At 40.8% G+C, this 288358-nt stretch overlaps 4 protein-coding genes across 10 annotated transcripts; 2 read left to right on the top strand and 2 right to left on the bottom strand.

Moving 5' to 3' along the window:
* Positions 1 to 85656: 85656 nt before the first annotated feature.
* UBR2 (ubiquitin protein ligase E3 component n-recognin 2) lies at positions 85657 to 141184 on the top strand. Of its 4 annotated transcripts, none has more exons than XM_084203148.1 (48): positions 85657 to 85797; positions 90968 to 91227; positions 93582 to 93660; positions 95021 to 95134; positions 97923 to 98050; positions 98295 to 98433; positions 100163 to 100225; positions 101467 to 101587; positions 104091 to 104198; positions 105692 to 105780; positions 106446 to 106544; positions 106619 to 106717; positions 108988 to 109151; positions 109243 to 109342; positions 109868 to 109996; positions 110743 to 110926; positions 111950 to 112011; positions 112756 to 112866; positions 115113 to 115178; positions 116459 to 116581; positions 116921 to 116984; positions 117275 to 117399; positions 118657 to 118709; positions 118965 to 119067; positions 119627 to 119675; positions 120113 to 120267; positions 122121 to 122223; positions 122903 to 123012; positions 123228 to 123308; positions 124084 to 124265; positions 124936 to 125135; positions 126001 to 126094; positions 127592 to 127753; positions 128082 to 128179; positions 128416 to 128488; positions 129296 to 129444; positions 129535 to 129590; positions 130023 to 130119; positions 132050 to 132117; positions 132632 to 132767; positions 133407 to 133494; positions 134268 to 134398; positions 135068 to 135176; positions 135422 to 135478; positions 136963 to 137040; positions 137314 to 137484; positions 138155 to 138256; positions 139044 to 141184. In XM_084203148.1, the coding sequence occupies exons 1-48, from the start codon at positions 85720 to 85722 to the stop codon at positions 139183 to 139185; spliced, it is 5352 nt and encodes a 1783-aa protein (XP_084059274.1). In that variant the 5' UTR covers positions 85657 to 85719; the 3' UTR covers positions 139186 to 141184. The 4 variants fall into 4 exon arrangements, with proteins under 4 accessions (XP_084059274.1, XP_084059273.1, XP_084059275.1 ...); XM_084203147.1 differs by having other exon boundaries at positions 133404 to 133494; XM_084203149.1 differs by lacking the exon at positions 106446 to 106544 and having other exon boundaries at positions 133404 to 133494.
* Positions 141185 to 152108: 10924 nt separating this feature from the next.
* Positions 152109 to 161286, bottom strand: PRPH2 (peripherin 2; the record flags this gene model as incomplete). Its single annotated transcript, XM_084202990.1, has 3 exons — positions 152109 to 152345; positions 157719 to 157965; positions 160706 to 161286. The coding sequence occupies 3 exons, from the start codon at positions 161284 to 161286 to the stop codon at positions 152109 to 152111; spliced, it is 1065 nt and encodes a 354-aa protein (XP_084059116.1).
* A 6507-nt stretch (positions 161287 to 167793) lies between these two features.
* Positions 167794 to 170296, bottom strand: TBCC (tubulin folding cofactor C; the record flags this gene model as incomplete). Its single annotated transcript, XM_084202974.1, has 1 exon — positions 167794 to 170296. The coding sequence occupies one exon, from the start codon at positions 170294 to 170296 to the stop codon at positions 169262 to 169264; it is 1035 nt and encodes a 344-aa protein (XP_084059100.1). The 3' UTR covers positions 167794 to 169261.
* Positions 170297 to 180047: 9751 nt separating this feature from the next.
* BICRAL (BICRA like chromatin remodeling complex associated protein) lies at positions 180048 to 215630 on the top strand. Of its 4 annotated transcripts, XM_084203527.1 has the most exons (14): positions 180494 to 181377; positions 187617 to 187712; positions 192979 to 193051; positions 195295 to 195343; positions 198147 to 198195; positions 198277 to 198345; positions 202456 to 204159; positions 205954 to 206053; positions 207277 to 207374; positions 209184 to 209245; positions 209357 to 209502; positions 209655 to 209749; positions 210968 to 211070; positions 211878 to 215630. In XM_084203527.1, the coding sequence occupies exons 4-14, from the start codon at positions 195300 to 195302 to the stop codon at positions 212678 to 212680; spliced, it is 3273 nt and encodes a 1090-aa protein (XP_084059653.1). In that variant the 5' UTR covers positions 180494 to 181377; positions 187617 to 187712; positions 192979 to 193051; positions 195295 to 195299; the 3' UTR covers positions 212681 to 215630. The 4 variants fall into 4 exon arrangements, with proteins under 4 accessions (XP_084059652.1, XP_084059654.1, XP_084059653.1 ...); XM_084203526.1 differs by lacking the exons at positions 180494 to 181377; positions 192979 to 193051 and adding an exon at positions 180048 to 180178; XM_084203528.1 differs by lacking the exons at positions 180494 to 181377; positions 187617 to 187712; positions 192979 to 193051 and adding an exon at positions 180145 to 180178.
* The last annotated feature ends 72728 nt before the right edge of the window (positions 215631 to 288358 follow it).

Genomic DNA, 288358 nt, shown 5'->3' with positions numbered 1-288358 from the left:
CCATCAAAGCAAGCACCATGAGAGACAGCTGAGCCCCTCACAAAGCCTCACCTGCCTAAAATGTCTCTCTTTAACAGAACACCTCAGCTGATGGCCAGTGCTGGTGGCAATACATGGATTTTCTTGGCTCTAAGTGAGTTTTTGATTACAGCATTATCATGTTGAGCCCCAGTAATTAAAACCTGTGTACACCCATGTCTTGCAGGAAACCTGAGCTGAAATTCATAAATTCATCACCCACTTGCATCCTGTCTGCTCACAGTTCTTCTAGGCAAGTCCATGAATCTTTGTTGGAATAAGGTTTTAATAAACTCACAGCTACTTCATGCTTTATCTGACTTGGTTTTCACACTGCTATTGAAACACCTCTAGGTTTATAAAAGGCATATTGAATCTTATAGTTGACCAGAAGTTGAGCACCATTTGTTTGTGAGAAAAAATATTCAGACACATGGAGAAAACCTGAGATTAACATCAGTGGAGCCAAGAGGGAAAATGTTGGGTTTTTTTGCCTCAGCTTAACACAGCTATTTAGAACCTGACAATATGTTTGAATTTAATGTAAAAAATAACTGCTATATCATGAGCCATGACCGAAGTCACAATATATAGTTTTGCTTTCTTTGTCATGTATCCATCTGCTCTGAACAAATGTTGCTACTATTAAGCCTAAAAATGCCAAAATATTGTGCAGACAAACCATTCCTGGTAGTTTCCTACAGAGGCTGGGCTGATGGACACTGGGAAAAACAACTGAAATACCTAGAAAAGCCCTTTTCCTGTTTTTCCTATTTGTCCTGGCTGCTTTTCCCATTATATCACTTTCATCATTAGAGCTACAATACCATCCCAATGCAGGGTTACAGAAATTATCAGACATGTGCAAAGGTCTCATACATAATAACACAGATAAAAAGTAAAACTTTGGACATTTCAGAGCCAGAGGTAGAGAACTGATGGCAGATAAATACTGAAAACAGTCCCAACATAAATAATGCAGGAACAAACAGTGCAGATGTACATCAAATTTACAAATGAGATTTTAATTCTTTCTGTAGAATTTTAACCACCATCTTATTTTTGAGGTTTAGATTAGAAAGCAATCTAACTTTATACTCCTCTGACATATTCTTCAGTTTTGCTTCCATCCCAGCCCTTAGATTTTGCATCCAAACAAAGCACAATAAGGAGAAGCTGAGAAGTGAAGCCTACAGCAACATTTACAAATTAAGAGCTAAGTCAGAGATCAGCTATCCCATATACACAATATAAATTTTCAGTCCTCTCTCTTCATTAGGATTGATGACGCTGCTGGAAAATAAGGAGCACGTAATACCTTTTATGGGAATGTAAAGCACAGATGAATTAGCAGAAAGAGAATGCAGCTGAATCAATTTCTCATCTCAAGATAGTAATGGAGGCAATTTCTTGAACTTTACTATGCTTGTAACATATTGATCAGCAAAGCTTCACACTGCAAGTTCAAGTAGGTATTTTCCCAGGAATAAAATGGAGGATGGCAGTAGAACTCAAGGCATCACACCAAAGACAGGGATTTTTTTCCAGTCATGTTACACTAAAGAAAAATCCAAGTTCCCACGTGCTTGCACGTTATTGCAACACACGAGAGGAAGATTTATAGATGAGAGCTGAATTAGGTCTGCAGGAGCCTTCACAAAGCAAATTTAGTGACAGGACAGGGGGAATGGTTTCTGACTGAAAGTGAGTAGGTTTAGATTAGATATAGGGAAGAAATCCTTTTCTGTGAGGGTGGTGAGGCACCAGAACAGGTTGCCCAGATAATCAGTGGCTTCCCCACCCCTGGAAGTGTTCAAGGCCAGGCTGGATGGAGCTCTGAGCAACCTGGTTTAGTGGAGGTGTCCTGTAAAAGGCAGAGATGGACTCCCTCTATCCGTGCTAGACAACTCAGCACAGAGAGCTCCAGGGAATCTGTGAGCACCGCACACAAACTGTGTGCTGAGGAATTGCCCCAGCTCTCCCCACCTGGAGCCTAAAGGACTCATGTCTGGCCACAGAGCAGACAATGGGAGATGCAATATCACAAAGTCACCATGGCAGGCAGCTTGGAACTGGATGATCTTCTTTCCAACCCAAACCATTCTAGGATTCTGTGACTGTATGATTCACTTAAATGGCATAAACTTCTGTATTATTTGACATAAAGAACTTAACCAAAGTGTTACAATTAGGAACCCAGATCCTGCAGATCACCAGAGCATCCAAAATCTGATTCTGAGAATATACCAGAGGGGAAAAAACCCCCATAGTATTGAAGAGTGTAAATTGCTTGGTTATGATCAAACAGTGTTTAATTAGTTTTGGAGCAGGAAAGGGAAAAGTTAGCCATTGTAAGATAAGAAACATAAGAACAACAACAGAGTATGTGTATTAAACAACCAATACCAACAAAGACTGTAATATCAACTGGCTAAATCAGCAACAAAACAGTTACCAGTACCAGAATTGTCATCATCAATCATACACCTTTACTTCAGTTAACAGAACTATATCAGAGCAGAGTCTCTCCTCACATGCTGGAAGTCCTCCCTTAATCATCAACCTCATGAATTTGTTCCCTTTCCCTGGTCCACGTGCAGCTTCTTGCTTGCACCTTCCTAAAAAACTCTAGGAATTCAAATTCTCTTCTAAGGACAAGATTCTCCATGCATGCATAATTATTTTTATGTGCTCATTTCTGCATCTTTGAAACGCTTCAGGAATATTGCATGACATTTATTTTCAGAGAAAATGGCTTAGACAAAGAAAGCATCTTACAGATGGGACGCTATTCCACAGACAGACTACAAATCCCAAGATTTATAGGTTTGTCACATGCAGGGTCCAAGGCTTCAGGTACACACACAGTACAATGTGAGATCACATTTAAAGTATCTTTGACTTGGGGTACTGGCCACCTTCATCCCCACCACACAAAGCAAATGGGTGACAGTGACACCCCAGGATAAGGCAGGAGGTGCCTGCCCTGGCAGCTGCACCAGCGCCTGCTCTCTGGCACTGGCCAGAATGTCACCCAGCTCCCTCCAGCAGGGCCCAGCCTGGCCCATCCAGGAGGAAATTCCCCTGTACCTCCTACCACACCTCTTGTCCTCTCCTTATTGAATTCAGAGAGCAACGTGGCTGCAGGGCAGGAGCCCCAGAGCTGCTGCAGAGCCCATCATCTTCTCCTTCACAGCTTTCCCGGGCTCAGCTCCTGCTCACCTCCTTGGAAGGACAGCAGATGCTCACACCTCATCTCTTTTTTTTTGTGACATTCATCATTTTAGCAGGTCTCCTTCCAGATCAAGGACTTCTTTGGGGTGGTTTTTTGCCACCCCAAACTTTGGATTTCTCTTCTCTTTTACAGCACTTTGTGGACTGGGGGAGGTGAAATAGGAGGCAGGGAGGACGGAGCCACATATGGTATCGAAGACAGAGGAGCACCGCACAATTACACAGCAGCACTTTCATACTTTCTGTTTTGTTTTCTGTTATTTCAGTATTTCAGTACTGGCACCTGTTTTGCCTCTCATTCCACTGCCATTTCTACAGGGCAACCACGAAGTCTCTTCCAGAGCAGTTAACACCTGGTGAAGCATTCATCAGGCATGAACTGCATTGTGACTGCCCTCCTCCTCCTCCATGCATGGCTCTCATTTATCTACAAGCAATTTCCTCCAGCATTTTATCATCCAATCATTCAGTACAAGGAGTTCTGTAACACATTTCAGCCAGTCCTTCTTTTCGTTATTCTTAATACCTCAATCCCACACTCTTGCAAAATTTTGGTTTCTTACTTAAAACTATGAAGTGACTAAAACTGTTCTAACAAAATCATTGCCAAAAATGACATCAATAAACAACTCTGTTTCCTTGAAAAAACCTCAAACTATCATTTTCCTCTGCAAAATTACTGCAAACCAGCCACTCTCCCAAAAGAAATTCCCCATCACTCAAAAAATAAAAATCTAAGTGGGCACTCCCCATAATGAGCTTTAGCCCTAATTGCTCCAATTTGGCAGATCTTGTCAACAGCCTGATAACCTGAGGTTTGGACCTCTCACTAATATGCCAACCCTGCCCTAAGAAGATGGAGCAGGAGCTCCACAGCTCAGGAAACAGCACTATGAGAACAAAAAAAACCCCAACCTCACACAAATAAGCTGACAAACCTGAAAGTCTAACAGCTACTTCTTGGCTCCAGATCTTCCCTGCAGAAGGTGGGTGGGAAAAAAAAAAAACCCCAACCCATCCCACTCCTCTGCAGACTGACTCCTATGCACTGCCAAGAATATTTTGAAAGACATAAAATGTATAATAACTTTTCAACTGAATATTAATTTCTGAATTGAAGGGAAACATCTTAAGGGCGAGTGGGTGTAAGGAATGATTCCTCCTCGGCACTGCCGCGCTATTTATTAAAGGCTGCAAATACCCACAAGAATTCAGCTTTGGCCTTTGCACTGTACACTAACAAGCTTAGTTTACTGACATTCACAAAGCATATGAAGCTCTGCTTCAAATGATCCCTTTGAAAGAGACAATTACCAGACAACTGGAGATTGGATGACCATCAGAGCTAATTAAATTCCTAAATCCTGTTTGTATTTTTATCCATATCTTTCTCACCATTGCTGAGCAGGGGAATGGGTTGGCTTGGGAAGCCGAGGGAACAAAAATATGCCTTTCCCACACCCCCATTCCCTTCCAGTTACAGATCTGTTTGGAACAAAACTTGAGACATTAAATCAATGCAGCCAGTGGTGGAATTCATCTTACTGTGACAGAAATATTCCATTTTCCCTAGCTTATATTTTAAATTGCTTTCTGATATACCAGGTTATTATTTTTTTTAGCCTCTTTCGTTCCTTACATAATTAAATGCCACGCCATTCAGCTTTTACAATTACTTTTACCATTTTCAGAAGAACATTTCTCAACTTTCTATGAAGAATTTATTCCCCACAAGTATTAGCTCCACTGACTATTTTCTTCTTCATTACATTAGAAGCTCTTAGCCAACCCTGTAGTAATCTTAGTAATCTTCTCCTTAAGACAGACTTTCCTGTAGGGTGGGTACTACGTGAAAATCCTCAGTTTTCTTTCTGAGTATTCCACATGTCCAGAAGCAGCACAGAAGAGGGGAAAGGGCACTGCTTGTTAATACCTCAGTGCCTTCAGCTTGCAAGCAGGAAAGAAGGGCCAGGCACAATTGATGGATACTTTTTTGTAACAAATTGAGATTTCGCGTTTAACACTTGCAAAAATAACAACAATGCTCCCAGAAAGGTCTCCTAGCTAAGGCAGGACCGTTCCACCCATTTACCCTCCAGGTACAGCCAGGCAGCCTCTGAAGCTTTGAGCAGTGGCTTCTGTGATTCCTCTTCAAAAAACCCCTCAGTTTTGGAGCAGCCCCGTAACTTCACCTTCCAGGTACTGCCCACACTAAATGCAGGTCCAGCTGCACAACACTCTCTCCAGCTGGCCAACTCTTAACAAAGCCCGCAGAAAACCTTAAGGAGGTGCTTCATTGATACAGAAGTGACAAAGTAAACAGGGATCATTCTGCAAGAAGCACGTTCATCCTGCTTAATGCTCCTTTGAGAGAAATATAAACAAACCCCACGGATTAGAGTAATGCCTCCTTTCCTGGGAAGGCTAAAGATAATTATTTGGCCAGAAGGGCTTTATTTGTTTCGGTTGGTTTTGGGGTTTTGTTTGGGTTTTTTTTTTATTTTCTGAATAACTTGGGTGGGGGGGAGGGGGGAGAGGTGAGATGAGGAACAGAAGAGCAAGGAAGAAAAGGGTCTTTTAAATAATTTAACAGCTAAAGCTTTATTTCTGACCAAAATGCCATCTTGATTCTCAGTAGAACAGGAGGAAGGAGTTTCCAGCGAGTGCCTAACAAGTACCAGGGAAGAAACCTTCTCTGTGTCAGGCATCACAGCATCACTACCACAGCACCTTGTCTTCTGAATTACACGTAGGAAACACTTTGCAGATGATGACAAACTTGCTTGTCATCTCTGTCTCACCAACTGACCAAGAAATCTTTCAGGATTACTGAAATGTTACCAAGCATCACACCTCCGACTGAAAGCGATGTATGCCTGACCTACTCATGCTGTTTTCAGCTCTACCACAGGCGGAGCTTGAATTTTGTCCCAGACAATGCAAGAGCCAACAGGCTCTGCCCACATCTCCCCATGATCCCAATGGCACTCTGGCACAGTGTTCTGCATGAAGGTGGAGGAACTGGGGGCTCCACAAGAGGAGCCAGAGGATTATGTCTCATTTCATGTCCCAGTTTTGTCTGAGGTCACAATGACCTGAATCCAGCATGAATTACACATAATCGTCCTCCAAGCAAGCGGATCTGTGCCAAGTGAACCTCCTAAATTGTGGTTGCTAGGAGGAACAGTGGACATATTCTCAAGCCCTGTTTACTTAAGCCATTGAGGTTTCCTCTCTGGAATAACCTTCCACAGTCTGCCCACTGGTTTCTCTCTCCTTGAGACATCAGACTAGAGCTAAATTCTGTGATTTCCCATCTGCTGTCATTTAGAGAAGCCTCTATGAATTATCTCTCCAAACAGTCTGCAAAAGACCTCCAACACCTCCAGAGCAAGCTCACATCTCTCAACAAACCAGATAACACAGTTAGCATAAATCCTGTTCAGAGAAGTCTTGCATTCAGACATGCTGTTGCTCAAATGGCCACGTACCAAGTTCTGCACCTCAAACCCCACAAGCCAGCACAGCAGACAGAACCTCAGTACCACTTCACAGAGCTTGCCTTCAATTTTCAGTCTGTTCTCTGTCCCTGAAAGACTTATCTCAATGGACATACAATATTTGTACATCAACATTTATTATCAACTGTTTTACATGGATATTAAATTTCAGAGTGTGCTATCTGGAAATCTTGGCTGCTCCGGATCATGCTTTTAAAGACTTACTCTATAATTCTCCTATCAGTTTGTAGGAGATGCATTTCTCTCTTCTGATTTAGGAACATATAAACAGATTTTTCATGGTTATCTTAGCTAAGACTGGGCTTGGACTATTTATTTATTGCATTGTTTACGTGTACTGCGAGCCACCCGATGAGGAAATGGAGAAATAAAACCAACCTCCTCCTTCAGACCACATCATTTCTGACACCATTCTACTCAGAGATCAGCTCAAGTTTTGTTTGTTTTATGGAGAAAGAAAGTAAGCAAACACAGACTTCAGCTTTTCATCATTTACTGAACCTATGGTATACCAGACTCATTTTTCATCAGGTCTCAGACTCAAGCTGAAATGCTAATTACAGACACAAAGAAAAGGTAATGCTTTTCCAATAATTAGTAGGCAAGCAATTCTCAGAACAGTGTTATCAGATTTATCACAAGATTCTGGAAAGAAGATGGTGATGCTGACACACACGGTCATGGTTTCCCTTCTGTTCACTTTTCATTTACAGCAGATTCAAACCTCTGGATTATCTCCTCAAGACATCTGACTGCTAAAGTAATTTGTGACTCTGAGCAGCAGGGATGTTCCCCACTGAAGCACCCTTGGGAACTGCCCAAGCAAAGGGGCTACAAGCAGTACAACCAGAGGATGGAGAGGTAATGCCATGGACCTCAGGCTTTTTTAGTTCTGACTGTGGACTTCACGACTGAAAAATGCAACCAAAAATGCCATTTCTAACAACCCTCACCACTGCAAGACCCAGATAACATAACCAGGAGCTGTAGAATGGGAGTTGGGATGGATTGTGAGTTGATGTTAAAAATGCTTAAAGAGGAGGCAAAAACAACTTCAGTAGAGACGAAAGGTGAGAGACACTGAAGTGTGCTGATCAAATCAGAAGTAAAAGCAGCTCAGGCAACACCAGCCAGACCTCAGCAGGCAGTGCTTCAGCTCCCCAAAGCATCAGGACAGCCAGGTACAAGGGAAGGCATGGCAGGGGCACAGGTCTCCTGAGAATCCCTGCCAGGTGACACCCACTCCCGCTCTGAAAGCACGGCGGCACACGGCGAGAGGGAAGGCTGGTGCTACACCGTGTGACCTGCAGGTCCTGCAGAGATGCTGAGCCTTGTCCTGCTCTGCCTGCACTCAGCTCCAGTGGCACACCCTGCACTCCTGCCAGGGAAACACCATTATTCCCCCTGGCCAAACCTCACGGCCTTAACTTAGGGCGTGGGCTGCAAAACTTGCACAGCGCCAGGGCGCCCGAACAGCCTTCCCCAAAACTGCACCCCAAGGAGGAAAGCACCAGCCTGCATGAGTGCTAGGCAGGTGCTCAACAGCAGCTTCATCTGATAAAGATTCCAATCAGAGACCTCCCAGGTAGGGTTACAAGGCTATTAAAATATTTTCTCCTATATATGAACAACCTTACATTTGTTCCTTTATCTTGCAATGCAGAATTCTTATTACTGTTCTTCAGTTAAAAGACAATAAGAATGGATAACATATAATGAAGGCACTGCACATATGATTTAAAGTTGCCTCTGAATACCTAATGCACAAAGATTTGTTTTCCTTCAGATGCCAAGAATCAGGCTAGAACAACAGTAATATGATTTTGGCTTGTACAAAACAATGTTTTATTTTTTTAATAGGCAATGGTCCTACATATAAAAAAATAAATTAAATCCAATTGTCCTTATGGGAGATTTGAAGACAAGCCTTCTGGAAAAGCAGTAACTGCACAAGACAAAAGATAATCAAGAGTACTGTTTCTGTCATATTCTTAGCATTTCTGGACTGAAAATTCAGGCTACGAGGAAAGTCTGTATCAGATAACAACAACATGAAAATCTAAATCTTTGAAAAGAGTTGAGAGCTTCAATAAGCCTAATTTTAATTTTTTTTTGTTGTTTTATTTTTTAAATAGTGAGAACCCCAGTATAGATATGATTTTCATTTTAGTTTTTTACAGGGCATTGCCTTGGAGGAAGACCATTTCCCAGAAAACTCTTAAGACATTCTTTACCTCATCTTTCCCTGTACTAATGTCTCTGGTAATGCAGGATCCAGATCAGTTTATGCAGTCCCATGTGATCCTACTGGTAGATTTTCCAGCAATGCCTGGCTATGTCAAATGCTCCCTCTCTCTCTATTTTCTACATTAGTTTAGCCAGTGGCCTGATTTCCACTGGGATAGAAGTAATTTTTTTTTTCTGGTAGCTGGTACAATGCTGTGTTTTGGATTTAGGATGAGAGAGAATATCATCCCTCACATTTTAGTTGTTGCTAAGTAGTGCTCACTCTTAGTCAAGGACGTTTCAGTTTTTACATGCTTTGCCAGTACAGAGGTGCACAAGAAGCTGCCTGCAGGGAGCACAGCCAGGGCAGCTGACCTGAACTGGCCAAAGGGATATTCCATAGCACAGAATATGGTATGCACCCTGTGGGGAGGATCACTGCTCAGGGACTGGCTGGGCATGGGTAAGTGGGTGGGGAGCAGCTGTGCTGTGCTACTCTTGTCCTTCTCTCTCTTTTTGTAATCTCCCTTTTCCTTACAGCAATTATTATTTTATTTTACTTTCTTTCAATTATTTCAACTGTTCTTATCTCAAACCACAGGTTTTACCTTTTCTGATTCTCCTCCCCATCCCACTGGAGTGTAGTACTTAGCTGCTGCCTGAGGTTCAGCCATGCCACCACATCTAGACTCAAGAATGGACTGACATTCCTCTGCCCACTGAAAGCTTCAGCTACAATCTCATTAGGTCCAGAGTTCTTTCTTGCAGAATCCTTCCTGAGTTCTGCAAGGCTAAAATGGTCTTAATAGACCAATTGCAATGCCCTGTTCCTTTGAGATCTCCCGCCCTTTTCCAGAAGAGAGATGGCATAGTCATCTTCCTTCACAGAGAGACATTGAATTATCAGATTTTGCTGACTTTTTCTGAAACCCTGCAAGTGTGAGCCATCATTCCCCAGTGCCCTTCTGACACACAGATAATGTTTTCTTCTCAAGAACTATTACAATACTATTACTATTCTATTTGCACAATACAAACACCTGTTGAAAACAGAGTGCTGTTCTGGTGTGCCTTCCACAGCCAGCTCCAGCCTCTTCTTTCTGCCCCTGCTGTACCAGCAGAAACCACAACCCAGGAGTGCTCTCCTTCCCCACAAAGACATCAAGAACTGATGATGAATGGAGAAAATCTTTCTGTGTTTGTGCAAGAAGAAAAACACCTCTTTGGCACTCTGTGCACAGGCAGTGCTGAGGCAGCTGGTCATGCTCTCTACATTGATCAGCAAACCAGAGTACAAGCACACAGCACAGTCTTGAGATCCATTTGATAAATGATTATGTCCTTATTTCCAATAGATACACCTGTTCTTGTCAGAAAAACCTGACCATGAGGTTCAGATGATTTATTCACTCGTGTGAGCTATGAAGTCCTGAACTGAAAAATATTTCTTACAGTAAAACATACAGGACTAGTAATTTTCTCTGGACAACACAGGACTACTTAAGACATGAAATCCTGAGATGGATAGACCTTAGACCTCTCTAATTCAAGGTTTCTGGTGAATCTGGTGAGAAAGAGGTGATTTGGCAATCCCCATAGAAGTCCATCCTTTTCAAAGCATAAATATCCAGTGCAGTCTGTACAGCTTCTCCAGTGGTAACACTCATGCAGGTTCACTCCACTCCACATGCAGTCTGTGGCTGATGCCCATTTTTACATCTTTATGGGGTTACACAGCCCATTCAACCTGAGACAAAAATGGTGCCATAACTCTGGGGACATGACTTCACTGGTCTGCTGGCCCAGGTGCAGACCTTTCACACAGGCACAAGAATGGTGCATTTTATATGCCCACAGTAATAGAACACTGAGCCACTGAGAAGTTTCTGGCTTGTGTTACCTGAACAATTCTGTATATTTTAAATCACCATCACCTACTTCTTCCAGATCGCACTTCTATTTCTCAGCTTCAAGAGGCTCTTAACAACAAGATGATGCTCAATTAAAAACAGAATCTTTGGCAAGACTTTGGCAAGTAAGTTGATTTCCATTTCAATTTTAGCCATATCCTCAAATGGATAAATTGCCTCAATTATTATCAGAAGGAAGTTGCCCTGAACTTGAGAATGCCAGGGAGTTCCTGACTTTTGGAAGGTCCTAAACAATTTCCAGGGAGTTCCTGACTTTTGGAAGGTCCTAAACAATTTTCAGGGAGTTCCTGACTTTTGGAAGGTCCTAAACTGAAAGACTTCAGCTGAGATGGGAAATCCTAACATAATTGAGGATTTTGACTCCATCCCAATGCCTAAAGGACCACCACAGACAACCAGTTCTAGGCTCACAGGGGCTGTTATCCTCTGCTTTGTTTCTAATAAGCAAGGTAAGCAAAGACCCTCACTTTCCACTCCTAAATCTGGCGAAGCAGCAAGAAAAGAGTTCTTGCCATCTCCACCAGGTGCTTTAAAAAAAAAAAAAATCAAAATCCATGTGAATCAAGTAACTTGCCAAATGATTCATGGCTGTCATATCTGAACAAAAAATTACCCTGTCAATATGCAGAATAAAAAAATATAAAAATCACACTGCAGATGATTAGAGCAAAATGCATGAGTATTATGGATTCTGAACCTTAATGAATGACAGACTTGCTGCATCTCCTTAACATTGGGAGAAAAAAAATATCTCTTTGGTGGCATAGCACCAGCCTTTGCAAAGAGGGTAAAAATAACATGCAGCACAAGAGACAGGAATCCAACACATTAGGTAATCTGTGATGAGAACTCTACGAATAAAGCAGATAATATGAAACTAGTCAACTAAAAAATCCCCAATGAAACAGCCATTTACAGATCAAAAGAATACCTACCTATGTGTTTCAAATTAAAAACCAACTGGAATGACAAGTATTTGCCATTTTAAAAAAAGCAAAGAACCAGATACACAAGATGATCTGGATTTGCCCACCCTCTTAGACACACTGGGTTTTAACATTTACAGAGTGCTGAAGCAAACACCCCACCACTTTTATCTGGATTTGATGTTGCATTTGGCACAAAACTTTCATGTTCAGAAAGAGACTTGGCTTGACAGCAGATGGAGTATTCCATTAAAACATGAGTGGCAACATGTGCCCACCCTCCCAGTCAAAAGCAGAAAATCACCTCTCAGGAATATCTGCCCATAGATCACAACATGCTCACACCAAGCTTACTCACAAAATATTTCTTCCTTGCTCTTGTCCAAAACTGTTCTTCTTGACAAGTAAATTCTGTAACTAAAAAAATTTTAAAATAAAGAAAAAAAAAAAAATAAATAACAGAACAAAAAACTCCCCAGCCTCAAGAATTCATTTGTGCAGAAAAGTGTACGGAAACACTAACAGCAAGAAGTGACTATTTCAAGTTAAGGGTACTAGGAAGAAGAGAAGCTTCGTTCACTTTATAAAAAAAGATATGTGGTAATATTAAAAAAAAAAAGAGAGAAAAAACAGAGGGTACATTAATTATGGTGGTTCTGTGGTTCTCCTGGATTTCAATTAGAAACCACTTTATTTACAGCTCTTGGCTCAGCAGCAGGCAATCCAATGAGAACATTTTTTATGGTGCAGTTTCTAATGCAAATAAAAGTAAAGGCAACCCTAGAGTGGTTTGCTAACTTATATAATGAGACAGGAAACAAATGGTGCAAGTGAATAACGATCATGTCAAATGCATTTAGAAAGACCACAGGACTAAAATAATAAATTCTCTGACAAGTACACTTACCTCAAAGAACTATCTAACCAAGTTCTTCTTCCCCCTATAAATATATAAACACTTTCTCCTAAGATCTCATTTTAATAATAATTTAAATCTACGTTCCACAAAAATACATAGTTGAACCCATTCTCTCCACTCCCAAAACAAGAAGCAACCACCAGACATTAAAATGTGTCTTTTCTGCTCAGAAAGATCACATTTACTGACTCCAACCAGACTGAAGCACAGTTCGAAGAGGCAGAGCTGGGACCTGCCCAGGCACCTCTTTTGCACTATTTGCAGCAGCAGCACACAGGGAGGTGAATGGAATTGTAGGGAACCCCTGTGGTTTCTCCCACAAAATCCCTATGTGGGAGAAACTAGTGCACACAAGCAGGCAACATGCCAACTGAATTCTCCCCAAAAATGGCTGAAATTCTCCCTGAAGCCAGGGCAGGATCACCAAGGACTGACCTCACGTGTTCCAGACCCCAGCTCAACTTTGTCAGCACAACCCTTTCAGCAACAGGGCTGAGGTGCAGCCCCTCACAGATGGCACTACTGCCTCCTCAGATGCCAACAGCCCAGGCTGGAGTGACAGCACCCTCACCCTTCCAGCCCTCAGCTCACAGTTTCCAGCCAGAAACAACCAACCCCAGTAATGAAAAGGGCTCACACAGGCTCCACACCACATTATTTCTCCCCCAGTTTCCCCTTCCCAGAGGACTTCATCCAGCAGCCTTGTCCAACTCGTTATGCTTTTATTCAACATGAACATCATAGAGGAAAATTCCTACAGTCATTTCTAATTTAATTTTTAAAATGGAAACAGAATAAATTTTGCCTGGTTTAACAGCACTTTTCAAAATTGTTCCAGATAAAGAATTTTCCATCTTTTCAAACTCCCAAGGTTGTGTCAAACACTTGCATGCTCTCTCAAAAGATACTCCCCTCCCTGGCTTGTTGGTTCACTTAGGAAAGAACCACCTACATCTTGGGGTACCATTGGACAGAACACTTGGAAGGAGTTTCTAATACACAGAAAATGCCTATCAGCAGCACAGGAGGGATCTACCTGTATACAGATGCTCCTATGCTACTGAGCACTTCACTGAAAGCAGTAAGAGATATGTGTTAATTTCTGCAACCCATCTGACTACAGGACCAGTTTCAATCTGTACTTTGCTCTTAACAGAGAGAAGATTCTGGAAACCATCTTGACCATTTACAAGGGCCTCCATTTAGAGGAGCAAGAAATGCAGATCTTTATTTCTTTAAGATGTAGCATTCCTTTAAGTCTGTAAAAAACCACTTTACACTGGCAAACTATTTATACAAGTCTTCCAACTAATGCCTTCATTGTCGCCCTCCAAAGATGCCCTACCTGATAACTGTGGGTACAACTGTGCAACTGATACCACCAACAACTTGGCTGGCTCATGGCTCCAGGTTTCCTCTACAGCCAGTATAAAAAAGGAGAAAACAAAAAAAAAAGAAAATGCAAGGAAACATTTCTAGAAGAGAATGTCACCAGAGCACTGAAATTCAGTTTCTGCTGAGCTGCCCTAAAGAAAAGACCCTTTGTCTCTACTGATTGCAAGGACAAGTCAATTGTCTAAGGAAATTAGCTGCTCCAACCAGAAGCGTAAACTTAGGACAACTCAGAACATTCCATTACTGATACTTCTGTCTTTTGAAATAAACTGCAACAGCATTAAGTTCAGTTAAGCCTTTTTTACAGCTATCCATTACCAGCATATTAGAGACATCATCTCGTTTGTAGAGGGACTACAGCCTGTTGATAATGAAGACAAGGTTACAGGAAAGCAGGCTGGGATGAGGCAGATGCAGGTGGCACAAAACACAGGTGGTACAAAACTCTCTGCCAGGCAAACATCAAAGATCCAATACTTCCCTGCTGTTATGCCAGAGATGGACCACAAGAGAGCCACCTCTGGAATTGTATTTACCACTAAAACACACCAAGCCCCCCCACCTGAAAGCCCCCAGACGCACAGAGCTGCCCACCCACAGCAGACCACCTCAAGAAGCGCCTCCATCGGTGACGGGAACGTGCCGAAGCCGCCAGCCCCGCGAACTCTGTGCACCACAGAGCCCTGCCCACTGGGCAGCATCCTCAGGAAAACAATTCACCGGCACCTCAGCAGCCCTTAAAGCTGCTGTGTGTCTGAAAAAAAGAATCCTAACGCACAGTACCACTCCCACAAAAAAGGGATTGAGCTTGTTCTTATATAAGTATGTATATTATTTAACACTCAAAACCAACAGTTCCATCACATCTACGCAGAACCAGACGCGGTGAAGAGCCGAGAGTGGAAAAAAAAACAAAGCAATTTCTACTCTATTGTATCCATCCATTTTGCTTGTTTGTCTCAGGGCAAGTCAAGGGCCCTCCACACAGTGCAGAACAAGGACCACTACCTGTTTTCTTTTCCCTCCTTTGTTGTCGCACAGGGTGACTGATGCAAGTAGGTGTAAGTATAATTCACGCAGCATTTGCATCTATTAGCTGTTATCTCCTAGGACATTATCTTTTGGATCTGGGAAAAAGTGATTACAAAACACCTTAAAGGTGAGATAAACAAATGCACACTACGATCTTAAGGCAAACAATTGTTTCTGCTTTTGCGGTCATCTGAACAAGTTTTGCTCTTCCTCAGATTAAACAAACACACGCAGCCAAGATGCAAGCCTTGCTTCTGAGGTAGATGTGAAAGAGAAGGCCTAGGTGACAAAAATAACTTTCAAATAGATGTTAGTATATTCACATTGCAAAGAACATAAAAGGAGGCAGGAAGCAGGGGAGGGAAGTGTCTCTCTCATATCATATTTAAGTGACAGTACAAGTAGCAGTGACTTTTTTTCCCTGAACTGCTCACAGATATGGGACCATTGCATAATCTTCAATAATCTTGTAAATTCTATTCACATCTTTTCTGAACATTACAGGAATTCACAGAATTAAGAGCAAAAATCATGATTTTTTCCCCGGACTTATCACTCAAAAGAAACAGATGCAAAATAGAGCAAGTTTTCCTGTTAAAACAGCTTCGTCCTACTTTATGGACTAGTTATTCCAAACCCTAACCACCTCCCCTCACACAGAATATTATGGAGTGCTAAGAAGCTCCTCCAGTCACCAGTCATGTTTTGCACAGCAGGTATAAACAAGCTGGTTTATTGCAAACAGAAATCCATACACATGCAGAGGAGTGTTAGAGCTGCCTCCTGGAAGCAGGTACGTCTGTGTATCCCAAGCTGAAACTCACCTGGGTAAGCAGCACTGGGAAAGGACACCCAAAAGAAGGGAGAAGAGGCACAACTTGGTGTAGAACTGGAAAAAAGAGGGTGAAGGAAATGAATGCATACATTTTTGAAATTTTGCCCTGGTAAAATCTTGGAGGAAGAATTTCAAATGACATTTCTGCAGATACAGGGATAAAAATCTCTAGCGATGTAATGTGAAAAGTTATTTAAAACAAGAACAAATTTAATTTGATAGTCAGCCTTTCAGTCAACCTATTTTCTGCACTCCAGTGAGGGCAACAGGGGAAAAATATTTAAATCTTATAAAGTAATATGGAGAAAAGCATTTTTTGTTTCAGAATGTATTATAATTAAAACCACATAGAAAATTCAAGGTTACCAACCCTCAGTGGCATCTTAGATGGCCTCTCTGACAAGCATGTATCCAATAAGCAAGTAATTCAGTGTCAACAATATAAAGACAAAAGCAAGTCAGATTCAATTTTACTTGAAGATGTGGCTTTCTAAAATACCACAGAGAAAAGAAAGGCATTCCTGCAGTGAAGAGACAGTTGGGGCTTTGCATGGCATACTTCAAGAGCAGCAACATATAGCCTTTGTTGTATCAAAAACCTTGAACCTTTTCCAAACCGTCCTTGTTCTCTGACTTTTTTTTTTTTTTACCTGATGCCTCTCCTAGCTTTTCATTATATTTCTGATGGTTCTTCAGTTTCACAACATCATCCTGGAGGACTTTCAAAAAATAAACCCAGAATTTGAATCAACATACTCCTCAGTCCATGTCCAGGCCCCCTTGCTATTTTTCAGACCAGCACTGCCTTACCCCAATCAGTCCCTGCAGCAGATGCAACCTGTGCTCTCCACCCAGCTTCACTACTAGGTTTGTATTCCTGTAAATGTCCAGCTCAAGAGAAATAATTATTTCCATTTGAATTTAACTTCCTCTGAAGTGCCTGACATGTCCTTCACAATCAGTTTTCTTCACCTGGTCAACAGTTACCTGCTATAATCTATTGTGCAAGATTCTGAACCCAAGAAACTTGAGAGGCAATTAAGTGCACCAATCACATTGATGTGTTTTCCTGATTCAAGTTATAGACAGGAACAAAATGCCTAGAAATGCTTTAGTTCACTATCCTGCAGAGTTGGAAAGAAACTTCCTTGCAATTTTGTAGAAAAGTACACTACAACTTTCCCACACAAGTAATTAGTAATTTAGAAATAACACGCACTGGAAAAATATTTTTGAACCCATAAAGTCAGTATGTGGTAAAAGCATGATACTTCCATGGTTTCTGAAATGAAGCTCAGTATTAGACAGTTTCCAGTCAGATCAGCTTACTGTGCCTCCTCCACAATCTTACCCCCTCACACCAGGGCGGAGCTCGCCGTGCTGTTTGGGTGTACAGATGTGCGTGTGTGCATCCCTGCACATCTGTGCAGCATCATTTTCAAAGCGTCTCTGAGCAGGATATTTACTTTTTCCTCAGGGGAAAGCCATGGACTGGAAAGAATAAGCTCTTGCAGTATTAAGTTATTTAATACTTCAATGGTGTAACAGATTAAAAAAACCCAAACATAAACTGAAACTTACAGAGACCTTTTCTTGCAGCGGTTTTAAGGCAGAACCAAAATTCATTTACGTCAATGAAGCCCTGAAAGTGAAATCTACATAACTGGGTCAGAAACTGTGTCCTAGGGAGAAGAGCTGTTATTCCTTAACTCCTAAACTGCAGAGAAACTTTAGGAAAGTTTCTTTGAAATGTTTCCTTCAACAGATGTCAAATCATCCTCATATACTGTCATCTTACCCTAACCCAAACAGAACAGGCAAAAGGGAACCCAACCTCTGCTCACAACCACAGATGCTGGGAGATCAGTGATGTGAGTTACAAAGGCTCCCCACCACTTGCCTTTGTAGTGTCAACTTGAAAAAGAGAAACTGGCATCACTGGGTAAACTTAGTTCTAGTCAAAAGCCTGGCAAACCCCACATGGCAGGCAGGACAGAAACAAACATTTGCAAGCCAGGGCAAAACAGCATCTGTGTTAAACACCACAGGGATGGAGGTCTCTGCCTTGACAGCAGAGTAACAGCACTCGCTGGGCTGGTGGCAAGGTGGAAGAAGAGTGACATTTCTTGAGGGTTCCAATATTTTTATAAAACATTTAAAAAACACAGAGATGTCATAGCTTTGAGTGATATGTATGGAACAAGGCAGGGGAGGAAAAGCTGGGGGACTTGGTGCAAAAACCAAACAGCATTCTCCTCGCCCCAAGACCCAAAATACACCAACCACAGTTTTCTTTCATGTAGAAAATAATAAAGCAGGGCAGTTTCAAACTATTGCAACTGACAGTAAGACAGAAACAGTTCTCTGCATTCAAAACAAAATGAGCCTATGCAAAGATTTAGGATGTAACAAAAACCAAGACAAAGGCTGGAACAAGAGTGTTCTGAAGGTTGAAGAGCTACAGACTTGGTGCACACAGCTCTAATATTTCTGACAAAATAAAATTTGCCAAGCCTAGTTTCTCCAACAGATAAACACTTCCATACTTTGCTGTTAATGGGTAGTTTTGGAGGCTGGGAATTGCACTTGAAACTGTATTTGAAAAAATCCTTTTATGTCACTAAGAAAATTGAGGTTAATTAGAGAGAGCCTGCATGTAGATTTGAAAGCAGCAGAGAGACACAGAAAATGCATGAGAACAAAACAAACAGCTTTCCAAAAAAGGGGTCAAGGGAGGGATGCCCTCAGCTCTAAAGCAGGATAGCAGTGTATCATATACTCTTGAATGAACTGAAAAACAGGAAGGCAACACCTTCTCTCCCCTCCCCACCAAAAATCGGAACAGCTAAAATCCCACAGATGACAAAATGTACAGTTGTTCAAAACCAGACAAGACTGGAAAGAATTCTAGATGAACCATGCAAGGCCAGACCAAGGGGCAAATTATATCCACTGCAGATCAATAAAAAGCAAAGTGCATTTAAATGAAAAATGTGAAGCACTCAAAACTGATTGTTGGGTTTAACAGTTCTGGAGTAACTCAATATTTGAATCAAGTGTTTAGCAAATAAAGGAAACACACTGCTAGATATACAAGGCTACAACTTAGAAATATAATTTTTTTCCATTTTCAAGACGAAAGCATTCACATGATTATCTAAAGGATAAGACGTACGAGACTGTTGTGCCACAGCATAAATCAGAAGCGTGTTCTCCATCAGAGTGCTGTGTTCAGCTCTTATCATCTGATCTCTTCTCGAGATAGCAGACGTAGTAAAATCCTCAGAAAATGGGGACAAGAATCATTTGGAACAAAGGCATATTTCTTTGAGAAGGAGAGGAGGAAACGGAGAAGCTTGAAGCAACCACACTAATGGGAGATGGATAAACTATAGAGGATAGAAAAAAAGGAATTGTGGCAAAGGCAATAATGCTCCTATACACTCTTGTCATGCAGAAGCATTTTTTTAAACAGCAATACATTCAGAGCTGCTAAAAGGAAACGTATGTATTTTTAGTTGGTTTGGTTCTGTGGCAGTGCTCTGTTGATCTAGTTTTGTTTTGTTTATATTCAACATTCAATTCAATTATATTCAACAATATTTTGCCACAAGCTACGATGAAGATCTCCAAAGGATTCAGAGAAACACCAGAATTTTATGAAAACTAGTAATCTACTTTAGGTAGGGAAAACATCAGAAATACCAATCTGTCCACTATACTTGGAGGAATTAAGATTTTTATGGTACAGGACCAAACTGACAGAAAAGACACAGCATTTCCCCTGTGGGCCTTGAACATAACCAGCTGCCTTAGAACAAGGGACACGTTCAGAGTGTTGGATATGGCCCTGGCAAGCAGCAGGCAAAGGACACGCACACAGGTTGCAGAACTGGTCTATTGAGACACCCAATCCTCTGCAGGGTGGTATGTCCACACAGTAAGGCAGAGGAATCTGGGAGCAGGAGAATATGTAAAGCTTTGCCACAAGGGATTCATCTCAGGAATGCTACATGCAGGGTGCTCATGTGCTCCGTTCAGAAGTGGCCCTTCCAACGTTTGGAACAAGAAACCGCTCTGACTTCTCACCACAGAGGACTGACACACTGACGAAGCTGCTGGGTTGCACCAGGGCACTGCCATCACAGTGGTCTGGCACAAATCCCGTCCTTCAGCCCCCGTCCCTCGGCAGTGTTCAGGGAAGTGCTCATGCATAAGGTATTTACAACAGGAGCAAGGTATGTTTGTCCTTAGTACTACAGCCTACACTCCTCACCAACTTATTCCTGACTGTACGAGCCCTGTGCTATGCATGACAGCATGAGATTTTTTTTTTAATATCTAGAAACCACCCCAGAACTAGGTTAGCCTGGCAGGCTTGCAGCACTTCATTTACATATGAGTCAATCCTTCTGCAATACAAACATCAGTGATGCATTCCCCACTGTCCTTCTATTTATACTCACTATTTCACCTGCAGGCATCCCGAGTTAATTAAACAAATCAATCCCATTGAGATAATTGTGTCTCAAGCAAATTAACACAATTAGCCTTATAAAAAGAAAATCCAAGCACTACTACATTTCTTCCTATAAATCATGTGGCTTGTTCCTCCAACTCCAGGTTTGTGGCTATCTAGGAATCTGCATTAAGATGAGAAGTATGACACACCACACTGGCTGATGTGTGACTGTTAACAGCCAACAGCCGCTCTGTTTGCATCATTCACATCTCTGAGATCTAAGATGCCCATCAGAAATAAATGTTCCTAGAGAAGAAATAAGCAAGGAAGGACCTCACTACAGTGGACACTTCACTGCTTTTGAGACAGCCTCTGCTCCAAAACAGTACATTACCCTGACATTTACAACCAGGGCGACATATGCAGTGAGCTGGTTAATTGGATATATCAGGGGTTTGAGGCACTGTTCCTTCTTCTCTGGTCAGGTCTACAGAAACCCCTCTGGAGCAAAGCTGAAGTTCTACAAATGACATCTCAGTACCCATACTTCTTCAAAGACCTGTGCCTCCAGCCCTAAAGCATAACAAAACTGCCCCAGCAGTTGAACTGACACCATAATTTTTGGCCACCTGCTGTGTTTTCAGGGAATTTTTTTCCTCTGAGGTAATCTCAGAGTAATCCAGCACACCTCAGCCTCCCCAGTCATAGCCCATCCTCTATCCAAGACCTCGACCACCTCGCTGCAGGGTGGCCAAGGCAAGGGCTGGTGTCCCTCACTACCACTCCAGGTGACAGAAGAGGCCACAACTTTTGGCTGAAAGCTGGAGATTTCTCCAAGGTAAGGCAGGAACACTGAGCAGAACTCTGAGAGAGCTCACAAGGAAAAGCGATGAGAAGTGACGAGCAACCTCCAACCAAAAATGGAAAACTTAAGAGGTTAGTGTGCAAAACCACCACCTTGTGAGCTGAAGCACCTAACCAAGGCCACCCTTTCAAGAGGTCGTAAAACATCCTGCAAGCACATTCACCATGCTCTGGACCAAGGCCTGGGATGGTTTTGCTGCCTCCTTCTGCGTGAGCCTGCAAGCAGCCAGGTTTGCTGGAACACAGGAGACCCCATCTCCCAGCTGGTGAGCAGAGGCAGGTGAGGGTGTGTGTGAGCAGGAGAGGCAGAAAGAAGATGCTAGCAGAGCTCCCCAGTAATAAGTGTGCTCTCCCGTGTCCCTGCAGATGATGCAGGGACGCCCAGCAGCTCCTCCCCTGTGCCTCCCATGGCTGCTAAGCAACTGCAGCAGCACACGGGGCCAGGCAGGCACCCAGCAGTAACTTCTCGTTTTGAGGGGATTCAGAAGGCTTACAAGAGTACAGGAGCTGCAAAACTGGTCACTGGTACTGAGTTCCTGAGAGTAATTATGGAGCAGGGAGAAGAAAGGGAAGGGAAGTGATAGGGGGATCAGGAGAGGACAGCAGGGGACCAGGCTCACACGGAAGGAGGGTATGCAGAAGATAATTTAATGGAACACTCACCATCCTCTTTGGAAGTTGAAAATACAGTATTCCTTTATGTTTTTTAGCATCCCAAAACTAAAGCATTTTTCCCTCTTGGCACATTTCTCATCCATGTGGCACTGTAACCAACAAACCACCCTGGCTCAGCAGATGTGGGTAAGATGGCAATGGAGCTGCTCCATTTGCAGTCACTCCAAACACACTTCACTCCATGTTGACCATGCACAGCCATCCTCCCACTGGCCCAGGGCCCTGCTGCACATCTGCCCTGCAGAGCTCCCAGCCTTGACCCCAGGCAGCCACCCCTGCACTGAGATAGCCCAATCCAACTGTGCACCACACAGAAAACCAGGTTACTGAAATGGGCTGCTGACAAACTGGCCTTTCCCTTCTGGAAAATTTTTTTTCCAACTGGGATCTTTTCACTGGCTTGGTTCACCAGTGAGCAGCACAAGTCAGTTGGTCAGCACAGGCAGTGCCAACCCTTTCAGCCACACACTGGGGATGAATCTCAAGTCACCCAATGTGGCAGCACAGAGAAGCAAGGGAAAATGTTATCCCCAAAGTCAGGACAAACAGGTATTCATCCCACATTTCTTGTTTCACCATTCTGAACTGTACACTGCACTTCGCATTTTCATTACCCCACAAACTACTGGCATAACCAGAAAGAAGTTCTTATTAATTAAAAAAGTAGTAATTTTTTTTTAAATTAGTACTGTCTTACAAAATATGCTCTCTTTAGGAAAGTTAGAAGAAGCAAACTTAATTTATGAGGTGCAAAAGTCTTTCACTAACTCCATTTTACAGAACACAAAAATCAGACTGTTTACTTATAAAGGTACCTTCTAAATATAAAGTGAATTTAACACCACATCAACTGACAAGAAGCAGTACAAACTTCTACATATATATATCTATCCATATATCATTTAGGAGTCAGAAGAGATAACATATAGCAGGAATACAAAGATAATTTATTACAGGACAGCCTGGGAAAAGGGATAGGTATCTTATCATTAAGTGTATTTAGAAAAGTAGTTCCATGACACAGGATCCACGGGCACAGATGCCCCGTCATAAAGAATTCATTATTTACAAATATACTACAGAACATTCCATTTGCAATTAAGTACCATAAATAATTCACACATAATACGTGTCAGAAGTGAAGGCAGTGGCATTTTCTCCACCATCCTCGGGGAGCTTCCCATATTCAGTGAAACAGAGCTCTGCTGTAACATCACAAATGCAATGAGAATATCGGATTGTCATTAAAATACAAAACTTCTTTCTCCATCAAAGGCTTCTCCACCAACACAACATAGGATATTTTTTTTATATATATATATATATATATATATATATATATATCCTGTATCTCCAGATAGAGTCTTCCACACAAGCATTGCTACTGTTGGGCCAAGCAAGATGCACAACTCCTTTGCTTTTAAATTGCATGTATGAATTTTATTTTCACCCCTGTGAATAACATGGAATTGCCACCTTGGGTCCACTGCCCGGGTGCTGCAGTGATGCACATCTCTACCTCCAACCTGTGTCCCCTACTCCAACCCAGAGAGACACATCCAGAGGCAACACAACTAGTGTTGATCTCCCTCTCCCTGTGAAACACATGGTAACACACTGTGTTTCAGAAGTTTGACACAGAGATGGAAACCCCTCTCTATTTGAAATTAGATTAACACAATTTATTTTATATGGATGAACAAAAATCACCAGGAAAAGAAAAATAATCTGCTGATACGGAGTGAATCTGGAAAACCAGCCTGATGATGGAAGCTCTCTCCTGTGCAAATTGCCCTATTTCCCATAAGATCAAACAAAAATTGAATAAAACCCTTGATAGTAAGTTCATTTTCCTCTCTATTCTGCTTGTCCCATTCTTTTCTCCCACAGGACACCCGCACCCATGCAAAACTTGACTAATCTGACTCCTTTAATCTTCCTCAAAGAAACAACCCAAAAAACCCCACATCCTCAACTATTAACTAAAAACCCCCAAAGCCCCTCAAGACTCTCTGTAATCTAGCTACAGAAGCCACTACCCACATGGATGGGTGGGGCAGGACTTAAACTCTATTTTCTCCCATCCAAGTCACAAATCAAAACCCAGTAGATTTGCCAAAGAGAGAAAAGAAAGAGCAAACCAAGAAAACCTTACCAGAGATGATAGTGGATGATGTGGAAAACAGAAGAGACCATTGCAATCAGCAGTCTACCTTCCACCCAAGGTGTGCCACAGACCTACATGCAGATACATGGCTTGCCATAAACATACTCACAGCAATACTCTCCCTTGCTAAAAACACGTAGTCCAATTCCCAGGCAAGTGATTAGGAACCTGTCACGTCCAAAGGGAGCTGTTTTAGCGAATAATTTATTCTGTTTAATAATTTGTGTGTTACAAGTAGCCCAGATTCTTCCGGTTTCAACTTTCAGCTATTCAATCTCATTACACCTCCTCCTACTAAACTGAGGAGTTTTGTACTTTTTTTCCTCTATAGATATTTTGCAAAATATAACTTATGCGCTTCACTTGACGCAAGCATGCAAAGCTTTTTATTTAGAAAAGTTTAACAGTAAAACAGGTTTTCCAACTGTAATCAATCTCTCAGCTTTCTGCAGGCACGTAAGAATTGGACTCTGTATTCCAGTAATGATCCTGTGCCGTCACACACTGGTAAAACATTACATGCTCCTAGAAGACATGCTTGGCTTTTGCATCCAAGAAACATATCCAGCATTTCAGCAGGGCTGCAAGGCCTCTGTGTTTGGTTAGCTTCTTCCCACCCCCCCAGCTCCCTTCCAATGTAAACTCTCTCCTGAATGTAGTGAGCCCTACCCTCTGCAAAACGTACAGAGCTGGACTGGCCTGTGCTAACATTCAGACTACTCAAATAAGCCCACACCACAAGCAAATTAACTCCCTGTGTGACAGAGGACATATCTGCCATACCCCTGATTTTTGGTGGCATTCTCAAATTTAGAAAGAAATAGCTTTGTTCAGTAAAATTACCAGTACCAGGCTGTTACTTCTGTTACTTCTCCCTTTCCTTTCCAAGTAATCACATTGCCTCATCACCTGTTCATACTCACTACTTTAATTCCCTATTTGCTGCATATATGTGGACATACATAAATGTGATGGAAGTCCCAGCATAAAGTCTGTTCTTCTCTGCAGAAAAGCACGGAAAAGTACTGGGTGCATATTTGATGTCCTCTCAAGCACACAGTTCAGGATACAGGACACAACAGTTCAGGATAGTGTTGTGTGCTGGTCCATTTTGAGCACTGGATGCAGCATTTTCAGATGTGACCTCCACTTTCCCCCGACAAAAAAACGTAACCAGCTAAAACATATCCTGGTTAAGTCAGTGCAGGATTGCAGTTTGTTGTTTTGTTGTTGTTTTGGTGTTTGGTTGTTTTTTTTTCCTTTGTGTAGTATCTAATAAAGCATCAGCAACATTAACATTAGGGTTATTGGTTTACTTAATATTATGATGTTCCATTAGACAAGGCATAATACAATTGTAGGCTGGAAATTAACTATGGAAACATGTTGATATGGTTACATGAAGTCATGAAACTTTTTCAAATGCAGAAGCACTGCTTCTACAATACAGTTTAAACAAGTTAACTAATTTCAACTGTATATGCATAATAAACTTTTGCTCTATGCTGTCATATCAGATACTCATTCTTCCAAAACAAAAATATTTGTTTTGGTTTTTTAAATACAATAAGGCATTTAATGACTATAAAAAAACCCCTGTGGTTGAACTTGACTCAGAACATAGTGCTGCTTCTGCTTTCAGTCCAAAAGAGAATTCCTATCATCATTATTAAATAGCAGTAATATTTATAGACAAAAGTAGCAATTCAGTTGTACTACTTTTGCTTTTTTAGAATAAGAGCACTTTATCTTTTAGACAAATGGCACCAGCACTGCAGTGGTGTGCTGGAAAAGCAGCATGAAGGGGAGCATGGGCAAAAGAATCTGAACCCATCATAACAGCAGAGTCAAAGTGTGAGGTCAGCTGGCATTCCAGCATTCATGAGAGGATTCCCTTTAAAAGAAGGATCTAGATGCCAGATGAAAGTGCTCAGTGCTGTTTTTCCTGTATGGATTTATTCCTAGAAGAGGAATATAATGTAGACCTAAAGGTGTTCTCCCAGGCTAAACTTTAATAGGGCTTTAACTTTTTAACAAAGGTCAAAGAAATTTCAACACAACTCCTCAGGTTACTGTTGCCTAAGTAAAACCTATGCAACCCTTTGATGAACCCTAGCCCAACAGCAGAATTAATTACCAGAATTAATCACCAGCCACAAAGCCTTCCCTAGGATATTAGGACATATCTACCACAGCTCATTTAAAATGAAATGTTTCATTTGCCATACCTAACAAAGGATGGCCAACTTGTCCCTCAGGAGAACACACCCTGACCATCACGTGGTTGCTCCCAAATAATCAAGCTGAGGACTCACTTCTCTGAATAAGTGGGGCTTTTTTAGTGTTTTGGCCTCCATCACAAAGTTAAAGCTATTTCCTCATTTCTGAGCGTGCTAGTATCCAAGCAAGGGAGAGGCAGAACTTTCACTTCTCACCTGCTCACAGAAAGGTCACACCTCACTGTTAACAACCCAACTGAAATACAGCAAGAGGCTCCAGCTATCTAAGACAATGGGAATCTTTCCCATTCTCTGTGAGCTGGTTTCAAGCAAACCAAACCATTTTTGTAAGCCCACATCAAGCCTGTGGCAGAGGAGACCTGGAGCATGGGCAGGACAGAGACACTGTGAAGCAGGGGACAGGGCTGCAGTGAACCCCCACTAGGAACAGTCCCTTCATCAGTGACACCAAGCAGCATGGATAAAGGCATTGCTGCAATTCTGGAAGAAATTCTTTCCTGTGAGGGTGGTGAGGCACTGGAACAGGTTGCCCAGAGAAGCCATGGATGCCCCATCCCTGGAAGAGTTCAAGGCCAGGTTGGATGGAGCTCTGCACAGCCTAGTCTAGTGGGAGGTGTCCATACCCACAGCAGGGGTGTTGGAATGAGATGATCCCTAAGGTCCAACCCAAAACACTCTGTGATTCCATGAAAGCACAATCAGTCTGTGGACATGCAGGTTAAAAAGCTGCCAGTTGTTATTCTGCAGGCAGGTTGCACATCGGCCTTTTTTCCAGCTTTTGAACTATTATCCAAACACCAAAGCAGGCTGAAAGACTACTTCTTGCAACTTCATATTTCTACCAGAGTGACTCCAGCCAGTCACTCTTCTTTTGTGGCTGCATGTATTTCCTATTTAAGAAAAGAACTACAGCAGTTCCTGGTTTGCCACATCTTCAAAGAGAGAGTTTGCGCAGCAGCTTCCTCTGCCCTGCGTTACTCCGCACTGGTGAACACCCTCTTCCCTCCCAACCTGCTCAGAAATATGCTCAGCCACCTACAAAGCCAATTGGCAGACACAAGGTAACAAAATGAAGGATTTCCAAGCCACATCCATGATGACAGCCCAAAGGACTTTTTGCTCCAAACCTAGGTTTCAATCCTCCCTTCTCCATCTGCACTTTCTATCTCTTTCAAAATAATGAGCAAACATTTCTCCAGCTTCACAAATCTGGCACATTTCACCTTCCTTGTCATTTAAGAGATACTATTAATACCAAATAGTTTGTGTGTAAGAACACTGTGCACTTTTGTAAAGCTTTATTCAAAGCATCCTGTGATCTTCCACTGAAAGCAGTAATTTAGTACTTTCACAGTACTTCTGAGGCTTGTATTATAAATTGTCTCACACAGGTGGAAACTCTGAAGCTAAAGTGACTTGCTGTTGGGCTAACCATCAGAAATCCTCATGTCCTGCCTCCCCAAAATCTGTATTTCAGCATTTCTGGCCAATCCCTTGATCCAGTGCTTCCTGCCCTGCATCCAACTTCAGATGTCATCATCCCTTTCTCTACTGCCACATCTATCTAGGTGTCTGGCAGAGCTTCCCAGACATTTTCTTCCCCCAAAGATTTCCCACAATTAAGTAATTAAATGATTAAGGAAAAAGTTCATCGCATGCTAAGAAAACTATTTCTACAAACCACATGCCCACCTACATGTATGGTTGTGTTTCTCTGTCCCAGCCACACCGCCTCAACATGAAAAGCTCACGTTAACCTCTTTCTTCCAAATGAAAAGAATACTCTCAGGACCTGATCTTTAAAGATTATTTCTCTGGATCAGCAAGAGACTGCTAGTAAATACCAGGTAAGTCTCAATTTGTTTTAAACAGGAGAAAAGTAACATAGAAGGCCTATCTCTCACCTTCAACTATTCTTGAGGTGCTATTCCACAATTAAATAAAAGTGTATTTCTTTAATAAAGAAGAAAATATACCCATATATGAAAGAGGACAAGCAATCAGAAAAAGAGTAACACTTTAACATTACATCAACAGCTAAAAACATAAGGAAATAATTTAAAATTTAATCAGTAGAGACACAAAGCCATTCATGGAAAAAAGGCAGTCTATGCAAATGTGAACTTGTCTTGCATGACAGACAGCACAGATCTCCAAACTGTATGTGACTCACTAGTGTCTAAAGAGTATTGCTTGCTTTGATTCTTGCACCAGGACCCATCAACATCTGGCCATACAGTCATCTTTCTTGTTTTAATAAAAGCACTTCAATAATGTAAGAGAATACCTTGTATTAAGCACTGTCACCTATGGTTTTGCTGAACGGTGGCCATTGCTACTTGTAATAGCAGGTCTCAACCTCATGGAATACCAGAAACCAATGTCAGAACTCCAGATCATCCTCCAGGTGGTCCTCAACTACTGATCTTGCTGAAGGCTACCTTAAACAAGAGTTTTCACCTCCTTTTGTGTGCTAAGTAATCAGAGCTACAAATAATTTCAAGACTCACTCTTCATCAGGTTTATTCAGAGCATGCCATCTTATTCCTTGCATTCCCTCACACCACATATGAAAACTGGAGAAGCAAGAACACACCCTCATCTGGCTCTGGCCCTCAAAGCAGAACTGAGGAACAACAGCTGCTGGCTGAGTCAGTGACACATGGAGCACACATTTAACAATTCCTAGAGATCACGCAGACATCCCTGGAGAGTTCTCCAACAATCTCTCTTGGTAGAAATGCCAAGTTTTCTAGGCAGCATGGGCCATCCAAAAGATCATAAAAGGAAAAAGTTACACAGCAAGCTGCACAGGTATATCCCAGGCATGTTTTTCAATCAGTAAAAGCTTGTTGAATATCCTACAAAAAAAGCTCTACTTCCACTGAGCTTTCTTAGTGGGATTGATGGTGTAACTAACTCAACTTCAGAGAATACTTCCAATAAAGACTTCATCATCTTCCTCTCTTAAGGCTTCTAAAGGGGATGATATTTTAAGCTGCAAGTCAGGTGAAGAAAGCACAGAGAAAAATGACAGAGATAATTTGTTCTTCCAAGTTGTCTACTCAAGAAATCCAGAGGAAGTCTAAGTGGTTCACAGTCAGGTCTACTCATTTGCCTGTCTTTTAACAGCACAGACAGGTAAGGGCCAGAGAGTGCACACTTCTCCTTTGCAGAAGAAATAGCATGCCATCACTAGAATAACACCCAGCAGTGCACAGGATCAAAGTGACAACACTAGAATATATTAGAAGTAAAATTCATCTGAGCCTGTAACAGACAGGCATCCCCTGACCAGGAGAAGATGGCTTTGGTACCATCACTCCCATCCCCACAGCCTTCCCACACTGCCCCAAGGCCACTGAGTCACTCCACAGCGAGATGCCCGAAATGAGGCTGTGTACAACATCTCTATGGAAGTAAATGTCTTGACCTTTTTAATCTCCACGAGGTGTGTTCAAATACTACAGTCACAGGCAACTGTTGACATAAATCATGAAAGCAGGATACTGTTAAGGCTCACCATTTGAAAGCAACAGGCCAATAAAGTACAAAAGCAATGAGCCCACTTTCCTCCTGATAAAATGGAGGAGGAAAAACAGACCCAACCCTGCTGGCACACTTTGCAGTCAAATTCCTTTTGACAATTTATGAAGTTTTTTTCTTCCTCCTGTTGAACAAAATTACTTCAGCAGTATAAAAGTTGGCAGCATAGCTATCTCAGAAGAAAGTTGCTCCATTCCTTATTGGTAAGCAGTGCACACACACACACAAAACCCCACACCCACAGGAAATTGAGAGCTATTCATTTAGTTTTAGCCAAGTCTTTGTGAGACTGTACCTTTTGACTATTAGCTGATGGTAAACGTGCAACTGTCTGGTACTTAATCTCATATAAAAACTAGACCAAAAAACCCTATCAATATTAAATTTAACCTTCAAAAAAACACAAGTGGTATGAATGCAATTGTCTGGAAAAATGCTACTTAGCAAAAACAAAACAACTACTCCCCCACATACATGCAATATTTAAAGGAAAGAATTCAAAGCTGTAATTATGTTCACATAAACCTAAACTGCAGAGTACAAGAAGTTCAATGATACAAAATCCTGTGTTATTTGTAATGACACCATCTACCTCTTCTTTTTATGTTTTTCTTGGTATTTTGGGGGCCTCATGGGATGCTGTCCATTGCCATTACCAGGGATCAGAAGGAAAATATAACACCAATTCTTGTCATCTGTACAGAACATGAAACCTGGAGAAACGGGAAGCAAAACACTAGTAAGGTTACTTTGTGGTAATGTACACTTTTAGCTAGGTATAGCTTGTCAGAGCAGCAGCTGGTTTTAATACAGCCATGACACAAAATGACAAACTTCTAGGAATTAAAAAAAAAATAATTAAGAACTCTGAGAGATATCCTTGGAGAACTGCATTTGGGAAGGCAACAATCCTGTAAAAGATGACTGGGGGTTACAGCAGACACCATCTAGACACTAAATTTCCTGCACAAATCTGCAGCTAAGCGAGGAAGCATAACCTCTGGATGGATAAGAGCATTATTTTGTATAAGGCAAGGCAGGGAGGGAGAGTGTTATCTAAAAAAACAGTAACAACAAGGGCAACGTGCATTTCTGGTCTATTCACTTTGGAAAAGAAAATACCACAAGAACAGTGAAAGATTCAGAGAATACATCTTATATAAAGAGTTTAAACAGTCTGCATATTTGGCTTATCCAAGAGGATAATGGTTATCAGTGACTTACCAACAAAATGGTTAATTGTCTCTACCAAAATTTACTCAGAAGATAAAGAACACATTAGCCAAAGCTAGGCCCCCAAAAGATGCTTCTGGTCAGATGAAATGGTTTTGAAGAATTCAGAATTAATCTTCTCTGCCTGACTGTACGTACTTACAGTTGATTGATATGATGCAGAGCATGCTCAGAAACTCATTGACAGCAAGCTTGCTAAATGCAGTTTCTCCAAGGAGCACTCTCTATCTTATCCAGCTGACTAAAATCTTGTGCAATGCCTTTGGCATTTACATCCTTCCCACTGCAGCAGTGCCATCCATTCACAAGCACAGACCTCTACATTCAGTTAATTCCAACAAGTATGGCTCCTGGAGCACAACTCTTTAGAAGCACCTGCTGCTCCCTACACACCATCAGAATATTCAAATCAAGGTTCATGTGTCTTCAAAGTGCTCCAAGGCCTCAGTTCAGGGTATTCAAGGCTTTTGCCAGAGTTCCAGGACAGACAGCAATCTGCTGTTCTGCTGCTATACCTGATGTTGATTGGGGCTGGAGATTCAAATTTTTGTGTGGATGAGGCACGTGAAGTGATTTCCAAGTATGGAAATGGCAGGTTTGAGAAACAAAGTTTATAATTTCCATCTATGTCTCTCTCCACTTTTTAACTGATAGCAACTTGTATTTAACAAAAGCACTATGCATTATACTACATCCAGGTACTATATTACATGTCTCCATGGATAAACACAACAATGGGACAGGCCTCCTAGTGTCATTTACTGTCAGGAAAGGACATCTCTGTAAGGTAACAGCAGAAGTTATGGACTCCTACAGAAATCACTGAGCAAGAGTTCATGATCTGCTCTAGGAGGACAGGATGAATAGACACCAGATGCTCATTTTGGGGACAGAAGCCTTTGAATGTACTTCAAATATTCTATTTTCTTGTGCCATTCCTTGGGCTTTATGAAGTCCACAAGTCACCAGAGCCCTGACTACTGTCTGAGCACCAGCAGGGCCACCAGAGAGCAAACAGAGTCCCACCCTGCGTGCCTGGCTGCCTGAGCTGCAGAGAGGCACCCAGCAGGAGCACGGGGAGCTGCCTGCTCCTTACCCCCCAATGGGTGGAACAGAGAGAACTCTCAGCCCCTCCAACACATCCCCTCTTCCACCTGGAGCAGAAGTTATCACCTGCAGCTGCAGGCCACTCATGAACCCAGACAACACATTTTTTGTGGGAGATTAACAGCAAACTAGCTTTTGGTGTTCTCTGAGCTCTGTCTGGGTACCTTAACTAATACCTTCCTTTCATTTAAATATCTAGGGGGTGGTTAAGTTAAATTTAATTTCATATGTGAATTTTGCAATTTTTCACTCAGCCACTCCCCCAAACATTATTTTTAGGCTTGTTTATTTTATATATTTTTTAAAAGCCAGCAAGTTACTAGCATGTCTGAAGTTGGCAGCCAACTCTGAGCTTGGAAACTGCACAACCTTCACACGGAATGGGTTTCAGAGAAAAAAGCAGAACATTTCTGTATCTCACTACACCAGTAGCAAACCCTTAACCTCACTGCTAGGAGCCTCAACTGAAATTTTCCTTTTAACTCTATCTGGCAGCGTGTCTTTAATTCAGGAAAGGTTTGATATGAATAATGGACAGTCAAGAGGGAGATGCAGAGATAAAGGAAAAGAGGAAGAGAGGGGCCAAGATTCAAAAGACTGGTAGTGGTGGTTGGCACTTTGGTCATCTTCCTGGAGCCAGGCTTAACAAAAGCAGAGAAGGTTCTCCCTACCAAGGGTAAGAATACATGGCAGGACTCTGACATCTGAAGAACCATAATTAATCACTTCAACAGTAAGTATCATCCTCTTTTTACTGAAAGGGGAGCTGACTCAAAGACAACCAGGGGAGTTGCCCAAAACCACACCACCAGTCATTAGGAGAGCTGCAGTTGGAAGTTTCTGGCTGGCAGAGCTATTTTCAATCACTGAAATTGGCAGCCAGTCCCAGCTGCAGAGCTGGCACCCTGTGTGTCACCAGGGGAGGGTCACCTGCTCCCACTCCCCGTCTCCCAGCTCCAGTCACACCACCAACACCCGGGAAGGATGACAGGAGGGTGTGTCCAGCCAGCTCCCACCGCCCCACAGTCCTGCTCCAGTGAGTGCCCACCCTGAAGGGACAACTGCAACCCCCAGGAGCTGCCCTGGCACCCCCAGTAGCCCAGAGCACCTGGGTCAGGAAGGTAACCCCATGGAGAAGTCCAAGCCAGTGGTTCTGGCCAGGGTTAGTACCTGCCCTGGCTCACTGCGGGGAGTGAAAGACAGGCAACAAGCAGCCCAGAGAGCAGACACCTCAACTACCCCTCCCCTCTGTGCTTCATACACTCCAAGTGGAACTTCAGATCAGTTCACCTCTCCAGCAGAAGCTGAAATGGCTCTTTCCATCTCATCCCCATAGCTTTTTACAGTACTGATTTCAGTTTCTTTTAATTGCTTAGTCAAGAGTGCAAAGTTACTTATTTCTGAGAGAGCCAGCCAGCTCACAAGGATATTCCAAAGCTAAAGGTAGTCCTTTTTGTAAGGGTGGCTGGAAAAACTGTTAAATAGGTGAATTTTCATTCTTAATTTTTACAGAAGCAACACAATTCTTGTAACAAGCAGTTTGGGAAACCCAGTGTGACAGAGATGTGGAGAGGGAAGTGAGTACCCTACACTTACACTAAAAGCAGAACCACAGAAATCTGCTTTTTGTAATATAATTAGTCTTAATTCATATAAAAAATTCCATCTAGGTCTCCGTTATATTAGCTGTACTCCCCTCATTTCTATATTCCGCCTGATACCTGCCTATACTGAGCTCTCCAGACATTCCTTCCAACTCACTTGATCCTTTGAAGCTGACAGTTATCTACAAATTCAGGCACTGAAGTAATTTATTCTTTTAGAAGTGTTAAGCATTTAAAACTTGCAACATCAGATTGTGCAAATATTCAAATTTTCTGGAAGAAAAAGAAAAGAAAAAAGCATTTACCTTGATGTCTACATTTATGTATATATTCTCCCCCTACACACTCTTATCTAGAGGCTTTTCCTCATGCATGAGATTTCCCATTTTTCTCCTTGTGCTTTCCAGGTACTTTCCACATATTGTGACATAACAGCTAAGTAACACAAGAAAAGAAACTCAAATTACCTGTTACCGTTTTATTCAAATTACCTTTCTTACTGTGAAATTTTTCTTCTGTAGAGACAAAACTATTCACTGGCAATGTCAAAGGAAATTATTAAAATTCACCTAGCAGTGATGCAAGAGTTTTGTGCTGACCTGCACTAACACAAGAAGAAACCACAATTTACCAGTTTGGACAGAAGTAATTCCTGGACTTTGCCTCTATTTGGTCTCATCAAAATCAAGCGTTGCTCCCAGTAAACAAGACAAACACACCCAAAATGAAAAAAAAAAAACAAAAAACAAAACCCACACAAACACTTCAACGAGTTACTGTGGTTCTGCATGTGTAAAATCGGGGGTTTCACTGCCAAGACTTGTTAGAAAAGAACAACCAGAAAATGTTTGCAAAACAGATTACTATTATGAAGGGCATTAACAGCTATTAATAATAGAATATACATCAACCTACTGCTTTTTAGACAGTCAATATTAACTGGCAACCTAATTTGGAACTGTTAAGAGACCTTGCAGACACCATTTGTCAGGTCTAAGCTAACAGTGGGTGAAAACAGGCCTGATAACAGTTACTTCCTTGTCATTTCCTTTCAAAAATGACACAATGCTGTTTCAGCGATCAAAGTAATTTTTATCTCATAAGTGTAACTCTGAAAATAGATGAGGCCTTATAGAATGATTTTATATTCATGATCTGAGCTATCGGGCAGACCTCATGCGAAACTGGACTCACAATTCACAAGGGCTCCGGACTGCTCGGAAGGAAGAGAGATAAAGGCACAGGGAAATATGGGGGAAGGAAAAGAAAATATTGGGTGAGAGGTCTGCTACCTATCAACATCACTGCAAGCTTGCCAAGTCTCATAATTTCATCACTAGGCTTCAGGAATATCAAAAGAGATATTATTCATTTTTTTCATTCTACCCTGTCAAGTAATCAGGAGAACAGATGCCAAAAGCCAGCCATTACAAGGAAGTCACCATGGCTAGCGTTAAAACAAAATTATTTCTGCACAGAGTGGACCATCTCTTGTTGCTTTAAATGGTATCTAAACCCCTTTAATTGCAATGGCAGCACGAAATGTGGGAGAGCATCAGACTGACTCGTCCTGAAGAAGAAACAGAAGGGAATGGGTCAGGAAATATCCATGAAAACTAAGCAACCAAGGAAAAACATTGATAGGAGGCACAGTCAAGACCTGAGGGCATGTTTGGGGCAGAATCCAGATGACTGTATGGAAGGAAGAAAACCTAAATGTAAATGAGAAGAGGGAATGCAGAAAGGGAGCAGAAGGTTAAAAAAATGAAATAAATGAAGTAACACTGATGGCATCTTTAGTAGCTAGGGATGGTTCAAAGAATGAGTGACACCTGCAGCCTTGAGAAGGAACATGACCAGGACAGACACTTCCTGCAACACAGGAGGACCAGGAGTGGGACAGTAGGATTTCTCCAGCCCAGGCTGCTGGGGAAAGGATAAACAAAGACCTCTTAGAGAAAGGAGAGCAAACTACACCCATTCCTAGCTCAGAAGTGAACTTGACACTGAGAAGGGATCACACAAAATGAGGACAGAATATTTCCTTTTAGAGGTGAAAGACGACAGCCAGTGGAAAGTGCTACTTCTTCACCACAGAATCCCATTTTAATGCCAGACCAGTTGGTTGCTGGGATCTATCTCACAGTCTGCACGTGCCCAGGGCTGGCAATAAAGCAGTGGTGAGAGGAGGTGCCATGGCCTCAAGCTGCAGAGCTTGCTAGAAACAGAGCCTCCTCAGTGGTTGTTTTAAAAGACAAGGGGAGAGTGAGCTTGCACTGGGAGAGACGGTACAACAGCAATCAGCTGCCCATGCTACAGCACACAGATTTGTCAATATTTACTCCACAGAAGAGAGCAGTACACAAAATTACACAGTGCAATATATGTACACTACATAATACATATATAATACATGAGAATAATGTCTTCAGGAAAACACCAGCAGCTAAATGACTGAATTGTTGTCTCACCAAATTGTCCCGTCCCAACTGCTGACGCACACAGAAGTCCCCAGCATTGTTCTGACACTGGACAAACAGACTTCTCAGTGAACTGAATCTGAACAAACCAGCCTGAACATGAGCACTGCTACCTGTCCCATCCTAGCTATGCCTCTTTTCTTTTCTTTTCTTCAACAAGAGCACACACACGCCGCTGGCAGTGCCACAGTGGGCACGGCTCAGCCTCCAGCCACAGCAGTGCTGCCGGCACCGTGCGACAGGGGTGGTGCACAGGGGTGCCAGTGCAGTTGGGCTGGAAACTCTAAGAGGTCCTGAAAACAATTTTAATTACCCCTTCTTGGAGGATAGAAGGACTGGTTGGAACACGTGCAAGTGAAGCAGCTTGTTTACATAACAAATGAGGTATGTGAGGCGCTTTGTGTAACAGTGCTGCACGCTGCAAGCTCTCTCTACCTGGAGAGCTGTGTTTTACCAACTACACACACACAAGACCACCTTCGTGTAGAGAGTAAGCCTTTAGATAAAATATTCATAACAAGATCCAACAGTGGCATGAAAGAGGGTGGTTTGAATGGACAAAATGTCTAATGCTTGCAAAAAAAAAAAAAAGGAAAAACAGGCAGTCTTTGATTCTTGCATACATCACACAGTGCCAAGAGTCATTCAAAGTTTTCAGTTCTTGCTTGAGCAGTCACCCTCCAAAAATAAATCCACCCTCCTTGGAAAACAAAACTTACATGAAAAAAGAACCAAAAAAAAAAACCCTTACAAACCAAAAAACCTCAAGACTGTCTACAAGAGCTAAATGTCTGAATCCAAGGAAGAAGTCGTTTAATCCAGATCCTCATACAATGGCATCACGCATTGAGCTGTTTCCATGACATTTTCCAACCAAAAGCCAAAAAGAACAATAGAGATTTTTGAGTCCTGTAAATTGTGCAGAACTCAGGAAGAAGGGGGAGGCAAAAATGAAACAAACAAGTGATAGAGCTGGATAGCTGCAGTGTGGCTTGTACATTGAAAGACAGTGACAATCTCTAGGTAATACTACTTTTGTGCTTGGCTCTTTGTTGTTTGAATATGGTTCTCCCAACACCTAAGAGTATTACAGACATCTACTCTTCCCTAATAGTGGAAACCTCTGAAGTAGAAACTGTAAGGAAAAAAGTATCCACCTAAACACTACCTTTTAAAAATGCTATTAGAAAATAAATTTTAAAAGATCAGCAAACTTGCAGTTTCCTTCAGCACATTAGGGACATCAAATACTAATTTCAAACTCAAATCTAGAGCTTTTCTACACATATATACTCTCGTTCTAATAAAAAAACAGTCCAAATTTGAGAATACTGCAACAAGAAGAACAAGTTTTAAAGTGCAGAACTTGAAACAGCCCAAAGATCTTTTGAACTTTTAAATATCTGGGGTGGGGATGTGGGGAAGGCAATATCTCAAAACGAAAGAAAAACTTCTCTACATCCTCTGTTACTTGGAAAAAAAAAAGCTCTAAAATAATAGCATGACTATCTTGCTAACCCCTGTGCCTGCAAGGGCATCGTTTTTTGTCTTCTGGCCTTTGTACATCAGTTCACCAGGAGAAAGAACTGGTCACAAGCTGTATAGAACAGAGGTGGTTTCTGCTCAGAAGCTTAGAGGCAGATTTAACTTTAAAATAATTATCACAATTATTTGCATGGTTCTGCCAGGGGAAAAAAAAATTATCCTCAATCCAAAAAACCATCCAGTGTGACAGCTTTGTGTAGGAACATGTTTATCTTACCCTCTCTCTTACCTTATCAGACACATCTCCTCGTCCTATTCAAAATACAGCAAGTCATGAAATTCCATCTGCAACAAAAGGAAAAGCCCATTAATACCTCCTGATAACCTTACAACAGAAGTCCAATAATCAGTTCAAGAAAAAAAAAAAAAAGAAGTTGAAGTTCTCCTGCCATTCCAGTCTAATCTACACCCCAGGCAAGTCGCCCTCCCATTTGCGGCAATCTGGGAAGCACGGATTATAAAGGCATTAAAGATGTTGTAACATGCCCTGTAAGAAACACGCTCTTCCTCCTTTGGCAGGGCTAACAGAGGTGGCCAAAGCATCCAGGTTGTCCTGCAGAGCCATAAGTAAGTCTGCAGCATCCTCTCATTAAATTAAATGAGCATCAAATTACATAACGTGAACAGTTGTAAAATGAGACCAACGGTAATGGCTAGAAATAATCCCAGCGGTGTTATACATCGTGGAGACAATTTTCCATCAGACTATCAAACCTGGGTAAGCAGCACTTTTTATCTCCAGGCCAAGAAACTGTCAGCATCTCTTAAAAACCAGTAAAACATGCAAGAAATGGATGGAACAAAACTCTCATGCTCAAGTTTAAATGATGCCTACCCCGAACAAGTACATTTAATTTCCTAACTCCTTTACAGACCAACCTTTCAAAGCAACCAGGATGTTTTTATAATATAAGTACACATGACACAGTCTGGCATACTTGGGGTCAGATGAAAGAATACCACGCACCTAACCAAAAAATTTGCAACCTTAAAATTGTCAATAAAATTTACAGTCTGGATAGACTCAGGTTTCAACAAACATTTTGCCACAGCACTATGAAGAAGAGATGACATGACCTGCAATCCAGCCAGTCCATGACTCACTAGGGCAGAAGAGAGACCTCCCATCTGGCAATCTGTAAAACTCTAAGAGTTTGCCTAGAGTGAGAAGTGTGAATCAAGGACCTAAAAAACCAAACAAACCAATCCCTTCGCACTCTTTTAGCCCTTCCAGCGTCCTGCCCACCAAGTCCAGAAGCTTGTTAGTCTAGTGCCAGAGTGGAAAAGGTCTGAAAAGCGCAATGGTGAAATGGCACACAAGAGAATACTATTAAAAAACCAAACAAACAATGCTTAATTTTTCAATCCAGTTATCTGGGGGAAGATACAGTGGGAATTAGAGCATTTGAAGCAAAGAGCTTTCATGTTTGCCTACCTCTTCTGTTATGATGCTACTAAAGGTATCCCTGTGCCTAAAGCAAAAAAGTAAAAAAATAGCTGCACCCTCACTTGTTTTATTTTCAACACTGAGCACTGCAGCTGTGATGTCAAAGACCCCAGCAGGAACCCACAGGGGCTCAATGCCACAGAGAGGTGACATCCTTCACCACACTGCACTGCCATTTCCCTGCCAGCAAAATGGGGATGGTGGCATGTGGGTCCCCAGCCAGCATCCAAATTGCCAGCTCTGGGGTGCTTCCTTTTTACCCTAAGTGCTACAAACCAAACCTTTCATCCTGTAAATACCATTTTCTCAGATTATACTAATAATCATTAATTTTTTTTGGCATTACCAGACTAGTATGACGACTCATGACACCACTATGGGGTTTGTTTTTAAAAAAAAAAGATTGTTTCTTTTTTTGTTGTTTTGTTTTGTTTTTTCCTTAGGAAGAAGAGATCTTCTGTCCACATTACAGAAAGATTGAACAAAGAGAGCTACTGACCAAGAGCCCACTTCAGTATCCCTACCCTCCTATTCCCCTGCCAACCCAGTAAAATTCCTCAGAGCACAACCTCTTCCTGGCTATTTTCAGAGCAACTGTAGCAATCATACAAGAACAATGGGGAAGTTTGTTTTACTCAAAGAGTAAATGTTTTGCAGCTTCCAATGTAAATATTTTAATTAATGGATTTTTTTTTAACTCTCTACTGCCTTACTTGTGTTCACATTCACACAGAGCCACCAGGACAGAAGCAGCACTCAACTGCTGCAATACAGGGGAGAAGAGAATACAACATAGAAAAATGACATGCTAACTCCAGAACAAGCACCTTCATAACCAAATCAAAATTCAGTGAGCATTTGCTGGGGGAGACTTGTTATTATTTAAATTCTTAAATAAGAATTTTAAGAGAAGCCAGTCTGCTCTTGCTCTGTGTCCAGCCAAGGGCACATATCAGTTCCCACTGAGCCTGTGGGCCTATTTTCATAGGCAGCTTGTAGAAAACCACAACCCAATGTATTTCTGAAACAACATTATGCCAAATGACCAGACTACAAGGAAAAAGTGACTTATCCTTTTGTGTCAAACATCAATACGGTGGCTTTTAACCACTCATCACTGAGCATTTGCTTCACAGAAATGCTCAAATCTCCTCTGAATAACCTATAAACCAAGTGCTGCAGACTGTCAGCAGGGTGGGACTCAGATTCACTCTCTCTAGGCCAGACTGTTGTGGTACTACAGAGAGTGGCTGCACTGAGATGCCAAGCCATCCTCCACATGCTCCCCTGATTGTTTCTGGATCCAGGAGCACGCCAGGTACAAGCAGCTCTTTCTCTTTCAACAGTGCCTCTCCCCTAAGAAATTCTCTTCCTCCTCTGTCCCCAGATACCAGGATAAAGTTTGGATGCACTATCAGCAGATGGCTGGCATTCAAGATTTTTTTAAAGTTTCTTTTTCAAATGAAGTAGGACACAGATGGTGACGTTCCTGCTTTCCCAAAGCCTGGAACATGAACATAGACCTGTCTGAGCAGGGAATCTCAAACCCATAGTACCTTCTGGAGAGCTGCACAAATTACTGCACGGACCAGTTTAGCCTACAGCAGTCCCACACGTGGCAGTATTTCCCTTCCCCTGCTTTTATCTGAATGGGAGGTTTTGTTCTTCTTGCACTGACCTCACCACACTTGATGCCTGTTAGCAACATCCTTTCAGAAGCTCAAACAAGCTCTGTAGAAATTCCCTGCCACTGTAAGCAACAGACATGCATACCCCAGGTAAAATCCTTACTGTACCTTTCAAAAAATTACCACATCTGTGCTCTTCCACCACCTCCTGCAAGGCTGCTCACTCGTAAGGCTCCCTAGATTCTGCCATTCTCACAACTGCTGTCCACCTCCAAGGCAGTGGCAGTGGCACTTGGCACATCACATCCCACTGGGCAGTGGCTAGCACCAAAGTGATGGAAAGAGGCTTACTGCCCTCTCTCCTGCAGGAACTACTAACTGAGGAAGGAGCAAGACCTCCCAACTCCATTTCATCGAGGACAAACCTTCCACAGTGCTAAACTAGAAATGCTGACTATCAACCACTCCCCATTTAGGATGGGGAGCAGCAGGAGAAGGAATACCTGGCTCTTACTAGAGAGAGACCCCTTAATTTGGCAGCGGCAGGAGATGCTGGGGACAAGGGGGCCACTGCAGTTTCTGCACAGGCAGGCTGGTGCTGTGCAGAAGGAAGCAGGAGCAAGCAGACACACCACTCCTCATGGTGTGCACCCACCACGGTACCTGACTGCTAGGTAGGGAAATGGGCACCAAGGACAATGGCAGAGAGAGCTCCCCTTGCAGCAGGGTCATTCAGAAAGATGTGTTTGCAAACCCTTCCTTGTCCCTCACAATGCCACAAAGTGAAAGTAAAACTCCTCATCTTACTTTTGAGTGCAATGCCATTGCTATGTACTGATACTGTAGACGTTTATACAGTATCAACTTCAGCTTCTATATCAGAAAAAACTTTCCTTAAAAAAACCCCAAAAATAACCAAACCCCTCCCATAATTTCTTTCCCCAAATTCCCCATCAGATTTTCTGGCTATACATGCAACATTAAAACAGAGAGTAAAGATCAAAGAAGAAAGTATCTCTGCTTGGAATAGACTTCTCAAAGTGTGTCTAAACACACTTTTCATGGAAGACCCAAGCAAGGAGGCAGACTTTTCATGAAGCCCTCAAAGTGTACAGACTCTGGAAAAGGAGATCTCTGAGCAATCAAGCAACCTAAGGCTTATGCCAGTCCTTCCATCTTCCTCTCTGACCTTTTCTAGGGAAACACTGCATTTGACTTCCTCATATGCCTATTTAATCAGCAATGTGAAACTTGCACAACCTTACCGGTGTCTCTGTGGTCTTCCCATCAGGGCAGTGAGTAGAAACACACCCCAAAGGAGCAGAACATTCATAAGTCTCCCATGCCCACGGGATGGAAAAGCGAGTGGGGAGAGAACAGATGAATGTTAATCTCTCCTCCTTGCCGCCAGCAGCAGTCTGTACTCTCCCACGCAGACAAGAGGGAGGCTGTACAATTTGTTGAGGCCAAACTGTCTGGAAAAATGCAGGGAGAGAAAACTGATGGCAAATTCTCTTCTCTGTCTCTTCATGTACTGTAGGGAAAGTGAAAGTCAGTCATAGAGTTGCTGATAGAACACGAGACCACAGGGTCTTTAAGGGGCTGCTTTTATGCAAACCGCAGCGCTGGGCTATGCAGGACTCTATCAGTCCAACATATTCACTGCCTAAAATATTCTGCTCACACACTGCTTGCACTCTGACTTCTTATGGGAAATACTTTCATGGGCAGATTAAGCTTTTTTCCTGATCATAAGAACACAAAAAGGACCTGATACCACTCCATTACAGATGTTAATTCACAAATGCAGGACTCCTCTCTAGCCTACATGACTCCAAACACCTACTTCCTACCATGAGCCAGTGAGCCAGTAAGCACATGAAATACTGAGCAGTTGCCACCACAGACACTTCTTTAACTGATCTGTGCCTCAAAGGTGCCTGTCAGCACACAGGGCTGTACATGTGCCAAATGAGAGCATGGGGGAGAAGCTCCAAGCAGGAAACAGAAGCTTGTCTTAGATTAGCACAGCTCACTCAAGTGTAGTGCTATGCTCAGATTTGGTTTTGATTTGCAAACCTTGCTGTCATTGCTAGAGAGGATGTTTCAAGTTTGGTTAAAATAGGCAAAAAACAAAAGCCAAAAGCTGAAACAAACACACAAATTAAATTAGCCTGGCAGCAGTAGGTATCTTTAAAAACTATGCAAGATGCACGTTTCTCAAACCCCGTTTTACAGCTTGCTTTTCCATCTTCCCTTCCAGCTGAAGGCAGCACCTTGGATGGGCACCTCCCAGGTCTCCAGCAAAACATATTCAAAAAGCAGAGAGAGCTGCAGCAGTTTGAGACATCACCAGCCACCTCTGATCTTTACTGAGAATCCCTCCTCACCAACCCCAAATCCATACTACAAATGCATTGCCTGTTGAGATAACTTAGGAATAAGTCAAGCCCAAGACAAACTTAGCTCCAAGGAAAGTTCAAATGGTACTCTGGTGAGCTAGTGGCATGTTTCCAGTTCTCACTGGTAATTCCAGAATTAAGAGTCCTGGAGTCACCATACTGCCTGAAGACAGTAGATCCTACCCTCAAACACACGTGCCAGCATTGCAGACGTGGTTTTGATGAATACCCGGCCAGCAGGAACCACTCCAGAAACACCACTTGCTTACACTAGCTCACAATAATCACAGTAGCAGAGACATACTACAACCAGTATCTTGATCAAGGGCAAGGAGAAAGTTCTTTGGGTAATCTAGAGAAGGAATCTGAACCTTAAAGGGAAAGCTTCAGTGAAGAACGAGGCGGGGAAAAAACCCACTATTTAATGTTAGTGTTTACTAATGTTTAGCTTTCAACTGTGGATAAACAGAGAAGAATCTCTCTGCTTGTGCACATATTTAAAAGACTGTTTACACATGAAGTCCAAAAGGATGTCCTCATTTTATAAATAATTTGATCTGATGACTACATCAGAAAAAAGTGCAACTTAAGGCTACATACAGAGGCAAAATACTTGGCTATTAATGTCTAAACACGGGCGGGAGGGGTACAAAGACTAAACATCAGAGTCACTAAAACTCAGCAAATGGTTTATAGTTGAAGCTAAGTGCATAACATAGTGCACATTCAACATACACCAAACTGCGACTCTCCTTAAACGTATGAAGCTGTGCCTGCCAGCAGGTCATTTAAGTATTCGATATGAGAGTCTCCTAAATGCAAACATTTCATCTGTTACTCACAGCTGACCACATAAGCCATCCAGCAATGCCTTACTCCTCCTGTGGGGCAGGCACAACACCTCATACAGCACACTTGTGGAGCCACAGGGTCAGGTAACACACAGCATCGGGAGAAGCAGAGACTTCCCTCACACAGAAATGAGGAGAAAAGGTCCTCAAAAGATTTACTGTCTGAACTCAAAGCCTGTGCCTTTGTTTTCCTTTGTCACATGCTCCTGTATGTACATACAGATGTAGCTCCATGTATGTGCACTTTGCTTAAGATCCATCACTCTGCATGTCAGTTCAGTGGGGGAAACAATGCACACAAGGAACTCTGTGTTACCCTATGAAGAAATACTATTTCCAGATAAAATTTCCTCTTCAGTTTAGCTGAATGCACAAACTTAGTTTCAAGGTTTTTTTCTCAACTGAGAACCTGTAAACAGCACTGTAAGTATATTGTCAGCAGTCTCCAAAGAGGATCGAAGTATTTGCTACCCCAAAATTTTTACAGACTTCCTAAACTGAAAAAAGAATGGGTTTTGTTTTTAATGTTCTCTATTTACTGCTGCAAGCCATAATGCCAGGTCATACTCAACATAAATTGCCTCTTTCTTTAAGCTCAAAGCATGACCTTGTGCAATCAAGAGGCCTGCATGCAGAGGAAGAAACAGAGGATTAAAGAAAAGGCAGCACACATGTAATTTTGGTAGAGCTAAATTTTCTGTAACTACTGATACTGTATATAGAGTATCTGATATTCACTATTGATATTCGCTATCAGTAAGGAGTATCTCACAATGAAGTACAAATCTGTGATTTTAAGGAAAACTCCTGACCAAGGAGCAATGAGGACTGCAAGCATTTAACTTGAAATCAGCAACCACACGTGGTAAGAAAGGCCTGCCAGGATGTGATCCTTAATTATGACTTCATCCTGCACAGCTCCCTTGAAAAAGGATCAGCTGAGACATCTTGCCCAAAGCAGCTTCTACAGAGCACAGCTCAACCAAAGAGAAGACCATGGTGCCAAAAATAACAATAAAAGAAGTTTTCCCCACAAGTAATGAGGTATCCCTTATAATTCAACCCTATAAAACCAGATTTGTCAAGTTCTAAATTAGGTTGCAGCAATATTTCATTGCACCATAAATCTTCCTACCGCCCTAGTAAAGATGCCTAATAATTTAATATGCCATAATTTTATTTTTTTTAATCTGGAACTCATCAAAAATTGCCTGAAATAGGCATCTCTTTTACAGTCCATTTTCCACATACGTGCACACTCCAAAATGTAACTGGTTTGTATTTTTTGCAAGGAAAGTCATTTGCAAAATGCATTTACATGTAGACTACCAAAGGTTGTAATTATCTCTCTTGGGCTTTTTAGGTAGGTCAGTGAACATCCTACAAAGGCTTCTGTATTATCTATGATATTCATTCAGCATCCATTTTTTCAGTACAACCTTCTTAAAGAATTACACCAACAAGTAAAATTTTCAGAGGAAGAAGTGGGTTTCCAGAGTCAAAAACTTTCAGAATGTTTTTTCTTTACTTTTTATTAAATGTTTCACAGCCTTTTTCTTGCTGAAACAGATTACTTCACAAGAATGCTGAATTCCAACTGCCTCATGTACTTCTATTTCAGTGGATAACATGCACCTCACATAATGACTTCAAATAAAAAGAAATAAAAGTGGAAGATATTTTAAGGGGGGGGGGGGTGTGAGATACTGCCAGTACTTGTTATAAAAATTTCTAATTCCCATTCCCTCCCAACTAATCAGGTCTGTAATAAAAGAAACACTATTTCAAAGCAGTTGCCACGTCTGTAAATGCCAGCACTGTAAAAAGTTAAAAATATGATCACATCAAGTGCTACGAAAAATACACATTTTTCCTCATTAAATAGATATGATGAAAACACCTCTAGAACTTTAAGATTGCTCAAAGTTTGAAAAAAACGGTGATGTCATTATTTTCCTTCTGCTTCTGAGAAGTTTACATCCTTGCTTCCTGCTGCCTCGCTTTACTCTTCTTAACCCAAGAAACACAGGACAGGCACCACAGCACTGCAGTGCTGGGATCACTGCAGGCACTCAGGACAAGCCCATTTTACATCTCACCAAGCCTCCCCTAACAGCAGCTCAATAAAAGTTGCACTTCCAGGAGCTAAACTAAGAGGTGAACTGTCCTCTTATTTGCTATGTCTCTATGAGTACACAGGCCAGCTTTTCTTTCCTTTACCCTGTTCAGTCAAGGGTCACAAGCAGTGTATGGAGAAGCTAAGTCGTGGCCTGATCCTGCCAAAGCCCAGGAGGAAAAGGGCAGAAAGCAGCTAAATGGAGTATGCAGCAATGGAGACGTGTTTCACTACTCTGCTTATCACATGATTGCACTCCCTGCCGTGGAGTCTTGATACAGGGCTTAAGTCAAGATAGTGACTGTCACAACCATTTCACAGCTTGCTGGCAGATCATAGAGACAATTTTAAAGACAGAAGAAATACAGAAAAAAAAAAAAGTGGGTTTGTTTTTTTTTTAACTTCAAATGCTTTACACTGGGGCGAGGCATTAACAGAAATGTTATTTTAGGTAACTGACTGACTCATTTTTTGCTAAAATTAAAATTTATCAACCAATTCCTAAAGAGCCAGGCAATCTAAAAGCAGTTCCCTGCAAAAAAAGCTGAGTTCATAGTATTCAAGGAACTTCCTAACCTTGATTTTTAGGCTAACATACAGCCAACCTTGATATTTCTCTCTTGATTTCCACACTGAAACATGAAACAGCAAGAACTTTTTTTTCCCCTTTACTTGCATTTACCAAACTGCTGAGTTTTCTGTGCTGCACATTTCCCTGAGGGGTGCTCAGGCTGGGTGCCCCTGGAGAGGGAAGGCTGTCTGTCTGTCTGGTGGGCTTCTCAGAGGTTGGGGCAGGGGGGAGGTTGTATTTTGCCTTTTCAAAAGCTGGGACTAAGACTGGTATAGGGAAACTGCTTAGTTACCCAATTCTCCAAGCATTCCCAGGAAACTGTCTGTCTGAAAAAGATATCTTTTAATTAAAAACAAAACAAAAAAGCCCCTCATTAACCAATTTGTGTAAGATTAATGCTCAGCTAGTTTTGCCACAGTTTTTAAGAACTGGCTCTTCCAGCCAAGGAGAAAGTGAGGCCAGATTCTGAGAGCTATTGGGCTGATACAGATCTGCAAAAACTCCATGAAGCCCAGCAAAATCATTTTGCATTTATTTATAGCTCCACCAATAAATGCAAAATCTGGTAAAAGCAGTTTTCAGATATTGAAACTGTACAGGTCATAAAAATTTCCTTCTAGACAATTTCTGACATTTGAATTGCTCAAATAAAAAAGGAGCCATCTCAATACCTGTATCTCTAATTCTGCTTCCCCAGGCATCTCAGTTAATTCTGTGCATCTGCATTTAAAGCTTACCTCTGTTATTCTACTCTGGGCTTTGTATTTACAACACCTGTAGTTGTTTATATACATGAAATGCATATTAGAATTTGTTTATTTTTAAACTAGTGGCTGTATAAGTAATACAAATATCTGACCTTGCATTACCAACTCACCAATACTCCAAGCATGAATTTTTATTCACTTAGCACTCTTTTTTAAAACACACACACGTATCCCAAAGGAAAAAAACACAAGAAAATAAAAAATCTTATCCTTAAGAGTAATATTTACTTACTAAGAAAAGTTATTTCCCTTAACTAGAACATTTTTATAGCTGGGAGAACAATTCAGAAAGAATTTACTACATTCACATGCTTGTACATCTATTAGTTAAAATATTTCCCAAGGAAGTTTAACTAACAGTTATGTCTAACCTGCACGGTCATTAAATACTGCTGTCCACGAAATACTAGAAACAAAACTATTTGTATGAACAACAGAAGAAAGTTAACCTGTTTATCACACAGGTTGATTATCTCACCAGTCATATTCAGCTTTTCTGGCATTACAAGTGACAGTATAAATCTTTAACAATCACAGCTTTGATTAGTCTTTGTACCTTACAGACATTGCATCTACTACTTCCAATGCACTAAGTCTTGATTTTGAAATCAAGGTACACCAATTAAATTAGTAAAATCCTCAACATTTACTAATCCCCTTCCAGAAACACTCAAAACCAACCAATCTCCAACACCTCTTCCCAGAAGCACGCTTTCTAGGTTTTCATATATAACAAAAGCTGGAACTTGGCACAACTTCGATAACTGCATTTTCAAATTAGAAGCCAGGAAATTAGTCAGGGTAGGGCAGCATCTCTAGGGGACAGTTTGGGTGGCCACCAGCAGCAAGATGCGTGTGGAAGACTGTGTGAGAGGGCAAGATTGGTATCTACCACTTCCTCCCTTCTGCCATAAGCATTAGAAAAGCTGAGAGAGTCCTCCCTCACTTGCTGTGGGCTCAGCCCCAAGCACAGGGGAGGGCCGGTGCAGGCATTCCCACAGCATCCCCAGAAAGGGTAAGATAACAGAGCTGGTGGGGAAAACTCCTTGAAGTCAAAGACATGTGGTTTTGCCAGTTTGGTTAAATAGTGACTTAAGTGTCTCAAGAGAGCCACACTTAGGAAAAGCAGACCTCAAACTTATAAAAGATCACACTTGCAGGAGGACAATCCTTTCCAGGCACCAGCAGCTACCCAGCAGCTGTTTGACTCAGCAAGGTCATCACAACATCCTAACACGCACCACCTCCTCACTCCGGCAAACCCACACAAATGGCTTCACACCACCCCCTCCCCCACGCCCAGGGGGGAAAAGTAGGGCACCCCATGCCCCAAATAGGAAATGTAATAGGAAATATACCAGGAAAATCTCGCTAGGTGGACTGGGGGCTTTCTTTAGGAGCTGGCTGACAACCCAAGCCCAGCACAGACTATGACCCAGATGCAGTGTATGACCAGACTCACCCCAAGAGCAGCTGGCCAAAAGCAGTGCTTGTCCCAAGGACATTCTAGAAGCAGAAGCACTCCCATCCAACAGATTTAACCTGTTACACCAAGTGTGTGCAGCTGCTCACAGCCAGCCCAGCCCCCCCTTGCAGGCACCTTCTCCTCAAGGACAGCACCAACAACCACCAACACTCTTCAAGGTTTTTTACTACAATCTGCAGAAGGTCCATGGTGCAAGCAAGGAGACAAACATCCTGCTAGACTGAGGACATGTCCACCACCGGGAGGAAGGGGAAGGAATGGAAACTACAGGATGTTCAAGGCTCAGTGACTGGCTGCTCTGCCTACAGGGACACAGTCAGGGAGTCAGAGCCACAACAGCTCTGTGAGCATGGCACAGTGAGTGGAGAACCTCATTTCTCTTCAAGGACATCATACTTCCTAAATTATCTCAGGCAGCCTCCAGGCTGCTGCAGCACCCTGACCTCACAAATGCCTTCCAAAGGCTGCAGATGAACGCTTTGGGCTGTGCTGTCTTCTCTCCCTTGCCTCTTCCCACACCTCTCACTAGACTCTCCTCCTTACATCAGTGTTTGGCACAGGTCTGGGCACACCAGCACTGCCCAGCACCAAGAGGTGAGGGAGCCAACATGCCTGAGCAAGCCCAGGGGGAGGGAGAGGAAGGAAGAGAAGCCCCCCACGCAGAAGAGCAGAGTTGGGATGCCAACCATAGCTGGCAGCAAACACAATTTGGCCAAACCTAACTACCCCACCTGCAATCCCAGTTTCAGTGGGCTGCTGACTTCAAACTTCATAGGAAACTAATTTTTGTGAATGATGCTGTTCTGCTTTATCCTCATTAACATCACTTGCTTATTTTTTCAAAAGCAGAGATGCTAACTATCTTCTGCTCAGGGCTGTGTAACACAACTAGAGGCTTTCCTTTTCCACACTGAGAAGCACCTTACAGGAAAGATTTCAGCTGTCTGTGCTTAGAAAAGTAAGCTTTAGTGGTTTCCCTTTAGCATCTCCACCACACAAAAATTACACAGGTTAGAGCCCTTTTTCTGAAACTTCAGGTGTTAATTAACAGTGAAAGGGCAGTGTTAATAGCTTTGCTGTTTTTAAGCTTGCTGGGATCATCACTTTACTCCACATAGCAAGGAAAGAGGCAAATGTTCACCATCAACAGCAAGAAGTAAGCTAGAACTTGCTGTGGATCAGTAAGAAAAGCAAAAATTGATGAACAATGCAGGAACAATGGACTAGGTTATTGAGTTGTATGCACAGACATGACTGTGTGACAGGGTGCAGATTTTTACCACACACAAATGTGTGGTGGGTTGGAGTTTCTCATTTGTCTTCTGCCATGTTCATTTATGTAGTCTGCTCCCATGGCCCCTACCAAGAGCCACGCTCTCCAACAGCCTGCACTGTCTCCTGGGGAAGGAGAAGCCTACCTTTGGCCCAAATAAGAGTTCACCAATTTTTCTGGGGGGGGATTTTTGGAAGTAAATAAAGGACATTTCCACTAGAAACAATTTTATCCCAGGAAAGAAGATGGTACAACACAAAACTGTACAGAGCCATTTGCATTTTAAACTCAAGTTTCAAAATCAATCTTCTTCAGCTATTAAAAAAGATTCAAAAACATGCTGAGTGGAGGCAAAGCTTACACTTCAGACACACTGCTTCTGATATTTGAGAGGTTCAGCACAGACACTATCCCATAAACTTTCCAGCATCATATTTATGAGCACATGGACACATTTATTTCTTTAGATAGAAAACATGGAATAGATGACCATCACATCACTGGTGAAAACTGCTATGTCATAAAATAGCCCACAGCTTCTGGAATTTATAAGTTCCTGTAACCAAGTAGCATGTGCCAAGCCAGGCAATCCTGATGAATTACATTAGAAGCCTATAGACTTCTCAGAAATAATTAATTTGCTCAGAGTTGCATCTGCACAAAGACATACATACACTCACATTTCTGAAGGAAAATAAATTCTGACTCCTTACATTCACATATTTCCCCTTGAGGATAAACCTGTAAGATTATTAACTGTAATAAAGCTCTAAAATGGATGCTAAAATGGTGTTTGAGGGCAGAATCCATCAGACACTCCAAAAACATATATAAGCTAAATTCTAGTGCACTATATAAAGGCAAGTTTCAGCTAGAAAGCTTTACTGTGATTTGTGGCACTTTAAAAGCACTCTTGTAACAATTTTAATAGTTTAAAATATTGGAGTTTAGTCCCAAAGAGATGTAGCTAGCGCTAAACTGCCATTTTAATGGAATTTTTGCACCCTCTCTCTATGCTCTACTTTATAAATAAACCTCTAGACTTTTTATTGATTTCTTTTAACATGATAGATTGAGCCTCTCTGGGAGAGAGGGCAAAGAACAGCACACGAAAAATTACAGGTTCACAGTTTGTGAAAGGGACAACAATAACAAAACCCCCAAGAGAAAACAATTACTACACAATGCATATATGCTTGTGTTCACTGCTTTCAGATCTGCCTTGTGCATATGTGTATATATGTATCTGCCACGGCTCCCTCATTAAATTCACCAGGAGAAACAAGTAAAACAATCATGTACAGTTGATGATGTGCTGTACATCCTTTCAGTTACACAGCCTAAACTTAACTTCAGCGTGTCTGACTTGAGTAGCTCGTGCTCTGAAGTGGTGTAGGATACGCCATCAAAATTATTTTAAAGGTGTTGTAGTAGTCCGAGGTCAATGTTCTGCAGATGCAGAAGTAAAAACACCCAAGAAAATTTTTTCTATTGTATATATAGCATGAATTAGGGTAAATGAATACAGCTAGTTGGTCCTAGAGGGTCCTGTGCCAGACAGCTCACCAGGATATTGTCCCGCTGACCCAAATTCTGCAACCAGCTCTGCCCATGTGAGCACTGCCAAGTGCACTTGTGGTCAAGCTGTGAGATCACTCCTCCTCCTACGATCCAGCTCAGAAACATACTACAGAAACACACCATGGCAGAATAAAAGCTTACTACCCCTGTGCATGGATGTCCACCCACAGCAAGGAGAAACTGTTAGTTTTCTGACACAGAGACAGACCTACTTTAAGTCGTGTGATTCAGTTCTCAGTTGCCAACATTATGCAAGGGATAAGCAGAACAGCTCATATCACAGGTTTCTTTCTAACATAGGAAGAACATGAAGGACAACCAAACAAAAAGGAAACAGAATACTGGCAGCAAACTAAACTAGGTAAGTACAGTCAAAAATATTTAGCAGCCTTTTGTCTTTATCCTTTTTGGTTTACCTCTCCTTACGCAATGGATTTTTAAAAATCTGAATCTGTTCACTCTATATGTGACTAGATTAAAAGATTCCTTGAACACATGACTGTGCAATATGATTTAAATTCTTTGCAAGATCTCACAAACTCCTGTGTGCTTAATTTTAGAAACAAGGACAACAAAAAAAAAATCAAAAACCCAACAACGTCTGCCATTTCCATATGTGCTCTATATTTCACTAGTTCTTTACCAGAAATGAAGAAAAAAACCCCAAACCAACCCCCCCCCCCACAAAAGAATGTTAGGGGCGTTATGTCTTTCCTGACACTTTGAAATACAAGATACTTCTGACTTGTTGGTCACCTAGACATCTGTTACACCCAGTTCCCCCCAGCTAAAACACAGAAGGAGTGGTAATTCAGAGAGCTATTTGTGGAGATAGGAAGATGATGTGATAGCAATATCATGGATAATGGGGGTTTCTGGTCATGCAATGCCCCAAAATGATTTTCAGTGGACACAGCTGAATCATTCCAAGTCCAGAGTAAGTACAAACCTCCCCAGATCCTCCTCTTGGTGGTTGTTTCTCAGATGATGGAAGGAGATGCAACATCAGCAATTACTATCACAGCAATGATCCATGGGAAGCAATGCACAAATGTGCAATGTAACAGCAACCAGTTATGCAACCTGAACAGCTCGGCATGCTTGACAAACACAGGGGGAAAGGTAGGTTCAAAGAGTGGGAGTCTGCCAGACTTGAGATTTCATGTCACATCTCCAACCAGCCCTGTACCACCCAAGTCACCAAGAACGGATGCAATATATCCAATTCTGTTCCTGGGGGCTGGTACACACATCAGAAGGGACTTTGTGTTTTCCCTGATTTAGCCAAACCACATATAAAGACCCAAAACTAGACCTCTTGACTACTTCTTGAAGGTCACATGAAGGTCTACAAGTGGATGGTGGAACTGAAAGACCAACTGCTACCAACCATGTTGCTGCTCTGTGAGGAACACGACCTCCAGAGGCCAATGCTTTCAACCTGGTCTTTTTGCTGGTGCTTAACTCGCACAATTCTTTAATCCCATTAAGCATCTGATTTTTAAATACCGCTCCGCCTTGGCTCACAGGCACCTGCTACTGACAATTATCAAAGAACATATGTAAGAAAAAAAATAGCATATGGCCATGCAAGTAACTGCAGCAATGTAGCGCTCCTTGCAAGCTCTAAAAAGACAAATAATTGCAGCACTCCGTGGTGTGTGTAAGCACTGACCGCTCAAATGCGCGGGTTACGCCAACCCAGCACATCCCTCAGCCCTTCCCCCTGCATCCCCTTGCTCCTGGCTATGGCAGAAAAAGAGACATAAAAAAAATTGCAAAGTGTGTGAATGGATATTGGTGACTTTTGCATGCCATGAGCCCAATACAAAGCTGCTCCTACAACTCTTCCTGCTGGAGGTCCCTGGAGGCCGCCTTGCCTTTCTCCCAGGGCAGAGAGGGCTGACTGAGACACACAACAAGAAGGGAAATCTCTCCACATCCACTGAAGTGTCAGATGAGATTGTTTCACTGTGTTTTTTTGGGTTTTTTTAACTTATTGGGATGAATCCCATCCCCATAGCCTCAGCCCTCCCACAATAGTAAAGATAAATTAAAATGCTCTACATATAGGGCATTATGGCTGGAAATTTAGCAGGAGAGTTAGAACAATGGTTATCCTTTTGTCTCTGTGCACATTGGTACCACCACCAGCTCGCTACCAAGTCTGCTGCACTCAAATGCACAAATTCAACATTTCTCCTTCTTCTTAACGTATTTCTTTTTCCTCTGGGAAGTGACTTACTTTAAAAATTGCTTTATGATTAAAAAACACAGCAATCAACTTTTCAAAATGTCAACTTTAATTTGATTTTTGTTTCCCTCCTCCCAGGTCCTCAGGCTCTCACAGGAAACCCCTATGCCTCCATTTTACACTTTGCTACAGCTGTAGCCCTACATCAACCCCAGAAGGGCAGCTCCCAAACCTGGAGATTTCGGGTAGAGATGAGGAGCTCTCAGCTCCCTGACAGGGAGCTCAACTTTTCACGTGGGACATTCAGCCACAACATAAGAGCTTTAGTTCAAAACTTACTCAGTCCCATAAGGGCAGGTTTTGCCCTGCAGGGCTATGGGGACATGACCTACCCAACAAGGTGCCACAGCAAACTCCTGACCTGGTCACCAGAAGTGCCAAAAGGCACAGTGCCGTCCTTTGGATGTTTCCGCTGCAGCAGGGATCCTGGGAACGGCGCGGCATTAGGGGGCCCTCGGTCTGGAGGCACACACAGCAAGGAAACGAGCTACATTCCCACCAGTTTCAAAAGGCTTTACACCAGATCTTCCTTTCTCCTCACTGCACAAAATTCAGAGCATTTACGATGAAGTTATCGACGTGCCACAGTCAGCAAAGCAAGACTTGCAGCACAGAGCTAATGCTCAGTTAATAACCCAACAGGGAGGAGAAAAAACCTCCGAATTTAGCATGGCTGATGTAAGCTGTGATGTCATTTCCACACATAGGCTAGTGAAAAAAAAAAATCTTTTTTTTTTTCAGATCCAAGATACAGAGATATGTAAATTGCCTGGCTTCCATTTCAAATAAACAGCGTGAGATAACCCCAAAACTTAATAATGCTTTCAGCCTTCGCTCCTGCTCTTCAGAAGACTCAAAGCCTTCGACAGGATCAGCTCACCAGGAGAGCAGTGAGCCAAACCACTTGTACAGGCACGCACCCTCAGCACTGTCCCACCCAGCAGTGCCAGCACAGTCTGGTTCTCACTCTTCAACAAGATGTTTGGTTTGGGATTTTTTTTATTTTGGAGGAAGTAATTTTAAGCAAAGAATAGGGAAAAAAAAATCTTGTTCTAACAGCTGTAAAGGATTTTTTGGTAGGATTATAGCCAAAATTAACTGTTCTCTAAGGACAGATTAAACAAGCCAAGCAAAACAGGTCAGAAGATCAGAGAGAAAGGGCATCTTAAAATTATGAAAGATGCTCAGCTAAATTAACAAAAAAAAAAAAAAAAAGAAAAAACAAATAAACAAAAAACTTCAGTCAAACAGAAGAAACTGCTGAAAGAACAATCTGAAAATACAAAAAAAACCCCTAAATTTGGGTAACTCAGGAAATACTGCAGAAAAATTTTACCATTTTTTAAAATAATAACTTTCTTTAAATTAAACCCCCCACTTTCTTCCCCCCAAGAAGTAACTTCTTACTAGGAACTCTGCTGTAACTGCTGTGCTTACCTATTATGCCAGTAAATAATTTCAGAACTCAAGAACATTTATGAGAAAATTCAACCTGGAGGGTAATTTTCCTGAAATTTCTGTTTGGCAAATGAAAATAGTGTTTTCGACCGATGTATATCCTTCCCTGTAATTGTTATTCTGTTGCCATAATGTAAACTGGTGTTTTACACAAATGCAGCTTGAAACGTACCTACTGAAAGAAAAACAACTCGAGATAAAACCAACCCGCAGAGAACAGGGTAGAACAGTACTAATAACATGTAAGCACAGGTTTCTAAATAGTAAAAAAGAGGTCGTTGCATAATTTATTCATTTTCCTACCAGTTTCACAGATGAAGATAGGAGCACCATGAGATAGCCAAAAGATTTTTTTTTTTTTTTTGCCTTTAGCTTAGTAATTTACAAGCCTTTGAGCTTCACTGCGTTTTGTTGTTGTTGTTCACTGAGAAAATACTGTGGAAATAACATTTACCTGCATTCTCAGTCTAGCAGGCTTGCTAAGTGCAGCTCCATAGAGACACATCCCCAGCAAGCACCACAGAGATTTACCGTAAATTGGTGACTAATCCTTACAGCGTACCCTGTACGTGCATCACTGAGTCAGCCTGAAAGTTTGTTCATTCACTCAAACACCGCTTCTTCCATTCTCCTCTCTCTCTGATCGGCAGGCAGGTGTGAAATCTGCCTTTCCTTCATTCAAGCAGAGCTTCTTACTGCCTGAACAGGCAAAAGGTGCAGGTACAAAAACTTGCTGCTCTTGTAGGGGATTGCCCTAAGAAAACACACGCTTGCCTACACAACAGCATAAAAACAAACACACCAAAAAAAGAAAGCCCTACATTTGCTTTCAGCAAGAAACTTCTGTGTATGCAAGGAAGGAGCCCTGCAGGGAGGGACTCTCCAGGGGGCACAAGCTGACCCTGCTACTGGAAAAACTTCCCGGTTCCCACATTTGGCAATCTAAGGTACAAAGCCTGCGAGAAATGCCCAGTTTGAGTTTTACTGGTAACAAAAGCAGTAGCAGAACAATGCAGGTACATATTCTAGATAGCTGTAATGGCCACGTATGACTTTGCATTTGCTGAAGCCTAAAATAAGATGCCCCACTCTTTTGTTCTCTTTTTTTGTTTCTTGCCATTTACATAATTAGCAGTACGGATTTTCCAGAAATAACCTGAAAGTAAAAGTTCTACCTGAAGAAAAAAAAAAGAGCTGTTTATGCAAAGGATAGCATGGGGCTTAAATGTAAGGATTTTCCTTAAATAACTGAAGCCCATCATCCACTTTGCAATTATGATACTTCAACTAGAAGAATACAATTATTACAGAGTAAAATAATTACAACAAGGAGCTGCAGTCAGTCATACGCAGACACAACCTTGCACCTTCTTTCAAACAGTCACACAGGTAGTTCAACCAACTACAACAAGAGCAGGCATTGCTACAGATGACTAAAAATTGAAAAATCTGGTCCAATACTGAGCACACAACCTGACAGAAGCCTTCCCATCAGCCAGCTTTATGTAGCAATCTATGTGCCATTGCCCTGTAATGTCTGCACTGCACCCTTACTCGTTTTGGACCATCGCCTACTGGCTGAGAGGTGGCCTTTAAACCAGATGAGCCCATGTTATTTTAATGAACCCCTGCTTTAACTAACGATCATGCAGTTAGCCTAGGGACTGTATGCTGACAGACTTCCAGCATCAAAGTACAGCTCCTTTCAAAAATTAGAGTAATTCTGTGGTATTAGTCTATCGTTTATGTATGTGCATGCAACGTCCAGATTAAAACTTCTGAAAGTTGGAAATCGTTGAAATAAAAGTCTGCTAAGACTTTATTTTATCATTCCCAGTCATATTAAGCAGTACCTTACTATGCAGGCAACCACATTTGGCTTAACTTACATTCTTTTCATTAACAAAACAGTACTTAATCCAATGTCTTTCTTCTGTGAACCTCCCTTTTCAGGTGTATTATTTCTTTAAATCTAAAGCTGTTTTCAACTTCAAAGACCAACTTTTTACTACAAGCAATATAGAAGCAGTAAAATTCATCCTCTGCAATGCATCTTTGGTTTTCAAGTATATAAACGGTGAAATCTTTTTTCATTTTACCTGCAAGGCATATTCTCTTATTCATGCTCTTTCATTATAATAGCAGCAACTTTAGAAAAGTATTAAAGTAATTATAAACCATCTCTTACAAAATTTCATAGTCCTAAAAAAACCTTTTCCTCACTTTAAAAAAAATTTGCCTCTCATTTTCTAATGTTATGAAACTCATACAGATAGCAGCAAGACTTTTTCATTGTGATCCATGCTACTCACATACCAATTTACTGAACTCTAACAGCATAAAACAAGCTTAACTGACAAAAAAAAATACAGAGAATCACTGTTCACCATCACAACTGAGAAACCTCTTCAAGTCTTGGAAACACAGCATCAATGGAAGAATGAGAGAGAATTTGCCTGCCGATCCTTCTGCAAATATTTTGGCTTAGAGGAATTACTGCCACCTTAAATGGAGATATGCCCTGCCATGTTCAGAAATATGTGCTTAACGTAGTTATGACGAAAATTGTCCTGCTAATTTAGAAACCTCTCTCCACTGCCCCACTCGGTACCTGATGCTTTGCCATGCAGACCTATTGGAACACGTGGCGGTGTGCGCAGGGCATTCCTGCGGATGGGGACGGAAAGGTCATCAGCGCTTCACTGCTTGTGCTCAGAGACACCTTCTAACAAAGCAGACACTTGTTTCCTACAACCTGTCTTACCCTGGTGTGATCAGGGGGGTGAAAGCCCTTCCAGACAGAGGCAAGAATGCCATTTCTGACATTCAAATGCCTCCATGAAAAGACTGCATCTTGCCCCGTCTGGCATGCTCCTGCTCGCGGCAAGTGTGTTGCCAGGGAGAGTTAGAACTTCAAACAGTTTTATTCAACCCTTTCAAATAAAGTATCCTGGTTTAGCATCTCACCACTAAAACACGTCAGTCTCTGAGATGGCTTTCTGCCTTATTTTTGCCAGAAACTCATTAGAATATCACTGCAAGTACTTGTTTATTATCATTGCTCTGATGCTGAATTCACGTTTTTACAGTGATCAATAAAAGCTAAATCAGCTCACTACACACTCAGCCCACACATGAAGAAAATTAATTTAACAAGATCAAAGTTGTCTACCTTCTACTGCTGTAAAATCACAACCAGCCTGATGTTTTTTGCCAGTTATCTTTGAAGAATGATTGGAAATGAATAAAAAAATCATTCTGGAAGCATATACTGAAATTGCAGATACAAAACAGAGATAGGAGGACACATGCAAGCAACCACATGGGAGACCTTTGCTTGAATTTGAACTGCGTGGCAGGCCAAAGCATTAGATCTTTTGCAAAGCTGCACCACTCAGTGTGGCTGAACAAGAAGCATTTCTTCTGTTTCACCGAGATATATAAGGGTTCCTCTGCAACACAAAGCCTTTGAAAGGTAACCAAAAAACCCCCAAAATCATGCCAGTGAGTTAACATCTGAACTGCTTCCACACATTTCCCTCCAATATACCAGGGGCACAAGCAGCAACAAAACTCCCGCATTCAGCATTGAGCTATACGTGGCGTGTACTTGTGGTTCAGGTGACTACAGGCTCCAGCTCAGCTTTGGTAATGGCCACAGAGCTCAGGGCTATTTCAAGGCCCACTGTGGCCTAGGAGTCATTGAAGATGCTTTCAGCCTCCCAAAAGAGTGCAACCTGCAGCCCTCTCCTTGCTGAAAGCAGCAAGTGGCCAACTCAAACACCGCCATCCCTCTGCAAGGTAAGCCCAGCTTCCATGCTCAGGATAAAACAAAATATAAAAGCAGCAGACAAAAAAAAAAGCAATTGAGATGATGTTTACAAAACTTTAAGTCAATATCTTCAATATTTCAGCGCTTTGGCAGCCTACATTTTAGGGAAAAGAAAGCTTAGTTTAGCTATGTAGGGTCTTCCAAGTATTCCTACTTGTGAACCATGTAAAGTCTGGTCAGGGCTATTTCAAGCATCTATTATTTTATTTAATACACTGCTACTGTTGCTAAGAATGCTAATTTTAATGTCACAAAAAGAGCAAATAGGTAGCAAATCTGCTTACAAAATAACAACAGCCCTATTTACTAGTCAGAGTTGTTTTTTTCAGGTACAAACAAGATTTTCCGCTAGGACATCTTCTCCACCAGCGGAGAGAGACAGCAAGGTAGCAGCAGAATGAAGCACTGGGGCTACAAGTCCAGGAGCAGCACTACCAGCTGCACTCCTGCTCCAACACCCAGCACCTACAGACACTTGCCAAAGAAACCCCATCTACCTCCTCCTTCTTCATGAACTGCTGCACTGCCCAAAAGAGTACATAACTTTTAGTCTCTGATCAAAGTGTGTATTAAAATCACCTCATCTTATGTCTCCAAACTTTCACAGATTTGCAATGCAGTATTTCCTAACCTGCAGTATTTAAAAAATGCATTCAGAATGAAAGTACATGGGATCTCTTTTGAGGAAAAAAATACTATTACATATGAACAACATACTTCATAACGTATTTCCTGCTCCCCAATAAACTGTACTCAATTCTGCCTGGAAAACAGAGGGCTATAACAAGTTATGCAAAGCTCTAGCAGCATTCATTTCACGAGGACCCACTTAAGATCATACCCTTGCAAGAGGACCCATATGCATTAGAGCCACAGGGCAGCAGATATACCTTACTGACATTGCAGGATTGTAGTGGGTGCTCTGTTAAGAAAATGAAAGAAGTTACTATGTAGGTCATTTGTGGAATTAAAAATTTAAAAAAAAAAAGCCGAATGTAGCTGTAATTGGCATAACCCTCCAAGTGTAAATAGAGATCCTTCCAGGAAAATGCACTTCTAGTTCTGATTTGACATGTGAGACATGACAGTACTGGGAAAAACACTTTCCTGCTAGTACAACTGGAACTCAGACAGGACCCTCACCCACACAGAAGTGTTGCGAAACCCCTCAATGCCCTAATAATATTCACTGTTCACCAGCAGAATTTTTGGTTTACTGAGGAAATGTATTTAAAGTCATTTCTAAACACACCAGCATTAGCTATCTTTTAGTTTTAAATATAAAAACTAGAACACAGACTTCCTTCCTATCCACCCTCATGCCCCCCCAAACACACATACACTAAAAATATATAAATAAAGGAAATGAAACTTCCCCATCAATGAAAATTGGGGGGCGGGGGGAAGGGGGAGAAGAAGAGAGGAGGGAGTGGAGAACAAAGACAAAAATTACTCTTTTTTATTTTTAAGACAGAGGATTTCAACCATTCTCAAGTTTTAAACTTACTTTGCAGTGTTGGGTACTTTTTTTGCACAGTCTGATGCTGAAATTATTTAGGATTTGACATTCACTTAAAAAGAAAGTACCTGATATAAATTCTGCACCTCAAATGGCCCCTGTCCTTTAAGAGTCCTGGTAAGCCTTGTTCTAGCCAGATGGCGTGAACAAAAACCTCACCATCAGGGATCCTTTAAAAAGGAGGTGCTGATAATTTAACATTTAACTTACACCTACCTGTTTTGCTGGGCAATCCTTCCCAATATGTATTTTTGCAGTCTTTACACTCCAGGGTTAGCTGGATTAAGTTTTAGTACCTAAATCTGAGTTTTTGCTTTTTACTGAACCTAAGATTTTTGACACAGGGGTGGGGGAAGGGGAAGAAATCAAAAAAGACCATCTACAACAATCTTGCTTTGCTATAGCTGCAATGAACTTTAAACATGAAGAGAAAAAATGGCAAATGAAAACAAAACCTTGCAGCTCTGCACTTCAAGGACATATCACAATGCGGGCTCTATAAAAAATCTTACCATGAGCAGTTGATGAGGGGAGGGAGGGGAAAGACAGAAACCATTTTCTTGCTGAACTAAACAGACAGGAGAAAATTTGTGACAAGACCCAGGATGGCTGCTTCAGACATTGGTGGGGTGTGGAAACTAGGCACTTGTCACTGTGTGCCTGGGAAGTGACAAGAGCCCACCTGAGCAGTGGATGGGAAGCCGAAGAGAAGCAATTTGTCTGAAATTCTAACAAAATTTAAACTGTAAACTGGAGAATGACAAACTAAAATGGAATTTTTTTTAAAAAATCAACTACCTTTTGACTCTGCCTCATATCAGGATTTTGGGTCTTTCCAGAGCAAATTATCAGTCAATTATGAAAACTTAGGTGGGCTGTTTGTGCGCGACACATTACTCTTTGTTACAGAGTAAGGTGAAACCACAAGACTCATTTCACTCAGAACCTCAAAATATAGCTAACGCTCCAGGACTACTCCAAAACCCTGCAACACTCCCACTCTAATGCAAAGAGTTTAAACTTAAAAAAGAAATAAAAAATCACACACTATTAGGGCATATGTTTAAGAGCATGTCCTGGGTTCCCCAAACCATTATCCTCTCAAGAAGTAACATAAATTACGTATTTTCCTTCAAGCTGCTGTGGCAGCAGGTTGTTGCCTGAGCACATTTTCCAGTTTTTCCCCACACAAATCAATGGTTTGGGGGTTTTTTCTGCTGCTGTTTTGAGCCGGTCCAGGTGAGCCCACATCCCCACCATCACGGAGTGACACAGGCAAGCGAGAAAGAGAAAAAAGAAACTGCTATCAAAACACTATTCCTTCTGCCCACAGAAACCAACATCCAACAAGAACCAGTGTCAATATGAGCTGCAGGCAGACTGTGTCACCCACTCTGTTCTTCTGGCCAGCCTGGACATACAGTGGCAGCAGCAAGGAGATGATGGTGCAAGAGCCCATTGTCAGCATTTCAGATCTAACAGGAGATACTCCCACAAGCTCCAGAAGTTAACTTGGTGCCGAAACGCATGCTGCTTGAAAGTCATTTCAGTGAATCTCTTAAATCTGCTTGGTTTCAAGCAAAGAGTTGTTAAAGACAAAAACCCAATAAAATTGTTGCTACTGTTCTTTGAGCCAGGTTCGGACCTACTCTTTGAAGGAAGAGTCGCCTTTCTTAAAATATATTTGAATGTGCTATTTTAGTCTTTATCTTAGAAGGCCCGATTTCCCCTCACAGCCCTGCAACTGATTACGGTAATAGGTTTCTCAGAGATGGACAAGTTAAGAAGAGGTTTTGTAACTTCACATACAGCAAAGTGTAAGGAATTTGCTGCCTTCCTTTCTCTTCAGTTTTGAATGCAGCCCCCCCAGTCCCTCCCCACTTATACACAAGGTAACTCTACCCTTGTAAGCAGTGCCATGCAAGTCAGTGTGGCCACTTGTGCTCCTCACCTTACTTAAATAACCAAGGGTGGGGCAGCTACTCCAGGCAGAATTCACACGTGCACTTGAAGATGCTTTTGCCTGCTTCTCTCAGGTGGAGGGCAGGCAACAGGATCCGTTAATTTCAGGGACAGGAAAAATTGTAAATCTGATGATAATTTTTTATTGGAACTGTTCAGCTCTCAAAAGAATGCAAGGGGAGGAAACAAATTGTTTCCACACCAACCATTATTTTGTGTTTGTCAAATGCTGCTTGCTTTTTTTTTAAAAACCAAAAAAACAAATACATATTTCTAAGGAAGCTGAAATGAAACTGCCTTATCTCACAGTTATTATGACACATACCAAGGAGGTGCAATGCAGGGCCCTTCTTTTTTACAATGTCCCATTACAGTATTGGCAAAGGGAGAGAAGGGCTTTCTCAAAAACTTGGCTGCTTAAGTTTTTAGGTAACATATCCTACACTTGATTAGAAAAAACAAACAAATAAAAAGATTAAAATATTCACAGCAAAATATAAATTTACTTTAGGAAATCTACAGTACTTTACAGAACTGCTCTTCTTATACTTTTCTCACACTCCCTGCCAGATGCCAAGTTATGAAGCCAGTTTATAATTGCAAGCCTCATTGTATCACTCAAAGGATTAAAATGGCCAGAAGAAAAGAAGCAACAGAGTTTTGAGTTTCAAATCTAGGAATTCCTTTTTTCTATCTAGGCTAGTTGTGCACTACCCAGAAGCAAAAAAAAACCTAAAACAAGGACTTGCTTTATGGTCTTAATGAATACTGGAGGATTCTCAATAGGCAGGTCACCATCAGTAACATACAGGTTGAGAAAATGAAATGGCTTAGGCATGGAGACTTTTTCAGTCTATCGAAATACAACATGAGTCAATGTTAGGTAGAGAGGTTAGTCATGCTGTGGTTTATTTATGCTCATGCTGGCCCGTGATACTAAACACTGAAGGCAGGATGCCTGCCTAGCTACCTGTGGCCTCATCCCCCTTCCCCACGGAGGTATGCCAACAGCAGGACATACACTGACAGAGCAGTGTGATTAAGCTCCAGTGTTATCCTATCACCAGAAGGCCAGTCCTCCAGTTTGCACTCAGGCCAAGTTTCACAGTGAAGTGCATTACTTGTATTTGAGTCTTTTTGGCTTTTCAAGGTACACGGGTTTGACCACCACACCACAGTGCTGCTCAGGTCCTCACTGAGGTCTCCAACTTCAGAAACACAAGCTGCTAATCAATGGTAGAACAGATTGTTCTAGAATGTACCAACTTTTTGGGTAGACTATACTTAAGCCTTTAATTTTTCCAAAGATTATCAGAGTATGCTCTATAGAGGAAAGAAAAACGCATACAACACATTTTCTTCATATGAAAAATCACTTATCCAAATTCTAGGAAAAAGTCTATATGTTTTATGGAAAGCTGCACAGAGCACGCATGCAGCAGCCTTTCTATTGTTACATGTGACAACATTTAGAAAAAAGGTACCAACCAGGGCATATTAAATTCCGTCACTTCAGTGGGCAATGAAGCGATATGGGTTCTTTGTAGATAGATGCACCTTATTAATGCAATGGCTCCATTCTGATCCAACTGAACGTCCAAGACCACGAAGCAGATAAGCGATGACAGCAACCAGCTGCATGTACCGCATGCAGAACAACTCATGCACACGCTGGCACTGTTATGATGGGTCACTTCATCATGACACTATACCCTGCGTGAGGGCAGCAGACAAATCCCTAGTCCCCAGGGCAGCTCTGCGGGCCAGAGGTCCAAGCAGGATGGGTACAAGCAGCAGAGTGGCCCTGCCGAGCAGCCAGGCCAACCCTGCTAGATGAACTCTCTTCTTTTCCCATACCCACAGTAAAACTGTAGCTACCAACGGCATAGAACTCCCCCCTCAGTGATTACATGCTTAAAACATTATTCATGCAGTTAAACACTTCACAATATTTTCCGTAAATATTTAAGCTATGGATCATCCTATGTATTTTGCTGCCATCGTGTCAGTCTGTAAGAATGTATGAACCTCACCTGTAACTATCTGAATGACGACCAGCACTGATGCGCAAGGACAGCAAGTGCAGGTCAGATTTTACTGGATGAAGGCAATAACCCGGCTAGGTTTACATCTCGATCAGTCAAGCCTGGTTAGTTGACAGGCAGACGTGAAAACCACTCTGTAAAGTCAGCAGAAGGATGAATAGGCATTATCCATTTATTAACTGGTTAACTGCCGATTGATTTTACTTGCAAATCGCCTCTCCGGTATTTAAACACCTGGCTAAGAGTTTTTGTTCCTTACCACCCCGTAATTTTGACGGGCCAGAAAACCGGAGCGCCCCGCCAGCGCCCAGCCCGCCGCACGCTCCTCTCCCGCAGGAATGGAGGGAGAAATCCCCATTCCTCCGAAACGAGCTCGCCCCACGCGGTGCCGCCCGGGAAGGGCTCCACAGCCGAGCCCCGAGACCGCTCCGCTCCCAACACTGGTACCGAGACGGCACCGAGAGCGCTGCGGGACGAGGGACGGGAGGGGTAGCGCGTGGCTCGCCCACTCGTGTCAGGGGCCGTGACGGGCAGCGCGGCTCGGAGAACTTCCGCGGCGAGCCCCGCCGAGCCGCCCTTCCCCGCCTCTGCTCCCGGCACGGCGCGGCGGCGCCCGGGACTCGCAGCAGCGCCGCGGTGGGGGCGCCCCGCGCCGGCCCCGCCGCCCGCCCGGCCCGGGCAGGTACCGGGCAGCGCCCCCCGCCCGCCCGCGCCCGGACGGGCAGGAGGCGGCGGCAGCCGACAGGGCCTCGGCGCTGCAGACCGAAAGTCAACTGCGAGCTGCAAACTTTTTTCTCTCTCCTCCCCCACCCCCCCTTTTTTTTTTTTTCCTCCTCTCCTTCCAGCGCAGCCCCGGCTCCTGCAAAAACGAAACTTGCGAAGCGTTGCCCCTACCTGGCGCGAAGTCTGCAACAAGTGCAGGCGGGCGGGGGAGGGGGGCGGGCGCGGGGCTCGTGGCGGTGTCGGCGAGGCGGGAGCAGATCGCGATATTAATTTATTACGGAGCTGCCCCGGGCTCGGTCCTACTTCACTTACAGTACGGCGCCCATCCTGTAAACAAATATCGCTCCGCCAGGAAACGCACTCCCCCGGCCCGGCCCGGCGCGGCCCCGCTGCCCGGCACCCACCCCGGCGGCGGCGGCACATGGAGCGGAGCGGGGCGGGGGCCCCGCGCCGGGGGAGGCTCCGGGCACCGGCACTTACCTCCGGCACGGCCTCCCCCGCCCGCCGAGCTGCCGAGTCCGTGATGCAAAAAGAAAGAAAGAAAAAAAAAAAAAAAAAAAAGAGAAAAAGAAAAAAATCCCCGGTGTCAGCAAATCGCTGTCAAATAATTTCCTTGCAGCAGGGAGCCGGGAAAAGCAGAAGCAGGAGGGGGAGGAGGCTGCGGGAGGCGGCGGGATCCCTCCGCCGCGATGGGTCTGGCCCCGGGTAGCGAAGCAGGAAGTAAGGTGTCGGTGGCGCCGCGGCCGCCCGGCCCCGCGGCGGGGCGAGGGGCGCCCGCCGCCCCCTGGGGCCCGCCCGCCGCCGGCCGTGCGCCGCCGCCGCCGCCTCCCTCCCTCTCTCCCTCCCTCCCTCCCGCTCCGCCGCGCCGCGGTCTGGCCGGCAGCCCCTCCTCTCAGGGCGGTGAGCGCAGCGCAGGTGCCGGGGCCACTGGCGGCGACCTGTCAGCGGCTCCCGCCGGGTCGGCGGGGTGCGGGCGAGGGGCTGCCGCGGGATCCCGCCGCATGCCGCAGGGCGCCGGGGCCGGGCACCGCTCCCGCTCCCGCTCCCGCCCGGGCGGCGGCGCCGGGGGACGACACCGCGCCAGCCCTGGGGCCGAGGGGGTCCCGCCGCCGAGGGGCTGGGATGCAGGGGTGCTCCCCCGGCGCCGCGGTGTCATCCCGAGCGGGGCAGCCGTGTCGGGGCCGGGGGCTGCGGGCGCTGTGGCCCGGCCTCCCCCAGCCCCGGGGCGCCGGAGGGGGAAAGTGGCCGCGGTAAAGGCGGGCTCTCTCTCACCCGGGAGCTCTCCTGCCCTGAGCGGGGAAGGGCTGCTGCGCCTGCCGGGGCCGCCTCCGGCTCCAGGGCGGCTCCTCCGCTTTGGTTAATTTAGAAGTTAATTCTCTAATACAGCGAGCGATGTAGGAACTTGCTCCTGTGGTCACTGATCTTTGCCATTGGTCGTCCTAAATTTTTTTTTTTTTTTTTTAAGTCTACAGAAACATTTTGGTGAAATACCTCATCGGTCCTTCTTCCCTTGGGCTCGGCATTTGCATTAGATTGCACCAAAATGTTCCCTCGCAGGGAAGGATTTTACATCTTGGGGACAGATATGTGATGCATACAGCTTATGCAGTGCTCTGTTTAAGCTCACGGACAATGACAGACTGTAAGAAACCATAGCTGGGAAGAGAGAAACTGAAACGGGGATGGTTATAGGCCTACTTCTGCCTTCAAAGAGGGAAAAAACCCCCAACAGACAAAACTCTCAAGGGTTATAACTGGAACAGAAAAAGGTCTTTGGTGTTAGCATTTGTGATTCAGCCTTACATTATAATGGTTACCAGCAGCCTCATTTTCTTTTTATGGTCATCCTGGTTTCCTGGTTGCATGAGACTTCCATCAGCCCACTGTTCTTAATAATTTAACCTTTTATGAAATTGTTTTGATTTGCAGTGTAGATTAGAGCAGGAGTGAAAAAGTATGATATCACCTCTTGGCTATTAAATTTCTTTGAACTATGCACAAATGTGAGAAAGTCTTGTTTTCTTCCTCGCCAGCACCTAATTTTCTAATTTTATTTTTACTTAACTGAAGAATACCATTCCAATATTGTAAGTTCTCTGTGCTGAGCTATGCTAAATCTATACTGAGTTTTGGATTCAATGGTTAGCTTGTTTGCTTGCTGGAGTCCTAAGTCATATAAACTATGATGAAAATAGAATTAAAACCACAACTCAACATGTTCTTTGCCTCTGTTTGTTTTTTGTGTCTAGTCTGAAACCCAGAATAACCCATATTATTTGTGATTTCCAAAATGACCTCTGAAAATAAGCAATGGAATTTAACGGTCTTTCTAGGCTTGTCTCAGCATCTCTACTTGTCCAATTAATCAATACAAGCAAATGTCTGTTGAATCAGCTAGGTGGTATTTGATTTACCTGAAACACAAAGGTTTGTGGTATAACTCAAAAATGGAAGCAAATGTCTAATTTAAATTTCAACAAAGAATCATTAGCTCAGTTTGTTAGAGCATGGTGCTAGTAAGGCCAAGATTGTGTCTTTGCCTCCAGTATGGGCCATTCACTTAAGAGCTGGACTTGATGATCCTTGTGGGTCCCTTCCAACACAGAATATTTTGTGATTATCAAGCAGCCTTCTGACATGCTATAAATTGGACCCATCTTATTCTGCCATAACAAGTTTAGCTACACAAAACTCTTAGGTCTGGACTACATTTCCATAAAATTGTGTGGGCTGGCTATAGCCAGACTGCATTCTTTGTGTTTATCCTGCCAGTTATGAGTTGGTCTCCATCAAAAGCACAAAACCTTAATTTGTATTCTCAGTTTTCCTGATCCTTCTTCTAATCTTTTAAGGATTTGAGTATCAAGCTTCCCACTTTTGAATTAAAAAATCAGACTGTGGTTTACAGTATTCAACCTCAGAATAATTCTATGGGCTTGTCGTGATGTTGTTCAACAAGGATTTGGCAGGGACACCTGGCATCTTGGTGAGCTGGGAGCTCTCAAGCCGGGGTGATGTCCTGGCCGGCCCAGCCGCCCGCTTGCAGCTGTCAGAAGAGGGAGACCTTGCCCTCTCTTCCCTGCCCGCCGAGCTGGTTCAGCTCGGCAAGCCAGAACACTATTCCCTCTCTGGGCTAAGCTCCTGCCATTTTGGTGAGCTCCCTGGGAGATCAGCACGGGGAGCTGGGGGCCGCGGGGCGGGGAGGGCCAGGGGAGCCCTGCAGCACCTTGGCACGGTGGCTAAGCTGCCTCCAAACCCCCCAGCGCTTCCGAACAACACAAAAGCAGCGAATGTCTTAGAGTAACTGCCATCACTCTGTCAGAGTCTTGTTAGCAATGATTGCATTTTAATTTTTTTCTAAGCGGGGCTGTTTCAGAAATGAAAGCATTACAGAAGTTTAGAAGTGACAGAGGTCTCTGATCATCCTCCTGGTTCATTCCTTTCTGGCACAGAATTGCTGTGTCATTATTTTCCCAAATGCCTTAGTTTTTATTAGAAGGCTTTGCCTTGAATTTGTAGGCTTTCCAAGAAAGACAATGCTGAAAGAAAACATACTATGGCTGTGGTAGGAGGCAACATACCTTTGTTCAACAATTGGAGTCATTAAAATAAAACTACTTCAGACACCTTAAAAAAAAATCACATTTATGCAAGTATCTTACTGGTCAAAGTCACAGCAGCCAAAATATAGATGTTCATCCAGTTTCTTGGTTTTAGATGCCTGTTCCCAGGTGGAATTTTGAGTTGTAGATGTTATCCTAAAAAAAAAAAAAATCAGACTATAATTATCTGAGTTCATTGAACAAGACTAATGACAGACTTATATTTGTTTCAAGGGGGAGCTTTTGAGCCATAAATTGTACTGATGGATTTAGGTTTAAAAGCAAGTTCAGTTTCAGAACGTGACATTCGACATAATGTGGACTGTATATTTGTAATTGAGATTATGGCCTTATTTTCCAGAAAAAATAAAAGCCATTATGGAAATTTCAATAGACAATAAATCTGCCCTTTGGTACCTGTTCTTTTGGGGTAATTACTGATCCACCCTGTCGTTAAATGCTTGACCTTGATTTTTCTTTTCAAATTGTGGGTTTCCCAACATGAAGTTGCTGGTTCTTTCCAGCAACTAAATCAGTTTAGTATCACGTGAATCTCTTGGATTTAGTTAGTCATTTGTCTCTTTCCTTTTAGATGTATAAAACACACTGGGGTTCTACAGGAGTGGGACTGGTAGAATAGTTTTAAAAAGCCAGACGTGTGTTTTCTATGATAACATTCGCTGTGCATCAAAAGGGAAGTAGACACAGCTTCCCACAACCTGAACACACACAAAAAAATGCATTACTATTGGCAATGGGCTTGCTCAGAGAACAACAAATGCATAATTCCAGGCTGTCCCTGGAAACATTACCTCAACTTTGTTTCAAGGTAATGTTAACAACCCTGCTCTTGCCTTGGTGCTCTTTTCTTTCATGTACGTTGGGGTGCGGTGTTTCTCCCTCTTAGGTCCTGTCACCAGGAATATGGATATGGAGAGCTTCCAGGATAAAATAGCTTACCCTCTTCAGTGTCACTTCTGACTGCATCCATTGCAAGTTAGAAAAAATGGCAAGGATTGAAATGAAGTGAAATATTTTTAGCATAAATGAATAATTTCTATGAAATGAAATTATTCATTCTAGAGAATGAATAATTTTTAGTAGAAATGCATCAGGACCCCAGCTACTGCAAACTACCATGTACTTCCCTTTGTCCACTTCCACCACACAGCTGAGGAGCAGGCCTGTGTCAGAAGAGCAACACCCCAGCCTTGCTGGTCCAAGTTGCCTCTTGTCCAGTGAAGTGGCTGCTCTGATTCCAGATATGAAGCAAAGTCATGGATTTCACTGGCAACCTAATATGATCTCAGACCATGCTGCTGCCATTTGAAAACTAATCCTGGAAGTAAGAATTTTTAATTTTATTTTTTTTCTTTCAGCCAGATTGGTTTGCTGATTGCAGAGCATAAGGAATGGTGCAGGAAATGTGCCAAGGAGGGGAGAGGATGAAAGCATGCTGCTTTCATTCAGACTGCTGGTGAAAGCCCTGCTCACAGGGCCCCTCACTACAAGAAAAAAATTGAGGTGCTGGAGCATGCCCAGAGAAGGGCAACAGAGCTGGTGAAGGGTCTGGAGCACAAGTGTTATGAGCAGTAACTGAAGGAATTTGGGTTGTGTAACCTGGAGAAAAGGAGTCTCAAGGGAGACCTCATTGCTGTCCACAGCTACTGGAAAGGAGGCTGTAGCATGGTGGGGGTTGGTCTCTTCACTCAATTAACAAGCAATGGAACTAGAAGAAACTGCCCCTAGTTGCACCAAGGGCGGTTTAGAATGGGTATTAGGAAAAATTTCTTTATGGAAAATGTAGTCAAGCATTGGAACAGTTTGCTCAGGGAAGTGGTGGAGTTACCATCCCTGGCAGGATTTAAAAGATGTGCAAGATGTGATGCTAAACGAGAGGGGTGGATTTGGTAGTATTAGGTAAATGGTTGGACTCAATGATCCTAAGGGTCTTTTACAACCTGAATGATGCTATGAATCTTTTCATGAATGCTAAAACAAAAGTGAATTGTGATGGCTAAGGTCCTGCTAGCCGTCATGCAAGTTACTGCCTCCAGCTCCATGGGTTTGCCTCCTGTTTGCACCCAACACTGACACTACTTCCCCAGTGAGCCAGATCACCTGCCAGTGCTGGCAGAAATGCTCTGTCATTTTTCCCATAGATAGCTTCACTGAGTCAGCCAGACAGGCAATAGAAAAGGAGGCAGGACTGTGCTCAAAAATGGGATTTACAGCCACACCACTTTAAATTGCCTCTAATTGTCTCAAAGCCACAGCTGCTATCTCATCTGACAGATAAGATGCTCTCTAAGAGGGTTAGTCCAGGTAGTGGACAAAAGCAAAAGGAAAACTGAACCTGCACAGCTGTTTGCACTGCAATCAGCTCTGGAAATCCACAAGCACTGGTTTTCTCTCAACGTCAACCTCAGGAACATTTTAGCAAAGCTTAGAGTTGCCCATCTCTAAGTCAGACACTAAGCTGTTGAGCTGCTCCTTCAGCACAACCTGCAGTAGCTGCTCAGCCCCTGGGACTCTGGCCCAGTGCTGGTGGAGCTGGGTGCTGCTGGATGAGGGAGCCTCCTGGCAGCTCTTGGTGGGACATGGCTTTGACCTTTCTGCCTCTCCCTGCAGTTGGGCACACGGGAGATACAATGCCACTGCACAGGGATGCCCTGAAGCAAATTAAACCATGTAAAGTGTTTAGGAATATTTTGGTAAAGAAATTACAGATAGGCAAATGAGAAATAGTGATGACTTAAAGACTTTTTTTTAGTAACACTATTAGTGTTTTGCAACTGTATGTGAGCCCTAGAGAGGAGAAAAGCTAGAGACATTCTTGCTTCATTTGGTTTGTGCCAGTTCCCATTCCTCTTGGAAGAGCTGCTTATACTATCATGCTGTCAGGAATAATCCATGGGCATATGCATGTGTGTACAAGAGACACAGTGACACGGGCCATCTTGCAGGATCTTGTCCTAGTGAGCACTGCTCCAGTTTGTGTGGCTTTTTCACATGCCAGAAAAGAGGAAATGTTTTATTTTATACAATACACTGACATATGTATTTGTAAATTTACAAATTTGTTTAATATATATACATTACATAAATTACATTACATGTGTTTGCAAATTATGAATGCATAAACATATAAAACCGATGTATCTTTATAAAACTAACATAAGGGAAAATATTTTTTTAATAATTTCCAGATTTTAAGTTGCTGGCATGGTTTGAGCTATTCTGCACTCTAAAACCATTGACTGTGGATCTGAGTTGGGAATACAATCAGGGGCCAGTAATACTGTCTCCATTTAACAGATGGTTAAAGCAGGGAACAGAGGTGGTCCAGTGTCATCCAGGAATGTAGCTGCAGAGGTAAAGTGTGAAAAAAATTCTCCTAGGTCTTTGCACCTTGTTATGTCTTGATGACTGACCAGTATTGTTCAAGTAAATCTTATGCCCAATTTGAAATGTTTGGAGCTTTGGCTGAAATGTAAGAAGCTTTATCCCCCTGGCTTCCTATGAACTCCCAGTGGTAACAGCTGAAAACTGCTCTGTGAAGAAGCACACCTTACTCTAAATCTGCTGCTGTTGTACTGTTGGAAAGAAATACATAGTCCTCTTTGCAGACAAAGATTCAATTAAATTACTCTATGTAATGAAAACTGCCTTTACAGAGGCACCACAAACTTGAAATCCAGTGAATGACAGATTTAAGGTACTGTCTCCTGCTACTTTTGTTGAATGCCCCCACCAATCTTTCTGAATTGTTTTATCTTGGCTTTAAAAATCTGTTATGTGGTAAAATTGATATACAAAAAGGAGGCTTTAGGCTGGCTTGCTACCCAGAGCTGTATTAACTTCTAATGTGTTTGTTGAAGAAGAGAAACCCTACTTTTGAGTACAGAAGGAAAAATGAAGCTGATTACAATCAAAAGGTTTCTAAAGATAAAAGGTTATAGAAAAGACATATGATGAGAATAGAAGGAAGCCTGGCATATTAACTTTAGGTTACAGTTAATCTAAATAACTTTCTGTAACATGAGGATAATATCTAAATACAAATATGATTAAGTCACTGTGGTTCTCTATTGCAACATGCAATGTGTCTGAGTCCACACTGGCAAATGAAATCAAGATTTAAGTTTTATTCCTTTTTCAGAATTTTATCTGTTGGAAGTGGATGCAATACTAGCAATAGCACACTGCATATTGTGTGGAAGAGCACAGTCACCTGTGATCAGAACTATCCCTGTCATCCCATCACCCTACTTTCAGCCATTTCTGTTTTCTATTTCATATTCCTCAGCACAGAAGCAAATGATTTTGCTGATTTAATTCAAAATTGAATGTACCCTGTGTGGGTTTTGTTGAAGTAGTTTAAAACAGCCATCCACATCTTCAGCTCTGAACTTTCCCATTCAGAACTGTAACCTGAATTTCTATACAAGCCTTTTATAGTCATATATACCAGTTACTTCAAGGTCTCACTGTGTCTCACTTATTTGTTTCTTACATATGTGACAGTGGGCAGATAGGCATTTAAACTGTATGGATACAGCTGTCAAGAATTAAAAATGCTATTAACTCACATGGCTAGACTCATACTGTATATCCAATATTTATACAGTATATTCTGTTTATAGTGATGTAGGGCACTCTTCATCATCAGATAGAAATAAGCTGTACTATTTCACAATTTTACAGTGATGGGAATGCACTTACAAGGTTCTTTACATTTTTCTGTCACTGTTTTCGTTTTGTGGCCCCAAAACACTTGAAGAGGTGAGAGAGCATGCACAGAAAAACAGAAAGCAGGAAATGCAGTGAAGTTACTGTACATCTGCAGTGAGACAAAGAACTGCAGGGAGCCCCTATAAAGCAGGTTAACAAAATTAATAGTAGAGGAAAACAAATTTGCTCTATAGCTGAGAGAGTTTTCCCAGCAGCAGCTGAAGGGCACCAGATGACAAATCCAAGCATATGTAAACATGTGAAGTCTTTTGGATGGACCAGTTTTGCTTCTAGAGAAGAAACTATCTCCATCACATTCAAATGGCCTGTGGATCTCCAAATTAGTATGTAAGTTGGGAAATTAAATAGAGGATCCCCAAAACAATCTCCTGTGGTGCTCCTGGTGCAAGCTTAGGTCTGTGAGACTAAAGGTCTCAGAGTTTTGGGTCTGTTCTGCTGAGAAAAGAGGCAGTGGTGCAAATAAGGCATGTGATTTTTTTTTTCCACAGGTGAAAAAGAAGATACCTTCTTTTGGGTCACAAAAGTGTGGAATTTTCCTATAAAAGTCTCAAAAGTTTTCTTCTAGATGTGGGTAGTATGAGCTGGTCCTCCCATATCTGATAGCTCCCTGGGAACCCACCAATAATGACTGGATAACCTAGGGACCAGAAGGCTCATCTTTTAAGTCTGCAGTACCTACGGCATTGCCAGCTTGCTAGAAAAGCTTGAAGAAGTACGGGGAGGAAAAACAGGTTTCTCAAATCAACTTTTGCCTTAGTTGATGTGTTGGTCTGCAGAATCCATTTCACTTTATTCAGAAGTTCTAACAACAATAAGGCATACATTTGTGTTTCTCTGGGTATATATTTTACAGCTTATGTGTACTCTTATAATGTCAACACATCCTCTAAACCCCCTTGGGAGGACAAGTACAGCTCTGTGGATGAGTCCCATGCCAGTTGACTGACTAATCTAGCAGCTGCCAATTGCTGCTGATTGAGGCACCGATAATTTCTCTGCACCTCAGACAGGGGCAAAGGAGCTAATTATACTCTGATTGTCTATCAGTTGAGGAAATCCCCAGATGAAGAGTTGTGGGCGTATTTCACTTTTCATACACTACTTGAGTGATGCGCTGGGAACAGAGGAGGGCAAAAAATAAATTCAGCCCTAATTACTCATACTGAACTTGTGGCCTTCTTAAACTATGCTCAACTCAAGAAGCAAACCCAGGGTTGAAAGAGACTTCTTCCAGACTTGTTTTAAGACTGCGCCATTAGAGGCTGTTCTCACTGAAGTGTCTGCCAAAAACCTCTTGAGTCTGTGTTTAAGGAGCAGTCCTGCGTGGAGGTCCATCCCTGGTGGTGTGCCAGTGTTTTTCCCTTCCTATTAGAAGACTATCTGAAGATCTTGGATTTGTTCCACTCTTAAACTCCAAGCATCTTTATTGTCCATCTGTCCCTGCAATATGATAGGCCAGAAACTTTTACTGTCTGGCCTTTTGTAAGTCTTATTTCACAATCCGGGTAATATAGATCTCTCAGTTTCCCATTTCCACTTCTGTAATGTTTGCTACATTCAATTGTATGTCTTGGGGTTTGTTTCTGCAGCTCCTGTCTATGCTTTGTGCAGTTTTTCATCTAATCTGCAATTGCTATCTATAATCTCAATCAGCTCATCTCTCTTTATTAGTAATAGATCCAGTCAGTTCTTATGTTTGCATACACTCTAGGATGGTAATGTTTTGTCTTGCCAGCAGACAGAGATTTTAAAGTTGTGATAACCTATATGCTTGTCTGAGGGATGTGAAAATAGTGTTATGAATGCTGTTTATAAAAACTGGGGTTTGCAACCTTCAGTTGTTTTCACATACTGTAGCTGACTGTCCTCAAAGAAGTGACAAGCAGAACAGACAGCGCTGGCAAGCCCATCATTCACATCTGATCCTAAATAACTAACCATGAAAATCCTCAGCATTTTCCCCCAGTAACCTCTATGTAGATACCACTTTGAGGACAGTTTTATTTAAATCATTCTACACTTTCTTTGCTCCAATTTAAACTCTGATTATACCTTATTTTCTCTTCCTAATTTTTTCTTCTACTGACCTTGCACTAAGCATAAACATTCTTCATAGGCAAATTAGTGAGCTATTTGTTGTTAATTTTTTATGTCTTAGTTTTTGTGCCCAGTACATAATGATCCACTTACATCTCAACTTGCATGCTGTAACCTCTACTTTCAACTTCTTCTTTTTCCTGCCAACAAAGCAAGTTTATTTTCTAATAACTTAAAATGCCTCCTTTTATCCTTAACCCTCTAAAGATGCTTTCCTCCTTTGTTAATTAATCCTCTCTGTTTCCAAGGATCCTCTGCCTAGGATTGTGCCTGTCTCCTTCTGTGCCATGTTATGCTCTGGGAAGCGACAGGTAGGCACTTCTGTCCCTCTCCCATTCCTGAGCATCGCAGTAGAAGGATGCCAGCTTGCCCAAAAGGGGCTCTCGGCCAGTTTTTGAGCAAGTGTTTTGAAAACTAGTTAGGCAGTTTTCCCACTGTAGACAGGCTCGTGGAAGGACCATTAATTACTCACTGCTGGCTTAACTATGGGCAGAAAAAGGGGGCTTTTGTGCAATTGTCAAACCCTCACCATTATTTCTACATGTTGGTTTTGTATTTAATAGGATTACATGACTTCTTTGCTCTATATGCCAAAATGGATGGTTCCTTTCAGTAATAAAACAAAGCCAATAACCTGAAAGGAACCATGGCTCAAAAGCACAAACTTGACCTCTGAGTGACCTTGACATTTACAGACGAAAAAGAACTTTTCTTTGAACAGACAGAAGTCAGGGAACCAGCAAGAACCAGGAGAAAATGGTTTTGTTGCTTTCTGATTACATTGTTTAAACCAACATACTACATGGTTTACAGTACTTCATTACAATGTATTAGGGCCTGGAGGTGATTTAATGTCTGTTTATAACTGAGACTAATCTTGAAATAAACAAATGAATGTTTGGAAAATGGATGAAGCTGTTCTGCCGGAGACAGCGTTAAATGCATCTCTGAAGAGTAAATCATGACTGTAGAGCGCTTAAATGCTTTTTATTTCTACCTTCAGTTGTATTTCAGTAGTTTTATCTAACCAAATTAATCATGGTGCAGTAAAAAATTTCTAATTGGTTAGGACTGCCTAGCAGCCATACATTCTATAACAAATCCACAATTTAAAAACTGTTAGCCTTTTAAAATCAGGGAAAAAGATAAACTAGAATATGCTGTAGCATTATATTAGGCACCATGGTGATCTAAATTAAATCTGTTACAACCTGTTCTAATTTAAAATTGCTCCGTTGTGTGAGTGAAGGGGAAAAGAAGAAGAGTTAGTTCACTTGTTCAGAGCATTTTCATATTCCCAGATAAATCTTTCATCCACCCTGCTTTTGCTTGTGGGCTGTATGTTCCCATTTCCTTTGTGCATCCCCTGCATAACTGCACATAAATGTGGCTTCGGACAGAGTCGAGAACTCTTTCTCCAGTGGTTCCGTATCAGTTCTGGTCTCCATCAGCCAAGAACAAGCGCTGTCACCGAGTGTCACCATCCGATGCCCAGCTGCTCCCGACACTCAGAAGCTCCTCTGCGGCGCTGAGGCAGAGACCTTGCTACAGGAGGTTGCTCCAGTTTCTTCTCCCAAAGGATAACTGCAGCACTCATCCTGCCATCCATCTCTGCAGGCAACTTCTTGGCCACTTCTGCTTTCTCCCTGTCCTGCCTCTCTACCACCCAAAGCCCTATTCATGGCCCCCAGGCACTGCACAGCACATTTCTCTTCTTCTAACGAATGACTCATTCCAAAAATGCCTTGAATTTCCCGAAGTAATAACCACTAAGCAGTTAACGCTTGATTTGAGAGGGGGGAGAAAATAAAAAAGTGAAGTCTCACGGCTGCTCCAGCCCCAGCACCCACCCACACCCTTCCGGTTGCAGGCTGGAGCGAGCGGGAGCTGGGAGCGCAGGCTGGAGCGGCGGGAGAGGGGCGCTCCTGCAGCGCCGTGCCCGCGCCGCCTGCCGACACCTGGCGCCGGCAGCGGGGAGAGCAAGGAGAACCAGGCTCTTCCCTCGCCTTCCTGCAGGGAGCCGCCACAGCGGGCATGGCTCAGCAGGACTGCTTAACCCGCCTATCCCACCACATCCTACACCCGCTGGAGCAGCTCTGGAGCCCCGAGCTTTGACAGTGCTCTTGCCTGCGCTGCAGTGGATGCTAAATACCATGCCTGCTCTTTCTTAGTGCAAGGGTTCTAAAGGTCTGGTCCTACGGGAACACAGCTTCAACAGTTGCACTTCATACACTTCATATGGCTGACTGTCTCTCTGTATAGCCCCCTTCCTGCCACTTTGTTTGCCACGAAAACACAAGTGGCAGAAGTTTCAAGAATATTTGAGTTTGTTCAAACTTGAAAAGTAGTCAACCACGTGAAAGAGAGTCCCGTGAAGGGGAAGCTTGCAACATACACCTGTACATTCATTGGCATCAATAAGTGCAATGAAAGGACGTTAGCCATACAGAACAAATTTCAAGTGGTTCTTGCACATTCCTAGGTGTTAAAGCTGACCACCTCTGAGCCACAAACACAGACTTTCTTATTACCAGCTGACAGACCTCTTTGTATCCTAAAATCATGGTATGGTTCGGGTTGGAAGACACCTTAAAGATAATCTACTTTGCAACCCCCTGCTGTTAGCAGGGACACCTTCCTCTAGACCAGGTTGCTTAGAGCTCCATCCAACGTGTCCTTAAACACTTCCAGGGATGGGACATCCACAACTTCTGTGAGCAATCTGTTCCAGCGTCTCACTACCCTCACAATAAAGCATTTCGTCCTAATATATAATCTAAACCTACTCTCTTTAGTTTGAATCTATTCCCCCTTGTCCTATCACTACAGGCTCTTGTAAAAAGTCCCTCTTCATCTTTCTTGTAGGATCTTTTCAGGTACTGGAAGGCCACAATTAGAGCACCCTGAAGCCTTCTCTTCTCCAGGCTGAACAATCCCAGTTCTCTCAGCATTTCCTCACAGAAGAGGTGCTCCATCCCTCTAATCATCTCAGCTGCCTCCTCTGGACTCCCTCCAACATGTCCATGTCCCTCCTGTGCTGGGGACCCCAGAGCTGGACACAGCACTGCAGGAGGGGTCTCACCAGAGGGGAGCAGAGAGGCAGAATCCCCTTCCTTGGCCTGCTGCCCAGGCTCCCTTTGATGTAGCCCAAAACACATTTGGCTTTCTGGGCTGCCAGTGAACATTGCTGGGTCATGGCCAGCTTTTCACCCACCAGCACCCCCAAGTCCTCGGCAGGGCTGCTCTTGATCTATTTATCCCCCAGCCTGTATTAACTGCTATGTCTAAATACACACTAGCAGTGTTCTGAATTTACAGTCAAAACAGATGAGATCAGGCACATTTTTGCATGTGCAGTTTTTTTCCCCTTTGCTCCCATGTTAGTTTTTCCCCCTGTGCAATTCATTAGAGACTATTATCTTAGCTCCTGTTAAATCTCTTTTAGAGGTTGATGTTTTAACTCACCAGCTTGAGCTCTAGACTGCTGACACGTTACGCTGCAGAAAGCAGTGAAATTATCATGGACTGAGTTGGCACTGTATTTTTTCTAAGGCACTGCGTGATGAAAATAAATCATGTTGTCTCCTTGACATGATCCACTAATGAAGATGCACATCCTCTTGCCCTGCCTTCTTACTGGATGTAAGTGAGAGCCCTTCCTCCGTCTTTTTTCTTCATTTCCACTGTGGAAGAAGCTTTCTAATTCTGCACATTGGTTTGCTTAGCAATATTGCTGTTGCCTAATGCAATAAAAATCAGTTATGTAACTGCCTTTGCTAGACTTGTAGAGAGCGTTCACCAGACAGGAACATGGCCACAGTATCTTTATGCTTTCATTATGCCTCCTATATTTGCTGTTATTATGCAATATGCTCCGCTTTCAGTATATTTTTAAAAATAATTTTCCTTGACATCATGTTTAGAATATTATACACTTATAATCTAAGCTCATGCAAAGACAGAGTGGGGAAAAGAAATAAGCTTATTCAGATTTATTGCTAAAAGGGCTGATATTATAGCACTAGTGCCTCCAAGGAACAAAGAATCGCCTACAGGTTGTCAGATAGTATTTTTAATACTCTAATTCTGAACCATATTCCTAAAATAACCTGTGTTTGCTGATTACTGTGTGCTCTTTTGTTCTGAGTAATGTCTTGCTTAGTGAACTATGTCTTATCAATCCACCAAGTACTGGGTGTCATTGTTCACCTCATTCACAATTCATCTTTTAATTAACATTATCACAGGAAAAATTCTATTTTGGTCAGCATAATTTGTCTTTGGAATTGGCAGTACAGAAATAAAAGAATTACCATCTGAATTTATCTGAAGATAAGAAGGAGATGGTGACTACAAACCTACCTCATCTGGTACTGAAGAGGAAGGGAGGGAAACCATGTAAATGATAATGGTGTTAAAAATTGTATTTGCTATGGAAAAATCACTACTTGGGTCATGCAGTATCTACTAAGCAAACAGTTTCATCAAAATTACTGTTACTGAAAATACAAACCGGAATTCTACATTTAGACACACGCTTTGTTTTTTTGGTGGAAAGGGTTGCTGACTTAGGGAAGATTTAGAAGATACAAATGTCTTTTCAAAGTGATGTCTTTAGATATAGGTATGTAATATCAACTTCATGCAGCAAAATGCTGATCATTTGCTTTATTAGTTTAACGTCACATTAAGTTGCAAGTGCATCATTGTTTTAGTGAACAGCCACGGAAGTGCTTTTAGAATGTTTTTTAACTGTACCCGCAAACATTTCACAGAGAATTGAAACATTTCTGAATCTTTCTCACAAGACTCACCTTTCATAATGATTTCCAGAAAACTCCATTAAATAGCATGTTGTTTTTCTGAGTCTTCTTTATAGACATTTATCCCTGCAGTCTAGATACACAGTATTTTTCTATTTACATTCAAATTAATACAGTGATGTCAAATTGACTGCATCTGAGGTAGAGTGAACACACCAGCAAACCAGCTGCTTAAAAATTCCCTCCAACATCCCTTTACCTCTTGATTTCATCCATTTCTAGTTGCAAATGCAACAGGCCCTGAAGATGATCATGTTCAAGCAGCATTCAGCCAGAACAACAAGAATTACTGTATACTAAGTCCTCTGGAGCATCCTCTACTGGAGGTCCTTTCTCTTTCAAACCATCTGGGCTTCAACTTGGCTGCCAAGGGTGAGTTCTGGTGCATCAAGAAGCAGTCTTCTAGTGGGTGTTTCATTAGTGCCTTCTAAAACAGATTTAAGAAAGGAACCATCAGTCTCTCCTGTGACAATTAATATTTCCTCAACTATGCCTATTGTGCTGGTTTAGGATGGAGTTATTTTTCTTCCCAGTGGTTCTCTAGTATGGGGCTCTATTTTGGATTGGTGCTGAACACAGGGTTGATAATATGGAGGTGTTTTTTGTTATTGCTGAGAGGGGCTTACACATCTTTCTGCTTTTTGTGCTGCCACGCTGGTAAGTTGGGATGTTGGGAGGAGACACAGCTGGGACAGGTGACCCCAGCTGACCAAAGGGATATTCCAGACCATAGGACGTCATGCTGAGTGTATAAAATGGGGAACAGAAGGAAAAGGAAGGAACCTTTTGAGTGATGGCATTTGTCTTTCCAAATAAATGCTACATGTGATCCAGCCCTGCTTTCCTGGAGATGGCTGAACAGCTGCCTGCCCTTGGGAAGCAGTGAATTGATTCCTTGTTTTATTTGTTTGTGAGTGCAGCTTTTGCTTTACCCATTAAATTGTCTTTATCTCAAGCCACAATTTTTCTACCTTTTACCCTTCCAATTCTTTCCCCTGTCCTACTGGTTGGGCAGTAAGCAAGCGGCTTTGTGGCACTTGGTTGCTGTCTGGGGTTAAACCAGGACACATTTTTACATTGTGTTCTTAACGGACACAGCATTGATTAAAAATACTCATTGAAGTTAATTGATCCCCAGTCAAACTATCATTTAGGTTTTGGTTTCTTTTTTTTTTTAATTTTTTTTTTTTTTTTAATTTTTAATGGCAGAGGCAAGCAGCACTTGAACAGACAGGGAGATGAAAAAGGTATGGATGACATCTGCATCTTTCATAACCATGGTCTGTAGCATTCTATGGGCTATCTTGTATGTTGAAAGCACAGTGAGGCCCAGAAACATGTCAGCTAGAGCGGAGAAATGCCATGAAGGTTTTTAACCCTGCTGAAACATTAAAATTGCCTCTATTTCTCTTTTTCAGTTTCTATCTGATAAGTGACTTGGTAAGACTTGGGCAGATAAAGGCAGTCTCCTCAACCTTAATTATTACTCCTGAATTTGAATCGTGTCTTTGCTTATAAAGTCAATGGCACAGGCTAAATATTATGGAAAATTCTTCCCAAAGCTGTAAAAAATAATACTCAGAAAGTTATGTTCATATTGAAATAATGGCTTTGTAGGGTAATTTCTGTTTGGGTTGCCCACTTTGCTAGGTAAAATAAGATGCTTTTCACATTACTAAACTCCAGGATTTTTCTAACATTTTCTTCATGCAGCACAGAAAGGGAAACAATTAAGTCATAAAGCTTTCCTTCACCCTGTGCTATTTTCCAAGGAAGATTCATATTCTGTATTCCTTAGGCATGCACAGTGCATGAATGAGAAATAGTGTGGGCTTTACTGATCTTCTAAGGAATATATAATTATTTTCTGCATTTTAAGAACAATTACCTAAGAAGTGGCAAAGGAGATAAAAATAAGTACAGTAAAATATGTACCCTGCATATAGGAAGGGTACACACAAAAGGAATTTATGCTTATTCTTGGGAAACTCGATATTTAAATTATTAATTGAGGGAAGAATGAGGAGAAGGGAGAGAAAAGGAGATTAAAAAAACGGAAGAAGCAACCATGCCTACTTACTATGAGAATGCTTACAAAGTTTTAAGGAATATAAGATGTGAAGCCACACTCACTCTCAATGGACAGCTTTGCTGTAACTTAGCACTGTTTGGCAAAGGCAACATTTTAAGGTGCCTTCAGCTAGTTCTGCAGGCAGTTATGACTTGGTCTGCCTTTCCTACCTGTTTATTCCCCTCCCATGCATTGTCTAGATTTGAGAGTGTAAATTCTCCAGAGCAGAGATTTCCTCAGCAGGATTTGCTAGGTTAGCATCCTGCTGGTGAGTCCTTATCTCAGCCATGAAGGCTGATAGGAGGTGTGAGGTAGAAATAGTACTCAGTCTGTGCTTTTGTCCATGCAGAAGTTGCCAGCAAGTGAAGGAAGGTGTATTTTTAAACCTCAGCACGCTCAGGTGCCCCGTGGCTGCCCGCACGGTCAGACACGTCTGCTTGGTTTGGGCCCAGCTGTAATTACAGAGGTGCAAGGCAAGCCCATGGGTACAGGAGTGGTACAGCAGGTTCTCAGAAAGGCCTCACAAAATGCTGAGCCTGTATGTGCTGAAAAGGAGTTATGGAGGATGACTGTTTGCTGGGTTTCATGGTGGTGGCTTGTTTTTTGAGAAGCAGACTGGCCTCTCCACTTGAATGAGCAAGCCGTGCCTCAGTTTTGGTGGCCCCCTGGAAGCTGAGTGAATAAGTAGGGCACAAAATGTTTCTCTTTTTTAATGTTTTTATTAAGGTGATCAGCTCAAGGCTTGACAGGTCCACCATCCCCCTGCAGCCACTCCTGAGAGTGATTTGGAGGAGGAAAAAAAGTGCAGCTTTGTTCCCTATAAGGCAGAGTTGCTCTTCACCACGCGCACTGGGCATATACCCCGTGTTCACCTTTAGGTTTAGTGTCCAGGGGTCCTGGCTCCGACTGACACCTTTTTTAGGTTATGGTGAGGGGCAACAACGGTTTTCAGCGTCTCTGCCGGCTCTGGACCTTGTCCCGTATATCCAGACATCACCTCGATCTCCTAATTCTGGGTTGGCTCGTTGAAAAGACAAATCCAGGTCTTTTCCTGGATTTGGGGGGGGGGGGGGGGGGTCCTGTCTCATTGCATTCTGGGTCCGAGGTTACTTTGCATTTACTCCAATGTCTCCCCCCCTCACCGTCTGAGGAGAGCCATCCACCCGCAGGCAAGGTAGTCCTGACAAAAAAAGGGGAATTCTCAACAATAGAGGGTTAACGACGGACTCTTAACAGGTGATTACAACACGCAGCTAACAAAGAACCCTCCCTGGCCAGCAATCAGCTCCCAACTCAACTTATAACTCTGCAACCCTTTTAAAAAAAAAAATGGGTAACTCTTTTTGTACTCATAACACTGAGCAACAGAATTTATAGCTTCTGCTATTTGGTAACACTTGTCTTAAAGCCATAGATGCCGCATTCATATAATTTACCAGTTTGTTTTCTTTCCACCTGCATGGAATGTCGGAGGCTTCCAGGGAGCCCTCACTGCCCGCTGGCAGCGCTGACAAGGGCGTTTCAGCCGAGGGGGGCACCCAGCTTTGCCAGCTGCACTGGAGATGTCCCCAGTTCCAGACAGCCCTTGGCACTGAGGGAGACTGGTGAACAACAAACTGGTGGTGCTGCTGTTCAACAAGCTGTCCGTGAGCCAGCAGCGACCTTGTGGCCAAGGCAGCCGTCAAAATCCTGGGGTGCATTAGGAAGAGCATTGCCAGCAGGTCGGGGGAGGCGACCCTGCCCCTCTACTCAGCTCTGGTGAAGCTCATATGGAGTGCTGTGTCGAGTTCTGGCCTCCTCGGTACAAGAGAGATGTGGAGCTTCTGCAGCAGGTCCAGCGGAGGGTAGTGAGGATGACTGAGGGGATCTCTCTTAGGAGGAAAGGCTGAGGGAGCTGGGCCTGTTCAGCCTGGAGAAGACTGAGAGGTGACTTCATCAATGTCTACCAGGATGGAGCAGGGCTCCTCTCAGTGCTGCTGAGCAATAGGACAAGAGGCATGGGGTAGAAAGTGATGTACAGAACTTCCACCTGAACTTGAGAAAGAACTTCTTTACGGTGCAGTGACTGAGCACTGGAACGGATTGCTCAGAGAGGCTGTGGAGTCTCCCTCACTGGAGATACTCAAGAACCGTCTGAAAGAAAACCTGTGCCGTGTGTTCTGGGATGACCTGCTTGAGCAGGGACGTTGGAGCAGATGTGATCCTGGGATTCCGTGAGGCGAGAAGGGCAGGCGGCCCGCGGAGGCGGCCGGGGGTGGGTACCGCCTGCCGGCTCGGCCCCGCAGCTCCTGCGGCCCCCGGCACGGAACGCCGTGTGTCGGCCGAGCAGCGCCACGCAAGGACTGCAGCCCCCAGAACGCGGCGCGGCGGCCGCTGACGTGCGGGAGGCGGGGCGGAAGTGTGTGTTCCCCGGGCTGGGCGGCCGCCCGGGCCCCGTTCCGGCTGTCCCGGCCTCGGCCTCGGCGGCGCGGGGCAGGGGGCAGGAGGAGGCAGAAGATGGCGGCGGACCTGGAGGCGGAGGTGCAGGCCATTGACAAGAGCCTGCTGGAGTGCTCCGCCGAGGAGATCGCCGTGGTGAGGCGGCGGGCCCGGCGCGGGGAGGGAGTGGGGGCTCGGAGGCCGCGGCAGGCACCGGCCTGGGGAGCCGTTCCCGAGGCCGGGGCGAGGCCGCTCGGCGGGGCGAGGGAGCTCTCCGGGAGGGGGTGTCCCTGCCGGGGCTGGCTCTGAGGGCACCCCCGGCCGGCAGCGGCGTCCCGCTGTGGCCTCAGCGCGCTGTTGTCGCCAGCGTCGCTGTTGCAGCAGCCGAAGTCCATGGCAGCGATCAGCCAGCTTTTCCTGTTGTGCCGGCTGGCGCAGGTGGCTCCCTGGAAGCCGCCTGGCCGTGGCCATCCCCTGCCGGGGGCGGCCGAGCTTATCGCCCCTTCCTTAACTGCTTCCTGAAGTTACCTTCCTTCGCCTCTGCTGCCCCTTCGCCTCTCTCTGCCGGCAATCACGCCTAGACCTGAGGAGATCCCCCCTCCCTATTAATTTAGGTGCATGTCTCACCCCAAATACGCTTTTCAGTGTTGAAGTGCTATTACAGGATTTTTCCTTCCTCCCTACTCTTTAAGATGCGGTTCTAGAAAAACTTGCAGTAGTTAATTTTAGGATTATTAGAATGAGGTGTTTGTAAGAGGAAATATTAGTAAAATCAGTGTAACATTTGAAAAAATCTACTTCTGTTTATATACTTTTCCTGTTCTTACAAAGAGTGGTTAAAAGAGGTATGTAGTTTCGAGGGTGAAGTCTTAGGAGGAAGTTTTGTTTCTGACCTAAATGTTTGTCCATTTAGACACTTGGGCATTTGAGGAACTGGATGTGTGTGTTAAATTTTTGAGACTGCTCATGTGCATATTGGTAGGCTAAAACCTTGAAGAGCTGTCTGTGTGTGTCTCAATGGGAATTACATTGGCTGTTTCCAAATGAAAATAAAAGACTTTACAATTCAGATTATCCTCAGATTATGCTTGTATCTTCAGTGCAGACAAAGGTATGATTAGATGGGCGAATGTGCACAGTTAGCTATATGCTAGCTAGTTTAGCTCCAGGATTAGTCTTGCTTCTTTTCTACAGCAAACCAAATAATTCCATCAAACACTTATAAAGTAGTCCAAAATTGAGCCCAAATTACCTTGTCTGTGTGAATAGCAGATGGTTTTTTTGGGTCACACTGTAGGTAAACTCAAGGCAATCATGAACCCAGGGGAATACATTTAGGAATTTGCTGTAGGTAGCAGTGCCAGCTTAAATGTAGTCAATTCTTTCTCATTTTTATTTGTCATCACCTGCACAAGCTCCAGTTCTGAAATCTATCATTCAAATCTGGTGTGGTTTTTCTGCCTCCTTTGCTGATAGCATTACTTTGCTGATAGCCCATTATTAACAAAACAAATACTAACCCAAGGCAAAAGTTGCTGCACTTAAGGCTTCAGTTTGTCATGGCAGCAACTTAATGATAAACTTCCAAAGAACAAAAATAATAAAAATAAGTTTAACATAACATGAGCCTACGTGCAAGTTGTTTTTTTTTTTTTTTTGTGAAGCTAAAAACCCCATAAATTGTACCTTTTAGCTTTTGAAACAGACAAGTGAGTTATTTTATGGCTTATTAGTATTCTACATTTTGTTCTCCTGGTATCTCTTACTTAGATGGGAATTTAGTAGAAACCCTGATGAACCATTAGGTATTTACTTATGTAAGGTGTTGTTTGATCAATACTTTGCACTTTTTTTTTTTCCCCAGTAAAGTTGTTCCAGGAGAGTAAGTGTGAAGAGGGAGGAAGTGAAGAGGAATACACTTCCCTTTTTATTGAAAGCTAATATTCTACTCTCTTGGGAGAGTAGAATATTAACTTGTCTTGCGTGGTATTTCAGGGTAGAAGAAAGACAAATACTAATTGAAACCTTGCCTAAATGCAGAATGCTTTTATGAAAGAACAAATTCCAAAGTTTTGAGTAGTTTTTTCTGGAGTTCAGTGCTCCCCAGGTAGCGATTTATAAAGGCAGTGCAACCTGTGTTATACCTATGTATCTATTTCTATTAACAGTCTTACTTGCACAGCAGACCTGTGAGTTGCCTTCCTGGCAGCTCTTAGAGTCACATCTGTTTCCTTGTCCTAGTAGCCTGGATTTCCTTCTGATACTATTTCATCCAGGATCTGATTTTCAAAACTGTATGCGCGGTTATGTGTATAGAACTGGCTCCACAAACAGATTTAAGTGTGATGACGTTCATCATTGCCACACCTAACTCTCAGACAGCTACTCCCAGAATTTTTGGGATGGGAAAGCCATTTACTCGAGGAACAAGAACTTTCTCTGCTTAGGTATTTGTCTGAGCTTGTAGTGGTGCTAATATGCACTGTGTGTTTTCTAGATAGAAATTAGTAATATACTGCTGAATTGAAAGACTGATGTTAAAGATATTTTGCCGAAAAATTCCTGCACTTTAATAACTCATACATGCTATAGAAAATAATGCAAAACCAAGCTTATTAAATGGAAATCATGGAAAAGATTAAGTCACTGCCACTGTGATTGAGTTGGTTCCTGGCAGTAGTAGCAATTTGGCAAAATTGATGAAAGGAGAGGAAAAGAATGAACTGATGGAAAAAATTAAATTCTTGTTTAAAACTTTACTTTTTAATCTTTTTTTTCCTATGGTATTCTCTGAATCGTGGTGGGAATGGTGAGATAATCTGTAGATTTCTAGATTCTTGGCTATGGCTTTTTGGCAACCTCTTCCCATGGACTTCCTTGGGAAAAAATGGGGCTTTTACCATCAAAGCTAGATGAATATAGAAAGATTTAGTCAAACTTAGGAAAAGAGAAGTGAAGAAAACACCCTGACGAATTAGGGTTTTTTGAAATACCAAATTCTACTTCAGAAAAACATATCTAATAAATGAAACTACTTCAGTATATTTTAAAAAAGGCAAAAATGCAGCCAGTCTGCACAGATGCTCAGCTGACTCTGTCTGTATCCTGAGGAACTTACTACAACTGTGTTATTTCAAACATAAGTTCTTTAAAGTAAGTTATAAATAATTCAGAGTAAATCAAGCTCTAATATTTGATCAAACCCATTTATTTTGGCATAATTAATTCTGCATTTTCATGTACAGTTTTAGGCTGATTTTAAACTCTTTCTCCAGGGGGTATCTGGTTGTCACATTTACAATGAGAAATGGCATGCTGAGGCTGTTTATGTAACACAAGATTTAATCAGTGGACACTTGCAGTATCTGCTTGCTCCCATTTGTTCCTTATAAAAACCTTGCAGTCTTAACTTACAGTTTAAACCTTTCTAAATTTGTTATCCACAAGGCAGAAATAAAACAAATGTTGACCTCGAGTATTTTTTAAATTCTGTGTGTATATAGCAGGGTGGGGGGGGGACCAAACTAGGGGAAGCTGTGAGTTTTTAAGTGGCTTAGGGCAGTTCTGTGGTTTGATGCCTTTTAAAAACGGCCAACATTGTTTTTTACAATTGATTGACTAGGAGAATTGTAGTGAGTTGACCTTGGCTGGGTGCCAAATACCCACCAAAGCTGCTCTCTCACTCCCTTCCCCAGCTGGAGAGGGGAGAAAATACAAAAAAAGGCTTGTGGTGGAGATAAGGAGTGGGAAAGGTCACTCACCAGTTACTGCCATTGGCAAAGCAGACTCAAAAGAGACTAGGGGAAAAATTTATTTTGTTTATCACCAATCAAATCAGAGTAGGGTAATGAGAGACAAAACCAAATCTTAAAAACCCTTTCCCCCCCAAACTTCTCTTCTTCCCTGGGTCAGGTTCACTCCTGTTTTCCCTGCTTCCTCCCCTTGAGAAGGACAGGTTGATGCAGAATGAAGGATGTGGTCAGTTCCTCATGTTGTCCCTGCACTCCTTCCACCTCAAGGGGAGGACTCCTCACATCCTTCCTTTTTTCCAGTGTGGGGTCACTCCTGTGGGGGACAGTCCTCCATGAGCTTTTCCAGTGTCAGTCCTTCCCATGGGCTACAGTTCCTCATGAGCTGCTCCTGCCTGGGTGTCTCACAGGGAGTGCAGTCCTTCAGGAACAGGCTGCCCAGTGTGGGTTCCCCGTGGTGTCACCAATCCTGTCAGCAAACCTGCTCCAGCTTGGGATTGTCTCTCATGGGTTCACAGGTCCTGTCAGGAGCCAGCTCCCGCCTTGGCTTCCTACTGTGGAGTCACAGCCTCTTAGCAACATCCAGCTGTTCTATCTAACATGGGATCCCCCATGAGTTGCAGGTGGATCTCTGTTCCCCGCTGGACCTCCATGGACTGCAGGGAGATCTCTGCTCTGGTGTCTGAAGCACCTCCTGCCCTTCCTTCTGCACTGATTTTGGGGTCTGCAGAGCTGTTATTCTCCCATATTCTTTCTCACATCTCCCAGCTGTTCTTTTTGTCCCCCTAAATATGCTATTCCCTGTTAAAACTGTTATCCCAGAAGTTCTGCTGCTGTCTTTGATGGGCTCAGCTTTGGCCAGCTGTGGGTCCATCTTTGAGCCATCTGGTGCTGCCTCTCTGGGACATGGAGAAGCTTCTGGCAGCTTTAATAGAAGCCAGCCTGTAGCCCCCTTGCTACCAAAACCTTGCCTCACAAACCCAGTGCAAGAATTAATGGATCTGACATCACACTTGAAATAGTAATTCAGATGAGTTATTTTGGTTGAAGGAGAAACCAAAACTCCTTCATTTTCACAGGTGATTTGTTGAAATTAAATGAGAAAGGGACTGTTACCTAATGCTGTGTTTGCTTTTCTCCATGTACTTTTTGTCTCTGTTCCTTGCCAACTCCAGGCTCCCACTGATCCTCTGTGTCTCAAGCTGGCAGGATCTGTCTGCACTCCAGAGAAATGTGACCAACATAGTCTAGGCCTAAAAATCACTGTATCCTAAAAATCACTGCCAACATTTTACTGGCCATTCATCATCCTGGAAGGAAATTTTAGTGAATTTTTCTCTTAAATCTTCTGTATGTCAAAAGGATAAAATGTGTGAGCAAGGAAACAAATTCTTCCTTTCCTAACGTCTGTCTTTGTGATCATTTAGATTTAACACTTAAAAGGAAGCATGCCTTTCTAGTTTTGCAGTGACATTTTAGATATTTCATGTAGAAATAAAATAACCTATATGGCTAGAACTATGTTTGGTGTGTTTATTAATGAAGAATTTGTGTTCTCATTTTTTCTAATATAAAAGAAATGGCTGCAAGCAAATGACCTTCAAAAAGAAGTATACCAGCATCTGGCCTATTATGTACCAAAAATTTACTGCAGGGGTCCCAACCCTGCCCCTCAGAGAGAAGACATGCTGGCACAACACGTTTTGCTGGGACCAATGGAATGGTATCTTTGTGGTGAAGATCCTGCATTTGGTTTTCCAAAGCTTGAGCAAGCAAACAAACCTTCCCATCTGTGTGGCCGCGTCTTTAAAGTGGGAGAGCCTACGTATTCTTGCAGGTAGTTCAACTTAATGTGGGAAGTATTTATGATTTGTGAAGTCATGGAACATTTTGCAATAAGAATGTACTGTCCTAATGAAAAGTTAAAAACCGAAATATATTTTTAAAGTAACCTTGCAGTCTTTCATGGCAAGTGGGATCACGGAAAATTAACATTACAGATATATAAATGGAAAAATATTAATTAGTATAATGTAGAGTGTTTTCTGTACAAAAGAAATGCAAGATTAAGAAAGAATTTGGGGTGACCTTTCAGGATGATTTAAGGGCATTAATCAGAAGTGGGCAAGCGTATGTGTGTGCCTTTTGGGTGTTTAATATCAGCTGTTCGTGTTGATCTTGTCTTTTAGACCTCTTTCCATGACCTCCTAAACCAATCTATCAGATGCTTAAAACAAGCATATCAGCTTCTAGCTCCTTCCCTACCTCTATCTCTAGATCTCTCTAAAAATACTTTTACTTTAAAGAGAACAGAAAGTTCCTGACCAATTACAAGTATTTAAAAGAATCTTCAGTTTTAAGCCATTGTATTACTAGCTGTAGGTTCATTTTCATCTTCTATTTTCTGAACTGTTTGTAGTTTAAAGTTTTGTTTGTGTCACAAATTCCTGTCATTTTGTGTGGTTTCCACCACTCACTGGGACACTTGAACACTTGGTGAGGTGACATGGGGACAGAATGTCTCTCTAATTTCAAGGGTTTATTTGTCTGGGTTTCCACCGCCTTCATTTATGAGGAGAGAATGATAGTGGAAGAATTTTTCTTTCTAGTGCTCTCCTCTTCTAGAAACATAATACCTTACTGGCCTTTGGGTTTGGAAATGCTTTGAGACCTCTTTGTAATGAGAGAGATAAGATTAAACTGGTGGGTGCTTCAGATGCATACTGAGTTGTTGGTCTTGAAAAAGCAAGTGTGTTTAGAAGAAAATTAGACTTCCCAACATTTTCATTGCTCCATATGAACAGTATTTGATCACTGAGGATAGAGTCCCTCTCTTTTTTTTTTGGTGATCAGGAAACATTTGATTCCTGCTGTGTGCTAATTTTCTTCAGCTTATGGCTGGTAGTGAAGAATAATGAGAATTTAAGTTAAGCTTTTGTGGAATACAGCAAAGAATTATTTTCCAAGTCCACATTAAAAAGCAGTGGATTTTCTGTGCAGTTGTGCAACTTTCAGGTCTGCTTCTGCTTTAGGTGTAGGCACAGTTACTTGTCTGAGACAAGTACTTGACAAATGGTACTGAATTTGTAAGTATGCTGCCACAAGTTTAGAGCTCTGAGGAATCAACATTCTATATTGTAGAACTGATTTACCAAATCCTGCATGCACGTTGTTGCATTAAGTGGTAGTTTGTTGGTTTTTTTAAATCTAAAAAAAATAATACCACGGATATAAACTTCTAAAAGAGAAGAGTATTGTGTAATTTTGCTTTGACATTTTCACCTTTAGTGGCTCCTCTGGAGAAAACACATGTGCATAGTAAGTCATGGTTGCCATCATTTGTTTTGGTTACATGAAATTAAGAGAAATTTTGATAATGAAATTTCATGTGATCTCTAGTGTTTTCTTTTGAACAAAATAAGTTGTTTCTCTGAATTCTGGTTTTAATAACCATCATTGTAAGACAGACATTCCCTTGCTATTAATTTTTATGTTGCAAAGCCCACCTGCCTTAATCTTGAGGTGCCTTGAAGTCAGTTGCATTACATGAGTTTGTGCATTTTCTGTGTTTTTCAGGGAGACAGTTAAATGAAATGCTTGATTGTCTCATTTGGTTTAGCCCATTTTACTAGAAATACTCCTTCTGTCTAATACAGGAGGGTTTGTAGATGACCTTATTATGTATGGTCTGTGATCTCCTGGTTGAGAAAATTGTGTTCTTGCAACTCATCAGTGAGCATGTAGGGCTGAACTTGGAAGCAGAGGTTTGATTTAGTCTGTTGCGTGCGATCCTTCTTCCCAGTGTTCAATGAAAAATGTCTTCTCTGATTGCTGGAGATCATTAATGCTGGTGCTCTGTACTTGAGAGAACTTACTTGGGTTTATTCTGGGTTATGTAATTCATCTGTTTACTTGCCTGTATACTTGTCTCACCTCTTGAAGGCAATGTCTGTATTACCCAGACTAGACATACTACCCACACAGTATTTTAAAGGCTCTTCTGTTGTGAGAGATTTTTTTTCTATTTGTTTATCCTCTTTAAAGCCATCCCTTTCCTCTTTCAGATTAATATATACATTAGTTGGAAGGTTGATATTGGTGGTATTTGAAAATTATCTATTGTAAAATGTGTTAAGGCAAAAGCAAGTGTTTAATGCTTTTTTTTTTTCTTTCTGTTGTTGCTGTTCTCAGAGACTGCGCAGTTGACCCAACTTGTGTGTTGTGCATGGAATGCTTTCTTGGAAGCATTCACAGAGAGCACCGATACAGGGTTAGTGATCTTGCAGGAAAATGACATAGTTATTAGTCATTTTGTGTGTGTGTGAAACAGTTTCAAGTTTGAGAATGTATACAGAATTTCCAATTGTTGAATGAACACAAAGTTCTGAATGTCTGCAGCAATCCTCTGTGAACTTTAGTGTTTTCATCTGTGTAACTTCTGGAAGTTAACACTTTAAAATATTGAGCAATTAAATTTTATATGCAACAGTTAAGTTTACAAATGTATGTTATTTTTAACACATGCCCTTTAGTGAATTTTACAGGTTTAGACTTGGGTTTTGAATTGTTCTGACTTTTGTGTTTGACTGTTTTTAAAAGCTATTGAAAAACCTTTATTAAGAAGCTACTTCTATGTAAAGCTTAAACATGAAGTTAAATAAAAAAAAAAACTGTAAATGCTGTTTATTTTAGTAATATACTGTTATTAATTGTACAGATTAGTTTAAAAAACCCTGCAAACAAAGCCAAGAAGACGTTGGTGTGTTTTTAAATAAGAAGTGAAAACTACCAATGCAGCCTTTCTGTAAATCTGTTTTTTATAATACTGCACTGCTGCTAATGTAAATCTGTTTACTGCATGGTCACATTGAGCGTTAGGATTCAGGAAAAAACTCCAAGAACTTTTATCAAGAAACCCTGCCAAATTTGCTAATACCAACTTACTTCTTGTACATAGGTTTTTAGTTTTTAAGCCTATTGAATTAACAAGTCTAAGTAACATCCAAAAGTGTAAGCAAATGTTCTTTCGAATGTCCATCTAGTTTTGTTGATACTGTGAGATATGCCTGTATGTATAGAGTATATCAAGTATGCCAAAAATAGGTGAAAGAATTCTTCTATGCATCAGTTAATAGGTGTGATTTAAAAAAGTATTATTACACTTATTAACTCAAGATAGTCTTTAAAATAAATTTTATTAAAACACTGTGAATATACCATTAAAATTTTCCAGTGCTTTTTTTCTGTGCTTACATATGTGAAAAGTTTAAGTCTCTCAATTCCTTTTGTCATAAGCACATCTTTCACTCACTGTATGACAGTGCCCTGTAAATGATTTAGCTTTATAGATTAAAACTGTGAGAATTTGGCAAAGTACAGATGCCATGGCAAGTAATAGATTCAGGAAATTTGAAAACTTCAAGTGGGGCAGAATGGAGGTATTTGAAGGTGTTTTGTTGTTCAGGTTTTTTTTCTTTTGACATAGGCACACTGATGAGGTAGACAAGCTTTCAGCTGTGGGGTGTTGTGATACTGCTTTTGTAGTACAGCTGTGACTGCTCATTTCTTAATGTGCATGTATGATATATATGCATATTCACATGAACTGCTTTGTTTTTAAATAATTCTAGATGACAACATCAGGTGGAGGAGGTTTCTGTGACTGTGGTGATACAGAAGCTTGGAAGGAAGGTCCTTACTGTAAAAAGCATGAACTTAACACTTCAGAAACTGCAGAAGAAGAGGTAATTACAATTGAGGCATCATGTTTTAAAACATTGTTAACTGTGTATATATGTGTGTATATATAAATCGTTCACTTGAGGTTATTTTTAGTCTGCATGAGAGGCTGTAGGAACTTCAGCAGTAATATTTGAACAACAGTGTTATACAAAAATTATGTATCTTAGAAGAAGATATATAAGAAGTTCCTTAAAATGTTTTCTACTTAAAGGCTTAATTTTGTATGTTCTGTGTCACCTCTGCAGTTTTAGCTGTTTTGTTGTTTTTCTGTATATTCCGAGAGGTCAAGACATTTTGCCACATGCAAAAAAAACCCAAACTCTATGTAATCATGTGCACCAAGAAGCCAAATTCAGCTGTCTGTGCAACAAATATTTTGATTCTTACCAAAGGGAAGTGCACAGATTTTTAAAAATCAAAGTATGTTGCTGTCACAGGAAATTCATATTGGAGATGTAAGGCAGAAGTCTCTAAAAGAGCTTGTTTGGTATGGAGAAGGTAAATAGAGAACACGCCTTTACCACAGAATCAGAGCATAATAACTTGGACATATTAAATGCAAAAGGATGTGCCACATCTTACAGGAAGAACTCAAGCTGGAGTTGGACTAACCACTGCAAAACAGTATTGTTTAGAGTTTATACATGCTTGAAAGGAAATTTAACGTGGTTGTAGAAGGAAAGATTACCAATGGCCATTTAAAATTGTAGGTACCATCTTTGGTGTGGGAAGTGTTAGTGTCTTAAGTTACTGGAGACTAAAGAAGCATTCTGTCTTCTGCTTATAATCTTCTTATCTGTTATTACATCTCAGGAATGTGTGTGGCTAATTTGGCTTCTGACCTAGCCACTCACATCCATTCTTACATAGTATAACTTCTGTGAGATTTTTTTAAAAGGGAACATCTAAGGCAAGCATTGGTAGTAATTTTGTTGATCTCATGGTTTAAGTGAAGCAACTGTAATTGTATTTTCAATGACAGTGGTCTTTCGAAAATCTGTTCTCAGTCTCTCAGCCCTAAGACTCTAGCACTGTTGCTGGACTCACCACTTGGTCTACATGCTAGTTTACATTAGTCAGCAGCCTTAGGAAATTGTTGTTATGAAACCTTGGGTGGACTGCTACTTCTGTGCCCAAAGATACTCACACAGTGAGTGTGCCTGACAGAAAAATCAAGGTTCTGGGCAGGCTTTGTGTTTCTTCCCCAGAACCAGGGAGATTGAGAGCTCTTATGCAGTGTTGTGTTTGAGGTAGATTAAGGATGGTTTGTTGAGCATAACTGGAGCCTGTTTTCTGCCTTGCCCAGTTATGTACCTTTGTTGAAAGCGCTGGGAGTGGAGGGAGAGTTGCTGCTTATGGTTTGCCTTTGCTTTTGGTGTCTGATAGTTCTTCATGTTTTAATGAAGGAGGGAAGAAAAGAAACGGAAATGGCAGTTCTTACCACTCTTGTAAAGCTTCCAAATATTCCCAAAGAGTCTTGGGGTGGAGCGGATAAACTTTATTAGTACAGGTGAATTGCTGACTGTCAAGAGCCTCATTTAGATGATGCAGACTTAAGTTGAGAAATGTGACCATTTTTATACATCCTAAGCTGTAGTGGAGCACAGAATTTCGTATTAGGTAATCCTAAACCAGAAACTGGGCCACTGTTAAATATTTTAATTGTCTAGCAATAACACATGTGTCAAAATATCAAATGGTGAATCAAGTCAGTGACCCAGTGTATATCCAGGTGACCTGCAGGCCATGCAGCATTCCCTTTCCAGGTTTATAGAAGAGGAGCTAGTTGTTATCAAAATTTTGATAGAGTAAAAGACAACTTCCTTAAGAGAAGAGGTTTATAATGTTTTCAATTCACCATCCTTGAGATGGATTGGAGTGAAATGGCAGTGGTACTTGCACTTGCACTTGCCAGTGATTCTCATTTGCTGTTCCAAAAAGTGGTCCATTTGACTTGGCAAACTGAGGCAGCTCTCCTCTTCCTCTCCCTCCACACTGCCATTCCCCCACCGGCAACAGCCTCCATTCTGCTCTGGCACAGAGAGCAGGACAGGTTTGTAGGGCTGCTGCAGTTGTCAAATGGAGAGCACAGAGTGGGCACAAATGGGTGCACAGTCCACAGACAAAAGGGAAGCAGCTCTCTGTGAGCAAGACTGAGACGTGGACAAATCATTATGAAACACCTATTTACATTTCAGCAGTTAATTATTTATATACCACAGCATATAGGAGACGTGCATCATAAATCATGATGCCAGTGTGCTGCATGTTGTATAAGCCTGAATAGATAAGACTTATGCCTTTCAATGCATGCTGCATATAAAACAGGACAAGAGATGCATGGTCCTTTTTATTCTGCAGTTTACTAATAATGATAAGTGGAACAAAAGATAAAGGGATTTGAAATTATGGTTTTGAAGGCATAGCAGAAGAAGCACATTTTAATGCAGCTGAGGTTAAAGTTCTTCCAAAGAACTATCTCAAAAGGTGTGCAGGAGTGAGAACAAGGAGACTGAGAATGGAAGAATGTGTGAAAATGTAAATGGGTGATCAGAGGCAAGTTAACATTCAGGTACTGGATGCTAGATTAGAGCTTTGGTAGCTGTCAGTGTAGAACTGGAAGAAGAAAACAGGATGATTATTGAATCTGTTCCTTTCAACTGAAAAGTCATTTAAAGAAAGACATCATTAAAGATACTTACATCATCTCTGATAAAGAGAGATGCAAGTTTGACAGTTTGTTTTGAATGTCATTTAATTTCTCATTTGCTATTTATATTTCCTTTCCAGGATCCTCTTGTGCACTTACCAGAAGATATGGTAGCAAGAGCTTATAATATTTTTGCCATTGCATTTAAATATGCAGTAGATATATTAACATGGGAGAAGGAAAATGAATTGCCTGGACTAGAAATGATGTAAGTATAATATTTGTCTTCTGCCTTTTAAAGGTTTACAGATCTTTACATTTGAAAACGCAGGTTCTGATTTTAAGAATCTTTTCTGCCTTTCCTAAAGTTGTCAGAAATATTTTGTATACAATAATTGTAGTAGATTTGTATTTCTCATATTTTTTCCTTTGCTCTCACTTTTAACATTGCTTTAAATGACATAAATTCAATCCTTGCTTTGAGTGACATAAATTCAATCTTTGCTTTGAAGTGAGAAGAGTGACACTTACTACTGCATGCTGTTTAATGATGAAGTCCATACCTATGAACAGGTTATTTATACTCTTCAGAAGGCTGTCAACTGCACACAGAAGGAAGCCATTGGCTTTGCAACAACAGTAGATAGAGATGTAAGTGAATTAATTGATAGAACTTTTAATTACCTTGACCTAATGTTTGTTTTATGGCTGTACTTACTTTAGTCTGTTTTCCCAAAGCATGTGGTTAATGTGAGTCTGTGAGTCCTGTGTGTCATACTACCCTAAAATGCCTTAATACTAAACTCTAAATGTCTCAGTGCCTAAATACTATTTGGCCAGTCCAAACCAGACCTGATACTGAATGTGTTTCAATGTAAATGTATTCTAGTAGGTCTTATAAGTGTAAATACCAAGGTGTTTCTCACTCTGTCAAAAATGGGCAGCAGCTTTGGCTGAACCATGGAGCTGACATTGAAAGAGCCCCTAAATATGCACCAAACATAGGAAATACTTCTCAGAATAACTACCAGTTAAGTGTGAGGGATAAAATCCATAACTGACTGCTTTCTTTCTGGTGCTTGTGGAACTGTTCATGATTTCTTTTTTAAATTTAATTTTATTTTCTTTTTCATAATTGTGAGATTACGGTGTCAGGAAGAGGTAGAAGCATTTAGCATAGTTTTTAGGAGGAACAGTGAGTTCAGAATCACTATATGCTGAATATAATTGTAACTAGTATATTTCAGTTTCAGAAGCACTCTGTGAGCTGTGTTTGTAGTGTGGCTGATGGTCATTTTTTTAAAGAAAGTGATACTTCATTGGTTAACTGCACCTTGTTATTTTTGCAATGAACCTGTAAGCAGTTGACATAAAAAAAAATAATCTTTTTTACTTGACTTACTGGCTTGTGCCTATTTTTGGGGTTTTGGTGTGGGGAGGAAATCTTTTCCCAGATAGCAATGGGAATGTCATTTTGGGTGGTTAAAGTACTTCAGGGAGGTCAATGGAGCAGGAAATATAACCACTTCATATTACTTGACTCTGAACTAGATTTTGGTTTTGTGTTATCACTGGTCTATATTTTGTGATACTGGTAACCAAAGGATTCACATCTTAGCCCTGAATATGAGCTGACCTAAGCATGTGCTGTGTGTTGTGGGATACACTCAAATTTTTCTCTGCTGTTGATGGCCTTCTACTTCTAAATGCATACATGAATGCCTATGTACATGAGCATGTGTGTGAAAGAAATGAGAATGTAATGCCTGAAGCAGTGATTTGGCATCAGATCTGAAATGCCAGTAAGTTTTCGTGTCTGCAATACGCTATAAATTCAATCAATTATCTGTTTTGATGTGTGGATTGACAGTAGAGAAAGACTGAAAAGCTTCTTTTGGAATAAAACAAGTGCTTCTGTTGTATATTTAAAAGACCAGTTTACTTTAATATCTGTTTTTTAAAAGGCACTGAAATATCTGAAATATCTTCAAGTTATATCAAAACTAATGAATAATGCCTTTGTACTAATTGTTGTATTGCACTAATCAATCTTACACTGATGTTTTCAGTATTTTAATAAAAGAAGTGTAGTTCTTTTCATTGTTCATCATAAGAACAATGTTATACACATAAAACTTAATGTAACAGGTAAATGAATATGTGGTACAATTTTATCTTCTTTTTAAAAGCACAGGGTGCATTTGGGAAATCCAAGTATCTAACTATATACAGTACTTTAAAAAGTGAAATTAGCATGAAGGGCAGAGTAGTTAACATGCATCTGAGGCTTTTATTGTGTTTTTTATGCTAATGTAGAACACAGAATTGGGACTCCCTGTTTAGGAGCTGGTGGTAACATTACATCTTTCTGAATTTGCAGGGTCGTAGGTCTGTTCGATACGGAGACTTCCAATACTGTGATCAGGCAAAATCAGTGATAGTGGTAAGTAATGGGGGTAAGGGATGCTATCTACTTACTTGCCTCATCTTAAGGAAAAGGAGGTTTTGCTACCCAATTTGTCATACTGTTATCATAATGACCCATTACATTTTAATGGTTCAAAGTGTTGGAGATTCTGTTTACAATACAGTAGAGGTATCAAAATATTGGGTTATGGGTTTTTTGTTGTTGTTGTTGATCTTTTGTTGGGGTTTTTTTCCTACTATGGCCTACCTGACACCCATAATAATTTTCTACAAAGAAGTTTGTAGACAATTTTTTTCCTTCATAAAACAGATGTGGCCAGGAACTTTGAAAGTATCTTTTAGAATTACATGCTAGTTCAAATCAGTGAAATTATTACAATTTTTCTCCTATAGTATGTCTTTCATATTGCTTATTGCTTATGTCTTCCACAGCAACAGTTATGGAAATTATTACTGATTGAATCCAAGTGTAAAAATGCAAATACTTTCATTTTGCATCTATGCATTTATATATGGATATATATTAATATCTATATATTGCAAGATTCTTCCATGTAAATATGTGAGAATGTTAACTGCTGCAGTGCGGTATTTAATCACATGAAATAAATAGTTTATGTATGATAACTGCAACCTTTGAAAAGCAAATGCTGCAACTAGAGTTACTGTTTTTTAACTATTGAAGATATTTTGAAAGCATTAGTATATTTTTAAAGATAATGTTGTGCAATATTTTTAACTTGCTGCCCATGTAGGCTAAAAACAAATGGCTTTTATATGTAACATCTATTATGCTTTCTAACACATAGATGAGGGTGAATTCTTTTTTATTTTAACTCTTTGTATTTAATTTGTATTTTTGAAAGTAGTCTGTGTTCAGTCAGTTTCCATGGTGGACTGCGGTGTGACTTGCCTGTCATGTTGAGAGGGACAAATATGCATGGCTGTCTTGGGTTGAACGTGGGATTGCTTATCAGTAAAATGCAGCAGATCAGTGTGAGCATTGATAACAGGCCAAGAGTGGAAAATGGTTTGACCTAAATATGCTGATATTGCATAATAAGGTCCTTCAAATATTAATAGGATAAACAAAATTCAGACTTTTTTTGGGTTTGCTATGTCTGTGTCAGTAATTAGATTATGTAGTAATATTATAAATTATCAAAATTAATCACAGGAATGCTGCATTTCTGTATAGAAGTATATGCCAGTCCTCACTTAAATATGCATTGCCTCCTTTTTCCTTTTCTTTTTAAGAGAAATACCAGTCGTCAGACAAAGCCATTGAAAGTGCAAGTTATGCATTCATCTATTGTTGCCCATCAGAGCTTTGGTCTGAAGCTCCTAACTTGGCTTGGCAGTGTTATTGGATATTCAGGTGGGCAAAATTGATCTTTTTGAGATAAGATAGAGAATATTTGTGAGAGGAGCTGATTTTCTGAAGCAATTTTGTCTACTTATTTGAGATATGTAATGTATAAGGCAAAGCTATTAATAACTTGTCAGACTTCATTCTATTTTCTCTTACTGGAATGCTGTTCTGAATTCTAACTTCCATGTGAAAGTGCTACCAGTCTTACATAGTCTTTTCTGTTTAGTTGCTGTTGAACAGAAGCTGAGACTCGCTGTCAAATGCAGAGTGCCAAAAAGCTATTTTTTCAGTCCCTACTTCTTTTTAAATGAATGCAGTAAGCTGAAAATAACCTGTCTGATTAGATAAAACAAAATTATTCAGAAGTAATTTGATGAATGTAGATGAAAGCAATTGCTTCAGATTTTTTGCTAAGTAGAACAGAGAAAATGCAAGGACTTGTGGCACGGTTTGGTAAGTATAAAAGCTGACAAAGTCTTAATCAGATTTTTTAAAAGAGGTTTCTTCAAAGGAATCAAGATGCACAGTATCAGATTTTATGGGAATGCTCAGGTTTTTTTTTACTTCATTCCCCCTTTGTCCTGGTAAATCATAAGATTGTAAAAATATAGGGTATGGGAGGAAATAAAAGGCAAAGTGACAAACTGCTGAGATGGAGAAATGTAGATACAGACCCCCTTTCAATTTGTATTTTTTTAATCAGGAAATGTTAGCAAGAGTTATTAGCAAAGCGCACTCAGCTTTCATATTGCACATGTGTTCTGCATAATTTCTTCAGAGACTGTATGTTTTATTAGACTAATAGTTGGAAAACAAGATTTCATGCACAGGGTCTTTATAACATGTTCTTGTTTTTGAAACATAAGTAGTTTATGCTTAAATTTTAAAGATAAGTAAATCAAACTTTTGAACAGCAGGTATTAGTAGATAGGAGTTATGAAGAAAGTTTCCTTTGGTGGGAAATTTTCCTTTCAGTGAAACATGTAGGCAGGCACTGTCTTTGTCATTTTAAGCCCAGTATTGTGCCACATCATTTGCCAGGTGCCACAGTCATTAATTTTCAGCACTAAATGAGAGTTGCAAAAAGATAGTTTGACTTGTCATTTATGTCTCATATTGCAGAAGAAAGTACTGAATTTTGAGTTGTGTATGTAGTGTTTCTGAAGTTCTGAAGAGTTCAGCTCATTAAATGCTGTGTTCTTTAGGGTTCAGAAGGGCAAAAGGCATGTTTGTTTGTAAACAGCACAGATAGATACATTTTGTCTGTGGCCAGTGTGCTCATTTACTTGAACTGCCTTCCATGTCTTGGGATGCAGTCTTGTACTCTGAGTCTGGTTTTGTGAAATACACTTCTGAGAGAGTTGGTTTCCCTTAGCTTTTTAACAAACACACTCAAACAACTAAATTCTGCTTAATCTTTTAAACGGTCTGTTACCCTTCATCTGTGACATGGGGGGATTGAGTTGCTGCTTGGGTGGTTACGCTGAAATGTGCCTGAACAATGGCTGAGGGACAGGTAGAGGGATCTTCTGCTGTGCCAAAGTTAGGTTGGGTGATTGCTGTCAAAGGAATGACTAATTCTTGTCATTAATAAAAAAACAAAACCAGAAGAAACCTTGCTATGGAACTTAGAAGTTTGACCACTACATCCTTCCTTGCAAATCTCTCTTCTTCTTGAATAAGTGTCTGTTTGACAATTGCTGAACAATTGCAGTAGTTTCCATTTATTTGTTGTCCTTCATAACAGTAGTTGGATTTGAACTCTGCAAGGCCAAAAGGAATAACCCCAAACTGCTGTAGGGGCTCTCAGAGTGTATGTTACTGCACCATGCAGCACATGGTGCAGTGTACACAGCACTAAGCCACTGCCCACTCTGCCTGAGGAGCTGAGATGCCAAGCAGGGTATGGAAGTAAGGGCTCTGTAAGCCCCATAGTTTTACAGGAATATGCATTACCTACAGTGCAAAGCCAGGTTGAACATTCTTAACATGGAGCATGTCTGGGCTGTGCTGTGTTTCAGATGCGGGCTTGTCTGCAGGCATATGACTTACATATTAATTACAGTTATTGCTTCTTTCCATTAGAAAAAAAATATGCAGAGAAGCCTTAAAATGATAGCATGAATATATGAGTCATTTCATATATGAATTATATTTTCCTTTACCTAGGAGTCTAATCAGGAAAACTAAACCCTGGGAAATTAGGTTGCTGTATAACTGTTTCTTATTTTAGTAAGCCATTTTTAAGGAAGCACATTTTAATTTGTTAACTTTAAACCAAATCATTGTGTTTGGTGATTTTCACTGTGTTCCATAAGGCTACTGTGAAACTTGCAAAGGTGTGAAATATTTGTGTTTGTATCAGCAAAATATGAGTGCTGTTATTCAGTTGTCATGGAAAAGAGGGGCAGTGTGAGGGCTTCTGTGTTGTATGAAAATTTCATTATGTCAAAATAACACATGTTTGTGTTTGAGCTGTAACTAACTTGTGCCATTTCTCTTCATTAAGATGGCCTTCGCCGGATATTGTGTCAGGTTGGTTTGCAAGAAGGGCCAGATGGTGAAAATTCTTCTCTTGTAGATAAGCTGATGCTCTATGATTCTAAACTGTGGAAAGGTGAGTTTTCTCAGAGCTCTGGAAAATGCTAGAGAATGCTATGCCTAAGTTTTCCTTTTACTGTATCTGCTAATGTTTGATCATTTTTACTCTGGTGTATTATGGATAATTTTGCCTAATTTGTTACAATCTCTCCCTTCGTGATACACTCCCAAGTTTATTTAAGACAAGAACATACAGAGACTGTTTGGAGATGGGGCTGGTTTTAGGTCTAATTTTTCAAAGTGGTCTGAAATTAAAACTGACTTGATACATGCAAATGATAGTGATAGTTAATGGAAATTGAGTAAACGATGGAGAAATTGGGGGTTTGTCTGCTTTATAGGATCTCAGCATCCATTTCAAATGCCTATTTTTAAGGGAAAAGGCAGAGTCTTCGACTTGTGTTTGTGTTCATGAGATATTCTTAAGTGTTCTGAGAATATTCAGTGAAAATTGCTGTTCTGTTGTTTTAGAGCTCTTGAAACCTTGGAAGGCTGTTTGGTATAGTGGAATTAGCTTTAAAAGTTGTAATTTTGAGGAAAGGGAGGTAGTTAATTTCTATTCCATCATTTATTGTCTGTCTGATTTGATATCCTGAAAGAGTGTGTAAGGCCAGGTGTAAGAAAGAGAAGCACAGAGAACAAGTAGGGAATGATGCAATATGTCTGCCTGGTGAATTTCTTGGAGTACCAATAAAATAAGTAAAAAGTAAAGTGGAAAGTGGAGGTAGTATGGAGAAAATTATTATTTTAGGTTTTGTTTTTCTAATACCTTTATCTTGAGAAAGAGGTCCTGCCACTGCAATTTTTGTAATGTGAAAGGTACTGCTTTTGTTGAGAATTATAACATTTTTAATGCAGGTTTTGTTAGGATAATGTCTTTCACGTAAGCAAGGAGTAACTATTGCATCTTTATTTCATTATCAATATTTCTCTATTTTCTCTCATTTTCATAGTTCTCTGCATTCAGGGAATAGTGTCATGACTTTTGACTTAAAAGTGACCTGCAGAAGAAATTATGCATAGGTGCATTTGTTTCCAAGCTACATAGAGAAGAATATAATTTGTATTGATAATACATTTCTGGGAGGCTGTCCAGACAGACTGGAAATTCAGAGATAGCTTAGCTGATTATTTTATGGAGATGTTCACAACTAGGAAAATTTGTTGCAGTTCCCAAGACTTCTCATAATAGTGTTCTCTTCTTTTCCCATCCAAATCCCCTGTTTATCCTGTGAAGGAACAGAGTTCTGTTCTTGTTTTGATGACTTCCCTTATATTTGATGACATTCAAAGGTGTTATTCTATACGATAATAAATAATGCCTCTTGAAGAATTCTGATTTGTTATTCTTCTTTATCCTTTGCTACCACCTTACAGACTTAATCAAAGCAGCTTCTACTCTGAAATGCACATTTACCTCATTCTGTAGAAGTTTACTTTTCTAAATGTTCCCATAATATGTGGATAGAAAATAGTGACATGCAATATTTCATTCATTTTTGTTGACAGGAGCTAGAAATGTGTATCACCAGTTATTCATGAGCAGTCTTCTTATGGATTTGAAATACAAGAAACTTTTTGCTATCCGCTTTGCGAGAGTAAGTATCTTTCTTACAAAGAGACATTAAATGCTAAAAATGTCTAGTGAAGAGAGTCTAGTTAGCATACAGTGATTTAAATGAACTGTTACTCAATTTTTTTTTCCTTTTTATGGAAGTGAAAACTTGAAATTAAATGCTGGAAATCTTATTTTACTCTTCAGTATATTAGTTGTAATGGCATCTCATCTCTTGGGAAGGAAATGGCCTTTCAGACACCCCAGAACTAAATCAGTTCAGATGTTTTTGTCTTTACCATCAGCTATGCGGGCTATCACTTCTTAAGAGCTAATCACTGCTCATTGTTGAGGTGTAAGCTGTTACAGCACTGCTTAGCAATAGTGCTGAAATTCAGTCACGCTGGTTAGTATTTCTGCAGTAACTGGTGTTCGAAATGCTTTTAATCAGCACTGCAAAATTCTGCTCACTCTGCTGCAGACTCTTGAGTAGAAAATAAAATAGTAGCCTTTATTGTGAAAATGAGAGTGAGTAGATCTCACATGTGAGCAGATTAAGTTGTCATATTCTTTGTACAAAATACCGTAATAATCATCCATTAGAGCTACTCTTCCCTTTTTCATGGCATTAAAGTTTCCCAGAGCAGAGATTTAAGTTAAAAAATCAGGTCAGTGTGGATTAGAGGTGAATTTCCCCTTGTTGTTTAGAATTACCGGCAGTTGCAGAGAGATTATATGGAGGATGATCACGAACGGGCAGTATCGGTGGCTGCTCTGTCTGTCCAACTCTTCACTGTACCTACTCTGGTGAGTAGTGCCTGTCTTTCTTTTAAAAACTGATAGTTGGCACTCCTTGCCTTTTTTTGCCTCCTTCTTAATAGAACTATGAGCGATTGCAGAGTGATTTTATGAAAGATGACCACGACAGAGAGATCTCAATTGCTGACCTCTCGATACAGATATTCACAGTGCCTTCTCTTGTAAGTACTAAAAGACCAAAAAAGGAAATCTTTATTTGTTAAAAGCCTCTCAAGGTTCATAAATCAAGGCTGCAGATTTCTTTAACATTACTGTGGAAATGCAGAACAGTCAGACTGTTTGCATACATTGCTATGGGTTTAGAAGTTAAAGCATTCAACGTTGGGAATTTCCAGACTGGCTTCCCAGAGTGGGCTGGGTGTTTCTGATTTTTCTTTTTACATTTTTCTTTTACTTTTTTTTAGAAAGGTGCTTTCATATTTATTTAGAGATACATACACATAATATTTAAATTCCTCATCATACTGAACCACATTTACTGTTTGTAGAAGTCTATATTATGCTTTGCATATCATGGTTTCAGAGCACCATTCTGGTGCAGTTTTATAAATGATCCATTTATGTTCATTTTCCAATCAACACAAGTGCAAGCAAGAATTGTCTCATGATACTCCCTACTTCATTTGGTACTTTGAGTCTCAGGTCAGTGCCTTCTCTTAGATTTCCAGTAAGCTTTTGTTTCGGTGCTACAAGCACTGTGACTTCTCCCAGCTCACTAAATCTGCTGGTGCTTCACCAGCTTGTTTGGGAAACTTTCTTTTTTTGTTCCAGTCTCCATTTACATCTGTCTTTGCTTGTATTATGAACTAGACAAATTAAAATTTGAAGCTGTACTGGAATAAAGTCTGATTTTCATACCCAGAATTGTTTAAAAAAACAAATGCTTCTGAATCCTCCCAAATTTAATAAGCTTTATTGAGCTCTTAAATTCAATAGTAGCATGGCAATCACAATAGTGAACAAACTTCTTCAGTTTCTTAGAGATGGATGATATTCATGGGAATTCAACAGGAACTCAGGATTTTGTTCCCATGATTCAGGACAATATTGTACTGCCTCTTTTAATTTTGATGCTTTCAGTAAGAATGTTGCAAATATTCAGACTTACAGTTAGACTTAACCAACTAATATTCAGATGGTTATGGTATTTTTCCCTTTGGCAGATGGGGTGGAACAATATTAATTTTTGAAAAAGTAATTTCAAGCGTTTCCCAGGGCAGAGTAATTACAGTGCCCCTTTTATATGTGTTCTAGTTTAAAAGCATGCAAAAAAAGCATAGCACATGCATTTTGACTGTTGTGCAGAGTGATAGAATAGATTGACTACATGAAAGTAATTATAATAAGCTTCTATCACATGAACTAAGTATTATTTTTTAATATCTTTATAGCAACTCATTCTTAACTAAATGAGTAAGTTGAAGAGTTTAAACCACTCCACCATCCTCCACTAACATTTTCAAACTGATCTTAAAGTAATTTAAGAGTTTGAGCTCTTAAGGAATTGCGGTTTTTTGGTTTGAGGGTGGATGGACAGCTCTGTTGGTGGGGATTTGGGAGGAAAATGTTAATCATTAGATTCTCTTCCCCCACTGCAGTAGCATTTTAGAAACTATTTTGGATTATCATTAGCAGCTGCAGAACCTGGGAGCTCTAGTCAAGAGCCACAATGTCATTGTGGTAGATCACAATGGCCAATATTGTTGAGTCTACTAGCCAGATCCAGGATTTCAAGGCTCATTCCATTTAACCTGGAAAACCAACAGAATGGGGGAATTGTGGAAGTGTGGAAGTAGGAGCTGGCAGTAACTTAGTGCCCCCCTCCTCTCTTGTGAAGTTGCCTGAGGTTAGGCTGAGTGATGAAGACAATCTTTGTCAGACTTTGCTGATTTTTTTCATTCAACACATGGATATATGCAGTAGACCTTGAGGAAAATTAGAGGTTATTTAATGAAATTTCCATGTGGAAATTGCATGTGCAGTTCCTTATTGCCTCAGAAGAGACTCTGCTCACCACAGCTCTTGACAATTTGTAAACAGAAAACAGAAGAACTGTCACTCCCCTAAAGGGCTCAAACTATATGAGAGAAGACAACACATGCTTAAAGGGAGGTACAAGTTAATTATAAGACACATAATAACATGTCTTGTGCCATAATTATATGGGTTAGCAGGAGCCTTAACATAGAGAGACTTCTGTACAGAAAGGATCTGAAAAAAGAAATCTGGCTTATGATAATTTTTTACTAGATTCCTTTTTTTTGTCTTCTGTGATTCTGTGAAAAGAGTGCTTTTCTGTGTGCTGTTCTAATTATTGATGTAATTATTTTGGATTTTAAAAAAATGTGTTTTATAAACTTCATGGTGCAGTGTGCAAATCTTGTTAGCCTTGTCTGTTAATTACAGCAAATTTCAATGTACTTTGGCATAGGCTCGAATGCTAATAACAGAAGAGAATCTCATGACCACTATCATCAAAACTTTCATGGACCACTTAAGGCACCGTGACATCCAAGGCAGGTTTCAGTTTGAACGTTACACTGCTCTGCAGGCTTTCAAATTCAGGCGTGTCCAGAGCCTTATTTTGGATCTCAAGTAAGTATACTAACTATGTGCTGATTTGAGAAATTGAGGAGTTTTAAAAAAAAATCAAAAATGAACACTTGCATCTTTCTAATCTCCCCAGGTACGTGCTGATAAGTAAGCCAACAGAGTGGTCAGATGACTTGAGACGCAAGTTCCTGGAGGGTTTTGATGCCTTCTTAGAATTACTCAAATGCATGCAGGTACGTAGATATGTGAATCACAAAATTTGGCGAAATTTAAGCAGGATGTTAGCTATTACGATGTCAAAATAGAAGAAATTTGATCTAATCTTCATTTTATAACTTCAGTGCAGTATCACTTCTGGAGCCATTGCATTTTCCTAAAATGTAACATCTTGCCTCACTTTTAGAAATGTTGTTGTAGAGGACAATAGAAAGGAAGAGCAGTTCAAAACCAGAAGAGTAATTTGGGGCGTATTTTGCACTTGTAGAGGCAGACAAGTCAATTAATTCTGTGAGCAAAATCTGGTTCATCTTAAGTGTCAGCAGAGTTGCTCCTTGTATTAAAGAATAAATTGTTCCTGACACACAAATAGACCTCTTCACTTGTGGTTTCATTCCCTTTCATTCCCCCAAGGTTCTTTTTATCCATTGCAGCAACAATATGTTTATGAGGATAGCTAACCACTGCCTCACACCTCTGCTAATGCTGTCACTGTATTTCAGTGATACATGGTTAAAATGTGTAATCTCTTCTTGTTCTAGGGTATGGATCCAATAACTCGTCAAGTAGGGCAGCACATTGAAATGGAACCAGAGTGGGAAGCAGCATTTACATTGCAGATGAAATTAACACTTGTTATTTCCATGATGCAGGATTGGTGTGCATTAGATGTAAGTTCATTCGGAATTGTTTTTCTGTGTGAACAGGGATAAAACCCAAATATTAATACATGTAAAAATTGACCTAAACACAACTTCACCATAAGCCAAGGGCATCTTCTATGAGGAAATGCAAATCTTTACTGTATTTGAACACAAGTGTGGTTTGTACTGACCAGTCCATAAGAACAAGGTTAAGCCTTTTGCAGATACTGCTGAGAGTTTTGTCACACATCTGAAGATTGTGTTTACCACAAATCTATCAGGTTATAATTTTCAAAGAGGAGGGAATGGAGGAGTAGGCCCTGGATCTACCAAATACTGCTTGATTATAAATCATCTTTCTGCTCCCTAAGTGTTTCAGGATTTCAGAACTTGAGCATGGTAAAATATGACTGTGGAACAAGTGATTCTGGAATACCTGAACATTCAGGCTGGCTTTAGTCTATTACTGGTAGTTAATGTGCAGTTTTTACTAGCCTAGCATGATCATTCCTCAGAAAGTTACCATGTCAGTTACAAAAAAACCCCAAACAACATCCTAGTGTGTACTTTTCTAATCAGACATACCAGTATGACTTTTGCAGTTTGTGCCCTCCTTAATTTGACTCTTTTGTTGGATTCCTTATCTTAATTTTGCAGGTCTGTTGTTAAAGGTAAAAATTGCAAACCCTTCAGGGTCTTTATTACATTGTCTTTATTATTTTTCAGGGCTGTGTTTTTTTCATAATCTCTTTAAACTGCAATCTTTCTTTTAGGAAAAAGTATTGATTGAAGCTTACAAGAAATGCCTGACTGTGTTGATGCAGTGTCATAGTGGGTTTACTGATGGAGAACAGCCTATTGTCCTCAGTATGTGTGGACATTCAGTTGAGACCATCAGATACTGCGTTTCTCAGGAAAAAGTTAGCATTCACCTCCCAGTTTCTCGTTTACTTGCAGGTATGAACAGTTGAAAATTATTTCAGGAAATGAAAAATGTTCTTTAGGTGTGATTTGTGTTTGTGTGTACATGAAGACACACACAAGCATTGTTTAAAGCCTGAATAGGATGAATTTTGGCCATTTTTTAGCTGTTTGCTAGCTTCTAGGCCAGATATTCTCAATCACCAAAAAACTTGTTATCAATCAGGCTGGGAGAGATTGTCTCATGCCTCTGGATTTGTATTATAGGCAGCTGCTGATGCTTTTGCCACTTGAGTGGTGCAAAAGAGCTGTGACAAAATGTGGACTGTGGTTGACTGTTTGGAAATATGTTTAGCTGTTGGCTTGAATAGACTAATCAACATTCTGCTAGAGAACAGATTTATGAAACAGACGTGTCACCAGAAAATTGAGCTATGCCTTTCTCTTTGTATTGTGCCTATCTTGTCCAGCAGTTGTGTTGAATAAAGCTTTGTGAATTTTAGCTTACAGAATCAGAAAGAATGTGGTAAAAGTAAATTCACAAATAATGAAGTGGGAAAGTGCCATGCAGCTCAGTGTTAAATGGCTTTGAATATTTGAATCTTTGAGCAAAGTCCTTGTAACTTCAAAAGAAAGCAAACCAGAAAATCTCCTTGTGTTTTTTAGGGGTCTTATTCTAGTTCTTGTGGTATTTTATAAACCCCCCAAGGACTGATAAAAAGGATGAGGTATCTGCTGTTGATTATTTGTCCTGACAGACCAAGGACTCTTGGCTCTCACTGTGGGGACATGACAGTCAAAAAAAAAAAAGGCAGAATCTCACTTGTACTGCAAGACTTATACAGATACAAAGGGAAAACTTCAGTTCTCTTAAAATGTATTCTTTGTAATATGCTTCTTCAGGAAATAACTGTGTAGGTCCAAGGTGATCAATTTGGAGACTAGTCACTGTGTCCAAAAAAATGGTCTGCAAGTAAATCAGACGACTTTTTTGTCCTGTTTTAGTTACATAAAATATTCAATGTCATATTCTGTATGTTTTTTCATGTCTTTTTGTAGGCTTGCATGTTTTGCTGAGTAAAACAGAAGTGGCATATAAGTTTCCAGAGCTGCTACCCCTGGTATGTAATTAAATGTTGTATATTCATTAAATATAATTAATGCTGGACATGAAATTGGTCATGTAAATGTAGGATGATGTTAAGTAAAACAAAGGGCCTTTGTACTGTAAATTCTACTCAGAGTACATGAAATTGCCTCTTAAAAGATTAATGTCTAGATATTCATGACTAGAGCATAGACAGGCATTATTGCTCTCTAAAGTAACTAAGAATCAGGTTGCATAACCTCCTTTTTGTAATAAAAACTGTTTTTAGGAACCCCAGGCAGGATCTGATTCCTTCTCCTTGGGCTGGGTTCTGATTTTCTTCCCCAGCTGTTTCTTGCCTGCTGCCTGTTCTTATTGATATGCTATTTCTTTAAGGGGTAGTCAAAAAAGGTGAAATGAAAGAGGATAAAACCTAACTGGGACAAGAAATTTCAGTCTCTTTGGAAAGAAGTAGTACTTAACCTTTGAATGAGATAAATGAAATTACAGTGTTATTAAATTGCTGGTGTTGATGTTTTCAAATATGAAAGCTACTGTCTTTAGGAATAAACTAAAGCCCTCGTGCAGTAGCTGTGTGGAGCAAAGACAGAATGTAAAGATGATTAACAACGATTTCAAAGATTGTGAATAGGCTCATCTAACTTATTGGATTTGCTTGCCTTTTGTAGTGATCATAAGTATCATCCTCCTTCATTTCAGTCTCATTTTCTATTATTTCCTCGATATACATATACGATATTGCATTTTCTTAATGCAGAGTGAACTTAGCCCACCCATGTTAATAGAACATCCTCTACGATGCCTGGTCCTATGTGCCCAAGTGCATGCAGGGATGTGGAGAAGGAATGGCTTCTCTCTTGTTAATCAGGTGAGTGCACAGTAGCTGTAGAATCACTCTTTTCTGATAGCTCTCTCACTACAAGTTCACAGAATCAATAAGGTTGAACAAGACCTCTGAGATTATTGAGTCCAACCCTTGGCCAATCACCGCCTTGTGAGCTAGACCACAGCCCTCAGGGCCATGTCCAGTCACTTCTTGAGCACCTCCAGAGGCAGTCACTCCACCACCTCTCTGGGCAGTCCTTTTCAATTTCTAACAACCCTTTCCATGAAGAAATTCTTCCCAGTGTTCAACCCGAACCTCCCCTGGCAGAACCTGAGGCTGTGTTCTCTTGTCCTGTCGCTGGTTGCCTGGAAGAACCTCTGTGGAAGAACCTCAGCGTTATTTCTTGAAGTGAAGGGCCCACAACTGGAGACAGCACTCCAGGTGGGACCTCACCACTGCGGAGTATGGAGGGTGCTCTTGGTCTTTCAGACCCCAAAACCTTCTGCTTTTGTACTGATTTGAAGTTTTACTTTTGTCAGTCTTATGGAAGCCAATGTGAGGTAGGCGTTTTTATCAGCACTGGCATCATTTGAATATTTTGCTTTTAAACTAGTCTTTGATTTTTTTTTTTTTTAGTCAGAAGTTGCTTTTTTATTTCAGGACTGCTCTAGTAGCCACTGGACTTAGTGCTCAGTGTGTAGAGTTTTACTTAATGCAGTTAATGACTCCTGGCTTTTTTACTGTGTACTGTGCAGCAGCAGTTGGAAGTGCAGAATTAGATCTGCGCATCCGTGGTAATGCATTCATCACCTCCACATAAAAGTGTCTCAGATATAAAAATATACAGCATTATGGTATTATGGCTATTTATATTTATAAAGTAGATGAAATCCAAAGACCCACAGAAGCATTAAAAGCAGAGTAGAACGAAGTGTTTCTTGGCTTTTAGCTCTAATACTTCTGGAGACTTTCATTTCTAAACTTATGTTCTCAATGTTTGTATAAATTAGGTGTTTCAAGCATAACAGCTATAAAATGGGTACTGTGGTGTCAGTACCACCCACCAGGGTGATTGTCTCAAGTGATTTTCTCAGCAAGATTTAGATTACAACAGAAATAGGGTATAATTCTGTGAGGTGTTAACTTGATTTATTTGAAAGAAAATTCCTTCAGTCCTGTCAGCCCTCATCTCTATTAGATAATTGTAATGTATATTTACTAGGAGACTGAATTAAGCTGCTCAAATATATTATATTCTGACACTTCTTGACTCTTGAAGGATCTTCCTAAGGTGGTGTCCTGTTGTCATTACAGCAAAAAGAGCTCTAGTTATGTACAATTATAGCAGTGCCCCATAGTGCTGTAGGCACGCATCAAATCTGGAATTTCAGCATAGCTTTTGGTAGTGAAATAAGTCTCTGTGCCAGTTTCCCCTGGTTGTCAGGATCTTGAAATTAAGAGCTTTGTTTAGTTGAGATAACGTAACCCCCCAGTCTGCAAGTCCTTTCTCTTTACTTTGGCTATGGGGAGAGCTCATGTTCAGCCAGCTCCTTTTGGATCTTTCCCAGATAATAGGAATGGGCATCTATATGTATGGATTATTATGATAGAGAAGAAAAGGAAGGCATGCCTAGCTGTCTTCCTGTAATTCTGGTGGAAATGGTATGTGTCCAGAGGAAGCTTTAGCATGCTGAAGTTTGTTTCCAGGCCTATGCAGAAACTTGTCAACCCTATTTAATTTTCTTCTAGTGTGGTAGAACCAAACTTTCCCACCTTTCAGTGCCATGCAGTGATTGTGGTATTGCTCAATCCTGTTGAGTTTTTCCCAGGATGGTTTGGGTTAAGTAAAGTTCTATCACAATATTAACATTTTGCTGACACTGGCAATTCCTGAAAGATGGTATCTCAAATGATTAAAGAGCAATTCATGGAGCAAAGAAAAAACGTTTCTCCAACTGCAAGGGCTTTCTCTCCTGTGAATTTCAAACAGTTAATTGCTAAACAAATATATTAAAACATAAGCTAAAGAGGTCAAAAAAATTTTTGCTTGTAAGTTTATGCAATTCAGACATTGCATCACTACAACCGGGTCAGCAACTATGGTTGTCTTTTGTTTATAAAAAAGCTTTTTGCATACAGATAAAATTGTATAATTTTTTCAAATTACAGATTAATTTTTTGTTTGTGAACACAGTATAGCAAAGGTTGTTTTTTACAGAAGTAAAATAATTTTAGATTAAATATTATCTGTGTTAATGATTGTGGTGTGTTTTGGGTATTTTTTTCAGATTTATTACTATCATAATGTGAAGTGCAGGAGGGAGATGTTTGACAAGGACATAGTAATGCTTCAGGTAACCATGTATACCAGTTTGCATTTTTTCAAGTATTTTCAGGATGTCTTTGTGTTTATGTTTATCGTCATCAGAACCTTTTTAAAGAAAACTGTCTATTTTTTTTGTGGAAATCTATATAATTATGGAATGATTTTAAAAGGAAATAACTATTGTTTTAATACTTATTTTTTAACTACAATTTGAAAAGTGCAGAATTTTCTGTTTAGTGTCTATATGCCATAACTTCAAGAATGCAATATTTTAACTAATGGGTGGTGCTGTACTGGCAGTTGCATGAGTCTGCATGTTATCAGAAATACAGTCAGTGTTTGTGTTGATTTTTTTGGTTTTTCCCTTCAGAACATAATTTGCAAATGTGGCAGTTTATTTAGCTCTCTGACAGATGCAATACTTCTACATTGAGAGCAATACAATCCAAAATTTGCAGCTTGGGGTGCATAGTTCACCTGGACAGCAAAATATTTTCTCAGGAAGTCCCTCAAATCTTAACTGGAGTTAGCAATACCCAATAGGATAAACATGCCTCAAGATACTTTTGCTTTCAGACACAGTTCCCTGAGGCTTGATCTGCCACTGATTTTTAATGATCATTTTCAGCCACCCAATTTGAGTAGATGTCCTTGAGCTTTCTTGGAAATTTATTCTGTTTTAAAGATGGTCCCATCAGCAATAGTAAACTAACAAGAAATATTTGTAATTGGCCAACTTAGATACCTTGTTTAATAAACAGAAAAAACTTCAGCCAGTAGTTTTCAGAAATGGAAATTTCTGAAAGTCAGTGTTTGTTGTGCATTGAAACTGGAGTATTTTTCTTTCCAAGAAGGTTTTGGAAGCTTTGTTCTACAATATTCAGCCTTTCTTTAGAGGATTGGATTTTGTTGTAGAAATCTTTAGTGGTGTATACTAAGTAATATTAGATGCTAGAAGATAAGCTAGCAGGAACAAAATTTTAAAGATAAAAACAACTGAACAAAAGTCTTTCACTGAAGTTTGTTTAGATTGCTTAAGAAAGAAGGAGCAACCCTGAATATTTTGCATGATGCCCTTAAAAGGACATCAGGAATTCTTGATAAAGTATAGGATTCTGCTTGTCAAATGGGCTTGCACTTCTGTTCTTAGTGTCCTAAGGGAGTAAACTTAAATGTTGTCTTCATTCATAGGATTGAGAGAGAATTAATTTTATAAAGAATATACAGTTAACATCATATACAAATATACAAACATGCTGTGATAACACCCAATCTGTTTTCTCTTTATAATCTCTTTTTCTTTAATAGACAGGTGTGTCTATGATGGATCCAAATCACTTCCTGATGATAATGCTGAGTCGCTTTGAACTTTATCAGATCTTTAGTACTCCAGACTATGGCAAAAGATTTAGCACAGAAAATACTAACAAGGTATTTTATGCGCTACTGCAATAGGAAAGCTTCAGTTTTGTTTTTCAAAGCATATCAGATGCTGTTGTACTGAGACAGAACTATTGCTTGATAAAAAAGCAAAACTTACCTTATTTTAATTTCATTTGGCCAGTTTGAATTATGCATAAATGTTTTTACCTGTCAAACTAGTAAATGTCAGAAAATGCTGCATTATTTTTGCACTTAAGACTGTGTCTCAGCATAGCTCAGTTTGGGAGTACTAAGGGTGAAAACAGGCAATGTTTTGAATCACTGAAAAAGTATTTTCAGCATATGGAATAATTATTGAAAAATGTTTTTTTTTTTGTTTTACTTCAGGATGTTGTTCAACAAAATAACACTCTTATAGAAGAGATGCTATACCTCATTATAATGATTGTTGGTAAGTTCAAAACATAATTAATTTTTTTAATTTAGGCTCTTTAATGGTCTGGGCAATTTCTTATTGCTATCTCAGGTTCAGTTCTGTTGTGAACGTCCTGTAGCTCTGACTTCTTTCCTAGTAGAAAAGCCTTGGAACTAGCTTAGATCAATGTAATTAATTTTTGAACACCGGTAGGTGAACACAAGATTTCACAGAAGGCACCCTATTTTCCAGCCTTTAATTTAGAGAAAAATATAAAAAAAAGTTTAAAAACAAAAAAATAAAAAGAGAGTATTTTATTTCTACAGGTGAAAGGTTCAGCCCTGGAATAGGACAGGTAAATGCAACAGATGAAATCAAGCGAGAGATCATCCATCAGCTGAGCATCAGGCCGATGGCTCACAGTGAATTGGTAAAGGCACTCCCTGAAGATGTAAGTCACTGGCTGTGGAGGGGGGAACCAAGCTTCCACTTCATAAGGCTGATTGCTGAAAAATTGTCTTTTGCAAGTTCATGTCACTTAATGTGGAATGAGAGCAGCATGATTATGGCCAGAGCAAGGTTAGCATGAGTACAGGTTAATAGTTCTTGTGGCAAGGGTAGGAAAGAGGCAAGAAGGAACAACATATGAAAGAGGCAAGAATCTGAGAGCTTCTTCAGCTCCTTTCTCTTTTTAATACTGTTTCTAATCAGGCCATCTGGCCAGCAGCTCGTACACCCTGAATTAGATGTATGGAAGTGGGTTGTTAGAACTATCCAGAAATGTAAGCTGTTATATTTTAAAGCCTAACAATAAGTGAAAAGACATGGAATTAGACACTCTATTATGACTTGTGTAACATAAATGCTTCATTTACATGAACAGAATAATTTATCTTAATTCTATTATAAGTACTTCTGTAGGACAGCAAAGCTTGCTTTCCTTTCTCCTTTTAGTATTTTTGAAGCAATCTTTTAAGAATTATTTTTGAAGACAGTCAGAATTCCAAAGTTAATGTTTTGCTGTACTGGTAATAAATTATGAAATATTTTTATTTTTTCTAAATATTTTAAACTGAAACAATTTGAAAAGTCATATTTCAGAATTATTTAAGAATAATTTAGGGTTGCATAAAAGAGCAAATTTGATTTAAGCTGGAGTTCTGAATTATATTCTCAGTCCTAAATACTTTTTCCCTGGCCTGGTAACTGCAATGAAATATGCATTGGTGGAAGGGGATGGGAATATTGAAAGAAAATTTGTGTGTGAAGTATTGTTACATATTTGAGCTGATGGCTCATGCTGCCTTTTGTGGTTGTTTCAGCATTTTTCTGTAACTAGTCTTTTTAGCTTTCCAGTATTTATTTCAATTTAAAGGCCTAGAAATCAGAAATGCTGTGTATTGTAAAAATGTGCTGAGCAAGCTAACTTAGAGTTTTCTTCTGCTATTGTTACAGCTGAGTTCATTATGACAGGGAAAAGCAGTACAAATGAACCACTTAGAATGGCATGACTTTTTCAAAGAACCTTTTGCAGAGATGGTGTTCCTGAATGTATTTTCATGTTATGTGGTTTAATATTCTCAAGTGCCAGTAAAATGACTTTGTACTGCATTCATTTTGCATGCTTTTTCCAGTGTTGTGTGATATTTGAATGTGCTTACTCCAAGAATTCCAGTAACACACAGTCTTGCCTTTTCACTCCTTGTAGGAGAACAGAGAGACAGGGATGGAAAGTGTGATTGAAGAAGTGGCATGTTTCAAGTATGTTTCCCTTTATTCTAATGACTCAACTTCAGAAATGGAATGTCTCAATTAGTGAAAATGAGAGAATGAAACAAAGAGGGCTGAGTCATGGTGACTTCCCATGGCTTTAATCATGTGCAGAATTCTTAATAGTTACTTAATTTCTACAATTTCTGTGAGGCAGTGTTTGTTTGCTGTTCTAGTTAACTATTTATTCTCAGACATTAAGAACCAGTGGACATAAAGTGTTTTGTTTGCTTCATTTTTTTGCAGGAAACCTGGATTAACAGGCAGAGGACTGTATGAATTGAAACCAGAATGTGCCAAGAACTTCAATCTGTATTTCTATCACTTTTCAAGGGCAGAGCAATCAAAGGTAACTGTTAGTTTAACTTCCTTGGGCTAATTTTGTGCCTTTTTTTTTTTTTTTCTGTTTGCCTTTTTCCAAAGCATAACTTCTGTGGAGACGTTTCATCAGCTGCATATTAGAGAATTTGCCCAAGATTTTCCAGTGATTTCAGTGCCATTGGATCCTGTGCCCTAAACAGAGCTGTTGAAGTCAGTGGGCATTCAGGAGCTGGTCTGTGGGCATTCAGGAGCTTGTCTGTCCCTTGCATCTTATTTTACTGAAAGTATTTAAAAGAGTCTGTGTTTTCCCTTACCTTTAGGGAAATTGCCATTTTAGCTCAAACTTGCCTTACAGTTTTATACTAGGAAAAATATCCAGGCTGGCTTTAGAGGAAAGATTAATTTTGAAGTTGCATGCCCTACTTTACAAGTAGAACATAAGACAAACTGCAAAGATATGAAAGCTTTCATGTTTATTTAAGGCTGGGAAAAAACAGTAACAATGTAGTAAAGCGTGAATGCTTTTTTTTATTAGTCTTGTATTGCTACAGATTTTGAGTAATGCTGGCAATGTTGTTCTATTTCAGGCAGAGGAAGCACAGAGAAAGCTGAGAAGACAGAACAGAGAAGATACAGGTATTTATTTTTGAGAGGAGATAGGAGAAGAGGGAATCACATATCAAGCTGTGCATTGCCCTGACATTTATACCAACTAACAGCCAGGGCTAGAGTAGAAGTTGGCTAGAGTAGAAGTTGGTTAGAAATGAAGCAATTTCCCTTATATCTGTCTGCCTATAGCCAGGGATCTGATTTATCATGGAACCATCCTTCTGAAGAGCTTATTCCTTTGGCTTTTCTGTTACAAGCCATGCTGAATGGTCCAGCCTGTATTGGTAGCACTGTTTATCAAGCAGCTGTGTTCTGCCTTAGGATCATAGAAGGGTTTGGGTTGGAAGAAAGCATAAAGGTCATCTGGTTCCACCCCCTCCCTTGGGTTCCACTGTTAAATCAGACATTTTAATTGGGTGTTGCAAATTTTGGAGGACTGTCAAACACACCAATTTCCCTTTCAGCACTTCCACCGCCGGCTCTTCCTCCTTTCTGCCCACTTTTTGCCAGCCTGGTGAATATCCTGCAGTCTGATGTCATGCTCTGCATTATGGGAACTATACTGCAGTGGGCAGTGGAGCACAATGGCTATGCCTGGTCAGAGTCCATGCTGCAAAGGGTATGGGTTTTTTATTTAAACTAATGCTTATGCTAATGGAGGAATGTTCATTAGAGCATTTTAGCATGATTTTACTTGGTGTCTGAAATACCCAGAACACTGTGAATGAGAAATAAGTGGTATTTTCTGATATGCAAAACTAAGGAAACCCCTCTGCCTCTTGATGCAATTAATATTTATAAAGACCCAGGTAAATTTCTAATGGGATGCACATGAGAGGGAAGAATTCTGCTTGAATCAGGGGCAATAATGTTTTTTGTGGTAGAGAACCCATTAATCTGAGTAGTTGCATATTAAGCATCTGTTGATTTTTTTCTTGATGTTCCCTTGCTTATTTTCAGTTTAGGCTAAGTCACTTTAGGAAAAAAACATGAAAGTGCACAAAAGATGTATCCACTCTCGAAAACTTAACAGAGCTGTTTGTTCCTTGCAAGTTATAATGATCTTTAGAAACCTGGATGGTTATTGTAGATTTTGGTGTCATGATCACCATTTTCTGGGGTATGCAGAGATGAGTAGTAAACTGCCATGCAGGGGCTGTTTATACTTGGCAGAGTTGTTTGTTTAAGGTCCAAATCCAAACTTTTTAAAAATATTGACTCATTTTTAAATAGCATTTGGCCATGAAACCCCAGTTTTGAAACTGTATATTAATTTTTTGATATCCAGTCTTACTGAGTGTATATAACGTTTTACAGCTAAGTTTAAATTAACATAAGCAGTTCTGTTTAACACAAAAAAGGTGAAAATTGAAAGATATATTGGTATTATAAATCACAGCATTGTAGGTTCATTTAGGTAATGTAAGAATGCTAGGTTTTGGAGTAACTCTGTATAAAATAAGTTGGTTAGGTTTTATTTTTTTGACTGAATTGAAATTCAGCCATTCTCAAATCTGTGAAATTCATTAGGGACCTATCATGTGCTCAGAAACTTGTGGCATTTCTCTGTGATGGTGCCATGCAGTTGTACTGCAACTTTGCCAAGTCAACCACTTTTGTCTTGGAAGCACTTGCAAAGGTTCATATGAGACATCATCTGCAAGAGGTGGCCCATATCTAGTGAGATCTTGTTAAATAGATGGGATAGACTGAGAAGAAATTAACTGTTGTTTATTAAAACAAATTAAAAAAACTTCAAGACTCATCAGGTTTTGCCACTTTTTCTGTAGATACTTGGCCTGTTGCATACTAGTTGTGTTACAAATTTTCAGGTGATAATCCTTTCCTTACATGGGTGTCAGTGTTGATTCCAGGCATCAGTAAACCTTTGTGTGTGGAGCACCCTGCCAGTTTGTATAGGGTTGTGAAATGGCTGATGCAGCATGACAGAGTTTGCCACCAAGAATGAATATCTCAGCTTCAAAATGCCATTCAGACTATCATAGTGCTAATTAGGGTAATTACATTTTTTAAGTTCAAGGGGATTACAGCTCTTCACTGACCTGAAAATTAAAATTATTTTAAAATGTGTTTCTAGAGAGAACAAATTTAACTTACAAATTTTAATTTTTTGTCGCTGCTTAGTCTGCTTTGTGCTTGTTTTGTCCAGAGGCTTGTAATAGTAACATGCAGGGGGTAGGGAGAAAGATGAGAAGTACTGAGTTCTCATTCACTAGTCAGGACAGCAAACAGAGAGAGGCAAGTATGTAATATGGATTTTATATGGTTTCAAACAAACGCTGTTGCTCTAATGTAGCTTTGGAATTCTGTATACAGAAATAACTTCAAATATATTCATAATATATTATTGTATTATGTGACTTTCCTGTTTCTTAATGAATTACTTAAATTATGTAACAAGATTATATGAATTACGTAAGAAAATAACTAAAATTTGTAATTTTTACCTAGGTTTTGCATTTGATTGGAATGGCACTACAAGAAGAAAAACAACATCTGGAGAATCTCAGTGAGGAGAATGTTGTAACATTTACCTTCACTCAGAAAATATCAAGTATGCCTTTCTTTTCAAATGTATAACAAATTTGAAATAACTGAAAATTCCAGGATCTCATATTTTATTATTCTGAAACTGTAGTTACCAGAAGAGTATATTTGTTTATCCATCAAAATGTTATCGAGTATAGATAATGCTTTCTACTTGCGTAGATTCTATGATGGTACAATACTAAAGGTATTTTCTAGATGAGAAATCCAGAAGTTGAATAATTCCCTCTAGATCTGATTCTTAATATCTTTAATACCTCAATAAAGATTGCTGCACGTGATCAGATGCAATTGCAAAAATCATAGTTGCATTCTTAAATAGTCTTTTAATCTTGTCTCTTCTTTGTATCATCTGACTGCTGCCTCTGCTTTTGCTAACACATGAAAGTTCCATTTAAAGTGCAAAAATAAATATTGGAGGTTCCCAAAATGAAAACAGCCAGGGAGCACATACAGTGCATTTTTTTGTAAGAAAATACAGTCAGTGAGCAAAACTTTTCAGGATTTAGAAGTTATTCATGAAAAGATTTGCAATGGGGGAGAATTAAAAATTACATATTGTGCCTATCTGTTGAAGGAATTCTTCAGTTGCTGAACAAGCATTGGGGTTTCTTGTTTTTAATGTCAGTGGGTGATTCATTTGCCAGTAATAGTATAATCAATTCTCATTGTAATTTTTCTCTCAGAACCAGGAGAAGCACCCAATAACTCTCCTAGCATACTAGCTATGCTAGAAACACTGCAAAATGCACCTCATTTGGAAGTGCACAAGGACATGATCAGATGGATATTGAAGGTAAATATATTTTCTATTACCATGAAAATCATGGAAATATGATTTTTGAAACTTTCCTCATTACATTGGGATGATTTCCTTATTTCGCATCTGTATTTATTATACCTATTTTGCTCTTATGGATTCCAATACTGCACATTGTATAGTCAGGATATAGTATATACAATGGTATTCTCATGACCCAAGCAATTTAAAGGCTTTTTTTTTTCTTACAGACCTTTAATACTATTAAAAAGCTAAGAGAAAGCTCTTCTTCAAGTCCCGTGGTTGAGACAGAAGGAAATATTATGGAGGAGGTAAAAGCAATCTGTAAGAGCTGATCTAGAACAGGTCTGGGTGGTCACTAGCAAAGGACTGTATTTCTAATTGTAGCTCTAAATCAAACATGGGAAACATCAGTGACTTCTGAAAATCTGTCTCACAGTTTATAGATCAAACTCAGTTGTTTGAAGAACCTATTGGTAAAGTCCCTAAGCGGTGTTTCTTTGTTTCATATATTGTCATCTCCAAATCTTTTGCAATCTACTCCATAGAATTGTGTGCAGTACAGTCACAGCATTAAATGTTTCTGCTGCTCCCATGATTTCAGACTCCATGGAAAGTTGCTTAAAGAAATGGTTGTCTATATATTTTTACCATGAAGGTCATTCCAGAAAAGCTCTGCTGATGCGTGTAGGTGGACACGACGTTCTAGGTGCTGCATGCAGACCTTGGAGCACTGTAGTGCTCCATTGAGGAATGCAACTGCTGGGGAGGGAGAGCAGTACCAGAGAGGAGACATGTCACTCTCTTACCCTTCTATCCTAGGAGTGCTTAAAGGGTGGAGAAATACAAAATGCAGTTAAATGTTGAGGGGAAGAGGTTCCCCTTGTAGATCTGCAGTTCTGCCTGGCATTGAATGCAAACTAAAGAAAAGAGGGCACAAAATAACACTTTGGTAGACTTTTCTTTTGTCTTTTATGAGATTTTCATTGTTTGGAGGTCAGTAGAAGTTACACATGGCAGTAGCTAAAATGAATAATCTGTTGTAACAAGGCTTCAGAAATGACTGAGTGAACAATACAATTTCAGAGTTCACGTGATAAAGACAAAGCTGAAAGGAAGCGAAAAGCTGAGATTGCCAGACTGCGCAGGGAGAAGATCATGGCCCAGATGTCTGAGATGCAACGGCACTTCATTAATGAAAACAAAGAACTCTTTCAGCAAACTCTGGAGGAGCTGGATACTTCAACTTCTGGAGCCCATGAAAATAGGTAAAGGCAACTTGTTTAAATTTTTTCTCATCAAGCTTTAAATCAGCTTGTCCTATTGTTACCGCTTTAAAATGCTCTTTTTTTGGATCTTGATGGAAAAATATTCGTTAGTTTCTGAAGCAAAAAACCAGCAGTAAATTGAACACTTCCCTCCTCCTCTCTGTCAGATTTGTGGGATAAATATAAACATAAACAGGCAAATAGCTTTTTATACAAAATCACCCAGTAAATTATTAATAATGCTGAAGAGATTCTGCTATTAAGCGTAGTAAATTGGAAATAGTTGATTATGTGTCTGTTGAAGATCTGGAAGAAAATCTGTTTGGTAGTTGGAAATATGAATTAGAGAATGCTAATGATTTTGTGGGGAGGTGGAGAGTGCTTTCAAAATTCATATCAGACACTTAAGGGATGGTGATGATGGAGGGCTGCAGATTCAGTTTCTGTGTTAAACTGGAGTGGGTTATGCTCTTGGGAGGGTTATGAATTTTTTCTAGAAAATACATGCTACTTCTGGGCACATAGGAAATGTTATATAAATGCCAAAGCTATTTTTTGTCACGGAGCATTTATCATAAATTTAAGAAACTCACTAAGCACACGTAAGTCATGATCTGAATTATAATGTTTTTCAAATAATTTGCTCACTAATATTCTTTAAATATTCTAGCCCTGTAATTTCAGATGCAAAACTCACAGCCTTGGGTCCAGAGCAAACCAGAGTAGCTGAACCCAGACAGGTTGTTATGTGTATATTGTGCCAGGAGGAGCAAGAAGTTAAAGTGGATAGCAGGGCTATGGTCTTGGCAGCATTTATTCAACGATCAACTGTGTTGTCTAAAAATAGAAACAAAAGTACTCCAGACCCTGGTAAGTACTGTTCATAGTTATCTTAAATATTAAAGAGTGTTGGGGTTACTGTGACAACAACATTTTTTCATCTGAATCAGTGACAGTCTTCTTGCATTAACTGTTTGTGAATGGGTTCATTGTAATCAGTGGCAAAATTCCCATATTTTTAGCGAGGTAGAAATGTGTGTGCTGAATAATGTAAGTCACTGTGAGGCATGAGCTCAATGTTCTGCCCTTCATTTGTGACAAATTATTTATAACTGTTGAAAAAACCCTGAAAATCAGAAGTGTTTGTTCTTAAACCATGCCTGTAACATCCAAGAGAGGAGGTGTTAATGTAGTGCATTAAAAGCAGAAGATGTACATTTTCTTCCTCTCAGTTATACCATCTGAAATGCCTCTTAGTGATAATAAGAAAATCTTGGATTTAGGTACTTTGTGAAACAGATTGGTGAGCAAGGACATTGTTACAAAGGTTTCTCTGGGTTCTGTATGTATAAACAGATAGAAATCTTCGCACTGAATTTTTTGTACTCTCATTCTGAAGATCAATGTCTTTGAAACTCATTGTTTGATGGTGCTGAACCACCAACACTGCAGGTTGATCTTGGGACTTGGACCAGGGCCCAACACCTCTGAAAGCTTGGTTTGAAGCATTTAAGTGCAGTACATACACCCAAACCAAAGTGATACTTATAAATAATTTAAGCAGTTTAGGCTGTTATGGATTAGTAATGTGTTTTATGCCTATTCAAATGAACTACACTTCTGTGATAAAGTTAAATAATAGTGCAGAGGTGGCAACATTAATCTGCCATCAAGTCTTATGATAAATGTTTATTTCAAAGTTGTTTTTTTGTTTTTTTTTTTCTTTTAAATACAGAAAAGTATGACCCCTTATTCATGCACCCAGATCTGTCATGTGGAACACACACGGGTAGCTGTGGACATATTATGCATGCTCATTGTTGGCAAAGGTAAAAGGCTATATTTAAGTTTTTAGTTCAAATAACATGTTATGTTATCAGTTTGCTTCATGGCACTAATTTTAATGGCAAAATTCCTACCATGTAGTAAACTTGAAAAGGAATTTCAGGAAGTTATTAAAACAGCTTTCTGTTGGATAAAAAGGAGTAGAAATTAAATGCTGTAAACATACTCAAAATAATTTTCATTTACTGTCATCTTGGTAAAGAAGAGTCCAAAGCCATACATGGCAGCTTTCATTTTTTATCCTGATGCATAATTCTCTGTGGTGCACATATCCCTGGAGCTCAGATTTTTTGAGATTTTTTTTGCAGTTCTCTGCCAGACATGCTTTTGCTGCTGCTTCTGCTCTCTGCTGAGGTTTTAAATGACAGTGCACCCCTTGCACTCTTAATTCCTCCAACAGATTTAATTTGAAGTAGAAACATCAGTGACTTAGTTCAAGTTCATCTTCAACAGAAACTCAATTTTATCCTTTTTTTCCTAGCATTTTAATAAAGCCTTTTGCAATTATTTTTTATTCTTTGATTTTTGGAGGCATATAAACATTCTTAGTGTTGTGTGGTGCTAATGCCATGTGACAAATTCAAACCATTCATGCCTCTGACTTTGATTAGGCCCTTGCTTTGCTCCTTGGCATGGCTTCTGAAGTGCCTAATTTCAGATTCTGCCTTGTGTATGAAGAGTGTTAGGAGCTCCCAGAGATTCTGTGGCTATTACCACACAGAGGTTTCATTTGTGGTCTTTGATGTCACTGCTCACTGAAGATAGGTTTTTAATCTTCTTGTGTAGCTTGTGTACAGTCCTTTGTGGTTGCCATAATCTCCTGGAAATGCCCTTAGGTGCCTGTATTCAGATCATTTTGGGGTCATCACTGGGCATGCTTTAAACCACATCAGAGTCTTCTGGAATAACAGTTACATTTAGCAAAGCAGTGAATTCACTTCCTTTTTCATAGAGGGTTCAGCCAACAGTTTTTTTTGGCTGCTGCTGTTTTGGTTGTGACTTGTAATAGAAAACATCCAAGGATAATGCTCATGGCATCTTCTTAAAAAAATTATGTAAAAATGAGTTGAGTTGTTTGGTTTGGTTTGCATTTTTTTAAATTGTTTTTTTGTTTGTTTCTTAGTGGTTTTTGGTTTGGGGTTTGGGGGCCTTTGTTTGCTTGTGGTGTTTTGTTTGGCTTTTTTTTGTGTATTGGTTTGGTTCGGGTTTTTTTAATGCTTCAACTTCTCTCTGCCTCATCTGCTTTTTTGCCTGAATGTACAGTTCAGACTTAACCATGATTTTAACAGCCCAGTGAACTTCAGCACTTTGGTAGGTTCTGGCAGCCAAAAGCACTAATGCTTTATCAGAGGGTAGAGCTTTTTCCTTCTGATAATAATCTTACCTATATTTCAGGAAAGGCAAAACTGTGTCTTCCTGAGAATTTTTTAATTTCTATGTTCAAGTAATAGTTTGTCACTAATGTCTTCTCTTTTCTAAAGGTATTTTGATGCAGTCCAAGCAAAAGAGCAACGAAGACAACAAAGATTACGAGTACACACAAGTTATGATGTAGAAAATGGTGAATTCCTTTGCCCACTTTGTGAGTGCTTGAGTAACACAGTTATTCCTCTGCTTCCTCCACCAAGAGTTTTGTTTAACAGGTCAGTTTGGTTTATAAATGTCGTCAATAAATGTAAAAACCAAGATGCCAAACCAGCTACGCCCCAGAGCACCTTTCTGAATGTTTGTTGCTTCTGTTCTGATAAACTCAAGGGGATTGCCTGTCTTCTTCTTTTGGTTTTTGGATTTTACTCTGTTATTTTATATTAGGAAAGCATAGGACCTGCAGAAAAAAAAACTGAAGAAAAATGCATGGGCAGCAGAGAAAAAGCTCATTGAGAAACAGATGAATGATGTTGGAATGCCTATGAAATACGAATTCTGTCTTACAGATTGCTTTAACAGTTTTTTGGGGTTTTTTTTTGACAGGTTGGACTTTTCAAGCCAACCAAACCTAACTCAGTGGATCAAAACAGTATCCCAGCAAGTAAAAGCCCTGCATTTACTTCGAAATGAAGACTGTGCAAGTAAGTCTGAAGAAATCTGTGTATTTGTATGTGAAAATGTTATAATATTCATGAAAGAGACCAAGCACTTTGGTTCTGCCACAATGGAGTAGAGAGATGATGGCATAAGTAGCAAGAACAGCTTGGGATTTCAGTTTTTGGTGATGGAATTTCAGATTCTGCTTCCACATCTTTCTGTAATGTAGAAATTACATATGGGTGAATAATCAGTGATTTATTACTTTTTGTTTGTACAGGCCATTCTGGTCATTCAGAAAAAATGGATCAGCTGCAATTACCTGAAGGATTTAGACCCGATTTCAAACTGAAGTATGTATTTACATATGAACAAGTCATTAAAATTCATCATAAAATCAAAACATAAAAATAGAATGTAACTTCTGTGCTAGAAGGTCTCAATAATCAGGGCAAATATATGAATTTTGCTTTAATTAGAAAAGTTAATATTATTATGTTGACATTGAAGTCTATCCAAGAAGTCCTAAGTAATTCAGTAGAATTTCAGACATGAATGTGCAAAGTTGTTGTACAGAAACATGCTGCAGTTATATAAATTACAGCAAGAAGATTAAGTTTTGTACAACTTGTAGCTGGATGAAGAATTCATCATTATAGACCGAGGAACATGTAAAACATGAAGGAGAATATTATGAAATGGACAGAATGTTAATATGTCATCTCATCTCTAAAGGTGTATTTGTATTTGGTTGCACATTCTCTTCACTTTAAGAGAAAGCAACAAAACTTGTTACATGGTGCTCACCTTGGTCTGCCAGCTACACACAAAATACAAGACTCTTGTCCCAGCTGATGACAGGTTTAGCTTTCAGTGACACACATTTCTTGTAATTTAGCCTTGACTTTATTGTCTTTGAAGACTATATATTCTTAACACTAAAAATGAGATTGGTTCCAAACAAACTATCAAAGAATAATTGGGGATCTGTCACGAAAAAATGAGGTTGCAGAATACCAGATCCAAAGAAGGATATTGGAGTTGTCGCTTAAATTTTGAAACTCCAGTTGTTCATCTGCAGGGTGAATGCTTATCATTAGAGGTACTATGCTGCCAGTGGAGGAAAGAATGAATTAGTAATATTGTTTTCTTTGTTTCAGGAATCCTTATTCTGAGAGCATAAAAGAGATGCTGACAACTTTTGGTACGGCAACTTACAAAGTAGGCTTGAAGGTTCATCCAAATGAGGAAGACCCACGTGTACCTATCATGTGCTGGGGCAGCTGTGCTTACACAATACAGGCTATAGGTACTGATCTGTTCGTTTGCCTCCTTTATAGGAGATTTTCAGAATTTGGTTAAACTCACAACAATACATTTTGTTGGGTTTTTTTTCCAGAACGAATTTTAGCTGATGAAGATAAGCCATTATTTGGTCATTTACCTTGTCGACAGGTAAGGAACAAGTAGCAATTCCTCTTTGAATTGGTGGAAAAAAGAGGGACTTGCACTTCATTAGTGAGGAATGTCTGCATTTTAAGTTATGGTTATTGGATAGTTTTATTTGTTGGACCCTATTGTTTAGTTGATCTGTATCTGATCATTAAACTCTTTTAAAACCCATCTAGCAAAACTGTTACATTTTTTTCCTATAAACACATCATCTATTAAAGCTGCAGTTTCTCGTGGTAACAGTCAAAATAAGAATGCCAAAAGGAACTTGCATATTTGCATAAACATAAGTATCTGTCATATACTTACACAATCAAACTGCCCCCATAAACTGCAGTTGAGAGGCCTGAAAAAAACGCTGTTAAGTCAGAAGATGTTTTCATTTTGAGGAACTTCATTAAATGTGGCAGTGTCTCTTTTTCTTTGTTTTTACAGGATGACTGCCTTACATCGTTAACAAGATTTGCAGCAGCTCACTGGACAGTTTCATCTCTTTCAGCAGTACAGGGTCACTTTTGTACTCTATTAGCATGTAAGTTTGCCACCTTATGCTGGTTTTTTTGTGAAGATATGTATGAATGCTTTCAGAATGATTGTTAGTACTGATTAGAAGAAGATTATTTTATGTAGTGGTATTAAGTAATAAACCAAGAGCTGCTATTTCCACCTGTATGTGTTGTGTCAAGAAAAAAGACATTCTTTTGGACTGCAGCTCCAAGAGAAGCATGGGTATTTTGCTGTGAAGGAGTTCTGTTGATGCTTCATTAGAGAAAGATACCTAGAACAAAGGAGAAGAAAATGTGGTCCCTCACAAAAATAATCCACTGGAGCTTTAAACATGAAGAAATTAAGATTAATGTAGTGTGGAAAGGATATTTGCAGAAGTCTGTAATACATCTGCAAACCTCTCTCTTTGAAAAGTAGGATTTCTGATAAGACAGGACTTACTATGTAATGTCATATGTTAATTGAGAATTTTAATGAGAACAGCCAAAATGTTCCAAGCTTGAAGCATTAGTAGATACAGATGAAAAGTCTGAAGTTCAGCCTGATGAAGTAATTGCCCATGAGAGGACAGTTCTGAAAGGGTATTATAAAATGGGATAACTTTTAATATCTCCAGTCAGTAGAGCAGAGAAACTTTTAAAATGCATTGATATGGTGAAATTACTAGTAGATGGAAACCAGCTACTTCAGCAAACAGTTGGCAGCTTTATGGGGAAAAACTTAATGGACATCAGTTTGTAGCAGTAATGGTTGAGCTGTTTTCTGTGTGAAGCAGAAGAGAAAATGCTGCCGACTGTTGGACGGGAACTTTGGGATATATGGTGTTCTGAGTGTTTTGGGTTTTCTTGGAAACTTGAATCAATATTTCTTCAAAACTCTCCTTCCTTCCAACTGACTGTACTGCTTTTATTTTTATGAAGGAAAAGTTTCTGCTATTTTATTTTTTCAGGCTATGGCTAATGAAAATTATGAGCCTTTGATCTCTCTGTATTCTGTAAACAATACATAAAGATGACTTACTGAAAATAAGTTCAGCCTTGAAAGTCTCTTGCTCTGGTCATGTTTTTGATACGGACTTTTTTCACTTTTGGGTTGAGTTCTCTGGCTATATGCTGACAAAAAGGAAAGCATTTGAAATCTGAGTCGTGGTGAAATGTTTGCTAATGGAAATAGCTTCCAACTGTCACATGTCTTCAGCTCTCTTTTTTTTGGCCAGCAAGGCAGCAGTCTTCAACTGAAGTATTTTTAAGTTGTCATGATGAGACTATTTTTTAATCTATTTTTTAATTGGCAGCTTAATACTTATAGCTGCATTGTAAAATATACCCAGAGCTGCAGATTTATTACAAATCAGATTTTACTGCTTGGAGTAAAGAAGAAGCAACTGTTCCTTGATTGTTACTTAAAATATCTTCTAGCATTTCTCAAAACACTGAATTTGTGTTTGCTTTTAAATGAAGGTGCTTGGAATTCATTAACTGTGTGAATTTCTATTGTCAGCTGGAGTGCTTTGGTTAACACTTTGTTGTTACTGTAAATACTACAGAGAGGTAGAGACCAACACGTTGCTCTGCCTTAATTAGAGATAAAGTGATTCAAGACACTGTAGCAATGAATTTTTGAGTCAGTAAGGCAAATGATTTATGTAAGGCACATTGAGGCTTGTGAAGTTAAGCAAATTGCAAAAGTTTTATTTGAGCAGCTGTCCAAGACACAATGATCAGTGTTCCTGTTTAGTCATTATTGTTTTCTTTTAATACAATAAAATAGGCAAGACTCTTTTCCAATAATGTTGAACAGTTCTTGAATTGACTCTGGGAAAAACCAGTACATTTGTATTTTAAGTTCTTAAGCATGTAAATGAAGGAGATGGCTCTCATTTTTTAACTGAAGTGGACTAAAATATTTTAATGTATAAACGTTCAATTACTTTTTTTTCTCTCCAAAATACTTAGCACTGGTGCCTAATGAAAAAAATGGGAATCTTCCTTGCATACTTGATATTGACATGTTTCATTTATTGGTAAGTATTTCTTAATATATATTAATAATGTTTTGATCCAGTAAGCACTACATAAAAACTATTGAAAACTTTCTCCTTACTCTGGGTTAGGAGCCTTTCAAAGTGTTCAGGTTTTTAGTATTTTTTCACTGCTTAATACACTTTGAAGACTTTTTAAATTTAATGAACGTATTCTTAATAAAAGTATTAAATTAAAGGTATTGAATAAAAGTATTATTTTCTGTAAATTAAAAAGGGGCAAGATGAGACAGAATGTATACTCATTGTCTGTTAAAAACTCCAAAATATGTGAAAACCAACCCCCCCAATGAAACAACAGACCCAAAAAACAAATAGACTCAAAACTCTCCTGATACATAATTGTTGTTCTCTTAAATAATGTCTGTGTAATTAGCTTAAAAATTAGCCTTATGTAGTATGCTGCCTCCAAGGGGTGTAGTTGCAGCATGGGCAGAGAAAAGGGGAAGATTCAGAAGGAAAAGGAATGTACCAACTTTCTTGTTTTCTTTCACAGGTAAGCTTGGTGCTCTCTTTCCCTGCCATACATTGTCAGGAGTTTTCAGGGGTTAGTCTTGGCACTGGAGATCTTCACCTGTTTCATCTTGTCACTATGGCACACATAATACAAATTTTACTTACCTCATCAACAGGTAATGCCACTTTGTCTCAACTTCTATTGAAACAATTCCTCCAGTCTTTACTTAGGAAAAAGCTATGGTGCTGCTGGTAAAAGTGTGCAGTTTACAGTTACAAAATAGAAGTATTGGTGCTGTCTTTGAGCCCACAAAGAGTATTGATAAATTGTACTCTGAATCAAAGTTCAGTCACGTTGTCTTTATTGTTCTACTCCAGGAGTTTCTTGGAGCATAGCTAGTAATGAATCCTGGCTTTCCAGCTACTGTAGCAGTACCTGGAAGTGTTTATTGCAGCCTTGGCTTAGGCATTGGGTGATGAATGGGTTGCAGTTAGCACAGTAAGGAATCAATGTATTTCCTGGCAAGAGGAGCTGGATAAGGCGTAGTTTGCCAAAAGAAAGAACTCCAAGCAAGTATGTCAAGAAATCCAACCAACTGAACAGCTGAACCAGCACCTCACTGGAACTGACAATAGCACAAAATTACCTCGTCAGATGTGCAGCAGAAAACTGCTGTCCAGTACCTCGTATTCTGTCTCAGTGTAATACTTCACTTAGTTTGGGCATTTTTATCAGAACTTGAAAAAATACATTCTTGTTGTGTAAACATGTATATAGGAAACAATTTGTTAATTATTTATTTCTTCTTCAGAAGAGGATGGCATGGACCAAGAAAACACTAACAGTGAAGAGGAAGTAGCTGTGCTTACACTGTATAAATTTCTTTGCCAGTGTACAGGAAGGTAAAACCATGATCTTTTGAAAAATTTTATATTATTTTTCTCCCTCCTGAACTGAACATTAACTACTGACTGAATTCTATATACTAGTGCTGTCAAAGATGATACTTTTAACTTGGGAACTCTTACCTCTTGTTTCTAATCCAGCACTTCTAGATTCACTTAAGTAATTATTCCTGTAAATTCATCTGTGATCAGGAAGGTACCTGCTCATGAACATTGTGCTTTGAATCAATTTTTTTAGTCAGTTTGCAGAATCTGGAATTGGCAGTGTCTGGGTACAGTTAGGATGGGAATAGCTTTGAATGGAAAGGAAATAGGTTTTAGGTATTAGGAAGAACTTTTTTTAGATATTAGGAAGAAGTTGTTTCCTGTGAGGGTGGTGAAACACTGGCACAGGTTGCCCAGAGAAGTTGTTTATGCCCTATCCCTGGCAGTATTCAAGGCCAGGTAGGATGGGGCTTTGAGCAGCCTGGTCCAGTGGAAGGTGTCCCTGCCCATGCCAGGGGGATTGGAATGAGATAGTCTGTAAAGTCCCTTCCAACCAAAACCATTCTGTGATCTGAAATGTTTATGCAGAATTCTCTTTAAATTACTGTTACAGTTGGTTACATTTTTATGAATCTCTGGTTTGTTGTTTTTCTTGGAGATTGCTTTGAAATAAACACTTTACATAGTGATTGTTTCAGCTGAAGTCTGTAATTTAGTATGCAGTGTGATGCTGACTTACTAAATATAGCTCTCAAACTATTTTTTTTTTCTTTTATTCTCTTAAGTGCCTTGAAAGAAATTTCCTCAGGCTGGCACCTGTGGAGGAATCTAAAAGCTGGAATCATGCCTTTCCTGAGATGTTCTGCTTTGTTTTTTCATTACTTAAATGGAGTCCCAGCACCCTCTGAGATTCAAGGTATTGTCTGCTTTGTATTAAATCAGTTTTTAAGACGTAAACATTAATGGTCAAAATAAATTACATTTTAACTCTCTTGTCTGAAGAAGCTGATTGAATTGATGTGGGCTTGTTACCAGTGCAGCATCATGTCACCATAATGAAAAAGGCAAAAAAAAAAAAAAAAAAATTGGTTGTTTTTAAAATGTGTTTTTTAAAATAGAGATAAATGCTATTCTAGATTACTTAAAACAGAGATTGATTCCCTTCTTCTTAATAATAAAATTTTGATTGTTTTAAAGCTCCTATGGATTGTTGTTTTCAAATGAGACCTGCTTTTGCTTGCATTGATTTAATTCAATCAGCATCTGCTAATAATTAATATAAAGGCCAGGTAGGACGGGGCTTTGAGCAGCCTGGTCTAGTGGAAGGTGTCCCTCCCCATGACAGGGGAGTTGGAATGAGATTGTCTTTAAGGTGCCCTCCAATCCAAACCATGGATTATTATATCCATTATATGCTAATGTATCTCTGTAAATTCACTGTTACACCCCAGATAATAGATGTTGGTAACATTCTTTACTGTCCTCCACATATGGCATATGTAGGGATAGAATGTAAATCTGAAGGTGGTCATAATAAACATTTTAAATATGAAGTTATGAGAATTGCGCCTTTTTTGTTTTTCAGTCAATGGAGCAAACCAGTTTGAACACTTATGTAGCTATCTTTCCTTGCCAAACAACCTCACTTGCCTTTTTCAAGAAAACAGTGAGATTCTAAACACGTTAATAGAAAGGTAAGTTGTGGCTTTGTGCTTAGTTTTAATATAACAAAGAATCCTGAACAAGATAGTAGTGTAAGTATTCTCCCAGGAATATCTATGGAAGTGAATCACAGATTTTGAACAGTGTTTATGAATGAACTGTTTTGAGAGAAACCATTTTGGTTGTATTGGTTTTTTAATAGATGTACTTTGGATTTTTTGCTTATTTGTATGTCTATCATCTATTGAAGTTAAAAGCCAATTTTTTTTCCTTGTAGTTGGTGCAATAACAATGAAGTAAAAAGATACCTGGAAGGCAAGAGACATGCTATCAGGTAAACATAAAAAGATTTTAAGGAGAGACAGGGAGAAAAACTTTATAATGTTGCACCTTTCTCCAAATACTTTTTCTCATGGGTGTTTATAATAACATAATATCTGTTCTGCTTTGTTGAATAATAAAGATATTAGGGAGGAAGTGATTTTTTAAAAATATTGTAAGAAAAGGAAATACTGCTTAAATTAGTAGATTTTAAAGGTGAAGCTTAATATTGGGGTTTTATTTAGACTGATGTGCCATAAAATTTCATCTCATGTTTCCTGTTACTTTGTACCTTCTGATGCAAAAAAAATGATGTTGCTAAAAGTTGTGTATAACCTTTCTTTAAATATACCAGGAATTGAAGAGCTTTTTAAATTGTCTTTTTAAAGAATCCAATTCCTTCAGTAAAGCCAACACTGAGTCAATTGCTGAAAAGAAAATCAGCTTTTCATACATTTGTTCTTGCTGCACAATTACTTTGAATTCAGAATGCATTTAATATTTAGTGGGTGTAGAAAAGCATTTAGGGTGTTGTTCTTTCTGAAGGCTGGGTAAAAATAGTGGTTAACAATTATCCTAATAATTAGAAATGAATGTGAAGTTCACAGTGCTGTCATTAAAAACATATCCCTGCTTTTTAATCTCCTGTGCTAAATACATAAAGGCAATTTTTTAACATTATGCATACAATAAGGCCGTGATAAAAATAGAAATGAAACACTCAATCTGTGAAACACCAGACCATTAACAGAATCTCTTACACAGTAAGAGTATTTTGGTTGTGTAATTGATTTTCTGCCACATGTGATTGTTGGGATCTTTTCTATCTGTTCCTTTTGCTGATTCTTACCTGCTCTTCCCAGGCTTATGTCTAACTTGACAGTGATGATTTCTTTTTCCTCTCAGCATGTTCTTGTACATTGCTTCTGTTAGTTCCATTTGCATTTCACAGTCTAATTTGTATTATTTCTAGAATTGAAGATTATTAGAATTTTGTATATAGTATCTCTTACCTTTAAATATATTTCAAATATATAAGTATTTGATATTAAATAGGTCCTTTACATGGCATGCACATTTCATTCTCTTCAGGATACAACTTGAAAGTCAGACTATTTCCCATTCAATATCAGTGACAAAAAGAAAATACAAATAAACTCATAGAGGAGAGAAAAAATATTTCTTTATATCTGTAGTGACCTCATAATTAGGTTTGCTAAGAGTATACAAATGACATGTATTTTCCACCTCTGCATTTTCTCAGATTCATAAAAAATAAGACTAAGAAAAGGGGAGGAGGTTTATTTGAGAGATGTTACATGTTCGTCTTTTTATGTGCTACCATTTTACTGGAAGAATGGCAGAGAAGAGGGAAACTTTAAAAAATTAATTACTCACAGATGCTGTTTAGATGAGTCAGGAAAACATGAATGAGTTTGAAGTCGTTTGTGTATTATTCATTGAAATATGAGTGCTGATTTGATTGCTTTATTCTAGCTATGCAAGAGAATCCAACAAATTAATAGACCTTCCGGACGACTACAGCTGCCTCATTAACCAAGCATCCAATTTCTCGTAAGTTGTGTGCAATTACAGAGCATCCCAAAGTCTGCTGCTCCTTTCATCAGCTGGGAACCTTTAACCTGAAAGTCTCAGAAAGTTGTGTACGGAATCATAAAGAGCATGTTGCATTTATCTGCCAAACTGCCCTGTATTTCAGTGAAACAGTGAAATGAAAATTTTAGCTGTTAACTGTATAAATGTTCAAAAGTGCTTCTGAATCTTTTTACTATCTAGAGTTTACACATACAGTGGATTTCTTTTTCTTTCTTTTTTTCCTAACAAAAGGTGTCCGAAATCAGGTGGTGACAAGAGCAGAGCCCCAACATTGTGCCTTGTGTGTGGGACCATGCTGTGTTCTCAGAGTTACTGCTGTCAGACTGAACTTGAAGGGGAAGATGTTGGAGCCTGTACTGCACATACGTACACCTGTGGTTCTGGAGTGGGCATATTCCTTAGGTAAGGGGCTGAACCTCTCCTCTCATTGCTGGGTTAGGTGGTGTGTATAGTCACTAAATTAATAGTTCTATATATGAGATTGCAGGCAGTGTTTTGTTAACAACAGGGTTGCCTAACAACTAAAGTGTGTTCATCTTCCTATGCTTTGATGTAAGGTTTGGAGGTTGCTTCTTCGAAGATAAAATTTCAAAGAAAGTTCAAATTTCATTTTCAAGGGAATTTGTTTTGCCTGTGCATTTATTTCTACTCAAGTATTACAAAATTTGAAGGTAAATACTTTGATTTTGTTGTTGCTGTTGCTGGTGAAAACATAAGAATTCATTTTAGTTGTCTTCCTGCATACAGGGAAGGGTTAGATAATGTCTGTTTTCACTTTGGCAAAGATTAATGAGAAGCAAAATTGTTTTATTTTCGTGTGGTTCTCTTGAGTATTTTACACAGCCTGCAAATATAAAGACATGAAATGACATTGTTTTAACTGTTACTGAGGAGTTATAACAGGAAGAGAATGAGAGATGTAGTTTTAAAAAAATGTGCCTTTAAAAATCTGTACGTGCAGATCATTCAGAATGAAAGTAGGTGAGAACTGGAAAAGCAGTGTCTATGAAAGTATGAGACACTATTCACCTAAAAATCAATACCTAAAAATCTTGTCTCTGTTTCTCTCCAGAGTACGAGAATGTCAGGTGCTATTTTTAGCTGGGAAAACAAAGGGCTGTTTTTACCCTCCTCCGTATCTTGATGACTATGGAGAGACAGACCAGGGACTCAGGTAAATATTTTAAAAACTGCATCTTTTAAAGACAGGAATTATAGAACTATCTATAATTAAGAAAAATAACTTCTAATGTTATCTTTTTATTTTAATTATATAGGTAACATTATTTTTTTGACATTGCTGCTGCATCTAGTATCTTCAGATGTTTTCATGTTAATATGTGGGTTTAGGTGAAAAATACTTCATGGACGATCTTCCCCAAATTGAAAACAGTTGTCCTGAAAACTGCTTAAAGTTAAATCTTTCTAGCATCTGTGAAGTTGACTAGAAACTAAGGCTGAAAATTTTATTTGTATCTAGTGCATTTGTTTTTATAACCTGTGTTATTTTAATACCAGGTGGAAATACTATGATATTTTTTATTCGGTGTGGTAGTTCTTGGTCTTAACTCCTATCTCTGCTTCCTATGCGAGGATAATTTAGGGACTTGATATTGTTAATGCTTGCTATTTCTGAAACTGGCTAAAACCAGAGAATATGAACTGGTGCAACCCAGAGTGGTTGCTAAAACCCTGCATTTGGAGTTCTGTGGGCTGGATTTGAGGCTCCCAGGGGCTGGAGGGAACTGTTGAGCTGTAAGGAAGGGGCACCAGGCAAGGTAGCACTGCAGGTTACTCATCCAAATACCTATTGATTTGCTCTGATAACAGAATAATGTTAAAGGGTTATCTAAATATTGTAGCATTTTATAGGGTTATCTAATACTTAGTATGTCACACATGAGTGTTTGTGCTTAGTTGCAGTGTTTTATCATTCCTGATAAGTGTTATCTCCTTTTCAGACGTGGGAATCCCTTACATCTGTGCAAAGAACGATTTAAAAAGATTCAAAAACTCTGGCAGCAGCACAGTATTACAGAGGAAATTGGACATGCACAAGAAGCAAATCAAACTCTAGTTGGCATTGATTGGCAGCATTTATAATGATTATCTGCTGAAGACTGGAACTTTATTAAAGATTTTTGTAATTCAGTAAGCTTTTCAAAGGAGGGATGAGGAAAAAAGTTCTAAGGAAAAAAACCCCAACAAACTCAGTCCTGTTATTTAATCCTTGTTTTACAATGTATTTCATAAAGATACCAATTAACATTAATCAAGTAAACTTCTTTCTATGTAAGCAAATTTTATTAGTCCTATAATTTGCACTGTGCTTCCTTCACAGAAATGTCTTGGGTTATGAACCTGGGCAAACGAACTTAAGTTTCTGATAAAAAAAGGAATGACTCTTTTTGGAAGTCTGACTGTGATTTTTCACATGAACTGAAGAGAAAAAGACTGCTGAAACAGAAACTAGATAGAGCACAATTCCAGATTGTGTTTTGCCCCTTGCTAGTAATCTGAGCCGGTTTATTTATTATTCTGCATTTTAATACTTATGCTGTGTGTACATGCAATGGAATGAAGTAAGGAAGCAAATAATGTAGCAAATGGATGTTTCTGTCTGCATCAGTGGATAATTCACTCTTTCATATGGTGTATCTGAAAAGGATTTTGTCATTTGTACTCTTGCAGCTTTCTTGCTTCCGGTTGTTTTCTAACTAAAAAAACCTAACACTAGCTTTACAATTAAAATAATTTAATTTAAAGCTTTTTCCAGAGCATTGCACTCCTTAGAATTATGTAGTTTTTAATTTGACTTTAGCTGGGAAACCCTTTCACTTTCAATTACGTGATTGGTTATTGTATTCAAGGATTGACATTGTGCTTTAGAAGTTATTTTAAGTTAACAATAATATGTAAAAGTCACGAAAGCTAATTTTATGTTAATTTTCAGAAGTACAGAAGATATGTTCTTCTTTTTTGTTAACAGTCAACTTTTAAGGTGCAAAAATCCCATCTTCTTTTTGTTGCACATAAACTGAGTGGTTTCCTCTGGCTTTGCAGGGCCACAGTCACACTGCCTACATTTTTGATTTTTGATTTTTTTTTTCCCCCTGTTGTCCCATCAAGTATATTTACTTTTTGGCTTGATTTAAAGCTCTGTAAAGATGTTTGCATATAGTATATTTTATAAATATATTCTATAACTGCGCAGATTTGCACTTGATATGAGGGTGCCTGAAGGCAGTGAGTTTTCTAGTTGTATGTAATGAGACCTCCAAGGTGTCTCTAAAAGTCACATTATGCTTACTGATTTAAAATAAAATCCATTACCTTTCCCTCTCCTATCTTCTGACAATTTAGTAAAATCTTAATTTACATAGTTCTGTTTCCTTAATAATCTGTGGTTCTTTTAGTTAAGTCTTAATTTCTGACTGTGTCTCAGCCCGGATAAACAATTCCCTTCACTGTCTGCCAGGTCTTCAGTTACACTTGGTCTGACTGAATTGTTCCTATTTTTACAGATTTAATGCTTCAGATAAATTTTGTATATTCATGGTGTACAGGACAGTTTTTCAAACATTCAGTAATAGTATTGAGTGAAGATGTGAAGTATCAAATAAAGAAACTTGGCCAATGTGGATTTCCTTTTCTTACCATCAGTACAGACTGCTTTTGTCTCTGTTACCTGTCATAGATTGGGTCATTTAAATATTGCTGTCACTTTTTAGGAAGAGACATGGAGAAGTTGCAGGGGGAAATGACATTTAATGCTTTATCTTTGCCCTTCCCTACTTAAGGTGGTTGACATACCAACAATTTTCTGTGCATGGTACTTGAAAATCCCACTTTTTTGGTGATGTTATATTCCTTTGCTTTTTAAGCTGTGTGCCACAGTTTCAAATAATGTATAACTGCATTGAAAAACTCTTTCCCTGTAATCATAATATTAAAAAGATAATCAATGATTCTGACAGATTTCTCTGTGCAAACCAAAATACTGACAGCTAGAAGGATTTTTTGTTTTTCCTCTGGGGTCAGAGTTGGATACTGCAACCACAAACACTTGCAAAGTACACAGTTTATAATTTTTTTTTGCAGTTTGGTCATTCTTTACTCAAGACTTCTGTTTTCTGATTGGTTTTGCATGTGTTTATATTAATGTAGAAATATTTATATATAACATTGTTTCAGTATCAGGGAAATAATATCTGTAATAAATTGGCTATAACGTTAATATTTATGGATTATGTGTACAATCTAGAATATATTATGTGTGTGGGGGAAGGAAAAAAGAAACAAAACCCGCAAAAAGTCTCAGATACAAAACTGTCATAAGAAAATACAAAACAAAGCTGAAAGCATCAAGTATGAGCTTTTCATGTCAGTGTTCAATAAGTATTTTCTAAATGTTGTTTCTAGAATTTTGCTGAGCTTGTTCCTTCAAGTGTGCCCCTTGTTAATCTCAAGCTGACAGAAATACCTGGATGTGCAACATCTGCAATTCCCTGGCTATAAGTGTAAGATGATTAAATTATTAGTGTCACTTGCTTCAGTCAGCTAAACCTTTCTTGACCTCTACCAAAAAGTCTAATCATCTTTTTAAAGGATTGTAAGTTACATTTTATAAAGGGATAAGGGCTGAGGTGCACATCAGTAATGTTATTTACTCTGTTCATACTAGAAGGTAACACTTTTTACTCCCCCCAGTCTGCCACAGGAGGCTCATTTTTACTCTACTCAAAGTCTATAACCAAGATAACAAACCCCTGATGCCTTCTGACTGGTGCCAAGAGCCAGCGCTGCCACAGCTCTCTAACCACTTCATGTGATGTTCCAGGGAATTTGGCTGAGATGAAGTCCTCATGGATTCTTAAGACTATTTCAATTTTCAGCTCTCCTCTGGTTCTCTGCAGCTTCCTCCCATGTCCCTCAAATCAGTCTTCAGTGCTGATCACTAAGCAAGTAAATTTCATGCCTTCCCACTTGATTAGCACTGGGAGCAACCTGGACTTGAAGGGTTCAGTGTGTTCCTGCACTACACAGTTCACTCCTTTTCCTGGGACAGTGGACATGGGGTGAGCAGCTGCACAGACCCTTTTCTGTCCTTTCTCATTCAATGTGAACCATGGCCAGCTCTCCTGCTCGAGTCCTGGCTCCTCTTTTTAAATGTATTTTATTTTTTATTTTATGTTAAATGATGTTTAGAAGTTCTGTCATGAAAATTTTCTCTGGGGCCTGAATGTGTAGAGGAGAAACTGGATGCTCAGCCTACCTTCAGCATTAAATCCCAGCCATTTTCCTCTCTGGAAGATTAAATTGTACAAGGGGAATTGCACATCAGATCTCTTCACAATAGTGTCATGTCATGATCAACTGAGTTTTCAATCAGCCTCCCTTCTGCCCTGGACTCTCCTCTGCTCCTTTCTAGGAATTCCCTCCAGCAGGAAGTGGTGACCCTCTATTTCCATTCTGCTGTTGAGATTATTGATTATAGAAGTCAAATATGACAGTATTAAACAGTTTGGGCTTGAATATCAGTCCTTGCGGAATTCTGCTTGTAACTGGTTTGCTTCCAACTGTTCATTGCCACCCTCTGAGCCTGAAAATCCAGCCAAGATTCTGTCCACCTTGCAGTCTGCCTAGTTTAAATCTCCCCAGATTGGTTATGAGGATGTCAGAAATCATATTGAAAGTTCTTCTAAAGTAAGACATTTGCTGTACAGAGAAAGTGTTTTACAGGAGCAGAATATATAAAAATAGGCACCTCTGGTAATAGCAAGATATACTGGGCTTATCTTTGTGGGCTTCTGTGGGTCTTGGGACCTGAGTATTTTTGTATTGGAATCAGCTTAGCTTTTGTTGAGCCAGTCCTGCATCTCAGTGGGAATGGAGTGGTGCTTTTCATATCTTAACTGGCATTGAAGGAACTTCCATAGGCAGGCATCTCCTTCTCTACCATTAGCTGCTCGGTTCCTCAGCTCCGTACGGTGATGATTGCCCCAGAGTTCTTGATGCTGCATGGAGAAGCTTGCAGACTTCATGGGAACAACACTGGATTCAGTTGTTATCCAGGCTTGCCTTTTGCAGGACTGCTTCCAGGTGCTGAAGGAGTGGTGCAAGCCAGGGAGCCTGCCAGCCACCCCTCTGCATGCACAGCTAACACGTTGTAGTTTGGCTCTTCTTTCTCTGGGTAGCTGGTTCAAGCTGTGGGGAGTGGCTTCCACATCTCCTCAGGGATAGACACACAAAGGTTGCTTAGCAGCCACAGGAAGTCTTACAGGCAAGTTGTCCTTAGGGAAATGTCTTTCTTACCATGAATTCTTGGTTTGGTTTTTTTTCTTCCTCTTGGGATTTGAATGTGGAGGAATTAAGAGTAGAGTTGATGTTTCTTTTTGGGCTGTGCCCATGCAAATGCAGGAATGATCTCTCAGGAAGAACTTTGTATATAGGTATTGCTGGAACAAAAGCTGTCCATCTGTTAGTGACTGAAGGAAGCCACGTGGATGCATGGATAGCACACTTTCATCTCCAGTTGCTGATAAGCTCAAGTTATGAGTGAGCTTTGCCCTGTGGGAGTGTCATTTGCTGGTTTGGAGAACTGGCAATGACTGATGGAAAGGCATCACTGTAAGCCAGGGATAACTGTATAAAACTACTTGCCTGCTTGGCTTCTGGGACTGCAGGGAGAGCACACACCACAGGCAGCTCTGGAGCTCGGAGGCATGGCCAGGAGGAGCTGGAGCCTCCCTGCCTCTCCTTGCTGCCAGCCAACAGTGCCCGTGGGGTCTGGGCATTCTGCTGTTGTGGAAGTTTGAGCTATTGGGACAGAGAAGAACTTGGGGGTCCCAGCCAAGGCTGAGGCTCTCCATCTGTCAGTGCTTTCCCTCAGACTAGGTTCTGGAAATTCATCCACTGGAAAACTCTCAGAGGCCTGACTGAAAGACCCACAGAGCTGTGCTTTTCAGACAGTTAAGTGGCTTTTTCCAGTAGGGGGAAAAAGGGCTTTAATTTCTCATTTTATTCCAAGGCTAAGGGTCAGGAGAAATAGTGATTCCTGCTTCTGTCCTGGGAGAATAAGCTCTCTAATGGCTAATTCAGGTGTGACTTTTATGCAACAGCATTGAGCTAGTTTTGTTGATAATACTGTTTGTCACCATATATTAGTCAGTGTGTGTTAGTTAAATGTGTTAAAGGCTGATAGAGGAATACAAGCTCCAATAAAATAGTTCAGGTTTTCACTAAGCAGAGGGCTGTGATTACCACACATTGGCCGTGCCTTGTACCCCTCTGCTCATGTCAGGAGTATTTTGATGCTGCTCAGTGCCCCTTGTCACCAGCTGGCCCTGAGAAGTTGCTGAGTATTTATGATGTATTTATTTATGAAAGCTCAGTACTAAAACATCCTCTCACTTCAGCTTGAGACACTATAGAAGAGCATGGTGATTTCTCTTATTGAAATTCACTGTAGCCACCCCCCACACCCCACCCACACCAAGGTGTGTGTGTGTCCAAGCAGTCTGGCCAGGACTAGGTGCTACAGAAGACAGGAGCAATGGCTTTTGGAAATGTCTTTTATATTCTTTGGGATTCAGCAGGACCTGTGGGGCAGTGTTTTGCCTCAGTATCCTGCTTCACCCATCCTAAATCTCAAGTAAGGCTGCCTACTGTCTTTTCCTGTTTGGGGTGCCTTGGCTGGTGCATAATAACCTGAAGAGGAACAGCACAGAGCACACACTCTCCCTCTCGTTGCCAAAGCACAGGTCTGCTGCTGAGAAGGCGACTGTACCATGGCCATTTGGAGCTCAGGCTTCCTGGGCTGGGTGGAAACAACACATTTCTCAGCATCTTCCCACTTTATTGCTGTCAGTCACATCCTTGTTATCCATACATGCTGTTCTTTAAAGGCTTGCTCAGTTATTTCTTCTGCTGTTTCATACATGTACGTTTCTATTCATACTTCATTCGTGGCAGTTTTAACATTTCTTCTACAAATCTTTGTTCCACAGATAAAAACTGCTTTGCATATTTTTATCTCGAGTCTTTTGCATATTCATTCTCTTTTTTTTTTTTCTGCTCTTCTGCCACCTTTCCCCCTCTCCTGGCATGCAAACATTTGATGCCCAAATCTTACATCTTTGATGGAGAGATTTGTCAAGCACTCCTCTCTTGGAGGAGAAAAGAAGAGGGAGAGTATGAGGAGTTTCGCAGTGCGCCAGGTGTAGGAGCTACGAAATGGCAAGTACTGATCTTCGTCTCCATGACAGCAATGATTAAATGTTACTTTTTCATCAGTTTGTGAATATATATTTTCACAGTCTCTTTTCAGACAGCGTGAGCTTGGAGGTGGTAAGTTTTCCAGCTTGTCCTTTGCGTGGGATCCTGGAAGGAAAGCCAGACTGGGTAGAGAGCCCTGGGCAGGGTGGGACGGCTGAGCTCAGGTTAGGGATGGTGTCTGTGCAGACCACTGCGGAATATTTTAGTGACTTAGAAAACCTGAGTGTTGATTTGAAATCAACCATGTATTTGAGGAACAACGTGTGAAATGTATTTCTGTACTTGCAGTACTCCTAAGTGTGGAGGATGGTAAAGTGTGTTAATGAATAGGAGAGAAGATTATATAAAAATAACGAGGGCGAGGGGATCAGCAATGTGTTCACTGATGTAATTCACTGGTGTCCTCTAACTAGAGATGCCTGCATTAGGGAGATGCTCTTTGCTCCCCGTAAAGCTCCAAGAAGCCTTGGAGTATTTTTGCAGTGATTGTATCAGAGTCTTGGAATAAATGTGCAATTTAGCACCAAATACGCTAGAAAAAGAAAAAATATCTGCAGTAATTGCTAAGCATCTACTTAATGCTGTTGAGCTAGTCAGGCATCTCTTCTGTGTGTAATAATTCCTTCCAGGTCAGATTTTGGTAATTCATAAAGTGCTCTAATAGCTGAAAGCTTGGAGCATGGCATGAACTCTGAAACAAAGAACTTTGTGGGGGTTTTTTTCTGTGTACTACTTTGTAAGGCAGTCTTTAAGATCCAGTCTGTCAGCTTGAACAGGATGAAGCTGAAAACAAGGAATTTTGAGTTGGTTTTTTTTCTAATGGAGTGGTAAATGCTCTACACTAGCAACATGTGTGTGACTTGGAGCATGCAGTAGTACAGAGTGTTCAGCTGGGAGGCTGCAGGTAACTGCTTCTAATGCCAACATGTGTGAGACAAACATTTCTGTGCTGGCAGCATTTCAACTCTTTGGGCAGATGTGGAAGAGCAGTTATCCAGGCATTGCAAAGTGCCACATCCATTTAGGACAGGTGACCTCATGTGGTTGCTTCACTGCCCTGGAGCACAGTGGGTGCTCAGGGTGCTCGCCCTGCTCCAGGCAGGGCTGCTGGGGTGCACGTGGTTTCCAGGGCTGCAGCAGCAGTGGTTGTGGTGAGACAAGGAAGGGGTTGAATCCTGCTCTCAGTGATTTGGGATCTACTTGTAAGCCTTCACCAGTGGCAGAGACCTGGACCTGGCTGAGAGGTGTTTGAGGAAGGTGTGTGGCACTGGGAATGTCTACCTGTGTAAGCAGCACTCCTGCTCGAGTGCCACCTTGCAAAGAGGGAGGGGACAGAAAGTTGTTTTCTCCTACTGGAGTCAGGGATATGGTGTGGTAGTAATTATTTGAAATCTAGACATGCCACTGCAAGTTTTTCCCTGAATAAAATGTTTCCTGAAATGCATTTGATCCATTTTTAATATTAACTAATCTCAAAAATAATCGAAAATACTCTAAAATAATTTTTTAAAAACCAATTTAGAGAAGTAGAGAATAAATTTAAATTTTAAGTCCTACTTGCATTTAACATTCTGGGGTGAAAACAAGAAATGCTGTCAGAATTTACTTAAAATATGCCAGCAGCAACATTACAGAATCAATTTTACTTATGCTCTTGATTAATTTATGTAATTAATGAAAGATTCATTCATACAAAGTTGTGAATTCACCTTGTCCTTGTTGATATGTCCCCCCTGTGTTTTTGTAATTGTTTTATCTTAGCTTGTACGTGTGCTGGAGAAAACACGTGTAAATGGGAAAATTCACCCCCATCTGTCTAAGGCAGAGCTGCACCACCCTCTGGACAGATTATTTGGGTGGCTGGGAAGGCAGGAAGGGATTTGTAAGAGGAAAACTTTATGTTTGGGGACTGTGTGTGCCCAGGAACTGATGAACACAGCCAGAGACTCCTTCCAGCCTGGGTATCCTGACATTGCTGCCTGGCTGGAGTGAGGGCTCTGTGCATCTCCAGCTGGGGAGGACAGCATGTCTTTGGTGCTGCTGTTAAATTCTGCATCTTCGCAGACTTCAAAGTGACTTCTGTGGGAGTTGTTTTCAAGAATTAAACATTTTCACCCTATTTCCAAGGGAGTCAGTGTGGGGAATTGTGTGCCTGAGATTTAGTGCTTTGCTCTCTTTCTTTCATCACCCTCCAGCTGCACTTGTGCCTTTTCAAGTTCCACATGCCCAAGTCTCCTCACTTCTGCTTTGCAATGCTCGATCCTGTTTTGCCCAGGGATGTGGTGCTTGGCTGCCTGGTGCAGGGGGTGTGCATCAGTCTGGTGGCAGGCTGCAGACCTGCCCTTTGGTCCTGGTTTCACTGTTGGACTGCTTCCTCTGATTCCTGCACCACCCTTTGCTCTGGAGGGCTGTGAGAACAAACTGGAAATGTACTTCCTCATGGTTTATGGACTATGCTCTTAGTAGAAACAATCAGGCAGGAGTAGTTGTTTGCATGTGCCTTGTGGGGAGCTGGTGGGATGGGAGGTGGGAATCCTGCTCAGCCTCCCTCTGTGGAGCCCTCCCAAGTGTTAGGGAAGAACTGCACAAAGGGGTGTCCCCCAGCTGCAGAGACTGTGATGGAGAGCCTACAAAGCTGAGCTCCAGGCTAGGGTTTCCTCCAGCTGTCCCAACTCACAACTGTGCTTCAGAAATACCTGTGAAATGACATGGGAAAGCAAATGCAGGTGCTTTGAGAGAGGTGTTTTACTACTTCCGTGTTTCAGTCAGTCACTGAACACTATAGGTCTGATATAAATCAGAAAATGGTCCACGTAGGCATGACTTCAGATTTGAGATAGCTGCATCGCTGTTGCCAGAAATAAATTTGCCTAAGCCTGTGCCTTCCCCACAGGGGGCTGTTATCACATGGCTCCATTCTATTTTTCTGGCCTTATCTCTTAATTAACTAATCTCTAATAATGCTCTTTCTTTTTTTTTTTTTTTTAATAATCATTTGTGATCCGTCCCCTTTTTCCATTGATTATGCTAAGAACAGCGTTGGCTTCTTTCACAAAACAAGCAAGTTGGGTGTGAAGCAGGAACTGTTTTGCTGGGATCCCTTTTTCTTTATATCAGCCTTGAAAATCTTCCCAGCCCATCAGCTAGGAGGCCCATGGTGCCTGTGAGCCCGATATAGCATTCCCATGCTCTTTGCTAAGCTGCACACTTGTATTTGTGTGGTATTACCAAATGCCCAAGCCCATGTAATGCATGGAGGCTAATCTTATCAATTGTATTAAGGCTACTTAGGAACTAATAGCTTTAAGGAAGCTGTTTATATTTCCTCCTTTAAAGCACTTTAGTCAATGTTCTGTGTCCCTTCAAATAAATGTCATCGGTAAAATAATGTACTTTTTGTCATTCTCTTAAAAGTGATGTTTCTTAAGAGTTGACACTTCAAGGCCTTGGGCTGACTCTGAGGTCTGGGTACTTGGATTTAAGCTGCTAATCCATATGGAGGTACCTAAAAAGAAGTGGCCTGGTTTGCATGAATTAAGTTCACATCCTTCTGAAGTTTATTAGTTTGAAAATCAGGACACGGCTCTGGAAGTCGTCGGATTGCTGCAGGGAGATTTGACTTTGTGAGCTTTAGACTTAAATTTAAAATAAGAACAATGTGTTCTTTTGAATGTCTATTGCAAGTTAGATTAAAACAGGGGGAGAAAAAGGGGTTATAAACCCAGCTGATTGTCAAAGACCCCGAGGATGCCAGTGGTTTCACTGGTTCAGCATGACCAGAACATCACGTTCATGGCTGTGAAGATGTTTTAATTCCTATATCCTACAAGAGGATGCTACTAAAATAGCACAGCGTATTTTGTTTCTAGTAAGAAGCAGGTGATTTAGGGGTCTGCTTGCACATCCTGAGCTTAGCTGTGAAAAGAGGAAGGTTTGCTTTCTCTCAGAGCATTATACAGAGGTGGGGAAAACCTTCCCACATATAGGAACACGTAAAACAGATCCAAAAAATGAAATCAGAAGGAAAAAGTCAGCAGTAATGCAAATTAAAGAAATCTGTATTAAATTGTATATATTTAAACATTTTCTTTAAAGAGATCTTTACTTGCAATAACATTTTAATACCTAAATTTACATTTGCAGTCAGCAGAAATATCTTTATCTAGAACAGCATTTGCAGTATCACAAGTAAGTATGTGTAAGATTGGACGAGTGATATATTACATGTAATATTGTACAAAGCAGTCATATTACAATCTTGTGGTAATCATAAGATGTAACAAAGATCTTCATCAACCAGGAGGCTTTATTTTAGACAGCATTAGCCCATATACTCTTTGTTCCCTGGTTCCAGTACTGTTCTTCACAAACCTGTCTCAGATGGTCTCTTTACCTGCCTGATACCATTGCTCTGGGAACTGGCTTCTCCAGGGTGGTATTGAAAGAATGGTTTGAAAATTCATTATGTTGCTTTAGCAATAATCTGATAAAAAACAGAGACCACGGATAATTGGAGAGTCCTGTCTAAATTAGTGGCCTAAGCCAGATTTCTAGGGCAGCAATAAATCTAGATCTCTTTGAAAAGTCAGTCTAGTCAAATAACTGGTATAGATCACAGCTCGCTGAAGCCTCCCAAGGAGAGACTGTAATTAATCCTTGTATCGCAGCTCCTATCCACATGTGACTCCTCTGAAAAGCTCTTCTCTGGTACATGTGGCCACATCGTGTGCCATCCACAATCCTGTTCTTCTCTAATGGCCAGCTGAGAGGGGCAGCTGGCCCCAGTGACGTCCTGCTGAGCAGGGAGGAGCTGCTCTGGCTGGTACAGTTCTGTCCCTCAGCAGAGCGAGAGACGATAGGCTGTGGTGAGTAGCAAGTTGGCCTTTTGTCAGTGCCCTTGTCCTAGTCTTATGCACAGAAGAGGAGAGTGACTTTTTAATTCATTATTGTAACTAAATTCATGACCAGAACTAAAGTTGAAAGCTTTGACCAGCTTTGAGAAAGTGAAAGGACACCACAGACACCTGTCAAAATCAAGCCTTGCGTGCAGGCGGCCTGAAACAGCCTGGGCACTGAGATGGAAACCATGGCATGATGTACGGACACATCCCTGCTTGTCCTGCCTTGAACTGATCTGTCCATCCTAGAGAGAATTGGGGCAGAAGCTGGAGGAGCTGAGTGCTGCTGGGGCAAGTGCACAAGTGATTAAGAACGAAAGCCAGGGGGCTGTGCAGTGGTGATGCAGCTGCAGACACTGCTCCCTTTGAGGGCTGGCCACCAGCCAGGGAGAAGGGACCTGCCGGGAAACCTCTCTCTGGAACACCCTGAGAAGGAGAGGGTTTGCACAGCCAGGGGAAAAGTAAGTGTGGTGCCTGGCTTGCAGGGAGGGACTGAGGTGTCTGCAATCGGTGGTGCAGGGGGCTGGGGCTGGTTCTCTCGGGTTTCCTTCCCTTCAGCTGAAATTAGCTGGCAAAATAAACTCAAGATGATGCTCTGTTCCCTTATCAGAGGCTGCACGCCACAGCAAACTCTTTCCATGTTTTATTCCAACTTGAGAACAGGGTCCTCCAGCTATGACATTATATTTGGAGAGATGCAGCATATGCAAAATGTGCCTTCCCTTTGATTTAAAAGATATAATGAGGAGTACTCCATCACTGATAAAGTAAAATTTGTACATTGGGGACTGATTTAAACTCAGTTTTCCCCGGCCTGAAAGGGTGAGGCTTGATGAATGTTATCCACTTTCTAGGCCCCAGGAAAACATTTAAAGTGTGAGTTCTAACTGGCCTGGATTTGGGTATGGATTTGAGCTTGTCTTTTTCTTGCCTTAAAAATAGTTGGGCTTGAATATTCTGGAGCAAGTTATGAGATGACATACTCTGTAAAATGTCCAGAGTAACCATAACTGGCACATGCTCATAGCCTGGATTCCACCCACTAAAAGATGAATCTTCTAAGCTTCTGCACAGAATTGAAATACAAGGTGAAGCATAAGTCTACAACACATACATTCAAGATATACAGCCTGCAAAAACCCCCGAGAAATAATCCCCTTCAGTCTTACCCGAATGTTGTTTTTATGATGCTTGGCTGCTTCATTAAATTACAATTTTTGCTTAGTACATAAATTCTCAGCATAAGTTTGCATCTTGTTCTATGTATGTCTTAAAAATACAGCAAAAAATACCATTGCTTAGCACATTAACAAAAATCACATATGAGAGGTTTGTCAAAATACCTGCATACTAAGTTATATACAATTCTGGAAATCCTTCTTTCTTTGAATTCTATCATGTTACTCTCCAGAAACCCAATCTGTTTGTCCTTAAAAGCTGAAGTACAGAAAGTATGCTTATGAAACAACTTGAGCAAAAAATATTAACTTTTCAAATTCCACTTTTAATTTCAAAATAAGATGGAGTGGATTGCCGTGTGATGCCAGCAATCATTCTTTTTTTTTTTTTTTTTTTTTCCTTAAACTAACTGTCTCTGATAAGGGAACATGTGAATATTACAAGTCCTAGTTGGGCTCATATTCCCAAAAGGATATGGATATGGTGTACTCACTTTGTGGATAAGTGTTTTATCCCAAGGTGCACTATGTTGTATGCTCCCATGTACAAAAGCGAACGTGCGTAGAAATGTGTATTCTGGTGGTTGATACATAGCTTTTAAAATGTAGATATATTCACAATTCTCAGTTTGTGTTATTTTTCTCTGAGAAAAAGTCCACCTCAGTGAGCAGCTCAGCTGACTGTTGTGATGGCTGGCGTCTTCCCGCCTTCCTCTCCTTCGGCCCCTTCGGCTCCTGCTTCCACCTGGTTGAACTTACCCAGCTTTTTCAAGTTCTCCAGCGCGGATTTGAAAGTGTCCTTCAGGCTGTTCTCCAGCACCCACCCTTCGCTCTCGCATTCGGGGTCTTCGGGATTGGCAATGCTTTCCAGGGAGGTGTGCAGCAGGCGCAGGCCGACCATCACCGACATCTGTGCCAGGCCACGGGAGAGGCAGAGAGCGTCAGCCCGACCTGGACACTGCCCTCCCAGCCTCCCTGTGCCTGCTCTGGGCAGCCTGGGCTGCTGCTGCCAGCCTCCCTGTGCCCTGCTGTTCTCAGCCTGGGCATTCTGCTGCCAGCCTCCCTGTGCCCTGCTGTTCTCAGCCTGGGCATTCTGCTGTCCCACCCTCCCTGTGCCCTGCTGTTCTCAGCCTGGGCATTCTGCTGTCCCACCCTCCCTGTGCCTGCTCTGGGCAGCCTGGGCTGCTGCTCCGAGGGGCCAAGTGCCCAAGGGGCCTCTCCACGAGCCCCATCACTGTTGGTGCCTTCCCGGGAGGCTTTAATGCATCCCTGGCTGCTGTGCACTGGGTGTCCACAAGGCAGTTTGGATGTGCAGCACTGTCTATTGCCATCACCCACTTAGTTTTAGCTAAATATTTTGACTTTGCATTGACCTTAATATGTTTGGTGAGTATATTAAACTGATCAAGGAGATATTAATGAATCGGTGTCTCTGCAGTATGGAGCAGAGTTAGGATTTGGGCCATTAGTTTTTCTGGCTCAGATTTTGATTTTGTTTTTATATAGGTATGTGCAAATAAGGAAACCAAGGCAGCAGGTGATCCTTCCCTGGTTCCACCTAAAATAAATTTTTTATTTCTGATTAAATATTACCTAGTCCCAGCATCCCTGCCTTTTTCTACTGTACTGTGTAACACTGCTGACACTGGCAACACCCTGCACCTGCCTCCAGAGAGAAAGTGTGTTTTTAGCCAGTCTCCTGCCTTTTAACACCATTCAGAACAATCTGACCTTTCCTCTGTGGTGCTTGTGAAGAAAGTGATTGATGAGAGAAGTGGAGAAAGACAGAAGAGCAGCTCCCAGAAGAGGCAACCAGCTGACGTGGCTGGGATGGGGCAGCACTGAGATTGGTTTGGTCCTTCACGTGCTGGGTAAAGCCAGAGGGAGAACACCTACTGCTGTCAGCACCTCACAGGGTTTGTTCTCTAAGGGAAGTACAATGCTTCTGTCACACTACCCAATTTCCCAAGGAGCTGATTACTTCTGGTCCTCCTCAACCCTGATGGCAGGTCTGAGGTTGGGATGCAGCCACATGGCAAGGCCAGTGGCAGAGTTCACATCTGGCTTTTGGGCTCGAGGCACTGCCCAAGCATGTGCTTCCATGGACCATCCATCAGCCTGTCTGCTGTGGTCATCCTACTTGTATATGATCAGTGTCTCCAAACTCTTGGAAGACTAAAGCTACATTTGTCTGCTCTCAGCCTTTGCATATGTTTGCATTTCTCTGCCTTCACTCAAGATCAGAAAGCAAAAACCATTGCTCAAACAAAGAAGTTTCATCCAATACTTCCATATCCAAAGGCAAATGTTCATAGTGCTTAACACAGGAATGTATGACCACACTTTGGTCACTAAGGATGCTTCTAGTGGCTCTGAGTCTGGAAATAGTGTCATCTAGCCAATAATATGATGCCTTAAATCAGTTAGAGCACTATTTTATAAAAGTCACAACAAGTGACAAATCCCATCATGTTAGTCTTGGGATTTAAAGCCTTTGACATCTTCCTTCCACTCTGAGTCCCAGTTTTGCTGCTCTCACTCATGGGGCTGATATCTTTGAAATCAAAGGCTGTTGCAAGTGCAGATTAACAGGGCTGGGTGCAGGAAATGGCCTCCACGTTGCTCTCTACTTGTGCTGCCTTGCTGCATGTCAGCAGGAGCTTTGTTTTGTGACTGACTTGCCAAGTGCCACTATTGACTGCCAAAGTAGGTGGACTGGCTTCCTGGATGGCTCTAAGTCACTAAATATTATCATGCTTTTAAAAAGCAATGTGCTTGTGCAGCACTGAGCATCTGACCTGTCCTTGGAAGAGATTTTTTGACATTTTCTCTCAGTTTAAGACTGTTTCCTTAAAAACATTCCTAAGCGAGGTTTTGAGTCCCCAGAGCTGAGATTCCTTAAGAGCAATGCAAAATGTCTGTCTCCTTGTCACCTCCACTGATCTGAGCCTGCCTTCTCTGCCAGATGAGAAGAGAGCCCAGGAAGTTTGAGACAAGTGTCTGGTAAATTAGTCTCTCTCCTATATGATCACAGAGAGTCTGGGATCCCCAGTTTAGCTGAAGTCTTGCACCAGGGAAGGCATAACTCCATGCACCAGTGTGTGCAGGGGTGACTGGCTGACAGCAGCTTGGCAGCAAAGGGCCTTGGGGCTCTGGGTGACACCAAGCTGTCCCTGAGCCAACAATGTGCCCTTGTGGCAGAGTGGGAAAATGGTATCCTTGCCTGCATTAGAGGAATACTTGCCAGCAGGCTGAGGAATGTGATCCTTCTTGCCCTCTGCTCAGCCCTGGTGAGGCCCCAGCTAAACCTCCAGCCTTAGGCAGTCTGTGAGTTGGAGGTTTGAGCTTAACCACAGCCCAGCACAGAAGGCTGCGGGGTCAGCACCCCGGGGCGAGGCCAGTCTTGCTGAGGGATGATTTCCCTGTCATCTTGCCATCTTCCCTGCCATCTTCCCAACCTCTTGCCATTTTACAGCAGCTTTAAAGTGCCAGGAAGAGCGTGGCCACAGTGTTTCTCCAGGGCTAGGGCTGCAGGTGGATGCCCTGCACCTCAGCACGCTCAGCCTCTCCAGCTGGGCCAACAGGGCAAACCGTGTCCATCTGGAGGGTCCCTGCTGCCTGTGGGCTGGTTTTGGAGATCTCCAAAACCTACTGTTACTGCATCAGAGAGTCTGCTCTCCAAACAGGACATGCAATGTGCCTCCTGTGAATGTCTCAGTGCTCTCCTGGAGCTCAGCCTGGGCACGGTCTGTGGCACATGGGAGGTGAATCCCAGGGTCTGGGCTGCTGTGACCTATTGACATCCACATGTTTGCACAAGTGGAGGACCTGGAGCATCTCAGGAACCAGCCTCAGCTCTCTATTCCTTTTGAAATGCCTTATTCAGGGCACCCTTGAACCCCTCTTTTCCCCTTTGCTGGCTGAGGCAGGTCAAGAAGACATCCAGGCTTGCTCTTCTTGACCTTCTGCAGCGAAGCCCATCTGTTTGCCAGGGTTTAGCCTGAGGCGGCTTAGCCAGAGCAGGGTGTGATCTTTTTTTGTCATCCTCATGACTGGTTGTCACACACGGGTAGCCTACAGCTTTTGTTAGGGAAAGCAGCTTCTAGATATTAGCATTCTTTTCAAACAGAAGTTCTGATGTTTCAAAATACGTTCCTCCTTCCTTGTGCCTAGCATAGAAAGGTGAAACAGAAATGGCCTTCCCTGAGGTCCTGGTGCATGTTTGGCACGTTACCTTTTTCTCAGAATAACAGCTGTGATTAGTATTTCCCCTCCATGTTCTCTCCCCCTTCCCACACCTCAATTCCAGCTGTCCACAGCCCCAGAAGGGCTTTGTTGGAGAAGCACCTGGTTTGAGTCCATGGTGGCTGCACATGTAAAGCAACCCAGGATTTTGCTTTTGTGCTTTTCTGTGCCTTCCCAGAAGTCAGTCAGAGTGGAAATGAGAAGCACAGAGCCAGCACAACCACTGCCCCTGGGCTCACCCTGCTCAGACCCACACTTACCTTGGCCAAGAGTTGGAACCTCTGCTGCCCTCCTACTCAGCATAAAATTGTTTCCTATCCTGACTGGAATTTAAAGGAAGTTGTTATATTTCAAGAGAGACTAAATTAATGTCAGTTTCCTGCTTTGCTTCCTCCCTTCAAAGTTTGCCTTAAAAGCAAAGGGAATTTCAGACCCAAATCTGGTCCCTTTATGGTAGAATATCATGCAAGTAATAAATACTCAGGAGGGCAAGTTATTGTAACCCAGGATCGTGTTGTTTCTTTCAAGTTTTGCCCTGAAAGTCCTCTGATTGCCCAAAAAAAAGTCTCGCCTTCAATTTTGAAAAAGATGAAGAAAAGAAGACAAGATCTTATTTCTCATTATGCCACAGGCTGAAAAAAATACCCAGGTGTACTTTGAAGAGTTAGGCATAAAATACTGCATTTTAATCACTGCTATTAATGTTACCATATCACTGTCATTAATCTCTTGCAAGTTAGCAGAGGTATGTTACAGCTTCCTAGTCATGATTTTTGCAGCTGGCATTGGTATTTTTGTGCATTTTGCCCCTCAGTGTTTGAGTTTCTTTGACTTTTGAACACAGCTGAAATTCCCCTCTCTTCAAGAGCTCTGCACTTGAGTCTGGGCTAAAATAAAGCCCTTCTCTTTCTTTTCTTAGCAGAATAACAGTGCAAAGAGGTAATACATTTCTCTGCAGTTCGGAGCAGTTATTTTTAAAACAAGGCAACATGGAGTAGCTTCGTGGTTTTTTGTTTCAGTTCACAGATTTAGGTAGGTGTTTATTTTCTAAAAAGCATCTTCATTCCTGGAAGGCTGTAGGCCAGTGCTTGTATCAAAATGTAACTCATCTTTTTTTAATTCGCATGTATCTAAATTTTTTAAAAGGCAGCTGAATCATTTAAAATAGGCAATGCCATTTGCAGCAGCCATTCCAAGGATAGGAAAGGATCTTCTGCACCCCAGGGAGCTGCACCCTTCCTTTTACCAGCAGGTCCTGCCTGATCTCCACATGCAGCACCTCACGTTCCAGCCCTCGTGCCACTGCCAGCCCACGCTCCCCCAGCATTAGTGTTGATTAAACACCCTGGCTAGAAAACTGGCCATCTCCCAGAGGCAGGGGATTCATTGCACTGGATAGCCAGTATTGTATCAGCCAAGCTGCACTTTGGGCTATGGTGCCCACAGACACCTGCCCTGGGCAGTGTTGGCACCTGTTTGCAGAATAAAATGAATTTAATCCACTTGCTCCACCTAAACCACTTTTTCTGACCAAATACCTTGGTGGAGCTGATGAAGGTCTTGAAATCATTCCTCTGTGTGTGGCTTAAAGCCTCATTTTATTCAGGGTGTAAACCCTTTAACTGCATTTTTTTGTCCCACTAATTACTGTCACACCTTTCTGATGTGCTGCTTTTTTGTATTTCTCGCTCCCCACAAATGGTGACACGTAAAATTCATGCATGTGGACAGCAGAGCCCTTGCACTCTCTTCCCTGCTCAGCACCTTGCCTTGGACAGAAGATCACTCACTTTTTCCCCTCTTGCTGTGGGATACTTGAGGCTCTGGGAGTATCCAGAGGGATCTGCGATCCCCCACCCACTCCACCTCTGTTTCCAGCCTGGGACCTTTCAGCCCTTACCTCAGCTATCAGATATTTTCTCAGCCAAACGATGGGGAAATTTATTTTAACCAGATTTGATTTTCGCTCAGAAACCCCCCCCTGCTGCTGCTGCAGAGCTGGCAGAGTGTCTGCAGAGTGTCTGAGGGGAAGGGTTACCTCGAAGAGCCAGACGAGGAGGATGACGGCGCCCATGGAGCTCATCATGCTGCTGTAGTAGTTCAGCAGCGCTTCCCGGCAGCCGCGGCGCCACAGGTTGAGCTCCTCGGTTTGGTAGTCATAGCTGTAGTGGGCAGAGTTGTTGGTGACCTGGTACTGGATGCAGGGCCTGGGGGAGCTGGGGTTGCAGCAGCTGAAGGGGACACCATCCACCAGGTACCGCCCGTCCACGTTGCTTTTGATCCGGCTGTGGGCAAGGGCAGAAGGGAGCGTGAATGCACACACACACAGACACACACAGACACACAGAGACAGACACACAGACACACACAGACACACACAGACAGACACACAGATATCCAGGAGCAAACCTGCACAACGACAGAAAGCAAAGGCAAGGAGGATTTTCCACCACGCCTCTTCTCCTCCTCACATAGCGGTGTTTGTCCAGGGTGTCCTCTCTCTCTGTCCTTTCTCTCCTTTTCTATGTCAAGGCTACACTGAGTCTGTAATTAACTCCTCCTGGTGGAAATGCACGCCCTTGGATCACTTCTTCAAAGAAATGAATTTTTAACAAAAGTAAATGGCGAGAGAGCTCAGGAAGGGCAGTCAGAAAAGAGTGATCACAGCATAGTTAGGATGGAAGAGTGGTGCTGGAGCTGACCTGAGCTTGGAAAAGAACTCAGGGCAACCTTGGAACCCACTATACCCATTGATCCAGCAAACCTAATAGCTTCTTTTTGATTATAATATCTCCAGGAAGAGGTTGTGCATTTATTCTTGGCTTGGGAAGGTAGCCAGTATTGAAAACATGAAATGTGCTTCAGCCACAGGATGTTGCAAAATTTCAAAATTTCCAAAGTCCTTGCAGGAGCTCCCCAGCTATTGTTCATCTGACACTGTGGTTGTTCTCTGTGAACAGTCATTTAGCCTGGTGTCTTAGGAGATGTTTAGATGCAAGATAACTTGGAAGGCAAATGTTCCAATGACTCTGCAGCAAGACTATAATGAAAGGACTGCAGTTTTAAAATAGGCCATTTTGCTCAGAAAATCACAGAATGTACAGTCCCAGTGGTGTAGAGAGGAAAAAAAAAATCTGAGTGTCTCTTGTAGCTTCCTATATGGATATTTTAAAATTGTGTCATAGAGAGAGAGGTGATTCCAACAACCTGGTGAAGAGAAATTCCACTTTGCAATCATGACCTAAATATATCTAAACAGCAGATGCAGCTGAGGTTTCCTCTCTAAATGTAAAGTGTGCTCTGCATTGGGTCTAATTCCCATTCATGTGTAAATGCTCCACCAGTTTCAGAGAGATTGCATATTGGATCAGGCCCTTGCTCTGCAAATAATATAAAAATCCCACTGTGGGGGACAGACTCCCTCCTTTCTTGGAACTGAGGAGAACTTTACTATTGGCTTCAAAGGGGCCAGGCTATCCCACCAGGAATGGGAGCAGAGATTGTGCACCATCACATAGTACAAACCCTGAATGCACTAAAACCCATTTGTAGATTTTTAATGCCCTAGTTCCTGCCTCGGTAGTACAAAGAAATTACCTTGAGTCTCAGTCCCAAGCAAGGCATGAGTTATTAAGGACAGTATAACCCTGTTTTCCCTCTGTGCCTTGCCCTTCCACTGCTGCTGGATTAAGCTACAGCTCTCAAATCTCCATATAATGCTGGCGAGGTTTTTTCAGGCAGTTATTTATACCCATGGGCATACCTTTGCAATGGAAACATCCCCTTATTCAATAGTGATGTATTTGTTATAACACCCTGCAGTGCAACAGGTTAAATCTGTAACAGTTTTCACTAAAAAAAGTCCTCATTCAGAGCTGCAAAAACAACCAGACCACCCAACGAGTCAAAAGAACATTCAGAGAGACACACACAAGATAAATACCATTTACACAGTCAGGCAGGGATCCCAAGAGATCCCAAGAGACCCGCAAAGCTTTTTTTCAAAATTACTTCAGACATTTTTAATACAGGCAGTATATTTAAAAGGCAGATTGCTTCCAGTTTACAGGGCCCATTATGCAACCACAGAGCATAAACGTTAATGAACGATGCTCCCAAAGAACCTGGAATAACCATTTCTTTCCCCGGTGCTTAATTTTTTAAAAGGTTGTGGGTAGTTATGCCTAATGCTACTTTTTTAATTTCAAAAGTTCAATTTGTTCTCATGTTTATTTTCTGCTTGAGCTTACTGCACCTAACCTGATTTTGGGATTACTGCCTCTTTGGGCACTGACATCAAAGCCATTAAGGTGTTTCTGGTCAACAACCTGATCTGGTTTGTACAGAAACAAACTAGTGCTGCTTTATGTGAGGTTTTAAAAAATTAGGCACAGGACAGAACTTAAAATAATATGGCTACAAGGGCCACTGTGTAAAGCTAGGAACATCAATTGATGCTCAGTATTATCACAGCACTGAAGTAATTCATTGAGTAAATACAAAAATAAAATTCTAAATCTTAAGGATATAAAAGACATGAGTTATTGGCAAAGTGTTTTTGCCTCTATTTATTTCCATCCGTGATTACCTGCCAATATCTGAGTGGAATTTTAAAATTGGTATCAACAGTATATCTCCAGGGAATTCTTTTTTTAGGAAATTAATCAATCACATTGACATCTGCTTAAGGATTAGTAAAGTTCTGATACTTTCCTGTTGATTTTGAGAGTGTGGCTCAAGGTAATGGATTTATAAAATCCAGTAAAAGACAGTAAAAACTATTTAGCCTGTCTATATCACACTGAGTAAGAGTGGGAATTGTAGTTTGGTGCTTTTTATTTTATGTTTTGGACGACTTTGGAGGAATTTGTCAGGGGAGGAAGCAATCCAGCAGGTCATTGGGATGATTTACTACACAAGACCCCATTTTACACAGACCCCCTTCCGTCAGCGCCTGTTGGCACTCGAGGCCAGCCCTGACCAAACACCGACACTACCTGATACAAACCCCACCGAGCCACTTACTCTTTCACTTCCTTGGAGCTGAAGTCCAGATATCTGTTGCTGATCCACTGGATTTCGAACCAATCTTTGTAGCCGTTGTTGCCGCAGCACTTGAACTCGATCTGGAGCATGTCGATGGTCTTCTTCATGAAGCACCTGCCGGGGGTGTCCGTGTCCCGGTAGAACTTCATGCCGTTCTTGAGCCCCTGGGCCAGGGTGCTGTCCAGGGAGCCCCGCATGAGAAAGCAAATCAGAGCCACGAAGAAAAGGAGCATGTTAAAGACGCAGCACAGTGCCAGGTAAGGTTTCAGCAAAGGCTTCCACTTGGCAAATTTAGCGGGATCCAGAGAATCGTAACAAATTTTTCCAGCAAAACCGTTGAAGGCGCAGGATAATATACCCATCAATATCAAAGAATTGGGCACAAAGTGGCTTTCAGAATTGTCCATCACTTCGCTTCGCTTCCGCAGCTCAATTTTGAGGAACAATCCCATGCTAAAAACAAGGATTCCAGCAAACACCGAAAACCAGTTCATGAGCCATAGTCCCTGCGCTAGTTTTACCCGTTTCTTCTGATTGAATTTGACTTTCAGCAGTGCCATCTTTGTAGTGGGAGATGTTGGAAGACTTCACAGCCTGGACCCCTCTTCTCGGCGTAAGCAACTCGAGGAAGAACCATTCAGGCGACGGAAGAGATCCCGAAGGGCACGTCGGGAAGCAAGCCGCTGCACAGTCCTTCCATCTTGAAGATCCCTGGTTAGGATTCAAGTAAGTAAAATACTCAAAGGTCCCAGTTAACAATTTCACATTAGTGAGAATAATGGGCAATTAGCACCTACAACTATTTCTGGTGGTTTCTTCCAAGCAAAGGAGAAACACTCTCAAGGTTTCAAATGATTTGATCTGGATCTGAGAGACGTCATTCTAATACCTTTAATCATTTGATCCAATTTGGAGAAATGTCTGTCAACAGATGAGTGGAAGTAATCCCTCATTTTACTATTTAGTAGATTTGTGCTCTCCTATGATAGGCTGCTGGGTGGAATATGAAACCCCAGAGATATAAAAAGATCTTTGCTGCCAGAAGAATATTGAACCTGTGAGGAAAAAGGAAAAGGGCTCTGGATTTAAAAAGGCTGCTTGTATACAAACATACACTTCCCCATTGAGATCCCAATATATTCATATCTACAGCCAGACCTGTGTTCTAGTCCTTATCCTTCTGTGCTGACTTGAGACGACATCCTGTGGCTTATGTATTCTGAAAGCAGATAAGCACGTAGTTTACGGTGACCTAAAAAAACTAAGCTTGGCATTTTCTATTTACTTCCAGGGCTTGTACCATCTCTGGGGTCTTGGCAGGAGAGCAGGAGAAAGGAAAAGTGCAGAGAAACTCAATAAACAAACCCTGGGCTGAAATCTAGAGGTGCTTTCATAAAAAGTGAGCTGGCATGAGCAGCTTACTGGATAATCACCGGGCCAGGGAGGGGAGCAGGGCTGCCCAAGGGGACCCACCCGGGAGCTTCCATCAGAGAGGAATTCAACTCAGCAGCTGGAGAGGGACCCTGGGGATGTTGTATCCGAGTGCAAGGGAGGCGTCCCGGGGGTCCCGGCTCTGCTGAAGGACCTGCAGCCGCTGTGCTTTCAGGCTGGGGCGGGCAGACAGGAGGATCCGAGCGCTCCTGCGGCGGCCGGGCACGCAGCGGTGCCGGGCTTCCACCCGCTCCGCTGCTCGAGGAGCTCTGCTTGCTTCGAAACACCGTCTCCCACTCGCCCCACAGGGTTTTGGAGCTGCTGGGAAATTCCTGCACTGCCTCACCCCTGCCAACACAACGCAAAAATAACCTCAGGCTACCCCCAGCAGTGTCAAATACCCCTGCAGGTGTGTGAGGGCGTGGGTGCTGACGCTGCAGGGCAGAAAGGAGCAGCCCCAGAGAGGGACTGGGAGGATTCTCTGTCGCCTGTCAACCAGACCTGCTGCTGCCACCACCCAAATCCCTGGGGGCATCCTCTAGTGGCTGCCAGCAGCATGGCCACCAGCCCCCGGGGACAGAGAGGGGAAGGAACGGGCTAGGATGAAGGCAAGTGTGAGAAATAACACAAATAATTAAAAAGCCCAAGCACTGAAAATTAACGTTTTGATGGTCTGCAGCTCTGTGGCACCGTGGATGCTTCTCAGTTATCATTTGAGATCCTGGAATGCTGAAGGTTCCTTCGGGAAGGACAAAGGCTGGCAACTCGCTGTCTCTTCCTGTCCTAATGGAAGGTTTTTGTGGTGGACCTTTCCCAGCCCATCCTGATGCTATTGCACGGAGCTGGAGAGCAGCTGCTAACTGGGATTTTACTAAAGCAAGCCTGGTGGTTTGCATCGCTGCTGCCCTTGCTGGTGTAGAGTGAGTGTGTAAGATGAGAGGGAAGGTGATTATCCATCAGGGATATTCTCTCCTCTAGCCGTCAAGTGGATGAGAAGTGCTGCTCCTTGAGAGAGCCTATTCATGGTTTTGTGCAATACGTAATGGCTCTGAAATAGCATCTCTCCTGGCAAAATATCCCACAACCAATGCAGCACACGCTGTGTTTCACTGACTCTTTCGGGGCTCAGCTAAGAGACTTGAGTTTGGAAAATGTATTTATCTGACAGCCTGGAGTTAATTCTAGAAAAAGGAACTTGAAACCATTTCCTTTCTTGTCAGTGATGACAGTGAAACTGTAATTAAAGTGGAAAAGAATTCTGCACCAGGTCTGCAGGTCATGAGGATATACAGTGAAATACTTCCTGCCCACAGCAGATGTAAGCCTGGTGCCGCTCTGGATACGGGTAATTTCGTATTCAGGAGCACAGGTGAATCTGAATACCTGTCAGTTTAATGATTTAACATTTAGATAGCCATGATAAATCTGATGCAGCAAAATCATGGAAGTGTAAACACTGTGGTGTTCTCTCTAATTCAGGAATCAAAGTATTGAAGTAGAACATGCAGGACATGCTTCAGGGCTCACCGATCCCTCCAGATTTACTCATCTGCCTATAAAAAAAAGGAAACAGGAAGGGTCCTCATAAATCACTGCTAAATTGCTAGCGTTAGCTGGGAGATGATCAGTAAAAATCCTGGACCTGATGTTCAGGAGGGACGCTCACCTACTAATTAGACCTTTGAGACTTGGGGTGGTCCTGTAAAGTCACCAGGGACAGCAATCAGCGCTACCAGAACAGCCCGGATTAGGAAAAGCGCTGTTTATTCAAGTGGTTTTCAACAGCTGGGGACTTCAACTGGCAAAAACTACCCTACCCATCAACTTGACTCCTGGTGCTTGGGGGTTTTAAAGGGCATTGGTCAACACTTTTTAAAGTGGGAATGAATGCTTCCCCATTGTCCCAGTCAAGGAGCCGACAAACCCTGTGCAAGCATAGGCACAAACCAGCCAGCCAAGGGCTGTCTCTGGCAGAGCAGCCTGGAGGAGAGGAAGGTGATGGGGGATCATCGAGAAGCATTTTGGGGTGGGGATAGTTTAAAAAAGAAAGCTTTTATTGCCTGGCATCTGGTTTTCTTAAAAAGCTTTTTCTTGGCTGCTATTCATCTTTAGTTTGGCACTTACTACCTCTTCAAATAGAAAATGCTGAAATTGATCCATAGCAGATAAAAGCTAATTGCTGCAAGAATGTTTGAGTTAATGGTCTCCTCAGAGGTTGTCTATTAAATTCAACTGTATAATTCATATGCCAATATTGGAGAAAAAATGGTAGAATAAAATATTCAAATTATTATTGATCTCACCATGAATCTGTTCAAATTCAAAATCTAGTTAAAAATTATAATGTGTATGTATAACAATACAATATTGATACCTTTCCAAAAAGCTATGCCTGCTAACCTACATATAAGGTGCAAATTTATCAGTTAAGAGAGAGGAATGCAAACTATTTAATCTGGTATTTGTTAAACAGTCTGGTGCTCAGCCCTGGACCAATCTTCATTTTTTCTTCTTCAGGAGTGTAAGATATAAAATACATACAGGCCTAAACTATGGAAGTGCCCTTGGTAAAAAGAATCATATCCTGGCCCAATCTTTCTTTCACACTCCTCTGTGATATGAAATGTGTGCCTTTCTGAGTTTTTTTTTTCCCCCTTTTCTTTTCCTAGGAGGGGCTATATTTGACTGCAAGAATAATGGTATCCAGTTTTACCTTTAATGGGAAGCTATTGTGTAGAGAGGTTTGCTCATGTACCCTCACCTATGGTTTTGCTTTCAATTGTAACTCGGTGGCGTGAACAGGGACACTCTGGAGGAACTGTACGATTATCAGGTAGAGAAAAGTCTGATTTATGACTTTTTTTTAACCTCCTTACACAGGTAATTTGGTAGGCTACTATTTTTGTGGCATGTGAGGTGACTGCAGGTTCTGAGGCTGGAAACAGAGGCAAGTTCTCAATTCACTGCTGGGATTGTTGTAAATCCTGGGAAGAGTGATTTGACCTGCTGTACTCTGTGGCTCCTGCACTTTGCTGGGGCACACTGTGGGGGTTTTGGTGTGGTTTTGCTCTGGGCAATTCCCAGAATTTCAGCCATCATTCATGTGGTGCTGTGGAACATGTTCAGAAAACACAGCTTTTTTTGATCTCCAAGATGGTCATTATAGAATTTGTTTGTATTATTGTGATGCTTGGGGTGTAGCATTCACTGCTGAAAAAAAGTCAGAAATCAAAATTTATATTTGCAGAAACAGGAAAGACATATGTTGGGAATTAAAAGAAGCTCATTACAAAAAGCTCATTATAGTCATTACTGCTGGAAAACATCTCAGAGCAACAGGTGGATCCCCCCATCAGTCAGATAAATCAGATCACAATGTGAATGGAAATGCTGCAATTACTCCAAGTTGCATAGATTCTTTTTCTTGCTGCTCCTGTCTTTCCTTGTACGTGATGAAATTGGCTGTTTAGTAAAACCTGAAGCAATTCCAGGTAAAATCACTGAGATTCGAACCTTGTCTACATGCAGCTATTGCTTAAATAAGAAACTTCAAAAAAAAAAATAAAAATCCAAGCCTTCAAAAATATAATGCATAAAAGTGTGTAGGAAATTGTCTTATGCATGTATTTCTTACCTATTTTTTTCCCAGTACAATTCTACTACAGCTCACATTAGAATCTATTTGAATGAAAGAGAGCTGGCTAAAGAGAGAATGGAAGGAACTTTATTTCTGTTCTGTTAGTCAGAGAAGCAGGGGCAGACAGAGGGAAAAGCCTGGACTCAAAGGGAACCCAGAGAGGGTTGATCCCTCTCAGGACAGACCTCGGGGTGAGAGGATGGCCCCATGGAAGCAGCAGCAAAGCTCCCGGCTGCTTCTCTGGATGCAAGCTTTGGTCTGCGCCATCCCTCAGTGCCTCAACAAATGGCAACACCCAAAGCTCTGTGTGGCCTGAAAAACAGCCTCAGTTTTCTCCCATGGTTCAGACTTGTGTGCCTTTGCATAGAACTGTTTTTATTCGCTCCACAGACACACACAGGAGCTTTACAAAGCTGAGTAACAGCCCTGTGGTGGGCTAAGGAAGTTTCACCGGCCTTAAAGACTTTGGTGAGGCCACTGGCTGGAGGAGGCCTCTCCAACTAGGCTATCTTTCAAAAATGTTTGAAAGAGGACTGCTTTCCTGACTCCCTGTGGAGTCAATGCAGCTCAATGTCCCCCCCCCTATTTTTATAAACTTTCTGCCTGCTCGCTTCTCTTCAGGGCAAATTTGCACAAGGTTTGTGGTGCTGATGTTCTGTTATCCCATGCCTCCAGGCAGGCATTTGTTTTTCAGCCCCTTGTGATGTCTAGAATCATTAATTTCTTTAAAGTACATGATTTTTAAAGAAGTTCCTGGTGGAACTGTTGGCACTGTGATGCAAACCAGAGCTAGAGTTCTTGAAGAGACTTTGTTCACTTCAGTTGTACATTATGCAGGGTGATTGCTAGCTGATTAGAAATACTTAGGGGTTTGCCTTCTCTTCCTTAGAGACTCAAAAAAGTTGCAATTTCTGTACTGAATAGCTATGTATGCTAGTAAAACTTTGCTAGTGCTTAAATTCTCATACAACATTAACAGACTGTTGCTTCAAAACTGTCTTGAATTTCTGATATGATTCTACGTCAGGAAAGTATAATTTTAAAAAAGTGTGTGGAAACGTGTGCAACTGCGTGTGTGTATATATAGATATGAAATTGTATGTTTAGAACTATAAATTACATTTAGGCATTTGCCTGACCACATTTTTCTGGACTTACTGTTCTCAGATTGAATTTCCTTGTTTCACACCATGCCTGAGACCAAGAGCCAGTTATGTGTTCTGTATTACAAAGGTAATGCTACATCTTTAGGGTAATTGTCTGGCACCATATTCCTGAAAAGTATTACCGGCTAACTGTGGTTTACTAAAGTCAAGTATTTGGAGGAAAGAAAACATTAGGAGCTGGGATGTCAATAACTGGTTTGTGAAAAACATCCCCAAGGAAGCAATTTCAGAGAGAAGCTGAAGTTTAAACTTCCATGTTTTGACTCCTGCTCTGTTTATTCAGGCAGTACTGCATGCCATGGGCCAAGAGCTGGAACAGGACATGGCACTTCCATGTGAGGAAGGCTGGGAAGCCTCAGTGCAGCCCTGGTACCTGCCTGGGGTTTCTTTCCCTGTCTGGATCTGCCGGGGATCCATCGCCACAGGAAGGAGGTGTAAATGTTTAGAGCTTGGGGCAAGCAGAACAAAGGCATTACTGTAGTTTTTACAGGCTGAACATTTGGCAGTCTCATGGCTAGAGGATCCTAACAGGATTGATGTGGAGAACAATTAACTAGAAAATCAGGTTCTGTACCAAGATGGATGGGTTAAAATTAAAAAAACTTGACAGCCTCAACTGATCACATCCCTCTAACAAAGGATATAAATGATTACATTAAAGTAAGACTAAGGGTGTATTCTTTAAATTGTTTTATGCTGCTGTCAGTGCAAAGAAGGCTCACTAGTAAATGAACAACTAAATAATTCAAAACAAGTATATTTGAAATGCAAAATCCAATATAGTCAAAAAAATACAATAACAGAAGTAGACAAAACTGAAAATTGTCAGGAATAGTAAAAAAAATCCCTTTTGCCCTTCCCCTTTAAATTAAATATGCTGAAAACAATTTACATAAAAACATTTTCTGCTCAAAACCAGACAAGCACCTAAGTGAAGTTTCAGGTACTTCTCCTGGCAGTGATGCAGTTTTTGATGGTTCAGCTAGGATTTAGTGTCTGTTAGAGGCACATAGATGATGGCTGCACAGCATAAACAATTTTAAGTTTTACAATAAAACTTTGTGCTCAGGCAAGATAAACAATTATTTATTGAAAAACGTCACAAGTTAAGGAGGAGTTTTAGAAACCTAAAACTGCTATGTATACTTTATATATGGACAGTGGTCACTTCAGCACCACTAACAGGGAACTGTAAAGACATTGTCTTCCACAGTGCTGCTACTGTTTTATTATTTAGCAGGAGTGGAGACTTAAATTATTCTGCACTTTATGCAAGGTAACATGCAACTTTGGAAATGGAATATAGCACCTCATCTTTCTGTTTTGCTGACTGTCTCTGCCAAGACTGCACACATGCAGCAGCACAGCGCTGCAAATTAGGATCACAGCACACAAAGCCTGCTGTCTGGAAACTAGTGGGACATCCCTGAACACCTCTGCCCTGAAGCTTCAGCTTGCAGAGGAACAGTTAACCCAGCTTCTGTGATGTTCATCAGCACTTGCTCGATGTCTCTGAGCAGCTGGATATTTTCTGTAAGCAGCATCCTTTCACGTGGCATTTATAGATTGTGAAGCTTTAGTATTTATATGACTCCATAGGTTTCTGAATTTCGAGTAATCAGTATATTAGGAGAGCATTAGATATTTATTGGAACATCTTTTCCCTTTAGACTTCTCTCACTTGAAATAAAAGCCTAAAGCCAACTTGGAGATTTAACCCAAATCAACAGAAACTGGCTCGTTGTACCATAGCCTAGGATGCATCCCAGTCTGCTGCACCCTGCAGTTACAAACTCTCCCTTTAAATGAACCTTTTTTCACCCCATTACCTCACAGCAGTACTGCCCTGCACTCCCTCTAAGATACACTGTGCTCCCATCAGAACATGAGAACCACACAAACATGGGAAATTTGGTATTTGATCTTTTCATTCCAGTACAGTGTGTACTACTTGCAGCTAATTCAGAATCTGCCTAAGTGAGTGAAAGCAGAACAACAGTTCTAACAGAGGCTCATTGTTGTTTGTGTATCATTGCCCTTGTCCCACCTTAATAAGTTTTAACTCACAATGAAGTACTTCAGAACTTGGGAAATCCCACAGTGATACATACAGAGTATAGCAGCAACTTGTGCAAGAACAGTAAACTCTATTTGACTGGTATGCTTCAATTAAGAAATCCAGCCACATATTGTAATTTGAAATTTGAATACAGAATGCAATCATTTAATGGCATATCGGGGATTAAGTCCCACGGTTTGTGAATCAGTGCATTTACATGTATGGCAGAGCTGCTTCCACAGTCAGTCCCAGCAAGCGATTCTTTCCTGCTCGGGGATCAGGCTCCAGTTGGGCGAAGGCCTGTCAGTCGCCAGCCAGTCAAAGTCATCCACCAGGTTCCAGTTGTTACTGTTTCTGTCCAGCCCTGACGACTCGAAATCTCGCTCGATGCCGGGGTAGCTCCAGGAGTAGGGAGCGAAGGAGACATCAGAGCAGGCCTCGATCACGGCCCGGCTGGTCACTTGCACGTAGACCCGGCAGTCGCGGGTGCGGTGGGTGCGGAGCTGCTGGCAGGCCAGCGCCAGCAGGCAGTCGCTGCAGCCGTCCACCAGCACGGAGGTGGACACGGGCCCGCAGAGCACGGTGCAGCCGCTGCAGTCGCGCACCCGCAGCGTGTTGGGGTTGCCGCGGAGCCGCACCCGGCAGCCGCGCAGCTCCGACAGCAGCACGTCCCGCTGCAGCAGCTCCGCGGGGCCGAGCTCCAGCTCCGCGTCCTGGGCGCCGCTGAACCCGCACAGCGGCGGCCCGCCCGATTCGCCCTCGGCGAGGCCGGGGCCGGGGTCGGGCGCGGCGGGGTCCGCCGGGGCGGGCTCGGCGGGGCGCGGGGCGCTGCCCGGGGCCGCTTCTTTCTTGAGGGCGCGGAAGGCGAATTTCTTCTTGGGTTGCAGCTGCTGCCGCCGAGCCGCCAGGTCCCCCTGCAGCCGCGCCACGGTCTCCTGCCCCTGCCGCACCTCGTAGGGCGCCAGGAACCGCACGCTGCCCGTCAGCAGCTTCTGCAGCGCCTGCAGACGGGCGGCCGCCTCCTCCAGCGTCCCCGCCGCCAGCAGCGCCTCCACGGCCTCCCGCTCCCGGGCGAAGGCGGCCAGGAAGAACTCGCTCTGCTCCTCCTTCACTACCTGCGCCTCCTTCTTCTGCCGCTGCCGCTCCACGCCCTGCTGCCGCTCCGCTTCCCGCCGCTGCAGCCGCTCCGGCAGCACCACGGCGGAGGCGCCCGAGCCCGCGGCCACCTCGGGCTGCGAGGGAGCCGCCAGGGCCGCCGCCTCTCCCGGCGCCGCCATCTTGCCGCTCGCCTCCCCTGCGGTCACCAAGTGGCGCGCGGATTGGCTGCCCGCAGCCCTGGCTGCGTCGCCGCCGCCGATTGGCGGCCCGGGAGGCGCGCGGCGGGGGAGGGCGGGAGGGCCGGAGGGAGGGGTCCCCCGCGGTCTTAAAGGGGCCGCCGCCTCTCCGCGGGATGGGGTGAGTGCTGGCGGCAGGTGCCGTGCGGGGCGGGTTATCCCGCTTCCCAAATTAGCTCCCGGGATATAAATAAGCCCCTTCCCCGCTGTGCCCGTGCGGAGCTGCGCGTTTCTTCCCGCTGCCGTGCTTGCACCCACACCTCCCCTCCCGGGCCGCGCCCGTCGGCGCCGGCCCTGGGCGCAGGGGCTCCCGCGAGCGGCGGGGCGCGGGTGGGCGAGGGAAGGGGCGGCTCGGTGCGGGCTCGGGCGGGAGGCGGAGGGGCCGCAGCCCAGAGCTCCACCTGCCCTCCCGGGCGGGTTCGGGGCCGCCCCGGGCGCCCTGCGCTGCCCCGTGCTCCGGAGGCGCCGGGCGGTCGCGGCCCCCTGCCCGGGTGGGGTCCTCCGGCAGCCTCACACGGCCGGCGCCTTCGGGAGGCTCCCTGCTCTAATAAACCCTCCCTGCTGCCTCCCTCTCCCGCAGTGAAGTGGCCGAGGAAAAGGCTGCTGAGCCTTGCAGGTAACTGCAAAGGTGCTGCCAGGTGGATCGATTTCTTCCTCGCTGCTTATTTGGTTTCTGGAGTGTTTTGTTCCAGAAGAGAGTTCGGTTCTTGAGCGAAAAGTGGGAGCAGTGCCCGTGGATTATTGTGCCCCAGAGGGAGGGCATATGAGCAATACAGAGGCCTATATGGAACATGGGAAGGAAGGCTTTTACAATTAGGAGATGTATTTTAAAACAAATTTGCAGCAGGAACCAGAAATTAAGTGCACTGTCTGTAAAGTAAAAAAGTGACCATATTTTGCTGTATTCGGGATTTTTTTCCTATTATTTGGATTTTAATTTGTGCAAAGAAAGTTAACACTAAGCACTCTTTTAGGAAAGTGAAAACAAACCTAACTCCTGTCTATTTCTGCAAATACCGTCTCATTTCCCTTGTCATGTTGAAGTTACTTGTAACAAATTGACACAGGTCCTAAGACTACCAATTGAAACAAAAAGGTGGTAAACCCATAGCAGATAATCTGATTTTTCTGTCTTCTCTTTGGAAATAGCATGAGTTTTTTACCTTAAGTTCCTGTTTGCAAGTATAGGTTATGTCCCTTAAGGTTAGCCTTTGAAAATAACTTTAGCTTCAAAATAGCTGTTGTTTTCTGTTTCCTGAGAATGTGGTTTAATTTCTGTGTTAGAAAAAATAAAATGTTAGAATGTATGGAGTACCTAAACCTTACATGCAATAATGTCAGTCCAGTTTGGATGACAGAGGAAAGGCAGTTGAAACACCTTTAATCTTTGCAAAAGACACACACTAAAATAGAGAGTATTTTTTCCTTAACAGTATCAGCATATAAACTAAAGGGATTGCAAGGGATCCTTGCATAACAGGAGCACTTTGGAGCAGGTTGGATGGGCACTGGGATAGGTGAAGCGTTAGATGCATTACAGCTTTTAATGCAGCATTACATCTGTTGCGATACTGCAGTGTTCAGAATTTTGGTTCTGAAGAATTAGATTGAGTCTTAAAAATTAAAACCACTTATGCTGTAGAATGGGAGTGTCTCAGTCATGAAAAAGGAAAGGTATTGAAATATTCTCACTTGATATTTTTTCCTAGCAACGTGTTTAAATGATACATTTAGTAGTTAGTATTAGGTATTTTTTTTCTAATAAATAGTCAAATCCACTCCTGTAGTTATTCCAGCAATGTTCCATTAGGCAGGAATATGGTGCAATTAATTTTCCATAAGAAAAAAAATCCTTATTTCCATGTTGTTGAAAGATGTGGAAGGCTCATTTTAGCTAGCAGGCTCTGTTTGCCTTATGCTCCCATGAGCCTAGGTAATACAGGTGGTAAAAGTGTTGGAAGTGCTTAATCTGTACGTGAGGATATTGACAGAAAAAGGTTTTTGCTGTTTTTCATATGCACAAATATTCCTGGAGTATGGCTTTGGTATTGTTAAGGCAGATGTGAGCCAGTAGATGAACTGCACTGGGTAAAAGAACTTCATTTTGGAAGGATTGCAAGCAAATGTTAGTGTGGACAGCACAGAATAAATGTTAAGTATTTTATGCTGTACTATAATTACTCCTTATTGTATCTGGGCACTTAGAATGCTAGGTATTCTGAATTGTTTTTTCTATTGGTGATTGGAAGTTTAAATTAATGAGGACCAAATACCCTTGTGAATAGAAGCTTCTAGGAGGGACCTTTCACCTTGCTAATGTGCACAATTGTTTTTTTGGTCAAAAGCAAAAATATACCCAGAGACAAGAAGGTGAAATGCACGACCATAATGAAAACTTTAAAAGGGATCTGTAAAATTCTTCCAGCTGTTTCATCCTCATGTTCCAAAATTACTTTCCACACTTACAATTTGAGGTTTTGTATAATTTATATTGGCATGTGCATTTTTTTTTTTTTTTTGGTTGTCATACAAAGACTGACAATTTTCCTCCTGACTTTGCTGGCAGCAACTTTTATGTTTTGAGGCTGCTTAGTGTGCCAGACAGTAACCACCTGAATAAAATGAAAGCTTTCTAGCTCAGGCTCGGAGTCACTTGGCTAAGCTGTAACAAGTAGTTTGGCTGTTTGCGGATGTGAGAAAAAGTAAGGTACATAATTCTCTGTGTTATATTTTTTTCCTGTTTTTCCCCCTCTTGCCCATGCTTTTGTTCCTTTCTGGTTTGAAAGTAGATAGCAGTCATTTCAGTAAGACCTTCTGCCATTGTTTGAACTGTACAGTGTCATTTATTTTATGTCAAGTTGCAGGTTGCTCTTGTTTACTTTGATCTAGTGCTGTGAAACTCTGGAAACATGAGCTCTGTGCATGCTTCCAGGTTTAAATCTGTGTCCCATGGTTATCAGTCATGAATGCTATCTGCCTGAAATATTTCCTACTGATTTGCTATAGCTCAACAGCATTACCTCCTAGCCTTTTAAGTGAGATGTATTGTGTAGTTCAGCTGAAGGTTCAAGATCCTGTCTCATTCCATCATTATTTTAAGAAGAGTGGGGAATGAAAGGGAGATCCACAGAGGCAACTGTGTGCTCAGCCTCATAACAATGGATTCTTACACCTGAGGTTCCTGTGCTTGTAAAAGTCAGGGACCTCATAGATGTGGTGTGATCTCGAGATGTAGATTTGCTATGTCTCAAGCAGAGGAAGGAAGGAAGAAAGAGTTATTCCTTCTCATCAGTATGTATTCCCAACACTGACATTTTTTATTCCAAAGGGTGTTATGCATGTATGTTGCACTGTCACACACACAAAAATGCTGTGTGTTTTCAAGAAAAGCAGCAGCCTTTGTGCCTTGCATGGAGCCCTTATCTGATAGATGTAATCTTTGCCTGTTAGATTGAGTTTCTGCAGCAGAGATTAGCAGAGCTACGTAATTACTTCTGGCTACAAAGTAGGTACTTCAGTGGCTTGTGCAACCAGCGTTTCTACTGATGGTTTTAGTAAGGGCTCTTTGAACTCCTCTGGCACTGTGATCAGGCATTAAAGATGTAAGCCATATTATGATTCATTTAAGACACTGTAGGCTGCACATTTGTCACGGTGCAATGGGGTTTCATTAAAAGTGAATGCTGAGTTACTGTATCTTGGTTCATTTGGAAAAAAGAAATTCTTTGAACATTACGTATGGCATACTGATTTTTTTTTTAAGCTTTTGTTTGCACTAAAATGTTGTGCTTTATATATATCTGGACATATGGAAAGCCAGGACAATGTAAAATACATGTGTTTTTAAATCACTTATTGAGTGTTAAAGCTAAAACTTTGAGACTTACTTGGCGCAACTTAATTGCTGTGAGTAATGCCAAAGCTTTGAATGTAATCCTTGGGAATGCTTAAGATACTAATTATATTCCAACCAGTCAAGGTGCACTTGTTTTGAAACTAGTCTGAGCTGGTCCCTTCTGAGAACATGGTATTTCCAATGCCAAAGGTGGAGAAACAGATTAATTTCTACAAAAATGGGTTATCCTTCAAAACCAGGGACAGGCTTCAAAGCATAGCACTTTATGACAAAAGGTACATTCAGATTAACAAAGCAAGGCCCAAATATGCTAAACACAAGAGCTCAAGAGCAGGAAATGACTTAGGTTTGGTCCAGGTCTAGCTGCTGACTGCTATATAGAATCCTAACTTACTAATTGACTGTAGTTAAATTCTGGAGACTTAGTACGTAAGCTACAGTTACTGCTTCATGGACTCTCCCTTTGAGGTACTTATTCTATTAGTAATGGAGTTTCTGAGAGTTTTTTTCATTGCCTTGCTTTACATTTCAGATACATTTACAATTATTTTTTAAATGCATTTCAGAAAACTGTGGTTATTGGACTAGCCAGTTCAATGGACGACCTAGGTTCAACAGCGTATCAAAGTTTTCTATTTTAGAATTGTGACTCTTACTTGCAAACATATTCCATTTATCTTTCTGAGTGATTTAAATAGAATTAACTCCCAAGTCATATAGAAATTTTCCTATTAGCTCTCCTGTAGTATATTCCCTAGTGGATAAAACTATACTTGTATTCTTTTTGCCATTTATTCATCTTAGGAAAAAGTCAGTCAGCTATAGTTTTGAATGAGGGCTTCCTCCTCCTATTATTAGCATTTGTTCTCCAGTCTAAATCTGAGAATAAATTCCATTCATTTTGATACCCTTTCTAGTCATAATAAAAAGACTTCTTTTACAGCAATCTTAATTCATATCCAAATCTTACCCATTTGATTTCATAGCAGGGACTCAGAAATGTCCAAGTAAAACTATTCTGTCTCAAAAGTTCTGACTAAGGTGGTGCTTTATTCATAATGTCCCTTCTATTTGTCCATTTTGTCTTGTCCTTATACAAGTATAGCTTAGCAGGTCTGTGTTTCTTTCAAAAACACAAATGCCTTTGGTATAATTTACTATTCCACTGTGTTTCTGTATCCCTATATAACCTCATTTCATGTTTTAGGCCTCCTTTTTTTGTTTAAATGCCTCTTATTTTTTGTTTGGTTTTATATATTTTTTTTAAACAACATCCACAACACCTCAGTTGTATTAAGAATGCTTCTCTTGTTAGTTTCATTGCCAGGCTGCTGTTTTTAATTAGTACTATGTTTAAAACAAAAAACCAAAAAGCACCCAAATCCTTGTTTCCATCTATTCATTAGTATACTCAGCTGTATTTCTGTATCCTTACTTATCTGATTTTTTCCCATTAATTTGTGCTAGCCAGATTAACTATGAATATGGTAGAAGGTTGTCCCAATTTCTGCCATCATTTTTAGTTTAAATTCTTCCATAAGTTTTGGCAGTGTTAGTTAGGCAAGATTACTTCTCCATTATTTCTGTAATGAAGCTCTGTCTCCAGACGTGAGGGTATTTTTATTTTTTTCTGATACATTTCAGTAGCTGAATATCTTAAGATTATTCTAACTTGGAAATGAGAGCTATTAATCTTTCAAACGTAATTCTCCATTTTAGGATACTTTAAGCTGAAAACTATGAGACTATATTTAAATAACGTAGAGAATGATATAGTAATTCTTGATCTGTTCCAGTAATAATTTTGAATTGCCTGCCATTTGTTTAAATGGAACCTCCGGTCACCATGTTTTCTTTGGCTTTAGTTAATTGTCTGCTGTATGTCAGATCCCCATCTCAGAGAAGCAGAGTTTTCCAAAATCTGCTTTTTAGATTCATCATAGACCACCCTTGTTGGCCTTCACACAATCTCCAGTCACAGAAACCTGTCTGTCTCCTGGTATTGGTGTAAATCTCTTGTTCGGAGGTTCACTCTTCATTACCCCCTCTTACTACCTATGTCCTTACCAATCACACCTTAAGATACCTTTGGTTAAATAGTCCTGTCTTTGGTGTGATGATTGATACTGGAGTCATGCAGCTTTACAAATTACATCATGCAATTATAACCCAGGTTTTTTAAGTACTGTTTTGGGTAAGGAAGGCATGGTATCAAGCTGAACATGGTAATGTTTAGGTAACTTTTATGGGTGAGTCATCAAAATAGTGGTGGTAATTATTCAGAATGTGGTGGATATTGAACTGAATTTTTCATGTGGTATCTTACATTTATATTCCAAGTTAAAGTCCTTGTCTGCCTTCATGCCACTGTATTTGGGTGCCCTACTTTTCAAGTGTCCTCTACCTCTCTATTGCCTGTGCCCTTTAATGATGACCTATTTGTTTCTGTGCCTTCAAGCTTAATTATTTTTTAAATTTAAATAATTAATTAAGCCGTATGTAGATAGGTAAAAGGTATGACTGGTGATGAGCTGACATAAGAAACATGTTAATGAATGGAAAGAGAAAGCATGGGAGGAAGAAGTGCCATCAATAGAGCTGAAGGATTCAGTCTGAGGGAGTAAGGCTGCAGTGAAGCAAATGGCATTCTTTTCCATGCAATATATCTTTGAAAGGATGCAGTGAGTTGAGGTTACAAACCATCTATTCATGCAAAAACCTTGGGATGGCTGTGGAATTAATTCCTTTAGTGCACTAGTTTAGTCCTTACGTTCTTTATTATGAATCTATTGCCGCCTTACCTTCTTTTAGGGGACTAATTTATGATTGCACAAGAATTGGAGTGCATGTCATGCAGACCTGAAAAAATGGGCTGAATATCAGCAAAGTGACTTGACGTAGGAGAAACCTGGAGACAGAAAGAATGAGGGTGTTTTGTACCCCCTTATTTTCTCCCTCCCGATATCTAAGCATAGTTTTCAGTTCTTCACAGTCTGTCATTTCAAGGCGATGTATCAGATCACTCCAAATGTCATTTGGTGTCTTTGCACACCTATGAGAGTGGTATTTGTTAAACAGCATGGTCACAGTTTGACAGCTGGTGTCAAAATACAGCCAAGTAGTTTGTTGTGTGATGAGTGCACATGACGTTCCCAGTAGCTGTTTTTACACCAACGTCTCTCGGTATTCCAAAGATTTCTCTTCTTCCTTTTGACACTGATCTTTCCTTTCTTGTGCTTATTTCCCCTTGCTCCTTATAAAGCTGCTACAGGAAAGAAAATTATTAATGTGATGGTGAAAGCTAAAGAAAGGCAGCAACTGATTGTGCATTGTACATAGGACTCTGGTTGAAGATGACAGCTCTGAGCAGGTGACCTTGAGGTAGAAGAATGTTGACATACAAGGGTCTTTTGTATTCAGGCAGTAAGGTAGTGAGAAGAAGGGCAACCTCTTGGGGCAGCGACACCCAGTTCTGAAACACCACGTGATGCTCTTAAAACAGCATGAGTACCTGCCCGGAAAAAGCAGTAGTTCTTTACAAACATGGTCTGAGAAATTCTGTAGTACACCTGAAAGTGGTAACATTACAGCTGATGACTGCATTCAGACCTCTTAGTATTGAAGGTAACATTAAGTGCATACTTCAGTATGACCTATAAAGTTACATCCAGCCCTTGATTTTTTTTTGGTAACCATTTCTACCTGTGAACAAATATAGCAAATGTGTGTAGATATGGAGAAATCTAGTTACTGTGGGGTGCTTAATTGTATAGCTGCTGTTAATTCTCCTTCCCTTTTTGTACGGTACCTGCTTAATAATGCTATTGTCAATGCTGCCTTGAAACATCTTTCAGGGAAAGTAAGTTATGGTACCATCATAGAAAACTTATGTAGGATTCCTTGTGTTTCCTATGGTAACAGAATCCGTTCAGAATCACTTGCCTTCCTTTCTCCAGTTCCTTCTTTGTATCGTATTGCCTACTTCCTATTTGTGGTTTCTGTAGGACTGGGAGAGTAATAATAATAACAACATACTGATCAGATGCTTGGCCTTGTAACCTCTGAAGCAAAGTTCCTTCCTGTTAACCAAATGAGAATGCTGGTGCTGTTCCTCCATACAAGTTCTAACTTGGGCAATGTTCTCTATAGCCAATGAAGCTGAGTAGGTTTGAATTCAGGGCAGAGTCTGGCCTTGAAGCATTTACTGAAATCAGGAACTTTGAAGTGTTGGCCTTTTGGATTTTCTAATGCTGGTGTCAGGAGTATAGGCTTACAGCTCTTGTGGTGTTTCTGTCCATACTGTGGCTGTTGGGGTCCTTGCTGCATTCATGAAAAGTGCAGTTAATAATCTGGCTGATGGCCAAGGCACAGCCATGGTCTGGGCTACACAAAGGAACTACTGGACTCGTGCTAAGGTTTGTTTGCTTGGGCCCAACCCTTCCACTTTGGGAGTGATCTGAAACTTCACCTCACTCTTCTACTGGGGGTGTGCATGTAAGCAAGGTTTATAGGTGAGGCTTGGCTTTGGCAAAAGTTTGGAATTGGTTGATTAATTAAAAAAATAATATAACCAGATTCTAATTGAAAAACAATGCTGAGGTGGTGAGATATTTTTTTAAGATAAGCAATCTGGCCAACTTCTTAAAGAAGGTCCACTTAGTACACTGCCTGTAACTATTTTTATATAGTTGCTCAAAAAACCTAAAACATTGTGAGAGGTTTTTGTTGAGCTGTGTGAAGCTAATAAAGAAGGATGTGCTACTAAATAAAGTCTTCAAATCCTTGTCTCTAAGGAGTTTTAACAAAGTTACTTAGGAATAAAATAGTAAAGTCCTTGGGAATTACCATAACTAGCAGAAAAAGGGTCTTAAAGAGATTTTTTGTTGTTGTTTTAAAAGCATTACCATACTTATATCTGCATGCTAAAAATCTGCTTTCAATCAAAATAGGTTTTTTAATAAACCAGGCTTCTCTGAATTATCTGCAAAAAAAAATTAATTTTTTAGAATTAAATTGTTTTCAATCAATGAATGAAGTGAATGGTGGAAATTGGAATCGTTTTCTATAACAAAAAAGCTTTGAACAAAGTTATTAATGCTTTTAGCTGAAGTAAACTGTAGAATAGCATTAATGAACTCCAGTGCTATAACCTTTGACTTCAAATTAACATTTTTAGGTTACCCAAAACTTTTTAAAGTAGTTGAAGTTCATGTAATTTGTTTCCAGCAAGGCTGATAAGAACATACCTAAAAATACTTAAAATAGTGTAGCTTGCCAGGGGATCAAATCTTATATTTTTCAAGGTGACCTTGCATTTATTTTTCTGGGGAGCCCCCTGCACTTGCATTTATTTTTCTGGGGACCCCCTCCCACAAAGCTTATAGTGATTTACAGCTTTAATATGAAGGAAATCAGCCAAATTGTTAACGTTAATTTTAATAGGATAAAAACTTTGTTTGGGGTTACAGGGAAGTAAAACAGACCCCAACTTTTAACCTAAAGCCAGCAGCCTAGGCTAAGTCTCCAGACCTACGGGTTTCTGAAAAACACAGTCCCAAAAAAAAAAGGAGCCGAAGTTTTTAAAGGGCCTGGCTTTAAACGCGGAGCGAGGATCGCGCTTGGGCTGGGGACTCATCATGCCAGGGCGGCGGTGCGTGTGCCCGGGCGCCGGTCTGCGGCGTTGTGTCCCGGCGGAGCTGCGCGGCCGTGCCGTGCCGTGCCGTGCCGGGCCCGGCGGTGCGGTGCCGGTGCTGGTGCCGGTGGCGGTGCGGGCGCGGAGCGGAGCCGAGCGGAGCCGCGCTCTCCTCCCGCTCGCTTTCTCTTTCCCCCTCTCTCGCTCGCTCCCTCTCCCGCTCGCTCTCCCCCCTCCCTCCCTCGCTCTCTCGCTCTCCCTCTCTCTCTCCTACACTGCCAGCCCCTGATGTGATGGCGAAGAAACCCCGTTGACAAGGCACTGCTTTTTCATGACGGTGAGTTTCCCTTTGAGTGTATTATAATTTTGTGATAAAAATTTCAAGGAAAAAAAAAACACACAACCTCCTTCCTCCCTTCCTTCGGGGAGGGAAAAGAGAGGGGGGAAATCTATCTCCAGACAGACAGAAAAGAAAGAGGAGCAAATTAACAACCAGGAGTTGCCAAAACCAGGATATTAGGTTTCAGCCCAGAGAGCTATTGGCTCTGGGGCTATGTATATAAATATATATCTAGAGAGAGAGCGAGCGAGAGGGGAGACGAGGAGGAAGAAGAGGGATATTTTGTGGGTGGCTGTTGTTTGGGCAGATGTGGATTCACATGGAAATGAACTATATATATTAATTTTTTTTTTCCGCGAGGCTGGTGGTGGTGGCTGCTGAGGGCACTTAAAAAAAAAGTTGTTTCTTAAAATAAAGGCGCGGGGGGGGGTTGAAGGGAGAGATAAGGTTTCAGGTCCAGGCTGATAGCTGCAGAGAGGGGAGAGGTTTGGGGTGGCTTTTTTTTTTTTTTTTTCCTTGCTGATGCCATGCAAATTCAGGAGAGGAGGGAAGAAAAATCTCTTTTAATGACTCATTGATTGAGCCGGTTTAAAATTAGTTGTTGTTGTTGTCTTTTTTTTTTTTTCCGCCCCCTTGATGGCCATCAAGAGAGGGATGGAAAGAGGAGAGGAGGGAGAGAGAGTGTGTGTGTATGTGTGAGTGTGAGAGAGTGAGAGGGAGAGAGGGGGATAGAGAGAGTGTGTGAGGGAGAAAGAAAAATAATCTTTTCAAATCTCCTCCCTCTTTTTTTTCCCCCCTCGTTTCTTTGCTTTTCTCTAAAGCTCTGTGGTCTGTGAAACAGTCTTTTCTTCCTCCTCGTCGGGAAAATGGAGACACTTCGTCTCTCTCCTGGCTGTGCAGCTGGGAAGGATTTTTCTTTCCTTTTTTCCTTTTTCGCTCATGGCTTGATTTTTTTCTTTCCCCTTTCCACTCGCCACCACCCTAATCTTGTCTTTTCTTTGAGCTTGTGTCTCAGAGTTGTACCTGCTGGGAATTTATTTTTCACTCATTTCCTCGTTTTCGGTGTCGCCATTAGATTTGATTTGATTTGTTTGGTTTTTTATTTGCAATTTCCTCCGAATCGCTCCGTGCCTCCTGCTTTTAACCGAGGAATGGAAACGGTGCCGCTTTTTGTGGGTGCGCGAAATGCTCGGGCGGTAGGTTTGGGCTAATGCGATTTTTTTTCGCCTTTTCGGGATCAAGTTTTTCGATGTGCCTTTTATTTTATTTATTTAATTTTTTAGTTTTCTTTTGGAGAGAGAAAATATTTAATTGTAACGCCTCTTTAAAACACAATAAAGCGTCTCTTTCTGGAGTGACCCCTTTGGCTTCGCTGTAGAGTGGATGTGAACCCGATCCTTTGTGCTACTGGGATTATTTTGCGTAAAATGAGCAGTATTTTGTAAATAGACTTTTTTAGTTGTGGCTTAAAAGAGTAGTCGGTTGTGAAGGGGGTTTTCTAAAATGGTCACTGTTCACATTTATTGAGTCATGGGCGATATTCAGTATGTAAATTATATTTTGCTTTTTGGTATTAATTACAAAATTCAGTTACAGATGATGGTAGAAAACAGGTATAGAGATGTTAAAAGCTGGGCAAAATCGAACGACGCGTAGAGGGCACGTTTATATTTCCTTAGAGCTGTTCCTAATCACTGTGGGGAGGAATGAGATATGGAGGCCTCTGCCTTTCGCCATTCCCTGCTCGCCGCTCCTCTCCTTCCTCCGCCTGGGCAGCACGGGGTGGCCGAGGGACTGCAGGGCAGAGAGGAGAGCGGCTCCGGCGGCGGCCCCGGCCGTGCCCGGGCTCGGCGGGCAGGCAGCCCCGGCTGCGCGGGGGAGCGGGAAGATGGCGCTGCCTGGCTCCCTGCCAGCGTTTGTTGCGCAGTTTCACCCGCTCTCCTCCCCCACGGGCGCCATTTTAAGGTCCTTTCTGCTGTCGCCGCGCCGTGTGGGGCGGTGCCGTCGCGCCCAGCTCGGGCCATATTTCTGTGTCTTGTCTGGGAAGCTTTTCTGCTTTGGGAGCCGAGATCTCCCCGAAATCATCAAAGCCTTGCTTCCCTCCCGTACCCCCTCACTCCTTTCCTAATCCTTGGTCCCCCTCTTGAGGAGCGGTTTAACAGGCTTGGCTCGCACGGGCCCGTGCGCGCAGCTTCAATCCTGCCAACAGCCCTTACAAGCGTGTTTCCTTTACCCCTGAAATACGCGTTTCTTGTCATTCAGCGTATAGGAATTAAAAAAACAATATTCGAAAGAACGTTTTTTCTGAACGATGGCCGAAAAATAAAATATGACATTAAAAAAGAAATCCACCTTTAAAAAATGATCCGATGTAGTGCACAGGACAAGGTATTATTCTTCATTGAAGAGGTTTCAGTAGTGCTTGCAAAAATAAAAGCATAGGTAATTTTTTGGTGGGTAGGTTGCTCATTTTGTTGCTGTTACTGTAGTCTTAGTAATATTTTGGTGGGGGGAGGGACTAGTATATTTTCAAGTTTTTATTGCTTCTTTATGTCCAAGGGTAAGCTGCTTTTCCAAATTACTTAATTTGACAGCTCCACCTTAATATATTTTTAAAGTTTTTTTTCCGTGCTGTTTGTAGGAAGAGCACGGCAAATACCTTTTTTTTTTTTAAAAACCACTTTTTTTTTAACATTTCTGTATGATCTGCTCAGAGCTCATGAGGCTTGAGTTTAATACCAGCTTCACTTGTACCTGGGAAGAGCAAAGTGTGCTGCCCAAACCAACTTATGCTGTGCCCGCTAAGGAGTGTGGAATGCTTGTGTAGTTCTTGGATTTATGTTTTTTGACACATCAGAGGAGGGCTTCCCCATTCTCATTGCTCATTCCTGATAGAAGTGGGAGATTTTTTAAAATTCAGGAATAACCTTAAGACTGTTGAAATTTTTTTGCCTGTTGAGGGGTTTTAAATAACACTTCTGTGAAATATACTTATTGCTTGGAATATACAAAAAAATTGTCTGGATGTAAACTGTCTTTTATAAAGACTTTCCTGGAGACTTGTTAGCATTTTAGCTTTGAAAAAACCACCAGCTATGAACCTTAAATTCTTTACAAAAATTTCGAATGTGGAATACAGTATTTGTTCACATATTTCATAAATCATTAAATTCACTGCTTCTTGAAGTGATTATTTCCATTAACAGGAATCTTGGGATCAAGGTGGTGAATTTTTTTTTTATTGGTAGCATATTTATAAAGAATAAAATTTCTCTCTTATGCCTGAATGTCTGGAAGACTGTGTGTGATTTTCTTCATTAATTTGTGAAAATAGTGAAGAAATGGCAGAAATGGGATAAAAATGACCGGTTTATATTCTCTCAGGGCCTAGTACTTGCCAAATGACTATATATAATCTGCACAGTGGCCCGCTTGCAATAAAGCACAGTATATTCTCATCTTGCATTGAGATCTTTGTTGGCTACTACTTAAATATTCCAGACCTGTTCTTTTTAGATGTGCTTTTGTCTGAGTTTAAAAGTTTGTGGCTGTTGTTGCAAGTAGCACTTTGCATTGGGTGTCGCTTGTGTACATTGCTGGAGGAATGCAGAGCTCACCATGTTGATACAGTAGCCTGGTTGTGCTTCCATTGATTCACCCTGGCTTACTCACTGGTGTGATACTCGGGTGTTCAGGTGTGTGCTTGTTTTGTGCATATTTGGAGTGCTGGCTTTGTGTGTGATATCTGTATCCTGGGGTAAAATGCTCTCGCTAAATGTGTGGACTCAGTTGAGGTCAGTGCTACAGAGATGGTTGTACTGTAGCTAAGTATTTACATCACTTTATGGATGTGCAGCTTTCCTGCCCCAACTGTTCTTTTCCAGTAGAGTTTATCTATTAATTTTAGTTCTTCTGAGAGGAAAGCCCCGAAGTTGTGCTAGTATAAGCTGCATATCCAGTTCCCTCCAAGGTCCCTTTCTGTATTCATGGAGTTTTCCAGCAGAGGTAAGCCCATGGCTAGAGCTGAAGAGTGCTGCTAGAGCCTAGATGTGCTGCCTGCTGCCTTTCCAGAGTTCTGCTGGTATACTTCCACATGGTTTCCAGAGAAGTTTTATCTGCATAGAAGTTGTATCTGGGTTTCACACTGAGGCTCTAATGGTCAATGATCGTGCCTCTTCATGCTGCATTAGGCTTGTGGTAAATCTAATGGCTGCTGCTTTTTAGGGTAGATGTAGCAGCCAGCGTGAAAGTGTGTCATTGCTGTCTAAGTAGTGGCTACAGAGCAGGCATAAGAGCCTCTTTGATAATGTAGTCACTGTTCAGAGAGTTGGCAGAATTCCTTACAGTGGTTCTGCTGGAATAAGCTGCATCTGTACTTGAAAGGTTTTTTATTGCCATACAGACATAGGGATTGTCTACAAAAACAAGTGTGTTTTCCTTTCTTGTGGTAGGGGAAAAGCAGTGACAGTAATAAACTGTTCTAACATTTGTTGTGACCTGCCACTGTTTTAATTTGAAAGAGTGAGCATTTTTGGGAGGGCCCTTGTTACACCACCATAAATGCATTAGCACCAACCTGAACTGAGTTTTTTTCCAGGTCATCGCATAGTTAAATGAATATGTGTATTTTTTTTCAAGGTAATTCATTCCTGCTTTCAAAGTTGAAAAAAACCCCAACTACTCTGTCTGTAATATTTTACTTTAGTTTAGAATTGTTGAGGTTTTAGACAAAATAAAGATTACCTTCATTAACTAGCACAGAGGGACTATCAAGTTTTTTTTTTAAATTGCTTTTCTTGCACTAGTTTAAAAATGTTCTAGGGTTAAGGGAATCCTTACCCAAAGAAAGAGAAAGAAAGTAGGCAAAATCACTGTAAAAACCTAACACAGTAACCTTTCTCTCATTGAAGGGATTGAGAAGGGGTGGTGAAATGGAGAGGGGAAGGTCTGGAGAGGAGGATTTAACTTCATTGCGAGCGACTGATTATTTTTGTAAAGTCTGATCTTATGCCTTGTCTGAGGTGGAACTTGCAGTAGTTTTACTGTGAACTTGATCCAAGTGTGGAATTTCAAGATCTGATGTTGGAGCTTGAATTTATTGAGATAAGTCAACTACAGAAGTTATCTTGGCCCCACTGAAATAGGTGGTGAAATTTCCATTGGCAGTCAGCAAGGCATTGGCTTCAAGGACAGCATGAAGAATTTTTGCCTTGGATTTGGGGTGTTGATATGGACTGCACTTCTAAAGTAGTTACACATCTGTCAATTAATCTTATTCAGTTTTCAGTAGATTTCTCAAACATAATAACTGAAAGGAGTGTAAATGGCTGTTCAGCTTAACTATTGGCAGTTGGTAGCAGATACTAACTGTGTCTGCTACCATGCTTGTGGCAAAGTTTGGTTTTTAAACTAGTATGGACTAGAGTGGCAATGAAAATGTATTAATTGGGCATTGGTTTATAAATGAATTGAGAAATGTTCCGTTCATAAAGAAGTTATGGGCCTGTAGAATATTTTTTCAACATCTCTGAAAACTATATGCTCACAATGAGAAGTATGAAACTTGAGTATTCTCAAGTAGAAACAAGGTAAAAACCATCTGAGGGACTGACTGAACATTTCTTGGAGTATTATTGAACATATGCTAACAGTCTGTACTATAGCATACAGTAGTTTGTAGAAATGCTTAAGAGCCTTTCATATCTTCTGGGCAGGTGAATGTTTCCTTCCTAAGGAACTACTGAGATCCTGCCTCCTTTGTGTCTTGTGGGATGAAACCGGGACTTTTCAAAATGTTTTATGAATATTGAAATTCCTGAGGAATTGTGTATGTGGTGGAGCAGCTTGGAGGACAAGCTCACAGCAGGCCATAGCATAGTGATGAGGATAGTCACTGCTGGAGGAAAGGTCTGAGTCCAGCCTTTAGCATGGGAGATCCCATGGGATAAGGAAGCATCCTGACCTTCAGGCTAGGGTTACTCCAGATTTTCTCGATGTGGTTTAAAAAAAAATCTGTTTCCTGATAAAAGTCTTGTTAAGATTTTGATATTGCCAAGAGCAGCTGTGGATGCAGTAGGAAAAAAAATTGTATTGAATAAATCAGAAATTGTGTGCTGAACATGTATCTCAGGGAAACTGACTGTAAAGAGCCACACAGGGTGTTCACACATGTACCTGGTGTGTTGACTGTAGCTGGATTAGCCATTACTGTCATACATACTGTTAGCTGAACTGCACATTTCCTTTCTTTCCTTAACATACTAAAATAGCACTGTAGTTTTTGGAAGTTTGATAAGTTACTGCATTTGGCAAGCTCAAATCAGTATTTTTTTAAGGGCCTACTAAAAGGAAATGTATGGGTTGGATAAACAGCCTATTGTAGGTTGTGGTTTTTATTTACACTTCTATGTAAGGAGCTGGATGTGTAAGCATCCTGTCCTCTTGGGTGTTCGTCTGCCAGATCTTAAAAACCATGAAGAGGCATAATGTTGTGCCTAGCAATTCCTGAGAGGAAGCACTTTTGTGTTTCTTTTCTTGTTGCTATTTTTCTGATTTGTGAAATGTTTCTATTTTTTAGAGTAGTTTTTCTTATGTTTTTCATCATTCTTTTGAATATTTAAAAATACAATTTCTTCTCATACTTTGTGGCATAGAGATGTCTGAAATATTGATGATAAAATTCAGTTCTACAGCTAATTTTCAAGTATTGCAAATTCATCTTAGATGTGCTGTTCATATTTAGGTTCTTGGAATGACAACTTATTTTTGAATATTAAGAAGGTAATGCTTGCAAAATGCACTCTGTTATTAGATTAGAATTCCAAATTTCTTAGTTTTTTAGCTGTGTTTTAGAGCACAGTTTGTGGTAGATTTTGCAACCATGTAGTAACTTTTGATCACTCTGGAAATGAAAATATTCATAAGGAGTAATTCCATATTGTAGGATATAAGTACAGCATAGTTTGTTTATGAGTGAACAGTAAGTCTTTGTGTTTCACAAAGTGCTTTTAAAAATGATTATTTTTCCTTACTCCTGTTGTCTTGAAATGACCATTTTTGGATAATTATGACTTCCGAGTGAGGTTTTAGTTTGCAACGAATTTTTCAATATTTACCTCTTTTCCACTGAGTACTTGTCATTATTCTGCAGCAAATAATTTTTTTACAGTAATGAGAGGGGGAGGTGGAAATACCTCTTAATATCAATTTTTGTATTCCATCCATGTAAAAATCAATTTCTTGAAAACAGAGGGTTTGACATGGTAAGCAGCTCTTAAGTTGATTATAAGATAGAGTCTTGGTTTCTTACAAGTCTGAAATTCACTTTGCAAGATACTAGATTGCTCAAAAGTAGTATTGGCTTGAAATTTAAGAATAAGCTATATGATAATAAGGGTTTGAGTTTATACTCTTTTCTTACACTTCTGTGTTGCAGAGAATGCAAGTGAGATCTGGTTGTTCCTGTCTAGGAGTTTCCTTCACTGAATCCGAGGCTGCCTGTTGGATAGGAACCTGAGAGAGAACTGACAGGGTAAGGCAGGCAGTGGTTACAGCACCTTAGCAATCTGAAGTGCACACTAGGATGATATATTACCCAGGGGATGATGAAACAGCTTGGGGTTTTTCCCCCTAGTTAGAAGCACACAGAGCAAAATATTAACACTGTGGAAATTAATGAGAGTTTTGGTGGAAATTTGTGTGAGGGAAGGGCTTCAGTTCTGGGTGTTTGATCTCTGCAGTCCAGTGTGGAGTCACTTAATGCTGCTGCAATCCTTTTATGTAATTTAGCAAGGGATGGATTGGGTTAAATAGAGTTATCTTACATCCATGTTCAGAAAGGTTGTGAGGGATGAAAATGCCACGAATTTGATGTAGCATGCTCAGTTCACACCAGTACCATTCTCTGCAGTGACTGTTGCAGTAACTGATTTGTTCTGGGTTTGTTGTTGGGGTGATTGTTTTTCCAGTGGCAGTGCATTTCTTCAGATATTCCATAATTGTGTTGGGATTGTAGATTAAAATTCTAAATGGAGAATGATAGAGCAGCATAACAATTTAGAAGATTTTATAGGACAGGTTCATTATAAAGCATGAGAGAGATCTTGTCAGAATTCCTGCTGACAGGATGTGTACAAAGGCGTACTGAAGTTGTGAGGAAGTGGGTGTATGTCATAACTCCAACACTAATTGCTTCAGGTGCTGGGGATGTTACTGTGTGCAAGTTTCATTATCTCCCATTATAAAGGTTTAGCTACAGCAGTCATTTCCTTGCTCTAAAGCATTGATTTCCAAAGGTCAGTGTTCACTCTCAGGAGTCATGCTGCCAGTCAGGAATTGATCTCATGCATTTGTACAAAACTCTCAAGTCTGGATTTTTCCAACAGTTTTGCAGACGGATTTATTTATATGTGACTTACCAAGTTTTGATGTTGATTATATCATGCTTTTTGGAAATTATTTTTCTAGATGTTGCTTGTCTAAGCTATCCATTAGCTTGTGCTTTTTACAGAAAGTGAAAATAGGTTTATTGCTTTGTATCTGAAATGATCTATTAAGTTTGTATGAAATTATTAGTGACTTTGAGAAAGAAAAATAATTCTGTTGTTGCAAGCTGGAATATAACTTGAGTAAATTTAAAATCCAGTGTTTGCAGCTCTTAGAATATGGATAGTAATATGAAGTGTGTGTGAATAGTTTGACTGCTTTTGGGCAAATTTGGTTTTAACGTCACTGCAGGTTGTAGGTCTTGCTTGTGTTACATGATACTGTGGATTGTGGAGTATGTTGGTTAAAAGTTCAGGGTGGTGAGGACCACTGGGGGTTACCTGGCCCTGCCCCCTGCTGTAAGCAGAACAAGCGTCACAGTTAGAACAGGCTGGTCAGGGCCATTTGAGTTTTGAAAATTTCCAAAGAGGGTGATTCCACACCCTTGCTTGAGCATTCTTGTTTGTGAATGTTTTTCCTTGCATCTGGTTGAGATTTTTTGTGTTACATGTTTTGGCTCTTGCTTTGTGTCTTGCTGTGCGCTGATGAGAGGAGACCTGCTTGGCTCATCTCAGTCCCCCTTTTAGCAGGCTGCAGGTAGCACCTGGGTTTGCCTTCTGTTGTCCAGGCTGAAGAAAGGCAGTTCTTTCATGTGACCACATGATTTTACTTGCACTCTGTTGGACTCCTTCGCTTTGTTTTGTATTTCTTTTAAGAGCAGTGTCTGTGTGTAAAAGCCAAACAGATTTCAGCTGGGAGCTCATGAGTGCTGGTAAAAAGGGAATAATTGCTCCACTGGCCCACTGCCTGCACTGTGGTGATGGGTGTATTCATGTGTGCTACAGCCCCACACGTGTTTTAAGATGACTGAAGCACTGCTGCCTTCCCTTCCCCAGTGTTTAACTATCCACCTACCTCATTCCCTCTCTTGTGCTGGCACTAGTGCTGCTGTAGCCCTGTGGCAAGCCAGAACCAATCAAGAAGCTCATCCTAAGTTGGAAAAATCAATGTATTTTATCAGATCAGTTTTTGTTCCAGATGACTCTTCAAAGCCTTGAGCTGACCCAGGGAAAGTGGATGAGAGGAGGGCAGGACTGCTTTATTCATCTTCTATTGCTCTTTGCTCTGTAGTAGGTCAGAGTGTTGAAATGAAGGCAGAGGCTTTAAGGCCAAGTAATAAGAGTCTCCCAGAGGATTGGCTTGCATAGCTGGGATTTCCTTGTCAGTTTTATTACTTTCAACTTCTCTTATGTTCCGTTCAGAAGCATGTGATAAAGGGCATTCTGGTTATTTCCCAGAAGGGATAGGCAGGGCTTCTTGCACAAGTACGTGTTATCCAAGTTGAAATATATCCTATATTCACCAGTGTGGTAGCATAGATACGAAATAAAATGGTAGGGGCTTTGCTAATAAGCTACAGGGAATATCTGTGCTGGGTTGTGACTAATTAGTGAGGATTGCCCTTTGTAAATTAGTTGGATGTACCAGCAGGGCTGAATTTGGCCTGCTTCTTATAAGCAGATTTTTTTTGTGGCTTTTTTTAAAGACACTGTAGACCAGTATAGATAATTAGATATTTGCTTGGCTACATTGTAACAGCACTCCAGCAGTTTGTGTGACTTCCTGAAGTGTATTTTCCCCAGCTGTCTCTAGTGTGGGCTCTTGGCAGGGCCCTGGATGCATTGGTGGGTCCCAATGGCCCAGCCAAGCCTCGCCTAGAGCCTCCACTGGCTGAAGTCTCCAGAGACTGATACAAATGTAGAAGTGAATCAATGTTTAAGGGTCTAGGCCAATGGTCTCCAAATGTTTTTGATTGCACACCCCTATTGGTAAGATTTTTGAGCATGCACCCCCAGTATATTTATATTAATTTGCATACACAAGTATATGTGTGTATATTAAAACTTTATGTACTAGTGAAGTTTTAATTTTTTTTAATATTTAATATTTTCTTCTTGCACCCCTCTGGATTTTCTTGCACACATCCTGCTTTGAAGACCACTGGTTTAGGCTTCATAACTCTTTACTTCACTCATTGTGGCAGGTTTTATTTTCAAACTCTCATGGCTTAATATGATTTATACCCATTTTGTACATTACTCATTGCTGTGGCCCACTGTATGTTAACAGTGAGGAGGACACAAAACTAGAAAAGATAGTTGGCAAGAAAAGTAACAAACTTTGCTGTCGTTTGTGCCATAGGAAAGGTTTTAGGAAAATTCCTCAGGACAGGCTTGCTTTTGTTAACACACTTTTAAATGGTCATCTGTGTCAAGGTCACATGTTGCTCAAATTCCTCTTTTCGAACTAGACTTTTGGTTGAATTTGGTTTTGGGTGTGCAGGTTCTCTGATTGCTGCTGCCTCTGTTGCTCTCCTGAAATTAACAGGGCACTAATCGTTTGGTAATCCTTGTGGAAAACAGCCATTAGTTAAAAAGATTTAAACTTGCAGTGTCTTGGTTTTGGCTGGAACAGAGCTGATTTTCTTCCTAGTGGCTGGAACAGTCTGTGTTTTGGCTTTAGGATGAGAATAGCACACTGATGTTTTAGTTGTTGCAAAGCAGTGCTTGCACCAAGCCAAGGCCTTTTCAGTTTCCCATACTGCCCTGCCAGTGTGGGGGCTGATTTGTATTTGCAAGTAATAATAAATACTGACCAGGACTAGAAGAGCCCTGCCTCCAGCTGGATGAAGGAAGGGGACAACCAGGTTTGACTCTCAGATTTATTGGAATGTGGATTTTGCACATGGAAGGCACAGGACATAGAGGACTCATTTCCACAGCAACCTCATGGACTCCTGGGCAAAAAAGTTTGATATATCTTCTTCCCTATCATGGATCAGCCTCTGGGAAAATCCAACAATACAAAGGACTGTTAAAGGCCACTCTGAGAGCCAGAGATACTGGGACATACAGACATTGGGATCGGGGATCTGCTAAAAGGGCTGGCCTTACCCAATCAAAACTTTCACATACTGTGAAAAGTTTCACATACACAGAAAATTGTGTTGTGGAAGGCAATCTGGGTTGTTCCTGTTTCGGGCAAAGGCAGACCCATCCATGGGACTGGATTTGCTCAAGGGCACCTGGGTGCACTTAGTGGATAATGCAGAGGGATGAGGAAGTCTGATATGTACTCAAGGGGATTTGATTTTGGGGTAGAACAACCAATGAGGATGTTAATTGCTTTATAATACTGTATTTCATCACCACTCTGGTTGCTTTATGCCATGCCATGTCATGCTTTATGGTATTGCTGTAAGGGTTGCTCAGATTAATGAAGGATGAAGGCTGATGCAACTGAGCAAAGTGCAGTGATGCTAGAACCAGACTTCAGCATGTAAAAATCCCAACAGCATTTACCATCTCTTTCGCTTTGAAGGAATGATATGACAGATGGAGCCCAAAGTCCTGGACTAAATGAACTCAGTGGACATCTTTGAGGGGTGGCCCATGGATTGTGGGCCTGTATGTCTGCATATATGGCAAAAGGTGCTTGTAATTATGTGGGATGCATTGGAAAGTGTGGGACCTGGGCATGATGAGGTTGGTGTAGATTAAAGGGTGGATATTGTCTTGGTTTTGACTGGGGTAGAGTTACTTTTCTTTCTAGTAGCTGTGTTTTGGATTTAGGATGAGAATAAAGTTGATAACACACTGATGTTTTAGTTGTTGCTGTGCAGTGTTTGCACCAAGTCAGGGACTTTTCAGCTTCTCACAGCACCCTACCAGTGAGGAGATTGGAAGTGTGAAAGAAGCTGGGAGGGTAAATAGTCAGCAGATCAGACCCCAACTGACCAAAGGAATGTCCCATACCATATGGCATCATGTGGAACAATAGAACTGTATTATCTGGGGTAAATTCATAGGAGTTTGCAGTATGTTGGGTAGATTTTTCTTGTATCGCGTTTAGCTAGTAAAGCCAAGTGTATGTTCAGTAGTGGGTGTAATAGTGAAGATTATGTATTGCTGTTAGGATTATTTACATGCATTTTATTTTCCTTCTGATCATTCTATGCAAATTTTGAACAACTCAGTGAATTTAACAAATTTATCTTAATTTGTGTCAGTTGCTTTAGTACCTCCAGAGTATTAATTGAAGAAAGTTCTGTGCTATCATTTCAGCTCATAGTGAACCCTTATGATGATAAAGTCATGGAGAATATTTGGTTATGTAAAGGAAAGAGATTTTATGATGTTTCAATAATGCTGTCAGCATTTCCACAGACACGTGGGTTGGGATATACAAAAGTAGGTTTGCAGTGTGAAAACAAGGATAATTTTGACTTTGTATAAATTTTTGCTTTTGGTTAGCTAGGAGACTTTTGGAACCTTGTTCTTGAGACATGGGTATGCTTTCAGCAATTAGAGGAAATAACAGCTTTCTGTAAGTAGTACTATCAGTACAGTTAAAACAGAATGCTAATTGCTTATTAATTTATTCTTACTAATACACATTTAAATATAAATTTCATGGCATCATACTATGTCATGCTGTTTGCTTAGTGTTGAATTGCAGTATCAGTGCTCAAGCTGGTGGCTCTATGCAAGAGTAAGCAGCTGGATCGCTGAATCATGGGAGAAATTGCTTTTCGTAATGTGCATAATCACCTCATGAATGCTGATTTTTGTCAACATAGAGGTAGTTCTCTGTAGCTGTGCTTTGTTTTTCTGTTTTCCCTGAGAGGTGATACTGAATAATCCTTACACTGACATACGCTCCATTTCTGCTTCACCGTCACTGTAAGCTAAAGCACACAGACAGAAAAAAATCCAAATAAGGATCTGCAGTATAAAGGACACAGTACCCTCTGCTAGTCTCAATATAAGCTATTTTCAGAACCAGTGGAGTTTAGAAAAATTTCAGGAAAGAGGTTACAGAATCATAGGACAGCCAAGGTGGGAATGGGACAGCCAAGGTGGGAATGAATATCTGGAGATCATGTTGTCCCCTGTCCTGCTCAGAGCAGACTCAACCAGAGCAGGCTGCTCAGGGTCAGAGCAGGCAGGTCAAGGTGGTGGTCCAGCTGTGTCTTGGGTATCTCCAAGGATGGAGACTCCATTACCTTGCTGAAAAACTTGTGCCAGTGTTTGACTACCCTCAGAGTTTTAAAAAAGGAAAGTTTTTTTCTTTTGTCTACATAGACTTTTTGGTTTATTGTGTTTTGATTTGGGCCCTTTGCCTCTTGTTCATTCCCTGGGTACCACTGAGAAACGTTTGGCTCAGTATTCTTAACACTCCCACCAGGTATTTATATATAAGGTAAAGATTCCCCCATGGTTTTCCATTCCTCAGGCAGAACAGTCCTGGTGCTCTCAGTCTCTTGTGTAGCAGGTGCTTCAGTCCCTTCACAGTTTTAATCATTATGGAGATCAGAATGAGGAATGATTCATGTGGATCTGGTCAGGGACAGTAAGTTTCTATTTGTCAAGAAATAAGAGAGAGAGCAGAATGAATTTAAGCCAAAACTGTGTGACAACATTTGAGTGATCAATATGACAGCACAATTTTTAAGGGAAGTTGAGAAAAAAAACAAGCATGGAATGCAATGATCAACTTGATGTGAGTAGAAAGTATGGTAAAGATGAGACTGGATAACTTAAAGGATGCCAGGGTACCAAGAAGTTTTGGAAGCACTAACATCAGTTGATAATTGAACTGGTGGATTAGATGGGATCCTCGCAGTTATGGACAAGGGGGATGATATTCGGAGGTGAATAGGAGAGCCCAGAATATGCAAACAGAAGCTTTGAAGGAGCAGCAGTTGGAGGGGAGAGTGAGTGTGAGACTTTTTGGTGCAGCAGTCCCTGATGGAGTAGGCAGTGTGTGAGGAGTGGGTGGTTGTGACACTGTGAGGCTAAATGTGCTCTGCATTTCATAGTTGCCCTCAGGTTGGGCAATGTACATAAATTCTCTCCCTACCCATTGTTAAAGGAACTGTCAGAACTCTGTACTGTTAAACTCAAGTTTAAGTACACTCCTGAATATTGCTGAGGAGAATCTGGAAGTGGCCATATTGACCCTTAGCTATTGCTAAGAAAGGTCTGTTAGAAAACAGTCTTTCTTTTAATGCTTACTCGTGTTTTGGCTTTAGTTTTGATTCTAGGCTGTAGCAGCATCCTTGTGACATTGACCTAAGTTTATTTACCTTTTTGGCTGCTCAAATTAGTGGCTGCAGCCACTAATTTGTAACAGTCTTTGTAGGCTCTGTAGTAGTTAGTTATTCCCTCTCTGGGATTAGCTGGGAATAAATTCCTATAGAAGCATTTTTATTGGAGTCTTAGATTGCATTCAGTGTTGATATTTTTACTATAAGTCTTAGAAGTTCTTTTTAATCAGTTTGGTTAATCACTTGTCTTTCTCTGATTTAAAATTCTAAAAACCCCCTGGATGGTAAAACATTGCATGGGATTTCATAAATCTTTGCATGTGACTGAATTTAATTTTGAGATAAATTAGCAGACATCTGTAGAAGTTACAGGTCTACTTAAAAACTTTGTCAGTAGTAGACAACTGTCAATTTCTTAAATTGTTTAATAAAAATACTGAGGTATTCCAAATTGGTTTTGTTGTTGAAAACAAACTTTTGTGTGATATATGTCAAATATCCACCTTCTTTTTTATTCTAGTTGTCATGGATGATGACGATGATGAATCCTGTCTCCTTGATCTTATTGGGTAAGTTTTCCACAAGAATTATTGCAGAAAAGTTTGGAATAATAATTTTGCAAAATCATCTTCTAGAAGGTGATTCTGTCTTGGTATTGTCTAAAGATGAGGTGACTTGCAGTGAAATGAGCAGACATGCTTTATGTCTTCCATGTGGAGATGTGTGGAGTGCAGAGCCTTTAATCCCAGTGGATGCTAGCTGACAGTCCACTTGCTGACATTCTCCTCAGGAGAGGCTAAGGAATGTGTGTTCATGAAAAATGGATTCTCTTCTCAGGTAGTGCTAATACCAGATCAGTGTTGATGCATGTTACTAGGGATGCTACTACAAACTTCATAGCAAATAACTTTTTTTTAATCAAATCCCCAAAGATGTAAATTTTTTTGAGTAATGAAACTAGATAATTTTTTAATACTAGGGTTGTATTTTAAGGGAAGAGTAAATTTTTTTTTTTAAATTTGAAATACTTAAATATTTCATTTCTACTAGTAATACACATTTGCATCTAAATGTTAGAAAAAAAGAATAGTTCTCTGTACTGTTTCCTATTCACAATAAAAATATACCAGCATTTTGGTCGAATAGACTTATTTTAATAAAATCAGGGACTTTGGGAGTTGTTGGTGGTTTTTTTTTGTGGCCCCCTCCCCTTATTTCCATAACAGATTTATATGGAGTTATATTAATTCTACATGGCAATCTCCAAAAATGATTAGGATAGCTGAAGCTTGAACAAGTTTTGTGTGGATTGTAGATGTGACAAGTTGCCTTCCTTTGGCTATCATTTGTGTCAGTATTCAAGAACAGATAATATCCCATAAATGCATATAAAACACAAGAAGAGAATTGAGCTTTTCATGCCCAATACTTTGAAAAAACTCTGCTAGAAATTAGGCTGATGTCAGTCTCATAGCAGCTACTAAAAGATCATTCCCAGTTCATACGAGAATTTTTTACTAAGTGTAGGAAATAATAAGGCTTTTTACCTTTCTCGCACACCTGAAAACTTCCAGTGAAATGAGTGGGAGCTGTAACTTCAGAAAGACCAAAACAGCCTCAGAGTGGCTGCTGTAGTTTGAGGGTTGTTACGGATGCTGTAGCAAAAGCAGTGCCAGTAAAGGCTCAGTTACATTCTATGGAGTAACTGTTGTGCGAGGTTACTGATTGTGACCATGTGAAAACTCTTCCTGCTTGGAACATGAACATAAAGATGATCATGGGACAGTTAAGTGCTCTGTCACGAGCATGAATCATGAGGATCCTGCTACAAGATCACAGGTGGTCCAGAAAGTGAAGTGCTCTCTATACAGATGAGTGTGTGAAAAATTACAGTGTTCTTGCTGCTGCTGGCAGCAATTATTGTCTTAAGCATCTACAAGAATGGAAAACATTATTTTTTTTAAATCTGATCTGTGATTTGGTAAGTGCCATTTAAAATTCCTTCCTTACTAAAGGCAATATTTAAGGTTATGAAGTGTTCTTAATTTTTAATTGCATTTTGCACGATTGGAAGACAGCGAGGGTGATTAGTATTAAATAGCTTGGTTATTTTACTGATAAAATTCATGAGCATAATAGAACCCTATATGAGATCATGAGTCCTGTGGTCCTTAATTTTTGAAATTCTGTGAAATCTACTATGAAAATGACATTTGTTTTAAAATATATGTAACACTTCAATATGGTAAGCGTAATAGTACAATAAAGTCCCTGCCAAGTACTGTTATGTCTTTTGTAAATCCATGAACACAGTTGATTTTTTTTTTATAAAGAAAAAAAATAAAAGTGAGTAGAGGCGTGTTTGTCCTTTTAGAAGAGTAGTTGTGAACTTGAAAGATCTTTGACTTTATGCCTCTTTATTTTCTAGGACTATCAAACAAGAAGGAGACATTTTTAGTTACTTTTTTACATGATAATCTCCTGCTTCTAAAAAATGTTTTATGATTACTTGTTAATCAATAAACATGTTTTAAAAATCAAAGAAACCCATGTTAGTTTACTCCTTATGCTAAGGGGAATGCTGTATAATTGTTGCATTATAATAATCCCATGTAACACAGCCTTTTACTCTTTTTACTTGGTCTATACATACAGCTAAATTAATGTATTTGTGTTTGTTTGAATTTCTGACACTCATTCTATCAGGCTACATTTTATGAGTTTTATTTAGTGCTAGTGGTAAGTTAATTAAACACACTGAAATTCATAATATTTAGTTAGTTATTTCTATGGTTGGTTTCACTTGGAGAAGGTGCCACTTTTTCTTCATGAGGGGACTATAACTCTGGCAATCATCAATTTTTATTAACTTGTGTCAAAGATGACAGAAAACCCGTCAAAGAATCAGGTTTGTAAATACCCTATTAGATGCTAGCTAAACAAGGCATTACAGTTTGGCTGTACCTGTTTTAGTTCTCACATTATTTGGTGGTAGTATATTCCTTAGGTTTCGTACTGTGTGCTGTCATAAAATACCATGTTTTTCAAGAGAATATGAGTATCACCCTCATAAAGGGAGATACAATAGAGTGCAGCTAAAATTTTGTGATCAGCATAGTTTATTTGCTTGAAATGCCTTTATTTGCTTGAAATGGCAGCAGATATGATCAACATCTGGAAGCTGTGCTGATACAGAAACACAGAGCCCCAGATGACACAAACTTTCAGCTTTGCTTGGATTCAATAAAAGATGTGTTTTTACTAGAAACCTGATTTTATATGAAAACAGTATGTGGCTTAGTTAAATTAGCCTCATTAGTAAAAAGGACTTCCAAAAAGTGTTAATGTCTTTATTTCTTTTCTCCCCTTCAGGGACCCACAAGCACTGAATTATTTTCTACATGGACCTAGTAGTAAATCTGTAAGTACATTGCTGTGTATTAGACATAGATAAGCTTCATTGAGTCCATTAGTTCTAAACATTATTTTTGTCTTTTACCAGAGCAATGAAGACTTGACTAATGCAGAATATTCTGTAGCCAACTCAAATTCAATTTTCGCCAACTCCAATGTAAGTGGTCAGGAGATAAATTACATTAGTATTGAGATTGCATGCTTCTGTATGGCTTTACTTGGCTTTCATAAAACTGAATGAAGTAGATGTGGGTTTCAGCTTTTTCCTGTGAAAGCTCTGAATACTAACATAGAACCTATCTTGTGCTGTTAGTATTTCAAGTATTTCAGTGGGGAATTAATTGAAAAATACTGCACTGTTGGGATGTGTTTTGTAAATATGTAAAGCAACTTGCTCAGCAGTGAAAATGCTCTCTGGTGTAATTCTCCAGTAAACTGCATTCGTGGCTTTAGTGACTGTAGGAATAGTAGTGCTCAAAGATAGACCTTGCAAATTAGTCATTCATATGCTCTCTGTGTATGTTAGAATACCTTTTGTTTCTTACTTTATGTAGATTCTGAGCTGGCAGGTTTTTTTTATTTAATGAGTGAATTTTTTATAAAAAAATTCTTTTTCTTTTTGTACCCTTTTTTCTTTAGACTTTAGGAGGTAATTTGGGATGTGTCCTTCCTGTAACTTCAGTGTTAGGGAAGTTGCTTTGAATTCATTAGTTGTTGAAAGAAGTCTTCACTGTTCTTTCTTGCCAGGAATGTTTTGCAGTCCTGGACCATGTTTTACACAATGAGGTTGTGGAATCCCAATCCTTGGTGATAAATTCAAGGCTCTAGTGTGGGTGGTAGTTATGCTCTGAGTAGAACATTGGACTGGATGACTTAAGAGATCCCTTCAGATCCACATTTTTTGGTTTCATTTGTGTGTTTTTTAAAACAACTCAATTGTTATTCCCACAATTAAGTTATTTGAATACATAGAATAGGATTTTCTTGGTAATTCCTCTTCCTGTTGTACTGTTACCTTGTCTGTTTGTCTCAAGTTCATAACAGATACATGGATACATAACAGATACATTGTAGGCTTAAATAATTGGCATGAAGAAATTCTGAATATTATTAATCTGTGTGTGGAGAGCTAGTGATTTTCCTGTAGGTGCAGTAGTGCAAAGTGTTTGTCCTGTCCTTCCCCTTTCAGGATTGTTATTAAATATTGTAGAAGAAACAGACAAGCTGGTTGAGATAATGGTGAGGGAGTAGGGTACCAAGAGTAACAGGGCCAATTTTCAGCTGATGGGGAACAGTGGCTCGGACTTGGTACCAGGCTGTGGCCATTAGCAGACTGTCTGTATGCAGCACTGGCAGAGGTGGGGTTTGAGGACATATCCTAAGAAAGAAACAGGTTTGGGGGAAAAAAAGGTGACATATAACATGCATTTGTCATAGCCTAGAATTCCTAGCTGTTCTTTGTAGACATTCTTCTGATGAGCAGGACTAGGTAGGCAGGAGTCAGGAGTTTCAGGTATATTTTCAGAAAGTGAGTTTCCTTGAAAAATTTCAAGGGGCAGTGGGAGATTCTGGACAAAAGTGGGTTTGTTGCCTAGGGAGTAGCAGTTGGAAGAAATAAAATATTTGCTGAAAACTAAGAGCTTTCTGGTGTGTGAAATTGGGAGTAAGTAATCCAGAAGGCAGGTGATAAGAGGAGCAGGGATTCCCAGCATATATTCCTAGGATGGCATACTACAGTTTAATTCTCATCATGCTCTGTCCTCATCCTTTTGTATCTTCATTGGGAAGATGCCATCTTCTCTTTCCTCCTCTCTCCTGTGCTGACACAGGTGAAGAATGACTTGATTACAAATGCAGATTCTTACAGTTCATCGGGAAGGAACAAGTGTTATCATAAACAGATGGTTTCACAGTCCCTGCTTATAAAATGGGATACCTGAAAAGTTAAATGCTTCTGAGGCTTTTACTATTAAAGGTTTTGCAGATACTGAAAGTTCTGTCTTTGTATGTATTCAGAATTGCTACCATGAAGTAGGATTGACTGTCTTGCTGCCTGTCTCAGCCTTTCAGTGGCAGAGTTTAAAAAATCACTGTCGAGGGTTCAGTGCCTCAGCTGGTAAGCATGCTCAGCCAACACCTAATACAAGCAAGATGAAGTTCCTGCTGACTGAAGGAAAAGAAAGGACTCTTCCCACTCCCTTACACCGGCCCCCATGCCCCATCCCAACCTTCCCTGAGTTGAGTCTGTACCACCTCTGCTGATTCCAGATTGGTTTCCTGTGGCAGTTGTCATGAGAGGCTTCCCTAGGCATTGCCCTGTTACCTGGCTTGTACTGGGTGGCTGCTTCCATTCTCCTGTTACAACGAAATAGGACAGCATAAGAGAGCAGGCTATTCATGGAGCCGGTGAGAATAGGACTCTTCTTGTTGGACAGCGGATTCATGAAGCTGCAGAGGCTTTGGTTTCTTCTTGAACTTAGCATGGCATTCTGCATGGCTCTTCTGAATCTGGACAATAATGATTCAGATGTTAACTTGGAAGGTTGCAGTTTTTGCAAATAAAGTTATTTTCTAATGTTAAATAGTCCTGGGAGCAGGGAATGAAATTTGGGATTCTCTGTTCCATTGGGAGAGTTTTAAGCTATTAATCTTGATTGCATGTAATATTATTTATTAGTGTTATTATTGGTAGTAGTAATAGTTATATTGTTTGTACTAACTGGAATAGCATTACTGGAACTGTTTAAGTTAGACAGTTGTAAAAGATTTCAGTTTGGTCATTTACTTGGGGACAGCTTAGAGATGCACTAGGGAATCCCCCTGAACCTGACATTAAGAGTCCTAATTATGGCCTAATTAGTGATTCCTTTTTACTCTGCCCAGTGGTAGCTAGGTACAGTTGAGAACCTGACTTGTAGCTCTAGGTGTTCCTGAGGTTCAGACACTAACACATTTAAGCAGTGGTTTAATTTCTCTATTAACATAAATGTTAAAAGCTTCCTGTAGTTTAATAGTTGTAACTTGAAAGTATTTTATCTAATCTTAAGAAAAATCTTTTAACATTTTAAAACATGACTGAAGTTTCAGAAAATACAGTTTTTTTCTGAAACAGATTGGGGTAGAATTCTGAATAAGTATGCTTGGGGAACTGAAGTTAGGGTGGGGACATCATTGCATGTGATAATTATGGCTTGCAGCATCTTCACACTGTTTACATGAGGCAAAAACAAGCGTCTGTGACCTTCAAGGAGTGAAGGCTCAGAGTATGAGTGTGACTGATAATTGCATACCCACAGTTTCCATTTATCCTGACCTAAAAAGAAACTGGGTGTTGCTTCTGAATAGCTGAGATGTGATCATGTGATTAATTTAGAAATGTGTGCTTTGCCTAACTTAAAACTATCATGAGTACTATTTTGCATTTAAATTTGTCATTCTGTCTGCAGAAACATGATGCTTGTGTTGTCTAGAGTTTCTGGACAGAACTTTGTTTTAGGAAAATCTTGACAGTAGGCCAGAGTAAATAGGTTTTGATTTTCCTTATCACGGTGTTAATGGATGTGGATTTGACGGACTTTTTCATTAAAGGTGCCACTTAATGTTTGTGGTAGTTCCAATGTTTATAGTTCTCAGTAATCTTTTTATGAGCATAAACCACAGTCTGTAACACTTTTTTTTTTTTTCTTACTCCCTTGTTTCTTAAATTTTTTTAAACAAGGAATTAGCATAATGCCTTAACTTTATGAAATCGTCACTAGTTTACAGTAAGTGATTATAGAAATACTGGTAGGATTTTGGAGGCGAATCTTGTTTGATAGAAGTCGGTGAAAGAAAAGCTTTCTTCTGCCTTTTCTCTGCTTCTTCTCTTGCTACTGAAGCCTTGCCCCAAACTGAATTAGAGTGGAGGTGTTATCCCTCCTCGTTTCTTTTATCCTATTGTCAGTAGAGTGCTCAGCTTGAGGAAGGGAAAATGGCACTTAGAGAGTGTTTCATGTCCTCTTGAAACAGTGCAGCTGCAGAGCTAAGTGCTGTGTATTGAGAGATTTGAGAAGGGAGAGAAGCTTCTCCAGCAGTCGGAGGGTGTGAGCGGGGTATCCATGACCTGTTTGTGCTCTCTCACTGTATGGGGTCAACATCACCCTGCACATGCTATGGGAAGAGTATAATTCTGTTTAAAAAGTTTGCTTGCATGAAAAAATAACTAATGAGGAAACAAAGCAGATACTGGAATTTCTGAAAGTGATTTACTTCTTGTTTTACATTTCAGAACACTGATCCTAAGTCGTCTGTAAAAGGTGTAAGTGGTCAGCTTGGAGAGGGGCCTAGTGATGGACTGCAGCTGTCCAGTAGCCTTCAGTTTCTTGGAGATGAACTTGTGTCTTCTCCTTTACCTGATCTTACGGAGGATCAGCCTTTTGATATTCTTCAGAAGTCCTTGCAGGAGGCCAATATTACTGAACAGACTTTGGCGGAAGAGGCATATTTGGATGCCAGTGTAGGTTCTAGCCAACAGTTTGCACAAGCTCAGCTTCATCCTTCTTCATCAGCATCCTTTACTCAGGCTTCTAATGTTTCTAATTACTCAGGTCAGACGTTGCAACCTATAGGAGTTACTCAAGTGGTACAGCAACCTGTTGGAGCATCTTTTGCAAGCAATACAGTTGGTGTGCAACATGGCTTTATGCAACACGTTGGAATTAGTGTTCCCGGCCAGCATTTGTCTAATAGCAGCCAGATTAGTGGTTCTGGGCAGATACAGCTGATTGGTTCATTTAGTAATCAACCTTCCATGATGACCATCAATAACCTCGATGGATCTCAGATAATACTGAAAGGCAATGGTCAGCAAACACCTGCGAACATGAGCAGTGGCCTCTTGGTTCATAGACAAACTCCAAATGGGAACTCGCTGTTCAGTAACTCAAATTCAAGTCCCGTAGCACAACCTGTAACTGTTCCATTTAACAGCACAAATTTTCAGACTTCATTGCCTGTCCATAATATCATCATTCAAAGGGGTTTGGCACCAAACTCTAACAAAGTTCCTATTAATATCCAACCAAAGCCTATTCAGATGGGTCAGCAGACTGCTTACAATGTGAATAACTTGGGAATACAGCAACATCATGTACAGCAAGGGATTCCATTTGCTTCTGCAAACTCACCTCAAAGTTCAGTAGTTGGTCCTCATATGTCTGTTAATATTGTTAATCAACAACAAAATACAAGAAAATCAGTTACACCTCAGACAGTTAGCAATGCTGGAGGTAGTATTGTTATCCATTCTCCTATGGGACAGCCTCATGCACCTCAAAACCAGTTTCTCATACCTACAAGTTTGTCTGTTAATTCTAATTCAGTTCATCATGTCCAGGCCATAAATGGACAACTTCTTCAGACTCAGCCTTCCCAGCTGGTTCCTGGCCAAGTGTCTGCTGAGCATGTAATGCTCAACAGGAACTCTACAAACATGCTAAGAGCCAACCAGTCGTATTCAGGACAGATGCTGAATAATCAGAACACAGCTGTTCAGCTTGTTTCAGGCCAGACATTCACAGCTCCCGGAAACCAAGTTATAGTAAATCATGGAACTTCCCAAATTGTTGGTGGACAGGTGCCGCTGCAGCAGGCTTCGCCAACGGTGCTGCATTTGTCACCCAGCCAAGCTAATGTTTCCCAAGGCAGATCGAGTTTTACCACCATGTCACCTGGGCAGTCCACAGTCTCAAATATGTCAGCTTCTAGTCGATTTGCTGCTGCAAGTTCTTCTGGTTCGGTGCACCCCAGCCTAGGAGCATCCGTTCAGTCTGTCGCATCGGGAGGGAACTTTACAGGAGATCAGCTGGGCCAGAACAGAGCTCAAGTTGCCGTCAGTGCATCGCATCGTCTTCCAGCATCCTCCTCCAAGTCTGTCAGCACCTTTAGTCACACGTCTGCGGGAGTAACACAACAACAGTTTGCCTTTGGTCAGGTATGAAAGCTGCTTGAGAATGTAGCCGAAGAAAGGCTTCTAAGCTGTGCTGAAATTGGCTAATACTCAGAATGTTAATTTGCTGGTTTGTATTGTTACAAATACTGTGGAACTGCTGAAAATTACTGTAACCCAGAGTTGTCATTTCACAAGGTATTTTCTAAATCTGTCACTCAGTGAACAACTCTGCCACTTTGATTAATCCCAAAGATTTTGTTGGTGATTTTTAGTATTATTTTCAGAAGTGCTTAGCATTGATTTACATCTGCTCCTGTTTAACGGAATGGGCATTGTAAGTTTATACAATTGCAAGCTCTCCTGTAAACCTTACCATAGGCTAGATGTAAAGGCTCAGGTTCATTCTTAGCACTTAAAAATCTTTTGACCTCACTAAAATCTATGCATTTTCAAGGTTTGACTTAATGAAATTAGAGATTAAAAGGCTTCTTGGGCTTTCTTTTGTTATTTATCATATTGGCACTTTTGTTATGTGTGTCTGGAGAAGTTAAAAGCTTTCAAATTTGATGCAAAGACAAGAAATGTTTCTTAGAATCCTTAAAAAGAAATACCTTTTAAAGCAGTTTGTAAAAGCATAGCATTAAAAATAATCGTCTAAGAAGTCAAGCTAGTATTTAAAAAAAAATTTGGAATTCACTTTTAAGGTTTTATGTTGTCTATTTTGTCCAGTGGATACACTTGCAGTATATATTCAACTCAAATTTTTCTGTTTTCATAAGCAAACTTAGTCAAAAGTTTAAAAGAAAAAAAAACATAAAGTTACAGAGTGAATTGCCAGTTTTAACTCAGTGACTTTTCACACAATTAACAACAAGCTATTCAACTTCTGTCATTTTTTAAACTTTTGTCATTTTGAAATACTGGTCATTTTTTGTCATTTTGAAACACTCTCTCAGAATGCGTTTGCACTAATTAGATCTTTCTCTTTTCTCTTTTACTTCTTTTACTTACATCTTTCTTTTTCCAAAGGCCTGATTTTTTTTTTTAACCAAACCCAAAATCTGCAGTGAAACAATGTCTTAGAAAATAATGTGCATTTAAAAAATCAGTATGACCATGTTGTAGAAACACATTTGTAATCTTTGCCAAGACTTCTGGTGCAGGTTGTAACATTTTGTTTGCAGATGAATAATTTGAGACCTGTCTGACTTTCTCTTCGTGTGTCTACATCTTCCTATTTGCAGGTCACGTGCTGGGTCAGTGAGTTTCAGCTGTTAGAAAAGAAGATTATTTCTTATTGCTGTAAAAGATCACTTTGTTCTTGTGCTGAAATTTCAGAGATGTTAATGGGCACTTACAGAGAACAAATGCCACTATTTGCTAGAATCTTTTTAGTTTGTTTGTACTTGCATTTTAAACATTGTACTTTATATTAAACCATGTATCATTCAGGGAGGGTTTGTTCCACTGTGAGGTTTTCTTTTGTTTTTTTTTTCTGTTGGGAAAGCAACTTCATCATCTTACAGTTTTGGAACTCTGAGAAGCTGTGTTTTCTGAGGCCCACTTCTAGAGGGAAATGAGTGGTCTTATAGAATGCAGCTGGTATATATTTGTGCTGTTAGTGTAATTTCTGTTCCCTTTTGATTTAATTTGTAAAATTCTTGAACTTGGAGGGATTGAGATGTGTGAAATTTCACCACTGATGAGTTTGAAGTTAAAAAAGTATACATGGAGATGAATTTTAGGTGCCTTTTCCTTGTTTTTCCTAAAGCTTTCAGTAAATATTTCACTGTGATTTTTACAAAATTTGTTCTTTATTTTATGTATGTGCCACAGAAAAAGGCTGTGAACCAGACATCACCAGTTTCTGCATCGAAGACACAGGACAATTTGAGACAGCCTCAGCTAACAAATCTTCTGAGCAACACACTATCAGGTCAACTAAGGTCTTTTTAACATAATTTTCTTATTTTTCTGCAGCAACAGAGATTTGTTCTACTTCAGTGTGTCAGACTTATGTAGATGCCTCGTGCTCATAGGGTTCTAAAGGTTGTTGGAATCTTATTTTTAGAAGAATTGAAGCTATATTTCTTCATTATTGAATGTGTGCTTTGCTTTTTCTCAATCATGGCACTTCATTTTCTAGAGAGAAAAGTTGAATCTTCGCAATTAGCAATTATTTCTCTCCTCTATAAAATCCAAAATTATACCTTCTTTCATTTTTCTTTTTTTTTTTCAGCTTAGGAAAATAGAAATACTTAATTTTCAAAATACTGACATCTGCTAAAATTCCATGAAAGTTCTAGAATGTTGAATGTGGTGACTGCTTCAGTTACAGAGGGAAGAGAAATAGGTATTACAAGGTTATGTGCAGGCTGTCATCACTCACTGTTCTTGAATGCGTCCCTTTCAGTTAGAATAGTTCATGCATTGCTCACGGCAAAACAGCAGCTTTTAAAGCAGCACTTGTGCTACTGAAAGAACAAAACCAGTACATTCAAGGGAAGCAGAAAAATGCAGTAACCTTCCTGTTCTCTTTGTACATAAGTAACCTTTTGAATAAGGTCCTATACTCTGCCTTGTTTTTTTTCCCCTTGAGTACTGGCAATTCTATACAATCTGCACAGTATGCTGGGTGTCTTTGGGGAAAAAACTTAATAAATTCTCGCTTGTTTTCGTTGTAAGGTAGCATGACTGATAAGATGCTGTTTGGATTATGAAGCAATGCAATTGGAGGATGTCTGCCTATCTAAAAAAATCTAGGGGAAGAAATATGCTTGCTGTCCTGGAAGAGTACTTCCAGGAGCTCTAGAAAAATTTGGGTAATTCACTTGAGGGAGGATAAAAAAGTTTGATAAAATTTACTGTATGATTTTAGGCAAATTGTTGGAGCACTAAACTCACAGTGCTTGAATTTCTTCTTATGTTGCACTACCATAGTGTGATGTGATTTATATATGAGGATTTTATTGTTTTCAGGCAAAATACCAGTCCTGTTTAATTTTTATGAGCTGGCTTCTCCACAGGATAGTTGCACAAATGCTTTTAAGCATAAGATATAGCTTTCCTAAAAACTCAAGTGAAATTGTCAGGATAGGGATACAAAATTATTACCCTCTTGCTTAGGATGACAAGAATCTTTTAAACTTTTTTTTATAGGGCAGGACTCTGGAGGAAAAATCATTCAACAGTCTCTAGGAACAGCACAGCCACAAGAAAAAGTGATAGGATCATCATCAGTTCAGCAGAGTATACAGGTAGAGAACGCTTCCATTTATATGTTTCCCTGTCTGGCCTGTTTTTTTCTGGGATAGAGCTAATTTTCTTCTTAGTAGGCGGTTCAGTGCTGTGCTTTGGATTTGGGCTATGAATAACGTTGATAACACCAGTGTTTTAATTATTGAGCAGTGCTTATTCTACAAGTCCCAGCCTTTCCAGTGCCCCATGCTGTGCCAGTGACACACACAGGACAGCTGGCCCAAACTGCCAGAGGAATATCCCATTCTGTGGAACATGTTGTTCCGGGTGGAAATGGGGGAATTAATTGCCTGTGAGCTGCTGATCGCTGCTTGGGAATGGGGTGGGCGTTGTTCAGAGGATGCTGAGCAATTGCTTTGAGCATCACTTGTTTCTTCTGGGTTTAATTCCCCCTTTTGCTCTTTTTCATTACAACTTTATAATAACTGTCATTACTATATTATTTTATTTTGTTTCTGGTTTTGAACTGTTCTTTTCAACCCACGAGGTTTACTTTTTTCCCTAATTCTCCCCTCCACTGGGGTGAGGGGAGGTGGTGAGTAAACAAATAAGGAATCATTGTAGGTTTTTTGGAGAGTATATGAACTCCCTCAAACTTGACAAGTTCTACCTTGACATAATAAATGTTGATTATTTTGCAAATTGATACACTGAATGCTGCTTTGAGATTCAGTTGATTAAATGGAGTTTGACTGTACTATTCCCTGAGGATAATTTTGTATGACATAGCAATTCTTCATTGAATTGGCCAATAGTTCGATCTGCTCTTCTCATTATTTCTTACAAACTGTTCTCTACTTGATTGGGAGACAGTGGTTTGTGAGAAGCAGCAGAACAGTTCCACTTGGTCTTTATCTGTTTTATTCTTTCCTGCAGTTTTCTTCTTTTACCATCAAAAGTTCTCCCACATAATGCAAGTATGTACGAAAAGACTGTCTAGGATGAGTTTTTTTGGAGAGAATCTGACTTAAAATTTTTTTGTTTGTAAATGTATTTGTCAGTGCAGTAGGACAGGAATGTTTTTCCATGTCTTACTGATGTACAAGTAGAGCAGAAGGTACAGTAGTGCTCAGTTAGGAGGTCAGCCTGGTTGTGTAATAGTTGGTCAGATGTTTATTCTGCTTGGTGGTAACTACTTTTTGTGCTCTGAAGTTGGAGGCTTTTTGAAGCAAATACTCTTCCAGTGTGCCTGCCATGAATCTTTACCCCCTCAGAGAGCCTCTGGTTGTAGGAGAGTGTTCCCAGCAAAATCTTGATTTCATTAAATGTCTAAGCAAAGGAGAAAATTATTTAGATCTCTACCTGATGGGCATATCTGTAGCATTGACACTGAAATAGAATTCCTAGAATGACTTTTATAATCCCTCCTATCCACTGTGGCTTTTGAGAATTTAACTGCACAACCTTAGCCTGCTTTCCTCATAGATGCTCTAATCCATCAGTATCAGGCAAGATGACATCTTCTGAGAAATGCAGAGACGGTTTGTATGAGCAGATTTATTTGTAAAAGCCTTTAGTTGTACCTTTCCTTCTTTGCACCTGTTAACTTTCATCTTCTCTTTCTTAGTGAAATATGTTTAATGAACAACAGTGGAGTTTGTGTGCAAGCCGCTTTTCAGACCTTTGGTTTATGTCACTTGGTGGATACACAGTGCCTTATGAAAACAGGAGATAGTTGAAAGTGTTTATACTTATGTGGTGGTTACAGTTAGTGTTGGTGATGTACCTAGTTGGCAGAAGCAACTCCTAAAACTTAGGCTTTGCAAATGAGGGGCTATATTGTAATTTGTCTTTTATTTTGAACTTAGGTCGACGGTCATTTAGTTGGACAGAAAAGGCCTGCTGCTAAACAGCTAACTAAAGGAGCTTTGTAAGTCATTATTTCATTTTAATTTTGTTTCAGAAACCTCAATTTTTACTTTTTTCAATGTAAAAACCTCTGTACAGTATGTTAAGTATATATCATTAATTTTTTTTGTAGTATTCTGCAGCAATTACAGAAGGATCAGGTACATGCTGTGACACCAGATAAAAGTCGGTTCAGATCGTTAAATGATGCAGTTCAGAGACTCCTTTCATACCATGTGTGCCAGGGATCACTGCCAACAGAAGAAGATTTAAGAAAAGGTAATATTCTTTTTCAAATTTGGCAGTAAGTTTGTAATTAGTTTGTATTGAGAGAATTCTTAATGTAAATTAGAGCAATAAGAAAAGGATAATTTTAAAATTTGTGCAGGTTATTGAAGAACAGTGTTTGAAAGTGTACTTTGTCTTTCTAGTGGACAGTGAATTTGAATCTGTAGCTACACAACTTCTGAAGAGGACACAGGCTATGCTGAACAAATACAGATGTTTGCTTATAGAAGATGCAATGGTAAGGTGTAGAACCCAGGTACACTCAGTTTAAGGGATGGGATTACATTTGTTAAAACAGTACCTACTGTTTTACAGTAGGTACATGAACAGGTGCATGAACTTCTTTTCTCTGCTTGTGCTTTGCTCTTACACTGAAACAGCCTCTAATAGTCAGGAGGGTGATTTCTGTGTGTTTCTGTGGCTGATGTAACCTGAACTAGTGTTGATGTTGTCCATTCAGAGGCCTCCAGCCATATGATAATTATAGCCAAATCATGTTACAGTTTAGGAAGTCATTGTCCTTAAAAGCTCGGTAGAACTTCATCAGTAGTGCTTCTGATTTAAGTGCTTTCACAATCCCAGATATGAGGTAAAATAAAACTGACAGAGTTAAAGAATGTGTTTTACAAGGGTCAGGAAATGCCATTGTGACCTCAGATATAATACTTTTCAAACCTGGAAAGGTTTTGAATTTGTGTGTAATAGGCATTTAGCTATTTAGAGACAGGAATACATAATATAACTGTTAGAATTAATGTGGTTTTAAAATTAGCAGTTGCATTGTAAAAGATCCTAGCCATTAAATATTTGCAAGTATTTGCAGATGCAAAGAGAGGATGGAGGTTGAGATTTGTTGTTTTCAGGTCTGGTATGTTGTATGGCAAATCCCATTTAATAATTTTGAAAGGTTTATTTCACATAGCATTCAGGTTTGTAGCTAGTTGCCTATGTTATGGCCTGGTGCAGTGAACATTTTCTGTGATGGATAAATCAAACTGGCTTGAAAGCACTGTCATCTAAATGCAGCTCTGACCAGCTACTTACAAGGATAGGAGAGAAGTGCAGGGAAGATGATAGGGTGGTCCCAGTTCAAAATTTTTGCTGGCTGATCCCCTAAAAGAGAAGGATACTGTATGAAGTAAAAAAATTGTGGTATACATTAGTAAGCATACTCAGTCCTGTAAAAGTACAACTCATACAACTGGAATAGCAATTCCCTGTTTTAAAGTCTTTCCCAAAAAAAATGTGCTGTACAATGTGAGTAGTACTTCATGACTGAGTTTCAGTAGTGGTTAGGTCAGAGACAGGACTGTTGAATCGTGAATGTCCTTCACAAATACATAATAAAAGAAGTTTCTCTCTTTTCTCTGAAATTTAACTATGCTATCAATGTTTTGATTTGATACCAACATATGAGTCACTCCAGAGGTTGGTTGTTTTTTTCCTTTTCCTCCAGCGGATAAATCCCTCTGCAGAAATGGTTATGATTGATAGGATGTTTAACCAGGAGGAAAGAGCATCTCTGACCCGGGAAAAGCGTCTTGCACTTGTGGATCCTGGTAAGTAATGCTTAACTTCGAAATGAAGTTAAAAATAGTTGTGGCCACAGTGAGGCACGGATTGCTATGGATTCCAGTTAGTGAAATACTGAATAAGCATTTGCAAGATAACTTTTTATAACTCCAGAATTCAACAATCCAGAGACACTGTAGGGTTGAAGCGCTTATTTGTGGGGAAAAAAAGATGTTACCTGTTTGGCAGAGAAATGTTTGAGTTTCTTTTGACAACAGTCATGACTCCTGCAGTGCCTCCATCCTAGCAGGGAAGAATCTCTGAGTTTGCTTGCAGCCAGAAAGACCAGCACTGTTTGAAGCATGAATACTCTTGATCATCTTAATGAAGTGTTGCTCTTGGAGTGCCATGGCCATTTAAATGTCAGTGTTTTTAACTGGGGTGTTGTTAAACATAGCACCTGGAAGCACATTAATTGTGTAACATTACAGCTACAATTTGTTTAAAGGTTCTGCATGATCTGCATATTTTAAAAGATATTCACAGGTTGTGTTGTAGAAAGTATTAATCTTCAGAGACCATATTTGCATATTTAGAATGCTGGGAAGTGCCCTTAATCTGGTTTTACAGTGCACATGTGTGAGCATTGTGATGATTAATTTAGTGCTAATCTCCTGCACTGTATGCAGCAGAACACTTAAGCATATGAACATCTCTTAAAGACCTAGACCTGTAAGATGTGGATGTTATTTGAATTTCTGTACACAGAAACTGCTGGAGTGTCAGTTATTTGGATGTGTAGGTAATTTTAGTGTTTTTAGTAGGTAATTTTAATGTTGCTGCTTAATTTTCAGATGGTTATCAGGCCGATTTTTGTTGTTCTGCCAAACAATTTGAGAATACAGCTGAAGAAGCACAGTCCAGCAAAAGTGACCATCAGTCTAGCAAAACATTACCTTCTCGAAGTCAGGCTACCAAAACCCAAGCCAGAGACCGACCAAAATCCAGCTCAGCAGAGTCCACAAATCACAGTAAACTTCCTATAGTGCCTAACAACATTCTGACACCACAAGAAGGAAAAGCTTCTATTAAAAAATCCGAGAGCCTCACTAAAGCTTTAAAGTTTGAGAAAGCTAATTGTTCTTCTGAGAGCCAATACGTGGCCCATTCTGAAGAAAGGATGAGTGGGAAAGATCTTGCCAAGTCCACTGAGAACTCTTCGAGTTCTGAAGACTTGTCAAAAATAGTGTCAAGAGGCAGTCATGGAACACACAATAAAATATCAAGGAATGCAGTTCAGTCTTTCTCAAAGGTAACGTGTAATAATTCACTTCAAGACAAAACTCTGAGGAGCTCTCCAAAGAATGAGGTTTTGCATCCTGATAACAGGAAAGGCTCTGGTGAACCCCAGGAAGACTTACTGCTCAGTAAGAGTTTAGAAACTACATTTAAAAACATCTTGGAACTTAAAAAAGCTGGGCGGCAGCCACAGAATGAGGCGGCAAGTAGTGGCTCGGTTGAATTAGAGTTCCCTAATTTTTCACCTATCGCTTCACAAGAGAACTGCCTGGAAAAATTTATTCCAGACCACAGTGAAAGTGTTGTAGAAACTGACTCTATTTTAGAAGCAGCTGTAAATAGTATCTTAGAGTGTTAATAGTTACAGTACCATGGACAAGTTATGTTTCTCTTAGCAGAAGCAAATGTGAATGACACCACAAGTACAGCCTGACATGCATTTAAGGTTAACCTTTCTAAACTAGATTCTGTTCTGTGTTTGAGAGCAATACTCATTGTGGTTACAGTGAGATATCCAAGTAAAGTTAATCCTTGTTAGAATGCAGTCTGTTAGGGCCTTACTGTTTCAAGTATTATTATGATAGTGCTTTTGATTATTGAGCAGTACTGCAACGTAACAGGGTTGCAGGTTGTTAGGCCCTATATAATACGGTAATATACTGACAATCACAGTCATTTGAAAGGATATATTTATTAAGAAAATGTTTTTAAAGAGTGATGGAAACAACAATTCTCCCCTACCCTTCTCTTCCACAAATCATCAAATTTTTAGTTTTTCTGGAAAACCCACTGTACCTCTATTCAGAAGTGATTATTTGCTTTGTTAATGAATCTGTATTCTAGGATTCTTAAGTTGGAAGGAAATCATCAGTGTGTTTACAAGGCTTCATAATTTAAACTTTAAGTGCTTTTCTATTGCTTTCTGAGCAGAAACTAGTACTTGATATATTTGTAGTGGGTAATTTTAGTCTGTGGGATGGTATTATATGATCTTAGTCACAGTGGCATGATATGAAGTAATAAATGCTTGACTAAGGAAGGTAGAATGGAAGCCAGTAAATAGCAAAGTGTACAGGATGAGGCCATGATAGAGCCATGAATTTATATATATAATACATATATATGTTATCTCTTGAGGAAAAGATTTTGCATTTTATAATTGGATGTAGTCAGCCTTGAGTCTTTCTGAAGTGGTATAAATGTTTTTTTTTATTTGTTGGTTTTTTTTTTAGACCAAGTGTCAAAAGCACTTTGATTTGAAAACTGTATTTGTAGCTTATATTTTAAGAGGATGTTAGCCTTACTCTGAGTAAATTTAAAGGCCAGTGTTTATTTTTGATTTTTTTTGCTTTTTGCTGTCAGAGAATGTTAAATCATCCACCGTAGCAGTCATTATTATCAAGATATGTACAGACCAAAGTTGATCAGCAATCCCATTGTTTAAACATATCAAAAAAATGTGTAATTATTAATTCATATTGTAAAGCCAAGTGAAACCATTGCATGGTTTGCATTTGGCTTGCTGTCATGTTGTTAAGATAGAATCTTATTATTTTATTTATTTATTTTAATCTATGACTTTTTTTTGCTGCCCATGCTGCTTTGTTCTAGTTTACTTTGGTCATCAGTGCTTTTGTGCACATAAGCGCGCTGACGTTGGTCACGTGTGTGTAGTACATATGTCTGCTCAGGAGGATACAGCTTTTGTGGTTTCTAAGGTATGCTCATATTCTCCCCCAGAACTTCTCCACCATTTCTCAGAAACATTACCAGCCCTTTTCCACACTTGCTGATTATGATTTTCAGGATGTAAGAGGCTCATTGTGACAAGCTGTGGTTGTCTGTCAGATTGCCAGGAGAGAAACCAAAAGGTTTTGCTGGTGTGTAATTCAGTCCATCTGAATGGCACAGAAGGAAGCAGAATTAGATCCTTGGGATAGTAGAACATTACAGTGCAACTTGGTACTGAGCTGCAGTCCACTGTCTGACCACTAAAGGAAACCAAATCTAGAAAGCAATGAGAGAGAGAGAGAGATGAACTTCCTTAAAATTCATTTCCCCTTCAACATGAATGGAAGTACTGGTTTTATATGTTACTAATTGCCATTTAAAAAAATTGTGCCAATTTTAAAGTACATGTTTGTAAAAACCCAACATTCCCAAGTGTTGTATGTAATATTAATAAGTATTGCCAGTTTTAAATTTTTGGCTGGGTGTCCACAGAATAGACTCTCAGGCAGTTAGTTGTTTTCTTATTGGCAAAACTGACAAGATAGTCTTCACCTATTGCCTTTTTAGATTTTAATAATATTCTCATGGCTGTGTATTCTGATGCATATTTTATTTTATCATTTTGGAAATTTAATTAATTTATCATTCTGAACTCTTTAGGAAGGAGAGCAGTAAGTTACACAGCTGTATGCTAACTAGTTAAATTTTTCTTTTGAGGAAAAAAAAGTGAAGTTGCACATTCATCAGTCCCCTTGCTTGTTGTACCACCTTGAAATGGGTATGGGGTTTCCATCCTCTCTACAGCAAATACATAACTGAAATATCAGGTTTTGTGTCTTCTATTGGGTCTCATTGGGAAGGGGCGACATTGGCATATAAAAAATGACAAAATGCAAAAAATAATTGTGGTTGATTTGGTCAGACACATTTCTCTGAACTGCTGATGAGAGGAACCCCTTGAACAATCCTAGTAAGATTGATCTTAGATTGTTAATGTTCTGTTGTTCACTCCTTTGAATTCAATTCTAAAGGAATTCTGGTACGTGGTGAAGCAGTAAATGAAATAATTGTATTTTTGTGGTGCTTAAAAAAAGTTTATTAATCATATGGGCTCAAGTCCAGCAAAGTATTGCGAATGTGCATGACTTTAAACATGTTTTCATTATTTTGCTGGATCAGCATTGTGATTTCAATGTTATTTAATACTGCCTAATATTAAAACAAATTTTAAACTGGCAATTAAAAAAACTATGTTCATTTTGAAGATTTTGGTATAATTTATCTGTTAGAGTAGGGAGGCCTTACAGACTGACTTCACTTAAAGAGGATGTGTCACTTATTGTCAGCGTGGTATGGACTTTATTTGCTTAAATACCTTCATTTGTAAAGTATGTCTCACTTGAAATTGCTTTGTATACATTTTGTAAAAATATTTATAAAATGTTTTGTAAAAAAAAAAAGTATAACAAATTGCAGTTTATTTTGTTATGTTGGATAAATACTGTTAAAAGACACAAGTCAGTAAATATATTGTTAATCCATGGATAGGAAATGTTTAGTTGGAGATTACAAATTGAAACAACCATTGCAATACAGCCAAAGATTTGGGAAAAAAATGTCTATCTGTGATTGTCTTGATTTAACCAAGTTGAATATTCACATTTCCAAAAGATGATTGGTGTCAGTTTTAAGTCTTACTCCTCTGCTATTCATGATGCAGCTCTGATGTAATATACTTAGTAGGCCAACTTTCCATACTCCTTATGCATCTTTCTGAGCATACACTATTAGAATTTGGTTCATGTGGCATTATAACTACATTCAGTAATGTTCATCTCCAAATTACAAGAGAGCCAATGGTCCTGCCTTATTGGTATTAGAAGCCTTGCCACAGCAAAGTTCTTGAGACCTCTTGCTCTCCTTCTCTGGTGTATTTTCACAAGGTAGAGGCGTCATCTTCCTGATGCCTCAGGGAGATGGAAGGTGAGAATGCTTTTGGATGAAGTGGTTTCTGCATCTACACTGCTGGTTTGACTCATGTCAGCTGCATTTGGTTATAGATGCCTGTGTTTGGGTATTCTGTGAGAAGATGCTGCAATTGCAGGTGGTACAGGGAATCGTCCTACTTTTATTAGAGGGGGTGATGAAATTTTTCTAACTGTGATTGAATTTTTCAGAGAGTATGCTGAGACTGATCTAGTAAAGCTCTTATGCCTTGAACTTCCTCAATTTATTTTTGGAGGCTGTGGAAGTGGAACATTGGTGAAGGGCACTGCCTCTCATTTGGGAGTAGGGCCTGCACTGTTGAAAGGTAGAGATCTTCATGGTTAGTATTTGTTATTTTGTCAATGAGACAAAATAAATATACCTTTTGAATGCTTCCCACATGGATTCAGACAGTAACAAAATGAATAAAATCAGTTACATGCTATTTTAATCTCCTTTTCTGTTAGGATAGCTAAGCATCTTGGGCTTGGTTTTTTTTTTTTTTTTTTCATTTTGTCATATCCCTGTAGAATCACCAGGCAAACCTTTTGTATTCCTAAACATTTTATGTGGAGTCTACTGTACAGGTGTCTTCACCCAAGGAATATCTTTCTTATAAGAATTTACGGCATATTATTTTTATTGCTTTTCAATAGCATTTTTATACTGGGGCTTGTTTTGTTTATTCCAACTTATGGGGCAGAATTTCTGGGGATTTGAGTGTGTGTTAATGCATAGCTGATTTAAGAAAGTCAAAACCCCATTCATTTTGAGGATCTGAATGAAGGAAAAAAAAAAAGCAAAGATCAGATTGGCAGAAGGAAAGGTAAGTGTAAACAGTTGTAAAACTTAGAGGAATTTCTTTCTTCTTCAATAAGTTTTTTTAGTAAGCCTTTGAAATTTTCCTTTCAAATCATACACACGTTTCCTTGGAGTTTTCACAACAATGCATTTGTCAGACAGCTTCAAGAAATGGGAGAAATTGTCTTTGTGACCAGAGGTCAGCTCTCACTTTGGATGAAGAAAATCACAGAAGAAAAGAAGAAGGTCTGGTGAAGATCTGTTCATAGCAGCTCTGGTGCACAGATGCAATGCATGCACAGATTTCAGATGAGTAGTGGTGGGTGAACTGAGTTATTTGTGGTTTATGGGTTGGCATTTGTGGGTGCTGCTAATCTTGCAACTGGTCATCATATTGGACATGGAAAAAAGCGTGCATAAATAATGAGTTACAATAGGTAAACAACAAGTAAGCTTGAGGGAGCCTCCTGTACTAGGGGAGAAAACCTGCAAAGGACACAGAGTGTCCAGAACCAATATTTTTGGTGTAAAGAAAAAGCCTTTGAAGTTGCCCTGCTGTGTGCTGAGGATAAAGCCCATTTTATTTTTTTTTTTTTTTTTCCTAGAGTTTATATCTTACCCTGTGGGGGAAAAGTGTTCTATAAATGGAGGAACTAGCTGCATCAGAATTTTAAGGCTCTTCTCTATTTTTCACTCACTCACACACACAGACACATATATATGTGTGTGTGTATATGGCAGGTGGGGATTGACCTCTTCTGCCTGGCAGCTAGTGACAGAACAAAGACTCAAATCTGTGCCAGGCTGGATATAACAGGAACTTCTTCACTGAAAGGGTTGTTCATCACTGGAATGGACTGCCTAGGGAGTGGAGTCACCATCACTGGAAACCTGATACAGCTCATCTCACAGCAAAGCATTGCTGGGTGTGTCTGGGGCTGACAGCATAAAAATTCATGGGTTTAATATTATTGAGGTTGAACAATTCCATGTTGCTTTCATGGCAAAATTAATCAGGGATTTTGGAAGCCTCTGTTAGCAGGGACAAATAGAGTGTCTGCTGTGCCTGTGGAAGGTGCTCTACTGAGTGCTCAGGAGCAGGGACTTTGAAACCTTTGTGTCCCCAGAAGGAAATTCACATGAGGCTGAAGGAGATGAGGCTCCAGGGTTTGGAAGAGATGAGCAGGAAGGTGAGTAGGTGTGTGCAGGATGGATTTTTTGGGGATCTGAGATTTAATTGACTTAAACCTGTTTTTAGAAAAACCAGGAAGTTTTACAGTACTGTATCTGTTTATGTATTAGATAAGATAATTAATATTAAACACACTGTTCTTTTTGCCTTTGCACCTGGGTGAAGAATGCATTTAGTGAATATTTTACTCAGATGAGGATTTGTGTGTCTTAACAGTTGCAAGGATGGGCTCACACACAGTTTGAAAGCTGTTTTTGAAAGAACATATCTAATATGCAAAGTTTGATATTAATTTGAGCAAAAACATTGCTAAAAACTGAGAGTCAGTTCCAAAGTATGCTACTGAATGAGTGTCGTTGATAGTGTAAGTCTTTATTAAGAGGTAAGGAAGGTATGGAATCTATTTGCTACTATACTGCTTTTTTTTCTGAGGTTAAATTTGATTAATTTTGAGTTTTTAGTGAAAACAACATACGATGTTAAGATATCTGTAGTAATTAGAATTGCCTTTATGAAAATGCATTATGTTACTCTCCTCTATTGAGAAGAGCAGTTTTAGTCCTGTGGCAACCAGTCTGAGAGTTAAGTCTCACTTCTCAGGAAGTTGAGGACTGCTTTTTTTAAAGTGAAGTATTAACACAGATGATATTGTTAAAGCTAAAAGGGAGATACCACCCCACTCTGATTTTGTTTTGTTTTATCCTTTGGCAATCAAATTTAAATCTCATAAGTAATAAATCATTCCTGGATACTTCTAGTCGTAAGTCACTTTGACCTGTTTCTTCAGCAGTATTCTGTCAGAGGCTGCATGGTTTGTTTCAGAGGAATTTTGATAAAGTAGGATCCTACAAAAAATCGTCATCTTTTACCTGTGCTCCCGTTTTCCATAAATTTGCTGTAACTTTTGGAGGAATTAATGTTTATATCTTCACTCTAGCTAAGAGACCCCCTCTGCTATTTGCATGCAGATGTGTTTAGCATTTACCCCAATCAGAGTGAAGGTATTTTCTTCCTTACCTGGCTGGTTTGGTAGAAGTAAATACCAGGGCAAGATTATTGATGGCAGGGAATACTGGATTTATTTTTTTATTTTTCTTTTTTTTTTTCATCTGCCATGCTTTTTCAGACTTGAAGGTGTTAGTAGTAGTTTTATGGCTCTTATACCAGGGTTCAGGCATTGAAAGAATTTGAGACTGAAGACTGGATTAAACCATGCCACAAATGGTGTGACCAGGAGCCTTAGAACTATATACTCAAATACAGAGCTGCTTGTTTGTACTGCAATCCAAAAGCAAGATTTACCTTGAAAATCCAGTGTTGTTGTGTGTATGGAGGGGAAGAGGAGAAGGAGCAGATGTAAATTGTTAAAGGTCTATTGATTTTTATAACAAAAAAGAGTATCTTCACTTGCTTCCTTTATCCCCTCATTTACTTAACAAGGTTGCAGGAGCTTTGACATGGGTGAGTTGACAATGTTCTGTAAGAGGTTTAAAAATGAGAAGCAGGGTGGAAAGCAGAATTTGCAGCTCTATTCGTCCATTCCGGAGGTAGCTCAGTAACATCAGGTTCTGTGCAAATAAACAGTAGGTTTCAATTATCTGCTGCTAATTATCACCCAAATTTGATTTGCACTCTCTTCAAAGGGACTCATATCTTTCCATTTAGTTATTTGTTTCGGTGCAATGAGTGAGTTTAATTCAAACCAAATGTGGGTCAATTTCCTACTGGAAAAAAAAATGCAAGGAATGTATTTATTCACAGTCATATCAGTTTAATTTTAGTTTAATGTATGTGGTGGTTCATGGCCTCAGTGGGGAGGTGAATTTGTGTCAATCTGTGAATTGGCTTTTCTTGCTTGGCAAGTTTGTAGAGGGCTTGGTCAGCTGTAGAAGGTCTTAAATAATTGTGCCAAATGGGGTGGTTCTGGTGGGCTCTGAGTAATGAGAGGACGGTACACAAATGTAACCAAGTCTCATTGTGAAGACTTTTCCCCCCAGATATTATTTCTCTTACACAGCATTGGGCCAGTTGGTCTTTCACACAGATGTTTTTTGTTCTGCAGTAATTATCCTTTTAATCTTTATAGGCAGACTGTATTTATTCCTCTGTCTGTAGTGGTGCAGCCAACAGTGTCTGAGAGCTTTGAAGCAATGGTCTCATCCCTTTCCTTACTAAAAGCATCTACTGAAAACTATAAGCCCAGGGAAGAAATGAGGCAATTTAAGACATATCTGATGGAGTGACTGACTGAGACATCAAGCAGTGCTGTGGAAATCCTGCAGTACTGTGTCATATGGACACTGTCCTGAGAAACATGCTCCAGGTGACCCTGCTTGAGCAGGGGCCCTAGACAAGGTGACCTCCAGTCATCTATTCATTCTTAACAGCTCTTTGCTAATAATATTCAGTTAACATTGTGGAGAAAGGTTATTGAAGTGTGCAGTACTGGCTGCAGTTTTCAACTGAACTTTATGGGATCACACAAGTGATGGTGTGTATTGAAAAATGCATTAATTTTTGCTTTTTATGACCTAGAAAGAGAATTTACTGTGAGAAAGATGTTAAAAGATTGTTACCAGTCAAATGGTTAGTATTTTACAGAAAATAACAACTGTCAGAAAAGTAGGCATCACCTTCAGCAGAGCTGTCTTGTGGATGAACATTCACCAGATGCCAGCAGCTCCTGGTGTTCTGCTGGGAAGTCTCCTGCATGCTGTAGCTCTAACTCCAGGCAGTCATTCATAAAATGTTCACTGGATGCAGTGAATGCTCTTCATTTTAACATGTCTTGTCTCTTTTCACCATTAAAAATATTCTATATCCATCCTTATCCATAATCTTTTGCCTGGTCTGTTACCCACTGCTGCAGTAGCTGCCAGCTCCCCCCTCCAGTCTCAATCTCTTCCTTCAGCTCATGGTGAAAGAAGAGCTGGCAGCTGCTCTCTGAGCACAGGCGGCCAACTTAGCCAGTCCTTGTTCAGACACTTGAGCCTCTGCTTTTTCTGTCCTTTGGAATCTGTCCCTTGTGATAAAAACATTATTAATTACTTAGTGCCTTTGTGGTATGATGGATGCAGCCAGGGGGCAATCTGCCATGCAGCTGGCTGGGCAGGGAACAGCCACAGAAGGGAAAAGAGTAAATCCAGCTGGGAGCTGCTGCCTGTAAAGGTGGCAGTGAAAGTGTTGCTGGCCCTGGTAATTGGTAACATCCATTTACAGGGTCAGGGAGTTTGGGTACATGTACTTGCTAAAAATTTTATTCGGGATTGTGCACTCCTGTTTCCTCTCCTGCGTGTGGGAATGGATAGACCCTCCAGGAGAGAGCCCTCACAAGCCAGGGACATGCAGCACGGGCTGGGTGTGGATGTCAGAGCCTGCCCTGGCTGCACTGAGCCTAACACAGGGCTCTGACCTCCTTTGCCCTCAGCCAGGTGAGTGGGTTTAGGCTGGTATCTCTGGATAAAGAACTTTAAGGAGTGTGGGGTTTATTTTGTTTTGTTGAGGTTTTTTCAACTTTCCTTTTTATCTCAGGAGAAGGAAGAAGGAATGGAGGGCTGGTAAACGCTAAAATCTGTGTAAAAGCTGAAATTTGCCCTGCAGAGCATTTTTATTCTACATTTTGACTACCTTTCAGAAAGATCAGTATGTATAGATTCTGTAGGCAGACAGACACAATAGCACTGCAAAGTGTGAATTTCTTCCAGCTGTCTTAATGGAGTGTTGATTTTAAAACCTAATTTCACTGCTGCTTGGTATGCAATTAGCATACAGTGAATACATTGGGTTAGTTCAGCCGTGTGGTCCTGTACTTTGCATTGGGGTGGGCGTCATTATGGATACTTCAACCAAAACATCTTTGTAAGGTAAGTAAGCATCAATGAGCAAACAAAATTTGAGGCAATGTAAGCAAGAATATGCCAGGAGAACTGGTGATATTTAAATTCTATCAAAATATATTTAATGAAGTGTTAATTACTCTAATAAAAAAAAAAAGTCCCCCCAAAAAGCTCCACCAATCCCCCTTAAGCCCTGCCCCCAAAGCAACCCAAACAAACAAACAAAAACCCAGCAAAAACCGAGTTGAAATACAGGAAATTTTAAACCCACAAAAGCATTTTAAAAGGTATCAAGTAAAGTAGAACCTGACAAATGGGCTGATCAGGAGAAGATGAATCTGATACTGTCATGTAAACTTGAAATAAAGGAGAATAAGCTGATGAAACAAAGATAAGCACCAATGAAATAAAACCACTAAGAATAAAACAGTTCCAGAATAGTAGTAACAGAGTTGTTTTCTTGTGTAGCAACAATATTGTTTACTGGTACAAACTTTTGAGCATGGTGAGATGAAGAAACTCACCCTGATTGAAGAGATTCTCCCCACTTTCTAATGATGAAGCGATTCCTAAATGTTATAATTTTCCAAGTGCTTAAGATCTGACCATTCCTTCTCAGTAGTGATCTCTAAGTTGCTTCTCTGAACCTCTTGTTTATTTAATGATGTTCTTCACTAATGAGCAAAAAGGAAGCTTTTAAGGACTTGTGATAGATGGAACAGGAAACATTTTCCAAAAATTCTGGAACACTCTGTGCCCGGGAAAGAATATTTTTTTTTGTTGTTTAAATATTGTGTATTTTATCAATTTTTGGTGTCTGTGGTTTGCAGATCATTCTCACGATTCTCCACGAGGTGGAGGAAGCAGCTTGTGCTTCGCGCTGCGGTGCGGGCAGGGGCTGCGGGCGGCGGTGCAAGCTCTGCTGCGCTCCTCTCCCAGTGCCAGCCCCGCAGCCCCGCTCCAGGAGGGAGCACGCAAAGAAGGACTCCCAAGCGTTCCTTGCTCCTTCTAAAAACCCTAACGGGGATTTCAGTGCTCATATTCACCGGGAGGTCTTGAAGGGCTGCACAGAACCACTGAATGTGCTGAGTTGGAAGGGACGGCAGGATCTGTGGAATCCAGCTCGTGGCTCTGCACAGGGCATCCCCAGGGATGTGCCTGGCAGCCCTGTCCGGGCATGGAGCATGCCGAGTGTGATGGGAGAGGCTGGTGCCGCAGCTGTCTGCTCTGTCCGGGGTCATACAGCCAGGGCTGGTGGATTAACCAGCTTCTCTGAGATTTGGTGGATAAACCTGCTTCTCCGAGATTTGTTGTGCTGCCTGTCCATGGTCATTCAGACAGGGCTGGTGGATAAACCAGCTTCTCTGAGATTTGGTGGATAAACCTGCTTCTCTGAGATTTCCTGTGTTGTCTGTCCATGGTCATTCAGCCAGGGCTGGTGGATAAACCTGCTACTCTTGAGATTTGCTGTGCTGCAGTGTGTTCAGTGCTACAGTGCTGCTTTACTGATAAACTGCTCTTCTTTATGGATCAAGTTCAAGTAGGGAAAATAACAATTGGTTTCTGTAATTAAAAGTGCTGTAACTTATACTAGATTTCTGCTAAGGGCTCTGATTTGTGAGCAGTGTTTCAGGTTTTCTGTTGACTGGTGAGATTTGGAAAGACTTACCTTGCAGTTATCCCTGAACTTGTCTGTTTCAGAATCCTGTGTTTTCAGTCTTTGCAGCCCCTAAAAATCAAACTCCATTCAATTTGTAATTTCCTTTCCCTGTCTGAAGCCCTCACCCAACTGATTTTTACTTTTGCCTGTGATGAAGCATGTCAAGCCCAAAATAGAGAATACTTGTTTTAAAATTTGAATCAGTGGATTTCTGTTGAAAAATAAAATCTGTTAATACTCTTATATGAATGACACAATAATGCTTGTGTTTTACCTGATCATCTTATGGCAGGTCACTTGACTTACTTTTCAAGGCATCATCCTCCATACCCGATCCCCTGAACCTATCCTGTTCTTGGCAGAAGCCTGTTGAAGATTGCTCTTGTGAGCTTGCACAAAAGCTCCTTTTGCTTCCTTTTAGCCCAATCATTTTCTACCAGCTGCTTGCCTCGGTGTTCCCGCAAGCATTGTGTTGCCATAGATGAAGCATCTGAAAGCTGCAGTGGGAGGTTAAAAAGAACTGGGATGTGAGGAAGGTGTGGACTTTATAAATAGTGTTGTATCAGGGGAAATATCAATGAAGATGTTATTAAATGTGGGAAGGAGTGTATTCTATTATGTCCCAAAGCTTTTATTTTCCAGAGGGAAGAGCAAATTGTTGGTTGGTTGAGTTGACGCTTGGTTTTTCTTTTATTTTTTCTTCTTTTCTTTTTCCTTTATTGGTATAATTTGTGCCACTTCCTTAAAGGAAATACAGATTTTTTTTTTCTTTTGGCCAAAATGCATGGGGGCTTCTAATGGCTCTAACTGGCAAGGCTATGCCAGAATTTCTTCTTGCTTTTGACTGATGCACCTATGATAGTAACTCATCTAGCTCACAGGCAGGACTTTGAAATTTCTAACAAATTTGGATATTTGATCTGTACTTCAGGTGAAGTTTGGTCCCTCTTCCTTCATTTATGTTACCTTATGACAAGCTAAATAATTTTAACATAAGCTTCTGAAAAAGGTTTATAGGATCAAGCTTTGCCAGCTTCTGTGACAGCTAAAAGAATGTGTTTTGTTATTGAGGACTCAATTGATTTAGTGGCAATCTGTTAGTGTGGTAAAGCAGTCAGATGACCAGGCCCCAATTCCTCTTGAGAGGCTTAAAATTCAGGTGACCATACTTATGATTAGTAGAACCTTAGCTATAATAGCAATAATTCTGCTTTGGTAATGTGGCAATTTAATGGTAATATGCTTTCTCTGGGTGGAGGGGTAAGTATATGGGAGCACCCTCTGAATGACTTGAAGAAAACCCACATTTATTCTGAAGGATGTAAACTTGGCCAGAGATAGCTGATCTCTGGAGCTGTGCTAAATTACGTGAGCTATCTCTCCCCAAAGAGGCAAAAAGTCCTGAAAACATGTTGGCTTTGCTATTTTATTTTTGATACAGGGCTCAAGTTGGGCAATACCTCTGTGGGAAACAGGGTGGGACAGCAGACTCCTTAAAGGCTCACTCTTAAGCTCAAGGGTTTTCTCTCTGAGTGATGAGGAGAGGGACTGCCTTAAACTCTCTAGCAGCAGCAGATTCAGAGCAAAACAAAGCAAGGAGCTGCAGAGAAAGCTCTGTGGCTTCCTTACTGGTTTGGGCTGGAGCAAGGACCAGCCCAAGGGGTTCTCCCTGGTGAGGGATGGCCCCTTGCTGATCCATGCTCAAGGCTGGAAACAGCAGTCCAGCCTCTCAGGAGGTGCCCTTGCTGCTTCCTGAAATGACCCTGCAGCATGCTCAGCCTGGGGTGCTGCTCTTGCTCCCTTGCTGGTGGGCCTGCAAGGGAGAGGGGTTCACTTCTCTGCTCACTCATGGCCATCCCTCCACCCCTGTTTGGAGGATTGCTATAAAAGGAGGCAATAACAATCTATAGGAATCAAATTTTACTGTCACAGGTCTTACCTCCAGCAGGTACAAGTGAGTGTGCAATGAACACTGTCTCTTCCTTTTGGAATGAAGGCTTTAGTAGCTCAAACTGGAACCAGTTTCCTGATACAGGGAGATCTCTGTCTTGAGGATTGGAGGTTTTTTTTTCCTGTGGAATTCATTAATCTGATAACTGTTTTCCTTTCTCACAAAATTTCTATAATTTCTAATATTTTAAAAATCTTTATCATCCTCCTTCTATTTGGTGGTAGCTCAGGCTGACTGGAAAAAAACCCCCAATCTATAAAACATGTGGTGAAGTGAAAAATACACCAAAATTTCACTTCAATGCTCTGGCCAAATCTATCTTATGGGAGTTGCTACTCTAGCCTGCTCTGTGCTGGAGAGACATTTTTCTCTTCTTCACTTGTGCTGCAAAACTGTGCTTCCTCTTACTCTGAGGCCAAGCACATCCTGAGAAAAAACTGCTTGGTTTGCCAAACATGCAGCTGATGACACGTATATTTATGCTCCCTGGCAAACTAAGTTAAACAAACAGGGACTAAGTTGGGCAGACATTATAGGAGGTAATACTTCATTATAAGTCAGCTATGAGCTGCTTATTCTTCTTCCCAATTATGGCATCCCCATGCATGGCTTTCCCTAGAGGAGGAGTATTCTGGGGAAAAACAAATTACAGCATATAAAACCTTGGAAGAGCGGTAACTGTGCAGGAAGGGACAGTAGCTGCAGTGAGGGGTCTGAGCACATGTCATTTTGTCTCTTTTTTTTCAAAGCATGGTTGTTTCTATCTCAGCTACAAAACTGTTAAATTAATTCCTGAAAACTCAGTCGCTCGGTTCACAGTGTGCCTGAATTCAAGCCGTGGTTCAGTAACATCAGGTTCTGTGCAAATAAACAGTAGGTTTCAATTGTCTGCTGCTAATTATCACCTAAATTTGATTTGCACGCTCTTCAAAGGGACTCATATCTTTCCATTTAGTTATTTGTTTCAGAGCGATGAATCTTTAATTCAAACCAAACGTGGGTCAATTTCCAACTGGAAAAAAAAAATGCCAGGAATGTGTTTATCCGTGGTCATATCAGTGTCTCTCTTTAGTTTAATATATGTGGTGATTCATGGCCTCAGTGGGGAGGTGAATTTGTGTCAATCCGTGAATTGGCTTTGCCTGTTTGGCAAGTTTGTAAAGTCAGTTGTAGAAGGTCTTAAATAATTGTTCCTAATGGGATGGTTCTGGTGGGCTTTAGAATGAGGAGTGCAAGCCCTGAAGTTACACAGGCGCAGAAAAATCTTGTTAGCTTCAATTCCCATCCTACCTATAAAAAGCTGTCTGTGTGAGGATGAAATGTAGAGGTGGGGTAATGGGATCTAGACTCTTTCCTACTGCTTTGAATCTCAACTTAAATATGTGCGTGTTATATTTTACACAGGCTTCTTGGTTGTCACTGTGACTCTCTGGCTTGTGCACCAGCAGAAAATTTCAGTCACAGAACTGAGGGATTTCTGGACATTTTTCTTTTTAAAACAAACAGAAAGCACCGAATGCAAGCAAGAGGGCTACAGCAACGAGAGAATTTCCTTGTAATAAATACCACATGTGATCACGATTTACGAAGCAGACAATAAAGAGCAATTTAAAAAGAGAAATCCTTCTATTCTCTTTCATGTGGCTAAAGGCAGCATAATTTCTGGCTGTCTTTACTGGAGATTTATTCAAAGATTTAACACCCCCTTCTGTTTTTCTTCTCCTGGAAGCTCAGAGGAGGACACTTTATTAACTTGATGTTCTTTAGATTCACATCTGACCTCTGATTTCTTTTAACATGGAGATGGTTGGTAAGACTTTTGGAATTTTTTTTTAATTTAATGAATATTTTCAAGATATTTCAGTAGTATGATGTTGTGTTTTCTGCTGTTTTTAAAGATGTTTTTCTAGTGGCTGGAGTAAACACTAGTATTTTTGAAAAGTCCATGAATACTGAAAGCACCTTCTCAAATTCTGTATGTTGTCTTTTGATACTTTAAAGATAGGTTATCTAACACCTCTGCAAATGAAAAACCTGTTGTGATATGGTGCTCAAACAGTCTGAAGTGCTGACCTAATATAAAATATTTGCTGTTGGAGTGGATTGAAAGATTTCAACTTCATAGCAAGTATTTCTTACACCTCCCTGTACTGGGCTTCTGTCAGTCCCAATTAAAATCAGGGTCTGTCTGAAGTGAAGCTGTAATTACAAAATTAGCATCCATGTGCATTTTTACTGTGACTATATCTGTAAGGTACATCTCAACAGGGTTTGATACAGGGAATTCTTCTTTGTCAATTGGAAACTTTTCTGTTTCTGGATTCCAGTGCTGTGTGACTGGTTAATCTCTGTAGTATTTTTATGGTTTATTTTCAGTCCTGCCAAATGCAATCCAAATAGCTGTATGTTTTCTTCCTATGATGGAGGTAGAGTATGTTCTGGTACAATTGGTGCAGCATACAAGATACATTACAATTTAGAGGATAGAGGATTTTTATTTAGGTTGTCTCAACATTTGTTGACAAAGATGAGGGGTTCTATGATTCTATGGTTTAGGAAACCCCAAAGTAAAAATAAACTCTGGAACAAGTTCTTTCCTGTCCCAATAGAAGTGGAATAAATCTTAAGGACATTCAGATTCATAGATGTATTTAATATAAATTCTGTGTGTGTTTTCTAAGGTTTGGTTGTGATGGTCGTAGGCATCTCTTGTTTCCCAATATCTGTGTGATAAACAGCAACATGAGAAAAGCTTTGCTTTTCTATATTCATAGGATTTTCAGGTGATGTATTAAAAGTATTTGTCTCAGAGTGAAGTCCTAAATAAATGGTTACCTCTGTGCAGAGATTTTGAGAGTAGATAGTGGTGAGTTTTTCATAGAGCTGGAGCTCACTTTAATAGAATCTGAGCATTCACCTTTTTAAGGATGATCTCTCTGCAGATTTTCTGCCTGGAATAATGTTTATACCACACGAAGCATGATACCTTTGCTAAAATATCTTTGAATGATGCTATTTTGTGGCAGTTTCTCTGTTCCTATCCTCAGGCCTCCAAAGCCTCTGAGTTGAGACTCTGGAAACTTATGAATATGATAGATACTGTTGGAAATTACCAGTTCTAAATGAACATATTGGCTTTTTCTTTTGCCTTGCACAGTCTCATTTCACAGTTCTCCTTGTCCAGAATTTCTCTTTGGATTGAAAATTCAGAGAAAACAAGGGCTTGAAAATGGACTCCAACTCTTATTGTTTTCCAGGCAAGGGAAAAATCATGGGAGAATCCCCTAATCATGCATTTTTCTGGCATTCAGATAATCTCCTTGTTGTGTATCTAGCTCTAAGTACAACCATTTCTGTGGGAACAGTTCAGAACTTAAATTCATTTTTCTGCTCTCCAAGAGGAGGAGGGTGACCTGAAGTTCTCTTCTATCCAAGTAGTGTAGAGTAAAAGGCTTTTAAAGCCATATATTTTTTGAAGATATGGTTACTTTAAAATTCTTTTGCTTCAGCAACAAGTTGGTTTGCTGTTTATTTAAAGGTACCAGAATCCTTGAATTTTCCTTAATACTTGCTGTTCATAATATCGTGGAGAAGGAATCTTTCCCACTCCCTAATCTTTCAGTCACTCTTTCTGTCAGTGTGTCTCCCTAGATAGCTTCTGTGACCCCTTTCTCTTAGAAAGCTTTTTAACTGAAGTGGTCTTTTGATGTCTAGTTTTCAGCCAGCTTTGTTACTTGGCCCAGGAGCCTTGTGTTGTTGACTCATCACTTATGAGGAAGATAATTAACTGCAAATACCCTGATGCATCCTTGGTAATTCTGCACAGAGCCTGTGCCTATAAGGTGCTGTACCAGTTCAATCAAGAGGAAATTGTTATACATCTTCAGACTGGGCAAGAAACTAAAATAATTCTTTGCTTTGTGTGTCTAGTAATTTTATTTAATTGACTAATTTGCTCCAGAGTAATTTGCATCCCTGCTGCCTGTTATTGCTATTAAATTGGTGACAGAGAAAATCTGTGTGTGACAGTGCTTTTGTCCCCAGTCTTGTGCTGGACATTTGCAGCTGGACTATCTGAAATCCAAATTGCCATTATGTGTGTAGGAATCTACTCAGCAGTATTTATTTCTGCTTTTGGTCCAGCAAGTCCGTTAGAACCAAGGGAAGTATTTAGATTTTCCTCCAGTCCTAAAGTACTTTGAATTGTTTGTGTAATTACAGTCAGAAAGCAAGTAACAAAATAAAGAATGTGGAGAAAATCAGCTCAGCTATACATGAATTTAAATAGATTAAAAAAAAAAAAGAAACAAACCCAAAAAGCTGGTTGGTGCAGCTCAGTCCTGAATTGAGACTGTGAAGAAATTAACTGACTAAACCTTCAGTGGGCCATGGCAGAAACAAGCTCTTGGAGAACAGAGACAGACATTTTATCCACTAAAATTTCCCAAGTATATCCTAGTTAATCTTCACACCTGAGGAGTTTTGGTGCTGCTGGGGCCCCCCACGCTGCTTTCACACATAGGTAACTTCATTAATTTTGCCAGGGTGAGGTCAGGAAATTCTCAAAGCAGAGACCAGGTCGATAATCAATCTTTTATAAGGGCTCCAAGATTAGTGGTGTCCAGGGCATAAAAACACTCTGAGAAAAGTCTTTGACAAAATATCCATGTCTTTACTCCCCTTATGCTACTATTAAGAAAAATGGGTCTTTTATGTCCAGTGGAGAAACCTTGTCCCAGCTCTCCATGCCTGTGACACCTTGATGCTGGATTATGTTATCGCAGAGCACTCCATATGGAGCCGTGTGCTGAGATCCTGGAAACTGGAGCTGCTCCACAGTGTGGAACTCCATGCCAGGAACACTTGAGATCAGCCTTGCTTGCTGTTAATAAGTTCCTGGGAAGAATTCAAGGTGTTAGTTGGAACCTATAAAGCCCCAAATGGTTACCCAGGAGGCTGCTTCCCTTCCTGCAGCACTTGTACCTGGAATCAGCCAGAGACACCTGAGCTGGGCTTTGGAATTCACTTCCCACATCCACCCTCCTGGGCTGGGGTCTGTCCAAGCTTAGTGTGTGCTGCAAGCTCAGCCTCTTGTGCCTGATGACCTGGTGGGGATGGTGTGAGGCACTGGGAATTTGCTTCTCCTGGTGATGGTGTGTAATTTTATCTACTGGTGAGGACTTTGTTCTGTTTTTTTGTTTCCTTTCTCTTCTGCCAAAAAACCCAGTATATTGCTTTTTGAAATGAAACCATAGCTACACTTTATACCTGCAGCCCTAAGGCTGGAACCAAGCCATTGCCAGCTGCCTTTCAATTAATTACTGTTCCATCCATTACTATAATTTCTGTTCCATCAAAATCAGTGGGTGTATGCAACCTATACCTGGTATGGTAGGATTTATTCCCCTGAGCAAAACATTTGAGGTCAGATATGAATCTATAAAGAAATTCCATATCAAGATGAATGAGATGAGGAAACCCTGGTAATAGGGCTTCTCTTTAGGACTGAGAGCAGTGATGAGCCATTCTGGAGCAGAAATGTCAGCAGGAGAATGCAAAGCAAAGACAAGCAACAGCGTAAGGAGAGGCAAAATTCCTGTTGGTGTTTGTTATGGGATCTGCTTTACTCTCAGCTGGTGAAACCAGGTGCAGCAGAGGGGAAGCTGCAAGAGGGTGGGATGTGCTTGACCTTGATTTCTGATGAAGAGAGGCAGGATGTGCAGTTGTTTCAGCTCTGCAGTACAGAAAACACCACGTGCAAGCTTAGCTGACTCTTCCTCAGTGCAGATTGTATGAGGTGCCATGACAGGGTCTCAGAGAGTGCATTAAGGAAATTAAAATGGGAAACCAAAGCTAGGATATTTGGGTATCTGAGTAATTTTGCATGACTGTGCTGTGCCCTGTGAGAAAGCACCTGTAACAAGATTTTTGTGTCTGTAATAATGTAGTTCATGGACAGGAAGAAATGATGAAAATTTTTTTTTTAGCTGTATAAATAATAATACAAATAGTAACATATACTAATAATGTATAACTCTTCTAAGTGGAGAATCCAATGACTTAATGAGAGAAAGATCTGTTGCTTTTCCATTTCACCAGGAACTGTCAGGAGAGGGAGGATAAAGTGTTAGAAAGCTGAGAGTATATATAAATCCAGAGGCTGCAGTGTTTTATTCACCAGTGGCTCATCCCTAATATTGCTTGGCTATAGACCAAAGTTCCTATCTGACAAGACAGGATGTAAAACTCTGAGTAATTCATCCACCAAACAGCACAGGCCAGATTTTTCTGGTTTTGTGTGTAAACAGTTTGTCCCTGGATTTATATTCCCATTTGTTTAGACAGACCCCAAATTTAGGGGTAACGCTCTGTGGTTATCCATGGGTGAGAGGTTCTGTATCCCCAGTGAACCCCGTGGGCCTCCCACCCACAGACCCCTGAAAGCACCAGGTCCCAGTGCAGCTCATTCCTTCATGGAGAAAATATTCCAGCTGCTTGATCAGCCCAAGCTTCACCTTTTTCTGCTTTCAGCATCCCAGCTATGGGGATACAGCTCTTTCAGGCAGCCTGGAAACCTGCCTCTCCTTAAAGCCCCTAAATATTTGCACAGTGAACAAGCCCCACACGTCTGTCATGGCAAAAGGCTTTTCTTCAGCTCTCAAGCTATCCTGATGTAACTGTGATTTTTATAAACTGTTCATTCATTGCCAGTAAAGAACTTTTTTTTTTTTTTCCCTAGGAAAATGCCATGTCCCAGCTCTAGTAAGTTTATTTGTAAGTCTGATTGACATATGATGGGACGAAGCTAGACTGACAGTGAGTGTTTCATTGATGTGAAATTTTACACCATATCTGGACACAGTATATACTTGGTTTATGATCCAGCTGGGCATGCTTGTTAGTTATTGTTGAGGTCAATCAAAGTGTAATTGTAACATAGGGAAAGACGGTCCCAGGGCTACAAAGGTTTGCTTCCAACAGCTGCTATTCATTATTCATTAAACTCTACCTTCTGTTTTTGAAATTAATAACCCTTGGCTTTCTAACAAGGTATCAGACGTGCAGAATATAGATTTAAAAATCAAAGATGCACTGGTTTCATCCCCAAACAAGAGAGAGCACAAAGCACTTTAGCTAGCAATAGTTGTTGGCAGCAGAACATAGCGTTTCTGTTTGTGGAAAACCAGATGTGAGTTAATTAACCTGAAATTTTCGGGCACTCTATGCTGTATGTGAGAGAACTGACTGGTGTACAATAAACCCCAAACTTATGGAAGTCAGGGGGAGCACTCAAAATTTCAGTTAAACAAAATTTCATAAAAATTAGGGCAAAGCATATCGCAGGTCTGCAGCGGGGGAATATCAGATGAAACAGAGTTCATTCAAATTGGCACTTGCACCTCCTATAAGGCAGTGATTTTACAGCACCCATTCACCAGTTTGTTTGAAGTGTAGCCCAAGCTTTAGCTCAGGACGATGGCCAAAGCAGGCACATGATGTTTCTGTCCCATGAATCCCATTCCTGTGTCCCTGTGAATGCTGTCTGATGGAGATGGCACATGGAAAAGCATCAGGAGAACTTTGGAGTGTAACTGGGGACAGAGTCATTTCCAGCCAGGTCCTGGCACGTTTTTTGCATTTTATCCTTTTGTCATCTAAGAGGGCTAATACACTGTGGCAAAAAATATGTACAAGACATTGCTCTGAGTCTGAATGTTTCAGTGCAGGCCATCTGTGGGAAGTATGATTAACTATGGTGCATGATCACAAGACCAGTAACTATGGTAGTATATCATAAAGTTAATTAACATTGGTCTAAGAGTGTTAACACAGCCATCTTCCCACTCTCTGAATCAGGTCTTGTCCTTTCTTTTCCTGTGTGAATTCTACTACTTATTCGTGTGGGGTGCTTTAAGCCATCACTAAATGTTACATTTATGACACGTTTCTAAGCAAACATGGGGATATCCATTGCACAGGAGCATGTTTCCTCAGCTCTGCTGGCCTTGTTGGGCAGCTTATCTACTGTTCTCCCTAAGTCTGACCTTTCATGTTTAGTTACTTTAAAGACACTAGAAAACCAACTATCTGCTCAATTTCCTTGTAGCTTGGGGGTAAGGTTAAAATACCATGTAGCTACCGTATGTTTGACATTATACAGCAACGACTGATAAGCAAATATTTTCTTTTTAAATGCACAGTACATTTTGCAAGAGTACATAAGGGGTGTTCTCATTCTTAGTCTTTGTCCTGGAGAAGGCCTGATGTTGTTAAATATAAAAAGTTGCCACTGGTGTTTACCTTGCTGAATCTGCTCACATCAATTGGTTCTGCCTACCCCATATTTCAAAGTGAACTGATGGGGAAAGGTCATATAGATTGCCCTTCTCTTCACTTCTCAGCTTAAGGGTGTCCTGTTTGTAATTAAGGAACAATTTCTTTTGTGGTGGTAGTCAAGAAATTTTTCTTTCACTTCCCTCTTTCTCATTTTTTCACATAATGTTTGGAAAGGCATGTAAAAGCCAGAGAACAGATAATGCAGTTGGAAGATTTGTCATTCCAGAGGTAATTTGTTTTTTCCAAAAAAAAAAAAAAAAAAATCTGAAACAGCTTCTGTGTGTTTGTATTCAAATTCAAGTCCATAGAATATCAGCAGTGAGTTTGGAGGTGACAGGCTGAAGGCAAAGGTTTTGATTGCAAGGCCATCTGGCATTGTTATGAGAAAAGTTCTTGAATGCTTAAAAGAAACCAAAACCACATTGCTCAGTAGGTGCTGACTCCAATGAAATTGAACCATCTTAGTGCAGGTTTGCTGTCTGACTTGTTGGAGAGACTGTGGGAAAATCAGCTATTTCTATACTGATGAAGTGGCTGTGGCTGAGAATTGTGATTTTACGGGAAAAAATGTGAAATGGAATGTTTGGCATGTTGAAGCAAAATGTTTTAAAATTGTGACTATTTTTTTTTAGCTTCCTGCAAGATTCATGCAAGATGTACCTTTATAAAAGGCCAGAAAGAGGTAATCAATATTGTGTTGCTTCAGTCTGGTCTTATAGAGAGAGAGGCTGAAGAAAGATAAAATCTGTTTACTGTCACAGAGTGGTCTGACAGTGAGCAATACAGAGAAATATTATTTTGCAGAATATGGAGAGTTTTACTGAGGTTGATTTCCTGAAGTCTGGGTTTTTAGATTTCTGTGAAACTTGATTTGTTTGCCTGCTTTTCTTAAAGTTCATGTGCTGTGTTAGCTTATAGGCTTCACTGCTTGGATGGAACCAAAGGGATTAGAGGTGGGATGTAAGGGCTTTTCAATCTAGGTCAGATTGGATTTAGCACTGACTGAAAATGACACCAGTTGTTCAGTGTTCTGGATCAAATGTACAGTGGCCAGATCCACAGCAGGCTGGGTCATCTGAGGTCATAGTGCAGTGAAAGTTGAGAAAACATAGCCCCAGCTGAAGCAGGGCATTTTCAGCCTGCTAAGCAGGGCAGGACAGCACTGGCTGTTCCCACACGAGGTTTCATTCCTGTGTATTTCCCCTTCCTTTTTGAGGCTGAACACTTTATTCCTAGATGCCACCATGTAATGCATTTACAAGCTAGGAAAGCATGCATCAGGCCAGCATAAATCTGATATGTTGTTTTTTTTTAGTTCCGCCTTTTCCTTTGCTCAGCAGAGAACGGAATAGGAATGGGAAATAAAAAGGAACTGGTTTCTGCTTTGGCACTGAGGACCTGCCTGCACAGCACTCTGGTGAAAGGCAAATGCTGTTTGTCTGGGTCTCCTTTGACCCAAGTTGGGTTATTTGTGTCATGCCTATGGAAGAAGGTTCAAGCTGGAATGCACTGAGTGACAGCAAACAGCCCAAAATCGAAAGAATGAGGATTTAAATTTTGTTACCTGCCTTCTACATAGCCAGGCGTGTCTACCATGCTTGTTGCAGTGGTATCTAAGAAATACAATTCATTTATTGTTTGCAATAGTGGAGCCCCAGTTCACGGCCTTAGTTTTGTATGGGTGAAGCAGCTCAGCCATGCAAAAATTAGATTTCTAAGGTTTATAAATTTGGCAAAGTGTGGGACCCTCTTTGTAACCAAGATCTCCTGCCAGTGGACAGTGAGCTCCAGTGACTTTGCAGCTGCAGACATGCTGAGCTGCATTGGTAGACTACTTCATGTTTCAGGCAAAAAAGATGTAAATCTTCATTCTTTCTGTGATAAATTGTGTGTTAACAAAGATAGACCTTTGATATGGAAACAAGTTAAAAGAAGAATTCTTCTGATGAGGCAAATCCTGAGATAGTGAAAACAGCAAATTAGGATCCAGGAGTACTTATGGACTCTGAAGAGGAATTTTTGTGTGGACAATGTCACATTCTGTGCAGCTGTACTTACAGATTTTTAAGATTTGAGCTAAGATTTAAAGGGTGCATTCACAAGCTACTTGTACAGATGATTAGGGAAAAATTTGATGCTGTGTTTCGGGCACAAGATATGTTTCACTATGAGTACACCTCCTCTGTTCCCATAAAACCCAGCCTGTCTCTGTATGTATAAATGGTCTTGCCTTATTCTGCAAAAAGGGTCTGCAAATGAGGAACTGAATAGGAGAAGGGACAGTTCACCCAAAATGTTGTCTGGAGGGTTTGCTTTGAAGCTCTCCCATATCTCACGTGCAGCATGTGAGGAAATGAGCCCTCAAATTGGTTGATAGGTCCTTGGTTTGACTCACTGCTTCACTATTCCAGTTTTATATTGATGTATCACCATGGGAGTGACCTCTGAGCTTTTCATCTCTGTGTCTCATCAAGGCATTTAATAAACATCCAGTTTCCTTATGAACTGAGTCCCTTTGGTCCTGTGCATAAGACTGGAAACACTAACGAGGACAGAGTGTGTGTTGCAACTGTATATCCACTCCATCTTCAGGACTGCATCATTCAGAGCTTGGTGGAATACAGAAAATCTGATACCTGCAACTTGGTCACATATGTCCTAGCACAAAGCATGCTGAAGTTGCTGGGGACTTACTACAGACTGAAAAGTCGCCTTCAATAATGATGATTCCCTTTTTACAGCTCTCCTTCTGTCACAATCAGGCCGCACATTTTGGTGCTGCTTTTGTTTCTCCCACTGATGTTGCATGTTTTAAGGAAGGAAACAACTCTGGTCTCATCCTTTGCTCTGTCAGAAGTTGAACATCAGACTGGTACTTGAATTCTCAGTTTCATGTGGATTATGTTACCTGTCTGTGTTGTGATCTGTTTCTGTTTCCCATATGATACACTTGGTGTAGGGTTTTAATCATATAAATGCTATAACCTGGAAGAACCCACGTTAATTTCCTCTGGAGCCTTACGAAAAGTATCAAGGGTGCGCCTGACTTGTGGTGACAGAGCTTTTCAGCATCCCCTGAGAAAGAAGGGCTTCTGGGCACACATGGCAGCCAGATATGGCTCATACTCACAACAGTGCACACAGAGCACCAGTTATTAACTTTCCACCCATGGATATGCTAACCAGATACTTTAATTGCACTTCTAATGTACCATCACATGGCTGGGGTCAGACACTGGTTGCACCCAGCTGCAGATCAGGCTGAGGTTCCATATGACCACAAACAGTAGAGATAAGGTGAAAGCCAAATACCTCTGGTCTTATGAACCCTCTGTCTCAGATATTACATCAGACATTCATGAAAGGGCAGACAGAATAAATTAGTCAATGTAAGATGTATCTGAAAGGCTGAGATAATCCTATAATTCCCAGTATTATCCTTAATAACATGACTGTAGAACCAGTGATGAAATGGAGCAAAGAGGTCATTGCATGTCAGGGTTCAGATAAGATCTTCTGTGGATTCTTTCCTGTAAGATCTAACCAAAGAAGCTGAAAGTAATTTGAAAAGAACTTTTTAAAGCAGTCTTTACTCTGAAGGGATTAGGAACTCACAGATGAATATGATGTTCCTCAATCTCCCTGGAAAAAAAAAAGGCTTTTCTGGGGCAGCCTCAAATCACTGCAAAGAAATAATTAGAATTCAGAATACAATTCCCAGGCACAATGCAGCACATATTTGGTGTGATTAAGGAATGGTAAAAGGGGACTTTAAAGGGACCCTACATGGGGAGCCGATTGAAAAATCTTTGGGAAGGGTCTTGCATCTGGGTCAGGTTTCTGGGAGAAGGAGAGCAGCTTTTAGGAGCTACCTGTATCTTACTGCCAGAGCTGCAGCAGAGGTGGTGAAGATGTGCTGTGGCTCTCGGAGAAGGGATCTCAGCGTGGTCCTTGGCTGGAGTGTGCACTGGTGGCCTGGGGAGCCACCTGCTTGTGGCTCCTGTGTCCTCTGGCCCGTGTGGCGGCCCCTGCAGTGGTGGCCTTTTGTGAACTGCACTATTGTTTTCATTTTTGTGTTGGGACAGGTCCCACCAGTAGGATCTGATGGATGAAAGGAGGCTGAAGGAAGTGGTTGATGTGCAGGCTCAGCTGACGTTCCACCGGTCCTGTGCCCCCAGCTGCGTGTTGAGGACATGGGTGCCTGTGGCCCTCTGGTTCATGGGATGATGCTGGGATGGCTGTAACAGAGGGATCACAGCTGGGACAAGAGCATCAGATGGACATGTCACCAAAAGTGTGGTGGGGCATGTCCTGAGCTGAGAGCGTAGTCTGAAACCAGGAAAAACTTTTGTTTTCTTTTCTTTTGCAGTGGTAGCAGAGTGTAACCAATTCCAAGGCATCTGTTTATAAATTAGTGGTGCTGGCGATGTCTGGGTCTTTGAGTACCACAAAGTCCTCCTTGAAACCACTCCTTGTTCATTCTTCCCAGAGCATCCCAGGAGAAAGGGTAAGCAATGCTTTCTGGTTCCCACTGGAGAAGACTATAAATGCAGGAGGACTTTCTATGATTTCCCCTGGAAAGGAAGTGTGGTTGGGGCATATGTTCTTCTAATTTGGAAAAATCTTATATTTTCCAGGGTGCTTGCCATAAGTCAGGGAGAGTTTGGGCTCACGGGAAAGATGGGTGGGCGGAAAAACTTTTTATTTTTTTGCTTGGTTTGGTTTTATTTTTCCAGTTTGGGCTCTGACACACACTGTTTCACTCTGTTGTTTGAGATTTTACCACTAAAACCTTGGGAAGAAAGGAACCTTCTTCCCCGTTGCAAAGCTGGTATTGTTTGGGATACCCTGCTGGGCTTCTGAAGAGAAGTGATGACAGACACCCTGTGACAGACGTAAAAACCAGCTCTGGAATCCCAACAGCAAATCCAGCGTGTGAGCAAAGGCTGCTCTGACTTGTGGGGATCTTCATGGTCGCCTGCCAGTTTCAAACCAGGCTGTGTCAGTGGAGAACTGTAAAAGCTTCTTGGGAGAACTGGCTGCTCTGAAGAACTGAAATGGGAACATAACTTACAGCTCTGAAATGGGTAGTGCAGTTCCTGGAGAAACAATGATTGCAACACAGGGCTATGGAGATCTCGGCTGTAAAAGCCTGTAAGGCAGATAAGCCACCAGGGATTCGCTTGTACCATACTGGGAAGATTCCTAGTCCTCATTACGGATGTGAGACAAGCAGTGAGAAAGAGCTGAGCCCCTCAGACAATTATAATTAGGTCATTAAAGTTAAATGCCAGACTGTATCTTTATATTGCAGTAATAAAAGGGTAGTGAGAACCTCCAGTAAAAGTTTCAGATGATGTGCTATTCCCAATCCATGATTCCTATGGCTTATGGGTGAAGTCATGGCCAGCACACAGCGTATTTCCCATGTGAACAGGTCTAGTTTCACAATCACCGCTGTGAAACAGACACAGGACTCTCCAACAGGCAAGCTCTAGGCAGGTTTGGTTTGACAGCAGAGATTGATTCCTGCGTGGAATCATTTCCAGTGCTGTGGGGTCTAAGGGGTGATGTGTGCTGAACTCACCCCACTGAGAACAAAAGGGTGGAGAAGAAGGAGTAGCTGGACTCATGGCAACAGAGGAGGGGGAGAAACAGCCTGGACCTCATGTGGTTAACCAGGCTTGCTTAGCCCGGGGCTGTCTGGGGAATAGAGACAGCCTCAGGGGGGCAATAACAGCTTTCACTCCCCAGAGCAGATATGGCTTTGTCCACTGGATATATCCATCCTGAAGGAAGAGGAACCATAGGCTAATACACGTCTTCAGATCAAACAGCAAAATCAGTCACTTGGCACACCTGAAATTGCTTGTTGAAATCTTTTCTTCCTGTTTCTCTTTCTATCTTGATAACCATATATCCTCACATACAAGTTTTACAGGGGTTAACTCATTGGGACTACCTTGGGGACAGAAATATTTGGAAGCACTGGAATTCCTATTTCCCCAAGTGTGAGTGGATGTTATCTGTTCGTGTCCAACTGTGTCTTTGATATCTCCAGATAGAAGGTGATGGTGACGCCCCATCCCCTTCATGCCAGCCATATATCACCCTTCTGGCACCACAACTCCTCTGACATCTGACCTGAGCACTATCAGTTGCAGCACATCCAGTTGTCTACAAAAGCCAGCTTTTTGCTGTGGGGAATTCCATTTCCTGTAGCTCCTGGCAGACCTGAGGGGCCAGAAAAATCACTGTGCAGCACTCTCCCCTCGAGACTGTCCAAAATGCCTTTTTTCACTGCAGAAGAGTTCCTCTCTACCTGTACATAGCCTGTACCTTAGGGACTGCTCAGCCTTGCACAGGGCACAGGACAGACAGCACTCCATGAATGGACAACTATTCACAATCATTATTCTGTGTTTTTTGCTGGCACTTTTAGGTCCTATATGTTTCCAAAGCATCCTTTACTTAAAGCTCTCTCTTTTTGTGGACTTTTTATGGTGCTGATTGTGAAGTTACCTGAGACTTTCATATCAATGAATTAATCTTCACTCTGCCCCTGTGAGGGGTGAAAATGGCCCAAACCAGCAGTAGATGGGATTTTAGACTGCAGCAGGGATGTCGAGAGTCTCCAAAAATTTCAGCTGGTTTTGTGAGAGGTTAGCACTGTAAACAAATCTGGTTTAGACTCTCACATGCAGGTGAGACTGAGCTGGTGACGTGTGGGGAGCTGCCTGGAGCCCCCTGGAAACATCATTGCCCTTTGCAAGAGTAGACTTGAATTGCTGATAACAGCATTCATGTGGGAGCCATGGAAGTGGCTCTCCCTGTAGTCACTCTTTGCCTAACAGTCTTCCTAGAAAAAGAAAAGGCAGAATGAGGAAAAAAGCGACAGAAGTGTAAGTATCTGGGAATGGGAAATAGGTAGTTGATCTCTGTGGGTTTTGTTTGCTTCTTTGTCTTAATTTCCCACCCCCCCCCAGCAGTGTTGATGATGTTCAACAAACAGAGATTGTATTCTGCCCCACTGATGCCAGTACAAGTACTTTTTTCCCCCCAGTATCTTCAGCTGCAGCTTTATCAAACCTACTGGCCAAATCCAAATCGTCTTGTTCACCAAAACACTCTGAGTGCCCCAGCTGAGAGCCTTAATGCTCCAGCTTGATTTTTAACGATTGTACCTTTTGGTGTGATTCCTGGGAAGCTTTGCACAGAGCTCTTCTCCCTAAGCATTTGAGTGTAAGACTCCCCTGTGATCAGTCAGCAGCTCTGAAGTGCTGGAGCCAAGCACGAGCCCGTCTCTGTGACAAGAGATGCTGCAGTCTGTATGAGAACTTGGGGGAGACTCCCTGAGGGCACCCAGCTGGGAGAAAAGCCAGCACAGGAGATCCCATCAATAGCTGCAGCTGAAAGTTTCCTTTTGCCAATGGGCTTTCCACTTAAAGGGGAAAAAAGGAGGGGCTTGTGGCTCCTGACTGAGGGTTGGTGGCACAGGAGAGAAGGACATTTTCTTCAATATGTTCCTGACAGTAAAATCTACTAAGCCCCACTAGGAAAGGCTCACAAAATGACCTCTGACAGTTGATGCCACATTGACCACTGAATCTTTTCCCCCTGCATTTCAAAATTAAATATTCACAGTATTTTTTACTTTTTGAAGATTGCAGAATTATTTTAATTTTGTTAATACTAAAGAATATAAAGATAGAAGAAAAAACTTTGTTTTTTTCCAACACCCATTAGTTGATAAAACCCAGTTTTGTCCATTTGAGAACAACACTTTCACCAAGGTCTAGTAACTGAGCTCTGACTTTGTTTTTAAGCCATATTTCATCTGATGTTGGGAGGGAGTGTACTCCATTGCTCCTCTGTAAGTTAGAGCTCATAAAGAAGAAAGACCAAGCTTTTCTTGCTGACAGAGTACTTTGGAAATTTAGGTTTGGAGGTTTATATTTTTAATATTACCATAACTTGAAAGTAAATAGATGATTAGGACTGTTTTTTTTTTTTAACTTAGGGGGAGGAATGGCAAGGAAAGATGAGAGTTCCAGACCTCAGCTTGACAACATCAGTCTCTTGAAACTGGCACTTTGAAGGGCAGTTTCAATCTGATGATTTGTTTGATCTATTATAAAATCATCTCTACCAGTGTGTAGCTACCACCCACTTATATTTATTATGTAGTTTTATTTTTGCTTGGTAATATTTTTCTTGTGTTTATTTTAAAAGGTCTACATTTTGTGGTGACAGTCTCCCATTTTCCAAATTAACTGCTAGCAGATGTTGCTGTGTGGTGTGAAGCACACACAGCAGCTGAAACCAGCAAGGTCTGGATACAGGCTTAGGAAGAAAAAATCCTTGTGTTGTTCAAGCAAGTTTCAGGAGTGTCTATAAAGTGCTTATGTAGAATCTTATTCAGAAAATAAATTACTGTTGTTTTTATAGCTTTTAGCTGGTTTTAGTGTTTGGAATTACTGCTGAAACCTCACAAGTCTGTACCATGTTTTAAGAAATGAAATATCATTCTGGCAGTGTTATTTAGGAAAGGATTGGCTGCTGATACATTATATACAGGCAAATGCAGGCAAGTCCGACTTAGAGCTACAGCTGCCTGGTTTTGTCCTTTCTAAAATCCCTGCTGCTTTTGCACATAGCTTGTGGACCCAAAATCTTCAGTGTGAGCAGAGCACTTGGAGTAGGCTGGTTTTGAAACTATTGCTGAAAACAAAAAATGGGGGGTCATGCTTTTCCTTTTGGAATGAAGTATTGCAATTTGATTGGGTCATTAGGTATGCCTTTGTTTGTTTGTTTCTTTGTTTGTTGCATCTGTGAAATTTCACCCAGTTTTGGACAAGCCACGGTGCATTTGTGAGAAAGTGAGGATGTGTGTGCTGCAGAGTTGACTGGCTAGGCACGTGACTAAGCTGCCTGGACCATTTATAAATCTTGCTACTGCAATTGCTCATCCAGGTGAATAGGTGAGGTGTAGGCACTTCCTGTTCTTTATGTCTGTCAGGAGTGGGGCAAGAGGGGAAAGAAAGGGTGTCATAGTGCAACAAGTGATTCACTGCCCAGCTTGTTGCTGGGGTGCTCAGGAGAAAGTGTGGCTGCAGCTACATCACAGACAGGTTTTAAGATCCGTTTGTGAGAGTTTTTGTTAAGACCAAAGCAAGTATTAGAGAATCACAGAATAACCTGGGTTGAAAGGGACCTTAAAAATTTAGTTTCAACCCCCTGCCGTGGCCAGAGACACCTTAAAATAGACCAGGTTGCTCAAAGCACCATCCAACCTGGCCTTGAACATGTCCAGGGATGGGCAACCTGTTCCAGTGTCTTGCTACCCTCATAATGATGAGCTTCTTCCTAATCTCTAATCTAAACCTACCCTCTTTCAGTGTAAAGCTCCTTGGCTTATCCCTATCTCATGCTGTAGTTGGTTCTACATTAGATCAGGGAAATGGAGTAGGAAAACTTTGACTTTTAAAATCTACCATTCTCAGTCTGAGCCTTGCTCTGCAGCGTCCCTCAAAGAAATCGGAGAAGTAACCGGATTTGCCCCATTAGATGTGCGACTGTAGAAGAGCTGCCCGCTAGATGTCACTGGTACTTCGCTGAAATAAGATTCAAACAGCCTTTCCTGGCAGGTACCTAAAAAGAGAGAAAGTCCAAGTGGGCATCATCCCTGTGCTTGTGCCCCTCTCCTGTGCAAGGGCTGTGATACCTCCCGCTCCACGGGGCATCCTGTGTTGACCCAAGGAGCAGAGCCATGCTGGGCTTGTGGTGTGCTGGCTAATTCCTCCACAAGCTTAAGGCTTGAAAACTGGACTGTGTTGTAGGCTGAGGTTTTGAAGAGCCTGTGGGCAGGTACAGGAATGCTTTTAGGATGAGCACCGTGCATGCACATTTGGACAAAGTGTGCACATTTCTCACATTTCTCTTTGGGAAAGTGTTTCAACACTTCTCTGTTCACTAGGATTGCTAAGGATTTTATTTTCCTTATCTTTCAAAGGCAATAGCTAATTCTGCATTTGATTCTGAGCCAGAACTCCATGCTGAATAGCTTATGCAGAATTTTGTTTGCAAAGAGGATCTGAATGTCCAATAATATTGTTAAAATGGGTTGCCACAAAGATGGCAGATACACAGAAGCTGGCCTTCAACAGTATTTTTAATGCAGAATTGGACAAATTATATCTGCTTTATTTCACTTGACCTACCAGAGGTCCCTCCAGTTAAATCACCTGCAGTTGGCCTATAGTTGACCCTTTGTTGACTTATGTAATCATCTGCTGGCTTTCAGAACAGGCTATGAGCATTCAGACTGAAATCAGTCCTTGAAAGGGTCCTGTCACTGGGCAGCGAGCCTCATACCTGATCGCCTGCCCGTCACATAATATGAGCACAGATGACAATCACTCACCTCTTTTATGTCATGATATAAGGCTAAAATTGTCTAAAATGAGGAAGAAAGCCATTATTTAATCAATGGAATTGCGTCAATTGAGTAAAATTTGTCTCCAGTGTAAACAAATGGAATGTCTTTGCGCTTTGTGAAAACAAGACTAAATTACTTGCAGATCTTGCAGATAGAAAAACATAGGAAGTGGACTTGTAGGCTGACACATTAGGGGGTTTAGAATATGCATTTAAAATAATTATCCAGATTACTCTGGATTACTTAATATAGTTTTTGCATCATGCGTATGCACGTTTAATTTTAAAGCAATAAAAGCAATGTCACTCTCTTTTTCAGTCATGTTTGATTATTTGAGATATTCCTCAGAACAATGCAGGACTATTACCATTGAATGCTCTAGTTAAATACAAAAATGCCAAAACCCAGTTCTAACTTTTGCAGGTGAGTTCAAGAACAGTCCTCAGTGTCCTCCCAGACAGAGAAAGTTTTGGGACATGCACATATGTGAGACTTGATGTGAGAAAATGATCTTTCATAAAAAAAAATAAATAAAGTAAACCTTATTGCCCCATTTTATAGCCCCATATCTATATAAATAACAAAACACAGTAAAAAATTTAATAATTTTTAGATTCATGCTTTTAACCAATTACCCAGGTAATATGAACACTCAATTATTAGTGATTGAGCCTGAAGATGAACCTGAACATGGAAAAATCAGGAGCTGTGTGGCCTATTGGGATATCAGCCTGTGGGTATTTTACATATCCTTAAGTTTTCCTCAGGTTCAATGGAAGACAATGTGAGTGTGCTAAAAATGTGTGCTTCTAATCTGTAGAAATTCTTACTTGTTAAAGTAAATTTTGTCAGTACTTCTGTAACTGGTCTGAAGTGACCAGCTGGAGTAAGATCAGTCATGTGCTTGACCTGGTGCCTCTAGAATGCAAGATATGCCTGTATAAATCTTCCTTGCTGATTCAAAAGTTGGGATTGCTCTGCAGAAAACTTGCATGAAGAAGCTAGTCTGGGAACCAGGTATTTAGTATTTTCTTTTTAAAATCTTCTGTTGTGGCCTTTTGGAAACAATATTAGACGATTCAAAGAAACACTGTGGGAAAGGCAATAAAGGTTTAGGTCTTGATTCAAGAGGCTTCCAGGACAGTCCCTTTACTCAATGAATGCCTGATGAACCCAGCTGAAAGGCATTTAATAATCTCAGCACTTCACAGAGTTGGTCCTTAACTGTGGCAGGTGGTAACTGAGAGGCACAAGGTGGGCAAAATTTCCACCAAAGATCACAGAAGTGGTATAGTAAATATGCAGTGCGCTACTCCTCCCATCCCTCTTTGAAGAGCTGTCTGGAGCTGTAGCTCTGCAGGGATTTTGAAGGGGTGGTCGCCCCAGGAGGGAAGGAGCTATCAAGTGAAGTCTGTACGGCACTGCTGTGTCTGCCTTGTGTGTCCAGGCTCTGGCTGAAGGAGCTGCCTGCCTGCTCTGACATCAGCTGTGTGCAGGACCTCCCATCAGCACAGGCCAGCAGAGTGGGACTGCTCCATGCACAGGCAACGCTGTCTGTCTGTGTCTCCATCATTTGCCAAGCTAGACCCCATGGAAGAGATCTGAAGGATGCTGTGCTCCGTCTTTTCCCCAGCTCTGTTTAGGGAACAGCGGTTGGGGTGGTGTTGCATTGTCAGATTGATGATCAGGAAGATGAATGGAGAAAGAAACGGTGTCATTGTGAAGCTGGAGATTTGGAGTCAGAGCTCTTGTCTCTGTCCTTGATCCTGCCAATACAGGAGTACAATTTAGGAACTAAAATGGAAGAAATGGGGGCTCATTGCTGCCCTGAGGTGTTGGGTCTGGATTTCTGACAACCCTCAGGAAGGGAGCTCAGCACCATGTAACCCCAGAGACCTCCTCTGCTCCATAGCAGCTCTCACGCTCACTCGCTGTGCCACGCAAGTTATCCCACAGAAGGGTATGAAATTGGAGCTCCTTTGGTTTGTTTGAACAGAAGACATCCCCAGCTCTGTCTTCACCACCAGCCCTAAAGTCCCAGCCTGGCTGAACACCAGTCAGCAAATTTGTTGCCTGTGGGTTCCTGTACAGCGTTTCCATGATGGCAACTTTAACTGGACGAGACCTCAGACTCCACAGGTGCCCTCTTGCAAGGGGATATGCATCCTGTTTTGTGGTGCTGGTCCTTTCTACAGGCAAAGTCTTTGGGAAAGGGTGTGAGTGGGAAGGCTTTGGGGAGGGGGGAGGATCTGTAAATCCTGTGGGCTCATATTTTGGATTTTGAGAAATTAGTAGGAAGGCAACTGCCAGCTCCAGTTTCGTTAGGGTGATGCTCCCTGGAACACCCTTGGCATTTGGCTTTGTTTACAGGTCAGTGTAATGAGCAAGTTCACTTCCTTTCATTGCAGGTGTTGCTTTGGATATCTGAATATATTTATTCAGAAATGCCTGACATAGCTGATAAAGAAAACACTACGATAGGTTTTAGTAAAATAAGTGAGTTTAATAGCCAATAAGCAAGTGACATCTCTGTGTGAGAATCTGATTCCTACAACTTCTAATTTCAGGGTTTAGGGTCTTGTTTCTCTTCTTTTGTCATTTAAGATAATTTGTTACCTTTTAACTGAATTTAAAAAAAGCTCTTTATTGTTATGCTCTGCATACTAAAGCATACTTAAGCAGCAAGGTAGAGAAATCTGCACCTTGAGAGAGTATCGTGTTGTGCTGAGACTTCTGAGAGATTAGCTTTTGAAGAACCTCTTTGTTTTTATTCTGAATATGATCCAGTCCTGGGAATTTAATTTGCTTCTCTAGATCATTATGTTTGCATGTTTTCTTATCAAAGGAGGCATAAGTTTAGGGCATGAGCCTGTAAATCTGTTTTCACATAATTTATTAAAAGTCACATAGTACCGTTACCATTGAAGGGAAGGATTCTGTTTATCTTTTAACTCTACAGTGACATTTAGTCTTTTCAACATAGTTTTCATTCTTAGAGGTCAGGGCATATTCTACATTATGATTTTCCAGAGATTGGTGGGTTTGTGAATAGAACTCATGAAATTACTTGTACTTTTGTTTTCTTTCTGCTTATTTTCTCTCTCTCCTGCATCTCCTTACAGTGCCCTTCATCCAATGAAGTCAACTTGCCTGTTGTTATGCAGGATTGGCTTTTTGCAGGATAGTCTTGGCTGGACAGAAGAGCAGAAGCTTAGCAGCCTCTTTAAACTGCCTGGTTTTTCTCTGAAGTCAGCCAGCCTCCCATGTTCAGAGGCCAAATTATTATGCTGTTGTTCAAAAGACTCTTCTCATCCATGTTCCACAAAGAACTCTGAAGAGTTTCTTTTTGTGTTGTGATTCCTTAACAGTTGATGAGGTTTGTGAGTGACTTTTGCCATCATTTCTGAAAATCCTTTGGAATACCTTGTGGGATTTGCAGAGGCAAGTTTCCGATTTCCTTCTCCTTCCTTCCATTAACAGTGAATATCCCAGGGAGTGAGTACAGCTCTGTTCAGAACCACAGCCTGTAAGAAATCATCACGTGCTGGCATGTTATAGCAGCCAGGGGACACTACTCATATTTAGGGCTGATCTTATCCTTGTGGGGATGGACAAACAGCCTGATTCTTCTTGCACAAGCTGAAGCCAATTTTGACTTCAAAGGGGGTGGAGGGAATGGGACCAGTCAGTTTTGAAAGTGGATTTGAAAGCTGTGTCTGGATAATTTGGGTGCCCTTCTGTTTTACAGCTTGTAACCTTAAGAGATGAGAAGTAGAGTGATTCCTTAAGGTCTTCAGCTTCCCCATCCATGTCCTGTTGATATAACTGGGGAATGAGCTCATGAGACCAAACCAGTAAATGTGGCCTCTGAGGGTGAGTATAGCTGTGATTTCCTAAGCATTTACATCCTACTGGGAAACTCTCAGACAAAAAAGCCCTTAAAAAGCTTCCTATTGCCAAAGGTTCAAACACTGTATTTAAAAGGGGCTTCCTCCAGGTTCCTAAAGGCAGCTGATCAAAGCATGGCATTGTGCAGAGAGCACAATGCACTTCACTTGTGCCCAAAGGCAGTTGCTCCCCTGTGGCAGCAGCGTGGCTGTGTGCAGGCTGGTGCTTCCTGCTCCTCTTCCCTGAACAAGCAGCTCTCAGCTGCTCTCTGGCCAGGCTGCTTTTAGGGAAGCTTAGTGTTAAGAGTGGGATTGCATTATAGCTATGTGGAATGAAGTGACAAAGTTTATTTGAGTGCTGGTAATGCTGAGTTGTAAATCAAGTTGTGGCAGGCTCCAAAGGCAGAAGTTCTGACCCATCAGTCCAGGGGCTGGGACTCCTGTTGGACGTCATCTACTGAGCTCTGACATAAGCATGCAAATATCTTGTCTGGAACAAGAGAGGCTGTGCTCCAATGGCAGCTTTTGGCCTGGGTCTGAAACCCAAATTTTCGTAGATTTGAAGCAGCCACAGCTCCTGCTAGGATCAACAGGAGCTGCAGGTGCCAGTATTGTGAATAGCAAGACTTAATCCAAGTTGGATGCTCTTGGTTTCTACTCGCAGTTGAAAATGCTGCTTCTATTGTCTCTCAGTGTCTCTTGAAGGTGTGGGGTGCTGTCAGGCTTGGCTGGCTGATATTTTCCAGCATTTTCAAGACCCCTCAGAATTTTAAACAACTGTACATTACTGTTGTTATTAACAATCATAAGGTATTTATTTTATTATGACTTGAGCAGTTTTTCATTCAGAGAAGCTCAACTCATCTTCTAATATTTATGAGTTATGGTTTGGTTCCTTGCCAGTCAATTTTCCAAAAACTAGTTGCTCTCAATCTTACTTTGCTCAGTGAGACTGTCTGAGCTCTTCTGGCTTTGGAAGCAGTGGATGTAAACATGTGACATTTCATCTCACAAATGGCATCATTTTTACAGTGCCAGAGTCTGGTTCATCTCTGTCTTTCAGGTTATGCTGCAATAACCCCATTTATTTCAACACAGCTGATCTGCAGTAATGCAGCTGAAAGCCAAAGAAGTTGGCCAAAATGCCTGTGGGCCAGTACAAATGGTAAAAAGTAATACAGAAATCTGACTCAGCCTCTCAGATGGCAAAAACTCCTTTGCTGCATTAAAGTTATGCGACTGAGATACTGGGATCTTCATTTCTTGCATATTTTATTGTGTTTAAAATGATTAAGGGAGAGTTGGAGTGTAAGGTAGAAAATACAGAATGCTTGAATCATTAAGAGACAAAAGAGATTAATTAAAATGTGCTTTGCAGCCCCAAACCCATTTCTTACCCGTTCTACAGAAACACAAGGTGCAGTTTCTTCAATATCCACTGCCAAGAGGACAAAATGTTGCTTTCTTTCACTTTTTACCCCCTGCCCCCCCCCATACTTTCACTCTGATTAGTCCTGTTGTTTCTTTATGAACAAACCTGACTACATATCCTTCCTCAACACTTTTGGGCCTCATCCACCAAACAGATGCTGCTTAATTTCTTCTGATTTCTTTTCCTGGTGAACTTCTTTATTCTCTGTAAAGTTACAGACAGAATTCAATTCCAGCTTATTTCCTGGTTTCTTTTCAAAAGAGAATCAGGATGATGATTTATTACCTGTATGATGTTAGGCTTAAAAGCCCTTTCCAGGGCTCTTACTCAGTTGTTCCAGGAGCTGTATAAAATCAGAACAAAGGCAATGTGTGTGCTATTGCATACTTTTAAACTGATTCTTCTAGAAAGGCAGAATTTCTCCTTAACTATGAGACAAATTATCTTCTGCTCAACTCCATTAGCTGTATACCAGGATTGAAAAATCTGACCATTATCATTTAATGGTAGATGCTCTTCATGCTGTCCTTGATAACTGCAGTGGGGAGAAGGAATTAGAGCTTGTCTGTTGCAAGAGGTTGCACTTCAGAGGATAACTTGATATTTAATTTTTCATGAAAAGGATACTTTTCATATCTTAGTTATTTCCCTTGTAGCAAATCTGGGGTCATCAAAGCCTGATGTCCCACTTAGGTAAGTTCATGATTCACAGGAGACTGAAAGTCTGGGCATTGAAGTGTCACAAGAAGATTTTGAAGGGGTTTAAACAGGATCCAATTTAGTAAATATTATTTGTACTTTTGACACCTAGCTTTCTAAGGCATAATTAATTTTTAAGCTAGCCGCTCTTGCTTGTGTAGAACTTCCCAGTTATTTGGAAGCCTTTACTGCTAAATAATCTTTTCTGCCAATATATAAAAACAAATACTGGAAGACAGCAGAGCTCCTAGAGAGCCATCTTGCTTATATAGCTGCAGCTTCCCTGGGTATCTGCCACTGCCTCCAGGGAGCAGGATGCAATGAAACCGTAGACGCTCCTTTGAGGGATTCTCACTGAGCTGTTGACAAGTTCTTCATGGGCTGTGGACAATATACCACTATGCACTTGTGTCACACCACAGGGCCTCCCATTGACGCTTATCCTTCTCATTTGGCCTCTGACCTCCACTGCTTGCCACTTAGGGAAGCAGCAGTTCAGAAAAGAAAGCAAAAGTCAGACCCAAGTGGCTTTCATCTACCTTGGATAGCCTCGCTTGTTTTTATATTTTTAAAATTTTTAAAATTTTTTAAAATATATATCAGAGGTAATCCAGAACTAACCCCAGAGAGTTAAAAAATGTGCAAATGCAAATTCACAGGTTTAGTCTCTCTGCAGGGTCTGACTTGTGTCTGACTTTCACATGTTAGTGATTGTGCTTGGGCTTGCTGAACCGAAGGCCAAATGTAACATAAAAGTACAGTTTAGACAACCCATGCAACAATGATTTTGAATGTGATCTTCTCATTCATCTGGGTAGTTAAAACATTCCCTTACAATTGGTCACTATATCAATGCCAATATTTAAGTTTGGACTGGAAGCAATTATATTACTCTGCATCCTGACAGTAGAGCTACACCCCCCAACTCTTCACTGGGTGATGCCAAATAATGACTTCAGTAGCCTCCAAGTCCATTAATAGAATTACAGGAGTGCTGAAAACCCTGTCTTTATCTGGGGTTCTGTGGTGTTGAGGTGTTGTACAAAGTCAGAATGAAAAACCACCTTTTATGATGTGTGGGTTGGAAAACAACCCACGAAGCCTCCTCCGTTCCTTTGCTCAGTCCCCAGTCGCTGCTTTCCCCCTCCCACTGGTTCTGGAAGTGGTCATCAAATGAAAGGGTAGAGCTAGAGGGAGGGAAGAGGGTGATTTAATTAGAGATCTAAGGGGTCATTTTTTTCCCCCAGCTTGTAGTATTGTTGTAACTCAGCACTTATTGATGTGTAATGATTGCAGACAGCCAAGAAACTGGCCTACACACACTCCCCTAGACTTATGATGGCAGACACAGGACCCTTTGATTTCAAGAATGGATAGTTTACCCTCTTTTTTACAGTTAGACAGATCTAGAGGAACAATTTAATGAAAATAAAATTAGATTACACATACAGGAAGGATAGCCTGAAAAACAAAGCAAATGTTAAAAATTGGCAGTGGTCATTTACAAAAAAGACAAAGCTTTGTTGAAAATATATCCAAAAGAATCTGGAGCACAGATTTTATCAAAAGTCAGCTGGATTTAAATTCTAAGCCCCATATAGCATTTGTAGTATTTTCTTTGGTATTTATGCTTCAGTTTAGCAAAGATAAAAATAATTTAAAGTGTTTACTTTTAATTTTAAGATGCAGAACTTTAGGAAATGACCGATTTAGTTTTAAAGATGTTTACTTACTAAATCTTCAGTTTTGATCTGAGGTCTCACAGTTTTAGCTGGTGGTCTTCAGATGTTGCTTACAAAACTATGCTTTCATTCCTTCAAGAAAGAAAATGAGTTTCTGACTGTTAATAGGCTGAAAGAGCTCATATTTAGAAACTATCTTGTAAATAAGAGTGGAGGGATTAATCAATTAATCAACAGTTGTATGGATATATTTTAATACTTGCTTTTGGCAGGAACAATACATTAAGTGAGAATCAAACCCCAAGTTTCTCAGTGATGATTAAGCATCGAGACACTAGTGGTGAAAGGAAGCTACTGGATATCCTAATGATTTAAGTCACTGCTGTAATCGAGTTACCTTCTTTTGCTGCTTCATTTCACAAGGCCAGGAACAGTGGAGCGCAGCTGAACATTTTAATCCTTTTCCCTGCCCCACAATGAATCAAGAAGGTGGTCCTTGCTTATAATAGGTAGACAATTATCAGACCACTAAGGCAGCCAGTTGTAGCTTCATTCACACTGGTTCTCCGTGGATGCCAAGAGTTTGCAGGATTGAGGCCAGTATTTATAACTCCAATCTACTGCATAGCTCTTTTTCAGTTCTTGATTCTTAACAGGTGCTCTCCTCCTGCCCAGTCTCTGCTGACTGTGAAAGCAATTGAAGGTATTATGGTTAGACACTAAATATATCACAAAGATTAACTTGATAAACGATCAATTCTGGCCTCATGCTTGAAATTTAAGTCAATTGTCTGGATGAAATGTGTAAATCCCTGTATAACAGACATTTATCTCTCTCCAGACTTTTCAGTGCTCTGCACAAGATGAAAGCCAGTGAGTGGATAATTTTTTCTGGAGGTGATGCTGTATTTTTTTCTTCCACTAGGAATAATTTCCTGGGATGTGGTGTCCAGCTGTGTGTATGGGTGGTATACCGACAATAAGGGGCACGGCTTCTTTGGAGAGAGTTTCCAGTGGTGAAGCTCTGAATGGCCTGAGATCTGATAGACATCCCAGGTTAAAGATGGGATCTTGCCTTCCAGGCATTGTCCCCAGTGTCCTTCTGGTCACACCCCTGTTCTTAGGGCTTGCCCCTGACAAGAGAAATGGGAGTATTTATTCTCCATAATAGCCTGCAGGCATTGTGCTGCATATGCTTTAGTGGGAATATTTTCTTTTTCTCTTACCTTTTTCCCTTCCTTTCTCTCTTGATGCTGGCTTCTCCGTTCTTATACCTTTCCTGGATGGGCTGTACATTTTCAAAGTTTAACACTTTATTTTTTTCCTGTTATTTCCTAAGTGGCATGGCTGAAGTGTTACAGGCCAGTCATCAAAGTGTCTTTAAAAAGGGAATTGTCAGGGACTCCCATATGTTTGAGCTATATGTCTTTGCATAGTGATTTTCTGGGGTTATCAGAGGAAAATATGAGTTGCTTTGACAGTGGTCCCATCACAAGCTCTTATCTTCAGGAATTCAACCTCCTACTTTTACAGCCTATTCATAGTCCCTTTGGAAGTTTTAAACACAGCATGTTAGGATGTTGGTTAACAGCAAATAAACCTGTGTGCTGACCTGCCCATGTGCTAATAATAAGTCATGAGTCTGTTTTTTAAGAAACTCTGTCACAAATGGTGGTTGAAAAAATAAATGAAAGGCCAGATTCCTACAGATAAGACCATCCAGATGGAACTGCTGGGGGATAGGTTAATGAGTTGGCTCTGTAGCCTTGACAGTCTTCTTTCAAAAAAAAACAGGGCACGTGTTGTTCAGACAAGCCCACGGCCTCTGTTTTCCAAAAGTGAAATTCACCATGGAGTGAAGGGCCAGTGAAAGGTCTCTGCCTTGAGCTCACATGGGATTGGAAGAACAGATAAGGTTTGTGCTGCTGAACCTCATTTTTAGGGAGCAAACGTGCCCTTTTGGGGAGTTCCTGAAGAGTAATCGAGCCTAGGCATGAACATTTTGTGTGGGCTTTTGATACACTCCTGGTCCTTCAGGATTTACAGAGAGACCTGCATGTATGGCTTAGGGAGATTTGTGGTTATCTTGCTCATACCTTTGGAACTGAATTCCACAGAGGCTGCATCTGTGGAAAACATGCCATCATTTTTTGCAAGAATTGAATGGGTTTAATTTTTAACTTCATTTTTTCTTTTTTGTTATATCACTAGAGTAATTAGTTCCACTTTTCCATAATACTAATCAGTTCAGCATTTTCTGAAAGAACTTTTTGTATTGCAGAAATTACTTCCATTTGCATGGAACGTTGGATTTGCCTAAAGAAAGAAATTATGGTTTTTGCCAGTAGACACCCCAGATATTTGGTACCTTTTTTGGGGTGTTGGGAGGTGGCTAGAGGGTAACACTAAAAAACCCCAATTATATGCAGCTATTATATCTTTTGCAACAACATTTTGGTTTTTGGTGTGTGGTGGCTGTTGTTGCTTTATTTTTTGGACAAAACCAGCATGGATAGCAACAACTAAACTCTCTGGTCTTGAGAGTTGCTTCCTCTTTTGGCTGATGGACAATTTGCAGAGCTAGTTCCATGATTTCTAGTGTCTCAAGAGTGCTTTAGAGTTTCACAGCAGGAGATTTGTAAAAGGGAAAGGAATGGTGTACAGGGAATTAAAAGGTCTGTAAAACTAGAGGCTCACTCTCCTGCGAGGAGTGATCTTGTCTAAATCAATAAATGTCCATGGTCTGCGTTTTTCAGCTCTTATTGTTAGGATTGTGTGTTCAGTCAGTGCATGCTGAGCAGAGCCAATATTGACTTAATAACACCAAAAAATGTATTTACAGCTATTTGTCCAAATTCTGAATAACTGTTCCTTTTGTTCTCTGTCCTTTGCTATTCCCAACCATAATGCAAACAGATTTTGGCTCTGAGTCCAGTGAAGTATTTCTAAGCATGCTTAACTCCAGGCACATGACTACTCCAGCAAATATTTGGAAAACTTTCTACAGGCTTAAAGGTAAGCACACGCTTCAAGGGTTTGCTAACTGCAAGTTTTGTTTTTCCTGAGTATTTAGGAGAGCAATATTTTTAATGACTGTGCCACGCACAATAAAAGATGCTCTTGAATAAAGATCAGTAACACCTGTCATTAATTTTCTGCTATTCCACAGTCATCATTATCTGTGTTTCTGCTGAATTGTTTATCTGGAATCAAATATTGCAGTTAAGGGGCACCTGTGAAAAGTTGCACTTTGATACACAATTGGTCAGAAACAATGGCTGAGCGAAAAATCTTAGGTGTCCAAGATTTCTTTTGCAGAAATGCTATGCAAATACATGCAGAAAAGAAAGAAGGAAATATTGCTAATGAATAAGAAAGGAGGAATGAAGTGGCCCTGTGTATATTTTTACTGCTAAAGGGTATCTTTTTACTGCAGCTGAACTGGTGCCTGCTAAGTCTTGCCCTGCAAGGTCCTATGGGCACTGCAGACACCAATGGTAGCTGAGCAGGATCAACTCTCACACACAGCACTGGGTGCCTTTGCCCACTCTGATCTCTTAGAAAAACTGTAGGGCTCAGCTATGCTAAGGGGAATAGCTAACATTTAATACTATGAAGTTATGCAACTACCAGAGTAGTATTGGCCAAGAACAAAACCAGCCTATTTGCATTTATAATGATTATGAAATTGGTTCTAATTCCAGGGTAGCAGTTAGGGAAATGGAATTCAGAGGCATTAGGCAAAGATGCAGTCCCAGTTGAATTTTTAATTTTTGAAAGTTAGAACATGAAACTGAAAACCAGCTGTCTGGTTATGAGGAGGACATGTTCTTTATGAGCTGTTCGCTTACATTTTCTGATGATTCATCTCCTGTGGAAATCCTTTGCCATGCCTTATAGACTAAAATATCATTCTGAAGATAGAGGCAGGATTCAAGTAGTACCATTCTCCCCAGATATCTTCTGATGAGGTGTCAGCTTCCTTTTGGCAGAGTCTGCAGGATAGATAAGGGACTGTGGCTACAGGCACAAAGGGCTTTTATGACAAGGTGAGAAAGAGAAAGTTTCAGATTAGCAGGAATTTGTATCTTTATTGTGCTTTTAACTTCAGTTTCAAATCTTAAAACAGATTTTTGCTGGTACATGAACTCAGTGAACTAATGTCCTATTGCATTTTAATTTCATCACTCTGAGTCTCTGACTTCAAAGCCTGCTCCAAGTCTAGAGAAAAGTCAGCAATCTGCTTGATTTGGCCATAGAAATGTGGATTTCTTGTATGTGCTTACAAAACAGGGGGAGCTCTTGAAATTCACCAGCCATGATTAAAAAAAATTCTACTGTGTGTTTGGGAAGATCCATTGTATTTGCACCTCGATGAAGAATAATCTTACCCCGCTGTTTACTATTGAAGTGAGGAAACAAATAGAAGAAGCCTCAGATATAGACTAATTGAAAATAAAGTGAAGTATAACAGTAAAACAAATGTAAAAAACCATGCAGGATGTATTTCTTTCTTCTCCTTGCCTTTCTCCCATATTTTGTCTTATTCTGTGGTTTTATTCATACAAAAACTTTTCAGATTTACAAATCTCACCCACAAATTCATGTTTTGGAGCTTTAAAATGATGACCTGTCAGAGTTCACTCTAAGCCTGAGGGATAGATCACATTTCATAAAATTGTTAAGGCTGTCCATCAGATCAGATGGAAATCTAATATCTCACCACTTAGGAGTCACACTCAGCATTTTGTGTGGCCATCCTTTGAGATAAAAGTCAGTGGTGTGTGAATTCCATTATTTCACACACATAAAACTTTCCAAATCTCTCCTGAGTTCACATGTTTTAGATACACCCATATCTGTTATGTTACTTTGGGGAGTGTCAACTGTACTTTGACTTGGTGGGAAATTAGATCAAAAAGAAATAATATTTGGTTCATTGGAAAATGACAGTTAGAGGGAGTAGCTGGTGAAAATTAAGAAGGGTAGGTTTTAAATTCTCTAGGCTGTCGAAATAATCCATGTAGACCAAGAAAATGGTGTTATTTCTAGCATTGCACTGGATAGAAACTGCAGAGCAGAAATCAGAAACTGCAGAGCAGAAATCAGAGACTGCAGAGCAGAAAGGATATCAAGACCTCAGGTTTTGGCCTGAACATTTCTCAGAAGTGATAAGAAACTCAGGGCACATTCATCTTCACGAGAAACTGGATGTGTCCAAATGTAGCTCCTGATGTGTCAGATGTAGCACTTGGTTCAGGTAATAAGCCAGGTGCAATTATTGTTCTTGTGGTGGCCCATCAGATCGATCAGTCCATTCTCATTTCCAGTGGGGTTCTCTGGCTGGTAACCACAATTTGACCTCTGGTGCTTTGGGAGAACTTTCACCACAAGGCAGGTAGTGGCCAATACTGAGCATTTCTGAACTCTGGTCCTGGATATGCATTTCAGTCCACAGACACATCTCCATCAGAATCCACAAAGGTACATCAGTGATGTAGTGCTAAAAGTTGCCACTTCTCTTTGTGGTTCAGGAGGACTACTGAGTATTCAAATGTTTTTTAAAAACATAAAAATAGATGCAGTATCTAACTTTAGGAGCTTATCTAAAAGTCCTGGTAGTCCATATTTGGGCAAAGCAAGTACCAAGGTCTTTGCAGTTTTGGTGATGTGAAGGCTGCTGGATAGGCATGTGGCTCCTTTCCCCTTACTCAACAGCAATTTGTTTATGTCTGCTATATCTCACTATATTCAATGGCAGATGAGAATATAAACAATCCTAGGTTGGTCTAAACCAACAACATCTATCAGGAGTCTGGCCCTGTCTGCTCGCTGGCACTCTCTGAATTTCTCTAACTTCCTTTTCTGTGTACTACATGAAGTCTCTTCTCATATCTGTGGAAGCAGATTTATTTGGCAGTAAAAATGTCCATTTAAATTGCAAGTTCAGTTATTTACTTTCTAGAAGTGAATAGTCTTCAATAAATCAGTCTGTCTTTCTCTTTCCTATAATTATTTATTGTTTACATCCCTGTAACAGACATATCTCCTGTAAAGCCTTTCAGCTTTAATCCACCAAAGCAGGGAAAATGTGATGTTGAAGTGCAATTGAGGCAAAGGAGCAGCCAGACCTCTGAATTTTATTTCCTGCTGATGGATAAGGGGCTGCCCTATATGTCATCTATCAGAAAAAGCAGTTTTCACTTTCTTTTTGAGGCAAGAATTATTGTCTCTTTTTCATGGGGTTCTGAGGGCCTAGGAGAGAAGGACAAGGGTCTGTGAGAGGGATGTGTGGCTGCTGCCACGGAGACAGTGGCACAAAGTAGGCAGTGTGCTGCAGTAAAAGTGCTGTATAAGCCTCCTAGACGGTAAGGAATATCTTGTGTACAGACCCAAATGCCCAACTGTAAGCCAGATACCCTTGTGTTTTTAAAACATGAAGTGTCTTCTGGGAGGAAGATTTAGGTCCTTGGCCACAGCTGAACAGCCTGTCCCTTGGAGGGCATCTGTGGGGTGCTGAAATCCCATGAACTCAGGGAGGATTTGTGGCCCTCAGGTAGAATGTAGATTATATTTATTTTGTATGATCTCTGGTTTGTACATTGGAGGTGGTAACTCTGTGCCAATCTAGGCATTTATGATGTGATTCAGGTGCCTTCTTATTTAACCCTATTTAACAATGTTGATGTCTTGGGTGACTTCATCCCTTCTGTAGATGCTTCACCTCTTTGTCTACACTTATTTACTGCTTCTCCTGCTGAGAATCATTCAAGTGCACCCCTGACTGAAAGTGCCTGACTTAACATTTTCTAAAAAAAAAAGCAGGATAAGTCTGTAACATTGGCTGTGAAATGTACTTGCTAGCGTGTGCTGTGGTATGGTAGGTACTCTAGGAGCCTGCAAGAATCCCTGCTCTGTCCTTGCAGCTCTTCCTTATGTGGAAAATGCTTTCAAATCCAATGTTATTTCTCTCTTTACTTTTGGCAGCAGGGTTGGCAAGTTTAAATTTCGAGAGTCAGGGAATGGGAGAGCGACGGAACTGATTCGTGAAGGGGTCAGAAAGGACGGGCTAGCTGGAAGCAGGCGGGACTGCTCGTGGGGCAGAGGAAGGTGAAATCCTACAGGGAGCCCAGATGTCCCTCCCCTGCACTTTCATCTCCCCCACCCTGTAAGCTTCGTGTCAAAGCCGACCTCTCCCTGCTGGAGGACGACTGAGGCGATTCCTTTCAGGCGCTGTCAGCGCTCCTCCCGTGACTGCCCCGTGGAGATGCTGTTGAGTGACACGAAACACTTTTCCTCCTGACAGGATTAGTGAGCCATCTCTCCACACTGCCCAGCTCCCCCTGCGCCTCCACCAGCTCTCTCCATGTGGCCAAAGAGGCATGCTTGTGTCCTGGGTAACCAAATAGCACCGGGTCACTTCTCCCACGTTTGCTACTGTCAGAGGAACTTAGAGAAAACTTTCACTCTTCACACAGCTCCATTTTTGGAACAAGAACAGGAACTGTTAGTCTATGTCCATTTCTTTTATGCCTCTCCATTTCTGTCTTGTGGAAGCATAGGGATTGTCCAATGTTGTGGCCCTTCCAGATGCATTCCTGCTCTGCCCAGTCTTCTCATCAGGTGTTCTGTAGGAGTGAAAACATGATCGTGGTGGGTAGCCCATCCCAGCGGAAATACCATGACTAATCTCTGATAATTGAAAACTTTCCTCTTTTTGGGAAGACGTATGATGAAACTTTCCCAATGGAACTTCCAGAATGATAATTTTTATCCTTGATGTTCATTTTTACACCCCAGGTAACAGTGCAAGACAGCCAGGGAGCTGTTTTTTAGGCACTCCAGTGCTTGATCAGTCTCACCATTTGCTGGGGGGCAGAGGGAATCAAGACACCAGCAGTAACTTGACTCTCCCAGGCTGATGTTTGGTGGTTATCCTGTCCCTTTCTTCATTGTCCCCTGACTGGTTTGTCTTTCTAGGGTGACTCAAGCAGAGTCTTCTCTTTGATTCACTGCTTTCCCCTCATCAAAAAGCTCACTGTACCTCTTTTGGAATGGCTGTGCTTTTGTTAACTCATGTTAACTAAAGCATGCTGGCCAGGTCTTAATCTTGCCCTGAATTTAAAAGTGTACTTATTGCAAAAATGTTGATACAAATATGTATGAAAAAATACATTTTTCCTACAGTTGTATATAATACAGAAAAAAAAGGAGCACAACTTTTCTTCATTCCATATGTAGTGTTGTTAGTATGTATTCAGCTAAGTAGGTATTCAAATAATTCATTCAGATGGCAGTAAGCATGTGTATTGAAATCAGTGTTGGGTCTCCTCATGGGTTGAATCTGGTTCTGCACATTTACTGTATTATATTACTACATTACAATATGCTGTCGTGTTCAAATCTCTGAATTTATTAAGCAGGATGTAATGTGCCAGATCTTTACAAATTTCTCTGTGTTTTGATACTTGTTGTTGGCAGAATTATCATTAACATAGCAGGCCAAATGACCCTTGCACTAGATTTTCCAAGCAGATGTCGATGCAAGAAACTAATCTCAGTTTATCGCAAATTATTCTCCTTTCAGATGGTTATTCAATCCTTGAAGTATGGGAAGATCCATATTCACATTATCCCAAGGGAAGCTCTTTGAAAGAACTGTGACCTCTTTGCACTTGAAGGTTAGAGGAAAGCATTTTCTTCCAACTCTTTACAACTCTGCTTCTATATGTTGCCAATTCTACTAATCTTTTTGCCAAGGAAATCCTTTTGCCCTACTACTTTCTCTCATATTCTACCTCTATTTTGTCTTGTTCAGGGTTATTTCTAGGGAAGAGGACTTGTTTCTTCTCTAAAGCAATCTTTCCTTGCAGCAGCCACTCAAGTATTATGGTCTTACCGTGACTTGATCCTTTTGGAAACACTGAAATGTGAAAAGGGGCACCTGGATCCTGTGGTGATGAGCAGGCATAAAAACACTTAGGTAGATCAATAAGACTGGGTTGCTGAGTTTTATGGCTTCTATTTGGATTTTTTTATATACTTTAACCTGCAGTGTCAACAGAGCCAAAACTCTGAAAGGCATTCCAGACTGGAAAAGCCAGCGGGGAAATGATCTGAATCTGTTTTTGCACCATTCTTTAAAAGTGAGTCTTTTTATTGTCTCCAAGGCAGTGGCTACAGACAGCTATAGCTGTGCTGTTATTAGCTGGTGCAGTGCTGAGGATTCCTGCTGAATAGTGTCATTTCATGTAAAACTAGAAAATCCCAGAAAACTCTCATTTCGGACTTGAAGTTTCGGTTTTCCCATGGCAGGAATTTGTTGTGTCACAGGGACTTTTCATCAGACACTTGAAATCAATTTTGAAGCATGCTGAAAGGACTTTGAGTTCTTCAGAGAATCGTGATTATTTTCCTGACACAAGCTTCCTATACTGTCTGACCGGCATCGCTAAGAAATATGGAATGATTGTCTGCTATGCAAGAATAATGCCATGAAAAGGAATGAGAAAGGCAAAAGCATTATAAACCTACAAAGAAAGCCACATGTAGAATGACCTCTCTTGATCTTTCCTATCAAGGAACCAAGTATGTGTCTTAATGTCCAAATCTAGCTAAATTTAATCTATATGCTGTCTACAATATTCCCTCTAGGGAATGCCATGCCAAGTGAGCACACAGCGTTCTCACACTGAAATCTTCCGTCGGCATTGCTGTGGGTTGTCAGGCAGTCTCTTTGCTGCTCTAGCCTAAAAAAGAGGCCAAAGTTCAAGAGTTTTGTTAATTCCTTCAGGAAGAGAGGAAAGTAAAAACATATATTTTCATTGATTGTCCATGTTTCATAGTTTGTCCAGACATCCAACTCACTCGGTTGTCTTTCTTTTGCCCCATCCCCACTTTTCCCCTTCTAGAAATAAAGGGGTTATAGAATTTTAATACCAGAAATGAAGATACTTAAATCATTCCATATTCAAGTTTTTGCTTTAAACTTCTTGTCCTTCATTAGTTTATCTGATAATAATTTTTAAGCATAAGCCCTTTATTTTATTGTGGTTCTTTATCCGCTGAAATGTTACTAATTTCCTTTTCCTGGTAGTCACTGAACAAAGACTGTTTCAGGAATGCTGGCTGCTTTGCACAGCCCTGGCTGGATGAGATAGCTCCTTCTCTCTCAGAAAATGCAACCTCACGTAGCACGGAGCAATTAAACTGTTGGGAAATCTGAGAAACCCTGTGGTCACAGGAGATGCAATCCTACATCGGCTGCAAAACTCCCTGCCAGATGAAATAAAAACAGCTATTAATTTCACTGTGTTATGAGCTAGGAGCGCATACAGGAGCCAAGCTCCAAAGCCATCCCTTTGTACGGGCTTTCCCTGAAATGTAAATGCAGCCATGCTGTCAAATAAAAACAGAGGCAACGATATTAATGCTAGACACTGCTGTCACACTTGCAAAATCTGGAGAAAATGCTTTGTCTGAGGCTGATGTGTACCAGTTTGAGAACCCCACTGGAAACTCAGAGATCACATTCCCTGTGCAAATTCATGGCTCACCCTTACAAATGCACACAAGTTATGGCATCGAGGCCAAAGAGATGAAAGAAGGGCTGCACTGGAATATGGAGGAGAGCAATTGATTACCTTGGTTAACTTGGTAGTTCAGGAGTTCATGAGAAGTTTGTGACTGCTGTTCTTTGTTTTTCTTCTGCAGAGCAATTTCCCCTGTCCTCTTCCGCCTCTTTCATGTTATTTATTTTCTGGTAACACCGACCTTCTGCACTGAAGGGCTCTCCTACGTGAAAGGATTTTTCTTCAGCTCACATTTTGTACATATATTTTCTCGCTGGTTTTTCTCGCTTGTGCATAAAACCGTATTTTACATTTTAAGTAAGTTCTTTAAAAGGGCATTACTTGAAAACCTACATTCCCTCATTTTCATTAAGATCTGAATTAGTCTCTTAAGTAAGATGCAAAAAAAAAAAAGCTGAGCCTCATAAGTCACTTAGGTGCTCTTCAGACTTACTTTTAGGGTAAATCCTGCTAGTATTTTTTTTCCCCTGTGTATTGTTTACAATGAAAATCTAATGTTTAGCCAATGCTTGGCTGTGGAACAACAGAGAGTTGTGAGATGACCAAGCTCATTTCCTGAGCTGCATCTTTTTGTTTTCATAAGAACTCTTTATTTAACATTTCATTTAAGAAGCCTTGTGGACTATCTCTTGATTAGATTCTGTGTGTTTCCTGCCACTTGCATGAACTGAGAAATGTAGCCTTAAAGCCAGAGCCAATATAAATATTTTTTCATAGAGTGATGTAACAACCAGCTTTCTGTTTCATGAAATTCAGACTTGTTAAGAACTCTGAAACTTTCCTCCATTTTTGGAGGAAAGTTCTGAAAAATCATTTCAGTTGGTCGCTTATCTGAGTGAAGAAGCTGGGGATTTAGCATTGTAGAAAACTACTGCAGGGACACTATCAGAAAATGAGTGGTTAAATATTCTGAAGGAAGATTGGGATATCAATGTCCTTAGCATTATGTTAAAAAGTGGCCTAGGAAAACCTGTGTGTGCTTCACTGAGCTGTCTGTAAGGTGAGAGTCCCCTCATATTATTCACTGCTAGGCAGACAAGTTATAAAAACCTTCAACTAATCTGCCTTGCAGTCAAAATCAACTAAAACTTTTCCCTTCTTGAATAATTTTTGGATTTAATTGCGGATTTGTGGGGCTAACTTTGTAGGCCCATACTCTGCTCTTGGGCTTCATAGTGGAAATCTGGACTGACTTCAGATGAGTGAGGTTACTCTGCAAATCCTTGTGAGAGACCAGCAGCTAGTCCAGAGGGAAGAGGGTCATGGTAGGCATTTCTGGAGAACATGAAAAAGAAATTGTGGGTGATGGTAATGTCTAGACCAAGAGAAGAAAATGGAAATTTGTGCTATAGGCATAGTTTTGGGGAAGAGGGCAGCTGAGATAGTCAAGACTAATGATTGTCACCATAGGATATGCCCCTGAGAGGTTCAGCCAAAGGACTTGAATGTTGGAAGTTTTTCAGGCTTTTTCCCCTTCAACCAGTGTAAGATGAATTTATAGTATTTGGGTAGGGGGGAAGTTGGGAGATGGGGTCAAATTGATGGCAAGCTGCCAAAATCTGCTTAACTTCTTTATCAAAAGAAAAATAAACTTTAATCTGCTTTTCTGATGTCTTTGAGTGTGAAAATGGGTGTGTTGCAAAATGAATGTATAAGCTGCTCTGTAGCAATGAATTCGAAATTCTTAAAGTTTATGGGACATTATTAAACCTATAGTTATGGTGGTACGTTAACAATTGCTAAGTTTCACTAGCTTTGCTTAAGTTCAATTTTAAAAAAAGGAAAAATCTTGGAGACTTATCGCTGCTCTTAGTTTCCAATGGTCAATGTCCAAATGCTGCTTGGATTTCTCTGCTGATTGTTTTGATTTGCTTCTCAAAGGCCAACATGTAATTCACTCAGTTTGGTTCCTGCGTCTGATTACGATTTTTATAGTGCCATCTCCCTGTCTCAGTCTTTGTGAGCTTGTTTTGGTTGCTGTAGGGCCATTGCAGCTTGGTTTTCTCTTGTGAGCTTTCAGCAAGACGTGCCAGGTCTGCAGGATGGGAATACTCTTTTCCCCTTCTGTCTGATTGTTGTGTAACTGCATTTATTCAAGTATTCCAAAGCTCCCAAAATATCCTAATTTACTCTTTGGTAATCACGGTCCTTATAAGTTGCCCAGTTACTGAATTTGCCTGTCTCCTCTCTCCACTTTCATAAAACTATTTTTATAAGACACTGTTAAGTAAAGACCCCCTTTTTAGTCACTTTGGCTTTGCCAGACTTTAAACCGCAGCTTTAAATTTTGTCAAGTGTCTGCATCAAGCAGAATGTGTTTGCTTGGACAAAAAAAATACAGCACCATATTCTAACATTTTTCAGAGTAATGAAAAGGAGAAAAAGTACCCTGTTTCATATATATTTTAATTCTTAGGTATTAAAAAGATAAAAAAAGGTATTTCTAGCCACATGCTTTGAATGAGATATCTGACAAAGCCAGAGGTTTGAGCAATTGGGCCAGAAATATTTCTTTTGACAACCCCCTTGAAGAATCTTACCTTATTTGATGAAATTATCACCTTTTTGAGAAATCTGAATTGAATTATTTAAAAAAATATTTTAGCTTATCAAGTCTCAGTTATATGAAGCATTGACATTTTCTGGGTGCTGGAAATGTCTGCTTTGCTCAGCTGTTACCAAGGTGATGTCTTCTTTGGCACTATGTTTTAAAATGTTTTTGGATATCGCCTTTTGAAGATACCAGTACTGTTGAAAATACTAAGAAGTCAACTCCCAGTTCTGGTATCAGAAAGATTTTAGGTAGGGATGGTAAAGAAGAAAGGAAAAGAAGAGAAGCCCTGTGACACGTGAATGTGGAGACACTTTCTCTTCACTCCTGGCTGGATGGCTCATGGTGGATGTGGCAGGGGCCAGTGGTGAAAGATGCCAGCAGCCATGCAGTTGGTGTCCTGTCATGTAACAAGTACACTGGAAAGACTGAATGAAAATGCTGGGAAAGGACAGATAAGGATTTTGCTAAATGGGTTGTCATGGGTAAACCAGCTTGACATGGGGAATTTTGGTTGTGTTGATTTATTGCAAATTAACACAAAATTTTAATTACTGGTTCAGTTGTGGTGCTCTACCAATAAGCTTCAGTTTTGAAGCACTCAACAGTGATGCTGGAGCAAGCAGGACCTTGTGGAGACCAGCCCTGGACCTCTTTCAAACAGAGTCCCTGCATTCCCTGGGTACCCATACCCTGCCATTTAGGTCCAGCAGAAATTTAGGAGCATTTTCTAACTTTCAATAGGTGAGCATAGCCTGAAATCTGAGTCTTGCAGATCTCATTCAGATTTGGTCCGCTGGGTAGAGAGCTGACTCTTGTGCTTCCCTGCTCCAGGAAATTTTGCTTTACTGAATTTTTAATGCTTTTCTGCAAAAGCTGCAATTAAAGTTTTGAGGAGAAAAAGAGACATCAGATATATTTTCCAATATTTTCTGGTTCTGGGATTGAAAAGCTGCTGCAGCTAATTTATCCCTCTAAACATTACACACTGCTATTGAAAACATGCGGAGAGAAGTGGAATGGAAGTGTCCAATAAAAACATGAGTTTAATGGAAGATTTAAGAATACAAAACTGGTGGAAACAATGTTGAATATCATAATGTTTTCATCCTACAACATTGTTATGTTGATTTTTAAATGCAGTTCTAATGAAAATAGTATCCCAGCTTACAGTTGAACTGCAGTCAGCTCCCTTTGTGCAAAACACCGATTGATATGGATGAGTTATGCCAGCAAGAAATAAAGATAGAATATGTTATTTGAAAACCATGCTTGTCAGATAAAAGGGGGAATAAATTATTATGTACCTTTGAAAAAAAATACATTAGAGATACAAACAGTGAAGAGAAGAGCATTGGGTGAAAAAATACAGTTAAAAGAGCACATCTGTTTCAAATTCTTATTTGGGGCAAAAGATCCCCACATATGTTTTTATTTTACATTTGCATGTGTGTTCTTATCCTTGTGTTAACTATTAGGTAAATAAATGTATTGAGAATCCATTTCTCAGTGAAGTTTGGTTAGGAGTATTTGTACACACTGTGTGAGAGATAATTTGAAAGCTAATTGAAGCTTTGTGAGGAACCAATTTCCCACACGTCCCTTAAATTTTAATACCTGCCTTTCAGGTATAAGTACTGATCAAAGGCATTTATTTATTTTGGAAATGAAATAATTTTCCCCTTTGGTTTGTGTTTTTGATGTTCCTTACTAGAGAACAGCCTAATACAGAACCACGTCACAGCTACAGCTGCAGCAAGAGCTGGACTGGAGTGGAAACTCATTTGGTTTTGCTTAATGAGAATCATCACCTTCAGCTGTGATTGGTTTAGATAGTGATTTCAGATACACTGAAAGTGAAGTTAATAAATGTTCTATTGAATAGATAGGGTCATCTCATGCTAATAAACCTAGCTGTTTGGGCACAAATAGGAGAAATTCCAGTGCCGTTGGAATCTTTGGTAAAAACTATCAGTTTCCTTCAGTGGAACTTGAGTTTTACCCTCCAGCCCTTGTGAGAGTCTCTTAGTCTCAGACTGCATCTGCAAGATTCATGGTGAAAAAATATTCCCTTAATGTTGCAAAGTCCATGTCATTAGAAAAACTACTGCATGAGCAGAACATCCTCTCCTGCTTTTGTCATCAAATCAAAGCACCTAACTCAGGAGCCTTAACCCTTTCCAAGGCCAGTGAAGAGAGAGGGGGCAATTTATCCCACCTGGGACCTGATTTATCCTCTGGATGTGGTTCAGGAGGGAGCTGCCTCCGACCTGCCCAGGTGGGAGAAGCAGGGCTGTGGAGCTGCCCATTAATGCTGTGGTTCCCTGGAGGGCAAGAGATCCTGGGGTGGTCCAGGGAGCATTGCCAGGCTCTGTCCCAGGCACTCAGAGGAGCAGTTGCAGGAATATCACAAAGTAGAAGTCAAGGGGACATGTCAAGTTACTCCTAAAGTATCTGGGCAACAAAAGTTCACCTTCTGATATTGGCTAGGGGAGCACACAGGTGAGAAAGAATTTTTACTTTGTTTTGTGGGAGCTAGAAATGCATTTGCTCTTTGAATCAAAATGACTTCATGGACTAATTATGCTCTCTTCTTCACTGCAGAAAAGTTAGTGATTCAATATCGTTGCCTCTGCCACTTTATTGCTCCAAGAAATAGTCATAAAAAGTAGCAATAGAGTCATTACAGAACTCTATTAAAACCATCACTGTGCCTCTAAATGCTGCAAGTAAAGAAAAAGGCTTCTGGGCCAAAGTTTTCTGTCCAAGATTTTTGCCCTCTGTAGAGACGAAGGAGACGAAAAAAGAAATCCCTGTCTGTAGTTCTTGCCAAATAGGCATGGCTTCAGTGTTTGGAGAGTCCCTCTTGGGAGATCAGGAATGGTTCAATGTAGAGAGATTTACAGAGACTTAAAACTTATAATGAAACTATTATCTTTGCTCTCTCTCCTCTTCCTAAATCATATAAAGTCAGGTGGTGTGTTCTCACAGTAGTATTAGTATCTGTCAAGGCAGATATAAAGCAAAAAATATTCCTGACTTGGGTGGGAGTTAGAGCTGAGGATGAAAACTGTCAGTGGAGAAGTGATTTTTGTGTTGTCTCCAATAGCAAGTAAGGTGTTGCTCTTGCAAATAATTCTCTATAAGATGATCTGGTGCCAAGTCTCATTAATTTCAGCAGGAGCTTCGTGAGAGCCTGGGGATTCTGCCTTTCAGAGCAATTTATGTGACTGAGGCTGAGATGGAGAAACAGCTTTGTGTGTTGGAGGACAAGGTGGGGAGCTGCTGGCAGGGGAACTAAGCAGGGAGGGAGCAAGGGGGAAGCTAGAAAGGTAGTAATGCCATTACAGTCAGAAGAGTTTTCTTGAGTTAAAATCCAGCTGAAATACATTCCCTGTTCTGCTTGAAAAAATACAGCTCTAATAATCCTGGATTGCCAGGGATCAATCCTGCCTCCACTGAGAGCACTGAAGTCTGTTGGTTGGTTTTACAAGCCTGGGGTTTCAGCCCCTGTCAGATCATTCACAGACATACATTTCTGACTTGCACAAGGTTGCCAGAGCACTGCAGGGTTGGTTTATACCCTCCCCTGTTCTCATGCTAAGATGGAAACATTTTGAAACCCAACCCGGCAAAAGTGAAATTCTCAAAGAAAACACAGAAGTCCCTGTTGAATACTCTGGAGCTCATCTTGCATTATAAAATTCTCTAAAGCTGGCTCGATAAATGTGGGAGATTGAGGATGCATCACCCTATCTGTTTTCAGACTTTCCTCCCCTTTAGCCATCAACAAATTGCTGCTGTGGTAATTGCTGCAGCTGATGCTCTTAGGAGGAGAAACTCAGACTGTCAGACTGAGGCATGTGGAGAAAGAAAGTGAGAAAACACATTGAAATACACACTTTTCCTTTGCACCATGTATTTTCCTGTAGAGGAAAAATTGTTATTGGGTTTTCGTTTGGTTGATTTTTATTTTTTCTTGCCCTGTTTAAGATCCTCAATGAAAAAATTTGTTTACTGTAGGAACTGGCCTGTTAACCTCCTCCCCAGACCAATCCTACTTTCTATTCCACAGAGGTCAGCACCATCCATTCCAGAGAAGGTTTTGGGAGTGACTCAGATATGTGTTGCTGAAAAACCTGTCTTTATGGTGAGTTTCTCCTTTCCTCTCACCCTCTTTAATAAAAGTTTTGCTGTTGCGGTGCAGTCTGAGCACTTGTCATTAATAATAATTTAAAAAATAGTGTCTACATGTTTGAAAAGACTGATTGAAAACAGGAGTATATGTGATTTGTGTGCATTCAGAGTTAATACCTAATATATTTGTGCTGTGTTAATATAAAATGGTTTCAAATAACTTTGTTACTTTGAGAGACTTGTTGTTTAAATTTTTTCCCCAAGTTTCTAAACACTTCTAACCTTACTTTTCTAAATCTTATTCTACGCTCCATATGTATGAGATCTCATTTTGAACACTTATTGTTAATTTTTATGATTGGTGTAGAAGAGAAGCATGGAATCCAAGTCACTTGGATTGAATCCATGGGAAAATGCCCCTAAAAATTAATTTATGATGGATGAGATTGATGCTGAAAAGGCTGACTTAATTTGTTTCATTACGTTTGGGAAATGAATCTGAAGGCTTGACAGCAGCAAACTGAGGTGGGCACAGCAAAGCCCATTTCTTGGCAATCTTCACTCATAGCTTTGCCCGTGCATCTCTCTAATGGTAAGTAATGTGCTGATCTTTGGCAGCTCCTGAACAAAATCCTGAATTAATTTTGCACCCAAGGGAGAGTACAAATCATCAATGTGTTGTTGTTTGTGGTGTTTATTTCTCAGAAACTTCAGTAGTGCAAAGAAATGGTTCTGAAACAGAGACTGGTGAAGGGAGGAATGGGAGAAAAAGGGTGGCCAGAGGAGGAAAAGAGGGCATTTCCTACCACTGTGTTCAGCAAAAAATGGAGATGGAAGCTTGAAGACTGGGTTCTGCTTGACCTGTGGAAAGCACAGGTCCTTAGCAGGGATTTGTGCTTCCATGTACACCGTAACTGTTTAGTGCTTCCTGAGCAGAGGTCTGCTGGTGACACAAGGGTGTCACACATTACCTTCTGTTTGGGAACGCAACCATCTTAAAGCCTCTGAGATGACAGCATTTCTCTTCTCTGCCTTTATTGAATCAGATTAAATGCAGAGCACATTTTTTAACTTTAATGTCAGAATAGCTCTCAAATATGTTGTTGTGAGAACTTCTGTCATGAGCAGAAGCATGAACTGCTGCCCCTTCTCATTTGACTAATGAAGGGGATGACTAATGAAGCGAGAGTGCAAGAGTTCACGCATAATTTCATTCTATTTGAATTTGAAAATGCTGGGTTGCAAAAGTGTTATGAATTTCCATTTGTGGAAGAAAGATCACTGTTAGAACAGAGCTCCTAATTCAAGCTCCCTGCAGAGATTTTCTTTAGCGTTGCTTCTTTTGTTGTAGTGAAATGTAGAGATTCTGAAAATATTTTTCTGTTTTAAATAGAGGGAGCTGTTTTTCTGAATTAGCCAGTGCTGATGTTGTCTATGTCTTTCACCTTTTCTTGATATTCTGGATCTATCACAAGAAAAGCTGAGGGTCTAGAATCTGAGTAACAGTGATGGGAATCTACCTTGTCATCGAATCTTAGTCTGGGGATAATTAAATTTTCCTTTAAAATAATATGTTTAAGCCCATTTGTAGATTAGGCCAAATTTGAGAAATAAAGGCATGAGTACCTGCTGGCACCTCGTGGTGCATCCAGCAGTGATGCTGCAAGCTGCTGTTACCCATGAAAATGGGGCTTCCACATGCAAACACGGAGAAACCCATGGACACTTGGGTGTTTACAAGCACACAACGTCTGCATGTTTACGGCCGTGCAACGGTGCACGGACTTTGGCCACAGAAATGTTGTCCATAAAGTGCAAAACCGTGGCTGTATGCATAAGTGCATTCCCTACTGATTAATCAGGATGCTGATGAGCAACCTGCCATAAAGCCCTGTTGACACAGCTATTGGTTGTGCGTAATCACGGTGCGCGCTTTTTGGCCAAGGCTTTAAGATTCCCAGTTTCTTGTAAAATCGGTCACTGCGGTATTTTTTTTTTTTTTCATTAATACCTGTGTGTATGAGGTGTCTGACAGAGTTATTATCCACTTTGGTGATGAAAAACTCCTGCTGAGGTCCAGGGGAACAGGGTTGCAAGGACCAGCACGATGTCTGTCTTATAAAGCGCTCGTTCTTCTGAGCGACCATCTGTGTGTGAAAAAGGACTGCTCTTACGCAGCAGTAGTTTTGTTGAGTTTGGCCTTGATTTCTTTTTTCCAGATTCTGCCTAGCAAAAAGGGAGGGAGAGAAGGGAAAAAGCAAATTTCATTGGGGAACGGAGGAGGTGGGGGTGGAGGGAAGGAGAGCTGAAAGCTAAAAAAATGAGTGACTGGTGGAAGAGTACAGTAAAGTCAGTGAATAATTTTACTGTCCTGGTCTAGCAGCTTGGGAATGTGCCATGTTAAACAATAACATCTTCCAAGTGAGAAAGGCAGAGGGGGAGGGAAAAGTTGGGGTGAAGTAAGAGGAGGGGACTGGAGGTAAGAGGGGGATTGGATCCTTGAGTGCAGTCACTGCCAGTCCTTGGATCAGCTACTTTTTTGTTTTTATTGTTTTTTTTTCATTAAATATTTGACACTGAGTCAATGCCCAGGATATAAAAATCTGTGCTACTCTGTTACCATTGCCTGACAGATAAAATTACAGATAGGCTGCTGGCTTCAGGTTTTGTCCAAATAAATTAAATCATTATTGCTTCTTTGGGACCTTATGGACCTCACTTCCCTAAAATCATTGTATTGCACTGAAGGCAATCCAGAGGCAAAGATGTAGGGCTGACATGCAGCTTGGCCTGGGTCTCTTTTAATTTCTGTCCATTCACTACTGAAAATGCTATCCAGAGGTTTTGAAGGCTTCACAGATTTATCCATGTTTTCCGAACGCCTAGTAAAGTTATCCATTGTGACACCTGCTGCCAGTTTGCTCTTAGCCAGATGCACCTCTGGGATTTCAGCACATAGGGTATCTTGGTCAGTGTGATGATCTGCTAGGAATAAAATAACGTATCTGGGTGCTTTGGGAAGCCTTGAGTAAACCCTACAGACAATTTCCTGCTCTGCTTCAGGCTGTTTTCCATACCTGCTGAGCAACAGCGCTGTGCCGCAGCAGTGTTGGTTTCAGGTTTGCCATGGAGGAGAGAGGGGGCTTTCAGGGCATGATGGCCCAGAGCAAAGGGGCTGCTGGAAAAAACCTCTTATCCCAATGGAGATGGTACGTGAGGCCTGGGCAGTGGCCACCCTCAGCCTGGGCTTGGGCTTGCACTGAATGCCATTTTTGTGGTGTCTTGCCGACATCTGGTTGGGAGGAAACTGATGCTGTGACTGAGTGGGGCCCTTAGTTCTTAGTTTAATTAAGAGCTGAGCTCCAGCAGGTCTGATGCACCATCTGGTGAGAAGATGTCCCCTGTGTGCCTGGCTATTCATGTGTGGGGTGCCCCTCCTCCTCCCCAGCAGCAGCACACCGGGACAGGCGCTCCCACCTGCTGCCACAGCCACAGGGGATGTCATGCTGGAACCTGCTGCCTTTCATCAGTGGCTGCACAGACCCCGTGCAGCAAACAGCACCTTCAGCTGCCTGATTGACTGGAGGGGGGGAAATTTTAGCAGCCCCAACATTTGTTCTCCCCAAGGTGCAGGAGGAGAGACAGGAAAACCCAAAAACCCAAGAACATTTTTTGGATGTTGGATAATTTTAGGCATTTGATCTGGTAGGAGGCAAGCCTGAGATCAACGCTGAACTTGTCTGAAAAAAACCCCCTCCAAAACCAAACCCAAAAAAAACCCCCAAGAAAACAACCAAGAAAAACAAAATATACATGGGAAGCTGAGCTTCCTGTAACAGATCCTTTTTTTAAGAGCTAATTTATCATAGCATTGATGGACACCCAGCAATAGATGAGAAGGAGAAAGGTGTTGCTCTCCTAACTCATAACTCTTTCATGGGGATGGATGTGGAAAATCTCCAATAAATGGGTGAAAACAATGTAGAAAACACTTCCCCAATTATCTAGAACATCACAATGATGCAACAGAAGGAATGGAAACCACAGGAGTGGAAGGTTAGTGACAAAAATCTGTTCCATGTTATTAAAATTATTCCTGATCTAAAAATGTGGACAAGCAGTAAAAGGACAAGATTTGCTAATGACACAAAACTATTCAGGAAATCCTAAACTTAAATCAACCCTGGAGAACTGTAGATATTAATAGGATGCTGAATGACTGAATCTCTTTTCTCAGCTTATTTTCTAATCTTCATAAATGAAGAGGGGGGAAACAAGCATAAACTACACATATGCCATGACTAGCAGGAAATAGCTACTCCCACGTGGGGGGGAAACACCTCACATGTCGTTATGGCTGTCTCTGAGAGTGTCCCCTCAAAATGATGGCAGTCACCTAGAATGCTAGGATTTGGTAGAAGGGGAATGGAAATCAAAGTATAGAACAAGAGCATCCTGCCACAGACCATTCACACCTAATCTTCTGTGTGAAACTTTGAAAGGATTTAATTTGAAAATCCAAAGGATTTTCAGATAAAAGCCCCAAAGATATGGATCACAAGGATGGTATGGAGTGACTTCTACACGACAAAGGGCTTGATGGATTTTCTAGGCTGGAAAAGAGTGACTGTGGGGGAAAGATGATAGTTATATTCAAAAGTCATAAGAGTGAATGAAGGGTTGAGAAATTAAATAAGGAAATATTTCTCTATTCATTGTTTCTTGCTAAACAAGAACTATGAGCAAGCAAAAAGAAGTGCAATGAAGTTGTGGACCTCATTGGCACATTTTGTCCCGGACAAAAGCGTCAGCAGGTTCAGAAAGGGATCAGACAAATTACAGGAGGATGGGTTTGTGAGTTCCTACCAAACATGACGGTGCAGGTGCCAACTCTCAGTTCAGTCTCTAAGCTGGTACCTTCCTGGGAGCTGGATGGATACAGCAGGGAAAGAATTACTCTGTACATATCCCTTTTGCTTACAGTTATTTTTAGGCTGAACTCTGTAGGCCTTTGATTGGCTCAGATGGTAGTGCCAAATTATGAGATATGTTTTTTTCACTAGGAAGGATAAGAAATTGCTTCTTGTTGGCCTGGTACAAGTGATACAACACATCACTGAGTGAATGGGGAGGGTGCTGGGTGAGGAGGAAGGCTCTGCACAGTCTGCCAGGGGAACCAGGCATGTGGCAAGGGTGCCCATGTTCCTGTCTGGCTGGGCAAGAGGAGAGGATGATGGAAAGTGCTGCCAAGCAATGTGCTCCCTGTTTGATACAGATCATCTGTCTGAAGTGATTCAAAGCACACCTTTACACCACAGAAAATGACTGGCCACAGCTAATTTGGGTGATGGAAGTCTGCTCTGGGAAAGTGAGCAGCAGCTGATCAGAGGGTCATGTTCTTGCTGATAGTGGGGCTGCTGATGCTTTTCCCATATCAGTGTCAAAGAGGGAAACCAGCAGCTCATGTGCCGATGGGAGGGATATCTGTTGCCAATGTCAGTGCTTTGTAAACTGCTTCACTATACTCCTTGTCTCTTCTTAGTATCACTTCTTTAGTGATATCTTAGACCTCTTAGTTTCTGCTTTAATAAATATTTTAGATGGAGAGATATTCTCTGAAAAACCTAAATACGCTATGTAGATGTGCCATAAATGTGTAGAAGAACAGAACCTCCCTTTACCACTTGCTCTGGGTTCCCCTCACAAAAATCTGATGGTAAAAATGAGCAGGATAGACTGTGAGAAGTCATGTAAAAAAGTAAACATGCTCTGATTTAGCCATAAAAACTGGTGTCAAAAAAATCATCAAAACACTTACTAGATCTATGTGAATAGACAATGACTTTCAAAGTGTAACATGAGTTTTGTTAAGATTCTGCAATATTTGGTTCACATTGTGGGGTTTTTTTTTCCATTTCTGATTTTTGTCCAAAACTGGAAATGCAGGAAATCCCTCAAGAAAGGCAGTTCTGGAGATTTCCAGCTTATTTCGGGGCTCTAGAGATTCAGATAGTTTGGGTAAACCTGTGAACTTTTGGATGTTTATCTGAACTGAACCTGAACTCTAAATCTTCTAGGGTTCACCCAGCTAAGTCAGAGGGAGGAAGGCCTATAATGATAATTTTAAATGATTATTTTCTCATCCAGTCATGGATATGACCCTTCTCAGCCTCCTGAGGATTTCTTTGTGCTGCATGGAACAATGAGAAAGCTAAATAGCGTGTATCACATATGCACAATTAAACATTGTATGCACCATTAGGGTTTCAGCTGCTATACACCCCAGTTCTGGTTGCTGGTTGCTGTCTTTGTAGGAGGGTTTAGCTAGAAAACAGATGACTGTTTCCAGCCTGGCATTGTCTTTAGTGATATCTTTCATGCCATATGAAGATAACTTAGGGGAAATGCACTAGAAACAAAATTACTGAACTACAATAGGCAAAGCCATAAAAAGAAAAAAAAATTAAAGAAAACACATAGGCTAATGTGTAGTGTTCATTCTGTCAAGTTTTAAGAAGTGTCAATAGTTACATTTTCCTTGTCTGACTACATCATCACAGTATCTGAGTTCTGGATGTTTATCTATGGAGACCCCTGAGAAACAGAGGAGCACTTTATAATAATCTCTATTCTACAGAAAAGAATTTTCTATGATACCAAAGATAACACCATACCTTTCCTGATGTCAAAGGCAAGGCACCAGCTGGTTTTTCTTGCTGCAGGATTTTTCTAGTAGAAGTTAATGTAGGAAACCCACAGCAGAGTGAGGAATGGAGTCAGGATTTCCCTCAAACTAACCACACATATCCCATCATCCCCAACAATTACCACTGGGTCAAATTTGCTTGAATTACATGTCCAGTCTGAAAAGACACAGAAGCGCTGCACTGGTCTAGCTCTCGTGTCTTCTGTCCTTGTGAGACTGTGTCAGGAATAACTGTGCTCTTGCACACACTGACACCCAGGTGTGGTGAAATCAGAGTGTATATAGCATTACAGTGTCCTTCCAGATGCAAGAGAATGAATTGCTAGAGAAGTGCACAGCTGAATTTCACCTGGGGAGCTGGCAGACAGGTGCTCTGCTCGGGAGTCTGGAGAGGCAGTGTGCTTTATGCTAAAGTTTACTTCCCAAATGCCTTCCCAAGCCATGCCTCTAATGTTTGTGAAATCACTGTGATTTTCTTACCACATCAGCAGTCATTTATGGCTCTGGAGCTGCCTGTCACTGCAGGGGAAATTCAGAAGAGCTCATTTTATTTTTCAAGGGAATTTGGAAACCATCAGTGCTGTGTTTGAGCTCCTGGGTTTTCCACAGGACTTGGCATTCAGCAGAGCTATGCTGCTCTCATCAGCTTCTCTCCATGGAGCAGCCGCATGCTGAGACACTTTCCAAACTTCAAGGATTGCTGTTAGGTCCTTCAGGCACAGGAAGTGTCTCTTGCTAAGTTCAGACTAGACTTGTTCACAGATTTTTGACAGGACTCAAACAAATTGCAGTAACTTTATACTTTTGAACAGAAGCTATGTGGGATTCAGTGATTTTATGGGATTTCCAGATTTTTGAAATTTCACTATCTTTCTGTTTTTCTCTGAGTATGAAGGCATGAGGTTCATAGATATAAAGTTCTGGAGGCTGTACTTCAGGACTGATTTTCACCAGTCCTCATGAACGGAGTCTTCCAGCCTGGCTTACCTTGGTTCACATTGCACTCAGCCTTTCTAAAATATTGCCTTCTGGAGAGTATGCTTGAAAAAACCCCACTGTCTGAACCTCATTCAGCTTCTAGGAACATCCTATTGGAAAAATTTGGGGTTTTTTCCCTCCTATTGAAGCCAATGCAGTGGAACACTAAGTGAGAGAAATGTGTTAATGAACAAATCCTCTGTAGGGAATGGTTTAGAAATGTCCATGCCAGCAGGATGCAGGAATACCTCCTAGATGCATTTAACCCCAAATGTGCAACTGTGTTTATACAGCAGATCAAAGAAAATGAGCTCCTATACATGAGGTCCAAGGAGATCTGAACCAGGGGAATTATACTTACTTGGAGGGTATAGCACAGTGAACATTTTATGACCAAAGACTGCTTTTGGGCTTTTCCCACAGATTGAATTCTTAGCTCAAGCTGTGGGTATAAAATTGATTCAAATGTTCACTGTCTGAACCTTTACGGTTTTTCTAAATGTGTATTGTGCCTCTGCTTCTGTCTTAATGTTGATATTTATTTTGCTATCCAAAAAATTGTTATGACTTTCTTTTGAAACCAGAACATTGGATGCAAGTTTACAAACCTGAATCCTTGCAAAAAATACTTAGATGTGAGTCTTGCGATGTCTTTTACCCTGAAAATGTTTTAAAGACAAGTCCAACTGAAGGCAGAACACCATCATCAGTAAGATTCTAGGGCTGATGTAGATTTCTCTCAGAGGGAGAGAAAAAACAGGGAATAAAATAGTATTATCAGTGGAAATGAAAACACTCAAAGGAGTAAAGCATATGAGTAAGCAGTCTCTTTCACATGCCCTCAAAAGACAACTTTCAGCTGGGGCTTCAGGCAAGGAAACATTTCCAGCAGAGGGGCAATTAGGAGAAATAATTGGGTTGGTTGAACTCTGAGTGAGTTGATCCTGAGCCTCATTGTCGCTTAGGTCTGATACTCTCTCTGGAGAACAGATTCTTCCCTGAGTCCCAATGCCACAGGTTGAAGCACTGGCTTTAAAAATGCCAGCCAGTGGGGCAGCTAAGATCCTGATCTGGATGGGGATCCAGGCAGCATGGTTTTGGATCCCAGCTTTAGCATGCTGTGACACTTGATTTCTTCTGTTGCACTTATTTATTTTGAGTTGTACAATTCTGTCAGCCCACAGCCCAGTTCCTTCTCTCCTGTTGAAATCTGAGTATGGTGCTGAATGTCTTGTGTTTTGTTGTGCCATCAGTTGCCATGGAAATGAGCTTGAGGTTGCAAATCTAGTGAAGTCTCCTATATTGTGGAACAAAGAGGAGCTGGAAGTGGTGACACTGTGGGCAAGAAGCCTCATGTGAAAGTCTCTTGTCTAAGATCAGTATAGGTTAGCCTGGCAGTCCTGGCACTGCTTATCTTTGTCTTTCAGAGTATCAGGGAATCTTACTAGGACTTCCTCTGATTAGGAGTCATTAATTACATAAATGTGGATTTTAGAGCCTCTTTTCCTATATGCTTTTTAAAAAAATGGCTGTAAAATTCTTGTTGCTTGCCTGCTTAAATTTTTTTACTTGCTGAAAAAGGAAGAAAATTCGACTAAAAGCAAAAGTACATATGGGTCAAAAACTCAAGAATGGCTGAGCCAAATACCAACGCCCTTTATTTTGGTCCAGGATGTGCTGAGAAGATGTGCAGTGCTCCATAGTGGATGTGCTGAGAAGATGTGTAAAATCAGAGCACTGTTAGAGTAATGATTTAATTGTTAAACTGTCAAAACAGCGGTTCATCTGCAGTGGAGGGACTTCCCGGGGCAGGGGTTGTGTCTTGACCCTTGTGTTTTATAGTCAGTGGTCCTCATTTCCTTCACCTCTAATAGGCTTCAAAATTATACAGAACCATGCAGACTGAAAGAAACACAGAGTTATTGGGGAGGGGTGGTGCAATCTCTGAACAGCTGCTATTATTGTTTCCTAATCAGTCATGCTTCCCAGCGTGCAGGAAGCTGAATTCTTCTTGTACAAGTATTCCCCATGATTTGTATCTCACTTCCTTTCCTGGGCTGGGCTTTTTTCTCTTTGGGCACGTGAAAAGGCTGGAAAACTGTATGGTTAATGCAGTGCTCAGTGCTGTCCTTTTCCAGAACTGTGGTGTGTGCAGGATTGTGCTGGGAATTCCCCCCCTCGTGCTTGAGCCCTGACTACGATTTATAGAAGGATGGAAGTCTTGACATTTGGAGCACAGCAATGCCTTTTGCTTATTTCCCAGTAGAACTTTCAACTTAAAAGATTTAGATGCTTTTCTTTATTAAATGGAGCAAATACTTCAGTGTTTTCAGCTCAAAGCCCATCGGCATATCTCCATATTTTGTCAGGGGGCCCAGCTGCCAATTCTCAGTGGAAGTGCTGTTAGCAGCGGTGGTAATCCAGCTTGGTGGTCCAAGAGAAGGATAGGAGCCAGAAATTTGTGCTCAGGCTCCAATTTTCTCTCTTTGTTATACAGGCACCAAAACCAAAGCTTTGAAAAAAAGTGTCTGGTTTGTGATAAACTAGATGGTCCCCCCAGAGTCAGGACCTGCCCCCCTTGCTTTTGAAAATGTTATCCCATACCTTTGTACCTCTGTTTCTTGATCCATCAGCTCTCAGTGATGCTGTATTTCTTAAAACAGACTGGGCTGCTCACAGTGTAGTGGTTGAATTTAAAGAAACAAATGTGCAGATGGTAAAGTAGGTCGTTAATTTTGGTCTGTAATTGCAAATTGAGACTAGAGGAGGAAAAGTCATGCAAAACAGGAGTGTATGTTTGAGACTTTAATGTCTGCCTTTAAATTTCCATCTCTGTGTGTCTCTCTCTCTCCCTTTCTTGTGTGCACATGTCCCCAGACCTCATACTCTGGCATCCAGCTCATCCCTGCTGTCACCACAGTGGCATTTGGCAGTCCCTGAGGTGAGAGAGCGAGCTGAAAGTGTGCTGTATGGTGTCCTGCAGCTCTGTCCTGATGCAAAACACATTTCCCACCTCCAGGATGTTTCTCATGTCTCCCCTTTCTGAGCGTTCCCTCTTCCCTTACTCCCGCAGGACAGCCCTCCCTATCCTTCAAGCAAAGTTTTACATCCAGACGACTAATTTTAACCTGATTATTGTTTGTGAAACCAATAATTGGAAGAAGTCAGTCATTGCTTAACAGCTTTAGTGGTAAATCAGTTCCAGCAGCTTGCTGGGCTGCTGCTAGCATGAATCCACGTGCTTCTCAGCTAGGCGCTCTCGTCTCTCTCTCCTCCCCTCTGCTTCTCTCTCTGGGATCCTTTGCTGGGCCCAGATGGGTTTGGGGATGTAAGCACTTCAGAGGAGTGCTTCAATATATGGTTGTGATTCTAATTTTTGGCATCAGCTTTTTATTACAAGTTGTTGACTGGCTGGAGGCGTGAGAGAGTGGGAGCAGGGAGGGTTCTCGACCATGTGTGAAGCGAGGAGACAGCAGTAGCAGAAATAGTACAACAACTCCTCTCTGGAGCATGAAAATGGGGTCTGGAGCAATCCTCTTGGCCCCTAATCTCTTGCTAGCTCTGGGGTTTATAGCATGGACCGTGACAGTTTTGCTGCAAGGAGGGGTCAGGATTTTAACCACAATAAAAGTTGTAGCTCAAGTTAGTATCATGTAAAATATTTTGGTCTGGCAAAAAAAAAAAAAAAAAAAGGCACTTAAATTATGAAATCCAAACCTCTGTTTTGAAATAGTATCTATCCTATGTACTGGTGTTCATTTTTGGTATTGTTTTGATTTTGATTTTCTTGTGGGCCTAAAAATGTAAGAAAAATATGTAAGCAAATCTGTTTATATAATAATACAAATTTAAAAAAAAAAGCTCCTGAAATGCAAAAATTTGGTTTGTATTTTATGTTATGCAGAAGCTGATACTTTATAAATGAATTAGTAAATGCAACCATATTTCCAAACAAAAACAGCAATAATTTAAGAGATTGTACAAAAGTTTTAGTAAATGGCAAGACACAGAGTAATATCCTCTAATTATCAATTGCAGAACCTGGAGATCAAAACCTAAAACTAAACTCAAAATAAGAATGAAAACACTTCAGGGACGGAACGCTCACGTTTAGGCTCTGTGCTGGGGTCACCTTGTGTAGCTGCCTTACCACACCAGACATATTTCTGCGTGTGCAGCACCACACAGCTCTCCCTAACAAAGCACTGATGTGGTTGATGGGGAAACCAGAATAACAGAGATTCCCTAGGGCACAAGAGGAGCAAAAAAGTATTGGGCTGACTTAGCATGGAGCCCGGTCTGATACAGCTGAAACTCTCAACTCTTGTCCCACGTGAGCCCTGCTGAGCATAAGCTGGTCACTTGGAGGTTATGAGGTCCCTGCATACCATGCTTCCTGTTACTTTGTCATTTGTGTCCTGCTCCTGGGTGCTTCTACCTCCTCACCAACTATGTGGGTAGCTGAGGTACCTAAAAAAAGAGGGTTAGAGATGACACTTGAGAGTCAGCAGTGAGGTGGACCCTGTGATCTCATGTAAAATGCTTGCCTGTAAGAGAAAGTTTCGTGGTCTGTGAAATTTTGGATGAGTTTTGGGCCTTACTGAAAGTAGTTAGGGAACAAATGAGTGTATGGAGTCCTTCTGAAGGAGAAAAGGATGAGAGTATTCCATGGAGACATATTAAAGTCAATCCAAAGCGAACTGATGACTTTACAACCCTCAAGCAAATTACCTCAGATCATTTGTTTTGTGCAACAGGATCGTGTATGAAATATGAAAATGTGTACATGACCTTCTTTTAAACTGCTGTGATTTATTACTGCCAGAACCACGAGGGAATCAAAATGAGTTTATGAAGAAATCAATGTTATGGGGGATTGCAAAATGATGCTGGGTCTGACGAATCCTTTCTGAAACCCTTTAACCACAAGAAATCTGCTTCTTTACTCAGATGTTGCAGAGTGGATAAGTCATCCACTCTGATTCCAAAAAGCCTTAGGTCTCTAAATAATTTTCAGAACGGTGATGTTCACCTTTTTTTATTGTTCTGTGCAGTCTTCTGCATTCCCTTATGTTTTGTTATCATCATGTCTCTCAATTGATGAGAAATCTGAATGAGGCTGGGTTTGTTTTTTATTGACTGCATAAAACAACCCAAATTGCCTTTTTCAGATTCTTCAGCAACCTTTATTTTACTTGCTTTGATAAACCTGCTTTAGTTTAAAAGCTACTATATTCTTTCATATTTATAATTTGATGCATGCTTTTCCCATTTCCCCATCCTTCTCAATGTCTTCATTTGGCAGCTCTCTTCAGGTGATGGTTCTGAAGCATGCAGAAGAATAGCAGGGAGAACAAGAAACTTTGGTTTTCTTTGAAGAAAAGAAAATTCTTTGAGCTAAAAAATGGGACAGTACAGCCTTCAAATCATAATACAACTACTTGTATTTTCATTGCATATCAGTGTTTTTTATAGTATAGGAGTAAATCTATTTGATGTTTTAAACTAATTATTTTTTTCCTTTTCTGATTTTTTATCCTGACTGAAAGCCTTTGTTAATGAAACCATCTTTGGTGGCAAGTTTCCCTTCTTTCCAGAAGAGGAGGAAGATGACACTGCTTTCCCTGAAGCTTCTGGCCATGCAGCCTGGAATAGGCAGGATTTCCTCTGCTTCTGGTAGAAAACAGTCAAGGGTATGCATGACAGGGCTGTGTCCTGTATGGACACATTAATTCTACGTGTGTCTCATCTTGAGGTAAGTCTGGCCATACCTACCTTTACTCTGGGGATGAAAGAATGGGACTTCTTTTTCTCAAAAACAAAACCCTAAAACCCCAGCAAAAAGCTTGATCAAACAAAAAAAAACCCACAACAACCAACCAACCAACCAAAATTAGAATAACTTTGTGCTCAGACAAGATTAGTGCTTTAATTTTTTTCTAATATTTTGATGAAAAGTCATATCCTGTAATGTTTATTTTATTGTTTTTGCCATGTGTTGTTGCTAGTGCTGTTGTTTTCAATCAAATCTCTGAGTTTGTTTAGATTTTATTTTCAGAAGCATGTTTTGCCTTGAGACCATAGTCTGAATTTTTTTTTTTGTGGTCTGATTTGGTAAAATGCTGTCCTTCAGTAGGGATGAAATGGGCTCAGGAGGGGCTTTGCTCATGTGTCAAGGACACAGATTTTAGGACTGGGTTAGCTTGACAGGTTGCACGTCGTGTCCCCTCTCTCTGCTCCCACATTCTGCAGGTGTGAGCAGAGAGAGCAGCTGGAGCTGGGAGCTGATGTCTGCATGGAGCACATTGCAGGTGCCCTGTCCTGAGCTGTGTCCAGTCTGGGCCTGGAGGCTCATCCTCCAAACTTGTCACAGTGCAGTAGATGCCCCACTGGAGTGGATCTTCCAGTTTAGTTCCATAACCCAGTTTGTGAGCCCTGAAGCTGTTTGGACTGCAAACCAAAGGATGGTAAGTGGGATGATGGTGGCATTTGCTTCCAAAGCTTGCTCCTGATTTGAAACAGAAAATTAGTGCAGCTGAACTCGATTTCTTGTGCTCAGTGTTATCTGACACATTGGTCTCTATGGGAATATCCCTTGCATGGTTAAATCTTCAGAAATGAACCTGTGGTCTCAGGCAAACTTACACATTTTTGACCTTTACTCATCTAAAAAAACCCACAACAACAAAACAAACAAACAAACCCCCCAAAACAAAAAAAAAAACCCAACAAAAAACCCCCCAAAAAGCCCACTCAAAATCAAAACCTAAGTACTTTAAGAATTCATGTACAAAGTGCATTAAAGCTGTGGGAATGGTTGCTCACCCCATGTTTCAGATCACATTCAGGTCACCTGGAGCAAGTATCTTGCACTTTCATCAGTTCAAAATGTGGATTTATTTTTTGGTATTCAGTAGCCTTCAGCAGTAGTTTTTCACATCCCCATGCTATCTATAGTGTCAGCTTTACCTGGCCTGGATTCTTTTCCACTTGCATTGCACCTGCATTTCTACATACACTTGACTTTTCCCCTGTTTTGCCTTATCACCTGTAAAATATGCACTTACCTGCTGAGATCAAAGCACAGTTGGTAACAGGATGATATGTCTATCCCCCCCAGTCCAACTCAGATTTGGGAGCATAACATGTCCTGTTAAATTCAGGATTGCCTTCATCTATCAACCACTGGTGTAAGTAGAGCTCCAAGTCCAAAGAATGTAATTCTCTATTAGCCATATTTTTCTACATCTGTATATTTATAAGAAAAGTATAGTTCTAATAGTGCTTGATGTTTCTAGTATGTTAAATATATACAACAAACAACCATTAATGAGTTTTAAAACTCTGATGCTTATTCAGTCCACTCAGTGCTCTTGAATGTGAGCCAACATTAATTCAAGCTCAGTTGATCCTAATAAGTAACTAAGGCCCCATTTCATAAACATGCAATTCTAGCTTGTTGTTTCTGGCACTGCCATTAAGCAAAAGTCTCTGCCCTCAGAATGACAGAATTAAGGGATTAGGGATAAACTGAAAATTGTGAATAATTCACAATTTCTTCCCTCCTCTCCTCCCCACCAAAGGCAACTCTAGAGGGGCTCAGAAACTGCTCTCAATTATGCACCTTTTCATCTGGCAGTGATGCACAGGAGTGTGACCTGCCAGTGCAATGAGATTTGCTCTTATGAGAGGAGTCTCTAGGACCAGATTTAATATCTGATACTTTCTCTTGTCATCATGGGTTCACTAGAACAAAGCACCAATGCCTGCACTAAAAAGTGCTGCTTGCAGTTATCCATCCTGAAGGGGAACCTGAGTGTTCCCCAATGTGTGTTGTCCCAATAATATGTATTTTTTTTCAAAACAAATCTATGGCATTTCAAAAGAAATCTCTGACATTTTTTACTAAGATGTAATCAGGGTCACTCCTTACCCTGGCCCTTCAGGTAATGAAGAACATGTGCTCTGCTTGTTCCTGGAATAGACTTTCTCTTCAGCTTTCCTAATTTTGAAGAAAGATATTTTATAAAGATCCTGCTAAGATATTTTATAAAGATCCTGCTAAGACACTCTTTTGCTCAAAGGCTGAGCTTTCTTGCTGATGCTAAAATGTTTGTATAATGCTTATGTATGCTGCCAAAATAATAATAAAAATATTTAGTTAAATTAAAAATTGGAATATTACTGGCCTTATAGACTTGCTGTCTTTATTCAGTGCCAGTGAATGGCTGTGCTGTTGGTAGGACATTAATATTTCTCAAGTGGTTGCTGATGTCATTATTGTCATGGGCTTTCTCTTCCTTCGTGTGCAAATATTATTTTTAACAAGGCATGTGGGGAAAATGCTGTGCACACAGCTGTGTGAGGAGTGAATTCAGAAAAGGCCAGATCAGTTTGTAAGAGAAATCAGGTGTGTTGCCATCAAGGTTTGGGTCAGTAGCAGGGCACCAAGTGACTTGGCTTTCTTGAAAAACAGAGTAAGGCTTTTAATTTCCGAACAGAATGGGGGAATGCGTGCAACCCACAGAGACTGGAGTCTCTCCAGGCCTATCTAACATAATGAGAGAATTCTTTGTGAAATGCATAAAATGATGACATTTTAGTGGTGAGTGAAATACTTGATTACTTTTTCCATAACCTAAAATAATTGGAATGTTCTTGTGCAGTCCCATTCCCAGTGAGGACTAGGAATGTGTAACCTCACCATATGTATTCCTGAGAGACATCTCTGGGGCAGAGTGTGGTGATATGGAAAAACGCATTGGAAAGTGTTTTTTTAAGCCCCTAGGAAAAGTTACAGGCATGTTCATCTGAGAAAACATCCAGAAGACCAATTCAGAGTCATGGTCACAAGTCTGAGGAGAAAAAGGCTGGTCTGGGCAAGGTTTGCTGAGCTCCTTGGTGGCCACTGAGATAAAGGTGAGTGCCTGACTTAGTCTGGCTTATCCATAGAAGGAGGGAAGGGACACAATGGCTGCTGGCACCTGGGCACAGGGAGACACAACCCTGATCCAGGGGAGTGCCAGCCAGGATGGACTGACTGCCAAAAGGACAGCTGGGCCCTGAGCTGCCTCTTCATCCTCTTTCAGCACACCCTCTTCCCTGCCACCATCCTGAAGGGAGTCCACATCCATGCTGAGTGCTCCTAGGGCTGCCATAATTCCTCCTCAGGTTTGGACAGGGAGGATTAAGTGAATCATCCTCAAGGGGTTTTGGTATTTTGCAACAACGCAGAGTTTTGGTTTTTTTTTTGGTAATATCTCTGACTAGCAAGGTTTAGCACGATCTTTCACAGAAAATCTTTTCTGGTAGATTGAGAGGCAGGATTTAGCATTTCAGAGAGGTAAAGAAAAATGAAAATGATTAAATGGAAATGAAAATCTATTAAAATGGCATGGAGGACAAGTGTGCTCCTGCAGCAATAGGAGTACTCCTGGGTACTGTGTACTTGATGCATGGGCACTGGACAGCTCTGTCACAGTTCAGCATCACACTGACACAAGCCATAGAAAAGGATAATCTCTGCCCTGTGGAAATGGCAACTGGGCATTCAGGAGGAATCTCCTAGGCTGAGATTCCCAGTACACAGGGAATTGCATTGGCATGTGGAACAGGAATAGACAGGCAGTGGGTGATGCCAGTTTGAGCAGCTGGGATTGCTTTAAACCTAGACCAAATCTTTCTCCTCCAGTAACATCCTAGTCCTGCTGCCAGAGGGTGCACTTAGTCACTGAGGACAGCGTGTGCATTGCTCAGCGTGGCAGTTCTATCAGACTCACTGGATAGTTCTTTCACATTTTATGTTGTCTAAATAGAGAAAGTTCATTAAGACTAGTTTGCAAGTGGTCTGTGTTGGCACAACATTTTGTGGGGACACACAGTACCCAGAATGGCTGTTTCTAATGCCAAAACTTGGAGCATTTAAAGCTGGACCTGTTTCATTGAGGAGTTACACCACGAATAGTCCTGTGCAAAGGAGCTAATATCTACAGGAGATTCAAGGACTGGAAAGGGCTGCTAGAAATTATATATTGACTGAAGATGAGCCAGGCTACATCATGCCTGTTCACCAAATTAATTATTTGTTTCAATATTTATCAAAGTGAATAGGAAACAGATGGCAGAACTGGAGATACTTGTTAGGTTTCTGTAATGAAGGAAGGAGAAGAGAGCAGAAATCAGAATCTCACCATAAGAGAGGAACAGGAAATTAAAATGTCAGACAACTGACAAAACTGCAGGACCACACACAAATATAAAGAGTTTTCCCATAGGATCTCCAAAACATTTTAAATTTAAGTATTTTTCTTTTACCACCCAGAAATCAGAATAAAGGTGTTTTTATGTTGTTTTTTTTTAGAGGAAGGTCTAAACACACCCCCCCAACCCAGTTATTAGAATACAGTATATTGAAAATTTTTTGGAAGCTTCTCTTAGTGGTTCAGAAAAGTCCTACTGAGATATCTAATGAGAAGACAGAAAAGAGCAGAGATGGGAGTTGCTGATTTATGTATTGAGCATTCACATCCTTGTCCCTGGCAGAATTCAAAGTCTTTATTCTGCAAAGACTGGTGGTGTGGCCAGCAAAGGCCCTGCAGATTGGGGTTATCAGGGACCTCAGGGCTGTGTTTGTCCTCTGCACTTACTAAGAGCACCTGTGGCTTGTGGTCTGCCCTGAAATTTGTCTGCATTGAAATTAATTTCCCCTGATGTGCAAGACTTGGGCAAGGGAGTCCTGCTGGCTTGAGGGGTGTCCTTACAGTGTGTGTTCCACCTGGAATGTTGGAGTGGGGGAGAATGAAAACGAGGGGGTAAAAAGACTGGGAATTTTCCTATTGAATAGATGTGGTGGAATTGTGCCAGTTGTGTTGGCTGAAGGTCAGGGATCCTGAATTCCTGTGGGATTCTGATAGTCCACCTGCAGCCAGCACACAGCAATGTATTCTCCATGCATGTCAGTAGAGGAGAGATCTGGAAAATCCAAGCTGCACTTCACAGAAATCTGTTTGTGCTGCATCATCACCTAAATCAGCTGGGTTTGGAAAGTGGTTGAGAATCCAGGTAGACTTACTGGTTTCTTCCCCTCTCAGAACTGCTTCTAGGTTTCAGTATCCTTGGGAACACAGGGAGATATGTGCTTTGTCCAGTACCCTCCTAAATGGAAAGGTTTGCTGTCACTCCCATAGTCTCTGCTTCTTTAGCTGCCCCTTGCTCCATACTCAGCAGTCATCCCTGAGTAAGGGCTGTCTGCTGCCCTTTCCTTCAACAGTTCATTCTGAGCCAACTGTGCTGCTTGGCTGAGATATGCCCTTTTCCCTTTCCCTCTGTCTTTCTTTTCTGTCTTGTGGTAGGGTTTTCTATGTCTCACTTTGACTTTGGCCAAGTGCCCCCCAAGCTATGGACCCTGAATGCCTGCCTGCCTTATTTGGAGAACGTAGGC

Source organism: Fringilla coelebs (genome assembly GCF_963513975.1).
Source record: "Fringilla coelebs genome assembly, chromosome: 3".
NCBI classification, from domain to species: domain Eukaryota; kingdom Metazoa; phylum Chordata; class Aves; order Passeriformes; family Fringillidae; genus Fringilla; species Fringilla coelebs.
This window is presented reverse-complemented; position numbering and strand designations above follow the sequence as displayed.

Bases quoted from the DNA above. Each gene is read 5' to 3' on its own strand.
- UBR2 (XM_084203147.1), top strand. From the start codon at position 85,720: ATGGCGGCGGACCTGGAGGCGGAGGTGCAGGCCATTGACAAGAGCCTG. The intron at 106,718-108,987 runs GTAAGTACTAAA...ACTTTGGCATAG, and splicing joins TATTCACAGTGCCTTCTCTT to GCTCGAATGCTAATAACAGA. The intron at 119,676-120,112 runs GTATTTATTTTT...TTTCCCTTTCAG, and splicing joins ACAGAACAGAGAAGATACAG to CACTTCCACCGCCGGCTCTT.
- BICRAL (XM_084203526.1), top strand. From the start codon at position 195,300: ATGGATGATGACGATGATGAATCCTGTCTCCTTGATCTTATTGG. The intron at 204,160-205,953 runs GTATGAAAGCTG...TATGTGCCACAG, and splicing joins AACAGTTTGCCTTTGGTCAG to AAAAAGGCTGTGAACCAGAC. The intron at 206,054-207,276 runs GTCAACTAAGGT...TTTTTTTTATAG, and splicing joins TCTGAGCAACACACTATCAG to GGCAGGACTCTGGAGGAAAA.